The sequence below is a fragment of the Marmota monax genome, unplaced genomic scaffold (genome assembly GCF_021218885.2).
Source record: "Marmota monax isolate L192 unplaced genomic scaffold, Marmota_monax_Labrador192_F-V1.1 WCK01_AAM20220418_F8-fsc00035, whole genome shotgun sequence".
NCBI classification, from domain to species: Eukaryota; Metazoa; Chordata; class Mammalia; order Rodentia; family Sciuridae; genus Marmota; species Marmota monax.
The window spans coordinates 5,601,491-5,860,882 of NW_026691961.1; the positions used below are offsets into that span (position 1 = coordinate 5,601,491).

Here is a 259,392-nt window from a genome sequence, read left to right on the forward strand (position 1 = left end):
TTCTCCTGAGCTACTGGGATTACAGGTGTGCACCATTGTGCCTGGCTAATAAGATATTTTTAAATTGTTCTATCGCTTCTGAGTTATTACGTGTGCTCAAGTAGCTACAGAACTCCCAAAATAAGACGGTGTTTAGTAACATGTCATTTTTCAATGTTGGGGTCATTTAAGACGACTTGGTCTTGGAACCCGGGTTAGCCTAGTCAAAGCCCGACAGTGGATGCCATTAACCATGTGTGAGTAACCACTTTATGAGATTGAAGAGGTTTGAGAGAACTTCAGTGTCTAATTTGGGTAGTTGTGTGTGAACCTCAGGACTGACTGACTTGAGTTCATTAAGCTATACTCAGTTGTATTGGCCAAGTATCTGAACTAGGATAGTTTTGGGTATCAGGTCTACAGGAATGTTGCTGTGGCTTCAGTGTTTGTGCATCTCAAATTCTTGTTGAGACTTAATCCCCACTGCAATAATAAAGGTGGGGCTTTTGGGTAGTGATTAGGTCCGAGAACACAGACCTCTTATAAGGGACAAGGGGGTTTGTTTGGTCCTTTTGTTCCTCCTGCTGTGTGAGGACGGCATTCATCCAGGGAGGATACAAGGTGCCATCTTGGAAGCAAAGGTTGGACCCCCACCAGATACTGAATCTGCTTGGACCTTCCAGCCTCTAGAAGTGTGACAAGTTTGTTAATTTTCCAGTCTGAAATTTTGTTACAGCAGCCTAAACAGACTGCATTGTCCGAGTTCTGGGGTCCCAGAAGCTTGGTCTCAAAGGTGTTGTTCCCTTCGATTTCAGGCAAGTCCTTCACCTTCTCTGTCCTCGACTCTCTTGTTGTTGCCTCAAAGCCTGGTTAACTGAAGTGCGTACATCCTGTTTCACCAGGACCAGGCATATGGCAGCATTTAATATTTTCTGTCAACCAACCTTGTGGCTCCCTGGCATTGCACAACGAGTATGTGGGAAGGAGAGTGCAGTGTTTGGTTACAGCCCCTTTTTTGGTATCCCCATCGTAGTTTCTGTACCTTTGGGAAATTTCATGTCCTGAATAACCATTCCAGTTGAAGATTACGGGTGTGCACCATTGTGCCTGCTGTTGAGACATTTTAAGAAAGTGAAACCACTAGCTGGGTGCAGGGGCTCACATCTCTAATCCCAGCAACTTGGGAGGCTGAGGCAGGAGGATCACAAGTTCAAGTTCGAGGCCAGCCTGGGCAATTTAGTGAGAGCCTGTCTCAAAAAGGGCTGGGGATCTAGCTCTGTGGTAAAGCATCCCTGGGTTCATTTCCCATTATAAATAAATAAAATAAAAAATACTTGTTTTAAACCACAGTTCTGCAGACATTTTTTTTTTTTGGTGCTTAAAGAACTGTAAGCAAGCTACTGTACCCCCCTCAAGTGCAGATGAGCTCCCTGTGGCGCTATTTCTCTGCCTCGAATAGTTGATGTTCAGTGTGTCTCCTGGGGGGCAGGATCTGTGTGGTGAAACGGGGGCCGTTGTCAGTGGGTTGGCCCTGTGGAGGCATCATGACTTGCCCTTCTGTCCAGCTGCTCCCCTGCACCTGGTGTCAGTGAAGGTTTTGCTGTTTGGGTGAATGGGATTGATGGTCTGCCCCCCTCTCCCCCCGCCCATTTCTTAATCAGATGGCAATGTCAAAATTTTGGCCGTCAACCAAGTTTACTCATCATTTTGTTTCTTCCAAGCAAAGAGGAAAATATGGTACTGTTCTCCTCAAAACTATTTTACCTTAGGCTTTCAGGTTGAAATTAAGGCTCATCTCAAAAAAACAACAAAACAACCTGAACTGTAACAACCATGTTTTATAGTCTATAAAAATGTCTTGGTTGCTTTTGGAAGTTGGTTAAATTGAAGGGTCCGATGCTGAGTCATTTAGGGATTTAAAAAGAATTTTTTTTTTGGTACTGGGATTGGATCCAGGGGTGCTTAATCACTAAGCCACATCCCCAGCCCTCTTTTAAATTTTGAGACAGGGTCTCACTAAGCTGCTGAGGCTGCCTGGAACTTGCCATCCTCCTGCCTCAGCCTCCTGAGCCCCTGGGTTTACAGGTGTGTACTACCGTGCCTGGCTCTTTCAGGAATTTTGTTGGTGTTTATTGCCATCAGAGTGAGAGTTGGTTTTCAGTGGGCATGTTGTGCAGTATGATCTGTGTCAGCCTCTAGTGAGAACTACATATCTCACCCTATTGCTTTTAGTTGATGCTTCCCCGTGATTGTGGAGGAAAGCACATGACTGATGTAAATCGTGGCGTTTTCAAAGTGGGTTTGCAGGTCAGGGTCTAGGACCTGATCTGTGAAGCACCCTGATGGTGCCCTTGCTGTGCTGTTGTGGGCTGTGTTCCTAAGGTGGCATTTCCTCCCAGTCAGCCTCAGCCCCAGTCTGCGGCAGCCCCACTGACATATAGGGCGTGGTCTCTGCTCTGCACAGGAAAAACCACAGTACATCAAAAAAAAATTTTTATTTGAGACACAAAAATGCAAAATCGCTGAGATATATCAAACATTTCCCGATCAGCTACTATACTGCCACTATGTACAAAAGATCTGATGATAAATGCGCACACATATAAAAATACAGTATGCTTCATCTATGTACAGTACATGTGCAAAATGTATGGCATTCAGACATGATGTGGAACTGGTTTCAGGGGTGCAAACAGCAAATGAAGGCATCATGGTTTAAAAAAAAAACACAACAGAAAGGCAATACACGAATGGACCCCCGACTGCCATAATTTTTAATTTTTATTTTTTAAACTAGTGCTGTAATGAGCAGGGCTCTGCAGATTGGTAGCTTTCTCCTTTTTCCCATAAAGTGAGATGCTAAGACATAACGTGACAATGAAAATAAGAGAAACGCCTATCACGCTGCATTTCAATTTGCAAGCAAAAAAACTGATTCCTACAGGGGAAGGAAAAAAAATTGTTACTATTGAATATGTACTACTCCTAAACCAACAAAGCAACTCTAAACTATTTTACATGAAAATAGAGAATATCTACATCTCTGTGAAAATTACAACCTTAAATGGATAATACCTTTTTGGGACTGATATTTTGAGATCTCTGTAGTCTCAATTTTTAAATAAAAAGTGCCTCCTTTTGGCAAATACTTGGCAATGCCTTTGGTTCCGTTTTAAAGCATTTTGCATCACTATGGGTTGCTTGAGGTCAAGTACTCTTGGTAGACTCTAAACCTTTTCCTAAGTGCTTCCTCTTCCTACCAAATTAGCAAGATTTCTTACAGCATAATGCAGAGAGGTAATTGTTCTGTGTTTGGGGATTCTAGACACCTGGATAAAGCTTAGTCTCAGCAGTTGGCATGAAGCTCTGTTACCCTGTGGCTGTGCTGACATCACCAAGGGCTGTTTTGCTGGAGTCCAGGTAGCACCCGTGGATCTGCCTGCCATCCTACTGTCACCAAACTCCAGTGCTTCCCATCACGGTTCACAGAGCAATGTATGTGCGTGGAGGATGAAGCTCTTTTGTAAACACGTGCAGCTTTTTGATTTACAGGCCTTAAAAAATCTCAGGTAGAAACCTTTGCAAGGATGCATTTTCTCAGATACTGCAAGAAAGGGTGAATGGGGCAGAAATATGGGCCTGCTTATTGCCACATGGTCACGTCACAAATAAGAACAGCAGCCTAGAAAGATTGTTCAATGAGCAAGTGATCAAAGATTGAATCAGAAAAAAAAAAAGACTATTTTAATTGTTACTTTCCAGTTTTGATTAAAGTCACTTAAAAGACCGGCAGAAGTACAGCGAGGGTGCTCTCCAGACACACTTATGAACTTCGTAGGCAGTGCTGCTCGACAAGCCTAACCTTCCAGTTCATGTTCTTGGATCATCTTGTGCTAATTCTGCATCCTCTGGGGCAGTGGGTCAATTGTACTTGGCGTTCTGTTGCCAGTATTCGACATTCATGTGTACAGTGAATGATAGTGAAAAGGGGAGCTATTGGTGAATTTGATTAAAGGACTTCGTGTTCTCCTGCTGGTGACACTGAATACCTATTCTCTTCAAATGTCCTTAAAGTCTCCAGTGTGCCACAGGCTCCTCAGGTGCTTCTGGAGCTTGGACCTCGGACCTCATGGCCTGCAGAAATGGCAGGGAGGGTGAATGCTGACATGTGGGTTCCTCTGACACTTTCAACCCTGCCATAGTGCTCTGCCACCTCTGAGCTCAAGTCCTTCTCATCTGTGGGGACAGCTGCTTCATCAGCTGCTGTGGCTTGGTCAGCCTGGGAATTCTGAAAGGACTCTGAAGACGGCTGTGCTGCCTGGAATGACTGGGAGCAGGGGTGAGGGAAGCCCAAGTTGGCTCTGGCCACAAAATGGGAAACGTATTCCTGTGCGCCACTGGGTGTCTGGACTGCATGGCCTGGGGACGCCACCTTATTTCTGTGACCCTGCCTTCTGTAGGCAGCAGCTGGGGCAGCACCTCTGCCACTGTTCCTGAATAGCACTCACAAGCTGGCAAGTGTCAGTTACATGGGTCACAGAACCCCATGGCTTTTAAAAAGGAAATTTAAATAAGACCTATTAATATTACAAAGATATTCATGAAACACATAGTAACTTCACAAAAAAAATTCCACAAATTCTGAATCTATGTAGATATGTGGCAAATCCTATAAGGTAGCTTGCACATTTCGGGGAAGATGCTGGAACATGATCTACCAACGTCGACCTAAGACGCCTCCTAGGAGACGCTACAATGAGATGTGCAGGATGACCACACCCGCCCCCCCCACCCCCCCACTGCTAGAGCCTTTCTAGGAGCTTCAGCATCATTCTTTTTATCTACCCCACCCCCAAGAAGTTGACCTGATTACAGTAGAAAGGAAGGTCTATGCTACTGTGTTGAGACTATGCAGGGAAATAAGATGGGTGTGACAATGTTTCTAGGCCTGTTTCCTTGGCAATGGAGTACTTTGCAATATGATGTACAACAGCAGCACATCTGAACCCCACACATGCATAGCGAGAATTCGACTTTGTCCTGTGCTTTAATGGCTATGAAACTAGCTTCCAACAGCAGAAAGCCACCTTTAGTACATGCACATCACCTCTGCCAGGTCAAAGGCCTGGTGTGCAGAGTGGTCTTTGGTTGTGTCACATGCGTGCCAACACACTGCCCACGTGCTCGCCCTTACCTGGACATGGGGGTGAGGCCCTGGAAAGTGGCACTGTGTCCCAGGTGCCTGCTGGCTACTTGGGCTGGGAAAGGAGGGCCAAGTAGAATGGTGCGAGTGGGATGGCTGCTGGCGGGAGGTGCTGCAGGCCCACTGCCTTCTGGAGGACGAGACGCTGCACACCAAGGCTCGAGCGCATGTAGGCTGCTCTTTGACTACACATTGCTAACAAGCCGGCATTCTTTGTGCTGCGTGATGTGTTTCTGGAGAGCAAACTTTCTGTGGTGCGGTTCAAGTTCTCAGGTCCCTACTGATGAAGGGACCGGAGGGCTGGAAAACGATCTGTGTATGCAACTCGGGATTAAGGAACCAGGAAGTCACTCAACAGGCATTAGGAGCACAAGGTGTTCAGTTGCCTTCTACAGTCCCACTGCTAGTCGGTGCTAATTAACACTATTAAAATCTGAACAAAGAAGGTGCTTGGAGACTGGGGACCTGATGAACCCCAGACAGAAGCCCTCAGAAAATCCAGGGCTAAGACCTTCCACAGGGAAGGTGACTTCCCAAGTGATAACCTGGCTCTGGAGACCATCCCTACCCAGGAACTGACCTGGGTCCCATTAGCTATGCTGGGAAGCCCTCATCTGCCTGGGTGGGAGCTGGTCACAGATTTGCCATACCCTGGGGTGGGTTGCCAGTTTCATCATTGACTACGTTGAGCACAGTGGCCTCTGCCTTGCATGTCAGCACCATCAGCACCTTCAAGCCAGAAAGTGCAGTTAACAGAGGGCTCCAGGGAGCTAGTGTTGGAAAGGTGGACTTTTCTTACATATAGTAAAATTTATAGACCAAAAAAGAATTATATTTTTAGGCAAAACACAAACCCAGAAATGATTTACAAATTCTTCCCAAACAATGGGTCAGGCTGCCTCTTGCGTGTCACTGTGTGGAGCATCCACCATCTAATGACCCAGGAATCAACCTGGCCCTTGGGCCTACACAGGGTGAGGAGACGGCACAGTGTCATTATTTAATAAAGCCCTCCACCCTTGTTTGGAAGATTTCAGTTTTTTGTTCCATTATTTACATTTTATATATACCTAAAACTACTAGATCAAAATAATTTGGGAAATCTTGTGATAGTTGGCATTTCAGAAAATTTCTTAAACTACTTGACAAATGTGATAATGTTTTTCTATATTAAAAAAAAAAACTAATAAAACCTCCAGTTTTTTTGATATTTAGGCTTGATAATATAGTGAGAGCTTGGGTAGGACATCCAGTTACAAGCCTGTAAGATGATAACCAGGGACTGGTGACAAAGACAGCCAGAGCTGGGGTCTGGTGGCCGAGCTCATGACAGTCTAACTTGGACTTGAGGTGGGAATGTCCTGGTCCTGGTCCTGGTTCACAGAAGACTTCCCCCTTACCTTCCATTCTTCTAATTCACCAGCTCAGAAAGACATTTCATGCTAGCCTTTTCTTGGTTCATTGAGATGGGTCTGGTTACCTGAAAGTTAGTCAGCAATTCTTTAAATATGAAAAATACATGTGGCTCAAGTACTCTAGAAATATCGAGTTCTTAAAGTAGGACCACTGGATACCCATTTCCTTACCCTAACGTCAGCTATAAAATCACAAAGTCAGAGTGTCCATATAAATGCCTAATATACACATTAAAACCAATCTAATCAACCCAGAGGGCTGCTAATAGAATTTTCAGTGTTATCAATATACCTGGACTTTTTACAGTGGATTGTCTGACAATATCCTGTAGACATATGGTTGTGGTGAAATATCTTCCATTTAAATTTGGAATTCTAAAGTAAGATTCCAAAAATTGCAAAATAAACTACAACAAAAAAAAAATCACATAGGTTTCTGAACGGAGCAAAAGTCTTCCTTTGGAAGCTGTCGCACCAAGCTGGGCAGCACTCTCCACTCTCTGGCTCCCCGGTGTGCCTTGGCTGGCTCAGGCCATCTCTAGGAAGTGGCTCCTGCAGAGACCTCTCCTCTCCCTCACTGCGGCCTTGGTTTGTGAGTGGAGCTGTCTGCCTTTTATTTAGGGTCCCAGTGACCACAGAGGTTTACATGTAGTTGATTACCAGAGAATCCTAGTGTCATTTTCCTGCATGTCTTACCCTTTCTTATGTCTTTATCTAAAGGTACTTTTCCTTCTGTACTGCAGTCTGGAGAACCAGGCGAGTCTTCTTGGACTAGTGTTTCAGAAGGCCCTGTGCCATGTTAGATTGTAGGAATTCACTGCTGAATGCAATGAAAGGTTTCAAACTTGGTTTCCAGGACTTGACCTTCTTAGCTACTCTTTCTATTACATGTTTTAATTGCAACAATGCAACTATGGATCTATATCTAAAAACTGACCTCTTAGAATCTTCTTCATATTCTGAAACCTCATGAATTCTGAGACAAGCAGCCTATGATGTTAGTCCCATGGTAGCGGGAGGTCCTGTGGGTCTAGAAAGTCCGCAGAGAACACGCTTGGTGCAGTGGTGCTGAGGGGAGTGAGCCCCGAGGATGTGTTGGGCATGGTGATGTCCAGCCACTCCATGCTGTCCAGGTGGGAGTCTGAGAGGTCGAGAGACAGACAGGGAGCCCCTGCGGCACACTGGGCCTCGGAAGTCTCCATGGGTGAGTGTGCGTGGCCCAGCATGCCAGAGTGACTCAGCAGCTCGTTCTGGAGATCCTCGATCAGGGAGAAGGGTTCCCTGTCTTCACTGCTGCTTTGTAGTGGAGCCATTTCACTGCCTGAAGGTAAAGTTCCGTCCAAGAAGGCTTCTAGTTGGTTCTCTAAGCTGGCGGATAAACCACTCATAGGTTCTAAGGACACAGGTGGTGCCATTTGGACTTGGGGTGGTGGCCGGGACACCACTGTGTTGACTGGCATGGTAGTGATGCTGGCTGTCACTGGCCTCATTTTGGAAATTGGGGAAGGCTCTTCTTTTATAGGGAGGGAAATCTCTGGAAAATAATTGAAGTAAAGATTTACTATTTTAAAATTTCTATTAATAGGGCAGTTATTTTGCTATTTTGTGACTCTGATTCTCACCCCTCTTAGAGATGAGAGAAATGCTATTCGTCAGGTTTAATCCTTGATAATCTTTAGGATGATGAATCATTTTAGCTAAATAGATAAAACAAAAGCTTATTACATTCTGATGTGTTTTCAGTTTTTCCTCAGTAAGACTAAGCATTGCAAGCTATAATATCCTACTTGACAGGAATCAAGGGCTTATTTAATTACTGGGTCCTTATTCTTAGTCATTAAGGTTTTAAGGTATGGCTCCTTTCTTATCTGACACTGTGAATCTGCTGATAACTGCATGAGATCCTCAAATTGAATGGAAATATTTCTCCTGAGTTTTCAAAGAGACCCGAAGTATATTCTTAAAAAGATCTAATATTTTCTTTGAAAAAAAAAAAATCATTATAGTTGGACTGTGTCCCCAATTCAGCCATACGCATTTTGTATAAAGTTCTGAAAACAAATGACATTTTCTTAAAAAAAAAAAAAAATTATAAGTGAATTCAATGCCTTTATTTATATGTGGTACTGAGGATTGAACCCAGTGCCTCACATGTGCTAGGTGAGCACTTTACCGCTGAGCCACAACCCCAGCCCTACAAGGACATCTTATTAAATTTTTGACAACACATGGCTCCTTCCACCTTTTTCTTAAGACAAGGTGGATCACCTGCTTACTTCCCTCTCCTGTTTTTTGAGTTTGTATAATCTTGAGGATTTGGTCCTGCCCTGATAAATTCTGATTGTGTTACTCTTTGCCAGATCAAGGGGTGAATTAATGGACCATTTATTATACACACAGGTGTTCACTTCGCTGTGGATATTTGAATGACTTTCATGAGGATATAACTGGTTTCATTTTTATGCAGGTACACGAGGGAAAATAGATTAAACTAATGAAAGCTCAGATTCTTAAATGGGTGAGAGGAAAAAACACTTAAAATTTGATTCCCACTAATGAATTGACAACTGTGTGCTCTGGATCATTTTTGTTTTGAAAACCGAGTGCAGTTTAACTATTCTTATAATCAACTATTTAAATTTTAGTTCTTATTACTGATAAGATGAAATACTGTACTTATAGAATACTATTATATACTTTCTTATAAAAACTGCTTTTTGAAAATAACTCAGTTGTTGATTGACTTTGCATTTGAATTTCCAAGTTTAGGTCATAAAAATTTAACAATTTTTAAGACTTATTATCTTTACCAGATTTAACAAAAACTTTTCATCCTAAAAATGAGGGAATTGAATGTCTATTTCAAAAATTTCAATAGTTTATATACACCATGAGCTTAAATTATTTTGCAAGGCCAATGTAGTTCTTAGCCCAAAACAAAACAAAACAAACAAACAAAAAACCCCCCAAAACCAAAAAAAACAAAAAAACCCCCAAACCATTTGCACATGCAGATCTATAGGCAAATCAAGAATTCTCTGCTATGCCCAACATTCTAACCATAACATCAACCTCAATATCAAAAATATCTGTTATGAGTGGAGAAATTTCAATCGGCATTTCAAAATTCAAATGAAACTACTTTCATCGGATAACTTAAAGGTACTTTACAATACTAAATAGCATTTGTATTTAACTTTCTTTTTCTGTGGTGCTGGGGATACAAACCTGGGGCTTTGTGAATTCTGGGCAAGCACTCCACCACTAAGCTACACCCCCAGCCCTTGAACTTTAAATGCTGATTTGTTCTTCCTTTTAAAGACGTGTAAGTGTGGCACAGATAAAACCTTGACACTTTTTGTGGTTAAAATCCCTTTTTAAGACTACATATATACAAAGTTCTTTAGTATTATTGCTTTTGCCCAAACAGGGTAACATGGTTGTCAAAGAATTAAAGTAGAACTGGAATGTTCTCATCCCTTGAAAATGAGTGATACTCAAGGGATACAATTTGAAATTTTCAACATGGAATTTAAATCTAGTTTTACTTTGTTTGGCAATGAATCTTTTTCAGCAGGCAGATATCTATGGATAAATCTAATGTAATATTACTGTTTGGAGCTGAATCAATGACTTTTCCTTGTAATGACCTAAAGCTCTGGAGGAGACCTGTCACAGATGTGTGGAGAAGCTATTTCCTGGGGGGGGCGGTGGGCAGCATGACCTCTGACCTACCTCCACTCTTTATGAGGATATCAAATAGGTCGTCCATCTGCTGACTGTGTGCGTTGGAAATCTACGGCAAAGGAGAAAATGTGTTAGCAGTCTTGCGTACAAAGGTGGGGGTACTGATGGACTTCACAGAACATCCACTTCTAATCTGTAATTTGATGAGTTGGAAAATGAGGTCACCCAAGAAGTTCAGCCATTTACCCCAAGAGTCACAGCTGGCTAGGTTGGCTAAGAGCTAAGTAAGAAGGGAATAAGATGTTAGCCCAGCTGACTTCCACACTTCCCTTATTTTCTATCACTGAACTGGATTTCAAGAAGTCTCTAATACAGTATCTATATTTCATTTAGGTAAAGTTTTAAGTGTCTAAAGACGATCATCTTCGTTGAATTGTTAACTGCTGTGTTTCTGGTCATTACTGATGTGGTTAAATTTGGGTTTACCATTTTATTATTTACTAGTCGTCCTGTCTGGTTTTTGTTTCCCTGTTCTTTCCTTCCTGTCCTCAAAAAATACTTTAGAAAAAGTTAGAATTTTTTTTTTTAAGTTTCATTTCATTATATGAAAAAAAAATTGCTCCTATAGATATACAATACATAAAAAAAAATAGGGAATACTGTAACTGTATAGATCCATTTATTTCCTCGAATTTATCAGTTGTAAATATTTAAGTTATAAACAAGACAATGCTATCTTTGATGAATTAGAACTTCAAAAATGTTATTTTATTCTTCTTTCCATACTTTTTTATGAAAAGTTGACATTAATCAACTTTTTGCCCTATATGTAATGTGTTGCTTTTTTCTTTATGCTTTCAATTATTTTTTCTTTAACTTTTGCTCTTGATAATTTGACTAGGTCTTCTATTTACCCAACTTGGTGTTTATTGGGTGTGTCAAAGCTATAAATTTATCTTTCATTATATTTCTGGAAGTTTCGACATTACTTCAAATATCCATCTGTTTCATTCTTCTCGTCTCTCCTTGTCTTATATCTGCATCATACTGTTACATAACAGGGCTCTGAGGCTTGGTAAGTAGACTGGGTAAGTTCTACTGAGCTGTCTTCCAGTTCACTGACTTCCCCCCGCCAACTGCCAGAATTTCCATTTTGTGAAGTTCATCTATGATTTTTTTTTCCATTTCAGATATTTTAGTTCCAGAATTTCCATTTAGCCTTTAAAAAATCATTTCTGTATCTGTTTAGATCCCCTGTCTCTCTTCATTATAAACATATTTTGTTTCACATCATTGAGGAGGTGGCTCCTTTAAACCCTTGTTTGCAAACTCCAACATGTAGATCAGCTCTGAGTTGGTCTCGCCTCAACTGATTGCCTCTTCTGAAGACAGGCTGTTCTCCACAACCTTGATGTTGCATGTTAGAAGTGGATGGTGTGGATGTTCTCATTGCTCTAAGATGAGCAGGTTCTTTTGGTTTAGTAAGCTATTAATGTGGTTGGACTTCAACTGAGAAACATCTCTGGGGTAGCTAGCTGTTCCATCTTGGTTTAGATTTGTCTTCACCTGAGCTGCTGAGTCTACCATGCCTATGTGGCTTAGGGGTCAGCCAGAGAGGCAGACAGAAGGTGGGATTCTTTCTGTTTCTTTCCCTTTGGCTGCTCTCAACCCTGTCCTCTGGTATCTAGACCACAGGGTGTCTAGGTCACTTTCTAAGAGTGACCCTGACACTTAGCATGACCCCAGAGCAAGAGGAGGGAACTCCTGCCATGTGACTTCTATCTCCCAGTGTGGACTCTCACTGGAACATGACTACTTCTACTCATCTTCCATGCCTTCATGTAGCTGCTTTTTGTATCGTGATCAGGATTTACAGCTGTTACCTGTGGGAAGACTAAACCAGGATAGCCTTGTTGAGCCACCCATGGCACTGGATGTCTGAGTAAATGTACTTCAGAAACAAAAAAAACCCCACTGAATTTCTGGAGTTTGGGTGCTCAATGGCACATAAAGAGGGACTGTAGACACAGTGTTACTCCTACTCACAAACGGAGAACTTGTCTCCCTTGGTCTGTAAATATGAACCCAGAGACACGTAAACCCCATGGGTTCCAACAAGTTGTCTTAGGTTAAAGAGAAAGCTGCTCCTTTCTTGTTACATAAATCAAGGAGACAGTGCTAATAAGCCTACACATGAAAGCCAGGTTTGGAAGGATCAGTTCTACCTTTCCATTTTCATAACAACACTAGTTGAGCACTTGCCAACTCATTTTTTTTTTTAAATGTTTATTTTTCAGTTTTTGGCGGACACAACATCATTGTATGTGGTGATGAGGATCGAACCCGGGCCGCATGTATGCCAGGCGAGCGCGCCACTGCTTGAGCCACATCCCCAGCCCTTGCCAACTCATTTTTGCTCCCTATGAAGAATACATGTTACTTTTGAGTGGACCACGGGGGAGGACAGTCTAGTTGACTTCTAGGTGACTCTTAATTGTTTCGATTTTTATTCTAAATGTTTAAACCTGTTCCTGAAATTTGGGTTTTTTCCTCATGGGTCCCTTGTTGAGTCTGGAACTGAGGGAATGTTTTTACAACTAGAGAGGCCGTCTTCTCTTGGCACTAAGTGGATACTAGAAACATATGGCAACCGTCTGTTTCCTCAGACAGGCAGTCCACCACAGGCCTGAGCATCCATGTGCCCTCTGTGAGGGTGCCCAACTGCACACTGTCATCTGCCAGTTTCTATAGATGCTCACTTTGGCTACAAGGTAGGTCCAGTCAACTACGGTGTGATGACACATCCCCCTGGTGGAGGGGGACCGGTTTGTATGCTCTATGGGGCTGGGGTCCTTTCTAGAAAGTTAAGTTTTAAGCTTTAAAAGAGCTTTGGAGAGGTGGGGAGAGTCGGAGGTGTGTTTAGGGTAAGGGATGACGAGTGCTGCTAGGTCTGGGCTTTCGCCACAGGCCAGATGATTTATACACAGGGGCAGCTGCAACTGTTCCTGTTTTTTCAATGAAACAAGGCTCACAGGTCAATGTCGGTGGGCATAGGTATTGCAAAGCCTGGAGAACTGCAGGTCTGTCAAATCCACAGTGTACCCTGAGGGGCAGAGGGTACTAGAGACTAGGAGAGATGATGCAGGGTAAGGTGAATTTAGCTGGCCTGACAAAGGTGGCTTTAGAAATGAGGAAGCTGAATAAAATATGTGCCCTGCTATTGAGCACATGAGCCCCTAACATAACTGATCCCTCTGTATCAAACGAAAAGTTAGACAAACCCTGGATTCTGAATAAGCAGTATCTACAGGTAATTTCTCCTATAGAAATGTTTGGGATTCTTCATAATGAGATTGAGATTTTAAATACCAGTTAAAATATGAAGCTCCTGATTATAATTTTTGTTTCACTAAGGCAAATCAGTCTCAAGACAAGGGATCTGGTATAGGGCTGCTGAGGATGGGTGGGGGGAACTCATGAAACACTAGTTTCATGAACTGTGACTGTCCACACTCACCTCTGGAAGGGACTGTGCACTGCGTGTCTGCTTGATGGCCTCTTCGTAGCGGGGTGGGTCTTTTGCCTTGGTGACTGGGGTCCCAAACAGAGAGTGCTGGATGACAAACTGTTGGGGTGGAGGGGGCGAGCTAGGCTGTATCAAATAGAGGAGGAGCATGAATTAGCTCTTGGCAGCAAGCTTGCTCCTGCCCTGGCTAGACTCAGCTCTGCGGTTCTTGCCAATCAAAGATCTTCAGCAGCAGCTCTTTAAGGACCTGGGCAGCTGAGGTCTCTGGTGGGTCACCTTGTGTGACCACAGCAGGGCTCCTCCTTAACAAGGTGCCATCACCCCACCAACACTGATAGGTGGTCATTCCCAGCCTAAAGGGTGGGGAACTGGAGTGCTGCCAATGTCAGCAAGCCCTGCTGGCTGAGGTCATTACAGGGTTACCTTGCTGGGAGTGTTGGGTCCGTTTTGCAGGGATGAAAGTGGAGGGCTTCTGGCCTGAAGAACAGAGTTGGAGGCCTTACTGATAAAGGGCTGCTGGACTGCTGGAGCCGGTTGCCTCTGATATGGAAGAACTGTATTTGGTGCCGAGTTTGTGAAAACCTGTAATGAATAAGTTATTTCTCATTCAATTTGTTCTTTTGCTTTCCCTAATGAAGTATTTAAAAAAAAAAAGCCATGTTTCAGAGAAGGGTCAGCAAACTTCTGTAAAGGGCTAAAGAGTCCTGAGGTTAAGGCGTGTGGGCCACGTATCTTCTCGGAAGTGCTCACCTCTGCCATCCTAGCAGGAAAGCAGCAAGGACACAACGAAACAAATGGGAGTGGCTGTGAGCCAACAAAATGCTATCTATAGAAACAGGAGGTGGGCTGCATCTGCCTGGCCTGGGGATGCCTGACCTTCCTTTGGAGCACACTCACTTCTCCTGAGCAACTTGCCGGTGCAGACAGCCCTGTGGGAGGTTTTCTCCAGGCTTCCCTCTAAAGTGACAGCTGAATTTCTGACCACCTTACTAGGTGATCTCCTCTCAGGTTTCAGGGTCAGGATGAGCTAATTATCCTCAAGCCTCTCTAGTCTCTTAACCTTACCCATCAGCACCAAGGCCTCCTCCACATCACCTTCCTGGACACCTCAAAAGTAATATGAATTCTTCTCTGTATTGTCACTGGCCCAGCCTCTGAGAGGCAATAATTCTTGACTCTGCTTCAGTTCTATTTTCCTTCTTACACCTAGGTAAGAGTAGTATCAGGTCACTCTAGTCCCCGCTCAGCACTTGCTATCTAGTGATGCCTCTGGGCTTGGGCCTCTGTCCTGTCGTCCTGGCCCAGGTCCTTACTCTAGCTCTAGCTGGGAAGCTGCGGAGCCTCCTCGTTGCTCCAAGCGCACACTAATGCAGCCCCTACCACACCCACTGGCTCTCTTGCCTTTAAAATCTGCCCCCTTCTGAGAAGCTGTTTCTGCTCTGTTAGTCAGAGGTGAGAATTTCCTCCTGTGGAAGGAAATTGCTCGGATTACAGGAACATTTTGTTTAGTTATATAAAGAGTCAGGCGTTTTGAGGATTTTTACAAATTTATATATTTTTACAAATACATGGGGATGTTGCTGATAGAGTACTGTATTTCATACAACTTGGTTTATGCATAAAAATATTTAATACACTTTCTTAGTATTCTGAAAGAGGAAAAACCTTCATTTTTATCAAATAATGAGTATCTTATTTATTTATTTTTGGATACCAAGGATTGAACCCAGGGGTGCTTTACCACTAAGTCACATCCCCAGCACCCCTCTTCCCTCTTTTTTATTATATTCAGAGACAGGGTCTCACTGAGTTGCCGAGGCTGACTTTGAACTCACAATCTTCTGCTTCAGCCCCCTAGGCTGCTGGGATCACAGGCATATACCACTGCACCTGGTGCATGAGTTTTCTTTCTTTTCTTTTTTTTAACTTGGAACTGAACCCAGAGGTACAGAGCCACAGCCTCAGCCATTTTTATATAACACATGTATATGTATGTGTGTGTATATATACATATACGTACGTGTGTGTGTGTATAATTATAAAAAATAAAACTTAGAGACAAGGTCTTGCTAAGTTACTTAGGCCCGCACTAAATTGCTGAGGCTGGCTTTGAACTTGAAGACTCCCAAGCTGCTGAGATTACAGGTGTGTACCACCATGCCCAGCATATGAGTATTTTCTTAAGCACAAAAGTTATACTTTTTGGATGGATACACATATATAACCTCTGAATGAAGAGCTCTATAAATATGCTCCTACTGGAAAAAGCTGAATTTCCTTACGTTTGTAAAACATCATTTCCTGTAAGCTGGAAATGATGATTCCTAATTCTAGTATTTTAAGACTTAGTGAATAAACTTGTCATCCTGTGTCTATATTTTCCTCTTTCTTCCCTAACCCAAAGAAAACTGTCTGAACATGTGAACACTTACTGAGCTCATAACAACAATACGACAATGGTATTGTGAGCTTTTCTGAAGCTCAGTAACATACAACTGTGGACAGTTAATGCTGTGTCTCCGAGGGGACCTGTGCATGTCAGTATGTCTGTTACTGCTAAAAATGGTTGTTGATCTTTGTCCTTCATATTGTCTTGGGTCCAGCAGTTCGGACTACCTCAAGACGTACTGATAGCATACCTAACTGCCTAAACCCTGGGACTCAGTTCTCAAGGTTTAAGATAGTGGTACCTGTTTTGGGGGCCTTTGGATTTTTCTGGCAAGAAGATGTGTACACAGCTCCACCTACTGGACAAGAGGGAATGTTGTTTACTTAGTGCACACCCTGCCCACCCTACCAGCCTGGCACAGGCTAGCCAAGTGCTCCACTTCTAAGCTACCTTCCCAGCCCACTGAGGGATGATGAAAATCTGAGTCTGGGGAAGGAACTTGTATTCAGGATGAGTCTAGGCCAATACCCTCATATGAAGATGAGGAAGTGAGTAAACTGTGCAGGAAGCCAAGCACCCAGCACTGGGGGCTGTGATGGTAAAAACCTCTGGTTTCTGAATACCTACAGCATAAAGATCTTACTTGAGAGAGAGAAGTCAGAAGTATCCTTTCAATCTTCACATATCTTTCCCCAGGGAATAGCACATTTAACTTTACTGAGTTTTAAAATAAATTTATTTAAATTTAGTGTATAAGGATTAAAAAATATACTTTTGAACCTTTTACTTGGGAAAAGGATTTAATTGTTAAGCTATTAGTACTAAAGAACTCTCTCAATTCCGAACAACTGGAAAATCTGCCAAACAACATCTGACCCAGGGCATGTTCTGTGGCAGAAAGACCATAAGAAAGAGCAGTGGGGCTTCCCAAGGAGCAGGTGGGGAAGATGAGGAGATGACCTTTGGGATCAGCCACCAACCTTTCTGACTTGTTGGGGCTGGCTGAGCATGTGCTGCGGGAAAGTCTCCTGTTTCTGAGGTACAGTTGGGGCCAGGCCTGAGGGCAGGGCTGCAGCTGGTATTTGTGCAGCAGTTGCTGTCTGAGGCTGAGTCTGGATTCCTGTTTGTGGTGGAGTCTAGGAGGTCAAGAAAAATCAGTGAATTGTCAGAAGCAGAGCTGGATTCAAGATGTTAGATGTAGAATTAACTGGAAATCAAATCTAAAATGGAATAAGACAATGTTTACAGGTACACACTCCAGTTCATTTGCATAAAGCTGAACCTTAATAATCCACTTGAAATTTTTTGAACTTACATATAAAACAGAACCTAGACATATTAATAGGCTACCCATGTAAGGTTCCAATGCACATACTACTGTATAATGTTTAAATCAGGTCAAACAGTAAAAAAAGAAAATGTTCTTGTGGTGCTGAGGATGGAACCCAGGGCCTCGTGCTTGCCAGAAAAGTGGTCTACTTCTAAGCTACGTCCCAATCGCCTATCATTTCTTTTTAGTGAAAACATTCAAACTCCTTTCTTCTGGCTTTTTGAAATATATGGTACACAACTGTTATATACACTCACCCTCGTCTACAATAGCATGCTAGAACTTCTTGCTGCTATTTGACTATAACTTAGTCAAATACCCACTGACCAACCTTTCTTCTTGGAAACTTAACAATTCTAAATCAGTATCAAACACTAAGCCAGTTATTTTCATGCCCTTAAATTTCTTAGTTACATAAGAAATGATATCTGAAAACTGGGAAAATTGGAAAACGAAAATAGTAATTCATAGATACTACACTTCATAGGTCAGATACTGAAAAACATTTAATAGCAACTAGGAAATCTGAGGCCCATCTGCCCAGATTCCTGCTTCTATAAAGCTGCAGCAGATACTCCCTGGGGATGGCCTGCAATGCTCTAGGGTATACAAAGGCATAAAATAAAAGTCTTTGTTCCTACAACAACTCTAATAGAAGATTTGGATCAAAAAAATTTTAAAAGATATATTATGGAGTAGATCTTCAATGGCATAGATGCTCAAGAGCCAGAATGGGGAGACAGACTTTGTGCACATGCCAAGGGCCTTTGGGTCATGCCCACTAACTACAGGGGGACAAGGGTATTCCTCTCTGCTATTAGAAGTATTTGGGTCATCAAGGTTGGGAAGTACTGGTCCAAACGGTTTGTTTACTCCTGATCCACATTTTGTGAAAAACCTATTAAACTCACATATACAAAAGCCACCTCAGGTAAACAGGCAGGTTATGTAAACACAAAACCTACCCTTGGGTGTTTTATCCCCTTTTCATGATATCCACACTCCTCCATCTGCGGTCATGGCCTCCTTAGTTGAGGCACCTTCACATTAATGTGAGCCTTACAAGAATTAAGTCTGGGAGGCAGAATAGAATGGAGTAAAAGCAGAGGTTTAGAGTCTGGAAGATCTGGGTTTAAACATCAGCCTTGTCCTTGAGCTCAACTGTTCCAGGCCTCAGTTTCCCCATCTAGAATTGGGCTACATCATGTGGCTCTTCTGGGGGAGGAAAGGTTAAGTGAAGTAAGCCACTTTAGTTCCTGATGGGTATGGAAGCTGCTGCCATGAAGCACTTATCATTCATGACAATGCCACTGACCTTGAACCCATGAAGTCCCAAACTTTCAAATCTGCCAATATTTTGATGAAATTGTGATATGGGTACATTAAAATAGGTCTAAATTAAAATAAAGGATTTATAAGCTCTAAATCCTTATTTTCATCAAGAATAAAGATAAGTGGTCCTATAAGTAGGACATTGAGATACTATCCTAACTTTCACATATATAAACTGCCCTACATATAGGACATTGAACAAATATACAAGGTGATGGGACAAAATGGGTGAAAAGCATCTGTACATGATACTGCATTCATTGAAGGGAAGAGGTCAGAGAAAGGCACCCGTGTCTGTTTTTTACCATTTAAAACGGTCCTAGCTATTCCCTTTTTTTTTGGAATGGTTCTCCTCGCCCACATGTGTTCTACAACTGTGACGCCTATGGATGTGTTCTGAAAGGACTCAGGGGGTTCTGTCACTGGTCTCCATTCTGGGTGTGCTGTAAGGCAAATTCATGACATGCTTCCCACCTGGAGTTTGAGGCTGCCTACTGGCAGCTGCACTGAGGTGACATTCGAACCCTGGATAGACACCGGGAGCAGCAGCTGAGCAGTCTGCGTGGTCAGTAAAGCCTGGGGCTGGGCGACAATGGCAGAAGGCTGTCCCTGGGAACTCACATAAAACTGTGAGACCACACTCTGCTGTTCTGCCTGCGCCACGGGGACCTCTTGCTTGATGACTACAGCCTTTTTAGCAACAAGGGTTTGGCCACCTGTAGAGATGGGCTGGCCTACAGAGTGGCTGGCCACAGGCATATGCTGCTGGGGGCTGGAGCAGTCAGGGAGTGAGGCCTCGTCCTTGATGGAAGAACCAGGGCCGCCATGTTTCTGATCCGCTGTGACAGAGGGAGCAGGGGTGCCAGTCTGGGGTTCTGGTGGCCGCTGCTGCCCTCGTTTTTCCACCTCAAGTTGCATTTTCAGAACCTCCACAAGCTTCTGCTCTTGTTCCAGTTTCCTTTTCAGCTCTTCGATTTGCTTCTCCTTCTCCTGAAGCTTGCGATCCTTCTCGGCAGCGTCCAGTTCCAGGTTTGACAGGGTGCTGCTGGTGGGGCTCAGGCTGTCTTCGTGGTTTGCCACTCTCAAGGGAGAGGAGCATAAGAACTGTGAGGGAGACATCATGGTCATGATCTCGGTGAAAGTGTCTGCCATGTTTGTGTCGTCAGTACTCAAATTGGACTGATCGGAGGGCGAGGGGGAGATTGGCAGAGGGGAATGAATGTTTTCAGCATGGGCTGTGTTGGTGGGTGCAGTAGTCGGCACTTCTGCCTTCAAAGTAGAGACTGTAGTCACAGCGTTTTGTGGGGTTGTGACTGGCAATGCCACAGTGACTTCTGGGTTATTGGTGACGATGGCCGATGATGACACTGCCACGATACTGCCAGAGGCAAGGCCACTGCTGTTGACCTCCTGGTAGGGTTTCAGGCGCTCAATGAGGTCCGGTTTGGTGCCCGACACTGGCAGACCCCTCAACTTTAGTTCTGTCTTCAGTTCCGATACCTGGAAGTACAGACAAATCAGGTCTCTCGGTTTTTATAACTTTCTGGCAGATCAAGAATACACAGTGGCCCCCTTATCCATAGGGAATAAGTACCTGAGACTGTGGTGAGTACTGAACCCTATACATGCAATGTTTTTTCCTATACACAAATACTGATGTTTAATTTATAAATCAGGCACAGTAAGACATAGCAATAATTAAAAATATGGAACAATTGTCAATACACTGCAATAAAAATTATGTGAATGTGGTCTCTCTATGGTGCTTGTACAAAGCACATGCTAGGTAATTAAGAGCTGCTATTATCTATCTTGAAAGATGCATAAGGGAAGTAAAGAGAAAAGACCTCTACAAGGCTTGTCATTTTGCTGCTAAGGTTGAATGGCCACTGAAAACTGCACATGTGACAGACAAATCTGGCCATTTGTTCCCATTTTCTGGGCACTTATGTAAGAGTAGGGTCTGCCTGGAACCCTCACCTTCAAGTCATCCAAGCTGGGGGGCAGAGGTCCTGGCTTTCTCGCAGGAGCACATGGATTCTGTCTTGGTGTGCCGGGCATGCTATTGGTCAAAGCTGAATTCCCACTGTTATTTTTGTCATTTCTTCAAAAGAAAAAGAAAATTAGAGCTTATAGTAACTCATAGGTTTGCTATTGCTTCTATTAATAGTTTAACTTGGAACAGCCACGTCATTCATGGTCATTTCCTTGAAGGACAGCAACACTGGAAGAGCCCTACCACCAGTGATCAGAATGTGATAGGAATCCAGTTATTTCAACAGTGTGGTGCTGAGGCAAGGACAGAACAGCAGACAAATGGGAAACAGGAGAGACTCCTGAAACAAATCTCTGCATACAGGGCCCCCGAGTTATCAAAAGGTTTTCGACTGCCATGTAGCAGGGAGAAGAGGGTTATCCTTCCCATAAATGGTGCTGGCCAAACTGGATCTTTACATGGGGGTGGGGAATGTTCCATCTCGCATCATTCTCCCAAATCTAAATGTGAATCATGAAAACAAGAAAGCTCTTATAAGAAAACTTAAGATAATATCCTCATGTCTTTTAGATGGACAAGGATTTTTCAAAATAGGACAGAATAGGCAGTAAATAAAAGGGGTATCTTTAAGATAGTGACAACTCAAGCCACAGAATGGAAAAAGGTGGTACTTTTATGTTCTGAGTCCCTTGTCCGGTATTAAAGAAAGCCTTATAAATCAGAGTGTGTTTGTAGGGAAAAAGCTCACAAAAATACAAAACCTAATGGATAAAGGGGATGGGGAGCAGGAAGGAATTTTGAGCAGGTATACAATAAAGTATATCCAAACAGTCACTAAATAGGTGAATAAATGATTAACCTTATTAGGTATAAGGAAAATGAAAATGCACATCACAAATAGCCTTGTGTTCCTAGCAGAATTACTATAATAATACCAAGCACCTGAGACAAATGGATCTCTCAGCACTGATAGCAGAGGCTTGATACAACCAGTTTACCCAACTGTGGAAATGGCTAAAGAAAAACATGGCTACCCTATGACCCTGGCAATTCTGTTCCTAGGTAGATAACTGACTGAAAGACATACCTAACCCAAGAGTATGGTGGGTAGATAAATTATGGTATAGTCGTACATAGAATACTAAGCAGAAATAAACATTACTGCTATTTGCATTATGAGGATGTATTTCACCAACAATGCTGAGCAAAAGAAGCTAAGTACGTAAGTTTACTGTCAGATTGCATGTATATGAAGTTCAAAAACAAAAACTAATTTATGGAGATAGAAGTCGGGACCAAGAAAAGCCCCAAAGGGGATCTCTGAGGTCCTAGTGATGTGACCTTCCTTTGCTGGGTGGTATGTACTTCAGCACAGGTGTTCACTTATGACGCAGTTAGACTTTATTCGCAAGGAGCTAGTGGATCAGCTGTCAAGCTCTGGTATTAGGTGCTGTATCCGTGTCCTCATAATCTTTCTCATATCAAGCTGATCCCTCTTCAACCTCCTCCACCTGCGAGGCTTATGGTGACCACAGCATACCTCTCCCCCACAGTTGAAGACCCAGTGAGGGTGGTGGTTGGCATGCTCACCCCAGGAGCTGCAGGGTGCCTGTGGTGGAAGCTAATGCAGCTTGGTCAACAGTTAACTGGATATTCATCTCGGGGTCTTATAAACCTGCCTGAATTTTGTTGAATATAGACTTAAAAAGCCTTGGAGATCAAGTTTCTTGAAATTTGGATGAAATGACAAGTATGTATTATTTTCATTTCTAAAATCACAACTTTGAAATCTCAGGTTGGAGTCATGAAAACATCTTATTTAATTGGTGTTTTTCAGCCTTGTTTTTATTCCCTGTTGTTTTCCCCAAGGAGCCTGTAGTGCCTTCCCCAGGACATTTCGCTGTCAGAGGTACTGCATGCACTGTGTGTGTGTGTGTCTGTGCTTAAGAGCATCCTCATCCATGGACTACCTTTTGCTCCCTTGTGATACTAATTCTTTTTGGTCGAGATTCTACAATACTTGGGACCATGATTCAGAGTTTGGTTCAGCGTTTAACAGAAATAAGTTAATCCATTTTCACTCAAATTCAGAGGAAAAGGAGGAGGAAGCTGACAGATGTGACTACTGTGCAGTCTGAGACCTGAGGTTCTGAGGACTGCGGTGGGCCTTCTCCACCCTCTGCAGCCTCTGTCTCCTGACAAGGTGGTTTTAACTGAGGCCCAGCTGCTTACACCTTCTGTGGCACAAAGGGCTACATGATGCAGGTGAAATTTGCTGCTATGGGCACTGTAAAGCTTCAGTTTTTCTGTAATGGGATTTTGGTAAAGATAAGCAATGTGTTACTAAGTCTCCATTTTTAGGATCCAGAAACTAGACAGAACTTAATTCAGGCTTCCTGTGGTGAAATAATACACGAAACAAGTATGCTTTCCTCCTCCTCGTTCCTGGATCATGTTCCCCGGGTATGTGGTGTGGTTACTCTAGTGGAGGAGTGTGTAAGGAGCTGGAGCCTCGGGGAAGGATAGGAGGAGCTCAGCGGCATCCTAGTGCAAGTTCCCATCCACAAAGCCATCCATGCAGCCAAACTTTGTCATTATAGAAAAGATGGTTGCATTGACACTGCGGATGAAAATCCTTTAATGGAATTTTCAGTTCAACAGTTTCCTCATCAGGAATGGAGTAGCAATTCCTTCTGGATTAAGGGAGGGTGGTGACTCAGGGCACGAAGCACAATGTTAGAGCATCCTGAGTGGTAAATAACAAGGATGGTAACCATGACTGGCAGTTATTACTGGTGCCCAATACAAACGAGGGCAGCAGTACAGGGTACCTGCCCGGTCCTGGACGGAGCTGTAAAGTAGTGGCAGTTGTCTTGGATACTGTTCTAACTCTCTGTAGCCTTCCCTGGTTCCTTTCCAATATTAACACCTCCCTCAGGCCTGGGGCTCTTAAAATAATATACTGCAAAAAAATCTTTATTCATCCCCATGCCCTGATATTTTAGACATGTACTTCACAATAAGGCCTCAATTACTAATAGGTCTGATCTTCCTCAAGATATTTGTATTTTCAGAGAAAAATAGTGAATTGATAATCCTTCACATATGAAGGAGAGATTTCTTCACAAAGAAGCTTGTCAGTAGGTTTCTATCCTTCTCCTAGGAAATGGGGACTATCTCTGGAGAGAAGCTTAGGTTACAAGAGGGAACAGAAGTAGTTTTTATGGATCATGTGATCCTAAACTGAATGGCTAGATCACAGAACACTTTATAATGAGGTTTTTGTGTCGTCTTCTAGAGTCGAATGCTGGCATTACTTCCTGGAAAGTGAGGGAAGAGGACAGGTCCTCTGCTTTTTCTGGTACTCACAAATAAAAATACATAGTGGGAATGGGCACCTGGAAACTTCCATTATTACATCATCAAAACAAGCCATGGGCATCTTGCTGCGACTGTGGATTTGGTGTCGGACGCCTTGCTTCCCTAAGTCCCTCACTATTGGATCAAACTTGGGAACCATATTTCTTCTCCATAGCTGGGGCATCACTGTCCATTCACCTGTTTCCTGTTCCTTTCATTCTGTGCTCTTTGTCCTCTTGGGTCTGTTCCCTAGTCTTGTGCACCACCACTGTCCTGAGCCACTCAGTCTACCACATCTTCCGCCCAACTTCAAATTCCTGCAGACACTGACTCTACTCGATTATCTCTCCCTTTTCTTAATCACATTCTCCATTCAGGAATTCTTCCTTACCATCCAGTACACAGTATTGCTTACCCATTCCTGTTCCCGAGCTGTCCACGTGAACATAATCTTGCTAATCTCACCAAACTCCTGTGTTTACACCCATCTCTCCTTTGTAGTTGTTTATGTTGCTTAGGTGTTTTCATAATATCTGATACCTTTTTGAGTATACAACAGGCATATCTTTCCTCAATGAATAATTGTGAGAAGGTATGTCTAACTTGTGAAAGCCCAGCCCCTACTTTAGAGGACAAAACCTGCACTGAAATGTACCCATTCTCACTGTGTGACTTTAGACACTATGGTGAGGTAAGCTTTGATAACAAACTGAAAGTAATCACTGCTTACAAATAAGTCAGCACATCTGAACTTTGGTAACTTGAGGTCCTCCTAAAACCCACAATACAATCCACTTTATAAGTGCATCAACCCCGCCCGTACTTGATTGGTGCAGGCAGGATGGTCTGGTAGCTGTAGTGCTGCTGCTGCTGGCTCAGGATCTGCAGCTGCAGGAACAGCTGCTGCTGCTGGAGCAGGCGGGCGTAGTTGGAGTCCATCTGTGGCTCATTCTTCTCACCTTTCTGATCGGGTGGAATGTATTGGTGGTACTTTAACTTCTTTACCCGTGGTTTAGGATCTTTGCACTTTTTGCTACGGTGTTTGTCATTTGGATTCTTGGGATGGCTTTGCTATTTTTGAGGGGGAAAAAATATTTTTAAGAGATGTCATTCCATAAAATTGATTCTGCTATGAGTCTGAACGATTAAAAAGCAGTGTACCTTAGAACCCACTGTAACTACTATGGGAAGCAATATACTAAATAGATTTCAAGAGCCATAAAAACATCTCTATACTTACATTGACCAAGGCATTTTCTCCTGCCCCACTGTTCCCTAAGGGTGCAGGCTGGATGCTTAGTCCAGCATTACCTCCTTAAATTCCTCAAACGTGCACTTTGGTTCTGCTGTTATCTCCTAGTAAAAAACGGGTTGTATGTGAAATACACAATAGGGAAAAGATTAAGTGTATTTCACTAATTTCCTTTTAAATATGGAGAACATATAAAAACAAATGATTCTAATGAGAGTAAAGCAGAATATAAAAAAAACTAAAATATTTAATGTGAATTTAAAGACCTTTCAAACATATTACATTTTTACTTTGAAAATGGGATGGGATACCATGCAAGCCTCATCTTATGATTAAGAGTCGTAACTTTTCTTGAGTAGTTCTTAATTTATAAATTATCAAATCTTATTTTTTTTTTGGGGGGGGTACTAGGGATTGAACTCGGGGGCATTTAACCACTGAGTCACATTCCCATCCCTTTTTAATATTCTAATTGGAGAGAGGGTCTCTAAAGTTGCTGAGGCTGGCTTTGAACTTGTGATCCTCCTGCCTCAGTCTCCTGAGCTGCTGTGATTACAGGCATGCACCACCCAAACTAGGTTTAAATCATTTTGTAGTTTTCGGTATTCATAAAGTAATTTCATCTGTGGAAACAGTCACCCCACCTCCCCCCAAAATGGAAAATCATTAGGAAATTATTTCTAAGTTGCTTTAGGTAACAACACAACTTAATAAAAAGTAATTTGAGAAGTACTTAAATGTTGACTGGTCACGTTATATATGTTCATATATAATTAGGAAACTGCACAAAAAGCCCCAAGAAACAAAAACAAAAAACTGCCACAGTGTATCAGATCAGACATAGTCACTATTAATGTTCTTTTGTATATTCTTCCTATGATATTATCTATGCTTACTAGAAATGTTCCTTTTTGTCCTTCACTTGATATATCAAGAATTTTCCCCTTGTCAGAACAACTCAGCAACATGGTTTTTGTGGCTATATTACAAAACAGTTTATGAACACAGTCAGTGAGGTCCGAGAGCCAAATGTATGCAGCTTTCCCAGTTCTGCACTCAGTGATGGAGGGAACTTACACCAGGAGAACTGGCAAATGCTGTGACTTATCTCTCTGACCTCAGCCAAGTTGTTACACACTGACCAGCACGTCACTATAATATCATGATCTAACTAGTAGCCTAATTTTGAACACTTGTAAGAATTTATAAAAAGTAATTGTGGCCGGGTGCGGTAGTGCCCACCTGTAATCCCAGCAGCTTGGGAGGCTGAGACAGGAGCCTAGCGAGTTCAAAGCCAGTATCAGTAATGGAGAGGTGCTAAGCAACTTAGACCCTTTCAATTAAAAAAAAAAAAAAAAAAAAAAAAGGCTGGGCATGTGGCTCAGTGGTTGAGTGCCCCCTAGTTCAATCCCCAGTACCATCTCTCCCTGCAAATAAAAAGGTATATGGAGAGGATTTATCCTTGTGACTCGTCCTCTCTCAGACTGGACCACATGACCCGGCTGTCTTTCAGTTCTTTATCAGGTCCTTAACCCAGCAATTCCTGTCTTACTTTCTCCAACACTTGTCATTACTCCCAGTGATTTTTAACAACCATACTGACAATCCTCCGATATTCTAGTATCAGTTCCTTGATTTCACTTCCTCTGGATAGCTCATCTCCTCTCACAGCCACTCTCTCTCTGGTTAGTGCTGAGATCATGTCTTCTACCTCCCAGCATCCTAACTGAGGAACTACCACTTATTATGTTGACTTGTTCCATCCAAGGTGCCACTTCCATTTCCCCAATGCCACCGAAGGCTACAGTCCACTCCACTCACACCTTTACACAGCTGTGCTCTCCTCTCCTTACCATCTCCCACGCTTCACTCACAGGCCTCACCCACCTTTGCCACTCTCACCTCCCAAACCCTAACCTGATTCTTACTTTAGGGATTCTCAATAGTAGCTCTATCAACATTTTAAACCAGGTAATACTGGCTGTGGGGGCTATGCTGTGCAGTGCAAGATAGTCAGCAGTGTCCCCGGCCTCTCTCCAACAGATGCTGGTAGCCACCCTTTCCTGATGCTGTGACAACCAGAAATGTCTCTAGACATTGTCAACTGTCCCTGTAGCAGGGTGGCAGACTAGTGAGAACTGTTGGTTCATGCCATGCCTATACTCACGGAGGTGGAAGTGCTGCAGGCAAAACACTTCCAACCCATCTCCCTTTAAATTCACGACCATCAACTTCAATGGCTGGTCAGTGCCACCTGACCATTCTATTACCTTGTTTTAATCCCATTATTTTCCTACTCTTCTAGAATACTACCATCTATCTTCTCTCCTCAAACCTTTACTACCTTCTCCCCATGCTCACTGTCACCTGATGGCATTGTTTCCTAAACACTGAGGAAGTGACTGACACAGAGCTTCCTCATGTCCCCAGTGCCCACCTGTTCCTGACACTGTAGGTGGCTTTCTTTCCTGTGGCTGAGAACCAACAGTGGGTGCTGCTGCCTTAGGCCAGCACCCAGCACCTCGGCACTTTGACTGAGGCAACGTTCCCTTGCCCATACATAGTGATCACGTAGCAATGCCTGCCGCTCTCCTGGTTCTTGCCCGTGGGCTCACACAATTTGGCCCCACATTCCAGTCAAGCTATGGGCTTCTTTTCTAGTAGAGGTCCTCAAAAAGGCTATGACACTCTCTCCAGTTCTCCCTTTTAATCTTTCACTCTCTAAATTTTTGCTTCTAGCACATAAGTGACGTTGCCAAGGAACAGATTCTCTTAACTTTGACGGTGCTAACCACAGCACTCATTGTGACAGACCCAAAGCAGTGTCTGTCGCAGCTCCTCTCTCCCTCTTCCTTGAGGTTTCCCTTGGCTTTGTCCCTGGCCCACTTCCTTGCTGCTTCTTGTTGGGCTCTTTTGCCTGTCCTGCCCTTCCCATGTCCCCCTGGTGGCATGCCCGAGTTCTTGTACCACCTCTTCCTCTACATTGAGCCTAGGCAGTTTTTCTGGGCTCTTGTGGCTTTCGGGACACAAATACAGTGATGACTTCTGTGTTTTTTGTCCTTAGCTGCTTAAGGTGTCTGCTAAGCACCTCAAACTCGGGTGTGCTCCCTCCCTTCACAGTAATCTCCACTGCTTAGACACAAATGGCGACTGGTCCAGGACCCCTCTTACCCATAGGGCCAATCTGTTGGCAAACCCTGCCAGCTTATTAGCCTTCAAATTCCACTCAGAAGCTGGTCACTTGTGACTTCCCTGACAGATGCCACCTTCACCAGTTCTCTGCTTCCGCTGCCGCCCCTCCACGGTGTGTAACGCTCCAGATCTCGCCCTCCAACAGCTTCTCCTGACAGCTATAGGCTCAACCCTTCTGTTCTCACTGCTCCCTAGCTATAGGGTTTGCTTTTTATCCTGGGCTGTCCCTGGCCAAGTTGTACTGGCTTCTTTCTCAGATAGACTCATGGCTTATACCTTCACCTCTGTCAGATCTCCATCCCAAAGTCACCAGACTACCCTATTTAAAACAGAAGCACACCTTTGCCCCAGCACTCCCTATTCTGTGTTATTCTTTGTGGTCTGTTTATTTTAAGGGTGCACTTTTGAGATTTTGCTCATTGCTTCATCTATCTCCTAGGACCCGGAACAGTGGCAGGCACCATAGAAGGTATAAGTAGTATCTAGTGGAGGAATGATGACTGTAAGCAGAAATCATTTTAATGATCAGGTACTTGAAGTACTTATCACTGTCAGAAAATATTTTTGCCTGATCAAGTACACCCGGTAGCATTAATTCACTATGAGTTGCTTATTTTTTATTATCAGTGATTTTAGTCTTTTCAAACTGATCATAAAAAATTAATAAGGATTATTTATACTCAAAATGTGGCTTGAGACCTATAACCTGTGGGTAGGAGCAGTGATCAGATCCAACAAGATGGTAATGTCTGCAGCTTTGTTTTTTCTTTAGGGAAACAACTGTGATTCTTTAGCCCACAAGGTAAAGTTGGGTCTTAATGGCAATGTACACATATCTATCTGGTACTCTTGTTAAGGCTTTAAGACACTGCTCAGTTTACTGTGGAACAAGGTTAGTACTCTTTATAAATTTTTTTTAGGTTGTAGATGGATACAACCCCTCTACTCATTTTTAGGTGATGCTGAGGATCGAACCTAGTGCCTCACACGTGCGAGGTGGGTGCTCTACCACTGACCTACAGCCCCAGCCCAGAGCCTGGATACTTTCTTAATCCTCTTTTTTCCCCCATTTCCAAATTACTAGTATTTAAACGCTTTTAGTTACTTTAGCCAGAAGGAGCCTACCACCAACGTGGGGTAGGGAGGGTGTTGTTTTGTTCTGGTTTTGGCCCTTTCTAGAAGAGCCAAAAAGATTAACAATGTGGAGAGGAGTTTAGATATTTCTCTTAACTAATTTAAGTATATTTTGAGCACAATTGTTACAAAGGGACCCAACCTGGAGGATTCATAAACGTAATGGCCAGTGGATCGCAGGCTCCATCTGCTATCCCCTAATGGCAGCACATGTGTTCTTTTAGTAAGTGAGGGTAGGAAACAGTTCCCCTCATAGCAGAGCCAAAAGAATCATGGTCCACTTCCTAACGTGACCTAGCCATTGTCCTAGGGTTCCCTACTCCACTGCTGAAATCCACATTCTCCAATAGCACTGCTCCTCTAGAACCAAAGACTTCCTGAAAGACACCAGTGAAAAGCAGAAATTCAGAGGGGGAAGCAGAGAGCTAATTTTCACTGTTAGTAGATATTGATGGGCTGGTATTCAGAGCACGCTCTCTGCTGTCAGTGGAGAGTGTGTAGAGATGCTGGAAGAGGTGGCAAGGGCCGATTTTATTGGTGTAGTTGTCACTCATCACTCTTCCAGAGATGGTGACATATGCTTATGTATGTCCTAAAGCTACAGACACTTGGTCATGCTGACAGAGTGCCTCTCAGTAAGGACAAGCTCCAGTAGAGAGATGGGAGGGAGGAATATGTGCCACTCCAGTCTGAAAGCTACTCCCTTGCCTCAGAAGAGGTTGCAGTAGGCTGCAAAGGCGGGAAGAAGGTTGAACCCAAATGTGGGAGGTGGCCCGGTCGCTTCCTGGCCTTGTGGCTTCTTGCTGCCTCTGGACCCCAGGGAAAGATCGCCTCTCTAATGTCCCTCTGCAGTCCTAAAGGGCTGAGATATGTATTCTGGCAGTTTTGGCACAAGCTACCTAGGAAATGTTTAGACTGTTCCTCAGTTTACTCTCCCCATCTATTTCATTAAGAAGTTCAAAAAGGTACTGTCAAATTTTCTTTCTTGGGATTTATTCGGATTCACTCTGACCAAGTAAATGCAGGGAACAGAGCCACAAATCTAAAGCTTATGTGAGAACAAACCAAGCTTCATCTGGCCAAATCTGCTAAATGAAAAAACATTTGCTTCTCTAAAACCTTTAATCTGTCACGTAATCTATCCAAAATACCACGGAGATCAACCTTGTACACCAAGTTCCAAACCATGCTGCCTTAAAGACATCTGTTTGTGAGGCTTTGAGTCTCAAGTGCTGTGCTGAAGCAACTCCATCTTACCGTGCCCCCCATTTCATCTCTGTAGCCTGAGTGGCAGAACTTGGAACTGCTGATGAAGGGATTCCTGAAGCCTTGCTACTCTGCCCCAGCAGTTTTATGTAGGCCAAATTCTGTGCCCTTTTTCTGTGACTATAGAACAACAGGTCTTGTGTTAACTGTGGCAGTTTCAAATGAAGGCCCCAGTCTAGCTAGGCTTTCATGGGTTAGTTTTCAAGGCTTCGGGATCAAAGGCAGGTTGGGAAGCTTGGGTGATGCCTCCGTTTTTTGTCCGGACTCCAGACAGAAGTGCAATAAGCTCTGCAAGGCTGTGCACCAGAGTACCCACCTTCACCAGTGCTGGGCCAGGTTTCGCTGAGGACACAGTGTTCGTGGGGAGGACAGGAGCAGTGGACCTTGTGGGAGGCTGGTCCACAGCTGGAGGAGTTTTCAAGAATTCAGGAACTGCTGGGGACACTGAAGTAAACTGGTGGAAAAGGCAGAAAAGGAAAAAGTTTGTGAAATCAGTGACCATAAAAAATAGAAGAGTCAGAATTAAAAGGGAATGACCTCATTAGAAACAAAGGAAAAATATACTACTGTCTGATATCCGGATGATGGAACAAGATGCTTTACCTCACTGGAGCCAGTTATTCAGTCTTTGCCCCTGTAACACTGAGTGGCTGAAGCTAAATAAGGTTAGAGTGACTAAACCCTAGTATTTCTCAGAGAACCACCCTTTTTTGGCAGGAAAAAAAGTCCAAGATTGTAAAAATGATCAAAACAATACATGGTATTTATGAAGGTTTTCTTGCTAGACCGGTCACACTAACCCTGGCCAATTCTAAAAAATACTGATATGGTATTTTTGTCTTTGTTGCAGAACCCAAAGGATCCATGCCCTGTTCCCACACTGGGCAGCATCTCTTCATGGAGGCCCACTCCACCTGTGAGTCCTCAAACGTGCTCTCCAACTCCCGTCTGCAAGCCTGACTAGCACTCTCATGAACCACATTGCCCTGTTTCTTCTAAGAGAAGAGTTGAGGATATCTTCTGGCAAGACTGACTTGTTTTTCTGACAAAGCAGCTTTTCATTTCGAGATGGCATTGTTTCCTAGGTCCAAACAACAGCTACTGAATCTCAATATGGAGCCCATAGATCAACACAGAAAGCCACAGAAGGAAAGGGCTTTATCAATCCTTACTAGCAATCTCCTTTAAATAGATTACATTACGATAAATCAGCTGAATGTTATATGTTGCTATTACTTGGACTTACTTATTACCTGTTTTATCTTAAAGAAAAAGTCTTCGTTTTTTTTTACTTTCACTTCCCCAAACAACTCTCAAATTCATTACACCAACAGTCAAACTCATACTCCTATTTAAGTATTCAGGTTGTAAAATAGCAAACTATATTCTTCTTGATGAGTTTTCAGGTCATTTATTTTTATTAGCAGCAAGAAATATGAAGCTTGGCACATAGTTACTCAACAAATATTCAGTTATCCTTTTGGCTTCACTCAGCTAGGTTACGTTTTCCAGCCCAACTGAGACCATGTGTGTGAGACTGCCATTAATAGTGCATGCCCATGTCTGTTTTCTCCTTGAGGTTTTGCTACTGACTTCAGCTTTTAAGTAATTATTGACAATATAAATGAGTCTACTTTGTAAAGATGTCTGTACTCAATTTCATTTCAGGAGGTAAAGGACTCATCTAAGAGACTTTATCCTCATATTCCAGCAGACTTCTGCCCTTAAACAAGCCTGAGATGTCCAGTTCCTCAATGAACCTCTGACCAACCAAACTTACACACCAGATGAAAGGTGATGTCTTGACGACCTGTTAGAGGATCTTGTTTTCCTATCTTGCATAATTTTTGGAAATGAGTATACTTATCTCTAGGTTCATTTTCACAGAGGGGAAAACTCATTCCTTAACTGTTATATAACCAGTACACGAAGTAGAACCAAATGTTTGAATTTTGAAATATATGTATTTTTATATATAATATATAAAAAAAATAGGGAGGAGCCAACACCATTTTCTATAGTGGCTGCACCATTTGACATTCCCACTGGGGTGTCTTGTCTGTGTTTGGGCATTTGTATATCTTTGGAGAAATGTCAAGACCTTTGCCCATTTTGGAATAAGGTTGGTTATTTTCTGTCATTGTGGGAATTTTTTTTTATATATACCAGATACTAGCTCATATATTATTTTAAAAAAATGTTTAGATATTTATTTTTTAGTTGTAGTTGGACACAATACCTTTATATTATTTACTGTTTTTTTTAATGTGGTGTTGAGGATCGAACTCGGGGTCTCACACATGCCTCGGCGAGCGCTCTTCCACTGAGCCACAACCCCCAGCCCTGATATATGGTTTTGAAATATTCTTTTCCCATTCTTGGGTTGGCTTTTCACATTGCCGATACTACTCGTTATCAAAAGTAATAACTTTTGTACAAAACCCAATTGTCTATCTTCACTTTTGTTGACTTAATGTCAAATCCAAGAAATCATTGCCAAAACTAGTATCAAAGATTTTTCCTCTAAGAGTTTTTATAGTTTTAGCTCTTACATTTTGAGTTAATTTTTGTGTTTGATGCTGGGGTAAATATAATATAATTTCATCCTCTGCCTGTGGATATCCACTTTTCCCAGTACCATTCGTTGTAGAGACTGTCTTTTCCACCTTGGATAGTCTTCATACCTTTGTAAAAGATCATCTGAAAATGAATGTCAAAGTTTCTTAGTTCTCTGCTCTATTCCACACCTCTGAATACCAGTGTTTCTGCTTGTACCATATTATTTTAATTACTGTAGCTCTGCAGTGAGTTTAAAAATTAAAAAGGTAAGACTGTCAACATTTAAAAAAAAAAAAAAATTTCAGGTCCCTTGACTTTTTCTGCCCAAACTTATAATCCCTATAAAAATAGGGATTATATTGAATCTGTAGATTGCTTTGGGTAGTATTAATACCTTAAAAACACAGGATATCTTTCCATCTATGTATTTGGTTGACTTTGTAGTGACTTGTTTTGATTCCCTTCTCCTGTCCTTTTACATAAATTCTATAGATATTTTCTTTGTAGTTACCATGGAATTGGACATTTCCTTCCATTGCCCTGCTATATGGTACTGGGGTGTTCTACCACTCAGCCACACTCCCAACCTTCATTTTATTCTGAGACAGGGTCTTGCTAAGTTGTCCAGGCGGGCCTTGAACTTGCAGTCCTTCCGAGTGTCTGGCATTACAGGTGTTTCACCATAGCCTGGCATGACATTCTATCTTAATACCAAATTTAGTCACATTAAAAAAAAAAATGCTACTTTAGGGCTGGGGTTGTGGCTCAATGGTAGAGCGCTTGCCCAGCATGTGTGAGGCACTGGGTTTGATTCTCAGCACCACATAAAAAATAGTTATTGTGTCTATTTACAACTAAAAATATTTTTTTGAAATGCTACTTTAGAGCTCTACCCCCTCTGAATTACTGAAATCACAAATTATTAGCCAATATTAGATAAGCAAACTCCCATGTTTCAATAGTTCCATGGGCTGATGACCAAGACTTTGCTTTGGTGGACATTCCAGACCCAAACTATAGCAGTGTTGGAAAATAATCTTGAACTATTGGTCTAATGAGAAAATGGTCATTAATTTGAACCCTCAGTGAATCAGATGCCCCTTTTGCATGATAGGTAATACATTCAAAGCAAGCAGCTTAGTGTCTGCCTCACCGTGAGTGCTCAGCATGTTTTATCATTTCAATGAAGATTCATCATTATAAATAGGTGAGGTCTTTTCTGCATAATGCACTATTCTAGGTAGTTTGCTTTTAGTCACAGAAAATTGAGTTAAAACTTGGAACGAGACAGATTTTCCAGCCTCTACTGTGAAACTGTAAGAGGCAGCATAACCAAAGGGGTAATAATGGAGTCTGTCTTATTCAGGTCCTTATTGATAAGTACTTGTGATCAGAGTTCATCTAACTTTGATTATTTAATATATGTGCATATGGCTTGCTATAGACTCTGCTTACTTTCCTTTTTAGCTTAAACCTAAGATTTCTACATTTGACAAAAGGTCATATACCTGTTACTTGGCACAATGGGAAAAAATTTATGAAAGGCTCCTAAGTGTATGTCCCCCAAAATACACTGAATAGTTGATCAACAAGTTTCTTTTAGCATTACTAAACTTCACATAAATCCCATTAGGTAATGGTTAAACAATACTGTATTTATAACAAATGATTAATTTAAGGGCTTAGGAACTTGCTAAGAATCTCTGTATTGAAAGGACCAGTATAACCACTTCACATGTAGCTATAGCCATTTTAAATTTTCTACAGCTTTCCATTGTTCAAAGTTGCTTAAGCATAAAATAAGTTGAGCTCCAATTTCTGATGTATATTCCATTAATATTTGGGTAAATTCCTTTCTAGCTGTAGTTTGAGCAGAATGGAGTAATCCAGGAACAGTTTTGGTGTTACAGAGCATACAGAAATGCCTACTTCAAAATAGTTTTTTGTATTGCTAGGTCATTAGCATTTTGGTTGTAGGAGTGCAAGAGAAGTGCCTGAAAAACTGGTTCTTTACCTAGGTGTTGTATGTAAAACTTTTTGGTAAAGGGTGTTTTTAATATTTGGATACCGTTAATCCTTTAGCAGCTAAGAATTAAGGAGACTATTCATCCTACATTTTTTTTCATTGTATTGGGAATTGAACCTACGTCCTTGTGGGGTACTCCAAAGGCTTGAAAGCCTCAGTTCAGGACTGACCCAAGCCTTAGTGTGTGTGCCTCATTAGCATCCAGGGGCACTTAATCACATCCCCAGGGCCTTGATAAGTTGCTGATGCTAGGTTTGAACTCGAGATCCTCCTGCCTCAGCCTTCCAAGTCACTGGGATTATAGGCGTGTGCAACCATGCCCGGGCTTTTCATATTTATTCAATGGAAAAAAAGCCATTTCTATTTTTCAAATAATTCTGGAATGTCAGCATTGGGTGTGACTCCCTCTGGTTAAAGCCTGTCACTTATAAACTTTGTCTTCAGCCAAGTTGCAAAGGAAAAAATGCAATGATATAAGCAATACACGGGAAAGGAGAATGATAACCTCTTATGCAGGCAGAACTATAGTGAGCCGCGAACAGATGACAAAAATTTTGTGTCACTAAGGCCATACTAATAGCCATCTGACATCCTGACCTACTCCGAGAACAGACAACCCAAATGGATGAGAACTTTTTTATGGTATTTTCTTGCATACTTGACATTCTTTTAAGCTTTAAAAATAAAGCTCAAACCAGGGTGCAGCAAATTCGTGAAGACCCATCAGGGGCTGGTCACTGACCCTCATCCTTCTTCCAGGCCCAGTCTCTCTTGTGAGCTTTGATAGGAGTGGAGATAAAATCCTCCTATGGAAGGAGAACAGAAATTTCTACAGCATTCCACAAGTAGCATCAGTCTGAACTGCTGCTTGAGTTTTCTGAGTATCTTTCTGCACCAGGCCCTGTGCTAGCTGTTGAACACATACACATCCCTCCAAGGACTTCTAGTCCTCTGAGAATCAAGATCCCTCTTGTAACAAGCTCACATTTTAGTTGGAGGCACAGAGACAACAAATGAAAGCAATAAAGAAATTAATACTGAAAGACACTTTTCCTAATAGATGCTCACAAGTAGGAAGAGATGATGAAAAAAGTTTGCTCTCCAAACTCTACACCTCTGTGAACTCAGGTTGCCTTTTATGCAAGGGGTTAAGCAGATAATTCTTAAATTCCTTTCCAAATTAGTTCTATAGTGCTTACAATATAAGAGCATGAAGAGCATGTTTTGCTGCACTGGACTACTTCTATGAAGCAGTTCAATAGTAAGGCCCAACACTATAAGGCGAGATGAAGAACAAATGATGTGCACCATAGGAATTCTTGTCAAACCAGCAAACTCATTAAAAAATGTTAATTTCTAATGAAATTATCAAAATATTCATTAGATTCCTTTGCATGTGCTAAAATAATATCTGACATAGGTGCTCAAATAGTTTCTAAACAAATGAATTCAATGTCAGTAACAACAACAATCCAATTAAAACACTCAATTCTCAGAGCCAGGTGTGTAGCTCAGTAGTAAAGCCCTGGGTGGATTCTCAGCCATCTCATGGCTGGATCCTCACAACATTTCACTAAAAGTGAAAGAAACCCGTCATAAAGGTCACATAGTATATAACTGTTTATACGCACTGCCTACAAAAGGCAAATTGGACAGAAAGCATGGTTTCCCAGGCTTGGGTGAAGGGGTAAAGGCGCAACACTGCTAATGGGTGTGGATTTTTTTGGGTGATGGTTGTACAACTCTGAATATATTAAAACGCAACAGAATCTTCAAAAAGGTGAATTTTCCCTGAAAAAAAGTTTGTACTAAGATTCATATGGAATTTCAAAGAACTCTACTGTAGAAGTGGAACAAAGGGTAGAGTTCTCATACTTTCTGATTTCAAACTTGCTACAAAAGAGTGATACTGGCCTGAAGACAGACGATGGAGACCAGTGGAACCGAACCGAACAGAATCCAGAAGTCCACCCTCCTGTACATGGTCAAATGACCTTCAACAGGGTGCCAAGCCCATCCAATGAGGAAAGAACAGCTCTTCGGAGAAAACAGGAAAGCTTAATGACGTTGGCAATGATGTTTTAGATGTGACCAAAGCACAGGCAACAAAATAAAAACAGACAATGGGAGTAAACCAAATCTAAAACTGCACCAAAAGCAACAGAGTGAAGAAGCAATCCACAATAAGATAACTAACAACCCAATCAACAAATGGGCCAAGGACCTGAACAGACACTTCTCAGAGGAGGACATACAATCAATCAACAAGTACATGAAAAAATGCTCACCATCTCTAGCAGTCAGAGAAATGCAAATCAAAACCACCCTAAGATACCATCTCACTCCAGTAAGATTGGCAGCCATCATGAAGTCAAACAACAACAAGTGCTGGCGAGGATGTGGGGAAAAGGGTACACTTGTACATTGCTGGTGGGACTGCAAATTGGTGCAGCCAATTTGGAAAGCAGTATGGAGATTTCTTGGAAAGCTGGGAATGGAGCCACCATTTGATCCAGCTATTCCCCTTCTTGGTCTATTCCCTAAAGACCTAAAAAGAGCATGCTACAGGGACACTGCTACATCGATGTTCATAGCAGCTCAATTCACAATAGCAAGACTTTGGAACCAACCCAGATGCCCTTCAATAGACGAATGGATTAAAAAAATGTGGCATTTATACACAATGGAGTATTACTCTGCATTAAAAAATGACAAAATCATAGAATTTGCAGGGAAATGGATGGCACTAGAGCAGATTATGCTAAGTGAAGCTAGCCAATCCCTAAAAAGCAAATGCCAAATGTCTCCTTTGATATAAGGAGAGTAACTAAGAACAGAGTAGGGACGAAGAGCATGAGAAGAAGATTAACATTAAACAGAGATGAGAGGTGGGAGGGAAAGGGAGAGAAAAGGGAAATTGCATGGAAATGGAAGGAGACCCTCAGGGTTATACAAAAGAACATACAAGAGGGAATGAGGGGAAAGGGAAAAATAATACAAGGGGGAGAAATGAAGGTCAATAGGGGGGGTAGAGAGAGAAGAAGGGTGGGGAGGGGAGGGGAGGGGGGATAGTAGAGGATAGGAAAGGCAGCAGAACACAACAGACACTAGTATGGCAATATGTAAATCAATGGATGTGTAATTGATGTGATTCTGCAATCTGTATATGGGCTAAAAATGGGAGTTCATAACTCACTTGAAGCAAAGTGTGAAAGATGATATATCAAGAACTATGTAATGTTTTGAACAACCAACAATAAAAAAAAAAAAATAAAATAAAATAAAAAAAAAAAAAGAAAGTATTACTATAAATTAGATAGAAATGGAAATTGTAATGTAATCTGAGTATTTTGAAAATAAAAATATATTCATTATAATTACAAACAAACAAAAAAAAAAAAAAAAAGAAGCAATCCAAGGGAGGAAGCGTTTCCAACCACATGAAACCATAGATCTGGCAGAGGATTAATACCTAGAATACCTAGAGAATTTCAATTCATCACAGAAAGTAACCTGATTTAAAAATGGGGATAAGACTTTAATAGACATTTCTCCAAAGATGAAATATTATTCAGTTTTTAAAAAGGAGATCCTGTCACATGCTGCAACATGAGTGAACCTTGAGGACATTATGGTAAGTGAAATAAGACAAACACTGTAGGATCCCACTGTTATAAGGTATGTAGAGTAGTCGTAGCTCACAGAGCAGAAGACACATGGGAATGGAAGAGTTGTTTATTGGGTATAAAATTTTAGTTTTGCTATTTAAAAAAAAGTTGAGATCTGTTGTACAATGATAGAAAAAAATCTTATGTGAAAACACATGTCAGGAAATGTTGAGGCTTTTAAAAAACAAGTTGCAAAATGTGTATGTACAGCAGAAATAATAGGTAAGAATCACTGAAAACAGCATTCACAGTGCTGAAAAGTATTTTTTTTTAACCTTTCATTTTTCTTCTGGTAAAAATGCATTGCTGGGGCTGGGATGTGGCTCAAGTGGTAGCGCGCTTGCCTGGCATGCGTGCGGCCCGGGTTCGATCCTCAGCACCACATACAAAGATGTTGTGTCCGCCGATAACTAAAAAAATAAATATTAAAAAAATTCTCTCCCTCTCCCACTCTCTCTTAAAAAAAAAAAAAATGCATTGCTTTATACACTATATAAAAAACAGGAAACTTTTTAGGGGTCAAAACCAGAAAAATAATACCTGGGCTGGAGTGTTTGTAGTCACAGGAGATGGGGATTCACTAACTTTTGGCTCACTCGGGGATGCGGCTGACCCCTGTGATTCCTGGCTTGCTGGCTGGTCTGGAGATAAAGCGTCACTGCTGTCTTCATCAAATGAGAAATCACCCTGAGTGTGGGGATAGTCGTCCTTCCCAACACCTGAGGAAGAAATGAATATTAACTCACAAAGGCCCTGGAATATCAAGCTTACTATGAAAGAGGAGGAACACTATTTCCCAGAAGAATTGAGAAGCTCTTAAATTACAACTGAATATAAAAAACTTCCCAATGGAAGCACACACCACTACCTGTGATGTATTCTGTGGGAAGGGAGGAAAAATGTGGATCCAACTATCAGTTGCAGGAAACACGGGGATAGGAATAGTTTTAGTGACATCTGGGAATGCAAATACAATCAGGAAAATGCAGAATGAGGCATGCTAGAGGACAATACAAGCCTGTTTTGTCCACCAATAGATAAAAAAGGGAAGGAAACAGAAGATTGAGATACACCAGCCGAAGGCAAATGAGTAGACCTTGTCTGGACCCTATCATGTAATTCAAGTACTAAAAAACATAAGGCTGCTGGGGATGTGGCTCAAGCGGTAGCGAGATCGCCTGGCATGCGTGCGGCCCGGGTTCGATCCTCAGCACCACATACAAGCAAAGATGTTGTGTCCGCCGATAACTAAAAAATAAATATTAAAAAAAAAAGGCAATGGGGAAAACGAGGTTATTACGGGGCATCAGTTGAGAAGCTCCTATTTCAAGAAAAAGCCCAGCTAGATTCTCATTTTCTGGAGGGCCAATTTCCAAAACCGAATAGAATTATACTTGTCTGAGAATTCACGAGTATAAACTGCCAATGTGTTAAAGTCACTAATGTAAAATATGAAAAGCCCAGGTCTAAGGGAAGCTATAGTTTTTAAGATAGGACAGTAACTTTTCAATATTGCTTACAGAATAAGTAGCATTATTCTTGAAAGGATTTTTCTCCATTAAAGCTTATACCAGAAAGAGTAATACTGGAGGTGGGGGTATAGTTCAGTGGAAGAGCACATGCATAAGAAGTACAGACCCTGTGTTCAATCCCCAGCACCAGGGGAAAACAAAACAAAAATCAGTAAATATGATAAGACCAGGATAAAGCAGACAGATAACTACCATTGAAAGAATACATCCATATTCATCTGCTATTCTCCTTCCTGAACAAGCTATCTTTTCTACAAGAAAATAGAAAATAAAACAATGAAAAGTTTGTAAAAATATTATACATCCTAAATAGTATAATATAGTGATTTAACCTAGAAAATGTGATAATGAAATAACAGCAGGCTTAAACCTCAATCATAAAAGGGGACTCTGAGTTAACTGGTAGCAGATGCTAACCTAATTAGTAGTAAGATAATAGTAACAAGAATTACTGTAAGTGTTAATTTCTAGTTAAGTGCTGGCCTTTCCTCTAGAGCTCCAACCCTCTCTCAGAAGACGGTGAAGTCTGCTCTTGCCTATCATTGCCTCCTTGACACCAGAGTCCACAGCAAGAATGTTCTTCTCCACCAGCTCCATGGGTCCCGGCCTTTGTGCAATCTTTTCATTCAAATCATCAGCTAGTCGAGCTCTTTTCAACTTCATCTGAGTAGCTTGCAGGGATGGCTCAGCAAATGTTTCTAAAAGAGGAAAGTTTTAACCATTACTTGAATTACTATTTCTATTTCATGATGTTATTTCAAGTCAACTCACTAAACAGATTTCAACATATTTAGGAGTTATCATCTTTATGGAAAGAGAACAATCTGTTTAAGAATGCACTAGCATACAGTCTGTTAGCTCTACAGACATTTACCTATCTATACAAATGGATGCCCACAGACTTGAATTAACATGGCCATTAGGGAAAAATGGATTACTGCTTTTGTTCACTTAATAGTAGGAGCTTTAGGCTGAAGGAGACCCTACTTGGAGTGGTAGAGACCAGCTTGGTATTTGGAACTTCTTTTATTTTTGGTACCTTCTGATCTCAGGGGCACTTAATACTGAGCCATATTCCCAATCCTTGGTAGATTTTTATGTTGAGATAGGGCCTTGCTGAGGCTGGCTTTGAACTTGAGATCCTCCTGGCTTAGCCTCTTGAGTTGCTGGGATTACAGATATGTGTCACTGCCCAGCATACTTGGAGCTGCTTCATGGTATCCTATGTAGTGTCATCCTGGATGTTCTCTTTCACAAAAACCTGTTTATTCATAGTCTGTAATTTCACAAGTTTTGTTTGTTCATTCTCTCTCTCTGCCACTATGAACACAAACTCCAGGAAGGCAGGCATCTATTTGTCTTGCTCTCTCTCGGTTTCTAGTATGCTGGCCAGTGTGGATGAACACCTCTAAGATTTCATTTTTGGACAAGTGTCTGGCCTTTAATATGGTTATTCCTCATATTAAGCTATAATCTAATACTTTCTGTAAAATCAACCTAATTCTAATTCTAATCAGGCCTATATAGAACAGATCTTCTTTCTACCAAATAACTGGCTCTAGGTATTCAAGAAGTCTTAGACACAACTATCACAGGATTAAGCCCTTAGTTTCAATAGAGAAGCAAAACAATGAAAGAAAACATAATTTGGGACTTTTTGGTAGAGGTGCTAGCTTTCAAGAATGCTCTATTTTTAGAGAGGAAAAGTACCTAGGCCTGAGCCATGTGTTTAGCAAGAATGGAATGCAACTGTTCCTACAAGGACCCTAAGTGATGAGGTTAGATCACTTACTTTCTGTGTGTTGGTAGGGGTGTTTATGGTAAATTTCATATCAGGCTGGATATTTTAGGTAAGTTGCAGTAAGGAGTTGAGCCAGGTGGACATAAACAAGGTCATAGCTGAAATTCTGGGGTTAGACCTGTTGATGCCCTCTATGACTTCATGAGTAGAGCACATGTTCCTCAATGATAAAGAAACTCTCTGGATCAAAAAATGCCTGCCCAAAACAGAACAGAGGAGGCACCAGCTGGTGGGAAAGCCATCCATCAATTGGATGATGGAGATTCAAACCTTGCCCTGTATATAATACAGAATTTTAGCGTTTCTATCCAATTTGGAGAATGTCAGCCTGGGGTGGGGGCAAAGAGTTATTATAATTGGAATAAATAGCTATGGAGGCTTTCCTACTGCTTGAGAAAACACAACAAAATAAGCAGAAAAAAACCTTTACCTTCTAAAATGTGCATCCTGACAAGTTCAGAACGATCTGGTCGACTCCGTATCTTGTGTTTCAAAAAGTTTTCAGTCTTTGGGGGGAGGGGGGAAATGGTAAAAGTCTTATCATTAAGTTATTTATGATTTATTTAAATTTTTTTCAAGGTACTCCATTTAAGTAAATTATATGCCCTTTTTTGTCATGTCTTTGAGAGAAAGACTAGAAATTAATACCTATAGAAACTATTACCCAACACATGATTTAAATTGCAGATTTCAAAATCTTAAGTCTGTAAAGTCCATGCACTTTAAAACTTGGCAAAGTCAAAAGCTCATGATTTTGAAGGTGATAGTTGGATAGACATAGGATTTAATTATTTTGATATTTAAAAAAAATCAAAATCTGCATGTTAGGTCAAATAGAAATCCATTTAGAAAACAAATTTCTTAGTAATGAATTTTCTCAATTGGAATTATACTTAAACAACAGGGCTTTAAAATGAACTTTATAAGACTCTCAGAGATCATTATTGCATTCTGGGAAAATTCTTGAGGAATTTTTGGAATATGCTTGTTTTCATGCTGCATGATATTATCTACCCCCCCACCAAAAAAAAGAAAAAAAAAAAAACCAGGAAGAATGTATATAATGGCACTTTCAGAGAAAAATAATAAACACCAGTGTGCTATGACACTATGACAGAGTCATCTCAGAGTTGAGTTCAGCAATGTTCTATGATTTAGCCAAACTCTCCTACCCTGGGTCGAAATCATGGCCAATAGAGACCAAGCAGGGAAATCACCTAAGCATCTGGAGTCAGCACATCGCTTGGCTGTCCTCCTTGGCAACAAATGGCAGAATTCTGTATTATGTCTCTAAAAACTGTTGTTATACCCTGAAAGCAAGGAAGTGAAGAAGTATGATTTGTACTTTTATGTATAAAAGTACTTGTTGGTTTAAAAAATTAATTTTTTCTACAAATCTCCAAGATCAAGCTACCCCAGAATACATGCTGTCTACACCATGTACCTTGAAGACATACTATATTTTCTCTGACATATTTAGGGGTAAGATTGCTATTTGTCCACAGGTACTTTAAAATAAAGCAGAGAAGCAGAACATTTTTAAAGTGAAGTTTCTTACTCTGGCTCGTTCCAAGCTTTTTATCTGTTCATGGAATGCTGCTGGGCTCTTCAAAGCTGTGAGGGGAAAATAGTTTTCCATAGTATAAATAGAAAAGTTTACACTTCAGTCCAATCTCACAGTATATCATACTGATAATCTAATTAATGCACAAGTACAGTTCCATTTATTTACTAGTTCCTTTAGGAGATCCACTAAACTTGAAGCCTTAAGAATTAAAATAATGTACTTGTATACAAAATGACAATGAAGGTATTAAGTCAGACTACTTCCAACTACTGGGGCAAATTTCTATTCCCCAGGGGACTGTTTGATGATTCCCTAATAGGTTTTTGCTCTTAATGTCCATATTTGCTACTGGAAAAAGCCCACATGTCCTTGGAAGTATTGTGATCTTGAACATGAGGACACATGGGACCTCACGTTCAAGAGGTTTCAGGTCCATTTATTTAGAACACATACTGGGATTAGCTCCATGGCCAATTAGTTACATTGCTGTTGGGCCTTCACAGCAACCCTGCAAAGTAGGTATTAGACCCAGCACAGATGAAAGGCTAAAAGAGGTTAATTGAATTCTTGAGGTCATATAACTAGCTGATTGTCAAAACGGGATTTAAATCTAGGATTCTGAATGATGACATGTTTTTTCTACCATACTACAATGTAGCTCTCTAAAAAATTGTATGAGTGAGAGTTAATATGTTAACTGCCAGTATATTAAATATTCTAGAATCTTAGTGTGTGTGAAGAGAGTGTTTACTAAAACACCACCTATCACATATTTTTGTATGTGTCCACTATGTGGACAGGATACAGGACTAGAATCCTTGGTCTGCTGAGACATAACCAATTAGCTTGTAAGCACTGTACTCAGCCCTGGTCCTATTAAAACAAAGTAGAGACTCCCAGGATCCTAGCTCAGGCAGATTTGGCTAGGGACCAATTCCCAGAAGCAGACCAGAGCCGGCCTACTCGTGGCGTCGTCTTAAATATCATAATCGGATCCTGTTTGATTGGCTCAAAGAGAGGAATGTGATAGTGAAGGAATCTGGCAGATCATCAGCAGCAGCTTTCCACTCCAACACTAGATTTAAAATATTCAGATACTCAATAGTGGTCCAGAAAAAGAATTTCTCTGGAGGAAAAAAATCAGCAACATGTTCCTTATCATAAACCAATAAATGATTTGTAGGCTAGCAGTGATTTAGAAGACTAAGAAGCATAAATTGATTTTGTAATTTCTAGTGTTTTAAAGCTGAATAAGTTATCTTTAGGAAAAGTTATTTTTTAAACAAAATTCAAATAATCCTGCAGTCTATAGAATAGCCACTCCTCCCCTGTAAAATATAAAATTTCCTCTAAAGTTGTAATTAAAGACAACAACTATTCTAAAATTAATCAACTTTCAAAGGTCTCTATAGGGATACTTAGGGCAGAAAGATTTTATTAAAGAATGTTTATCAGTCTTGTACCTGGGATACATTTAGTTATATTGACTACAGTATAGCGTCAAAGATAATCTGAATTATTTAAGAATAAAGTTGTGATTTTTATCACATTACTTTTGCAAGTGTAATCTCAGACCCATTAGAGTGATTACTTCAGTCATTTTAAAACTAAAACCAATTTTAAAGTTCAAAGGAAGAATTTTAGTGCCTTGAATTTTATATAAATAACACCTTTAAGTCCATCTCTTAACCTGCACCTGGTTTTTAAAATGTATTCCACATGGTTTCCTTAGGTTGGTCATGCGGTGCCTGGTTTTCCTCATCAATTGGCTGGTATTTGTACACCAATTCAGTCTATATGACTGAAGTGGGGGTGGGACACAGGTTCTCTTCAGACATGCACATCTTGTTGTAAAGCACCAAAGGTGAAAATAACATGGGTCTTACGTGGCATGATGCCCTGGTCCACTAGTTGTTCTCTTGTCCTCCTTTGTTGCAGCCTTAGTTGGAGCACTGTGGAAAGGAAATAATCACCATTGGAGTTTATTTGCAACCACAGGACCTAACTTATGCCGTTCCAGAGGGGTACTTGTTGAGCTTTACTAAACATCTAGTTCATAACTGAATAAAGATGTTACCTAGTACAATCCAACTGATATAATTACTTTTTTATTTTGCTTGGTGCATGTATTCTGAAGTTTACTGAGCATATTTTTTTTAGTTAATAATCTTAATTTGATGACTAAAGCTAAGTATTTCCTATTTAAATACATTCATATGGTACCAAGCAAATAAAAATAGTTGGCTTATACATTAAAACTTGTTCATAAAGAAATCTCATTGATAGAAACAGAAATGTGAGATTTCTTGGCATTTCCTTTGTTTTTTAAAAAATAAGCTAGTAGCAAAAATATATCTTCAGGAAGAACCTTATTCCATCAGGAATAGATTTTGTGAATAAAGGCTAAGTAATAAAGATTAGATCTATAAAATATTACTAATGACCCAAGGTGAAATTTTTAAATTAGGAGTTTAAGTTTAATAATATTTGCACAAACATAATACCATATCTCATTTTACAAGTTCTCAGAAAGGTACCAAAATCATTGACACCAAATCATTTTAATAAAGAATAAACTATTATAAGTGGTAGAACAAAATATGTATCATGAAATGTGGCATATATTTCTTCCTAGGTTTCTCAAGTAGATGACTTTTATAGCATCTATATATTTTTATCTTGGAAATGAGCCCATTTCAAAAAAGAGGAATACATGAAGTGACTTTGAGTAATATTTGTCTTAGTTGGACTTATATTCAATTTTAAGCTTCCATTTTGGTTTTGTGTCAAATTATGGATGAAAACCAAAGATGATTAAAGGTCTGCTTAATGATTGTTAATATTCTTTTAAAAAAAAAAAAAAAGCCTCCTATGTGTGTTTCTTAAATGGTGGGGAGACATTTTAAATTTTTTGCTGTGGTGACCAAACCAGACAATAACAATTCTAGAAGAGAAAAAGTTTATTTAGTGCTCCAGGTTTCAGAGGTCTCAGTTCAGACAGCTGTTTCCCTATCTGCACATCTTTGGGCCCCAGGTGAGGAGGAAAGCTGTTTAGAACATGGCAATCAGAAAGCCTAGAGAACTCCACTCACTAAGGACAAGACATGAAGGCCAAAGGCACGCCCCCAGGGACCCACTTCCTCCAGCCATACTCCACCTGCCCACTTACTGCCTTTTAATCCATACCAGCAGATTAATCCACGAAGAGGTTAAGGTTCTCATAACCCAATCATTTCACCTCTGCACATGAGCTTTATGAGGGGACATCTCATATCTAAACTATTACAGGGCAGAAGACAATTTTCTAGTGAGGGAAACTGGAGCAGGAGGCTGGTTTGGAATGCAATAAGCCCTGAAGACGCAGGGACCGTGGTACCGATAGTCTTGGCCGTTTCTTGGCCTTGTGCGGACTACAGAGTAGAACCAAGTCTTAGCTGTACATCAAAAAGAGCCTAAATTATAAAATTAAAAAGTTTCTTTTCCTTGTTAGAGATGAATTCTGTCTTCTACTGAATACAGAAATGTGGTTTTTGTTTTTGTTTGGGGACCACAAGATCAAAAGCTTTGCTGACATTCTATTTAGAATTGAAGCAACTGACATAAGATTCTGTTACACAAAGCAAAAGAAAAATTAAACAAGTTTAAAAATATAGACGTATTTCTGACAAATATTTTGTGGTGCTTTCAATCAATTGTATGCTAACACAAAGATCTTTTTTAATAGTTTAATGAGGATAATATGTTCCCACTATATTTTACTAGGAACACAAATAACCAAGGAGCAGACCTGTGAATCCCATAGCACCCAATGCCTACAGTCTCCAACATCCTATGAATGCTAAAGATAATGCTTGATGGCATTTAGGGTGGTAATATGCAGGAGACTGAGAGGAGAAAAAGGTTGAGGTGATTTCCAGCTCAGAAGTGGGCACTGAGAGTGGAGTCTGACCGAGGGAGAAGCTCCAGCAAGACTCTTTCCTTTTTCCCCCAAGGGGATCCACAAAGGTGTCAAAAAGGAAGTGTAATGAAAAACATCAAAAGCCTTTCTTTTTGTTCTAAACAAAAAAAACTTAAAAAGAATATATGTACTTGCTAGTCAAATACATCAAACATACTTCTGGGAGGGAAATGGCATTTTTGAATGATACATGTTTGCAACTTGATCTGTAAATCAATACTACTGACAACAGCTTGTTAGTCGTGATTATGTGCTAGTCATTTCAGGAGCCCTCATGTACCACGAGAGCAGTCTTGTGGCTTTATCACTGAAGACCAGAAATCACTTTCATGCTGACATGCAAAAGGTAACCACTACCATGGGGGCAGCACACAAAATGGATGCATGTCACTTTGAACTGTCTCCAACACTTTTGACACCAAATGTGTGGGCCTTTCTCCATAATGTCAACAAATTCACCAACTGAGTGTCCAACAATTCACTTCAATTCTGATACTATGTACATGGAGTTAGGATCAGACTAACAAGAATGCTTCCATGGCAGACACGAGTCACTAATCTAGGCACTCATACTACAAACTTGGGGGTGCTTCCATAATACCCTATTCAGGTTTGAGAATTTACTAGAATCTAGGCTTACAGAATTAAAGAGGGTAGTTTGCTGGTTAATTACTGGCTTGATATAAAGAATACAACTCAGAAACAGCACATGGAAGTGATGCACAGGGCAAGGGGCAGGTCCTCTCAGGCATATCACCCTTCCTCTGGCCATGCCTTGATCTTCCTGGGACTGAGCCTGCAGCCTAAAGCCACCTAGGGCCTCTAGCTACCTGTCATCTTGGTAGCATACCAGATCACTCATCACTTTGGAGAGTGCAAGGATCTTAGGAAGAAGCTCTCGTGTCAGAAGCCGAGCACCATGATAAAATATTGTAACAAAAGATGTCCTTATCATCCATTACTCAGGAAATCACAAGTTTTTAGAGCTCTGTGCCAGGAACCACAAAGACCAGAAATAAATGTACATTTCTTCTTATTCACTGGTTGTTAATATAAAGCATAAAGCAGACCATTTACATTTTCCATATGTCCATACAATCCAATAAACTGCCCCACCTAGGTTGTACTGCTTAAATAGAATGACCTTCCCAATTAATGCTCTAAAAAATTGCCTCCAACTCTCCCAAGAAGCAAGAGCAAAACACTACATATAGTATTCAAAGCAGTTGAGGCTATCAGCTCCCCCAGGCACCTTCATTTGTTTACTGCACACCTCTCAGGTGTCTGCAGGTAACTCTATACAGGGTTCTTATGAGATGCAAACCTATGGAAAAGAACAGCAGTAGCTGTGACTGGAAGACCCATTTTTAATCAAAGACACTAGGAGTTGGGTGTGGTGGTGAACACCTGTAATCCCAGCAGCTCAACAGGCTCAGGCAGGAAGATGGCGAATTCAAAGCCAGCCTCAGCAAAAGCAAGGCACAAGGCAACTCAGTGAGATACTGTCTCTAAATAAAATACAAAAAATAAGGCTGGGATGTGGCTCAGTGGTTGCCTCTGAGTTCAATTCCCAGTAACCTCCGCACCCCTCCCCCACACAAGAAAAAGATATTAGGAAGAACAAGAATTGAGGGGAGGGCAGACTTGAAGTAACTGGTAATGTTTTGTTAAGTCTGTTGATTATTCAACTTTCTATTTTCCACCTATACCAGTAGATGAATAATGCTGTGGATACATTATATTCCTCTATACCATTAGGTGGACAAATATGAGGCCCAATGTTCTATGGAGAAACTCAGGTATGCTAGGAGTATAGCTTAGTGGTAGAACATTTGCCTAGCCTGCATGAAGTGCCAGTAACACCCAAAACAAAAACAAAAAACCTCAGGTACACTGACACTTTTGGTTGACTTTAAACTGCACCCTCTCCTTTTTTTGCAATGCTAGGAATTGGGCCCAGGGCTTCCTGCATGCTAGGCAAGTGCTCTACCACTAAGCTGCTACATCTTCATCCCTGATAAAGTCTATTCTGAAAACTACTAGTTATAAAAGGTACCAAACAGGTTCATTATTTTAGAAAATATCAAACTTCCTTTCAGTACCTCCCATTTATCAAATTAGTTAAAAAAAAAAAAAGTGTAAGTGGCAATAGGTAGGTGAACCTTAGGGGCAAAATGTCCGAGGCCAGAAGGACACAGCCTGAATGCTATACACAGCTTAATGGTCAAGCAACACTGAAGACAGAAGTTGGGTAGAAGTTGTTGGTGCTCCTCTAGGACTGTGAAGGGGATAAAAGACTGGATATAGAGAACCTGACACTTCCAAAGATCAGAGAGGCATTTGTGGTTATGGGCTCAAGATGTCTTACCAAGTAAAACCTCTTCCTCCCTTTGCAGCCTGCACACTCACTCAGTGGTGTTCCCATTCATGTGGAGAAGGCCCAAGCTACTAAAAGTTACTCAGCCCCTCATACAGCTATAGTTCTTGAAGAGCAATAAACGAACTACTATGTTAGCTGATCTATGGAAATCTCAATGCTGTGTGCTGACAAGATTTGATTCCTGTAGCGCCAAACCAAAGACTAGACACTGATCTTGCACTCTGTCCTGTGGTGTCAGCATAGCTGCCTAAGAAGCCAGTCTCCTTGGTAATAGTTTCATATCTGTAAACTGTAACTTAGAGCTTTTCCCCCTGTCCCTCCCTGAGTGGTAAATGTGCTACTGAGCCAATAACATCAGCCTCCATGCTGTTAGAAAATTGACTCATGTTCAGTATCTTCTATGGCCATCTTGCAAATAACTGCATGAAAGAAAACAATACATGTGAAGCTCTACAATTCTCAGTGGGAAAAAACGGTTTGAGAGACTCAGCGACTGTTTACATCTTGGAGAAAACAAAGAATATAAGTAATAGAATGAAATAGAATTTGTGTTAAACTGCTCACATTAGAACACTTTCAAAGAATGTCTTTTTGTCTTTATCTTTAGGAAATCTAGAAACACATTGTCTTAAGAGGTTCTTAGGTTTAAAATTAAGGTTTGAAACAGAGTTTAAACCTATCTTATTGTTTAAGGGGGAAAGCAAGTAAAAAATGAAAAAAGGGCTGCTCCTACAGGCAGCACTGTATTCTTGGTGCAAAACAATTACCCCAAGGTGTGAACCCTGCATCAGCTGTGAATTTCCAGATGATAAAGCTCAGAAGAAGCACATGGGGGGCACCCCATCAATGAAGGGAGATGAGGGCACAATCCATATGCTTCTTATATATACTGTATCTTAACTAGCCCTAATTCAAATAATTTTTTTAAACTAAAAAACATTTCACACATTATAAAACTAATATTCATTACACAAACTAAGGAAATAGGAGAAACCAAAAAAAGAAAATTGCTGGTTATATCTCCCAGAGACCAACTGCTGTTATCACACTGTATATTTCTTCTGTATTTCATTTAAGCATAATTTTTGACTTTCTTCTTCAATATACTCCAATCATATACTAAACACAACAATAACATTATTTTAATGGATTTATAAAATATTCTGTTGGGTGGATATGCCATTGTGTGCTAAATATTCTCCATTTACCACTTAGATTGTTTCCAATTTTTGTAACTATAAATAATGCTGTAGTGGGATTTTTATATATAAAGTTTATTCCTCATTTCTAGTTATTTCTTAAATTTAAAGCCCAAGGTGGAGGAATACTTTTATAGATCCCTATTAGGCATGATCATTAAGCAATGAGACTATTTTCTTCTTGTAAAACCATCTTTCAAAATTATAGTAGATATGTGAGAACATGGATACAGATGACTTTATATCCATTTCATTTAGTGAAAAAATTTTCATGGTTTCCTATTACATGCCAACAAGGAGAAAATTGTATATAATTTTGAAAATTTTACTCAATCCTTATTTCTTGTCACAACAGATTAAAAACAATGTTAGGTCAATAGAAGTGTTTTGAACTTGCTATATTTTTTTTTACAATAAGAAATTAGATTTTAATCACCACTCCAAAAGTCAGTTCATCCGATGATAAACTGGTAATGTCCTTCTTAGCACCACAAATAGTTTAGAACCTGGTGTGCTCTACCACTGAGCTACATTCCCAGCTATTTTTTCTTATTTTAAGAGGGTCTTGCTAAGTTGCTGAGACTGATCTCGGACTTGTGATCAGCTTTCCAAGTCACTGGGATTATAGGTGTGTGCCACTAAATAGAATAACTTCAACCTTGTTATGCTTAAAACCCCAATTAAAAAACATCAGCAGTGTTTTAAACCAAGATGGTAGGTTCATTCTCTTTTCTTTGTATAAGTAGTGTGTTTGAAATATTGCCTTATTTTTTTTTTTTTATTTATTTATTTTTTTAATTTTTAATTTTTTATTTTTTTTTTATTTTTTATTTTTTTGAAATATTGCCTTAATATGATATGATTAAAGTAATTTTCACTCTAAAAAATACTTTATACAATTACATATTAATAATCAGAGGGCAGTTTAGCCAACAAGAAGCATGGCTTTGGCCAGGGAGTCTGCAAGGGGACACCTGAGGACTGTATATACAACAAAAAAGGCAGAAAGGACATTCTCTGGGAACCAGAATGGCAGGCAGCAGAGTCTAGGAAATCCTCTTTGAACAGCCCAATTTCAGGAGGGCAAGCTGGGGTGGGGAAGGGGAATGAGCAGCTCTCTGCAAGTTAGAGGAAGGATCTAAAACATATTATTTTATTATGGGACAATGGATAGAATAAACCACAGAATCAAGAGGGGTAAAAAAAAAAAATTACTACCACCACCAAAAACCCGAGCAGTCAAGTAAAGGCTATGGGAACCAGAGGCAAGAAGGAAGATGAAAATCTAAGACTTTGCTAGAATCGACTGTGGATTAACTCTGAAGTCAGTGTGGGGCAATAAACAGATCCTATTTTCCCCCTCAACAGATGCTTGAGTAATTAAGAGTACGAGGTAATCGGACTTTGGTGAAAATGTCTTATGCCTTGTTTAGATAGTGAGGGGTCCAAAAAAAAAAAAGGAAAATTTCTAAGAGCTAACACCCTCTGTTACCTCTCGTGTTTGGTGTAGGAGGGTGAACTGACCTCCGTCCTTGCTCTGGAGTTTCATCAAGCAGCAGTTCAGAGGTCAGACTGACAATTATAATCATTTTATCAGATAAAAAGAATCATATCTTGAAAAAAAAACTATACTGAAAGGACAAAAGACTGATGAACTATCTATTTTTACTTTCCACCAAAAATAAATGTTTAAAATGGTGGCGGCTGTTATTATTCTTATTACTCCTATTATGTTAGACACTTGCTGGCGATACCCGTATTTTTTTTCCCCCAAACACAAAATCCTAAGGTTTAAAAAGACAATTCCACACAAGTTTGTGGATTTATAATTTTGTAGTGACTGGTTTATTTTGTATTCAAATCAGAAGAAGTCATACCCTGAAGGGTTTCCTTCTGAGCCTGGACTCAGAACTAGACTGATGTGTATGTTGCTAATGCCTTGATTTAAGAATCCATGTTTTATATAAAGTTTTCCTATTTGCTAAAGTGAAAGTATACATGCACATGAAAGAGACATTAAAAGGAAAAGTGAAAGTCAATCCATCCAACAAAGACCTCCTGTCCTTTTTTCAAAACATAACCAGTTAAATTTCTATGGGTCCTAAAAATGTTTTGTAAATATTCCATCTATATTGCATACAAAGTATGCAAAGAAAATACATGTGTGGCATTATCTTATTCATGCAGTTTGGGAATTTGCTTCAAACAGGGAACAGGGAGTCTAGCCCTTTCCTCTTCAAGCCTATATCTAACATATGGATGTATTAATAATAGTATACACTTACTTTACCAGGTTGGTTTGTTTTCTTAATGTAAACAATGATACAATAAAGAGGCTCATTTAGGCATCCTTTGATGACCTATCTATAGGTTAAATTTCCAATACTGGAGCATGCACTTAGAATCCTGATAGAATCATTTTGCCATCTAAATGACCATACCAACCTAGTCTCACAAGTCAAGACAGTACCTTTTTGTTCCTATCCTTTCCTGCATTATACATCATTATGTTTTAAGGTAACTTTGAATTTAGAAACAAACTGGGTGTGGTGGTCCATGCCTGTAGTCTCAGCTACTTGGAGGCATGAGGTCAGAGGATCACTTGAGCCTAGGAGTTTTGAGTCCAGCCTGTGTAACAGGTAAGACACAGTCTACCAAACAAAACAGAACCCTAAAATACAATAATAAACAAACAATTGCCCATCTAAGGTACTGGTGATATCATGTCTAATAATAGTAGAATTTTATAACTAATCAGCAATAAGGGACCATACGATAGGGAAAGAATTAGGGTGATGGGGCTGTGTTTTTAACTCAAGGGGAAATATTTTCAGTGGCCGAGCAACTCAGGTTGAGTACTCTCTTCTACATGAGATATTTATTTATACACTTAATGGAATATTTCTGATGTTCTAGGGTAGAAACCTTGAACACAGAACTAAATTTTTCTTTTATTCTAAATTATTTATTCTAAATATATCTCAGGTGATATGAGATATATTTAGACACAAATCAATACTGGATGGTAATGTGACAAGGTCTTAGAGGTTGCTTTTTGCTAAAAAAAAAAAAAAAAACAAAAAAAACCCTGATTCTTCATTTGACCTGCAAATGTAAACAACTTGGCATCTCTGCCTCCATTTTGCATCTGTCTCCTTTGCTCTGAGTCACCTTGGATTCCAGGAACAACAGGTCTAATTGATAAACATCTTGTCATGAGTGGAAAGGTACCCTAGCCATAAGAAAGTTACTGTCGCCGGTAGGGCAACTTTACCAGCGACAGTAACTTTCTTACGGCTAAGGACAAGGCCCCTCCTGGCCTGACCAATCTTGAGATAACGACCAACCAGATCACAGTATGACCAAGACCATTTAGGTACACCTCTGGTGCCCCTTGTCTATAGAATCTGGGAGCTCATGTTGGTACCTTGAAGACAGGGCTTGAAACTCAGGTCCACTTGCTTCCCAATAGAGCTATATTGATCAAGGTTTCTTTCCTGATTTTCACCATTGCTTTTCAGGTTGAGGGGCTGGACCTTATTTGTTGGGACCCCCAGGGTTGGGTCTCTGGCCTAGGACTCTGGGAACGGTAAGGAATTGGTCTGGGGTTTGAAAAAGGAAAGACCACATAGGTGATTCCTGGGTTTAGGCTTAAGCACCTGGTAGACAATTTACTGAGATAAGGAACATAGGTTTTCCATTTGGAAGCTCAATACTGGGCCTGTTTGAATAGGAAGTGGAGATATCAAAACAGTGACTGGCTTTTTGGGTCTAGATTTCAGAGACTGGAAAGAATCTGGGAGTTATCACCTTTGTAGTATTTAAAGCTACTGCAGTTTGCTGAGGAAGAAGATATAAATAGAGAGGGCAAAAGAAGCCCAGGACTGAGGTCTTAAGAAAGTCAACAATTAAAAGCCCATTTATGGGTCAGATATGGAAGAATGATCCAAGAAAGGAAATCAGAGGAAGCTGTGTAAGAAGGTGGAAGAACCAGGTAAAGGTATTTCTAGAAGGAGGCATGGATAATAGTCAAATGCTGCTATTTTAACACAGGAGCTGCTTTTGAGTGATGAGTGCAAGTTAAGCTGGAGGAGGTTAGGGAGTGAGGGAGGTGGGAGCAAGGGTACAGTTAATGGAAGCATGCTTCCCAGATGCTGTGGAGGAGGAGGAGAGAAGGGAAACTTGAGGGTGTGGAACTTCAAATGGGAAGAGACTCCAGCAAATTTATAACTGATAAAGAGCCAGAGAGAGGAAAAGGCAGGGAGGGAAGGAATGAATATGAATGAGAGGAAGGGTGAGGGTATAAGTCGACAGCAGGTTCCTTGCAGGCTGTGGGGAGGGGATTCAGAACAGGCAGGGTGGCCTTTGCTAAGAGGGACTGTCACAACAGCAGGGAGTGAGGACTGGACACTACTGCAGGAAGTTAACACTAACTTCATCTCCACTTACAATTCATGTGAAATCCATGCTTCATTAAAGATAAAGCAGTTGAGTACTCTAATGGATGCTAAAAAGGAGCAACCAAAGATCATAGATTTTTGGTGATATTTTCAGGGGTCTAATTTGCTCACTATAAAATAAGATGCAAGCAATTAAAAAAAAAGCCAAGAGGCCAGAAATAAAACAGTGGTGTGTCCTGTAAGAGCTGTGCCATCTGCACTGATTAAGCAGACTTCCATCACTACTTCCTGTCCACAACAGCAGCAGAGGTACCCAGTGTGCACATAAATCTAAAGTTCAGACACTATATAACAGGATTTTTTTGGGGGGCGGGGGTGCAGTACTGGGGTTTGTATTCAGAGCCTCACACATGCTAGGCAAAACCTCTATCACGAGCTACATCCTCAGCCCTTGAATCAGAAATTTGTACATTATGACTATTTTCAGATAAAAAGGGACAACATTTAAATTAATTAAAAACATTGTGGCAATTATCATTTGAAAAAAGTTGGTCCTTATAGGAAATACTGGCTTTCATTTCAATGTAAGACCAGAGGGCTGGGGATGTGGCTCAAGCAGTAGCGTGCTTGCCTGGCATGCGTGTGGCCCGGGTTCGATCCTCAGCACCACATACAAAGATGTTGTGTCCGCCAAAAACTAAAAAATAAATATTAAAAAATTCTCTCTCTCTCTCATACCAGATCTACCACATCCTCAAGAAGCATATGAAGGTGGGGTGACTGCGGAATTCTAAACCATAGTCCATTGCCTGTGAGCAGGTCCTACAATCCAGAATGCAGCATTTACCCTGTTAGAAATTAAAGAGCAAAACTGAAAGAAAAACTAAAATGCCAGCAGAACTGCCATTATTCTAGGCGACCACACTGTAGGTTTCCTGCATTACTTTGCCGCATGAGCTTAGGAAGACAATGTTTTCAACACTCAGCTTGGAAATTTCTGATAACTCTCTGGTTGGCTGTTGCTTCTGTTGCCATGGAAACAGACTGCTAAAAATGGGGCATGTTTCTTTAAACTGATCATACCTTCACACAAATTCCCTTCTCCTTTCTGTCAAAAGTATGCTTCTCGTGGTATGACAATGTGATATTTAGACTGGGGCCTGGTATAGAATGGCCCAGTATAAAAAATCTCATTTGGTTAAGAAGTAGTAGAAATAAAGTACACAGTGGCATCAATGGAAATGCACTACAAATAACAGACACTGCAGAAAGAGCAAAAGCATCCACACAACTGCCTGATCACCAGCAATGCAAAGAGAGTAAAACAATATTTGCCTTTTTTTTCAAATAACATCTAACAAGAACAACCATGTGGGGGCTGGGGATGTGGCTCAAGCGGTAGCGCGCTCGCCTGGCGTGCGTGCGGCCCGGGTTTGATCCTCAGCACCACATACAAAGATGTTGTGTCCGCCGAAAACTAATAAATAAGTATTAAAAAAAAAAATTAAAAAAAAAAAGAACAACCATGTGTTCTACATCAGAACTTCTAGATTTCTTAACTTATTGTTCCAAAAGAAGTTAATACCTTTTTTTCTTATTTGGGAGGCAATAAAAATTCTACATCCTATTACTGCATTAGAATTACAGTGCAGAGCTCTAGGCAGAGGTGCCTAGGGTTAAAGCTCTGTTTCCTAATCATTCTGTAATGGCAAATATACATTGTCTAAAAGGTTCTATAGTTTCTTAATGGAAATTCTTAAGATCGGTTCTAAGAACAAAAGAACAATTAACAACGAAACAGAAAAAAACAGGAGACTATTGTTGACCCTCCTTTCCCACCCCCAGAATAGTAAGTACCTACTGCTGTATTGAGGCCACTTGATCCAGGCTCAGTATTTTGGTTTTTCTTTCAAGGAATGGGCTCATACATGCATACTCTTCCATATACGTAAATATATACACACTTCACATATATGCATTTGTGTATCTATATACATAAGTGCAATGAGCACACCAAAACATAAAAAATCTGAAATATGTCACAGTTGTATGTTATCTTCACGTCATAGCAACTGTGCATAATGATCCAAATGACACTGACCAAGCAGCTATGCAAAGCCTGGAGGGTCACCCAGTTACCCTTGCCACACACAACAGTCAAGCATTGTTCAGGTATTGTGATAGCATGTTTTGTAAAGTAGTACATGCAAGAGACTCTGCTGTTAATATGGGTTTCGGTGTTTACGCTCCAATGTAGACAATTTATTGCTCCACTCTTTCAATTCAAATAAATTAGAAAAAGTGTAATTCTAGGCAGTGAACATGCATGTCAGAACTCACAGATTCCATAAATGTAGGTAAAAAATGATTCTTACTAACCAATTGACAGAGACTGGACACTCAGAAATGGCCCTGTGTTCGCCTGCTTCAGCAGCCTAGAAATCGTTCTGACTGCCCCAGTCTGGAAAGGATGGCCAGGTAAGGCAAACAGAGCTTTCAAATTTAGGAGGGCCTACTATGTGTCAGGCACCATCCTGGGAGATTTATGTATAATTCCCTCATCTCCTAGAAACCTCTCAAGGTGGGTACCCATATTTATTTTTTCATTTAATTTTTAATTTTGTTATGTATGACGACAGGATGCATTACAATTCATATTACACATACAGAGCACAATTTTTCAGATCTCTGGTTATACACAAAGTAGAGTCACATTCTTTGTGTCTTCATACATGCACTTACGGTAATGATGACCATCACATTCACCCATCTTTACTACCCTTAATCCCTTCCCTCTTCCTACCTCCCTCCCCTTTTCCCTATCTAGAGTTCATTTAATCCTCTCATTCCCCCAACCCCCCGAAACATTTTATGTATCAGCATCCTTAAGTCAGAGAAATCATTCAGCATTTGGTTTTTGAGATTGGACTAAATTTGGGCTAATTTCACTTAGCATTATATTTTCTAGCTCCATCCATTTACCTGCAAATGTCGTGATTTTATTCTCTTTTATGGCTGAGTAATATTGCATTGTGTGTATATACCACATTTTCTTTATCCATTCATCATCTACTAAAGGGCATCTAGGTTGGTTTCACAGTTTAGCTATTGTGAATTGTGCTGCTATAAACATTGATGTGGCTTTGTCCCTGTAGTGTGCTTTGGAACTAAACATTTCTCAGAAGAAGATATACAATCAATCAACAAATATATATAAAAAATATTCAACATCACTAGCAATTAGAGAAATGCAAATTAAAACTACTCAGATTTCATCTTACTCCAGTCAGAATGGCAGCTATTAAGAATACAAACAACAATAAGTGTTGGCGAGGATGTGGGAAAAAAGGCACACTCATACATTGCTGGTGGGACTGCAAATTGGTGCAGCCAATATGGGAAGCAGTATGGAGAATCCTTGGAAAACTGGGAATGGGATCACCATTTGATCCAGCTATCCCACTCCTTAGTCTATACCCATATTTATTTTTACAGAGAAAGTAAGCACTCATCCAACACCACACAACTAGTGAGAAGCAGAACCAGAATTAGGAAAATAAACAGTGCTTCCATAAGGTAGTTTTTCTTAAAAAATAAATTTAGTAAGCAAAAAAGAAATATGCCCCACTATTCTATTAAGTCTTGGCTATGGTATCAAACAACCTCAACAGTGCTTTAAATCACACTGACTCTATTTAAAAAGAAATCTGTATGCTATAATTCCAATAGAAAAAGTTGTATGTGCCAGTAAAAATTCACTGGTGTTACAAACTGAACTGAGTCCCTCTCAAATTCATATGTTGAAGCCCTGAACCCAAGGTAACTGTATTTGGAAAAGTTAAATGAGGGCATAAGGGCGTAGCCCTATTCCATAGGATTAGCATCCTTATGAAAAGAAATACCAGAGAGCTTGTTCCTTTTCTTTCTTTCTCTCCCTGTGCACTCAGCAAGGAAACGCCACGTGAACACACAGCAAAGCTATAAGCCAGAAGAGAACCCTCACCAGAAAATGAACCCTACCCAATTTTCCAGGCTCCAGAAGTGTGGGAAAAGTAATTCTTGTCATTTAAGCCACACAGTTTGGGGTATTCTCTTATGGCAGCCTGAGCAGACTAAGACAACTAGGAAGGCACAAAGGAGTTCTAAGTGTATACTCTTCACCACTAAAAAGGCTATTTTTTTTTAAAAAGCCCTGATAATTAGAAAACATTGAAGGAAATTAGAAAATAACTGAAGAATGAATGTGTCAAGCTTAATCAGTATTTTTCTGAAACTTTTTATAATGAAAGCAGACTGGTGTCATGATAGTGTACTACATTACTGCGGAGAGACAAATATGATACAGATATAGGCACTCAATGCCTATCCCAGTACTGCACACAGACTTTAACCGGGGCCAAGTGGCAATTCTGAAGCACCCCTTCTCCTTTGGATGATGGAATTGGGGTAAATACAGTGGCCCATGAGCATGTTCCTGATGAGCCACCACTGGAGATAGTACCCTTCTCTGAAACAGAATTCACTGAGGGAGAAGCACGGGCACCAGGCTATGAGCTGTGAACACAGAACAAAACAGACTCAGCCCTTTTCTCAGAGACCCTGCCATTTGGAAGGGAGATGAAGACTTAATAAGATGATCGTGATGGTTGCTTATGAGGACTAAGAGAATCCAGGTGGGTCTGAGGAGGGGCTGGTACAGAGAGGCCTCTGTGAGGAGGTGGCACCTGCAGGGAGGTGAAGGCTGAGCTGAGGGCTTCACAGAGTGGGCAGGACAGGCGTTCTGAAAGAATAGTGCTAGAGGGAAAGTGGAGGGGCGTTCCTGGAGACTGACAGGGCCTTTGGCTCAGGGGTTTTGGATTTTGTTACCTACAAATAAATGGGAATCCATTACAGGGTGTGAAGTAGTGGCCCAACTGAGTAAGCCTTCATTTCAAGACGCCTGCTTTGGTGTCCCTGGAGCGTGATGGACCAAAGTGGCAGGACTGTAGGCAGGGGAGAGAAATCAGTTTGCAGCTCTCTGCTTGGGCAGATTCCTGCCAATTGTCTGTTTGAGGAAAGGGGCGTTGCCTGAGTGATGCTGTGCTGTGGAGAGGTGAAGCACTGCCCTGAGGAAGAAGTGACAGATCTGGTGACAGGCTGTGAGGAGCAGGTTAAGAAAAAGTGTCAAGGCTACCAGCATGAGTTGCTGGTTGGACAGAGATGGGAAATCCTGGAAAAGTATGTTTGATGGGAAGAAATAAGAGGCCCATGGGTGACATCAGGGTAGTAGAGAGCTGTGCAGGAATGGAGAGAGGCCCATCCCTTGCTCATCTGTACCAAAGCATATAGCTTTCTTCTGTTCTCGTGTGTGTGTGTGTGTGTGTGTGTATAACTTCTACTTATTTTTTCACTGTTGGGCTATGAGCTCCTTGAATGTAGTGGTTTACAACATCTACCATGGGGCTATGTGGAACATTTCTGCTAAATAAAATTATTTCCAATAAAAATTAAACTATATGATTCTATATCAAAAGTAATCATGTCTGGGAGGGGAGAATCTTTTGCTTCTTTGTTCTACCTGTATGTTATCTGAATATGAACACCACATCTCCTATTTTCACAAACTTTCTTTTTAAAAAATACCCAGATAAATTTAAACAGATATTGCAAAATTCGCATACTATACTTATAGAAGATTTTGTAACATTATTTTGTTTTCGTTGCCTATTTATTTATCTTCTTCTCCACTGTGGTTCAATAAATTTTAATGGAATCAACAACAGCATCAGAATTCCATTATTATATTTTGGCTGCTGACTTTAAAGATGGTCAGAGCAGCACATTGGGATAGGGAGAGCAGCACGAAGTGGCAGATGACAAAAACCAAACACTAACAATTCTACCTAGCCCAGGCAAGCAATCTTACACATCTTGGCAATGCCTTACAGGCCCCAACCCATTATATTTTGGGTAAGCCACTAACTTGTAATTGAATTATAAATTATATCTGAAGGTAGTAGCTCAAATCATTCTATCCTGTTTAAAATGATGGGGCATAATATTCTTTAAATATTTGGTGCATTATAATAACAACATGTTTGTGAGAGGCAGGACCTTGGGGATGAGGAACAAAAGTGGACCAGACAATTTTATCCCCAACAATTGCTACAATTTAATAGTAAAGGCAGGACAGATGTATATCACAATGGACTATGGGGAAATGCTATAAAAAGACTCAGATAAAATTCCGGGGAACATACAGGGGAAAATAAGTATTTTCAGCTGATGAGATCAAGTAACTGTCTTTAGGAAATGGCACAGGAACTGAGTTTTAAGAGACTCTGGGCCTGCAAAGCCAGGTGTCAGGAGAAAAGCCTAGAGCAGCCTTATGCAGTAGACACTCATTGATGGAAGACTTTAGTGGCAGCAGCTGACAATCTCACAATTCAACCCAGTAGCTGAAATGTGGCAAATTAACTGAGGAGCAGGATTTTAATTTTTTTCTAATTTTAATTATTTAATTCATATATATATATGAATTAAATAATTAATTTTTAAACAAACAAATTTAAATTTAATTTTCAAACAAACAAAAACTAACCTTGCCAACAATGAGTAGAAAACTGAACATATTATATTATATATTTGAGACAGGGTTTCACTAAGTTGCCCAGGGTGGTCTCAAATGATCCTCTTGCCTCAGTCTTCTGATTAGCTAGGACTACAGGTACATGCCACCATACCCAGCTTCATTTCAAGTGGCAGATGACAAAAACCAAATGCAGGTCCTATTTTAAATTTAAATGCCTATCTGTGGCTAGTGGAAAGCTCAGGTAGAATTATATATGTTTATTTCCATTACTTCAAAGTTTTGGTGCTTTGGCAAAGATATTTAATCTATATTACTATACTGTCACTATAACCTATATTTCTAGGATCACTCAAAACATGTCAAATGTTCATTTTCTTCTAAATAAATCTACCACAGATATGTCCCAGCACAACATATTAAATTACTCCATGTTTCCTGGGCAACTACCACAAACTTTCAAATGCTCTATCTCAGCTATTCTTTGCAACTCCATGGCAAAATTGAGAATGTGGTTTGTGGGGATACCCCCAAATCTGTAGCTCCTCCTTGCTACCCATGCTGTGGTTGAGCCACACAATAAAAGGAGCCCAGATCTCCGAGTCACTTCTTAGAGGACAGTTGCCTAAGACACAGTACCCAATTGAGTGTGTTCTGAGCAAGAGCTGCAATTTGAGTGATTAGAACACTGCATTTTGGGGTTGTTAGAGCACTTTAAGCCCAAGAAATTAATACACAAGTCAGTTTTCCTTCTGTGGTGCCTTATTTTCAACAATAGAGAGCTCTTTATATGGAATATCAATCTTTCCTTTTTTAATTTCATTTACTATCATTTTACCTTTGATAAATATGGAAGATAACTTACTTGTAGCAATGGAATTATGATTTATTTCTCTCAATGACATATTAAAATGTTTATCTAAATAAATTAAATCATCTCAATTTAGTTGATTTTTCCTGAAAATTCATAATTATCAATTTTTTGTTGTCACAGAGTGATTTGTAACATCCTTCTTGGTTGCAGCTGTAGAAATTAAATTTAAATCTCGTGTTCAGCATAATTAGAAATTGTTCAAAGTGTTTTGGAGACAAAATAGAAGTTGAGATTTCCTATTGCTGCTTTGAAAAAAGAAATTAATTTAAAGGGACTGCACTATTTTGAATTTGTTCAGGGGAATGTATGACTTTTATTGCTACTCTCACCTGGAGCAGAAATTAAGTTCTCCAACTACACATGTTGGTTGGTATTTATCAAAATGTTTATGTAAGCATTAACAGAATTGTGAGGTGATGTGCTTTATTGTCCAAACAATTCCCTGGCATATGATGACAACTTTTCATTCATAGGTGGTGAACGTAGGACCTTTCCTTCAGACTGAAGATGTGGCTCAATGGTACAGTGCTTGCCTAGCATGCGAGAGGCCCTGCGTTTGATTTTCAGCACCACAAAAGCAAAACGAAACCCCAAAATGTATTACTACATTTTCTTGTTAAGATATTACATAAATTCTTGACTCCTATGATTATTTCTTACAAAGTATATTTTCTTCCCCTATCCCACAATAATCTCAGACAATTAGCACTGTCAATAATTACAGGAATTCGAAGATATCTCAATATCAGCAAGCCAGTAAGAAGCAGAGTACACTTACAGTCCCTTAGAGTCGTTATAAGTTGGCAACTCCAGAGACCAAATTGGTGTCCATATGATTAGGATCAAACTAACATTTATTCTTCTTTTATTACTGAGAAACTTACAATTCAAACATTTTAAAAAATTCTAGAGGTTGTTTTTCAAACAAACAAAAACTAACCTTGCCAACAATGACTAGAAAACTGAACAATACTGATGTGAAATATAACACCTTTAATAAGTGTCCCTTAACCAAGGAGGCATAAACTATGAGGCAGTATTAACAGTTGCTTGTGTATTTGTCCCATTTGACAAAACAGCATAATTAAACTCTAGGGCATTTTGAAACCATTCAGAGATCTTTGAACAACTGCTGTCATATCATATCATAGTCCTTCAGGAATTAACACAACTGATGCATATGACCCAATACCTAAAAGCAGACAAAGCTGCCCAGGAGCTTGTCTTGATTTTGTCTGCCAACCTCTTAAGCTGACAACTGATGGTCAATCTGCAGGCAGTAACTGTGACACACTGAAGTTCAGTTTTTCAGAGGAAACAAAGTCATTTCAAATGATTCCCAATTAAGGAAAAAAAAAAAAAAAAAAAAAAAGCAGCTTTCCACAAGATTTCCCTGAATTAGCAGATCACCTTATATAAGTCTGTATTATTTGCAAAAAATGAGCAGAGATATGATCTGGTAAGATATTAATCAAAATCCTGTCAGTGAAAACTGTGGTGAAACAGATGAATTTTACTATCAATCATTTCTGTGGAATGTTTTGAAACATAGAAGTTTTTCTTCTACCTCTTTATACCTATGAATTTACCAGACAATAATATACAGACTACTTTTCTACTTTGAAACTATATACCAAATTTTAAATAGAAGAAAAAAGTAACAAAGGATTAAAATAAGGTAAATAAGAGGGGAGGATGAGAAATTGATATTAAACCTGGTATCTCATAAAAATAGTAAGAAGTTAATATTGTATATCCTCTTTGTAAAATTGAGGAAACTGAGGTTCAGAGCAGGGAACCTGTCTAGCGACACAAAACTAGTAAGCTGTGTCTTGATATCTGAACCTGAGGACCTCTCGCTCAGTCCATGTTCTTTTGCTCAGTCAACATTATACTACTGCTCTTGTATAAGCCCCAGAATTGTTAGGAAGACTCCATACATTATGTAATCATCTCGGCTCTACTTTGCTGTTGACTCCTACCCTGTTTTCATCTACCTACTTACCAATTATCGTATTAGGGACCGAACCTAGGGCCTTAAAGACGCTAGGCACACAGTCTACCCCTGAGCTACACCCCCGTTCCCTGTCTTTTTACTTTTAATCCTTGCTTTCTAAGCTCCTTAATCATACTTGGCTGTTTTGATTCTTTTTATTTCTCTTATTTCATTTTCCTCTACTTTGCTGGGTTTTCAAGTAGCACAAAACCTCTTTTCAATATATGGTATTAATAGAAGCTCAGTGCTTAAACTTGACATAAGTGATACATAGATAAGCCTTATTAAACTTTTTAAATTAACATTTAAAAATTTTTAAGTTCCTTTCAATGAGTCTCCTGAAATGTGTCCTAAAAATCTGACTGGCATTGATTTTTATAAGAATCTACAATAAATGCATGCTGTGCACAAGCAGAAGCAACCCACTGTTCAGTTTTTAGCAACAGCTATTTATATTTTATTGTGTGTCATTTGTTTCGATCTAGGTGTTTTTCTACCCATACCCAAAAGTAGTTCAACCCCAGCAAGTCCAGCTATTGTTTCTTATCTTTTAAGTCTGTAATACTCTTGTCATCACATTCATCCATTGTAAATGCCTCACAGAAGAAAAGGAGATGTAAGCTTTTGGAAGAAGCTCAAAGAGCGACTTAGGCTGACAAACTACATTTACACTCTGGGTCTCTGTATAAAATGAGCAAGAGCCAGAGGGGAGACAAGGGGGTGGCTAATGGAGCTAGAAGCATAGAAAAAGAAAAAAAGAGTTACCATGGGGGTCTGTGTCTCCCAAAGAGGATGAAAAAAAAAAAAACAAAACAATTTTCATATTAAATTGGTAGAGGTGGCCCTCATGTTTCAAATTTAGGAAAAACTTACTTTCTACAGACCCTGAATTTCTTAAACCATAGCCCTAGACCTCTGGATGCTACAGCAAAGCAGCCTTGCATAGGGCTTGCCACATTTCAGTATGATTAGACAGGACAGGGAACAGCAATGCCATATCTTTGGCCATTTAAAAAAATCAATCAGTGAGGTACATGTGTTAGCAGTGGTCACCAACAAGAATAATTGACAGTACAAGCTTATTCTTTGATTGCTTTGTTAAAATAAACAAACTCCAAATGTTTTTATGCTTCTTAAAACAAAATGATGCAGCGCACATCACAACCAAATAATCCATCGTTTTAGGATTTAATTCAGAAAGAGCTAGCTACCTTATTGGCTTCAGATAATAAAATATTATCATGTTAATTGGGGAAAATTAATTTCCTTGGAATTGTATATTTAAAAACTTAAAAGAAGCCGTGTTTTGGCTAATACTGAAAAGGAAATGTCCTCTCCAAAAAAACCATGATGGTGGAGGAAAAAAATTAAGAAAAATGAGAAAATATACAAAATGAACCTGGAAAGATTCTGCTAAAATTAAGACTGGCTTCTTAAGTCCCCTTGCTATCAATCATTGCAAAATCCCCGGAGTTCTATCAACTAATGAATCTTAAGTAAGTGCCTCACGCTTTCACTGCACAGAACTTGGACCACGAAACGGCTCTGGGCGAACAGAGAGCAGACACATGGATAGCAAGCAGAAAGACAAGCTCGCCCTGTAGATGGGAATGGGAACCTGGCCATCCTGTCCCTATCCACAGACAGACTGACCTTCCTTGAGACTTTTCTGGTTGCTCCCCTCAAGGCATTCCTTTTCTTTTAAAGGTTCAAAATCTCCAGCAGTTAAAATTTCTGGGAAACCCTGTTGCTGTTTCTTGGAGCTATCGATCATGGTGAGAGGCTTCCGGAGACAGGCAACATCCAGCAGGAGAAAGGCTCGGTTGGCAGGATGGCAGAGAGTGGTGCTCGGAATACTCTGGCCCCTAGTCCTTGGTTGCTCCTCACAATACCCCGATTGCTGGCAACTATGTCTTTAAGTAGCTGAAGGCAGCCATTACCCTGGAGTTCCCAGATTGACCTGCAAACACACTCATGCTGCTGGAAACCCTCGACTCTCTCCCACATCGGGAGGCAGAGCTTGTGAGGCACGATTCTAAAATCCCACCCCTTTTCCCAGCCAGCCCCCTTCCTCTTGCCATTCCAGCTTCCCCCGCACTGGGTGCTTCAATCTGCAGTTTGATGGTCCGAATCATCTGACAAACACTGAGTCAAGCAGTTAAAAATAAATCCTCTAGTTGTTAGAAAAGAAGACTATGCTGATACCTAAGGAGACAAACTGCTGCCTGTGGTCTTTCTCGGTCTCTCCATAAACAGCCGCAGGCTGTGGAAATGCTTTGTATCGGCCAGAGGAGCACATTCATTACTCATTAAGTTCTCTAGCTAAACAAACGCAGGCTAAGACATCTAGAGGAAGCAGAGGCACCACACTGAATAAACCTGCTACTAACATAGCTGGATGAAAAGCAAGTCACTGCACTACCGAAGTCTTTTTGTGGTGTGCTGTTTGTTGCATAGGGCTCTCCCTGGCAGGGTCAACGCTCTTTGTAACAGGGAAATGTTTAGTAATTGCAGTTTTCTTCCTTTGGCGAGTCAGACCTGAGCAGCAGTTTTCCTTTGTGCCACTAGTCGGCTCAGAGAGTGAACATTACCATGATTTTTATTTTTAAAGGAAAAAATCTCCTCCCATTTATTAAAAGCAACAACATCACCAGCTTCTATTTCATAACAGATTCAATCAGCCATCAGCCCAAGTTTAATTTCATGGGAACTACGGATATCAGGAACCTCTCATGTAAGTCACACACTGCTGTTCACTGCGCATAAAGAATGCTGCTGGAAGGAAATCTCTGTCTGGAAAGTCCAGGAAATGTGCAAACAAGCCTGTTTCCATGTACACCAAGTATGTATCTGTAGCCAAAATAATACGGTTTTTAAAAATGGTTCAAAGTATGCTCCTTTGCAGAGAGCTTCCATAAAACCCACCAGAGGTTATAACAGCAGTAGAATCTGAATCCTGTTCCATGAGGTGTTCTTTCTGTAAAGTTTTTTAGAACTAACATTCAGCAGAATGCCTCGAACTATTAGGAGTTTTCAACATATGGCATAAGTTGAAAATGAATAAATAAAAGAGTGAATAAGTTAAAGCAGAAGGAAGTGTAACAGGAAAATGGTTAATAAAACTCAAGAGTTCTAAAGATGTCCTAGATCAATAGCCAAAAGCCATTAATTTGAGGTGAACAAGCATTCTCTAAAGCAAGCACATTTTTTCTTTAAAAGAAAATGTACAAGGGTTGGGGTTGTGGCTCAGCAGGTAGAGCGCTTGCCTAGCATGTGCGAGGTGCTGGGTTTGATCCCAAGCACCACATAAAAATAAATAAATAAAATAAAGGTATTGTGTCCAACTACAATTAGAAAATGTTTAAAAAATAATAAAAAAAAAAGAAAATGTACAAATACACTTTAATTATGCAACTGACATAACTCTCCTGTGGGGCAGAACTTCACATCTTTAAAGCCAAGAATATCAACATGGTTTTCACACAGATGGGGCTGGACTAAGCATTCTGTCCTGTGTCTCTCGCTCCAAGGCTGGTATGCATTAAACCCACACTGTTCTAGAAAGATTGCTATCTTTCCTTCTCCTGCATCTCTTGAAAATGGCATTACCCAATACATGACATGCTTCTTGTCAATGGAAATACCCTCTGAAGCAACTTAAACCCATCCAGGGATGCCTAAACTTCTGCAGGAACAGTAAAGAGCTTATCACACATTTCAATCATGCCCTCAAGCCTTCTGCTGCTATCTCTGATCTCAAGGCTTGTTTTCTAATGAAATTACTCCTTTATTAAAGGAGTAATTAAAATATCACTTTTTAGCTTTTTCTTAAATTTCTTATGGTCTATGATAGTCAGAAGCATTAGACTTTATTTATTTATTTAGGTTCTGGGGGTTAACTCAGGGGTACTTTACCATTGACCTACATTTCCAGTCCCTTTTATAATTTTTTTAAAAAATTTTATTTTGCTACAGGATCTTGCTAAATTCCGGAGGTTGGCCTTGAACTTGGGATCCTCCTGCCTCAGCCTCCCAAATTGCTTGGATTATAGGTGTGTGCTAACATGCTTGGCTTGAGGATATTCTTTAGGTTGGTCACTCAAGTAGATGTTCTGCAAAGATTATCTCAACCACCAATAATCCTTTTTTTGGCAGGGGGGTAGCAGGGATTGAACACTCAGGGGCACTCGATCACTGAGCCACATCCCCAGCCCTATTTTGTATTTTATTTAGAGACAGGGTCTCACTGAGTTGCTTAGCACCTTGCTTTTGCTGTGGCTGGCTCTGAACTTCCAATCCTCTTGCCTCAGCCTCCCGAGTTGCTGGGATTACAGGTGTGAGCCACCATACCCGGCTACCAACAAACCTTATGATCACTATGATTATATGTACATAATAGACATTTTTACAGATCAAGACCAATGCCATAAAGTCTGTATGTGGCAGCCTTAGAATTTAATCAGTGTTAGTTCTCCAAAACCCAAGTCCATTGTTTTGCACTGCATTATCTATTGTTCTTTGTTTGTTTGTTTTGGGTACTGGGGATTTAACACACAGGTGCTACACTCCCAAACCTTTAAAATGATTTTTTTTTTTTACAGTTTCATATTTTTTGTTTTAATTAGTTACACATGACAGTGCAATGATCTTGACCTATCATACATTTGAATGATATAATTTTAATGCACCCATACATACAGAACCAGTTAGTGGCTCGTATAGTTGTGTATCTACTCAGGTTCCTGGATTTGTCAGGATATAATTTCTCATTTTTCTGAGTGTACAGGTTGCAGAATTGCATTGGTCATGCATCACATATATACATAAAGCTGGGTTTTGCTAAGTTGCTAAGGACCTTGCTAAGGTGGCGAGGCTGGCTTCAAACTTGTGATCCTACTACCCCAGCCTCCTGAGTCTCTGGGATGAAGTCATGCACTACCACTCCTAGCTTGCCTATTGTCTTTTAGACTATGCCCCATTTCTTGACTTCAGTTTGATCTTTAGGATAGATTTACGAGCAGAAGCCACAACTTTTAAGACCTCTGAAAGGATAAGAGAAAAGAAAGCCAACATAATCATACTGGAATGATTTAATAAAAGCATTTTAACTTTTTATGAAATAATTACCAACTTTATAGAATGTTTACTACATGTCACAATCTAAGTACTTTCTCATTCATCCGGTTGACAGATTTGTGAGTTCAACATTATTATTCCAATTTTTCCTCAAGACCGAGGGAAAAAAATCAAATACTTTGTCAGAATCAGATATCTTCCTTAAGTTGTAGCCAGGATTCCAAAGCAGGCAGCCTGGTTCCAGGGCCTACATTCTTACTTTGCAAAAAGAACAATAAAAACAAAAAACTCAAACATTCCCTTTTCTAGGATGTTGCTCTTAAATCCTGAAAAATGCTCAAATGACTTTAGGTGACAAATCCAGGAATCTGAGTAGATACACAACTATACGAGCCACTAACTGATTCTGTATATATGGGTGCATTAAAATTTTTTCTTCTTTTATGGATTGTCTGTAAGCTTATTGCTTTCACCAAAATCCCAATAATCCCAATAAGGAAACACTGTCCTGTGGTAGGTTTATATCATCTTTGTAGTTTTGAAAGGAAATAAATTCTCTATGGTAAAGGTGCCTGGAAGAACATTTATTTTACTATTTTCCAGAAAACAATTTAAAGTAATTTCAAACTCAGAGTCCTTTTCCCATGAACCATTTGTGAGTAGGTTTTGACATGATACTTCTTTTCTTCTTCTTCTTCTTTTTTTGGGGGGGGACCAGGAATTGAACTTGGGGGCACTTGACCACTGAGCCACATCTCCAGGCCATTTTTGTATTTTATTAGAGACAGGGTCTCACTGAGTTGCTTAGCGTCTCACCATTGCTGAGGCTGGCTTTGAACTCTCAATTCTCCTGCCTCAGAGGAGCCGCTGAGATTACAGGCGTGTGCCACCACGCCTGGCAACAAGGACTTCTGGCACATAAATCCTAAAACAAGGATATTCTCCTTCAGAGACACAATACAACCACCAGTATTGAGAAATTAACACGGATATGTCACTGCCAATGATCCAAAGCTCCATTCAAATTTCACCAACTGTCTCAACAATATCCTTTATAGCAGAAAGATCCAACACAAGATCACAAAGTTATCAAGCCTCTTGTTGCTTCCATCTCAGTTTCTCAGTCTTTCTTTCTCTGAATTTTGATTACAGGCCAGTTGTTTTATAGAATCACCCACAATTTGTGTTTGCCTAGTGTGTTCTCACGGTTAGTCAGGAGACGTACCCTGGCAAAATTGCTACCATTCCTTCTACATTACAGATGCTCTTCAACTCACACCCTGTTAACCCACTGGAAACTAAAAATACTGTTAAGTCGAACATGTATTTAACAATACACATAAACTATAGAACATTATCAGCAACACAGCACCCTGTGAAGATCTGGCTGTTTCCCCTGGTGATCCTAGGGTTGACTAGGAGTAGTGGCTCACTGCTGCCACCCAGCATCACAAGACCGAATCAGAGTGCTTTACTTCGAGCCCAGAAAAAGTGTAAAATTCAAAGTATGGTTTCTGCTGAACATAATGTCGCTTCTGTACAACTATAAAGTTGAACAATCATAAGCTGCACCATTGTAAGCTGGGGATACACTATATTAGTGGCACATTCAACTGTAAGAAGAATACCTGGTTTATATTGCCTATTTACATCAGCATACATCCATGGTTTGCTACTTCATGCCTTGTGTTACACCTGTTACTCTTATTATGTTTAAGTTATCCCTGTTTTGCCAATAGAGACTCTCACAGATTCTTGTCATGGCCCTAGCATTATTTGAGCACTTTCTTACTTTCTGGCACAAGATGTTCCAAGCTTATCTTGTACTTCTGCCCCATTTAGAAACAGGTCTGGAGACTAGGTGTGCTCACTGCTCTTAGGGTTGTCAGTGTACCCAGACATTCTCTGTAGACACAGATGGAAAATAAAATATGTCTGTGAGTTGGTGTGTGTGTGTACACACACACTCACATTTATATCTCTCTCTGTCAGGAGATGTACAATGCATCCATAGTTAGTCCCGACTTTCTACATATATATTGAAAACCACAATTCACTATGGTGCTTCCAAATCACTCATTTTCTCTTTTCTATATTTATGGCCACCTTTTCCTACAGGGAGAAGTTTTCTCCCATGGTCTCTCCCATCTAACTCATGGATGCCCTATAACCCCCGCTCCTGCCACTGCTATAGCCACCCTGTGCCCCTGCTCCCTGGCCCATCACTCCCATCTGCAGAGGGCAGCTGCCTTGCTCAGCTCCACAGTCTTTTGTATTGAATTAGGGAGGGAAGAGGATATGCATTATTTCTCAGTAAGAGAAGCCCACAGTTGTCACATAAATTGCTCTTTAGATTTGTTCTTGTTCCTTACTGTGTATGCTACATCACCTTCACTGTCATTTGGCTCTACCGTCAAGAGGCACTGAACTTCCAAATGATATGTGATTAAAGTCACTTCTGCTATGACAAACTTGCTTCTACAGTGTTTGTGTGTACGCACACTCCAAAGGGCTAATTTACTATGCAAGAGACCGCCATAAATCAAGTCAATTTTCCCACCATCCCAAACACAGATATTTAATAAGCGTGAGAAAAACTGTATGGCTTAGAGTAGGAACAATCCAAGAAAGGCTTCAGGGAATTAGAACACAAACAAACCGGCTCAAGGGACCTACACAAAAACTTGGCAGAGCTAATGTATGCTCACAAAACTACTGACGAGAAGATTCTCACTGTGATGCTGCTGCACTCCATTAAGGAAGAACCTGGGTATATTACTAAGGCTTTACCAATGCAAAGCATTTGAAATCAAATGTAAAGAGACTGCTAAATTCTTTCACAGCTCACATTAATACACTCGTATATACACATTTCTTCATTTAAAAATTAGCCTCCATGAAAACCACTATTTCATGAAGCGATAAAATTTTCTGACATTTCCAAGTTAATGAGGTTCTGAGCAAAAACATTGGTGATTTCTGCAGTTAAATATTATAGCATAACCAAATCCTAAAACGGGGCAGACAGCTTAGCAGCTGGCCTTGTGACTGGTGCTTATAGTCCCTTATCCGGAACATGCAATGAGGCTGGCATGGCAGCTGCATCCTCTTGGGTTTGCTTTACTCTCTAGAGATGTGAACTGCGACTATGGCAAGGTTTTTTTGGATTGGAATTTTACAATTACTAGTTTGCTGACTGACCTCTGCTCAGACCCAAAGAAGAGAATTGTATGGGATGGGGCAAATAGCAGCATGGGGCGGAGGAACATATTTTACAGGCTCGTCCTCTGTGGGGCCAGTAGCATCACTTAATGGAAATGTCCTGTTGACCTGAAGGTGACTGACTCCTCCTGCTGGACTCATTGGGGTGGATAATCAATAAATGACAGAATATACTGGCTTAAAAAAGTCATTCAAGAGTCGTGCTCTGCTGTCCTACGATGGGCTCAACCAGCGCGTGAGGGTGCTGGACGAGAGGAAGGCGCTGATCCCTTGCAAGAGATTATTTGAATATATTTTGCTCTATAAGGATGGAGTCATGTTTCAGATTGAACAAGCCACTAAGCAGTGCTCAAAAATCACCCTGACAGAACCTTGGGATCCTCTTGACATTCCTCAGAACTCCACCTTTGAAGACCAGTACTCCATTGGGGGGCCTCAGGAGCAGATCACCGTCCAGGAGTGGTCCAACAGAAAGTCAGCTCGATCCTACGAAACCTGGATCGGCATTTATACAGCCAAGGATTGTTATCCCGTCCAGGAAACCTTCATTAGAAATTATAGTGTAATACTGTCCACACGATTTTTTGATGTACAGCTAGGCATTAAAGACCCCTCCGTGTTTACCCCTCCAAGCACGTGCCAGACGGCCCAGCCCGAGAAGATGAGTGAGGACTGCACCTGGTGAGCCTCTGAATGCAGAAGTGACTGCCTCGAACATCAGCTGGAAACAGATTGGAGACTGGTGGGGATGATAGAATCTACACTGGGGATAGTTTTAGGATGCTAAACACTGATATAAATTTTTCCCTGTGTCTGACTTTGACTGCTCAGCTATGAATACAGAAGGAAATTGAATGGAGAACATGTGGCCTTCTTAGATGACCACTAGCATGGCCACTTCAGTTATTGCTAACGCAAACTTGGTTTTCTGTGTGCATAGGTGTCTATTCAGTGTCGTGGCATATGAAGGGGTGAAAGGTTAGCAGGAGCAGTTTGCCTTGGCAGGGATGAATATTTTAAGAATTGATGGTGATAATAAAATGCAGGGTGATTTTGGTCAGTGTTTATTGTTAAGTTCCCTACAAGGGAAACCCCCTGCGTCACTGTACCAGGAGGCATCTGTTCCCACTGATGCGCACCCCCACCCTGCCGCTACAATGCACAAAATGACCTCCTAAATTTCTTCCAGACATAAGAGCTCTATGACATGACCCATGGACAGAGATATTTGGAAGGAAATGAAAGGCTATTATTATGAAGTATTAATTCTTTGAAAGGGAAAAGAAAAAGAGAAACAGAAGTTTGAAGCAAGAGGGTTTGGACAATCATAATGTTTGTACTTAATGAAGCACGAGCCATGTATGCTTCCTGTTTTCTATGCAAGAGTATTGATTTATGTGCGGAATGTTCACATTCTTCTAAATGGACAGCTGGTGTTCTAAAGTAGCGCTGCACCCATTATCAGGAGACTGATACCTCTAATCCTCCAAATGCAGAATTAGAACTCCTTTGTACTCCAGTTCCTTTGGTTATTAACTAAACTAGACTTGCCCTTGCCTTGGCCTTCCTGGGACTGTTTCACAGTCTCTGTTGTTTATCTGACATCTGCTCATCCTTCCCAGGTCAGTTCACACATGACCTTCTCTGAGAGCTGCTCCCAAGCCTGGATTAGTTGCATCTTGCAGGTTGAGCATGCTTTTCTGACAATACTTATGCTGTGTGACAATTTCCTGCCTCCTGGATGCTATGTCCCACTGTCCTGGCTAAGAGTCCCTTGAGTACGGGTATTACTGTTCTGTTTACTTTTTAAATCCCAATACCAAGCAAGTGCCTGCACATGATCAGTGCCCTCAACATTTGTAGAGTTAAGAATACTATCCTCTGGTTCTCAGTTTCCTCATCTTTTAAGTGGGGTTGGGTTTGCTGATCGCTGGGTAGACCTTCAGTAATACAATTTATTATTCTATATAATTTTCCTCTTGTATTTCATTTGGCCATCAATTTTAGTTACCAAAATAAATGTGTGATACCCATGTTATGTTCATAAACAATCTGTATTACTCACAGTTTATCTATATTAATAAACTAATTTAAGCACAAAAAAAAAAAAAAAAAAGTCATTCAAATCCTTTCTCTATTTCTAAACTTTATAGTTAGATAAATAGAACAAGCTAGCTGGAAGATTTACAACAAAGAACTTTCTTCAGGTTGAATGTTACCTTCAGGTCCATCTTCCTTGAATTCTGAGATGACTTCCCAAGTCACACAATATAAGGGAGAATGAAATGACTAGGGCTTTGAAGGGTTAGCAAACACAGATGAACAAAAAGTTGAGACGTTCAAACCCTAGCAAAGACTAAAGTCATAACATTAAGTTACGACCAGCAATGTTTGGGAAAGAAACCATCTACAATTGTGTTTCTCAAACTCTTTTTACATTATTGTCCCTTGATCTTTTTAAATATATATTTTTCAAATCACTTTTCATGAAATTTTTATACCATAAAGTTATATACTGTATGTATATCTGTGCCTTACAAACAGACTAAGATTTTTTCACTTATCCCACAAGAATCAATTTTTACTCACTCCTGTTGAGGATGCTTAATCACAAGAGGGAAGTCAATGTTTCTAATTTTGTGGAGAAAAAGACTACATTAAGGAGAGTAAACTATATGTAGGAATCTCACTGAGAAAATAACAAATGTTTACCATCTGTAATAATGACTTTTAAATCACAATTTAGCATACTTTTGAGGATTCTAAGCATCTTTTCATCCTCAAAAGCTTAAGTACGAGATTAGTATTGACGTTTTATTTTTTTTTTAAAAAGTTCAAATATGAAATGATGTTTTTAAGCCATTCTGAGGTGAATACAAATCCTTAACTCTGTTCTTCTGACTCCAATATTCTTTTCAATAAAAACAAACAAAAAATGCTTATATTTTTTTCCTTCTAATTCTACATGTGAATTCACAAGCTTGTATTATTTAATTTTAAGGGGGACAATAACATCAAAGATAAAATGACAAAGGGTAATAGGCAGGATGGTTTTGTAGAAGGGGCATGATTTTAGAGCTAAACATAATTTGGTTGTGAAATCTTGGAAGAGTGGCAACATCTTTGTGCCTTGGCTGCCTCATCTATAAAAATACAACAATAGTAACAAGAACAATAACAATAGCTGTTTTCTATGATTATAAAAAAATAAGGAAAAAGGAATATAAAATGCCCATCACATGCATGATGCTCCTCACATGTGTGAGAATTCACTTCCAGATTATGTCTTTGCTAGGTTTGAGGTTTCTCTGGTAAGACCGTGCAGATCAGCAGACCAGCCAGGATGCCATACAGGCAGGCCTACATTTTCCAACCACATCCCCTAAGGCTCAGGTGCAGATGACCTTTTTTTTTTTTTTTTTTTACTTGTTTATTATTTTCTATCTTTTGGTGTCTTCCTACTATATTTGAGATTTCATGTGTTTAATTAAATTTGAATTTGTTACATATATAGAAAGCCCTGCTGGTACTTTTTCCCTAAACTAGAATAATGAAATAGAAAAAACAGTTTAAGAAGTATGAGAATTACTAGGGCTAAGAAATGAATATTTGAAGGATGTTTTGTTTTAAGTGCTATTTTTTGTTAATTTATTAATACAAATAAATCTGTGACCTCATCATCATGAAGAACACCTCACTGAAGGCCAATGAGCATTTATTAAGAGTATTCTGTGTGGGATTAGGGGTGGGGAAGACAAGATTCCTCAAGGAATATGGTCTAGAGCTTCTAAAAACGTCTGACACCTTTCTCCTCGATTCCATTTTCTTACTCTTATTAGAATGTTTTTCTATCAGTGCTTCTATAACTATGGTTAAGAGAAATAATTTTAAACTTTCAATCTGCTGTGGACCCACATGGGACCCTACTGTACAGGACTAGTAGGGACATGCTAAGTTTGGCATAGACATACCCAGACAGATCTGCACTCTGCTCAACATGGGGTTCACAAATCTTGCACTTGAATGTCTTATCAGTGTCACACTGCCACAAAAATTTCTAACCACTTTAGATTCTCAGTCACCTTACAATGAATACTTACAAAAAGCTTTGGACTGGCACCATTGTGGGCCACATTTTGAATAGCAGTATTTTCTATTCATCTTAACTCCAGTCCAGTTCTCTGATGTCTTCCAAATGACTAGTTCACATTACAGTTGTATTTCTATGACTAGTTCACATTAAAGTTGTATTTCTCTTCCTTGGTTATCTTTACGTTTAGATAAACTATTTCAATCACCCTAAAATCTTCCAATATCTTCATATTCTGCATTGTTCCTTGCCTATCTGTTGCTCCTGAGTGACTAATCACGGCCACATAGTCATTTGTGAGGCCTGAGAATTGGGTCGAACAAACACTGTCATAAATCTCAGGAGGTCAAAGATATTCTCTCACAGATTCATGAATTCTTTTAGGAAACTTTAAAAAAATAGTTTTTTCATTTTGTTAACCCAGAATTCCTCACAACTTAATCACCTGGATAGCTATTTTATAATCAAATATTGTCATACAGTAATGAAAACCAGAGAGCCAGATGTTGTAGTGGACAGTTAAGCCTAGAGAAGGCAATATGATACCCAGCCTAAAGTAATTTAAATAGACAATGGAGTGGGAGAGATGAGTCCCTATGGCATGTAGCCGTACAGACTCTGAGCCTGTGCTGGAGCAGTGAGTGTCCCTGTCAGCCATCGAGCAGCAGCCACGCTTATGCAGAGGTGCATCATGCCATGATAAGTTGACACTGACTTGTGTTTCACTAGTGTGGTTGCACTAATGTGCAAAGGATTTCATAGTTGTGTAAGTGCTGCTAAACAAAAGGGGTCTCATACTTCATTTATCGTTGTCCATAATTCACCAACATTACAGTAATAAACATTAAGTCGTCTACTAGCCATTTTTATATTACTTAAGTTTGGGAACTGGGTAACTCAGAGAAAAAGGATCTATTTAATCCAAAGCTTGGCTTCCACAATGTTATCTCAAGGTGGAAATTAAACATTTGGCTTTGTTTATCTGAGTGGCTGACTAATGTTATCATCTTGGGAGTCATGACGTACAAAGGTAGAGATAAAAAAGCCAAATCCAGTATAAGCTCACATAAGCTCCAAAATTTTTCCTTCCTCTTGTATTGACTTTCTTTGAATTACCTGCACAGCTGTTCTAAAGCATTTTCATTTTTCTCAAGGTATTATACTACTACCTTCCTTCCTTTCTCTGCAAGTACCTGCGGCCCCCAGATTCACTAACAATATTGAGGTCTTCAGACATAAAGTCTACTCCTCCTTTCTACTACAACCTTTCACCCATTTTTTTAAGGAAGAAGAAACCTGTTTCTTTCCACAGGGAATTAGGATCCCTTTTGGGACTACAGTTCTTCTTGCCCATTTACAAAAACTGTAATCAATTAATTACATTTCTCTACCATATCTTTCGCTTGTCCTCTCTCTCTCCTAATTTTCTATGATTGTGACTCCTCATCTCATTCTATGCACTAGGCTCAACTGTGAACTCTCCATACTCACTGAGGTACACATAACCACCCCCAACACATCTATCCTCGATTTGGGTCATAAACTTCTTGCTTTCAAAATGGTAGTTTCCAAATAAATTTTCTTTTTGGAATTAAGATACCTTTGAATTTTAAAATCATATGCTATACTCAGGACTAAATCACCTTTTCTTGATTTTACTGGAAAAACAAAAACAAAAACAAAAAAAAAAAAAGAGGAAAAGAGGGATAAGAAATGGCTAGCCTTGACCTCAAGTTAGCTCAATTCTGGACAGTGAGTGAATTTAAACACCAAGGAGGTCGTCTTACTCACTGCTGCAGTGCCAATGTCTGGGACACTATCACTGCTCAATTAATGCTGTCCCCCACTACTGATGATAACTCCTCCTCGTCCACTCTATTCTGCCCACATCTTTCTAGGCTGGCATTCAGGGATGCCAGTGTTTTGTCTCCCGTCTTCCTGAGTGGTGTTATTAACCCCTGCATGTTCCTCGGATCTCAGTGAAATCTAACTGCTGAGCATTCCCTAACACACAGGGTTGTCCTCATCTTTGCTTAAGCTTTTTCCTCTACCTACCATCCCCTACTTCTGATCTCTGCCCATAGAAACTACCCAGACAGACTTGAAGAACTAGTCCCAGCATCGATTTCTTTCAGCAGCTTTCCAGGATGTCTAACTTCACCCCAAAGACTGAGGTCTTCTTCCTCTGTATACACCTACACTCATGGTCCTGCCATCTGAGGACTCACAATCCGCCTCACAACGGTAACGGAGATGGAGATGCACATCGCTGAAGTTCGCGTAGTTCTTACTTTTTACTACAGCATGTATTCATGCATGGTGTTAAGTGCTCTGTGCATATGAACACACTTCACTCCTGAATCTACCTCCCACTGTCTTCATTTCATAGTGAAGCACCAAGAGGTTAATCTGTTCAGTTACATAGTTTAAGTAGAATAGCGTTATTTCCGCTTTGTTGTTCTGTTTTGTTTTGCAGACTGAATTCAGGGCCTCATGCACTCTAGGCAAGTGCTCTACCACTGAGTTACACCCCATCCAGAACAGAGATTTTTAAAACCTAGGTAGTAGGGCCACAGTCTACTAGCTTTTCTCAATAAGTTCTGGGAAAGAATTAAGCCCAAAGGTATCCCTTATACATGAATTAACTTCTTTCCCAAGTACCTAAAACAGTACATGCTAAGTCATCCTTGGAAGAATTAAGAAAACAGATATTCAAATGACATCTATAGGGTTTAATTCTCTCTTGGTGCCTAGAATGAGGAAGCTGGATTCTTTCAGATATTTATCTTTCCCTCAACACTTATCTGAATATTTTGCATATTCCTGATCTCTCTTCTCTACCTTGGTAAATTTTAAAATCTTCAAGAGCTAGAACTGCATCTTATCCATCTTTCTGATCCTGTGAAATTTTTCTACTATTTTAATAATTTTCACATGATCAACTTTCTTTTTAATTAAGTAGATTCTTACATTCAGTTTTTGGGAATAAACTAGTAACCAAAAAAAAATCTGTTATATTTTGGGGAGTTATGTCTGAGACACATTTCAAAATCAATTTTATTGAGGTATAATTCAAAGATGATGTGCATCCCATTTAAGTGTGCAAATTGGCGAGTTTTGATGGAGGCATACACTTGTGAAATCCCAATCATATTTGAGACTCAGGGCGTTTTCACCATTCCCAAAGGTTTCCACTTTTCCCTTGGAAGTATTTCCTTCTGCCATACCAAATTTCACCTAATCACTGATCTGCTTTCTCTCAAATAATAGGACAGAAGGCAGATCTATGAGTACGAGGGCTGGTAGTATACCTTTTCTAAAATTTCAAGTAAATGAGAACATATAGTATGTAATCTTTTGTGTTTTAATTCTTTCACTCAGCATACTAATTCTGAGATTGATCCATGTTACTGCATATATGAATAGTTGGTTCCTCTCTATTACTGAGCAGTAATTCACTGTATGGACATACCACATTTGTTTATCCAGTCATCTGTTGATAGACACATGGGAAGTTTCCAGTTTTGAGTTATTATGAATAAACTAGTTATGTATATTTATGTAAAATGTTTGAATGGATATTTACATTCATTTCTTTTGCATAAAGGCTTGGTCATATTGGAGGTGTAGGCTTAGTTTTTGAAAAAACTGTTGTTCTTTTTATAGAACTTTATTGGTAGCTTTATTTGTAACAGACAAAATCTCGAATAACCATCCATCCCTAAATGAATAACTTTTGGCATATCTGTAGAGGGGAATATTACTCAGCAATAAAAAAGAACTAGAGCCACATGAATGAATCTCAAAATAATTATGCTGAATAAAAGAAGTCAGACAAAAATAGTACGTACTAATTATATATGATTCTATTTTTATAAAATCCTAGAAAATATAAATGGTGACTATAAGCAAGTAACAGGCTGCCTGGAGACAATTATGTAAAGAGGAATGGATTATAAAAGGGTGTGAGGAAATTCCTAAAGTTCATGAAAATGTTTGTTATCTTGTTTGTGGTAATGATTTCAGAGTTGTATACATATGCCAAAATTCCTTACCCTGAATACTTTAAACATGGGCAGTTTACTGTATGGCAATTAGGTTTTAATAAATTTGTTTTTATGAAAAACCCACAATGGTACCTGAAGGAACAGACGGAGAAATTCCTTTATATAATATAACAACTCTGAAATAGTCTCTACTATTTACAAAAACTTAATGCAATAGAGGTTATTTTTTTCTTTTTAGTTATACATGATAGTACAATGTATTTTGATGTATTATACATACATGGAGTACAACTTCCCATTCTTGAGGTTATACATGATGTGGAGTTACACTGGTCATGTATTCATATATGAACATAGGAAAGTTATGTCTGATTTAGTCTACTGTCTTTGCCATTACCAGCCCCTCTTCTCCCTCCCTTCCCCCTCATTCCTCTCTGTGAATCCAGTGAATCTTGACACTTTCCCATCCCCAAATGCCTCCCCACCATTGAGAATTAGCATCTGTATATCAGAGAACATCTGGCCTTTGGTTATTTCATTTAGCACAATAGCCTCCAGTTCTATCCATTTACCATCAAATGCCATAATTCCATTTTTCTTTATGGTTGAGTAATATTTCATTGTGTATATGTGACATTTATTCTTTATTCCCATTCATCTATTGAAGGACATCTACATTAGTTCCATAGTTTAGCTGTTGTGAATTGAGCTGATAGGAATATTGATGTGGCATCACTATAGTATGTTGATTTTAAGTCTTTGGGTATATGCAGAGGAGTTGGATAACTGGGTCAAACGGTGGTTTCATTCCAAGTTTTCTGAGGAATCTCTATACTGCTTTTCTGAGTGGTTGCACCAATTTGCAGTTTCATCAGCAATGTGTGAGTGTACCCTTTCCCCCCACATCCTTGCCAACATTTATTGTTACTTGTATTCTTGATAATTGCCATTTTGCTTTATACTATTCTTTTTTCCCTTTTGTTATATATGACAGCAGAATGCATCACATTTCATATTACACATATAGAGTACAATTTTTCATATCTCTGGTTGTACACAAAGTCACATCATTCATGTCTAATGGAAGGTTATTTACCTGGTTGTCTAAATGAGCAGCATAACTGTTCTAAATGATCTTAAAACAACCACCAAAACCCAAAGCAAACCAAACCTATTCATCTATTAAATTAAATCCCATCTGTAACTGAAGAATGGTTTCTTTTCATTTATTTATTTTTTTTGTAATTGTAGATGGAAAGAATGCCTTTATTTTATTTATTTTTATATGGTGCTGAGGATTGAACCCAGTGCCTCACAAATGCTAGGCAAATGCTCTGCCACTGAGCTACTACCCCAGCTCTGAAGAATGGTTTCTAAAGTGTGTGTATGGCATAACTCAGGGAGCTGTGACTGACAGCCTTATATGTTACGGTAGACTGGTGTGTGTTATAGATTAAAATGGCGATGAGGCCGCGATCCTAAAAACAGAAAACATAGAATTCAAGTTAAAAAAAATTATATGTGACTAAGAGCATATATTTTAATGCTAAAGCCATAGTCAATATTAAAGATAAAACAGCTATGACCATGCACAAAATAGCACAGCAAAAGAACTGTTGGAAAATCAAAAGCACTGGAGATCCAATGTGACAGACAGAAACTCACATATAATAGTGATAATCTGCCACTCTCAATGTAAGACAAAGATAAAAGAGACATAAAATAAGTCACATCTAAGACCAAAATTTTATAATTAATAAAAATGTGTTATTGGTGTATATTTAACTTTACATTCTGATAATATAGACTACATCTTCTCAAATATAGTGAAATACAAAAGGTCACTTTTTAGGTCACAAAGAAATGTCAACAAGTTCCATAAAGTAAAAAATATCATAAACACCTCAGTCTCAATGTAATACAACTATAAATTATCATAAAATTAAAAAACCTAAAAAGAAATCAATTACATCTTCTATTAAGCCACAAAAAAGAGAAAAACTACCAATTGAATTTCTTAAGAAAAACTGTTAGTAATTTGATATATCAGAATCCATGGCACATATTTAAGTGGTGATCAGAGAAAAATGCAAATATGTTAATCATTATATCAATAACAATGAAGGGGGCTGGGGCTCTAGCTCAGTGGCAGAGAACTTGCCTACCTCGTGTGAGATACTTGGTTCAATCCTAAGCACCGCATAAAAATAAACAAATAAAATAAAGGCATGCTGTCGATCTACAACTACAAAAAAATTTTTTTTAAAAAGTAACAATAAAGGAATGAAAGTAAGCCATAAGGCAGAGATAAAAGGATTAAAAAAAAAAAAAAACCAAAAACCAAAAGGAATAGACCTCAGTGATTCATCAGATGGTAAGCAAAAGGTTTATTTTTTGTGCAATTGGGAGTCCCAGAAAGATGGCTTAGAGATAATGGGGGAAAAACATTTGCAAGAATAATCCTGAAAATTCCCCAAATTAGTTAGAAAACATAAATTTACGATTTAAGAAGTTTGGCAAACTCCAAGTAGGATAAATTCAAGACAGAAATGAATAGCCTTTAGATGCCCAAGAAATAAGCAAATAAAGAACATGTACTCCATTTATGATAGCAAAAACAAAACAAAAAAGACAAAAACCCTGAGGAATAAACTAAATAAGAAATATGTAAAACCTGAAAAACACAAGAGTGAGCTAGAGATGTCCGTTTTCTCCAAGTTAATTTACAAATTTAATGTAATCCCAATAAAAATACCAAAAAGTTTTAAAATAGAGCCAGATAAGTTGATATATAGACTCACATGGAAAAATATTCCAGGGGAGCCAGAAAAATACATAAAGAACAGCTGTGAATTGGGAGGGGGAAGAGCCTTAACAGACAAACTCTGAGAGGATCAGGGCTCTAATTATGGGTGTGAGCATGTGCACACACACACATGCACACACACAATTTTAAAATGTGAGTACTCCGGATAAATATTGATAGGATTCTTCTATTAGCTAAGCATAAGGAAATGTTTTCAAGCTATGACCCAAAATCCAAATGCAAAGAAAGAATGATACACTTTGGTAACATTAAAAAAGGTAAAATCCTAAACTTTTCAAAAAGGAAGGGAAAGTACCCCAGTACATAAATAACTTTTAAAACTGAAAACTTCAAAAGCTTGACAGAGAAATAGAAAAATAATTCACTCCCCTACAAAAAAAAAAAGATTAAAAATGGCCCTTTAACATGTGAAAAGACATCCAAACTTACTCATAATTAGAGATTTAATCAAAATGGCAAAAATGTTTGACAACACATTCTGTTGGTAAGGCTGCAGGAGAAACAAGCATTCTCATACATTCCTGGTTGGAATGCAAGAATAAATGTATGGCTGGGTGTGGTGGAGTATGCCTGTAATCTCAGCAGCCTCAGAGGCTGAGGCAGGAGGACTGCAGGTTTGAGGCCAGCCTCAGCATCTTAGTGAGGCTGTAAGCAACCTAGCAAGATCCTGTCTCAAAATAAATAATAAAATAAAGTAAAATAAAGCACTGGGGATGCGCTTTATTGTATAAGTGTCCTTGGGTTCAATACGTGGTACCAAAACCAAACCAAACATAAATGTATTTAGCAATTACAATGGTGGGGGACAACCCCAATCTGAATATAAACAAAATAAAGGAACTCAAATGCATTTTAAATAACATGGACATACTGAAAAGGACAGAACCAACTCTGAATACAAGATTTTGACTATATACCTTTGGGTAAAGATAAAATAGTGAACTTTAGCGCCTCTCTCTCTGTGTGTGTGTGTGTACACACACATATAAAACAGCTTTATTGGAATATAATTTTATAAACCATAAAGTTTATCTGCTTTAAATATAGATTTATTTTTACAGTGGTATGGCTAGGAATTTTGAAAAAAATTTATGTTTATTCTAGAATTAAACACATAAGAAAATAGATTGTGGATAATGGGAGCCAGGTTCTCCCAGAGAAGGGAGTTACAAAGTATGAACAGGGGCAGATCAAGTGAACTCTGTGATGCTGGAATGGAACTGAGGTATCAATAAGATATATACAGGTTGAAATATACAGAGTGACTGAGACAGAGACGGCTGCACTGTATTTTTTACTTCCACCAATAGAGAGGACCTGGAAGCAATGGATACACACTAGCAATGAACACATCTAGTTCTCAGATCTTGGTTTATAAATACTCCACTAAAGAGACTCAGACATTTTTGCAGATTAGAATTAATGAAAAATAAATTTAAAAAAGAATGATGAGCTAATCACAGTGTCATAGAAGCCACCTTGGTGGAAATGCAACTGGTCAAATCAAAGATGATTTGTAAAAAAGAATTATATGAATTAAAAGAAAAGATCATACAGAGTGACTGAGACAGAGATGGCTGCACCGTCTCTGACAGCTATCTCTGAATAGTAGGACTGATAAGTTTATTTTTTAATTCTTTATCTTTTATCATTCTAAATTTCATAGTCTGTAATGAGCATTGTATCTATGGAGAAAAAAAAGGTCAAACCTTAAGATTTTTAATATAAAAATCTCTATATTAAGATTTCTTGAATTGGTAGTCCAAACTGTTTCTTCATAGTAACTGCATGTGTAACTGATTTAAATACATTTTGAGTCCTAGAAAATTAAATGTATTTTATCAGTTCCAAAAGTGGTAGCATATTATGTACAAAGTTTTTAATCTATAAAATGAAAATAATCAGGAAACAAATTTATGTAAATAACCTCTTAAAACTAAAATGCCTACACAGAAAAAAATTGAAGAGCTACTACAAAGTTTAATAGTGATTAGAGTGGTGGGATTCCACAACAGCCTTTTTGTCTCTTTTCACACAAATTTGCCATAAGTATAAATGACTGCTACTTTATAATGAAAAATCAAAAAATTTTAAGAAGACTAAAAGGTTAAGTATCGAAGTACCACAAAAAGACCAAAGGAAAAGCAAAACCAAGAATGAGACACACAAATAATCACTGACAGTGAAAACATTTTTCATAAAAACCACTGTTGGCTATTTATGTATGGTTACAATGACTCTACTTTTCTAGACTACTGTGCTGTGGTTTTGATTTTATTAACTTTAGGAAGCATTACTTATATGTTAACTTGGGAGTTAGGAAATTACATGGAGGATGAGGAAGAGAGAAACAGACAAAACAGGAAAGAGCACAAATTTACCTAGGACATTGCCAAAGAGAAACAAAAAAATTAAAAAGGAGGACTTCGATGCATTAAGATTTTACATATACACATACAAGTGAACAGTATTTTATAAGGAGGGGCCCAAACCCTGAGAACTAACACAGCAAAGTACATGTCTATTTTGTTTAGGAGGTTACATACTATTTTCAAATGAACTAAGGAAAAAATGCCAAAAAAAAACCCCACAATATTTGGAGATAAGACTTAAAATATCAGGGCAAATACTCGAACATAGAGACATGTAAATATTAAATTGTGGAGGTGTCCATCACTATCTGTGGGGGATTGGTTCTAGGACACCCAAATCCATGAAAAGTAACACAAACCCCTTATGTAAAATGGTGAGTATTTGCACATAACCTGTATATATCCTCCCATATTCTTTAAATTATCTCTGGGTTATTTATAAAATCTAATATAATGTAAATAAATGTTCTAATACAATGTAAATAGATGTTATACTGTATTGTTTGGGGAATAATGACAAGAAAAAAAGTCTGCACATAATCAATACAAATGTAATTTTCCCTCCAAAGTTTTAATCCAAGGGTAGTTGAATACACAGGCACAGAACCTGCAGATACAGAAGACCAACTGTGCATTCTTTTCAAAATAAGGTTTGTTACTATTTCAGAGCATTCGTCATAGCATGAGGCTTCATGAGCACTGCAATGCAAAGAAATTATAAATAGCCTAAATAGCTGGATGCACCCTCTAAGGCCTAAGCACAAGAAAATACAATGCTGCTGTTCAACGATAATAGAAAAGTTCTATTTTTTTTTTTTTAAGATTTTGAAAAATATTTTTATTTTTTGTGGTGCTGAGGATTGAACCCAGTGTCTCACACATGCGAGGCAAGCACTCTACCACTAAGCTACAGCCCCAGCTCCGGAAGTCCTATTTTTAATAAATAAAAATTAATTAAAAAACATATTGTATGGGCTGGGGTTGTGGGCTCAGTGGTAGAAAGCTCACCTAGCATGTGTAAGACCCTGGGATCGATCCTCAGCACTACAAAAATAAATAAATAAATAAAATAAAGATATTGTCTGTAAATAAAATAATAATAATAATAAAGGGCTGAATATATGGCTCATTAGTCAATTCCTAGTACACACACACACACACACACAAAATGGTTGTGGCTATACACCTGTAATCCCAGCAACTTGGGAGGCTGAGGCAGGAGGATCACGAGTTCAAAGCCAGCCTCAGCAAAAAGCAAGGAGCTAAGCAACTCAGTGAGACCCTTTCTTTAAATAAAATACAGAATAGGGCTGGGGATGCAGCTCAGTAGTTGAGTGCTCCTGAGTTCAATCCCCAGTACTAAAAAGAAAAGAGAAAAAAAAAAAAAAAAAGAGTCCAAACTAATGATACATGTGATATCAACAAACAACAGTCATATAACCAGAAATATAACAGTTATTGATTGTTTTCTTTTAAATACACATATCTACACATACACTTAGACATGACTATAACAAACAGGCACAAATAAACACTCTGGGAAATTTCTGGCAGCTCTGTCAGAAATAAATCCTCACCTGAACAGACTGCAGAATGTGACATGTCTTTCAAAGCTTTATGCTTCACAGAAACATAAGTTAATACATGACTTCCTGTATGGATGCCCATTGGTTAAGAAACAGCTATTAAAAATCTATAAAATCACCAGCTAAGCGGAGTAGAAAGCAATCTTTAGGCCGCATAATCATAGTATCCAAAATAAAATTTAAAAACAATGTCACTGACAACACTGTCAAGATTAATTTTCTGTGTAAAACTTCTACAAATAAACACTTAAAAAAACACTACTGAGAGAAATTAAGGAAGGCATATGTGAATGGACAGATATACTGACACACTGAAATTAAGATATCAGTTCACGCCAAGTTAATCCACATATTTAATATAAGCTCAATCATGTTTCTGCAAGAATTTTGATTTTAATAAGATGATTGTACAACAGAATTGCAAATGCAAAGAACCAAGAATGTCCAGAGCATTTTTTGTAAAAGGAGAATAAGCTGGGCGTGGTGGCGCATGCCTGTAATCCCAGTGGCAGGAGGTTAAGACAGGGGGATGGAGAGTTCAAAGTCAGCCTCAGCAATTTAGCGAGACCCTGTCTCTAAACAAAATGTTTTTTTTTTTTTTTTTTTTTTTAAAAAAGGACTGGGGATGTGGCTCAGTGGTTAAGCACCTCTGGGTTCAATTCCCAGTACAAAAAATGGGGAGGAGGGACAAAGCCGGAGGACTTACTCTACCTGCTCTTGAGACTAGACTAGGCAGCTACGGCAATGGAGCAGTGCTGGCACAAAGACTGATAAATGGACCCACAGGACTGAATCAAGAGCCCAGACACATATACACACTTATATGGGCACTAGGTTTTAGATGAAAGTGTGAGAGAAATCCAATGCACAAAGGGAACACTTTAAAACTATTAGCATGCCAATGGAACTTTTAAACTAACAGTGCTCAGATTTCTTCCATACTTGTATTAAGTATTCAGAATCCGACCTGAGTAGGGCTGACTAAATACAGGAAAGGCAGGCAATGAACTGGGGTGAAGAACGTGAGAAGGAGAGGCATGGATAATTACTCACTGAGATTACTCACTCACTAATGTTGGCAACATTTGAGGTACTTCAAAAAATTTGATGGATAAATGTATAGAAGGATGTATATGCAATAATCAAGAAAATGTTATAGATTCTAGGTGCTTATTATGCAGATATTAATTGAATAATATTTAAATTTTTTTCTACATAAGCTGAATTTTTCAAGACAAGACACTGGCAGCCTCCTCCTCAGGTATCCTTTAGTTTCTGTAAACAGAGAGTAACATGTCATCCTTTTCTTGTTAATTTTTAAATGATAATATGGACATGCACACTTGGAAGTAAATGTCCTATTTTGCAAAGAAAGCAAATATTATTCATTTCTTTCCTTAAAGTCATTATGTCCTACTTTTACCTTTTCAACTATGGGGAAGGAGAAATAAAAACATACGGTTCTAACTACAGAAAAAAGTATCCCTTGTCATTTTCAAGTAAAACATTCAGGGAAGGCTAAATTACAAAACAGTATCTGAAAAACAGGGAATGCTAAACATTTGCTATAACAAAATGTACCAGAACTAAAAAGATACACATAATGATAATCACAAATTCAGGTTTAAAACTGAAGGCAAAGGTTAACCATTTTATGGCTTCAAATGACAAACTAACAACTCTTTACTCTGAATCATCTAGTTGGATGAAAGGGGAAAGAGCAGGAGTGTTGGGAGGATGGAGCCTCACAAACAAGGTTGGGTGTGGGGGGGGCGGGGTGAGAAGGCAGGAAAGGAAAGAACAGAGAAAACATGCAAAGAAGAACAACATGTACAAGAAAAGAAGATGAATAACGTATGGAAAGAGCTAGCCTCTGAGGAAGGCTTGAGTGGAGGCACAAAGGAAGACTGGAGAGCTGGGCAAGTTCAGGATGAACAGGACTTTACCTTAAAGGCAAAATGGAATCACGGAGGCACTGTGAACAAGGTGGCATGCCTAAGCACTCTCATTAGGGTGATCCCTTGGCAGCTGTGTGCAGCGGAAGTGCATCAGACCAATGAGCAGCTCTCCAAAATGGCAAAGACGAAGGTGGCAGGGAGCAGGCCAGAAGTACCTTCCCATGGCTGGTGAGGGAGGCACTCAGCACCTGGTGAGTCCTAGACTGGCAGTGCAGACTACACTTTGGAGTAATAGGTGATATCAAGCATTAAATGATCTAACCTAACAACCTACAGATATTAGACATATCCCCAGCTGAGAGGAAGTGCATCATAGGGACAAAAGATTCATGATGTAACTAATGTTTCCAGGAACTAAGAGAGCAGCAACTGACTGACTGACCCTTTTGGGCCTGGAAAGAAGTACTTAAATCTCAAATCTGAATATCAATTTTTATCTTCTGTTTTTCTCTCTTCTTCTTTCAGAATCAACCCTGAACTTCAATAAAAATGATTTTTCCCCTTCTAAGAAGGGGGAAATGCTCATAACTCAACATCTGCCTTGGAGTCATATAGATCTGGGTTCAGATGAAGCCCAATTTGGCACTTCCAGCCATGCAATTTTGGGTAAGCTTCTAAAGCCCTTGAAACTTCAGTTCCTATTTATTCTTGACTTGTAAAACATGAAAATAACTGACCCATTTTTTAAGAGTATTGGGAGAATTGAATGGGACAATGTAAGGAAAACACCAAGCACAGTGGCTGGCTTGTATGAAGCCATCAATAAAGATGGTAACCTTCCCATTTCTCCTGATAGCTGTTTTCTAGTGAGAATTAACTATAGGGAAAGGGGATAAAGGTTTGTTCTTTATGTGAACCATTTGGAAAAAAATGGCTTTCACATGGACTTGATATTTTAATAAGTATCATCACTGAATAGAAATTCATTAAATAAAAATTTAGCTTGAACTTAGATACAGGATACATTGATAGAGCATGCTAAAATATTAGGAAATGTTTTATAGATGATAGAAGTATAGGCTATACTGACTATTGTTTTTCCTGCACATTAAAATGTGCAAGAAATAATGTGCAAGAAAATAAATCACTTCTTTAAGAAGTCTTATGGTCATAGCTTATTTGTTTCCAACTGGGCCCCAAGAAAATGTATCCACAAGATACATAAATATAAAAAACAGAACACAGTGAAATCTGTTACTTATTTCAAGAAAAAAAAGCAAGCAGGCAAGCAGACAGAAAGAATTAATTGAAGAAACTTTGGAACAGTCTTGGATATACCCCCATGATATACAGTTTAAGGACGAAAAGAATTGCTAAGAAGTTTCAAGCAAAAGATTTGTTGTTAGTAGCAGTACTGATATAGTAATTCTGAAATTACTTTTATGTAGGATTGAGCAAGGGAATAAATATATCAATGTTTTCAGAAATCAAGGTTTTTTCTTTGTGGGACAAAGCTATACAAGGAAGAATTGGAGGATGCGAAGAAAAAAGTCTATGATGTTGGGCTGAAATTAAATTTAGGATTTTTATTTTTTAACATTTTGTTTTAGAGTAATATATATACCAAAAGTCCAACTCACTGAGTTTCTACCAATGGAATACATCAACACAGCCAGCATCAGGAAACCAAACACTTCCTGTATGCCAAGACCTCCTACCAAGGCTTCCCTTCTAGTCACTTTTCCACAAAGGGCAACCATATTCTGGTTTCAAACAACACAGAGTAATTTTGCCTCTTTTTTACTTCATGTACATGACTCATGTAGTGTATTCTTTTTGATGACTACCTGCCTTTGCTCAACATTAATCTGGGGAGACTCATGCATATTCTTGCCCACAGTTGTAGATTATTGGTTCTTAATGCTATATTTCACTTACGATATATCATAATTTATTTACCCATCCTATTGTAGATTGGTATTTGGGTAGATTCTAGTCTTTACCACTAATAAATGGTGTTGCTATGAACACAGACTAGTAAATTGAATCACAGAACTGCTGATAGTACTTACAAAAATAGCAATTTCATACAATTCAAATTAAAATCTTTTATTTAAATAAAAATGCCACTTTTTTTTTTTTTTTGGCTGGCATTAGAACTGAGACACAAATTCATATGGAAAATTAAGTGCCTAAGAATAACTAGGATAATACAGAAAATAAATGCTAAGGGACTAGCCTCATAATATAATAAAATATACTGTAATTCCTCAGTATGGAACTAATTAAAACAGTATGGAACTCACAAATGAATAAACAAATATATCACCTGAGTAGACTAGTATGTCTAGAGATAGACCCAAGTGAACATGGAAATTTAATACATGATTAAGATGGGTGTCTAAAAACACAGGGACAACATCAACTTTTGATGAATACATACTTCACATGCATTTCTATTGAGTGTAAATTATGGATAGTGCTACTTGTATCTCAGTAAAGAAATTTTTGTCTACTGCAAGGTCATAGAGATGTTTCCTCCCAAAGTTTTAGTACTGTTTTACCTTTCAGTTGGATTTTCTAGATACATTTCTTCTACTAGATATTTAACTACTCTAGAACCATATATTTAAAAGTTCACCCTTTCCTCCCCACACATGTGTCATTTTATAATGAATCAGGTGATTGTCTATTTCAGATTTCTCTGTTTCACTGATCAGAGTGTTTATCTGTTTAACTACTATAGTGCTATAATAGGTCCTCACACCTAGAGAAGTAAATCCTTTGGTTTTGTTTACTTTCTTCAAGTCTGTGTGGCTATTGGCCTGTACTCACTGTTATGTTCTGGATTAGAAATGTACCCCAAAAGCTTATGTGTTGAAGGCTTGGTCCCAAAGACAGCAGTATTCAGAGGTGGGGCCTTTGGGAGGTGACTGGGTTATGAGGCTCTGACCTCATCAGTAGGTCCACACTGCTGAAATGAAAGCTTAATGGGCTGTTGAGAGGTGGGAGACACTTTAGATGGTGGGACCAGTTGGAGGAAGTGGTCACTGGGGCATGCTGGATATGTTTTGTCTACAGTCCCTTTCTCTCATCCTCTCTCTGCTCCTTGGCCACCATAAGGTAAGCAGTTTGCTCTAACACGTGCCTTCCGCCATGATGTTCTGCCTCACCACAGGCCCGACAGAGCTAAGTGACCATGGACCGAAATCTCTGAACCATAATCAAATAAGCCTCTCCTCCTTTCAGCTGAATTTTTTTCCCTAGAAATCCCATCACATTAACGGAAAGTTGGCTAATACACATGACTTTTAAAAAATTTTCCAAGCTCTGAGCAATGACACTTAACTAACAATGAATATATCTAGCTTTCAGGTCTTGATTTCTAAATACCAATCCTCAATAAAAGGAATTACTGTGTATGATCCTCATCAAAAATATTTAACCTGAACTGATCATAATGACCCAATCAGACAAATCCAAATTGGAGTAATTTTTGCAAAATTACTGGCTTGGACTCTGCAAAAATTGCCAAGTTGTGAAAGATTAGGGAAAAAAACGGTAGAACTGTACCATAGGAGAGTAAGTGTATATGATGGCTAAATGACATTACAGAGTTATGCTTAATTACCCCTCAGATTTTTTAATTAAAAAAATTTAAGGGACCTTATTGGGGAAAGTAGAAAAATATGAAAGGAGTGTGTAATGAAAGTGATTAGCTGCACTCATGATGAATCTACAATACAACTTAGATGCTCTTTTTTATGGGTACATAATTGTACAGAATAATGACTTTCACTGTACCATATTTATACATGCATATAATACAATGTGATCAATTTCACTCCCCGATATCTCCACCTTAGCCTCTTTCCTTAACCCTAATAGTCTCCCTTCTGCCTTCAAGACATTCTTCTTCTCTAGCTTTCACATATGAGAGAAAACATTCAATACTTTCGGAGTCTGGCTTATTTCATTTAACATTGTATCTCTTTAGATCTATTCCTAAAAATACCATAATTTTCGTTCTTCTTTATGGCTCAGTAAAACCACCTGTGTATTTTTTTTTCTTAGTTGTAGATGGACACAATACTTTTATTTTTATGTGGTGCTGAGGATGGACCCCTGGGCCTCACACATGAAAGGTGAGCACTCTACCACTGAGCTACAGCCCCAGCCCCAGCCCTACATTGTATATTTGTACTACATTTTCTTTATCCATTTATTGGTTGATGGATACCTAGGATGATATCATAATTTGGCAATTATGAATCATGCTGTGATAAACAGGGGAATGCCTATATCTCTGAAGTCTGCTGAGTTTAGTTCTTATGTATAAACACTGAGAAGTGTTATAGTTGGGGCATAAGAGTTTTAGTCTTTTGAGGAACCTCTATACTGATTTCCACAGTGGCTGTACTAATTTGCATTCAGTAGTGTATGAGACTTAAATTTCCCCCCTCCATCCTCACCAGCATTTATTGTTATCTGTATTCTTTTTGTTGTTATTGGTAGTACTGGGAATTGAACCCAGGGGTGTTCTACCACTGAGCCACATCTCTAGCTCTTTTTATTTTTTATTTTGAGGCAGGGTCTAAGTTGCTGAGACTGGCCTCATACTTGTGATCCTTCTGCATCAGTCTCCCAGGTCATTGGGATTACAGGTGCATGCCACTGCACCAGGCTGACATTTGTATTCTTGATGATTGCCATTCTCACTGGAGTGAGAGAGAATCTCAATGTAGTTTTGATTTGCATTTTCCTGATGGCTAGATATCAAACATTTTTTCATATAATTGTTGGCCAATTTTTACTTTTTCTGAAAAGTGTTCATTCAGTTCATTTGCCTATTTATTGAACAGGTTGTTTTTTTTTTTTTTTTTTTTTGAGGGGAGGAGTGCTGAGGTTTTTTAGTTCTTTTTATATTCTAGATATTAACCCTGTCAGAGAGTAGCTAACAAAGATTTCCTCTCATTCTGTAGGCTCTCTCTTCACAATGTTAAATGTTCCCTTTGCTGTGCTGAAGCTTTTAAATTTGATGCTATCTCATTTATTGACACTTGGTATTATTTCTTGAGGATAGTCTTATTCAGGAAGTCATTGTTTGTGCTTATATGTGCTTCCCTATGTTTTAGTCTAGCAATTGCAAAGTTTCTGATTTTATACCTAGGTCTTTGACCCAATTTGAGTTAATTTTTGAATATAACCTAGATGTTCTTGACAAGAAAATGCCCATTTAATACCCACATGACAAGAAAAATTACTCCCTAGTTACCTCTTTTAATGGCTGATTCTGATGAGTTGAATCAAATTAAAATACTGAGGCAAAGAAAAAAAATTAATTTCAATATTCCTTTAAGGAGAAAAACATATACAATCAGTTCTTCATATGCCCTCCTTGATGTTTAAAAAAAAATAAAAAAGGCTTGAACTATCTGAATAGCTATGTCATTGGTTCCAAGTTATCCAAGAGGCTCCATCTAGCAGAATATCTTTTATGACAATATTGCTGATCCTGCTGTATCAACTACAAAGCTATTTGCCTCAGTCTTTAAACAACAATTTGGTTTTATCCATTCACTGATCAATAAGCACAGAACAATTTGGCATGCCTAGGAAGGGCTGTTTGGTTCGATCTAAAAATAAAATGACACTGCTACTGTAGTCTAGTCAGAGAGCTGAATTACATGTATCCAGTTATATTTCAGTCGATAGGAACAGACTGTGTGTTAAAATCCCAATTTCAGACCCTGTTTTTGGCTATGATGGAATAACATGCACTAGACTTAACCTCCTGCAAAAGAAACTAGCAAATGGCACAAAATGCATGAAACAATTGCTCTCTCACACAGGAAAATAGGTAATGCAAGACCATAGCTCCTAAGAGAAGGGAAATTATGAGATGAATCCACAACTGCCCTAGCTTTCTGTATGGAGGCAATGTCCAGACTGTGGGTAGGAGGAGGAATAAGTCAGAGCTAGTTTCACCTACTGAACTGAGGAGATGAGAGCTTGGGGAGGGGAAGGCATCTAGAAGTTGCAGGGCAGATTTATGGAAAGGAAGATCTATGCTGAAAAAGAGCTGCAGAAATCCAGTTGAAGGTGCCCATGAGTCTTTGTCAAATAATACACTATATATACATGGGGGTGAATTTCATAAGTCTGGGTAAGAAATGACCAGGAGCTGTAAACTAGTTACAGAGTACGTACAAGGTTGGGAAATATTCAAGCTCCAACCAACCTGTGAAAAGTCCTCCCTGGGGCATTTAGCACAGCATTCAGCAGCAATTCCAAAGGGGATCAAGTAAGCCTTGGTCCTTAAAGCACCCTCCCTTGTATGAATGCTACCCTCCATCTTTCCTATCAATATCTTAAAAAGGCCTGAGGGTGATCCAAAAGTAACTTATCAGGCTACCAAACCAAAGTCCAACATTCTTTAAAAGTAGACAACAAAAATAAAATCCAGACACTCAGCAATGCAATATCTACAATATTATATTCAATAAGAATTACTAGACTACTTGCCATAAAGCAGGAAAACATGAATTTATAGGAGACAAATTAATCAATAAAATAGACATAAAAATGACATAAAAGAACTATCAACAGCTATATAACTATGTAAAAGTTTTTAAAGGAAAACATGACTATAATGCAAAAAAATGCAAAAAAAGAACAAAATGGAACCTCCAGAGATAAAAGCATAGGCTCTAAGATAAGCATTCTATTGGGTGCGATACACAGCATATGAGACTTACACTGGAAAAGATCAGGGAACACTTGGGAAAAAAAAAAGATATAGCTAATAAAACACTATAAAAATAAAGTGAAATACCTAAAAAACTGACTTTAAAAAAAAAGGCAAGAAAAGAGGAACAGGTTGGACAACAAAGTGTAAAGCAAGATGGTGAATTTACATGCAACTGTGGTAGGCAGCTGCTTGAAGAACCCTCAATGATCCCTGCCATCTTGTATTTATAGCCTTGCATAAACCTCTCTCCTTGAATAATCTGTTTCTAATTAACAGAATATAGTAATGTTGAGGGAATGTTACCAAAAACTATAATTAGTCTTGCTAGAAGACCTCTCCCTTACTGGCTTTAATGAAGTAAGATGATGGAGAGGCCTAGGTGGTAGAGTACTGAAGGTGGCTGGCCTACATTCAACAGCCAGCAAGGAGTTCAACAGAGCTCAAGGAACAGAATTATGTTGAGAACAGTACAAGAAAGCTTAGAGGTGAATCCTTCCCCAGCTGAGCCTTCAGATGAAACCCCAGTGCTGATTGGTACCCATCTGACTATAGGCTTTTGCACGATCCTAAGGCAGAGGCAACTTGCTAAGCCATACCTTAATTCTTGACCCACAGAAACTATGAGATAATAAATGGGTATTGTAGTAAGCTACTCAGGTTTGAAGTAATTTTTTCTTTTACAGAGTAATATATAACCAATACACTAGACATATCAATAATTACCCTAAATATAAATGTTCTACACTGCAATTAAAATAGAGACTATTTTCAAAAGAAAAGATTCAGTTGTATTCTTTAAGAAACCCACTTTAAATATAAACACATAGATTAAAGATAAAAGCCTGTAGGAAAGACACCTCAGGTAATGCTAAGTATTAGAAACCCAGAAGGTTCCATTAATATCATCGAAGTAGACTTTAGAAGAAAGATCATTAACAAGGAGGGAAGGATAATGTGAAAGGACCAATTCATCAAGAACACACAACTGGCCTTAAAATATATGGAGCAAAAAACATACTGAAGGAGAAATAAATTGGAGTTTTTAGTATTCCAAAATACTTAAATGGAATAAGTAAAAAGAAAATCAGTAAGAACTCAGAAGACTCAAACAACCTTAACAACTAACTCCATCTAATAGACATAACGTTCCAACCTTTTAGGCACATAAAGCATGGACATTTATAAAAGGCACATATTTTCATGAAAAGCAAACCATAAATAAAAGTAATAATTTCAGGGCTAGGGTTGTGGCTAAGTGGTAGAGCACTTGCTTGGCACGTGTGAGAACTGGGAATGGTTCTCAGCACCACATATAAATCAATCAATCAATTAATAAATAAAAGTCCATTGAACTAAAAAAAAGAAATAGTTTCAGTGTAACAACTGAAGAAAACAAAAATCAAAGTACTTTCTAAAACCACTAGGGATGTAAGCCATTTTTAAGATTAAGTTCTTGGATTTAAGTTTCCATTTTGTTAGTCCTCACTTGGTTTGAGTGCTGTTAAGTTTAAATTCTTTTATCTTGAAAATCCTCCAAATGATAACATTTGAATATCCAAATAAAATCTTCAACTTTCTGAAGGTGAAGCTTCTGCTTCTGTGGAGGGTTCAGAATGCGCCCAGCAGCCACGCCAGCAGTCACTCTACTCACACACACAAATAGACAAGTGTGCAACAGCAAAAGTAAGAACCACAGGCCTCAATGGTTAATTCACACTGTGCTGATGAAGCAAAGTCCATTTCTTTGAAGGGAAAAAAGGGAAGAAATAACAAAGATCATGTATAGAAAAAACTGCTAGAAATTATATTAGAAAAGTCATACTTTCTTATACATTCAATAGAGTGTATGTCTGGTTAAATATCATCACTCTTCTTGACAAGTACCCACATATATCTTTGTCAGCATATGAATTTATTTCTATTTTAAACATTAATCAAGAGCCCCATGATTCTCTAATACACATTCAATAAACTACTTGTGATCAATTTATTATTTCACTTTTTTTTTTTTTAAACTAAGGAGATTTAAAACATCCTAGGTTTCTGACAGGTTTTTTAGAATATGAATAAATGTCTTCTTTTTACTACTCTTAAGAGGTTTGGTTGAGATTATAAACCAATTTACTTGCTTGTGTCCCCCCACCCCCCCTTTTTTTTTTAAGTAACAGGATATTTAAAAAAATTTTTTTTTAGTTGATGAACTTTATTGTCTTTATTTTTATGTGGTGCTGAGGATTGAACCCAGTGTCTCATGCATGCTAGGCAAGCACGCTACCACTGAGCCACAACCCCAGCCCCATTGTGTCCCATTTTTTAAATGCATTAAAAATATATTCCTGGAAGGAAGATGGCGGCGAGGGGAGTGCATTGCCCCCGTGTGCTGCTTCACTGTGTGGGAGTATGACAAGTCAGGACGGCTAAAGGATATCTTGTTAGGAATTTCCAGCAATAGTGGGGTGCTCAGGAACCTGGAGGAAGGATTTCCATCGCACGAGGATCGGCTACGGGGACTCAAACGCGAGAGGTTTGTCGCACAGAGGGTAACACTGCTTATTCAGCAAATCACCCCGCGGCTAGAGTCTGCAGCGCGCGCTGGGAAACGAGGAGATAGCGACGCAGGGATACAGCGCTGCAGTTTCTGCCAGCCGTGCAAGCACCGTACTCAGGGCTGAATTCTGGGTTCGAGACGGGGGAAGGAAGCGGTCCATCTCGGTTCTCCACACCGGTCAGACCACAGAGGAGGCCAGCAGCCACCATGTTGGAAAGCTGACGTCACCATACCTGTTTTCGACTGACCGCAGCTCATTCAGCCATAGAACAGGTAATTTCAGGCTGCAATTCGCCTGCGGCTTGCAGACAGATTGCTAGGGTTCAGTGCCTGGGTGCTTCTTAGAACCTGATCTTATCGGAGCGAACACCGAGGGCGGGGCGGCCGAGTTCCGGCTCCCGGAACCGCCCTGGCCCAGGGCTGTGGAGCCTGCGGAGGCTGCTTCTTGGACCCTGCTCCTATCAGAGCATACACCAAGCACTAAGCAGCCGAATTCCGGCTCCCGGAACTGAGCCCGCGGGGACTGCTTCTTGGAGCCTACACTTATAGGAGCTTACACCGAGCACGGAGCGGCCGAGTTCCGGTTCCCGGAACTTCCCTGGCCCGGGGCTAGGAGCCCGCGGAAACTGCTTCCCGGTCCGGGTCCTGCTGAGGGCCGGTCAGGACTCACCCGTTGCTTTGGTTGCCCAGCAAGGGGAACGAAATGCTGCCATTCGCATAGGATACCAACATGGCAGAGATCTGATGTCATCAGAAAGCGGCGGAGGAGAGAAGTTCATCAATACCAGCGGCAACATAAACAGTTGGTCTCCTGGTAGGGGGGGTGAGGCACAGACACCCGAGTCTCCTCAATTTGTCGTCGAGCCAGAGGGGAGGAGACGGGCCGCCGCCAGCGCCCGGAGCAGGCCCAGCGGCTCGCCAGCATGGTGACCGCGTGACCCCAATTGGAGAGGGGGCGGAGCGGAGCCGCCACCCGCACCCGCAAGGTGGGCAGACCCGCGACCCAGTGGTACATGGGCGTGGTAGGAGGGGCAGGGCAGAGCCGCCGTTCGCGCTTGCAAGGTAAACAGACCTGTGACAGCCTGGCGGGTCAGGCCCAGTGGCCTGCCAGTGTGGTACACACGTCACCCCAACTTGAGTAGGGGCAGAGCAGATCCTTCTCCCACGCCCGGATCAGGCCCTGCCGGAGTGGTGGTCACGTGACCCCAATTGGAGTGGGGGCGGAGCGGAACCGCCACCCGTGCCCGCAGGGTGAGCAGACCTGTGACCAACCTGCAGATCAGGCCCAGGGGTCCGCAGGCGTGGTAGGAGGGGCAGGGCAGATCCGCCGCCCGCGCCTCCAAGGTAGGCAGACCTGCAACAGACCGGCGGATCAGGCCCAGGAGCCTGCCGGTGTGGTACACACACCACCCTAATTGGAGTAGGGGCAGAGCAGAGTCGCCGCCCGTGCCAGGAACAGGCCCAGCGTCCTGCAGGCGGGGTAGTCACGACACCCCAATTGGAGTAGGGGCAGAGCAGAGCCTCCACCTGTGCCCGAAAGGTGGGCAGATCTGCGACCGACCAGCGGGACAGGCCCAGTGGCCTGCCGGTACGACAGACACGTCACCCCATTTGGAGTAGGGGCAGAGTAGAGCCGCCGCCCGCGCCTGCAGGGTAGGCAAACCTGCAACCGACCGGCGGATCAGGCCCGGTGGCCTGCCGGCGTGGTACACTTGTCACCCCAATTGGAGTAGCGGCAGAACAGAGCCGCCGCCAGTGCCCAGAACAGGCCCAGTGACCTGCCGGCATGGTAGCCACGACACCCCAATTGGAATAAGGAGAGAGCAGAGCCGCCGCCCGCACCTGCAGGAAAGATACGCAAGCAGTATGAAAAGACAAGGAAAGAAAGAAAGGACCACAAGCAATGCAGGTCAACGCAACTTTAGAAGAGGTAACAGCTGCAGCAGATGGAATGTCAGATAAAGAATTCAGGATATACATGCTTCAGATGATCTGGAGTATCAAGGAAGACATTAAACAGCAAAATCAGACAATGAAAGATCACTTTGACAATGAATTACGCAAACAAATCCAGGAAGCAAAGGATCAACTATACAGGGAGATAGAGGTTATAAAAAACAAACAAACAGAAATCCTAGAAATGCAGGAAGCAATAAACCAACTTAAAAACTCAATGGAGAATACTACCAGCAGAGTAGAACACTTAGAAGATAGAACATCAGACAATGAAGACAAAGTATTTCAACTGGAAAAGAACATAGACAGCTCAGCAAGACTGTTAAGAAACCATGAGCAGAACATCCAAGAAATATGGGATAACATCAAGAGACCAAACTTAAGAGTCATTGGGATACAGGAAGGTACAGAGCTCCAAACCAAAGGAATGAGCAGTCTATTCAATGAAATAATACAAGAAAACTTCCCAGACATGAAGAATGAGACAGAATCCCAAATCCTAGAAGCCTACAGGACGCCGAATGTGCAAAATCATAAGAGATCCACACCTAGACACATTATAATGAAGATGCCCAACATACAGAATAAGGAGAGAATTTTAAAAGCTACAAGAGAAAGGAAGCAGATTACATTTAGGGGTAAGCCAATCAGGATAACAGCTGATCTTTCAACACAGACTCTGAAAGCTAGAAGATCCTGGAATAACATATTTCAAACACTGAAAGAAAATGGGTTCCAACCAAGAATTGTGTATCCAGCGAAATTAAGCTTCAGGATGGAAGATGAAATTAAAACCTTCCACGATAAACAAAAGTTTAAAGAATTTGCAGCTAGAAAACCATCTCTTCAAAACATCCTCGCCAAAGCATTACAGGAAGAGGAAATGGAAAATAACAATGAAAACCAACAGTGGGAGGTAGGACAGTAAAGGGGGGAGAAAATAATCAAAGAGGAAAACAAACCATGTTTAGTAACAGAAATAAACAAATATGGCTGGAAGAACAACCCATATCTCAATAATAACCCTAAATGTTAATGGCTTAAACTCACCAATTAAGAGACACAGGCTAGTAGAATGGATCACAAAACAAGACCCAACAATATGCTGCCTACAGGAGACGCATTTGATAGGAAAAGACATACACAGGCTGAAGGTGAAAGGTTGGGAAAAATCATATCACTCATATGGACTTCGGAAACAAGCAGGAGTGTCCATACTCATATCAAATAAAATAGATTTCAAGCCAAAGTTAATCAAAAGGGATAAAGAGGGACACTACATACTGCTTAAGGGAACCATACACCAACAAGACATAACAATCATAAATATTTATGCCCCAAACAATGGTGCAGCTATGTTCATCAAACAAACTCTTCTCCAGTTCAAGAGTCTAATAGACCACCATACCATTATCATGGGAGACTTCAACACACCTCTCTCGCCACTGGACAGATCTTCCAAACAAAAGTTGAATAAGGAAACTATAGAACTCAATAACACTATTAATAACCTAGACCTAATTGACATATATAGAGTATACCACCCAACATCAAGCAGTTACACTTTTTTCTCAGCAGCACATGGATCCTTCTCAAAAATAGATCATATATTATGTCACAGGGCAACTCTTAGACAATATAAAGGAGTAGAGATAATACCATGCATCTTATCTGATCATAATGGAATGAAACTGAAAATCAACGATAAAAGAAGGAAGGAAAAAGCATACATCACTTGGAGAATGAACAATAGGTTACTGAATGATCAATGGGTTATAGTAGACATCAAGGAGGAAATTAAAAAATTCTTAGAGATAAATGAAAACACAGACACAACATATCGGAATCTATGGGACACATTGAAAGCAGTTCTAAGAGGAAAATTCATTGCTTGGAGTTCATTCCTTAAAAAAAGAAAAAACCAACAAATAAATGATCTCATACTTCATCTCAAAATCCTTGAAAAAGAAGAGCAAAACAACAGCAAAAGAAGTAGAAGGCAAGAAATAATTAAAATCAGAGCCGAAATTAATGAAATCGAAACAAAAGAAACAATTGAAAAAATTGACAAAACTAAAAGTTGGTTCTTTGAAAAAATAAACAAAATCGACAGACCCTTAGCGATGCTAGCGAAGAGAAGAAGAGAGAGAACTCAAATTACTAGCATAAGGGATGAAAAAGGCAATATCACAACAGACACTTCAGAAATACAGAAGATAATCAAAAACTATTTTGTATCCTTATACTCCAATAAATTAGAAGATAGTGAAGGCATAGATAAATTTCTTAAGTCATATGATCTGCCCAGATTGAGTCAGGAGGATATAGAAAACCTAAACAGACCAATATCAATTGAGGAAATAGAAGAAACCATAAAAAGACTACCAACTAAGAAAAGCCCAGGACCGGATGGGTATACAGCAGAATTTTACAAAACCTTTAAAGAAGAACTAATACCAATACTTTTCAAGCTACTTCAGGAAATAGAAAAGGAGGGAGAACTTCCAAATTCATTCTATGAAGCCAACATCACCCTGATACCTAAACCAGAAAAGACACTTCAAAGAAAGAAAACTACAGACCAATATCTCTAATGAACCTAGATGCAAAAATCCTCAATAAAATTCTGGCCACTCGGATACAAAAACTTATCAAAAAAATTGTGCACCATGATCAAGTAGGATTCATCCCTGGGATGCAAGGCTGGTTCAATATACGGAAATCAATAAATGTTATTCACCACATCAATAGACTTAAAAATAAGAATCATATGATCATCTCGATAGATGCGGAAAAAGCATTTGACAAAGTACAGCATCCCTTTTTGTTCAAAACTCTAGAAAAACTAGGGATAACAGGAACATACCTCAATATTGTAAAAGCAATCTATGCTAAGCCTCAGGCTAGCATCATTCTGAATGGAGAAAAATTGAAGGCATTCCCTCTAAAATCTGGAACAAGACAGGGATGCCCTCTCTCACCACTTCTGTTCAACATAGTTCTCGAAACACTGGCCAGAGCAATTAGACAGACGAAAGAAATTAAAGGCATCAAAATAGGAAAAGAAGAACTTAAATTATCACTATTTGCTGATGACATGATTCTATACCTAGCAGACCCAAAAGGGTCTACAAAGAAACTATTAGAGCTAATAAATGAATTCAGCAAAGTGGCAGGATATAAAATCAACACGCATAAATCAAAGGCATTCCTGTATATCAGCGACAAATCCTCTGAAATGGAAGTGAGGACAACCACTCCATTCAAAATATCTTCAAAAAAAATAAAATACTTGGGAATCAACCTAACAAAAGAGGTGAAAGACTTATACAATGAAAACTACAGAACCCTAAAGAGAGAAATAGAAGAAGATCTTAGAAGATGGAAAAATATACCCTGTTCATGGATAGGCAGAACTAACATCATCAAAATGGGGATATTACCAAAAGTTCTCTATAGGTTTAATGCAATGCCAATCAAAATCCCAACGGCATTTCTTGTAGAAATAGAGAAAGCAATCATGAAATTCATATGGAAAAACAAAAGACCCAGAATAGCAAAAACAATGCTAAGCAGGAAGTGTGAATCAGGCGGTATAGCGATACCAGACTTCAAACTATACTACAGAGCAATAGTAACAAAAACAGCATGGTACTGGTACCAAAACAGGCGGGTGGACCAATGGTACAGAATAGAGGACACAGAAACCAATCCACAAAACTACAACTACCTTATATTTGATAAAGGGGCTAAAAGCATGCAAAGGAGGAAGGATAGCATCTTCAACAAATGGTGCTGGGAAAACTGGAAATCCATATGCAACAAAATGAAACTGAATCCCTTTCTCTCGCCATGCACAAAAGTTAATTCAAAATGGATCAAGGAGCTTGATATCAAATCAGAGACGCGCCGTCTGATAGAAGAAAAAGTTGGCTACGATCTACATACTGTGGGGTCGGGCTCCAAATTCCTCAATAGGACACCCATAGCACAAAAGTTAATAACTAGAATCAACAAATGGGACTTACTCAAACTAAAAAGTTTTTTCTCATCAAAAGATACAATAAGAGAGGTAAATAGAGAGCCTACATCCTGGGAACAAATCTTTACTCCTCACACTTCAGATAGAGCCCTAATATCCAGAGTATACAAAGAACTCAAAAAATTAGACAATAAGAGAACAAACAACCCAATCAACAAATGGGCCAAGGACCTGAACAGACACTTCTCAGAGGAGGACATACAATCAATCAACAAGTACATGAAAAAATGCTCACCATCTCTAGCAGTCAGAGAAATGCAAATCAAAACCACCCTAAGATACCATCTCACTCCAGTTAGATTGGCAGCCATTATGAAGTCAAACAACAACAAGTGCTGGCGAGGATGTGGGGAAAAGGGTACACTTGTACATTGCTGGTGGGACTGCAAATTGGTGCAGCCAATTTGGAAAGCAGTATGGAGATTTCTTGGAAAGCTGGGAATGGAGCCACCATTTGACCCAGCTATTCCCCTTCTCGGTCTATTCCCTAAAGACCTAAAAAGAGCATGCTACAGGGACACTGCTACATCGATGTTCATAGCAGCACAATTCACAATAGCTAGACTGTGGAACCAACCTAGATGCCCTTCAATGGATGAATGGATAAAAAAAATGTGGCATTTATACACAATGGAGTATTACTCTGCATTAAAAAATGACAAAATCATAGAATTTACAGGGAAATGGATGGCATTAGAGCAGATTATGCTAAGTGAAGCTAGCCAATCCCTAAAAAACAAATGCCAAATGTATTCTTTGATATAAGGAGAGTGACTAAGAACAGAGTAGGGTCGAAGAGCATGAGAAGAAGATTAACATTAAACAGGGATGAGAGGTGGGAGGGAAAGGGAGAGAGAAGGGAAAATGCATGGAAATGGAAGGAGACCCTCAGAGTTATACAAAAGTACATACAAGAGGAAGTGAGGGGAAGCGGAAAAATAATATAAGGGGGACAAACGAATGTCAGTAGAGGGAGCAGAGAGAGAAGAGGGGAAGGGGGATAGTAGAGGATAGGAAAGGCAGCAGAATACAACAGACACTAGTATGGCAATATGTAAATCAATGGATGTGTAACTGATGTGATTCTGCAATCTGTATATGGGGTAAAAATGGGAGCTCATAACCCACTTGAATCAAATTGTGAAATATGATATATCAAGAACTATGTAAGGTTTTGAAGAGCCAACAATAAAAAATTAAAAAAAATAAAATAAAAAAAAATAAATAAATAAACAAAATCGACAGACCCTTAGCGATGCTAGCGAAGAGAAGAAGAGAGAGAACTCAAATTACTAGCATACGGGATGAAAAAGGCAATGTCACAACAGACACTTCAGAAATACAGAAGATAATCAAAAACTATTTTGAATCCTTATACTCCAATAAATTAGAAGATAGTGAAGGCATAGATAAATTTCTTAAGTCATATGATCTGCCCAGATTGAGTCAGGAGGATACAGAAAACCTAAACAGACCAATATCAATTGAGGAAATAGAAGAAACCATAAAAAGACTACCAACTAAGAAAAGCCCAGGACCGGATGGGTATACAGCAGAATTTTACAAAACCTTTAAAGAAGAACTAATACCAATACTTTTCAAGCTACTTCAGGAAATAGAAAAGGAGGGAGAACTTCCAAATTCATTCTATGAGGCCAACATCACCCTGATACCTAAACCAGACAAAGACACTTCAAAGAAAGAAAACTACAGACCAATATCTCTAATGAACCTAGATGCAAAAATCCTCAATAAAATTCTGGCCACTCGGATACAAAAACTTATCAAAAAAATTGTACACCATGATCAAGTAGGATTCATCCCTGGGATGCAAGGCAGGTTCAATATACGGAAATCAATAAATGTTATTCACCACATCAATAGACTTAAAAATAAGAACCATATGATCATCTCGATAGATGCGGAAAAAGCATTCGACAAAGTACAGCATCCCTTTATGTTCAAAACTCTAGAAAAACTAGGGATAACAGGAACATACCTCAATATTGTAAAAGCAATCTATGCTAAGCCTCAGGCTAGCATCATTCTGAATGGAGAAAAACTGAAGGCATTCCCTCTAAAATCTGGAACAAGACAGGGATGCCCTCTCTCACCACTTCTGTTCAACATAGTTCTCGAAACACTGGCCAGAGCAATTAGACAGACGAAAGAAATTAAAGGCATCAAAATAGGAAAAGAAGAACTTAAATTATCACTATTTTCTGATGACATGATTCTATACCTAGCAGACCCAAAAGGGTCTACAAAGAAACTATTAGAGCTAATAAATGAATTCAGCAAAGTGGCAGGATATAAAATCAACACGCATAAATCAAAGGCATTCCTGTATATCAGCGACAAATCCTCTGAAATGGAAGTGAGGACAACCACTCCATTCAAAATATCTTCAAAAAAAATAAAATACTTGGGAATCAACCTAACAAAAGAGGTGAAAGACTTATACAATGAAAACTACAGAACCCTAAAGAGAGAAATAGAAGAAGATCTTAGAAGATGGAAAAATATACCCTGTTCATGGATAGGCAGAACTAACATCATCAAAATGGGGATATTACCAAAAGTTCTCTATAGGTTTAATGCAATGCCAATCAAAATCCCAACGGCATTTCTTGTAGAAATAGAGAAAGCAATCATGAAATTCATATGGAAAAACAAAAGACCCAGAATAGCAAAAACAATGCTAAGCAGGAAGTGTGAATCAGGCGGTATAGCGATACCAGACTTCAAACTATACTACAGAGCAATAGTAACAAAAACAGCATGGTACTGGTACCAAAACAGGCGGGTGGACCAATGGTACAGAATAGAGGACACAGAAACCAATCCACAAAACTACAACTACCTTATATTTGATAAAGGGGCTAAAAGCATGCAATGGAGGAAGGATAGCATCTTCAACAAATGGTGCTGGGAAAACTGGAAATCCATATGCAACAAAATGAAACTGAATCCCTTTCTCTCGCCATGCACAAAAGTTAATTCAAAATGGATCAAGGAGCTTGATATCAAATCAGAGACGCGCCGTCTGATAGAAGAAAAAGTTGGCTACGATCTACATACTGTGGGGTCGGGCTCCAAATTCCTCAATAGGACACCCATAGCACAAAAGTTAATAACTAGAATCAACAAATGGGACTTACTCAAACTAAAAAGTTTTTTCTCAGCAAAAGAAACAATAAGAGAGGTAAATAGGGAGCCTACACCCTGGGAACAAATCTTTACTCCTCACACTTCAGATAGAGCCCTAATATCCAGAGTATACAAAGAACTCAAAAAATTAGACAATAAGAGAACAAACAACCCAATCAACAAATGGGCCAAGGACCTGAACAGACACTTCTCAGAGGAGGACATACAGTCAATCAACAAGTACATGAAAAAATGCTCACCATCTCTAGCTGTCAGAGAAATGCAAATCAAAACCACCCTAAGATACCATCTCACTCCAGTAAGATTGGCAGCCATTAGGAAGTCAAACAACAACAAGTGCTGGCGAGGATGTGGGGAAAAGGGTACACTTGTTCATTGCTGGTGGGACTGCAAATTGGTGCAGCCAATTTGGAAAGCAGTATGGAGATTTCTTGGAAAGCTGGGAATGGAGCCACCATTTGACCCAGCTATTCCCCTTCTCGGTCTATTCCCTAAAGACCTAAAAAGAGCATGCTACAGGGACACTGCTACATCGATGTTCACAGCAGCACAGTTCACAATAGCAAGACTGTGGAACCAACCTAGATGCCCTTCAATAGACGAATGGATAAAAAAAATGTGGCATTTATACACAATGGAGTATTACTCTGCATTAAAAAATGACAAAATCATAGAATTTACAGGGAAAGGGATGGCATTAGAGCAGATTATGCTAAGTGAAGCTAGCCAATCCCTAAAAAACAAATGCCAAATGTATTCTTTGATATAAGGAGAGTAACTAAGATCAGAGTAGGGACGAAGAGCAGGAGAAGAAGATTAACATTTAACAGGGATGAGAGGTGGGAGGGAAAGGGAGAGAGAAGGGAAATTGCATGGTAATGGAAGGAGACCCTCAGGGTTATACAGTGGAGGGGGTAGAGAGAGAGGAGGGGAGGGGAGGGGAGAGGGGGAGAGGTGGGGAGGGGGGAGGGGGGAGGATGGGAAAGGCAGCGGAGCACAACACACACTAGTATGGCAATATGTAAATCAATGGATGTGTAACTGATGTGATTCTGCAATCCGTATACGGGGTAAAAATGGGAGTTCATAACCCACTTGAATCAAAGTGTGGAATATGATATGTCAAGAAATTTGTAATGTTTTGAACAACCCACAATAAAAAATTAAAAAAAAATATATTCCTATAACAGAAACAAATATCAAACTGTAGGAAATTTTTGATTGTATAGGACTCTTTAACAGAACTTTGTGGGTTTTTCTAAAGGTTTAACTCATTGAAAAGAAACATGCAAATGAGGAAACAAACCATACAAAATCTTCCAACAAATCCGACCTCTCCACTGTTGCACACTGTTCACCTCCGGAATTTCATACATGCCACTCAGGCTTCCAATGGGATGATCATGAGACTGTTAGCAGTTACGAACAACTACAAACTAAATAAATTCTAATTAACCATTTCCTTAAGCTTTTCAGGCCCCAAATCTCTTGGGTTCTGCTCTTCTCTTTATTTTTAGCACTGTATTCTCTTTATAAAAAAGAAATGTGTAATAATACACAATAAAATATTTTTGAGGGGATCCAGATTAACCGAAAAACAATTTGTAGACCCGCCTCTGCCAGTGATCTTAAAGTGTCATGTAAACAGATGCTGTCACCTCAATATCTCTCAGGAGAATAGTCTAAGTCACTGAACTGTGACTGCTTTTATGCATTCCAAAGGTCACTATGAAACAAGTAATCATGAACATAAATGTATTTTTAACACAAAAATTTGGTTTTTAAACTTGATTTCTGAATTTAATCCATTTCTTTTTAAATGAGTCTTAATGACAAAAATTTAATAGAGATGTGATTATGACAGATTTCCTGGAATAAAAACGAAAAAGAACTTGGAAGAAGACTCAGAACAAGAAATCTTTTTTTTTTTTTTTATATTAATATTTATTTTTTTTTTAGTTTTCGGCGGGCACAACATCTTTGTTTGTATGTGGTGCTGAGGATCGAACCCGGGCCGCACACATGCCAGGCAAGCGCGCTACCGCTTGAGCCACATCCCCAGCCCCAACAAGAAATCTTTAAACATTACAAATAACTGTTTTATTACTTCAAAATACCAAAAGTCTTCTGTATAATACTTATCATATACATCAAATGCTTTAAGAGTCTCAGAAACCATATCTACTCTCTTAATCTCTTCAGAACTAGTACATAAGAGGGAGAAAAACCTATAAATCAGCCCCCGATGACAGAGGGTTTGTTTAGGAGTTTACCAAATGGAATGACCCTGTTGGAATTCCTTCAAGCAGCCTGTGAAAATGTCAGAACACAGTCCGTTTTAGAGGTCACAGTCCCTAGAGAGCTCTGAGTTTGGGCCTGTTTGTCTTTTCACATGCTTTACCATTTGAAAATCCTTCCTTGCAGACACTGACTGATGCCCAGGGAATGCGAGGATTGTGGGAACTGGCAGTACCAAGGAGAGAAGAACTTCATGGGAAACCCATGCCTGCTGCACTTGCCCTCTAGGGAGCTCATCAGATAAACTGCTCTTCAAACATTACGAAGGTACACGGCGAGACATGAAGAGTATGCATGTCATTTTACCTTCTTTAGAAATATACACTTGTGGAAAGTGGTAGCAAAAATTATTGTAGCTACTGAAAGAAACACTAATTTATAAAATACCATGAAGAAGCCCTGAAAAACTATATCCATTTAGTATGAATTGAAATACTGCATTCTCAAAATACATATTAGTAACAAATAATTCAAGTGCTAACTCTGTGCCCACCCTGCTCTAAACCTGACTGAGATGAATGGACCCAATCATCATAGCTATCATATGAAGCAAGTACTAGTATGATCTTCACTTTGTAGACAAAGAAACTGAGGCAAAAAGAGTAAAGTGCATAGCCAGTAATGGTGTCGCCAGGACCTAGACTCAAGACAGGGTGGCTTCAGAGTTGGTGCTCTTAGCCACTGTGTTTGCGGGCTCCCTTCAGGGTATTTTTTACATCTGACAAGCAATGCTAGCTAACTATGACATGGCTGAGCACTGAAGATGTGCCCCATGTATGCTAAGCAGTTTTTAAAAAAATATTTATTTTATAGTTGTATTTATTTATTTTATTATTTATTGTATTATTTATTTTTATGAGGTGCTGAGGATCGAACCCAGGGTCTGGCACCTGCTAGATGAGCACTGTACCGTAGAGCCATAACCCCAGACCTATGCTAAACACTTTGCTCTTCCCAACAGCCTATTGGCATTTCTAACATTATTTCTATTCATAAGGGAAACACAAGCTTTGAGTAGTCTGACGCCACACCCTGGAATAACAGGTCCTCCAAGGCCTGATTTCACAACCCTTTCTTTAAAACTAGGTTCTTCTTCTCTCAGTTATCTGCAAGAATCATCTCTAAATTAACTTTAAGTATTTAACTTACATAATGTATTTAACTACTTTAAAGATCTCTATATCCAACAATCTCATTTTTAAAAATATTTTTTAGTTGTAGATGGACATGATATCTTTATTTATCTTTATGTGGCGCTGAGGATCGCACCCAGGGCCTCACACATGCTAGGTGAGGAGTGCTCTACCACTGACCTACAAACCCAGCCCTCAACAATTTTATGAGAATATGTTATATTCTGAGCTTCCAATATTATACTGGAGGCTTAAAGTTTAGAAATTTTAGGGTGAGAGATGCAATGGTCATTCAATAAATGTTTGCTAATTATAACTTTTGAAAATTATCCCATTTCCATTTCTGAAACGCCAACTTCTTAATACTTTAAGAGCTAATTATTCTGATGTGGCAAACTTTTTTTTTTTTTTTTTTTTTTTTTTTTTTACACACACAGCACTCAACAGTGTTCTGACCAAGTAGTCCAGTCAGTATTCTTCTTAACTGCTATGTCAGGGATAAACCTTTTGTCAAAGAGGGTCTTCTATTTTGTAGCTATAAATCTCAAATCTGCAGAATGCTGTCCATCCTACCACTTGTCAGTCTTTATACTTAGCTTATAAGACCTTGTAAGTGGTAACATCAGACTGTTTGTTTTTCTTGCTATGTCTATTAAACACAGAAGCCACAAATCAAAATTGTAAGTTGGTAAAGCAGATATTAGCATTTTTCTTAATGAAAACAACATAAATGACTAAGGAAAAATACATAATCATTTGGGTTTTGAAAAAAGCTGAAATACTGTCTTTTAACTGATACTCTTATGCTACTCTTGGAAACGACAGAAATAAGAAAAGAATGCATATTTAAATTAGACTTTTTTTTTTTTTGAGAATAACAATTAGGTAAAATTCTCATTCCTTTTAAAAATGAAGGAAAGACTAAGAGCTGCACGTATGTTTAATAATACCGCTATGAAGAACATATTAAACAGCAACATGGTTGATCTATGAAAAATTCCATCAGTTAACTTAGGTGGAAGTTATTTTCCATTCTTTGTTTCGGGTGCCCCATGAATATTACAGGGCAAAAGTAATAATGAGATATAGGAAAATGTGCTGTAAGGAAGGAGGGCCTCTGAGAAACACACCTGAGCTAGAAGCTATCATACAGATGCTACAAAGGGCATACTGTAATGCAGAAAGCGTCTCAGACTTACCTATGCTCACAGACTGCGTCAAGCAGAGAAGTCTGGTGCCCTGACTCCCACAAGACTACATTTTGTTAATGACAGTGAGGCGGCAAGTAGGAGTAGGAAGGCCAACAGTACGAATCAATTTAAAGGAGTTAGAAAAATATTGAGTACGATATTTGCTCATTAGATGAGGTATCTGTTAATTACAAACCAAAGAGAAAATTCCAATACATCTGTTATTCCAACATATTTGTCTTGTTGCTTGCTGTCCCAATAGTATTACATTATTGACATTTTAAACTATAAACTAAATAACAAAGAAAAAATAACCATGGATCATGTTTTCTAGAATACTCTCTATACTTAACAGGCTCTTTTTAAAAGTTATGGTAGAGAATAGGTATCCAATATCTGTTTTTTCTTCCTTTGTTTGGCTAGAAGAAGTCTTTGTGGTTAGGTTAAATTATCTTTTATAATTGTTTTCTGAGGGACAGCAAAGACAACTTCTTGATAAACTTGTTTATTCACCAGTCCAGTATCTAATATAAATCATATGGTTGACCTTAATTTTAAGAAAATTATTTCAAATAATCTATTTCTTAAAATAATATACTATGATAATTCTAGAAAATTCTTGTAAATATTTTTGGTAAGCACTTTTGTAAGTTCAAGACAAAGTGGTCTCACTGGTGGTTTAAAATACTAAGTATTATTGTGTTCTAAGTCTTCCTTTTAAAAAAAAATTTTTTTTTAGTTGTAGATGTACACAATATCTTCATTTTATTTATTTATTTTTTTATGTGGTGCTGAGGATTGAACTCGGTACCTCACGCATTCGAGGCAAGAGCTCAACCACTGAGCTATAACCCCAACCCTCTTCCTTTGAGTAAATATGTTTGTTGTTGATGTCCCAATGGCCTTTCTATAAGAGACACAATTTAAAGACTGGATAAATTGCTCAAAATGAGCCTTCAGAGGTGCTATAACTTGGGAAGGGGTCTTCAGAGGTGCTATAACTTGAAAAAGGGTCTCTAGCGGTGCTATGGTCTTGCTGGTTCACCTTTTAAACTGTAAGCTTCATCTGCTTCCACCCGGAGTGGTAACTAAAGCATGCTCACATTAGCATTCTGACACCGCTACATGGCTGCACAGATCAATATCACTGCCAGCTATAAATGTGATAAAGAAAATTACCACAAAATTATCCTTGTGCAGCCCTCTTTGCCTCCACACCCACACTGCTTGTGTGTTTCAGCAGTGAAGCAAACTAAATCCTCAGTAACAACAAAACTAAGTAAGAAACAGTAGAAAAAAGGTGGTGGATGGGTGAAAAGTGCTTATTTACACTGTGAAACAAAACATGCTATTTAGATTTTCTAAAGGCCATTATGAAAGAATGTACCTCACCCTTAAAGGTGCTTATAAGGCTTTTTTTTTTTTTTCACTCTAAAGAGTTCTAGAGATTGTCATCAAAAAAAGCATAGGAGAGCTGCAGCAATTAAGAACTTCACTTGCAGTTGTCAGGAGGCTTACAGTTTGCTTTTGAACTTTTTTTTAATATTTAATTTTTAGTTATAGGTGGAAACAATATCTTTATATTATTTTTATGTGGTGCTGAGAATCCAACCCAGTGCCTCACACATGGTGAGTGCTCTACCTGAGCCACAACCCTAGCCGCTTTTGAACTTCATAATTGGTTTAGCATTGCATCCTAAAGCCTAATCTAAAAAAATTACATATATAATTGCAGATATAATATGAAATATTATATACAGTACATGTATACTATGTATTATAAGTATAATATATAAAATACTATATATATATATATATATATATATATATAGAGAGAGAGAGAGAGAGAGAGAGAGAGAGAGAGAGAGAACGCGCACGCGTGTGCAAGCAAGCGCCCGGCATGGTGGCGCATGCCTGTAATCCCAGCGGCTTGGGAGGCTGAGACAGGAAGATCTTGAGTTCAAGCCAGCCTCAGCAACTTAGTGAGGCTCTAAGCAATTTAGCAAGATCCTGTCTCTAAAAAATGAAACATAAAGGGCTGGGGATTTGGTTCAGTGATTGAGTGCCTCTGGGTTCAATCCCCAGTACACCCCCCCAAAAAAATATAGGACTAGGGCTGAAGCTCAACAGTAGTGCACTTGCCTAGCATGTGTGAGGCCCTGGGTTCGATCCTCAAAACTAAATAAATAAAAGTTCAGTGTCCATCTATAACTAAAAGAAAATATTTAAAAAAACATATATTGAAAACATGACTCAGGAAAATTATACTCAGAGTATATGTACGTATTTCTCGGTCTTAAAGCAGGAAGAGAGATTATCAGAAAGCTTTAATGTTTATTAATGATTTTGAGAATTACAGTTAACTACTCCAGATCCTAAATGTTAACTGCAAAGTCAAGGTAAGATGATCTTAAATGTTAATGAGGAGTGAAAAAATGTTTTCACAGTAAAATCCAAAGAAAAGACCAGCTGTGAATATATGCCATTTATTTTCTAAGGTGTAAAGCAACCAGTTTTCTTTGGCTTGATTCCATAGCCAGGCAAAATTCATCTAACTTTTTTCAAATATAGAACATGTGTACTGAATCCAAAGCAAAGAGCCATCTTGTGTTTCTTTATGTGCAACCAACTTTTGAATAAATTATTTTCTTTCTTGTAAGTGATCATTCAAATGGTCTAAGACTGTTCATTGTGATAAATTTAATGGATGGAAGTCTTAGAAAAAAATTTCAGGATGGGACCATAGCTCAAACTCATAACAACTTCAGTAACTATTAATACCAAAATTTAAAAAATAATAACAAATTACTCTTTCCTCTTTACCGAGGCCGAAAATACACTATTTCAGAGTAAAAAGAGTTTCATAAAGCCTTTTAGAACAGGAAGAAGGTGGAAGCTGATTTTACTCCTACTCAATACTACTGACAGCTGGCATGTGGGCTGTCATTGTGTTGAGGTGGCTGATCTTCACCTTAACACCTAGACTCAGAGGTATACCAAAAAGTATTAAAACACCAAACAGCCTTAGAATTCATGTTAACTTCTCTTCTTGTTCTGTACTAATACTGGCAATGATTTAAAGCTTAAACTCACCACCAGCACCCTTTGGAGTAGCTCTGCCTGACAGCATACCAATCTTCAGGCAAAGAGCTGCAACTCTCTGGGGTGTTGCTTCCACCTATCTTCCCCTGTCAACTTCTAGCACCTGAGCTTTCACTAGGTGATCTGTTGTTTTTGGCTTTCCTTTCATTCCCAGTGCTGTCCATCTGAACAAATGTTATTATTGATGTGTGAAGAGGGATCTGTTATGTGTATAAATGTCACGAAGCTCAGGGCCCTGTGCATGCACTGTTTTAGTAATGGTCCTTGTGTTTATATTCACTTTCATTTATGAGGGGCTAACCTGGGAAAAAGCTAATTACCTAAATGGCTGCTTTACTTTTATGGAGATACTCGCTACAGAATTATTTACTTACTTTTATGGAGCTACTCACTGTAGAATTATTCTTTATGCCACATCCAGGCATAAAGAAAAACTCCAGTTTATCTTTACTAAACATCTTCCACATTTACTTCAGTAGTGGGAATATCTTGCCACTCCACTATCATTACTAACATAAAAACTTATAAAACATGAGGGAAGCTGGGCTTGGTAGTGCACACCTGTAATCTCAGAGGCTCAGGAGGATAAGGCAGGAGGATCCTGAGTGCAAATCCAGCTGCTACGCAAATCAGTGAGACTCTCTCTCTAAATAAAATACGAAATAGGGCTGGGGATATAGCTCAGAGGTCAGCTGTCCCTGAGTTTAATCCCTAGTAACCCGTTGCCCCGGCAAAAAAATGAGGGAAGACCCTGAAATTATTACTTAAAATTAATTTTCCTTGTAAAGTTAATTTATAAACAGCTCCATGACATAATCCTCCCACTCACTAATCACAAGTTAAAACACCTCTATTTTCCCCCCATAGAAAAGAACATTGGGGGGCTGGGATTGTGGTTCAGCGGTAGAGCGTTCACCTAGCACAGGCGGGACCCGGGTTCAATTCTCAACACCACATTAAAAAAAATAAATAAATAAAGGCATTGTGTTGTGTCCATTTACAACAAAGATATTCTCTCTCTTTAAAAAAATTTTAAAAAGAAAAAAAAAAGAAAAGAACATTAGGCTGGGTTGTGGCTCAGTGGTAGAGTACTCGCCTAGCATGTGTGAGGCACTGGGTACGATCCTTAGCACCACATAAAAATAAAGATACTGTGTCCAACCTAAAACTAAAAAATAAATATTTAAAGAAAAGAACACTGTTCTATTAAATGGTATTCAAAGGCTAAAGAATAACAATAAAATGCAGTAACAAAAAAATGAATTTGATTATTTAATAATATCTAAATGGTACTTTTCAGTGATTAATTTTTAGACCAATATTTACATTTTTATATGATTTAAATGACATTAAGATGATATAAAATTAAACAACATAAAGTTAAAAAAATCATTTAAGTTAAGAAAGTTTGGGTCTTTTATGTTAATTGATAAGAATATACTCACATAACTGTCAAAAACTAGATTTTTCTTTTAACATTTTTATTTGTTTTTTTAATTGACAAAATGGTGTGTATTTACTATGTACAACACGATGTTCTGAATTATGCAGACTCTCTGGGGTGGCTAAATCGAGCTAAAAACACATCCATTACTTCATGTACTTTTCATTTCTTTTGAGGTGAGGACACTTAAAATCTACTCCTCCAGCAGTTTTCAAAAATATAATACACTGACCATAATATATGTCACTAGCTATATGTCACTAGATCCCTTAAACTTATTCCTCCTAACTGATCAACACATTTCTATAAAAACTAGATTTCTGATAGCTGTACGAAGACTGCTTTTACATCTTGGAATGTACATACACATAAGGCTAACTTGCCATGAGCCTAAAATTACAATATATGCATGAATATAAGGTAAGGCTTATAATTTCCTGAAGTCGTTTATTAGAGAAGTGAATTATCTTCTTGTTGAGTTCTTCCATAGTATCTCATCTTGAAATTTTCTTTCATTTGCTTAATATGGAACAAAGAAATACTCTTTGGAAAAAAACACTAGTTTCAAAAGCAACTGAATTCAAAGCTAGCTTTAGATTTATAGAAATATTAATGAGAATCAGAAAAAGAGGAAAAAAATCAATACCTTAAGTATTCCCAAGATATAACCTTAAAATTAAATATGTTGCATATTGTTACAAAGAAGCTTTTAAAACTGCTTTTGAAAAAAAAGTAGTCAAGGGGCTGGGGTTGTGGCTCAGCAGTAGAGCGCTTGCCTAGCACTGTGAGGCCCTGGGTTGGATCCTCAGCACCACATAAAAATAAATAAAATAAAAAGGTATTGTGTCCGACTACAACTAAAAAATAAATATTTTTTAAAAAGTAGTCAAATATTCTCTCAGAAAGGACACACGTAAGTTAATTCTGGGAAGTAAGTGGGCAAAGGAAGAACTGGAGGGCAACCTGCTTATGTTCCCATAATATTTTAAACCATGGGAATGCATTATCTAATAAAAATGAAAGCACAAAACAACAACACAAAAGGTTAAATTCTAAAACAGAAATGACACCCCCATAAAATGTTGAAACCAATGACAAATCAGTGATGAGGCTGTAGAGACTATGAATGTGCAACAATAAGTCAACTTTAAAGTCTTATCATGCATGTATTTTAAAAAAACTGCTGGACCTCAAAAAGAGAAATAGAGATATGTACTGGAAATCAGAGCTAGATAGATGATGCATGGGGTATCTGTTGATAAAACACACTGAAGACAAAGATTCAGTACAGGGTTTTATCAACTGAGAGTGAAAAAGCAATCCTTCTATATTACTGCATTGCTTCATAAAATGTAACTAATAAATTTTTACCTTTTCATAAACTATCCTAAGAGCTTATAAGGGAGACTAAACTATATTTGGGTTTAGCATACATTTAGGCATCTATACTAATTTCTGAAAGAGAACATGGTGAATGACCAAAAAGTGTAAACTTTCCTCACACACTTCCCCATCGCCTGGTACAGATGACCAGTTTCAAGAACAGTTTTACATTTTGATTATTTTGGGAGGCAGGGTACTGGGAATTGAACCCAGAGGCATTTAACCACTGAGCCACATCCCCAGCCCATATATCTCCAGCCTCTCTCTATATAAAATGTACATATGTAGATTTTAGAGACAGGTCTTGCTAAGTTGCTTAGGGCCTCACCAAGTTGCTGGGATTACAGGTGTGCGCCACCATGCCCAGCTACATTCTAATTTTATATAAGTACAACTCCTATTTTGTTTTAGGGTAATGATTTGCACATTATATTGACCCAAGTGTACTGTGCAAAAATGCAGTTGTCTGTATCATTGTTTAAGGTAAAAGCAAGGCTCCTAATGACAGAGTGTTCCAAAGCCTTTACCATAAATCACAGCATCCAGATGGCTTTGGCAGCAACCTGGTGGAGATGTTGCTTTGAACCAATCAAAAACAGCCAATGGCTGTGCCTTGTTTCTGAATGAGATTCAGAAACGAAGTAAAACATCTTATTTGGAGAAGAAATTCACATTAAAGACCTGTACTAAGGATCTAAACATAGTAGTAGATGCCCTTTATCCACTTTGCTAAATAAAGTAAGACCATTAATGAATAAATCAGGAAACCACTCAGGATACAGAAAAGTAAGTAACTGGGTACATAAGGAAGCATTCTGAAGAAACAGTTTTATTTTTTCCAGCTTTTAAAACTAAAATTAAAAAGATGTATTTATAAAGGTAAGCCTCACCAGAACTGTGAAAAATCTAGTAAACCCACTTGAAATACTTAATTCTGCCTTTACAAAATATGCATATTTACTATGTTTATGAACTTTAACATTACTTTTTCTTTACGCTATAAATATTAACAGTAAAAGTACATCATTTATCTCCATTCATTTATGTTAAAATTTGACAGTTTTATTTTCTGGAGACTCTGGGATGGTTCTGTGATCAATAAAAATTTGCTAAAAAGGTAAGAATTTAATAGAAAATACTCATTTTGTATGCAATGATGAGCTAGCTAAAGACAGAATCTTGGTCACATCTATGCCCATTTATATCAAAATATTCACATATGAAATTCTTGCCTTCCATCATCACTGAGAACATAAATCTCTCCATTTCCAAAGGAAGGTGTCTCGTAAGGATATGGGGAAAGGGGGAGAATGTACTCTCAGCCACATGCTGCTTCCCTGGCACCAGCATAGGGAGGCAATTTCCAATGACATTACAGCATGAAATCTGCTGGAATCTGTGTGAAATGGATTGAAGCTAAAACTGATTTCTAAAGGTAATGTTGCTAGCAAAGACACTGGGTAAATAATGAAAGATCTGGAAGGAAAGTGAAATACTATCTGTTATTCAAAACCATCCTATGACAGTGTCCTCCTAGACTCACTGCTGGACCGAACTGACAAAAGCAAACTGAAAAGGAATAAACTGGGCTGAGAGGGTGACTCTTTAACAAGGTTCCCACTGCACATGTTAATGAACTCACCGTTCTTCCTTTCGTTCAGAGGGGGTAAGTGCTGACTGGACTGCAAGGAGAGTTCCTGGAATTCGTGAGCCACGGCCTCACTTTGAGGACTTGGAGCAAGATGGGCTAGAGGTCCCAACTCATCCTCGGTGTCTAAGGCCCCCACGTGATCCATTGTGTTCCAGCCACTGGCAACAGGGAATACGAGACACCTCTTCACGTGGCCTGTTGAAGAGACTGTCAAATAAATAATGTGTAAATAAAATAAATAAATGGTACACTTGTTTTTCTCCAACTTGCACAAAAGTATTAATATAGGATCCCTGGGTACTAGTCTGGTTTTATTGTTGTGTGGTCATTACCATTTGCCTAGCCAAGGCAAAAAGAACTAAGATTTCAGGACTGCCCTAAAGGGTTTGCAAAAGTGAGTTCAGCAAAGTTAATGCCCTACTAAAACAGAATCTAGCTCCCTCTCTGGACCTCATGGTCCTTGTCCAACACACAGGAATAATATACTTTCCATCCAGGAAAGCACTTACATGTAAAGAAAAGAAACTATGTTGTAAACTTCGTTTGTAGCAAGGATTAAAGAAAGCTATTGCTACTGATGTCACTTAAAGATTTCAATGCATGCTAAAATGAAAAGAAAGTCAACTAACGCCAATGAAAATAAAGCAGCAGGCTGGCTTGAAAATGCATGTTAACTCCTTCATATCAAACAACTTCAGTCAAAATTCATAGCAACCAGCAATGTTTCAGATAAAAACTCCTCTGCCAGCCTGGGTCTCAGGGTGAAACCAAAAGGAAACAGAACTTTCAGCTCACCCACAATGCACATATAGTTCATGTCAAAGAAGCAAACCTTTATTTTATATCATGAAGATTTGAGATTATTTGTTACTACAGCATAACTTGGACTATGCTGACTGATACAGAAATTAATAATGGTAGTACCAATGACACAAACGTTATTGGAAGCTATAAGGATTGCTGTTCCAATAACAAAAACTATTATTGGAAGCTATGAGGATGGTAGTCTATGTTACTCAGTAGTAACACATTTGGAAGACTACTGTCTACTTATTTAGTAGCACTTCATACACAGATTGTCCATTCATTCACCCATTGATGAACACTTGGGCTCTTTCTAGTTTTTACAACTATTACAAATAAACATGCTATGAACACTCCTGCACAGGTTTTATAGTTACATGCTTTCATTTTTCTTGAGTAAAATGCCTAGGAGTGGGATGGCTGAATCATATGGCAGCTATATATTTAAATTTTAAAGAAACTGACAAAATTTTCTGAAGTCGATGAACCATTTTGCATTCTTATTGGCAGAGTGCAAGAATCCAGTTGTTCCACATCCTTGCTAACACTTCATTTGCTCAATCTTTTTCCTTTTGGTCATTTAGTGGGCACATGGTATTTGACTGTGGTTTTAATTTGTATTTCCCTAGTGACTGATGATGTTTTAATGAGCTTAACTAAAGAAATAAAGGGATGGCAGATAAGTTTCTGATGAAATCTTTTTGTTCATTTTTAATATTAGGTGGTTTTCTTGTAATCTGAGTTTTTATCAGATATGTGATTTGTAACTATTTTTCCCAGAGGCTTACCTTTTCATGCTCTTAACAGTGTTTTGTAAAGAGTAGATATTTTGATTGAATAAAGTCAAATTTATCAATATTTTTTTGAACCACATTTTTGTAGTTGTTAATACAAGTCTTTGATTAGCTCAAGGTCACAAAGAGTATCTCCAATGTTTTCTTCTAGATATAGATTTGTGTTTTACATTTAAATCTATGGTCCATTTTGAGTTAATTTTTACATAGACAGATATGAATCAAAGTTCTTTCGGGGGGGCATATTGATGTCTGATTGTTACAGCACCATCTGTTAAAAGATTATCCTTTTCTACTAAATTCCCTTTGCACCTTTGTTAAAGTCAATTAACCATGTATATGTGAATCTATTTTGTAACTCTGTTTAAAAAAAAAGGTGTGGGGGCCTCAACTTTTTTGGATGATTCCTAAACTATTACATGTGCAGGGTAGACTCCATGAAGCCTAGCCAAGGCAAAAAGAACTAAGATTTCAGGACTGCCCACCATAGGAGAGACAGGGTTTGCAAAAGTGAGTTCAGCAAAGTTAATGCCCTACTAAAACAAAACAATGCTCTTAAGAGGGAGCCCAACAGAATCTAGCTACAACTGTCAACCAGAATTCCACATCCAATGAAAATACCCTTTAACAAAGAAGGCAAACATGTCACCAGTGAATACATACTATAAGGAATGCTAAAAGAAACTATTTGGGATGAAGAAAAGTGATACCAGATAAAAATTTAGATCTCAGGAATGAAAAGCATTAAATACAAATAAATAACAGACTAGCTTTTTTTTTCTTAATTTCTTTAATCTTATCACACTCTGCAAAAAGTATAATGCTTTCTTGTGGAGTTTGTAATACATGAAGATATCATGTGATAACTATAGCAGAAAGGATGAGGGGGGCAAATGTATTTAATGTTTTGCATTTCTATATATTATAAAGAAGTTGCATAATTATAACTTTAGAAAGACTGAGAAATTAAGGTTGTATATAATTCTAAAAATAAAATTTGAAAATACAAATAGCTTTAGCTAACAAATATTCAATTTTAACAACAACCAAAGGAAACAGAACACAAAAGTAAAATGGGACAAACAAAATAATTGGCCTTAATTATTAAATATTAATGGGCAAATCAATCCAACTGAAAGACAGAGACTAACAGAATAAATTTTATAGAAAGTCTAAAAGTGTATGTTTATAAGCCACATACTTTAGAAAAGATGACACAAATGGGTAGAAGAAGATGGATATAAGAAGGCAGATCATGTAAGCAAGAAGCCAAGAAGTTGTAATGACTATCAGATACAAGTATCATAATTCTCTTATAATGCAAGATATGTTGACACCAAATTATTTCTCAGATACAAGAACCTAATGCCCTTATAATGGCAAGATGTACTAACTTTGAACATTAGTGCTAATGATTTGGAAGATCCTTTAGGGGCAGATTTTAAAATATTTTCATGGAAGAATTATCTGTTCTTAATATTGAAGAATTTTTTTTCAACCTATTATGCCTTGACATTGTGTTCACCTTAAACTCCCACGCATCCCTCCAAATTAAGAAAATTATAAGCTAAGCAAATCTTAAAATCTAGCAAAGGGAAAAGAATAAATTTTCAAAAAATTTTAACTTAATATTCATGAACATTTTTGATGGAGTATAGGCTATATTCTAAAATTTTGTAAGCTGTCATCTTAAAGTCTACTTAACTACTTGATGATTTTTCTTTGAAACTGAAATCTAACATCAAATATAAAAGGCACTCTCTTGTCTAGTAGGAGATAATTGAGATGTTAAAGAAATTGCATCAGAATGGATCCTTTCAGGGTCATAATTTAATCATGAAAGTAAACTATAGGGCTGGGGTTGTGGCTCAGTGGTAGAGCGCTCGCCTAGCAAGTGCGGGGCCCTGGGTTCGATTCTCAGCACCACATAAAAATAAATAAATAAAGACACTGTGCCCAACCATAACTAAAAAAATAAATATTCAAAACAAAAATTTTTTTTAAAGTAAAACTAATTTAGATTTAACTGGACAAAGAGTGGTAAAATGGTAATTTGTCTAGAACTAACAGATGAATGAATAGGAGAGTTAATACCTTCAAATCTCAATAACATAACTATATTCCAAATGAGCTAAATCCAACGTTTATCTGGAAGTAAAAGCACAGCACAATACAAGTAAGATTAACCTGGAATACAGCTTCTGTTCTCAAGAAACAAACCACTGGGCTAGGGTATCTTAGTGGGAGAGCACCTACCTAGCATACCTGAGGCCCTGGGTTCAATCCTCAGAAGCACAAAAAAACAAAAACCCTTACAAAAAACCTCTTCATTGTTAGATGCTCCTATAGTGATAGGAAAAAATAAAGAAAAAAAAAAAAGAGAGACAGTACACTTTCATTTTTTCATCTATTCATTTCCTTTTATCTAAATGGAGCCAGAAAACACTAATGAGATCATATTTTAAAAAGTGATAGGCTATTAGAATAAGGTGATCCCTAAATCAGCCCTAACATTTGTCTTGAATTAAGTGTGAATCCAAAGCCAACATTTTTTCCACTGTACCTTATTGCTCGTAGTGACTAATGACTAATTTATATGACATACCTGTAAATAAAATGGTATAGAATCACTGCTATGTACAAGGAATGTGAAATAATAAAGAAGTTCAAAGGATATAAATATCAAACTTCAGAAGTTTAATACACAATCAGTCAAATGAAGAGAGGTAGACGTTTTAGCAATAACAGAGCTATTGTCCCTGCCCTTCAAAGCTCCCCTGAATTACAAACTTTAGGGAAATACAAACAAGATCAAGCAGCAGACTTGGATGAAGAAGTACAAAGACAAAGTTAACCACATACCCACAGTAATTCTGTGATACAAACAAACAAACCAAGGTAAATTAATGATGTCAACCCTGGGTTATTTCACATTATCTGTTCTTCCCACCAAAACTCCTGGTGGCAATTTGTCAGATATCTAATTCAAAATTTATTTACTATTATATTTATAAAATCATGTCAACTGTATGTATGAAAATATTTTCTTAGCAATATACTGTAGTTTCCTATATTATTCTCTTCTAAATGAAATTTCTTAAGTGTAACAAGGATTCATTATCAAGGGACTGGAGTTATATACTTCAGTAGTAGAGTGTTTACCTAGCATATGTGAGGTACTGGGTTCGATCCTCAGCACCACATAAAAATAAGCTTAAAAAAAATTAAAGGAATTGTGTCCATGTACAACTAAAAAAATTTAAATTCATTATCAAATCCATTTATATATTTATATGAATAAAATTCACCTCCCAATTTTATAATTGGGGGGAAAATCACAGAAAGGAACACTTTGTTCAAACTATTTACTCTTAACAATTAAGATAAAATCAAATAATTGGTTTAAAACTACATATTTCTACACAAATATTTCATTACTCCACATACATTTTTATTAACTGTTATGAAAAGTGTTGTCATCCTTTGGTTTTTTCCTAATTTAACTCCTGGCTTGATTACCTACATTCTCTTACATTTAAAAGGCCACAGATTCATAAAATGACAGGATATTTTAGCTGAAAGCTTTCTTAGAACCAATATCCAGTATGAGTATTTCTGAACTCTCCTCACAATACGTTACTTGACAAGGTTTAAAAGAAAAAAAAAAAAAATTCCCAGAGAGGAGAGGAAGAGGGAAGGAAGAATCTCCAGAGAGTCTGCTATAATTGGTCTGGGATAGAGTGATTCTAATTTGTTGCTAGTGTTGACGATCATTGCCTAGAGTAGTTAGAGGTCAGAAATTATTAAAGCATATAAATAGTAGAATATAAGTAGATATAAACTGCTCTGGGAACCTAGACAATTAAACGTCCAGTTGTATTAATGTAGTTAGGAAAAGTCAAAAGGATAAGCAGAAGTTTGCCAGGCATGGAAATTTTCTCATCAGTAAAAGTAAGAGGCACAAACAAAAAAGGGCTGCTGAGGCCATGTGGGGCAGCTGGCAGGGAGTGGTAGAAACAAGGTGGCGAGGTCAAGACAGACACAAAACTGAGGAGAGTGTGTACTCTAGAAGAGTGATGTGACCCGAGTAGGAGTTTTAAAAGATAATTCTGGCAGAGACAAGTTACTAAGTCTCAGGTCGAAATGCTAGAAACTAAGATAGCAAAAATGCAGAAAAGCAAATAAACTCAAATACTCTTTAAGGGGCAAAATTTCAAAGTTTGATGACTAGCCCATTTGAAAGGTAAAGGAGATTAAAGAATGGAGAGAGCAGGTAAGAGTTCCAGATGGGCAGCTGGAATGGCTGGTGGCATCACTGCAGCAAGGCAGGAAGAGGAGTGATGGGCAGAGAGCTCATTTTGAGAAACCCAAGACCCAAAACAAAAACTGAAAAAAAGAAAATGGCTGCAGAGATAGTGTCCCACTTCAGGCAAATAACTTACCTCTTTTAATTTTTAAAAAATGGGAAAGACAACAAAAAGAAAGAAAAGGAAAGAATATTTACTGTATTTCTACTCTGCTCAACACTAAATTTAATCTCCCTAATTGTGCCCTGATGACTTTTCTATGGGATCATTATGCCCATTTTATAGATGAGAAAACCAAAACTTGATTAAATAAATTTAAGACATTAATATCAAAGCCAGGTTTCCAACTTCAGGGCCCATATTACAAAACATGGATGTACCAAGAGGCAAATAAACTGGAGCAAAGAACGGGGAAAGAGATTTGATTGCTGAGGAAGGAGGTAAGGATGAGGGAGATTAAGCCATGAAAAGAGCCATTTGTACAAATCTGTGACACACAGACTGAAGGCTCATACTATCAGGCACTGCACTGAGCTCCAGGGTTCCAATGATGAATCCACTACAGGCCCTGTTGTCAAGGAATCAAGGCCGCATCAAATGGCAGCCATGACCCACCAGTGCTTTTTTTTTTTTTTTAATTGGTTGTTCAAAACATTACAAAGCTCATGACATATCATCTTTCATACATTTGATTCAAGTGAGTTATGAACTCCCATTTTTACCCCAAATACAAATTGCAGAATCACATCAGTTACACATTCATAATCTGTACATAATGCCATATTAGTGTCTGTTGTATTCTGCTGCCTTTCCTATCCCCTACTATCCCCCCTCCCCTCCCCTCTCATCTTCCCTCTCTGCCTCATCTGCTGTTGTTTAATTCTCTCCCTTGTTCCACCCCCTTCCCCTCACAACCTCTTATATGTAATTTTGTGTAACAATGAGGGTCTCCTACCATTTCCATATGCTTCCCCTTCTCTTTCCCTTTCTCTCCCCCCACTCGTCTCTGTTTAATGTTAATCTTTTCCTCATGCTCTTCCTCCCTGTTATGTTCTTAGTTGCTCTCTTTATATCAAAGAAGACATCTGGCATTTGTTTTTTAAGGATTGGCTAGCTTCGATTAGCATAATCTGTTCTAATGCCATTCATTTCCCTGCAAATTCTATGATTTTGTCATTTTTTTAGTGCTGCGTAATACTCCATTGTGTATAGATGCCACATTTTTTTTTATCCATTCATCTATTGAAGGGCATCTAGGTTAGTTCCACAGTCTAGCTATTGTGAATTGTGCCGCTATGATCATTGATGTGGCAGTATCCCTATAGTACGCTCTTTTTAAGATCATCAGGGAATAGACCCACCAGTGCTTAACAAGAGCTTCATGGCAGATGAAGGAAATGCTCTTGTATTGTTCCATTTTGGCAAAACACTGAAATTGTGACAGTAACTGCACTCAAGATGAGAAGAAAATGAAATCTGCAGTGATGATGTACCACTACATATAAACAGGATATCTTTTTGACACTAGGTTACAATTCTTTCAAATAAACAAATTCTAAGTGTGTATTTATTCGTAAAAGTTGGATTTTATGTGTAACTATTAAATGTAAGGCAAAAATGAACAGTAAATGTACCAAACACTGACAATACACTATACAGGAAAGTCACAGCCCTCCTATGCTCCAAGTGGCTGTTGTTTGAACAATCCCAATGTGATGATTAATTTTTAAAAAATTGTTTACCAAAGGGGTTGGGGTTGTGGCTTAGCGGTAGAGCGCTTGCAGAGTGCTTGCCTAGCACATGCAAGGCCCTGGGTTCAATCCTCAGCACTATATAAAAATAAATAAATAAATAACAAAGGTAGGGGGAAAAAGTCAAACAATAAATTTTTTTTAAAAAATTGTTTACTGAAGAATAAGTTTCATATGAACATAAATATGGAGCAAACTGCATACTTAGCCTCCCAAATGATGAATTCTTAATAAGTACTATAATACCTAATAGGGCTTTTTAAATATTCATTATGATCATCCATCAATAGAGATTTGAATTAGCAAAAGTTTAAAACACACATGGCTTTTAAATTACTACATAAAAAGACAAAGAATTTAAAATGTTATTTGTTCTCTAAGATAAGTGGCCAAACCCCGTGTCTTTTTAGCTTAAACAACTAACTGCGTTTTCTAAGTTTATTCATAACGAATGATTCTCAGAGAATAAGAATTGATTAGAAGATTATTTTTAAGATAGAATAATCTCCACAACTACTGGGTTAAAAACAAACTCAATTTTTTAAACCATAATTAGAATTTGATTTAAATACTAAGAAGTAAATGTTTGTAAAAGATTAAACAAATATTTCATTGAACAGGTTAAAAAATATATATTGTATTCCTATTTCCAAGTTCTCTAAGGCAGGGGTAAAGGAAGAAGGGAAGAAGGAGAGAAAAGTGAAATGGAAATTAAAAAGAAAGTCTCCCCTTTTTATTTTCTAGCTTTTTACTCTTCTTGATATTAGTGATCAAAAGAATTTACTTCTTTACTTTTACATTTAAAATATAAAAAATAATCTAGCCTGACTGATCCGTTTGTCCAAGGTAGGTACTAGTTAGGTAGCAGGACAGGAACCACGAACCCCTAATTTGTAATTCAGTTCTTTAGCACTTATTTAACTATATTCGTTAAATAAGTTAATTCGTCATTTTGAAATGTACAATTCAGTGGGTTTTAGTACATTCACAAGTCACCCCTCGTCTGATGCAACCATACCAGTTAATTGGTTAGTAAACTGAAAATCTGAGTTTAAAAAGGAGTCATTAAAAACAATATACATAGATCTTAAAAACACTTTCTTTTAAATTGAAGTGCATAAATGTTGATTCATTTGCTGGTCTTCAAGTACAGTGTCAAGAAGGCTCTTGTTTCTTTGTGGAAGTACTGGCTCTCTGGCATAAATTAGTAATGTCTGTGATTTCCAGTCTTTGTTTTTTGCAAAGTGGAACAAAAACGGGAAGGATTTTTAGTACAGAATTTATGTTTTTACAAATTTTAACCCATTCTTTTCTCATCTGCACCTGTTTGAAAGTATTATTTAAGCAACATGCCTTTTTGCTTCCAAACATTTAAGCTTTTAGCACTTGTATCTCATCAGTTTACATAGTATTTCAACTATTATAAATGGCATAAACATATTTAGGAACAAACACAGCTGACTTTTGGCTAACATATGACTCCACTAGTAAGAAAAGAAAACGTTTCACCAGACTTCAGCATTACCCTCTGGCTATAACCTTTATGTCTTGGGACAAGGGAAATGGAGAAGGTTGGTAATTCAGTGCATGGGTCAAGTGGAGGATGAATACGTGAAGCTCTACCACTAAGTAGTTTATAAAGATTTATGCTGAGTCCAAAAGTATCTCAAATTAGAAACTTGGGTCTTTTAAAGTTTTCTGATATCTGTTAACACAAATTATTACTTAAGCAATATTATTTTACTACTATTGAATTTCTTGCAGAATTTCTTAATATTGTACTCAAAAAACAGCTTGGAGTTCATACCAAATAAAACCCAATCTTTAGAGTTTTTAAAGAACCTAACAGGTAGAAGAACTACTAAAAAGTGTCTAACACCATTGGTTAAATGAGATCAACTATCCTAATTTTTATCAGATTCCTTCAAAATACTATTGAGTTCTTCCCTGCATTAAACATACTTTCATATATAAAATAGCAATTTTAATCAGTTGTAAAAATTTTGACTCATGCTGTAGTTGTGAATAAGGTATTCTTTGTTTGTTGAGATAGAATTCCTTTGCTATAAAATTCGTCATTTTGAAATGTACAATTCAGTGGGTTTTAGTACATTCACAAGGTGTACAACCATCACTATCTAATTTCAGAACATTTCATCACATATAAAATAAATCCTGAACCCATGAGCAATCACTTCCTAATCTCCTCTTCCTTCAGTCTCTGGTGACCATGAATTCACTTTTTTCCTCTCTGGATTTGCCTGTTCCAGTCACTTCATATAAACAGTGTCAAAGAACAAGTGGTTTTTTTATGTGTAGCTCCTTTCACTCAGCATGTTTTCAAGATTTATCCATGTTGTCCCAAGTAGCAGTATTTCACTCCTTTACACGGTTGAGTAATAATTCATCATGTGGATTTACCACATTTGTTTATTCATCTTAGGATGAACTGTACATTGTTTCCATCCTTTAGTTTTTATGAATAATGTTGCTGTGAACATCAGTGTACAGGTTTTTGGATGAACGTATGCGTTCAATTCTCTTGGAACTACACAGAAAAGTGGTATTCCTGGGTCACACGGTAATTTTATGTTTAACTATTTGAAGAAATACCCAAATGCCTGTAATGGTCACATCATTTTATATTCCCAAGAGCAAGTTAATAGGGTTGTGATTTTCCCACATTAAAAAAAAAATCAGAGCTATCCTAGTGGATATGAAATGTGTGATTTGGACTGGCAGTTGCCTAATGACTAAAAGTGTTAAACATCTTTTTATGTACTTATTGGACATTTGAGTATCTTCTTTGCAGAAATATTCATTTTTAAATATTTGTGTTTTATTGTTGATTAGACAGTTCTTGCTATTTAAATATATGGAATAAATATAAATATATATAATGAATAAATCTTACAGATTGTCAAATATCTTCAACTCCAGGTTGACTTTTCACTTTCTTCATAATGACTTTGACACATAAGTTTTTATTGCTGATTAAGAGTGATTCATCTTTTTTTTTTCTTTTGGTTGTACTTGTGTTCTTGATATGATATTTAAGAAACAAGCACCAAATCTACATTCATAAACTTTTGTGCCTAAACTTTCTTTAAAGAGTTATAGTTTCAGTTTTCACATTTAGGTCTTTGATACATTTGTAGTTACTTTTTGTATATGATACGAGGTAAGGATACAACTTCATTATTTTGCTTCAAGATACCCAGTTGTCTCAGCAAAGATTTGTTGAAAAGATCACCCTTTTCCCTTTGAATGGTCTTGGTACTTTTGTTTTAATTTAATTTACCATAATTATTTGGGTCCATTTCTGCACTCTCAATTCTATTCCATTAACTGATATGCCTATCCATATGCCAGCACCACAATGTCTTGCATACTGAGGCTTCCTCATAATCCCTAATTTCTTTGAAATTAGAAAATGTGAGTCTTCCAACTCTGTTCCCCACCCCTCCAAGATTTTTTGATTAACTGGGTCCTTTAAATTTCCATATGAACTTCAGCTTGCCCATTTTGTCAAAACAGAAATTAGGGTTTTGATGGGTATTGTGTTGAATTTGTACATTAACTTGGGAATATTGATATCTTGATAATAGTAAGTCTGGCAACCCATAAACATGGGATGCCTTTCCATTTATTTACATCATCTTAAATTTCTTTCAACAGTGTTTTATAATGTTCAGTGTATAGGTCTTACACTTTCTTGGTAAATTTAGTCTTATTTATTTAGGATTCTGTTGTAAATGAAATTGCTATGTTAAATTTTTATTTTTTATTTGCTAGTACACAGAAATACAACTCATTTTGTATTTTAATCTTGTATCCTGCAACCCTGCTGAACTACTTCATTAGTTTGAACAGATTTTTTTTCCTAGATTCTTCAAGGATTTCCTATATATAAGATAATGTTATCTGCAAATAGATAAGTTTTAATTCTTCCTTTCCAATCCGGAAAATTTTTATTTCATTTTCTGCCTAATCACTCTGGCTAGACACACTGTATGATGCTGAACAGGTCAGTAGTTATATCTCCACATTCATTCCTGATTTTGGTAATCTGAGTCTTTTTCTTAGCCAATCCAGCTAATGGTGTCTGCCCACTTTTATTTTTTTGATCTATTCAAACTACCAACTTTTGGTTTCACCAATTTATTCTATTATTTTCTGCTTTAATTTTTATTACTTCCTCCACTCCGCTTGCCTTGGGTTTAGTTTGCTCTTCTTATTTTTAAGGTCAGAGGTTAGAGGTTATAGATTTGAGATCACTGTATAAAGTTCTAAACTTTCCACAAAGTGATATGTTATATTTGAATGTTATTCATATTGTTTCTTATATGGTATTCATAAATTTTTAAAATTTGATTATTATTATGTTTAAATTAGTTAAGCCAAATGTTTTTGAACAATCTCCCCTATGCTGGAGTACAAGGAGACCAAAATCACTTCAGATATTAGAACCATTGTCTCCTCTGGATACCTAACCTTCTTCTGAGAATACCTAACATGAAAATTCCTTATCCCTCTAGAGGTAGTCCTTTGCCTCTCAGAGAGTTCCACCAGAAGGTTACTTCCATTACTGAAAGGAAACTACTGTTGTGGCAGATTATTTTTCAATGAAGAACATGACACTATCTCTCATCCCACATATTGTTCCTACAGTGTGACTAGGACTTTCTTCTCATCAAAAGATGAAGTGCAAGCTTGCTTTGCTTGAATCTGAACTAGTCTATTCTGCAGGAAAGGGACACTACACATGTCTCTTAGGACGAGGTCATTATAGTTCTGCTTGGTTCTCTTTAGAACACTCATCTTTGGAGATGTTGAGGTGCCATACAAGAATCTGACTTTCTTGAGGCTGCCCCACCATGAGGAAGCCAAAATTAGCCCATGGAGGGACCATGTGGGGAGGTCTTAAGATGACATGAAGAGACAGAGACAGATGCCCGGCCAGCCCCCACTTTCTTCAGCTTCCCTTTTCCTTTGCTGTCTAGTTCCAATCACTGTTTAAATGTAACTACATCAGAAACCAAGCCAGAACTAACTAGATAAGCCCTTCTCAAATCCCACAAAAAACACAGAAGATAATAATTGTTAGTTTCAGTCACTAAATTTCGAGGGGATTTGTTATATAACAATAGCAAATGGAATATTCTTGCTATATAACTTGAAGCCTTGGGATCATAAAGAAAAACTCCAATTAAATTCTTTCATAATGAAAGTACTCAAACAGAGATAGTTAATTCTCAATCTTCTGCGAGTTTATTTTAAAACATGCTTTTACTTTTTACCATTCTGGTTATGCCAACCTGAATTAGTCAAAAAACAGTTTATCTAAGTTTTCTTACTTATGAGATCTAAAACTAAATCCAGTATTCTAACTGGGGTATAAGGGAACAGTTGAGAAATGCAGAAAAACTGTCTCACCCACTAGTGAGGTTTTTATTCATTTGATTTGAATTTATGTTAAATTTGAACAAAATCCTTTTCTGCAAAAAGAACTGGTATAGAAGGTATTAATTCAGAGCTGAGGTTCTGGAGTTAGCCGGATAAGGAGGCAAAAGTCAGCATTAATGATCTTGAGTAAGATGTATAACCTCAATAAGGCTTAATCCCTCATATATAAGTTGGGAACATAATACCCAAACTCAAGGGATTACTGTAAAAACTATCTCTAAGCTTAGTAAGTCGCTGCTATTATAGTGGTTTCTCTAATCAAATGCTCCTCATCCTCTTCCTATTGCACTCATTTTTGTTTGTTTTAATGTAACAAACATTTGTTTGTTTGGGCCTCACATTTGTCACGATTAAATTAGATCTTGTTATGTACAGTCCTCGCTCCATTTGCTTCTGATCTTTTAGTAAGAGATGGAGGGGGAAAATCCCATTAAACAAAAAGAACAAACAGATAAAATACTTAGAAACTAATGTAACTAAGAATGCATAAAATCTTTTTGATTGAAAATAAAGTCAAACATTACATTGTAATATTCTGAAGAAGTCAAAAGAAAAAGGGGCAGGGTAAGGTGCCAGGTTGAATCCCAGGGCTGGGGATGAGGTGTGTGTCTTAGTCCTTGATACCTGAACAGAACTAGGGAAATCCTTGCAATAAACTAATAAAAAAATCTTTCTTAAAGATTTTTTGCTAATTTGTTGCTAATCCATCACTTCACAGTATTCCAACTTCACAAGTTACAAGCAGCATGACTGTGGGCAAGTTAGTTAACCTCCCTATGCCTCTTTGTAAAATGGGTATAAATAAAATTTCCCTTGCAAATTAAAGGAGAAAACATACATTAAGTGCTTGAAGAATGCCGGGTGCTGAGAAAGCATTTAGTAAGCACTTGCTGGCTTCATTTAGTCAGGCTCTTCCTTGACTGATGTGCTTACCTCACTGTCACAGTGTGTTGCCCTGTTTTGCGAGAGATCCTGGCACGTTAGAGCTGTATAGGTGAGAGCTTACAGTTGGCCTGGATTCAAATTCAGCCCTGAAATTTTCCAGCTGGTGGGCAGCCACTTACACCATCAAAGCCACTGGATTTTTAGTTAAAAATGAGGGCAGCAAAGGTACTCACTTCATGGGACTGATGGGAGCACTGAGGAAACACGTGATGTACACAGCAGAAACTTGAACAACTCAGTAAATGTCGATAACGTGAACAATTGGTGTTATTATTATTGTGCCTACCACATTCTTGGTTTCCTGCATCTATTATATGCAATAACAAAAATAATAATGATATTTTATGATTTCCAGCTGCACAAACTTTATTTCTAGCTTGTCTTGACTTTCTAATTATACTTCAAACTTCCGAACAGAAAACTTTATTCCTACCAACTATTCTGACACATACACAAAAATATTCTGATGAATAATGATAATAGAATTTTTAAATTCCTGGTACAAGAATATAGGTTAGTTCTAAAAGTAATAGGGATTGAAATTAATATTTATACTTTGCACTATGTTTTCTAATATTTGGGATTTAACAGGCATTTGAATTTTGAGATATTTGGCTATATTACATGGCTATATGTATAATCTAGGAAATTTTTTTTTAACAAAGAAAGAAAAAAAGAAAAACAACTTATAAATTTTTCAGGAAAAGGTATTTTTCCTAAAGTTATCTCTTAAAACTAGGGACCCAAACTAATCTCAGTGGATTATAAAAGTTTCCCAAAGTTTATTTTTTAAGTTCAGTCAGAAAAACAATATTTCCATGTACCTTTTATTCCTTATTACATTGGTATCTCTGACTTTTGCTTAAAGTAGCCAGAGAAGCTCACGATCTTGAATTTAGTCCTTAAAAGCAATTATTAAGGGTTATAATTTCTGTGCTGAAAATGACTGAACTCATGAAAGGGCATGCAGTTCAGATTTTTGTACTTTGCAAAGCCTTCACTTTTCAAGCATTACTTTCATTATTTTCTATAAATACATCACTATCCTTAAGAAAAAATATTTTCAGATAAGATTAAAGATCTTTAATTATCACTGGGAAACCACCTTAGCATATTATCAACTTTCTAAAGGCAGACTTAATGCATGAAAACCTACTTGCCAAATAGGAAAAGCAACTATTAGAAAGAATTTCATTAATGAGTTATTCCAAAAATAAAAGGTCTGAATTTTTACAAGTGGCAACAGAATATTTTCAGAAAATTTCTGGAAGATATTGTTTAAAAAAAATAAAAGACAAAACTGAGATATTGACTAGAGAAATCTGCTTATCCTCACCCATCACTACTGCTTCCCTCAACGACTTCTTTCCCTGGCATGACCATTCTCTTTGCTAGGCTGGATTTACATGAACCCAGTAAGTCCCAAGTTTTCTATTCTGCAAATATTTTAATGAAATTGGCACAGGTGCATTAAAATATGTTGAAAAAATAATAATCTAGAACTTATACATCTTAATTTGAATTATATTATAATTGCTATATTATTATAGTATGATTGAATTACATAGTTATATTCCATATTGAATTCAAGCTTTTATAGATGTTCCACATCTGGGGGAATGGAACAGAATGGGTTAAGCCATTGGCTAGAATTCAAATTTCTTTCAAATCTAGGGGAGATCTGGAGACCCACATATTTACTCCCAGGAATCCTGACTGTGAAACAGAGATGGCCTTCTGGAAGGTCTGGGCAGCAGGTACTCCTGGTGCTGCCACTACATACAACCTTGCCATGATTGCATCTGGCCTGCCTCTCTGGAACAGACTGCAGAAGGCTAACATTTATGTTAATATAGCATTCCAGTCTCTCTCTTTTGTGCACAATGAACAAAAAGCAGTCAGAACCATGTTACTGCACTAGAAAAGGCTTCAAGCAGATTCTCATGGGGTCTTTATTTGAAGCTCTAAGGAAATTCCCATAGATTCCAAGTACAAATGAAAAAGCAGATTTCATAGTTCTGAACAATCCAACCCGACCCAAGCCATGGGTACTCAAAGAACACACAAGAAAAAAAAAAAAAAAAAAAAGTAACAGGAAGGGCAGTGGTTAAAAAATATTTTAACAGAGAAAAACTGAAAACAACCTATTTTTCATTAATAGGTTAAATAAATGTGGGTACATTTATTCCACTGAAATTGTGCTACAATTGACAAAAATGAGATGGATCTATAGGTACTGAAAAGGGAAAATGCCCATGATACATAATTAAGGAGAAAAACTTGTTCACTGAGTAGAATGTATAAATATAGCCACTGAGAGAACAAGAGAAAGAACAGGGCAGGAAGGGAGAGTGGAGGTAGGCAGGGAGAGTGTGTGTATAGCACGGTAAATGTCAAAGAAACAGGAAAGGGGAGAAAAATGGGAAGGCGGAGACAGATGTGGAAGTGTATGTACAACCTGGCTCTCTATCACAGGGTGTCCCATACAGTAGCTGCTTGTCACATGTGTCTATTCAAGTATAAAGTAATTAAATAAAATTAAAAATTCAGTTCCACAGTTGCACAATTCACTTCAAGTGCTCAAGGGCCATAAGTGATTAATGACTACCAGAGAGCATAGTCTAGAGCATTTCCTTCACTGCAGAACATTCTTTTGTGGAGTGCTATTCTGTATCTTTGGTATTGCACAAAATTTTTATCATGAGTGTACAGTGCTTTCATAGTCTGCAAAGATAATAAAGTTATTTCCAATTTGGAAAAAAAATGGTTTGGGGTTTTTCTTCTCATTCTGTATTTCTTTTAATACTTCTGCAAACACCACAGAAGCCCCAGAGGTTTCATAGGCCTTAATAAACTGTATACTAGCCAATTTTCTCTGAGTTTTTTGATTCTTACTAACTTGGTTCTACTCAAGAAGAGTTCAAATGCCATAAAATAAAGAATACAACAACATACATTTGAAGCATCGTGACATTGCTCTTGTTCTCTGAAATCTGGGAAAAGGTCGTGTTACTCATTCTTAGCAGGAGCAGGAGCAGGTGATAGAAACCTCTTGCAGTTTAGACAAACATTTTAAATTGAAGCTTTTCTTCAAAGAAATAATGGCATTTAAAAATAGCATTCATTTTTTTTTCCTGATTCAATTCAGTACAAAGTAGAGGGGGATAAACTAAGCCTAAAGCTTAAGGGGGGAAAAATCACATGAACTGAAAAAGAGAATGGCAAGGCTATGAACCACTTTTCAAGAGGGCATAACACCAAAGCAAGAAATGTTTATAATAACCAGTTCTAAGGCTTCTGATGTAACAGAAGTGAGGCATCTGGTGAGGTTTTAGGAGGGCAATCTTTTAAAAAAGAGCACAGATGAATTCTAAATAGGGAAGAGGGGTGGGGAAGGAAAGGGAGGGGGCAGGGGATTGCATTGCAAGGATGGTGGAATGTGATGGACATCATTATCCAAAGTTCATGTATGAAGACATGAATTGGTGTGAGTATACTTTATATACAAACAGAGGTATGAAAAATTGTTCTATGTGTGAATAAGAATTGTGATGCCAAAAAAAGTTAACTGAAATATCTCCAAGGGGGGAAAATACACGCAAGTTTATGGGGAAACACACAAATAATAACATCTTAAGACTCTTAGTCCCTTATGAAAATACCACTGACTGTTGCCAAAGATCACAGCCCCAGATACTACTGCTATATCCACTAGCACCCAGTAACCCACTGGGTCCCTCAGGCAGATCTAATCTGTGCCCTAGTCTTCAAAGCCCTCAAACAATATCAGGCCCACATACTCTCCTAGGGTAACCATTCACTGTTCTATCCCCAGACCCCAAGTTCCAATCATTACCATCTGCTTAAGGTTCTTACAGCGGGGCCTTGCACAATACATAAATATGTAAAGCCACAGAAATTAAGAGAACATAGAAGTGACCAAGAATATATCACAGCACAATGAATCCATGCATACTGAGCAATCCAAAAACATGACAAGGTGGAACTACAAATCAGTGAGGGCAAAGATGGACCATGCAATCAGCAACACTGGCTTGGCTTGTGCAACCAGTTTATTTGCATGGAAAGTTATTCCCTATCTCATATCCTTACACAAAAATAATTCCATGTGGATTAGACTTACACTAAAAAAAAAAAAAAAAAAAGAAAAGAAAACCAGAACTTTTAGAAGAAAACATGATAGGATCTCTTTGTGACCCTAAAATAATTAGAATTCAGAGGCATTAAATCTCATACAAAAAAACCCCACCATAAATGGAGACTAATTTGATTCAATTAAAATGTAAAATTCCTATACAGCAAAATATATAACAAAGTAGAAAGATAAGCCACCATGGAGAACATATCTGAAATATGGGAAACACATCTGAAATGCAAAATATCAACAAAAGATGAATCTAGAATACATAAGAATCTAAAACAAAAGAAAACAGACACATCACAGAAAAGGAAATTGAAACAGTTAAATAAACATAAGAAATGATGCTCAAATTCACTAGAAATCAAGGAAATGCATTATTTCAAATTACTGGCAAAAATTTCAAAGTTTGACAATACCAATACTTAGCTAGAATATGAAGCAATAGGAATTCTCAGACAGTGCTGTTAGGGGTTGAAACTTCAACAGCTACTGTGATCTGCTAATATCTAGTTAAGCTGAGGACAAGCAAACCTTACGCATCAGCAATTCCACATCTAGGTGCAAACCCTACAATAGCTAGAGGGGTAACCTCAGTGGTAGAACATTTGTCTAGGATATACAAGGCCCCAAGTTCCATCCTCAGCACTGCAAAAACAAGTAAACAAATAAACCCTGGAGAAGGTATCAAACATATTCACAAGAAGGTGTACTACAATATTCCCAGCCATACTGTCCAATCACAAAGCAAGGAACCAAAACTTCCATTGACAGAATGAATAAATTGTGGTATAATCCTGGGACACCATATGGCAAAAATTAAAGTGTATATATCTACAGAGATATATTTCACATATAATGAGAGAGAAAAAAACAAGTCATAGGAAGACATACACAGTATAATGCTGTGCAAACTTCAAGATACATAACCTAAATACACTGCTTACAGCAGCAGATACATGTAATGTAGGTACAAGGCCATGCACTGGGGACAATGAGCAGCCACTTCAGGACAATGGCTCTTCTGCAGAAAGAAGATGGGGACATGGCAGCTGGAGGGGTCCACAGGGGATACCATCTACCTATGCATGTGTACTAAATATGTTATGTTTTTATCATCTTTATCTTTTAATGTCAAACAAAGGTAGTGAAATGTCATGATTTGACTAAACTGGGCAGAGATTATGGCATTCTCTAAATTTTTCTGATTTCATGAAATATTTCAAAGTATGATGTAATTTGTATTTTAAAGAAAGAAAAAGAGAAGGAAGAGGCCACGTTTTTACCAAAATGTCTCCTGATATTAAGCCTATTAATAGCTTTTTTTTCTCTCTATATCTATTTCTGTATTTTCTAATTTTTTTCAAAAAGTCATTCCAGATGCTTCTAGTCTATATTATTCTTACATCTTCACACCCAAACCCATCACTGCACTTGCTTGCCTCTCTGATACAGAACATGGCATTGCCATCAGCACAGTCTTTTCTGCAGGAATATGGGCTCTTAGAGGAACTAACACAAGCATCCTCACTTTTATGTAAATTATGCAAAAATGCCCACCATGGGCCAGTTATTGTGCCAGCTGCTAGAAAAACATATGAACAAAACTGACATTGTCCCTTCTTCCACACAGCTTAATCTTAAAGAAACATTACATAAATATAAAAAAGAACTATAAAAGTGAAATTGTGAGGAATTCTATTTAACATTGTATATACAGTGCATTAACAAATGTTTCCTGGTTGATTCTAAGGCAGACTCTGAGCAGCTCGGGAGGATCTGTGGCCTATGACTCTAGGGCAGGGAAGAATTCCTTGTGGTGATGGCCAAACAGGTAAAAATAGGAGCCCATGGTGTGTGGTACTTCAATTCCCTGAAAACCACTCGCCATATAGTGAGACAGCAGAGACAGCATCTCCACCCATCTATCCCCTTCCTTGCCTGATTCCCACATCCCCACCTTATTCATTAATCTAGTGCAATTAATTTTAGGAGACCTACATGTGCTAAGGTACAGATATGAAGACACACACAAGCATATTCCTGCCTCAAAGAGTTTTCCTTTTAGAATAATAGATCTCAACTGGAGATGGTTGGGCCTCCAGGACATTACTGACAATGCCTGAAGACAATTTTGCCTGTCATAAATAGGGAAGGGGTTGCCAGCATCTACTGAGTAAAGACCAGAGATGCAGCAAACATATTATAATGGTGCTTACTATGACAGCCCTCTACAACAAATATTTATTAGGGTCAAAATGTCAATAGTGTCAAGGTGGAGAAACCTGGTGTAGGTTATTTAGAACCATCTCTAGAAATCGACCTCATAAAGCAAGGCAAATGTAGAGAGCAACAGTAAGTGGCTCAGCAGGCCAAGTGTCAAGACACCAAAGAGTATTAAATACTCCACAGTGAGATGAGCCTGTTTAAAAAATAAAATCACTGCTGAGATTAAAATGTCTGATCTGAAGAATCAGCAATATAATTACCTCACAAAGCAACAACAGTAATAAGATGTTGCCCAAATACAAAGGTAAGGTACCTAATCTAGAAGTAGGGAGGGGTAGAAACATTTCCTTAGAAGTGACATCTAATTTGAGACAATAAAGATGAATGAATTAGTAAAGTGATGTGAAGGCAGAGGCAGGAGTAAAGGACTATTCCAGACAGAAGATGAAATGAGCAGGCAAGTAGAACTATGATACACAAGAAATGTGTTTTAATGAAGGCCAAGTAGGGAGTGGCTACTGAAGGGCTTGAGAGGTAAACTGGATGGGCCCAGATCATAATGAGAATTGCATGACAGATTAAGAAATAAGAAGCATGTACTTATCTTCAGGGCAATAAGAGGCTACTGAAAGGATGTGTACAGAGACAAGATATGAACAAAATTTGAGTTAGAACAATCACCATGGAGAATGGATTGCTAAAGAACAGGAGGCAAAGAGATTGAGGGAGGTGGTGGTGCCCATGATCCAGGTAACCGAGTGCTGACATGAGCTAATGGTGGCACTTAGGAGAGACAGGAGCCTTCAGAGGATCCTGAGACAGTAGTCATCACACCAAAGTGTGTACTTAACCTGCATATCAACTCCAAAGCTCCCAAACTCCAAAACCTCAAAAGTTTCTCCTTAATTAATCTGTGGCCCAACCTGGCAGCAAAATAATAACCTGAACTGACCTGAGGTTATTTATAGTATTTATTCTATTTCAAGTTTGACTATGGGAAATTGCCCCAGACCACACCATGTTGGGTAGCATATTATCTCTTTAAAATTCAAAAAGGTCTGTATTCTAAGCATGCAGTTGGGCTTCAGGTTTAAGAAAAGGGATAATGGTTCTCTACAACATGAAAAATAAACTTTTGTTAGATTAATTAAATTGGGAAAAATGAGTTACTGATTATTTGTTCAAAATGTTTATATCCATCATTACCCTTACTTAACAATAGTATGAAACTTTCAGATACCACATATAAGCACATCACATGATTAACTTCTTTATGGAACTTTGCCTTAAAATCTTAGAAATTTGACAGTGTGATCCTAGCAGACTTAACAGTATTAGCATTGGAGAAAGAACTAAAACAAACAAAAAACAAAACAAAACCAAAAAACCTATTTCACAGAATTTACTTTATAATTCTTCCTCTTTGGGCTGCCACACAGAAGACAGATTAGGTAAATTAGCAAAAAGTACCAGATCTTCCTCTCAGAGTAATTCCAAGTAAAGCCAGCTGGGAGGCTGGAAGAGAGTTTGAGGTCACCCTCCCAATCACTATTAGTAGCATAGCCTCGAACACAGCGACTTGACTCTTTCTCAGTAGAGGAGACCTGATCCTTTCTGTACTTGTGTCAAGTACTGCAAACACTTGTATCAAGTGGTGCTGCAAATAACAGTGGTCACCAGCCATGACTGTATGGTAAGGAGGAAGAACCTAGGACTTTCACTCATTCATTCAAAAAGTTTCTGTGAAGGGCTTTCCATGTGCCAGGCATTATTTATTCTAGGTGTTGAAAATACAGAGATAAACAAGATAAAAAAATATTCCCTTGGGGGGGTTATAGATTTTGAAGGTCACAGGATATGAAGCACATAATCACAATAGGGTGTAATGAATTATGATGGAAACCATAAGGATGACAGTCCACAGTAGAGGGACCCAACGTAGAAGGACCAAGAGGAAAATACATAAAACCTCCCTAAGAAGACGACACTTACACTGAGATCTAAAGTATAATTAGAATTTATTAGTCCATGTGGACTAGAAAGAAAAGAAGAAACGGAAAAAACCAAAATAGCGAAAATAATGGCTGAAAGCTGAGGAAAACTCAGTGAGGCTCTCACCCTGCACAAAAGTCAACTCAAAATACATCCAAGACCTAGAAATTAGACCAAAAACACTGGAACTCCTAGAAGAAAACATAGGGTCAACACTCCAGCATATAGACACAGGCAACGATTTCCTCAACAGGACTCTTAAAGCTCAGGGAAAAATACCCCAAATTAATAAACGGGATGGCATCAAATTAAAAAGCTTCTGCACAGGAAACAACTAAGAATGTAAAGAGAGAATTTACAGAATGAGAAAATAGCTTTGCTAGCTCTCCTGACAGAGCATTAATATCTAGTATATATAAAACTCAAAAAACAACACCATCAGGGGCTGGGATTGTAGCTCAGCGGTAGAGCGCTCGCCTAGCACCGGGGAGGCCCTGGGTTCAATCCTCAGCACCACATAAAAATAAGTAAATAAAATAAAGGCATTGTGTCCAACTACAACTAAAAAATACTTAAAAAAAAAAAATCTCTATCTCTCTCTCTCACTCACACACACATACACACACATAACCCCAGTTATGGGCAACTATAACTTTTATATATAAAAATATAAACTTTTGGGGGGGGTACCAAGCTGCTCTGTCACTGAGCTACATTCTTAGCCCTTTTTATTTTATTTTGAGATAGGGTTTTGCTAAATTGCTGAGGCTGGCCTCAAACTTGCAATCCTCCTGCTTCAGCCTCCTGATTTGCTAGAATTACAGGCATGCATAGGTAATGACATGCTCAATAGGACTCCTAAAGCTCAGGAAACAATACTACACCTGGCAAACAAGACACTTTTAAGAATAAATGCAAATGGCCAACATGAAAAAATGTTCAACAGCTTTAGCAATTAGGAAAATGCAAATCAAAACTACACTGAAATTTCATCTCTCTAGTTAGGATGACAGTCATCAAGAATGCAAACAATAAAAAATGTTGGAGAGGATGTTGGATAAAGGAACACTTTTACACTGTTGTAAATTACTACCACCACTATGGAAATCAGTATGAAGGTTCCTCAAAAGTCAGCAATAAAACTACCATATGACCCAGATATTCTGCTTCTTGGTGTTTATCTTGAAGAATTAAAGTCAGCATACTACAGCGATACATACTAGTAATATACTCATGTATACATGTATACAGAAGCACAATTCACAACAGCCAAAATATAAAACCAACCTAGGTGTTCATCAACAGATGGATAAAGAAAATGTGGTCAATGAGGTATATGTACGCAATTAGGTTTTTTTAAAAAATTTTTTAAATTTATTTTTTAATTGTAGTTGGACACAACACCTTTATTTCACTTGTTTACTTTTGTGTGGTGCTGAGGATCGAATCCAGGGTCTCGCACATGCAAGGCGAGCGTTCTGCCGCTGAGCCACAACCCCAGCCCCACAAAACTAAGTTTTATTAAGCCAAACAAAGAATAAAATTGTGCCATTTGCAGCAAAATAGATGAAATTTGAGAGCAAAATAAGCCAAACTCAGAAGGCCAAGGGTCATATGTTTTTTCTCATATGTAGAAATTAAAGAAGGAAAATAAAGGTTTTCTTCATGAAAACTCAAGAGACCAGTAGAGTAGGAAAGAGACCAGGGGCAGGGAAGAGGGGAAGAAAAGGGGAAATATTGAGGAATGATTTTTATTTACATAAAAATAAGTAAATAAAATAAAGGCATTGTGTCCAACTACAACTAAAAAATACTTAAAAAAAAAAACACCCTCTCTCTCTCTCACACACACACATACACACAAATTATATTGTTATATCATGTGCACATACAAATATATAACAAATCCCACTATTATAATCAAATTATATTGTTATATCATGTGCACATACCAAATTATATTGTTATATCATGTGCACATACAAATATATAACAACAAATCCCACTATTATAATCACAATAATGAGATTTGTTGATATATATATTGTTATACAAAAATATTCAGGGGGAGCCAGCCCAAATATGGTGGAGTGCAGCCTCAAGAGCAGGCAGGAAAACAGTTATGGTCCAGAAGAAATCCTATTTAAAAGTGGACTATTCTTTCTGATGTTCTGGAAGGCACTTCAGACCTAAAAATAGAATAAATATAGGAAATGAATTTTAAATGCTTTGTTTAGGCTTTGTTTACTTGGGCTGGGGTAAAATAATCCCTCCATGTAATAAAGCATACCTAAAATGAACTTCCAATGGTCAAAATGAATGCTGTATATTGAAACATGTAGAACACTTACAATGAGTGTGAATAATAATGAGGCTTTGAGCAGTTTTCTGCCAATTTTGTTAAGTACTATGGTCTGACAGGGCACTTTAAAATAACAAGTTTACCAGAAGCATAATTTGAGATATTCAGATATTCAGATGTCAATTGGGAAGACTTTGGCAACATGAAAATTTCCAACCACAAACAAATCAGTATAAGTCATACTCTGTATTTTGAACCTGTGACAGTTTAAAAAGCAAATGCTAGTACTCTACCCTAAAGATCCAAAGGAACTAGCAAATCTTACTATTTTTATTGAGACTCTTGATATCCCATGCAAGAGCAACAGACTTGTAAAAACTAGTGTCAACAGATTTTAGTTTCATATATGTAAGATTTCTGATTTTGAGAAAAATCAAGAGGCCTAATAGGCCAAACGAGCTCACACTGAACTCAGCATACTTGGGAGAATTGGGGGTGGTGGGGGAGTTTGATGTGAGGGGAGGGCAACACCTCACAACTGCTACTTCGGTTCTTGGTGAACATGCTTTTCTTAAAAACCATCCCCTCCCCTGATTTTTGTCAGAGTCATCTATGTACCACTCAGACCCCTCCTAAATTGTTCAGTGGCTTTGGCTCGAGTGGTAGTTTTTCTCTGTAATCTCCTGCCATTATGCTATTGAAGTGGGAATTCCTTCTAATTATCCAACGCCTCAGTAACTCAACTTCCTCAACAACAGGAACATTCCCATTCTCTGCACTTCAACCTCCCACAATAACAGTCATATCCTATGCCCCGCCAGGATCCTGAATTCTGAAATTTCTAATGTGAATACATACATCCTTGCCGCCTGTGTTTGTTTGCTGATCTGTTCACCCCTTCCTCCATTCACTATCTGGGTCATTCATTCATTCTATATTCAACTAATATACATACCCACTGTTTGCCAAATTCTAGGTACAGGGAAATGTACTATTAAAAAATAAAGATCATAACTCAGAAACTTCTCCCTCATGCAATACACCAATAATAAATAAAATGTATACTGTCAAATAATGACAAGTTCTGTAGAGAAAATTAAGGCAGGAAAGGTGGCTGTGAATGCTTGACAAATGAGTGCCATTTCAGACAGTGTGCTCAAAGAAGCACTGACACTTCTATCTAAAGAGGCACTTGAGTAAAGACGTGAGTGAGGTGAGGGAGCAAGCTTGACAGATACCTGGAAAAACAGAATTCCAGGCAGAGGCAACAGCAACGGCAATGGCCCCATGGCAGGAACACTCGTGGTGCACACCAACAGGCCGAGTGCACAGAGCAGAAGCAGTGAAGGAGACGAGAGGCTAGATCCTAGAGGCCTCTGAGCTGAGACAGGAACAAAGATACTGGACTTCTACTGCCAAGTGACCACTCTGGCTATAAGTTAGGAACAGACTGTGGTGGCAGAATAGAAGCAGAAGACCTGGCAGGTGCCTGGCAGCCCTTCTGAGTGGTGCCGATCTTCCTTTCACATCCCTCACCCTGCTGGGCTTAGACGTGGAACAGGCATCAACCAGTTTATCCTTGTTTCCCAAACATTCTCTCTCTTCCTAGCATCCCTCAGCTCTGACTCTGCCATCATCAGATAACAGCCTTCTCCTCCTCCCCCGTGGCTGGTCTCCAGCCACCCTTCCCCCTCCCCCAGCTACTCCACCCCACATTCAGCCCCTAAACAAGAGCACTCTTCACCACCCTAATTTCACATACCTGCCCTCTGACCAACTCCCCTTCTCTCAAATTTTGAATCCAACAACTAACCGTACTGGGGTCCCCATGCCACTGATCCTATGCTGCTTTCTCCCCCGATATTCTCTTTCTACTCCATGATTGATCATTTAATCTCCACTGCTTCTTTGCACCTGCTTGGCAGAACCTCACTGCTGACAGAACTGCGCTCCACTCCTATCCCGAACAGGTAAACACTGATGGGGAAGAAGACACAAATTAATGGAGCAATGCCCTTGAGGAGGACAGCAGGCTATAGCTGTACAGGAGGAGTGCCTTAGAAGGGAGCCCAGATAGCTGAGTACACAGGCACACATCTGGATAGGTGGGGGGTGTGGGGCAGCAGCAGCTTACAGATGTTCTCTTCTGGGAGCTTCTATGTTTAAAGTGTATAGAAGCAGAGTCATCAAGTGGGCATGAGGATAAAAATGCTAGAAAACTGAGAGGAAGAAGAAAAAGTGAAGAATGAATGGAGATGGAACCTCTCTGAGGCCTCAGCACCTCCCTCCTCTAAGTTAAATAGCCTGCTCCACTCTCACTTGCCTCATTATTCAGTCTAGACCCTGGCAGGGGGTGGCAGTGCAATACAATGCCCGACTTTCCCTGTCCATATCCCTGAAGATAAGCACTGCTGAACAAATCCAGAAAACTTAAAATGAGTCAATCACAAATCCATGTCAATTAACTTTAACTGAGTTCCTGATGCATCTCAGTAAACCCTTTATTCACTTCTGGTTGATCCTACCCCAATGCCCATCCCGGGCACCACACATCACCATCTGAGTGCATGAACTTGGTTTCTATTTTATTGACGACAAAAACCACTTGATGTGAGTGAGCTTCTTAAAACTTCCTTTCTCTATGACTCAAATCCCATATGGTTAACATTTACCTGTCCTTCCCTCCCGGCTTCCAAACGTTCTTCTCTTCTAAGGTAACCCTCTCCCCCTACCACTCCCACCATCAATCTGCAGAGTTTTATTCCATTATCCTACCCTCCTGCATCTTGACTTCTTTACTTTATAGGCTTTGAGGAGGAAAAAGGTGTTTTAGGTGAAAGAAGAAACAAGTTACAGAAAAAGAAAAAAAAAAAAAACATGGAATGTAAACAGTGATGAGACTGATCTTGTTTTACTGCAGTGTGTGTGGAAGGTGACTGAATGTGAAGTTAAATGAACAAGGTGGCATAAGATTGCAGAGGACCTTAAAAACCCCGGGAAGCAGGTGACCATGTCCATGCCAGAAAGTGTTCAAGAGAGGTGACACTCAGCATGAGCGGGGCAGGGCTGAAAAGGTATAAAAGAGGAGGACTGGAGGGAAGGGACTGGAGGGCTTCACATTGGGAATGGGTGGATGAGGCCTGGGGGCAGGGGCAAGGGACAAAGTAATCATCCTGACAAATATGAGAGTCTGATCAGACCAGACGTGGGACAAAAGAAAAAAAGACAAGACATTTCTAAGAGAAAAACAACAGAATCTGGTGACTGGCAGCATACTGTGGATGAGTTTTAAATTCCATAACTCCTACAAGGTGAAGCACTATGCCCCACGGGCCAAGTTCTTAGAATCACAGTGCTTTTGAGGTAGGGGAAGTACTGGGAGTCTGAGACCACAGGCTTCACAAATGAAGAGGCAAAGACCAAAGTAGTGATTTGTTCCACATCACAAAACTAGCTGCTGACAGTTGGGATGAGAAGCTGTCTCCTGACTACTCTCTGCACCCCTTCCACTACTCTCTGCACCCCTTCCACCACTCTCTGCTTCTTTTCTGCAACCCATTCCCACTTCCCTATTGCCCACCCAGGTCTCTGGGTGCCATTCTTCCACTGACAAATATGACCCTGTGGGATCAGCCACCTGGTTTGGCCTCTGCACATATCCGGATCAGGAGAGTTAGCTCTTGGCCATTAGGGCTTCAAAACTGCTGGCCTGGCTCTACCCCAAGACCTTCCAGAAGATGAGCCAGCCTTGCCCTTTAATGTGGATCCTGCTCAGTCTATAAAATATGCAAAAATGCTTCTTTGGGAAAATATTGACAATTTTATGCTTTCAAAAACAAATTTTCAAAGTACCAGTCCCTGCAGTGATGACAATACTGCAATTAAAATGTCCCTAATTCAGGTATGAAATCTGACCCTTTCGTTTATATTTTCTTCTTATCTATTTCCTCATACTATTCATTTTGAAGATTAAATTTTTTTTACTGCATCCTTTGAGCATTTCAAAAACTTAAACTGAGGACATCTGTCTGCTCAGCAGCCTCAAGATATTCTCTTTGTGACTAAGTGGCAGGTGTTGTTCAGTTTATTTTCATGCATGTAAACTAAGCCCTTGAACTTGAGGACGAGGAAAGCATTTGGCTTAAAGTTTAGAAAGGAAGGAACTACACAACAGTTTCCTTTAGAACAAGCTGCTTTTCCAGCTTCCTGTATGAAAAATATTGTATGTTTATAGAGATTGCTAAGAAACAACAAAGAAATGATATGTAAGCCTTTAAACAATTAAGCTTCAAATTCTTTAAATAGCAAACAATTTCTTCTAATTTTGATATTTATATCAAACCAGGAATAGAAAAATAGTCTAATAAAACAGAAAAGTGGGACAAAGCTTAAAATGAATTATACAGTTTTCAGATTACTATAGAGGGGTTCCTATTTTCTTGCAGAAAAATGGGAGTCATTAACACTTTGGGCTTTAAAAGTCCCAAATACCAAACTACTGCATGGGGAAAGATTTTCTTTGTTGATATAGTTGCTTTTATTGTCATCATGAAACTGTTTTGATTAAAACATAAACACACATACATATATCAAATTCATAATTATAAACAACTTTTCCGACTCCTATAACATTCATTTGTTTCTGAAAAATTCTCTTTCAAAATGAAATAAAATGCATACAGAGTCTTGAATCTAAGTGGAAAGAGAAGTGACCTCCTCAGGGTTCAAGGTTTAAATGTCCTCTCCCACACTCCTACACAGTGACCAAGTTCCCCACAGTCTGCTTCCACACCTCTCTCAGCTAGCAAGAACCCACTCAGAAAGATGACCATGTTGTCCACTGGCTCTCCCTGCATAATTCAGTTACCACTATGCTCTTAGAAATTTTCTATCAAGGGTTGTTAAACTTAGACTTATAATAAAATTCAACCTTGAGTTCTGAAGTATTGTTTCTGGTGCTACAAGTTCCATTTTATTCAAATATACAAGTTTCATATATGGTGGTGAACATCATGCCTTATGTCATTCAGGAAAGAGCAATTTAAACATGCAAATTTATAAATAATCCAAAGTCTCCAGGATGTTTTTAGCCCAGCCCATTCTTACTCCTTTAGAGTACCTAGCATCAAGACCAGCAGTGGTTTCAAAGTCAGAGCTGTGAGAAGTCTAAAAGACTGAGGCCAGGTAGAAAGCAGCTCAACTTACTGTAAGCTCCAGCTCTGGGACAACCACAGTCCTCCACCATGGTGTCAGGCCACAGAACTAAAGAGGTCCCTGGAGGAGAGGCAATGGCAGGAACAGAGGCAGTGCTGGCCAAATCTAGTAGGAGCTCAGAGTCTCCTATCCTTCCCTGGCACCAGATAGTTAAGAAAATAACAAAGCTGTGTTAGACCAAAGGTGGGCATGTCTCCTGGCATTCTCGACAACACTGTCCGCAGTGTACCTTGGACTCAGTCCCTATCTGCAGCCTCCTCTCCAGCAACTCACCCCCTGTGTACAAAATTTACCTTCCCTCTGCCTACAGAATTCCAAGCCCACTGAAGTGGAAGAGCTCATCTTTTCACCTGTGTCTCTTCCTAGTTCCAGCACAGCAGCTGGCAGGAGGCAGTCATTCAGTATTGGTTCTCGAACTCTGTTGGAGACAAACATGAAGTCTATCTTCCAGTAAGTTCCCACCTCCTACCCCAACTGTGCTCTCATTCCTTATGTCTGATCAAAAACTACTGTAAGGGGGCTGGGGATGTGGCTCAAGCGGTAGCCCGCTCGCCTGGCATGTGTGCGGCCCGGGTTCGATCCTCAGCACCACATACAAACAAAGATGTTGTGTCCGCCAAAAACTAATAAATAAATGAATATTTAAAACAAAACAAAACTACTGTCAGAAGGGCTGGGGATATGGCTCAAGCGGTAGCGCGCTCGCCTGGCATGCGTGCGGCCTGGGTTCGATCCTCAGCACCACATACAAACAAAAGATGTTGTGTCTGCCGAGAACTAAAAAATAAATATTAAAAATAAATTCATTCATTCATTCTCTCTCTCTCTCTCTCTCCTTAAAAAAAAAATAAAAAACTTAAAAAAAAAAAACTACTGTCAGAAAAGGATGCATCAAATCCTTTTATTCTAAATGGAAAATGTAAGATATGTGGTTGACTCTGTAAAATGAGGGAATTTCAATGACCTAGATGAGAAGTTCTAGCAGCAGCCCCAGAACTACACCACAGGCACTACTGCTTCCCACTATGGCTGGCAGGTCCACCATGCAGAAAAGCTTTCTGCCTTTTTCCCCAGAGTCTAAGTGCCATCTGTGTTTGATTCTCTGGTAACCTAGGCCTATACCTCCCTGAAAATAATCAATGAGCCACATAAGCAATTATACTACTTAAATTAATATGCTGAACAGTTGAATTCACAGCCCTCTAATATAGTTTGACATACAATTTTACTTTCTTTTGTGTTTGTCCTTTTTCATTCTCAGCTCAGAGGGAAGCTGCACAAGGACCAGGGCCATATGTACTTCTCCATTCTGAGTCCTAGTGCAATGTTAAGCATACCATAGGTATTCAACAGGATTTGTAATATAGCAAGCACGGGAAATGTTTTTAAAACACAGTACCCTCAAATCACACAGACAAATACATCCTCACTCTCAGAAAATTAAAATTACCAGAAAGCTAGAATGAACAATGATAGCATAAACATAAAACTTTGAGCCATGCCCTTTACAAATGGTATCTAACTTAATCTGCAAAGCAAGCAGAGGTAAAACCACTCACAGTTACAAGTCAGGTGCAGCAGCTGGCAGGCTGACTTTAGAATTTACGTTCAACCATTTCAGGAATTAAAAAATTTAAGATTCCCCCAAATACTTCCTAGCAGTATGGCTAAGAAAAAGTACAATGATTTAAAAGGACTGATTAAAATTAACTCTTCACCTCAGCTCATACCCAGGCACCTTCCTCTGTGGAAACATCTTCTTCATCCCACCTCCCTGCCTGTCTGGCAATTACTACCCACCTTTCAAGTCACCCGACATATTCCCTGACACTCTCTACAACATCCCCCTGCAGATGGCACACACAGCCATTTGGCCAGTCTTGCTGAGTCCCTCTGTTTGCTAGGTACTCCCCTAGGAGAACCTATGCTCCTTGAGGCTCAGAACCTTGCCTTTGCACCTTGTGCCAGGGCTCTACACAGTAGCTACTGCATAGCGAACGCACAGGAAGCATCTGTCTTTGAAGCAGTAGGAGATTAAGATTATCAGCTTGGCCTGGGTGGTGGGGCACGCCTATGATCCTAGCAACTCTAGAAGCTGAAGCAGGAGGATCACAAGTTCAAGGCCAGCCTCAGCAACTTGTGAGATTCTCAGCACTTAGTAAGACCCTGCCTCAAAAAATAAAAAGGGTTCTCAGTTTGTAATATATATCTTTCACAGATTAGCATCAACATCTACACTATAACTTTCAATGATTTAAATTTGTTTCCATAGCAACTGGGCAAAATGTCCCTTATAATAATGGGGAAGGCAAGCTCTACCTTAAGGTTCAACCCACTGAAATCCTTCACAATCATTTGCTTTTGTTCTTACTGTGAAGAGACAGAATGACAGCATTTAACTTTCTACCTCTCTAAGACACTTTATTAGTAACAAAAAAAACCCCTATATTTTCAAATATAATTAAACTAGAATTTTCGCTAAATGAAAAAGGACAGTATCTCATTACTTCACAAATCAAAAATATCCATGAGAAAAGTGAACCACGGCTATATTTTAGATCCTACAAGACCCATGAAGTCAAAAGATACAAATTGTGATACTTTATTTTTAAAGTAAACATCATTTCTTTTTGACAAGTAACCTTTTGTAAAATATGTCATCGGCTATTCTATAAGAAAAAGATCTAAGGAGAGACTTCTCTGGGTTAATTTGAAACAAATTTAGGCAAGGTGGGGTGGTGGTATGAGACGAGACAACTTCCCAAGACCTCAACCAACTCGGTAACTTTTTAAAATTTCTATTTTTCTTTCCATATTTTTATTAGTACATTAGTTGTACATAATGATGGAATTTGTTGTTACATATTTGCTTGTGTACACAATGTAACAATATAATTTGGTGAATATCACAGTTTAGTAATTTTAACAAAGGAAAACTGGGTTCAATTTTTCATTATTAGATCACTTACTTTATGAGTGCTTACTGGCTTACATCATTAAATTTCACTGGGTGTAAGTTCACTTAAAAAAAAAACAAAAAACAAAAAACAAATAGATTGCCTCTTTCCTTCCATCCATCCCTTCTACCCCTAAGGGCACTGATGGCATCTTAAGGCCCCAAGTTCTTAGAATAAAGGAGATGTTATAGTTTGGATGTGAGGTGTTTCCCAAAAGCGCATATGTAAGAAGACGCAAGAAGGTTTAGAGGAGAAATGACTGGGTTATGAAAGCCTAAATCCAATCAGTGAATTAATCCCCTGATGGGAATTAACTGAGTGGCAACTGAAAGTGGGTAAGGTGTGGATGGAGGAGCTGGGTTATTTGGGGCGTGCCTTTTGGGTCTATATTTTGCATCTGGTGAGTGAAGTCTCTCTCTACTTTCTGATTATCATGTGATAATATGAAAATTATTTAGTTAATTATTAAATTAGCAAGTCATCTCTGCTTCCCTCCGCCACACTCTTCCGCTATGATGTTCAGCCTCACCTTGAGCCCCAAAGAATGGAGCCAGCTGCCTATGGACTGAGACCTCTGAAACAAGGAGCCCCTAAATAAACTATTCCTCCTCTAAAATTGTTCTGGTCAGATCTTTTAGTCACAACAGTGGAAAAGCTTCTGATTATTTATGACAAATGGGATGCCCTTTTGGTTTACAAGGTAAAAGCATAACAATTTGGATAATTAGGGTTAAATAATGAGACAGACAATGCATTTTAAAGCCGAGAGTCAGCTAGATGAATAGAGGAAGGGATCTTCACTGTTATCCTGCCCATTTACAAATTCTGAAAACATCAATCTACTTCAGGAGCTTCCCTTATCAAGTTTACACATCAGCACTTCTCCCACTTTGCAGCAGCATCTGATGCACTTGAATTTCAGGAATCAATGAGGAGACAGGCTATTATCACCTTGTTCTCTAATGGCTCTATCATAGACTAAGAGATGTGGACAGGGAGAATGAGCAAACATGCCCAGCCCAGACATTCAAACAATCCAGGCCTTTCTCGATTTTTTCTACCTGGATAAATACACAGCATCCGGTCTTTACAGCTAAGCTTCAGCTCTGGATCTCATACTTAAATGCGCTCTCTACATTTACAGTACATCAAAATACATTTGTGATTTGTCTTCTATAAGATTTTACATTCTGGTTCAAGAGTACTCCTTAAAAAGAAATTGTCATCTATTGATTAGTAGATTATACATATATATATCTCCTTATGTGATTTCCTTATTTTTTCCTCAATATGAGCCAATACCAACTCATGGTGTCTAAGCCCAGTAGCTAGAAAGCAGGAAGTCACAGAGGTGCCTAACACTACAGCAGAGCCTAAATTTTGCATGCTGTTCTATAGTAAAGATAAGGGAAGGAGACCATTGCGCCTTTAAAAATACTTCTCTTTTAATTTTAAAAAATTGCTATTTTATCTTCAACACCTAATTTATCGTACCTTTGCTGGATTGGCTTGTGAAGACATTCAAAGTAAACTCTGTGTGTGGCCACTTGGCCAGTATGTGAAACACAAAAGTGCAAGCTTTTATTTCTCCTGATTTGGGGTAGTGGAAATGGGAATCTCTGATGTATTCCAGGGTTCCACAAAACTTCTGGATATGATCAGCACCAAACAATGCTGCAAACGGTATCAAGAACACTAAGGAATCCCCTGAACTCATTCTTGTGCTTCAAATGTTTCTGTAGTGGAAGCACACACACAAACACAAACACACACACACACCCCTGGAAGAGGCTGGAATACGGAAGAAAAATACCTTTGTTAGGATAAATCATATGTTCTTATTATCTGAACTTAATGCATTGAACTCAAAGCCTTCCTATCCAACACAATTTCCCTGAGCACCTTCCTCTGGAAGTTTTGCTGGGGACTGGGTATGGAGATGAGTAAGACCTGTTTCCTCATTCTATGATTTGTTAGAAAGACAGAAGACAGACAACCATGACATAGCGTGTAAAGCATATTAGCAGAGCAAAATGCTGTGAAAGCAGAGGGTGTAGGGATGGATGTTAAACTGGGCAAAGACAACAATGCTGGATTCCAGAGGATGTAAGTGCTGGAGCTAAGTCCTAATGAATAAGATGGATAATGGATGGAGAGGCTGGTGGGAGGACAGGGTACTCCAGGAAGAAGCAGCTGATATACCAGTGGTTTCTACTACAGAACTTTATACCACTCAACATTCCGCATCTCACTACCTTCCTGTAACCTTAAAGCTAAAGCAACAGGAAGCCTCCACCAAGAGCAAACTGCACATTCCACAGTACCTGTCATAACAGGGAAAAGTGTGTGCACACACCATGCAAACACTGTGCAAATTTCAAGGCATTTAACATGAGATAATATTTATTCATATATTGTTTACTGAACACATCATTAGAAAGTTTAAGACCAAACAAAACTGAAGAGCCAATCTTTAGCACTGAAAAGCTAACAGCTTTAAAAGAATTATGAATACAGGGAAATTCACTTGAATTTGTCTAATGAGAAAAAAATACATATTTGTAATTCTCAATAGATGGAGTGGGTAAGTTAGATTCACTTTAGAAAATGCAAAAACTTTAAGTAGCTTCTTATCTGCATATGACCCTTAATCATTTCCTTGAGTTCTTGAAATGGAGAAAATGATTCCCTGTGCAAAATATTATTAAATATGTACTGAATAATAACTCATAGTTTCTCACTTAACCTACAAACAGAAGAAAAGTACCATTACCATCTCCTTTTACAGATGAAAGATGCAAGGGTAAGCCCATGGCTGAGGCAGGTCATCTGAATCAGTTTCCTAACTCAAGTCTAGGTCCTTGCCCTGCCCTGACCACAAACTAGTTGCTTGCCACCCCCCATTGTTCTTTTTTCCCCTCTACAGATTCAGGGATTGAATTTTCTTAATATTGAGAATTAAGCTTTCAAGGAGTAGCTTGTTGTCTCAACCACAATTTTTTTAAAGGAAAATGTAGCATAATAACACAACTCATTGCTCTCATGGCCAGTGAAAATAACACCTCTATTTTTCCTTTAGTTTCTTGCCTACAACTGACCACTGGCCACAGGAGTGCCTCTCAGCAAACAGCTGTTACATATTTTTTTAAATCCCTAAATATAGTACCTTGATTTAGATTGAAGAGAAATTCAACTGTCTAATATGGACAAGAAAAAAAATGTTATTACATTATTCTGGTTTCAATTCATTTACAAAAGAGTCAGAATTAAGCCTTGTTAATGATTAAAAATAAGCTTTTTTTTTTCAAACTTATAATCTATGCTAAACAAGGGATAGCTAATGTTAGATACATACCTATCAGTGAGATGGTTTTCAGTGAGATACTGATATAAATCTTTGTAAGTCTCTCCTATTCCACCCCCATGATTTTCCTCCTATTCCATATATTGGTAGAGACACCAGCCAACACTGTTAGTTATAGTTACCATAATCACCACAAATGGAAATAAAAACTAGACATTAATATAAATAAAAAATTTGCTAATAGACCCAAAAAGTAGATTTGTTCATTAAAGTCCAAGGAAACATTAGCTGTGTTCAGAATTACTCCTGGCTATTCTAATTCATTTTTCAAAAGACAGCAACAGAGAGAGATATCTGTGACCAATTTTTTTTTTTTTTTAAAGAGCTTTAAGAACTAACACCTGGAGCTGCAGTTACAGCTCAGTAGTAGAGTACTTGCCTAGCATGTGTGGAGGCATTTGGTTTGATCCTTAGCACCACATAAAAATAAATAAAGGTATTATGTCCATCTACAACTGAAAAAAATAAATAAAAATAACTAACACCTGAAAACGGGTCACACAGATGCGTGCTTACAATCCCAGCTGCTCGGGAGACAGGCAGTAGAATCATAAGTTCAAGGCCAACTTTAGCAACTGAGACTCTGCCCCAAAATAAAAAATAAAAAGGGCTGGGGATGTAGCTCAGTGGCAGAGCATCCCCAAGTTCAATCCCTGGCACTGCAAAAAAGCAAAAGAAAACGAGAAAAAAGTAACACTTGGAATTGCTCTCAAACTTTTTCCACAGACTTCAACAAAGTAAGGTACCTCAGACATCAGTTTTAGACCTCTAGGTCCTCTTTTTTTTTTTTTAATCTTTATTTATTTATTTTTATGTGGTGCTGAGGTTGGAATCTAGTGCCTTACAGGTGTGAGGCAAGCGCTCTACCACTGAGCTACAGCCTCAGCCCTCCTAGGTCCTCTTAATTCCACTCTTCACAAGCTAAGCACTAGCTCTCTATATTCTTCATGACCTTTACTTCCTCTATTACATTTATTAAACTGGAAGAAAAAGAACATAGGCTATTTTTGCACACAGGTGCAAAAATCCTATAAAAAATTGTTGGGGGTGGGGGTGGTAAAGAGGGATAGTACCCAGGGCTTCACGCATGCTAAGCTTATGTTCTAATGTGGCTAGGCTAATGCCACATCCTCAGCCCTTTTTATTTTGATACAAGGTCTCACTGAGTTACCCAGCCTAGCCTTGAACTTGTGATCCTCCTGCCTCAGAATAGCTGGAATTACAAGTGTATGCCACCACATCCAGCTCCCAGGCAAAATTTTAACAAATTAAATACGATAATATATAAAAAGAATAATACCTCATGTCTAAATGAGATTTATGCTAATATTGCAAAGCTGGTCTGCCACTCAAAACACATCACTATATTAGCAAACAAAAAATTAAACAATTTCAGTAGATTTATAAAAAGATCTAACAATTCAATAGCCATTCTTACTTCAAAAACAACAATAAAAACCTTAGGAATAGAACATTCTCATTCTGATAAAAGGAATCCACAAAAAAAATCTCTATAGTTAACAGCACACATAATAACACTGAATGTTTTTCTTTTAATGTAAGGAACAAGACAAGGATGACCACTCCCATCATTTCTATCCAACAATATACCAGAGATTCTCCATAGTTTAATAAGGCAAGAGGAAAAAAGTGACATTCAAGTTAGAAAGGAAGAAGTCAAACTATCTTTATTTTTAAATGATGAGATTATCTGTATAGAAAAACCCAATGAAATCTACCAAAAAAAAAAAAAAAAAAAAAACCCAGCTACTCCTAGAAGGTGAGTTTGGCAAAGCTTCATGATGCAAGAGCTAGATACAAAACTGAATTATCATTCTATGCTAGTAATGAAAAATTTTATATTGAAATTTTAAAAGATACTATAATAACACCAAAAATGTCAAATATTTAGAACAAACTTGAAAGAGATATGCAAAACTTCTACTTTAAAAGATTGCTGAGAGAAATTAAAGAAAATCTAAACAAATGGGAAGAAATTACATGTTCATCTGTTGGAAGACTTAATGCTGTTAAGAAGTCAATTCTCTCCAAGTTGATCCATAGAGCCAATATCTCAAAATCCCAGCAAACTTCCAATGGCTATGCAAAGGACCTAGAACAGTCCAAAGAACTTTGCAAGAGAAAAAATCTGGAAGGCAAACACTATTAAAAAGGTATAGTAATTCAGACAATGTGGTAATGATATAAACAACAGATCATGGTACAAAACAGAGGCCAAAATAGACCCATGCACACAGAAAACTGATTTCGACAATGGTACAAAGGCAATTCAGCAAAGAGAGAATGTTCATTTTTAACAAATGGTGCTGGAACTAAATACCCATATGCAAAAAATATGAACTTTGACCCCTACCTTGCACCACATACAGAAATTAACTCAAAATGGGTCATACACCTAAGTGTAAAACCTAAAACAATAAAACTCTTCAAGGAAACAGGAGCTAACCTCTGTGACTTGGGATTAGGCAAAGAGTTCTTAGATATGATACCAAAAGTGCAATATGTTAAAGAACAAATCATAAATTGAATTTCATCAAAATTAAGAACATCTGTTCTTTGAAAGACACTGTTAGGGAAATGTAAAACATGTCACAGATGGACAAATATCATAAATCTGATAAAGAATTTGTATCCAGAATATATAAAGAACTCTTAAAATCTAATAAATAAGAAAAACAAATACCTCAATAAATAATAACATACAAGATTTGATACTTTACCAAGGAATGGCAAATAAGCACATGGAAATATGCTTGACACCATCATCAGCCAATAGGAAAATGCAAATTAAAATCACAATGAGGGGCTGGGGTTGTGACTCAGTGGCACAGCACTTGCCTCGAACATTGAGGCACTGGGTTCAATCCTCAGCATCACATAAAAATAAATAAATAAAATAAAGGTATTGTGTCCATCTACAACTAAAAAAAATTTTTTTTTAAATCACAATGAGGTTAATACTATGTACCTATCAGAGGACTAAAATTTAAAAAGACTACCATACTAAATATTTAAGATAGAGATTTGGAGCAACTGAATCCTTGTTCACTGCTGGTAGGAATGTAAAAAGAAACAACAACTTGGAAAACAGTTTGGCAGTTTTAAAAATTAAAAATATACCTACCACATGATCTACTCATCTCACTTCTGGGTATTTACCAAAGAGAAAAGAGAGGCTAAGTCCACACAAAGATCTGTAATACAGGTGTTCAGATTGGTTTTACTTCTAAGAGCCAAACACTGGAAACACCCAAATGGCCATCAGTGGTGAATAGGCACATCCATACAATGTAATACTTTGAGCACTTAAATAAACTACTGATATAATCAGAAACAGAGATAAATCTCAAAATAATTACACTGAGTAAAAGATGCCAAAAAAAAAAAAAAGAGTACATATGATATAATTCCATTTACATAAAACCCTAGAATAAGCAAACTAACCCACAGTGACAGCAGATTGGTAGGTCGGTGGTTGCCTGGAGAAAGGGACAAAGGACCATGAGGATAGGATTACAAAGAAATTTGGGGTAGTGATGGATCTGTTCATTCTCCTTATTGTGGTGATGGTTTCATGGGTGTGCACCTGTGTCAGAACTGATTAAACCTACACTTTAAACATGAAGTTTATTGGATGTCAATTAGACCTCAATGAAACTATCTTTAAAAAGAGCTACCTGAATTTTATAATATCTATTTTAAATTGTCCCTTCCATCAGCATACCGAAAATCTTTCACTGTAGCAAACTTACTCATGTAACTGCTTCAAATACACCTTTTCCTTTGACCTTTACTCTATATAAACATGACCGTAAAAGTAAATTACTATTGGATAGAAAAGTGAACAAACTGGTCTCCCTGGATTGCACAGTGGTCTGTTTACTGGCTTCAAATGAAGTCTGAATGTTTAGCTAAACTACCAGTACTGAAGGCTCAGTCACTGAATACTGAAAACATTACTTCTGCAAGCTGCCCTAAAGCAATTCATTAATTCAAATAAATATTTACTACACATGTGCTCTCTGTATGGCTCTCTGTATGTTGAAAGTGCTGGATTTCATGCAGAATGGACAGTACCAAATTATAAAGTCATTCCGTGACTTCTTTTGGAATTACTTGTAAGGTTTAGCAACACTTAAATCACATGATGAAAGAATAGCAATGGAAACAGGCCACAGACAGCCTAGAACAGTGACTCTTCTAATTAAAGGTTAAAATAATAAATTTCAATGATAACATGACTGAAGAACTGTATCCTAACAGCTTAGAATTCCAAAATGACAAGTATCTCTCATATCTTGAGTGAACTCAGAACAAAAATTAAAAATTACTTCCACACACAGCAAGTATGGAGTCTGCCAGCTCTAAGAGATCATTCTGGCTTAAAAATATAAAAGGATGTGAAAAGACAGACCCCAAATGATTTTTTTTAAATACCAATAACAAATAGGAAGTTTTAAGTAAATTCTTTAACAGCTGGTATCAAAGATAACACTCTGTAACAGCATATTCTTCATTACTGAGCTCAGCTAACTGGACCAAGAATGGAAATTACTATATCTTATAGAAGATACAAGCTTAATTATTCATCACAAATAAAACCATCCATAGCTCTGCTACAATATACAAGACATTTTACAGCTTAGCAAGGGCATCCATTTGAAAACCTTCCACTATCTTTTTCCCTTGCAATGATACTACCCTTTTAAGGTTGTTTCTCCAAAAGAACCCAACATCTGCTCCATTTGTGTACAATGAATTGAAGCGTTTTCTACTGTCATGTATAACTGATTAGAACTAATGAATAACTAAAAAAAAAAAGAAGAAGAAGAAGAAGAACCCAACAAACTCATGCTAGGTACATAAAAATCTATAAAAATCACTTGTTAGCAATAACTGTGGATGGCATGTGCTTCAGATTCCCTTAGAAAGTTACTCTTCTTCTAAATTTTTTTCAGGTTGTTCAGAACTGTCATGTTTTGTGTTCTCAAAGGTACAATTTTGCTAAACAATAAGCTTTTAGTGAATTTTGACTGACATGATTCCTCTGCCCGTGTTCCGAACACATCATACCCAAATTCATATCTATATTAAATACCACTAATCCTGACTGTTCAGTAACCATGGAATCCAGACCACGAGTTCTGCAAGCACAATATCCAAGTATTCTCATCTTCACTGAGAAGCAATATCCACTAAACAAAAGATGAAACCAACAATAGTATTCAGTTATTGAATCTTCTATTTATTAATTTTTAGAGTTTTACAAATGAAAATGGTTTGCTTTAGGTAAATTGGTGATAAAAAGCACAGACATTTAACAGCTTATAGTTAAAATTATGAAACTTTACATCTCACCTCTGATACTGATTTTAATTAAAATTGTGAAATAACACCTGCTATAGCTTGAGTTCCATTGAAGCTCAGAGCCAATTTCTGGTTCCTCATGATACCTCCACTGTCAATTACTGCCCTCCTCTTGCATTTTACTTTGAAGAAAAACACTGTTTTGTGGACTAAGATCTACTTATAATTTGTAATGTGCTTGGCACTGTGCTTACCAGTTTATATGCAGCAGCTCTGCTCATCCTCACAACAATGTATGATGGAGAATATTATAGATAGGTAGAGTGTCACTGACCTTAAATAATGTGTCCAAGGTCACTGAGCCACTTCCGATTACTAACAGCACAGAGTATATCCTGAACCTTTTATCAAGAGGGACCCAAATGGGACCACACCTGCCAGAGAATATGGGTTCACCCCACTATGAGCATCTCCCATTTAATCTCAGTATAGTTATTTTTCTCTAATTCACCTTAATCTGACCATCTGCCTCAGCATGGAGGAGAAACAACATAGTGGCAGAGCTGGGTGTGTGCAACAATTTATCTTCCAAGTTTTGGCTTTCAGCTAGCCTTTACTGTCATATCTTGCAAAGTCAGGCAAAATCAAGATCTCTTTAGTAAAATGACATCTATGGAGTGGCCTTACCAGCAGTGCTATTATTAATCCTGACCATGTTTGAAGTGACTTTAAATAGTCAAAACAATTCTGATATTAAATGTAGCAGTGTTTATCACATAAGCAAATGATTCGTTGACAAGTTATAACAAATATGATATTTAATATAAATGAGTAATTTATCCTTCATTCCTCCAAAAACGACTTTGTATTTCATTAATGAAAATACAGAACAATGATTTGTTTGTGGAACTAGGTATCAAATCCCAGGCCTCACACATGTGAGGCAAGCCACATCCCTAGCCCAGAATGTTGGTTTTTGAATGATCCTGTTGGAGTAACAGTGTAGTGCCAGTCCAGCCTTCCACTGTCCTCTGACCAAAATCCCTATTTAACTGCTACACACTATGACATTTCATGGATAACATCCAGAAAAGAAGTTTACAAAAACCACATAACTTCCACCCTTTTAGAACTGCTGTACACTATTTTGTTCTCATTGAGATGCAGAAAGAAATTTAAATTCAGACTTCACTAACATAGGAGCAAGAACCAGTTAAACAGCATCTACTGTTCTTTGTCCATTAAGAAAGATTGGTCAGCCAGGTCGCTGGCACACGCCTGTAATCCCAGTGGCTCATAAACCTGAAGCAGGAGGATTGCAAGTTCAAACCCAGCCTTAGCAATTTAGTGAGGCTCCAAGCAACTTAACGAAACTCTGTCTCAAGAAAAAAAGAAAAAAGGGTTGGGGATGTGGCTCAGTGGTTGAGCATCCTGGGCTCAATTCCTGGTACAAAAAAAAAAAAAAGTCAGAAAACAGAAAAACGGAATAAGCTGCATTGTATAAAATGAATTTTAATTACTTTTTCTAGAAGCTGATAAGAGTACCTCTGGAAACCCATGCTCTTTAATTTCAGCTCTGTAACAGATTTTAAAAGTGATAAAATGTGTAGGGGTCTAGGACCTTGGTTCAGAAAATTTCCATGTAATTATTTAACTGACATACAAAATTCAGACTCATGATTTTGATCTCATCATTAAAATCTGAAATGTACTGTTTCCCAGACTGAGTAGCTTTGTTCAAATTTAGATCACACAAAGTCTCTATTTTATATTTATTCAAACTATCTGAAAGCATTAATCTACAATTCAAATGAAAGTTAATCTGAGTTATTTTGAATAATCAATTATAGCAATATATCTTACGGTAATTTAAAAAGCTGAGATGCTATAACTTAATTTGAATTCTTAGAAATGTCTATTACAACTTGCTAAAAGACACTGCTGCATCTAAAAGTTCTTAGGCAAAAAAAAAAAAAAAAAAAATCAAAATTTTTTAAAAGGCTCACATCTACTGCAGGGAATTGGAAGATTCGAAACAATAAACATAAATGTTAAAAATACATTGGTCTGGGCTGGGATTGTGGCTAAGCGGTAGAGCGCTTGCCTAGCATAAGCGGGACCCGAGTTCGATCCTCAGCACCACATAAAAAAATAAAGGCATTGTGTTGTGTCCATCTACACCTAAAAAATAAATATTAAAAAAAATACATTGGTCTTCAATATTCCAGGGTTGTACATGCATGGATTTGACCAACTGCAGATAGAAAATATTTGAAAAAAACATGCTTTTGTTCTGAACATGTACAAACTTTTTGGAGGGTCATTATTCCCTAAGTAATACAACATAACAATTATTTACACCATATTTATACTATACTAGATATAAGTAATCTAGAGATGATGGACAATATTTGGAACAAGGGGCATAAGTTATATGCAAATATTACATTAAGAGTTTAGCATCTGCAGATTTGGGTGTCCATAGGGGGTTCCGAAGCCAATTTCCCATGTACACCAAGGGACAAATATGCAACTTACTACGATATTGTGTTATATGGTTGGGTGGTAGGACAAAAATATTTAGCCTCTAAGTTAATATAATTGTATTTTTGCCTTAAATTTTTAAAAGACACAAACAGCCTCTCCCAAGTAGGAGAGTAATATTACTACTTTATATAAACACAATTATGTTTTTCTGAAATTTAAATAAAAATTATGGCATACTCAAGCTAACAATACTTTGGCTTTACTGAATATGGAGTGAAGACAGAGTTGGAAGCACAGTCATCTCAAAATTAAAGAGTAAAAAAATCAAAGTTGAATTCCATTCTAGACTGGTATTCCAATAGCTATTAAGAGATAGAAATCAGGAGTCAGATTTCAAGATGCCAAGATCTGAAATCTGTAATCATTTTATTTTTAAATAAAAAAATGGAACTATGTTAACTTCTGCTACTCAGAATACAAAATCTTGATGTCAACTGAATTCTTACTTTTAAGGTGAACTTTCAGTCCTTTCCATTCACAAATTGACCTGATTTATTAAGTTCCCTGCTTTGTATCTCTAGAGTTGATCAAAGCACATTTTCTTAGTACAATCTGTATTGTTCCAAGTGTTTTATAAACATTTTTGTGAGAGTTTACAGGAGTGATCTGAAATCGCTTCCAAGGTTTCATCCTATGAGTCAGTTATTCTTAAAAGGAAATAGAGTTTCTCTGCCTTTATCACTTTCATTTCCCTATCTATCACAAGTCTGATTCTAATCTGTCACACACACACACACAGAATCACTGGCGGGATTGTCAACAGATAATTACAGGCATTAAATTCTAGGCAGGGCAAAAAGGAAAAAAGAAAACAGGCACAATTTTATTACTTAGACATGAAAATTACAGGTTCACACAACGGCTGAACTTTCATAAATGTCTTTTAGCCAATAAGAATAAATCTCAAGACTTATCAACCACCTAGCTCTACACGGGGCTCCTAAATCTATATTTCCTGATTAAATGACCCATCCAGTGCTTGCTATGCATGGTCACCTGTATGCATTCATTCACAGATGTGCCAAGTTCAGTAATGCTAGGCTCTGGAAAGTCACAGCAAAGAAAATAACCAGTCCCTACAGGGGCTTCTTTTTTTTTTCTTCTTTTTTTAAAATTATTTCTTACATACATCACAATAGAGGAGTGCATTACATTCATAATTTTTTTTGCATTGCAATTCTTAATACACCTTTATACCACAATTTATCAAATCTCTGTTTGTATATAAGGTATGTTGACACCAAATTCACATCTTCATACATGAATTTTGTATAATGATGACCGTGAAGGAAGTCAACTGAATAGTCACAGAAATGTAACATCTGGACAGTCACATCCCAAACTAAGCTGGTCTAAAAGTGAACTCTGTTTACTTCCTGCATTCTAGTCTACTCACTTGTGAACCTTGTTCTTGCACAGAAACGCTGTCATCACGGGCTACCCAGGCCACAAACTTCTGAGGCATTCTCAACCTTCCCCTTCAGATCTTAACAACTGCCCAAGTCAGCTTGAATTACCAAAGAGGAACAGATGGCTCTGCTCCACAATCCTTCCCCACTTCTGGGAATGCGAGAGATGATGGCAGGGAGCTCCCAGCAAAGCTTCTGCATGAGCAGGGGGCACAAAACCCAAGGCTAAGAGTGCTCTTGGGGGCTGGGTTGTGGCTCAGAGGTAGAGAACTTGCCTAGCATGTGTGAGGCACCAGGTTTGATTCTCAGCACCACATAAAAATAAACAAAATAAAGTTCATCAACAACTAAAAGAATATAAATTTTTTTAAAAAGAGGGTTCTTGGGATTTTAAAAAGCACAGCTAGGAGGAGACAGTCTTTCCTCCCTTTTGTGGGAGAGCCTGAGGATAGCCCCTGCTCTGTCACTTTTAACCTCCCAGGGTCTAAAATCATGCTGGCTTCTGTGGCATTTCATTCCTTTGAAATCTTCAGAAATCTTCCATCTTCAGTAATCCTCCTTTTAACTTATGATGATTGATTGCAGCTAAGCTTCCCGACTTGCACCTTCTAAACATTTCCAGGCTGTGTATCCACCTCTACCATCAGTGCCCTACCTCAGGTCCTCATTGGCTCTCATCTGGACTAGTCCAGCAGCCCCACAAGTCTCCTATCTCTAGTCCTCACAAACCAGCATCTGTGGTACAGTAACAGGAGGGACCATGTTCTCCACACACACACACCCAAATTCATCAATGGCTCTCCATTATTAAAGAAAGATCTAAATTCCTTAACAGGACTCGCCTAACTCTCTATACAATCTTCTCTCCAGCCAAACAGCTGTTCCTCCTTGACTCACATATTAGTTCTGACTACCCAGAACTGCTTGGGTTTGGGCTGGGGCTCAGATACACACACCCACCACACTGAATTAATTAGTAAGTAGGATGTTTCCATTCTTGAAAACTTTGAAAACCTGAAGAAATCAAAGAAAAGTGGCTTTCTTCAGGCTTGCTTCTAGGTATCAAAGTTATCACACTGAAGTCTACATTTCATTACATCGATATCGCTAAATATTGCTGTTACAGATAACTGGTGCCAATGTATACAACACACACAGCAGCAAGTGTCTGAAAGGAAGAATCACAGACTATAACAAAAGGTTCTGATCACCCATGCATCTCTGCAGATGGAGCACCAGCACTGACTCCCTGTGAGCTTTCTCACCCAGACAGTGCCCCTCCTCCTCCACTGGTGCCCTCCAATACCCTCTGTAGAAATCTGAAGCCTGGCACATGACCTCTTGTTCCTTAAGGACAGGACCATGTTCCAAGCATCCCTGGTTCTCCAAGCCCAGTCAAGTCCTCAGAATACATTAGACATCTATAAATGTTTATAGAATAATGTGTGCATTCTGAGCTAAGCAGAACATTTTCTGATTTTAAAAAAGTGCACTGAATATCAGGTTAGAAAACTTGGGCTTCTTTCATTAAATGTGATGAAAATATTTGAAAACACAAAGTATTTTTTAATGTCTCCAACCCATTGTGTAGTTAACCAAATGATCATCGTTTCTGTAGAAATTTTTTTAATGGGAGATGTTGAGAAATAAGGTTTGTTTTTTTTTTTTTACTTATAGAAAATTTGAGAAAATTGCATAAGCAGTCAAAAAACTGGTTAAATTGTACTCCAACAAAAAACCTATTTTCTTCATAAGAAGTGAAAAGACAATTTATAGAATAAGAAAAAAATTATACTTCACATATCTGATAAGAGTACATTTGTGTGTATCCAGAATACATAAGGACTATTACAACTGAACAAGAAAAGGACAGCTCAATTTTAAAATGGGTAAAGAATCTGAATAGGCATTTGTCTCCAAAGATAAACAATGGCTAAAAAGTACATGAAGATATTCAATATCATTAGTTATCAGGGAAATGCAAATCAAAACCACAATGAGATGCCACCTCATACCCATTAGGATGACTACTATGGAAAAAATACCATAGCAAAGTGTTGGCAAGGATATAGAGAAATGGAATCTTCAAACATTGCTGATAGGAATGTAAAATGGTAAAGTCACTTTATAAAACAGTCTGGCAGTTCCTCAAAAAGTTAAAACAGAGTTACTTATGGCCCATAAATTTCACTCCTAAGTATCTACCCAAAAGAAAACATAAGTCAATATTTGTACACAAATATTCACAGCAGCATGATCATAAGAACCACAAAGTGCAAGTCACCCAAATATCCATCAACTGATAACTGATATGTATCCATATAACAGAACACTATTCAGCAATAAAAAAAGGAATGAAGTTCTGATATGTGTTACCTCAAAAACAGGCTAAGAAGCCAGACACAAAAGGCCATATATTGAATGATTACATTTATATAACATGTCCAGAACAAGTAAATCCACAAAGAGAGAAAGGAGATTCATAGCTATACGGAGCAAGAGTGAGTAGAGAGTGACTGCTAAAGGTATTCTTTTGAGATGACGAAAGTGTTTCAGAATTAGACAGCAGGACAGGCACACAACTGTGTGAATATACTAAAACTCAGTGAATTGCACTTTTAAGGAGTAACCTTGATGATAATGTGAATTATATATCAATAAAGCTGTTATTTTTGAAAATGGCTGCACAAAGTCATATAGTAACACCTCTGCACAGGGTCTGGTTGAATCACTCTGCCTGTGACAGGATAATCTGTCATAAAAACACACAATCTGTTCAAATGGGGAAATAATCTATGTTCCTACCAATAAATCCCTATTGCAACCAACCATAAAACCAGATCCAAAGTAAAAAGAGCAAAGAACAAAAGGGCATGCAATTCACAATTAGCTGGCAGGTTACAGAATGAAACTAACCAAAGACTACAAAAAGACAAATGTTTATTAGGACTGCCCACTTCTTTTCGATTACACGGATTTAAACAAGTCAAAATCCATTATACTCAAAAGAAAATCTTCCAGCTTCTTTATTAGCACATAGCAAGAAAAAACCAGCATTCTCTTCTATAACCAAATTAACAACCCACAGAAGGTCTGTTTGTACTTGGCAGCATGAACCTTTCATTTCGGAGTGCTGCTAAATTAAACAAGCCTATGTTGTATTGAACACAATGAGCCAGACAACCTGGCATGCTCCTAGACTTCATTAGTTGATGCTGAAGAACATTAGAAATAAAGAGGATAGTATGAATGATGGCGGTGGTGGTGACAGAATAGCGTTATTGTCAGTCTTTTCAACATTCCCATTATCTACAACAATAGAAACATTCTAACACTTTCTTCTTCTTTTTTCTTTTTCTTTTTTTGTGGAACTGGGGATTGAACCACCCAGGGGTGCACCACCACTGGGCTACATCCCCAGACCTTTTTATTTAATACAGGGTCTCACTAAGTTGCTGAGGCTGGACTTATACTATGTATCTTCTAGTCACAGCCTCTCAAGTCGATTACAACTTTTTAAGAGTCTACCAACACCCTTCTCTGTATGCATAAGAAAACACTGGACCTTAGAGATACAGAGATCTGAATTCAAGTGATAGTTTGTTTTTGTTTTTAAACCTGCTAGCTACATGCCCAAGGACAAATTTCTCAATTTTACTGAGCCCTTGTTGTTGTGAGAACAAAATGAAGTAATGCACACAAAGAGCACAGCGCAATGCTCAATCCACACCCCACCACAAAACTCCTCACTGTTCACAACTCTTCACAGCAAATACTCATTTCAGAACTTATACTAGAGTGGGGGTAATTAACACTGGCCATCCCTCTACATTGTGGACACCTAAAGATCTATGAAAGTTTCACATTGAATGAATAATCTTCCTCCTTCATCCCCCTCCCACATAGGTTTTTAAAAAAGCTATCAATAAAGTCTCTTTTAAATGTATTAAATCAGGGCATGACACAAAGCATTCATTCACCTAAGAGGTATTTAATAGCACTGAACTGAGAGAGAGAAAAAGAGACATGGAGAGAAACACTCTCTATTAGAAAGAAATGCATATTTTGCAGTGCAATAATTGGTAACCTTTCCATAAAGATTGATGCAATCTGATTATAATTCCCAAGTGTCAGTAATCGGTTCTTAAGGTAAAAGAAAAAGGAAGTCGGGTGGTTTCAAGCACTGAGAAAAGATGTGGGAAGATATCCTTTTCCACTGACAGCAATTAATGTTTGAGTGATGGCTGCTAGAATGTTCAGACTGAAAAACTTTGTTACATTAGAACAGACTGAAATATATCTAAAACAAAACACATGGGGTTTAACATACACAAACACAACCTACACCTACAGTGTCCTCTCTAAACAAACCAAAGGAGGAAAAGCTTGTGTGAAATTCCAATTGCACTGCTATAGATAAGGAGTGGGGAGGGGGATAGTGGTTTTCAGCCATATTCCTATGCTGGATGTCTATTTAAAAATAGACAGCATCTAGACTCTGTAGTAATAGACTCGCTCTGCCTAGCTCCACACAAATTTGCATCATGCCACACACTGGACAAAACTTTCAGGGTTAGGAGAGAGGAAATTTCTCAGGGGGATGGGACATTCAGAACTTTGGGATATCCCTAAGGAGTTTCACTAAGCTCTGAACTCATTATGGACCTTGGGCCCCAAACCTGTTCTTCCCTCCCCTTTCTAAAACTCTAACCAATGAAGCTCACAGGAGACATAAAGGATAAAGCCTTCATTTTAATTACAACTTCTGTTTAATCCCTCACTTTCCAGGAATACTTTTAGTAGGTTTTAGGGCACACAATTAAATAAATTAACTCATCAGTAAAATGAAAGGCACTGTATAAACAAATTCCTATACTGCCACAGAAAAGAGATTAAAAAACCCAGAACTTCAATATTTTAGAAAACAAATAAGATTATATCATTAGCCACAATAAGATACCAGAAGGAAAAGTCCAAGAAAACCTCATTAATTTGGCCCAATAATGAAGACTCAGTAATTTCAAGTCTGCCTTGATTTAATTTCAGACTATGTATTAAAAAACACTTGCTAGGGGCTGGTGTTGTGGCTCAGTGGTAGAGCACTTGCCTGGCACATGAAGGGGCCTGGGTTCAATCCTCAGCACCACATATAAATCAATAAAATAAAGGTATTGTGTCCAACTACAACTAAAAAATAAATATTAAAAAAAAGAAACAATTGCTAGGCAGATTAAAGTGCAAATAAATATTGCTAGAGGATTATTTAATTGATTTTTAAAGTTTCACATGCAAATGACTTCTGCAAAAATACTAATTAAAACTAGTTACATGCATTCTTTATTTCTATTGGACTACAGGATTCTAAAGTATTTAAAATAGAGACTGAAACACTGCTTAAATCTATTAGATCATTAATTGTTCCACCTCTCTGTTTACTTTGGCTGTGAAAAACTGGTTTAGGAATCAGAAAAGCTTCACAGGCAGGTCCCAGACAAAAACTTATTCATTCTACTCAAAGTCTGGCAATCTAATTCTCTGCTTTTATTTTTTAAAATGTGAACTGTACAATTATATTTACTTTATGGGGGGGGGCATTTACTTTATCCTTATTGTGAAAAATATTGCCATGTCTATACTGGGGAACATAAACAGATCTTAAACAATATCTAGCAGCATACCTAGTTTAGATACTTACTCTGACCTTAATGAAGGAAAAAAAAGGTTTAAAATACAGGGCTTATGTGATTCTAAAAATTAAACAGAATATAGTCCAAATCAAAATTTGAAACAAAGCACCATTGAATATTATGGCAGCAAGTGCCATATAGCTATGAACATCTAAATTTAAATGAAACCACATGTTAGTCTTCTCTAAATTAAAATGTACGGCTATTCTCTTTTGCATCTTTAACCTAATAATGACAATACACATCAACCATTGGGAGGTTGAGGCTGAGGCAGGAGGATCCTAAGTTCAAAGCCAGCTTCAGGAACTTAGTGAGGCCCTAAGCAACTTAGCAAGACCCTGTCTCAAAAAAAAAAAAAAAAAAGAAAAAAAAAAAAAGGGCTGGGGATGTGTTTCAGTGGTTAAGTGCCCCTAGATTCAATCCCCAGTACCAAAAAATTAAACAAATAAATAATAATTTGGGTGTCTGTGGATGCCTACCAGGTAGGTAGGTAGGTAGGTAGGTAGGTATTCAGTGCTGAATGAAAACTGGTGAATAAAAATACCAGTTGGACCATATGGTCCCAGCCTTGGGGTATTCAGTAAACAGTGTTAATTGAAGTAAAAAGAAAGGATCCTCAGGAAAGGCAATCCAGATGTACCTTATATATAGAAAACAGTTTAATGTTTTTTTATTAAGCCAAAAAATAAACAGTAGGTCAATGACAAAGTTGTGCATCTGCTTCTTGTGAGACCATCCTTATATGTAACTCTTTATTTGAAATAAAATCTAAAGCAAACATAAAATTAAAAATCATATTTACACCAGGAAGTGATAAAATCTTTTGGACAGAAAAGATACATATAGGTTTACACATGAACACACAATCACATAGTTTACATAACTCAAAAACACTATATTGGGGCTGGGGATGTGGCTCAAGCGGTAGCGCGCTCGCCTGGCACGCGTGTGGCCCGAGTTGGATCCTCAGCACCACATATAAACAAAGATGTTGTGTCCGACGAAAACAAAAAAAAATAAGTATTAAAATTCTCTCTCTCTTTAAAAAAAAAAAAAAGAAGTGCCTCTATATCACCAAAATTACTTCAAATATTTTCAACTTCCTCTTTAAGAGGAAAGAATTCATTGAATATTGCAAGTAAATGTAATACAGAATCTCCTTCTCAGAACCACACTTTAAAATGATGAGATAATAGAAATTAAAATATTAGATTCAAAGAGATTGAATAATGATGTTTGTCTTTCCCTAACAGCCCACATTACTGGCATCCACCTTACCACTCATAGGTTCTATGAACTCAAACACTTCTAAAACAATATCCCTTTTACATCTTAAGGAAGCAGACTAAAAAAATAATAAAGAATTTTTAAAATGTAAAATCATAAAACACTTACCAAAGTAAAAATATTTAGTTATTGTCCTGTCTTACATTCTTTCTTAGCACCTTGATTATGAACCTGAAAAAAAGAAAAAAAAAGGCAAAGTAAAGATTATTTTCTATCAAACACTTAGAAAGCCTCACGGAGGATGTGAACATCTGAGATCAATCAGAACAAAACAGAAGTTAACAGAACGGGACAATTGGGAAGTAAAGTTGAGCACTACTACAAATCTAACCTACGTAAATGATTGCATTCAGTACACATGTCTGGGGCACCGTGGCAGGCTGAGCACCTGCACCTGGACCCCACCTCTCCTACCTGCCTGTGTGTGACCGAGGGCAAGTCATGTCAGCCCCCCTCTTTGGGCCTGTTCCTCGTATGTATAATAACAATGCCCAACTAGGAAGATTGCTAAGGAATATGAGGGATAATCCACATCAGAGGCTCTAAAATAGTCCTTAAAAACAAACATTCAATTTTTTTTACTGTTATAGCCTCTCATGTAATTAAAAAATCTGTCACTCACCACCTCCATAATATATTTATATAATAAATATATTTATTATATTTATTATTACTATTATTGAAAAGCAGCATAATCTTTGTATTCTAGAGGCTAATGTGTAATGGGTGAGATGAGCTACCCAGACACGTAAGGCGAAAGTTCAAAGTGAATTCTTCATTCACTTGTTTAACAAACATCTCAATGTGAACTTTGTCAGGTATTCTACTGGGTTCTGGCATTCTTTACTATACAGGACAGAGCCAGTTTCTCTCAAGGAGCGTCCCATCTACCAAGGCTCACACCACAACACAGGAAAGCTGCTGGAAGTGACAGATACTGGTTTTCACTGGGCTGGGGGTAGAACATATCTTAAGTGGCAGAATTAGGTGTGGAAGACTCTGGATGGAAAGGATGGCATCACAGGCACATGGGGCCTTTGGGGAATGCTGAGTAGCACTGTTATTAGGGTGCACCCAAGAGAGGAATAAGCAGGAGGGCTTTGAAGGCAAGACTGTTTCCTATTCTGAAATGTACCGATTACCTTCAAACAGAAAGTTTTAGCTTTAACTTCAACTCCAATATCTTTTTATTGTCTTTCTTTCTCTCTTTAAAAGTGAGAGAAGTACAACCAGGAAAAAGAACCACCCCCTTGGCACATGGTGGTGGTGGAAGAGACAGTGATGAGTTCCACACGTTTTCTCCTTTAATTTTCCCAACATTCTTATAAAGACAGTATTGTTCTTCTCACAGATTAGGAAACTGAAGTTTGGAGAAGTTAAATAGATTTTAAAGGTATACATTTAATCTGATTTTTATTTTTATTTCTTTTAGGTTTTTGTTTTTCTGGAACTAGACAAAACAGTTCTAAAGTACTCATGGAAAAATAAAACAAGCAAGAATTGCCAGGAATATGAAACGCAACAAGGGGAAACTAGTTTTAAAAGATATTAAAACTTTTTATAAAACCAATAATGTGATACTGATATACGAAGAAAAAGACTTATAGAATTCAAACTCCCGAGACACCCCAATACATCCAAAAGTTAACAATACAATAAGAGTATTCAAAGAAGGGCTCTAAAACCAACAGGTAAAAATAACAAGCCCACAGAAAAAGATAAAGTTGAACCTACGCATCATTCTGAACGCCAGAATAATTCCTATTTTGAACATAAAAGTACTAAAAGAAACCATGGGCATATTCTAAAAATCTAGGAGGCCTTTCTGTGACTTAAAATCCAGATACCATAATGAGTAATATAAACTGTAAAATTCAAAGAAAAAAATGTAAGACTTCTGAATACCAAAATATGTGAAGGTAAATGAAAAATAAGTGACAATCTGGGGAAAACTACAATTTATATCACACAGGGTTAATTTCTCCAATTTATAAATTTCTAGAAATTGATAAGGGGAAAAAAGCAATCCAAAACAAAAATGTGCAAAAGACATGAACAGAGAGTTCACAGAAAAAGAAATACAACTAGTTTTTAAGCATAAGATGCTCAGCCTTATTAATAATGATAGCAATGTACATTAAAACTCCTCTATTTGATAATTCTCATCTATCAAACTGTTACAAATTCAAGGATTGTAAACACAGTACATTGGAAAGGCCCCAGAAAAACAGGAACTCTCTCATACACTGCAATCTGCCCTCTTGTATCTGTGGTATTCAGACTGGATTCAACAATCATAGGCTGAAAATATTTTTTTAAAAATTGTCGTACTGAAAACATACCAACTTTTCTTCTTGTCATTAGTCCCTAAACAACACAGTGTAACAACTATTTACATGGCATTTACATTGTGTTAGGTCTTATAAGCAATCTAAAGATGATTTAAAGTATGTGGAGGATATGCACAGGTTATATGCAAATACTATGCCTTTTATATAAGAGACTCAAGCATCCTTGAATTTCAGTATCCACAAAGGGGTCCTCAAACCAATCCTCCATGGATAACGAGAAGCAACTGTACTTGTGGGAGTTCAAAACAGTGCAACACTTAAGGGAAGTATTTTAAAAATTATAAATGCACTGCCCACTGGCGCAGTGATCCCACTTCTAGGAATGTATCCCACAGATGTACCTGCACATGTATAAAATGGTCAGTGATAAACCTAGAGACAACCGAAATACCCACCAGGAGGGCTGGTTAAGTAAATAAGGCACTTAATAGACACTGTTTAAATATAGCTGTTTTTTAAAAAGTGTTTTCTATAAACAAATATTATATTCTTTCTAAATAAATACTAATAGGAAAAGATCTCAAGAGCATATAAAGAAAAAGCCATGGGACAGAATTGGTTACATAATATGCTCCATTTTATATAAAAAGAATATAGTACACTGGCATTTCTCCTACTATAAAAGCAAACAATGGACATCTATAGGAAATAAATTAAAGGGGGTTATCTAAGAAAGGGGGGTGAAGGGGGAGCCAAAGCAGTTGGAAATCAGATGTTCCCAAGCATGCCTGTGTCATTTTAACTTTTGAACCATAAGAACATGTTATCTACATTAAAAGAATTTTTAAACATTAAAAGAATACTTACAGGAAGAAGAGAAAGAGACACCTATAAATAAAACTTAAAACCAAGCTTTAAAGAGATTTTTTTTGCTCTGAAATTAGATGCTGAAAAGCAATCTTGGTGTGGTCATCGCAAAAAATATGCTTTTTCCCCCTTCAATCAAGTTAAAGGATATGATAATCAATTTTTAAGAAGCTATTTGAATGAGTAAGAAATTAGGAAAGAGGAGAGAAACGTACAATGAGGACACTCTAGGATAATGGTTCTCCAAGTATGGTCCCTGTACCAGCAGCATCAGCATCATGTGATAACTTGTTAAAATTAAAATTCTCAGGCTCCCACCCAGACTACTGAATCAGAAACTTTGTACTAGTCCAGCAATCCTGGTAATAGCCTCAAGTCTGAGAGTCACATATCTAGTCTGATGCTTCCCACAGTTCACATACACTACCAGACTGCATTTCAAACAAGCTCCAGGATGCTTCAAATATGCTGCTGGCCTAGGACCACACTTGGATAAGCAAAGCTGAAGTCCTCCTGGGGGAAAAAGGTACGTAACCTTCATATGGTTGAGTTTACTAAGAAACCTGCCCTCAGTATCAGACAGAAAAAGTCCTTACACAGGCTTCCTAGCCAAGAGATATCATGGAGCTAGTTTCCCACATAAACTGTGTACACAGAGAATAAATGTTTTCAAATACATTCTTAAAAAAACAATAACAACTATGAATCATTGAAATTCAACTGAAGGATGTCTCACTTAGAAAAAAGTATAAGTGGACCTATAAACTTTCAGAAATAGGACAAAGAAACAAAAATAATACATATTTCATAAATTCTGCTTGTGTTGTCTGAACTTAACCTCAAATGCATTAACTGCCCACCATGTGCTCTCCATGAAAAAATACCAAGAAGTTTGTTTCCCTCAAACCCTTTTCAAAAAAATGGTGCTCATGTTTATGAACACTGATCTTCCATTTGTTTTACATGAGGAGAAAGATCTCTATAGAAATCTGCTGAATAAAGAATTCTAGTTTAGACAGAAGGATTCAGAAGTCGAACATGGTGGCACATGCCTGTAATCCCAGCAGCTCTGGAGGCTGAGACAAGAGGATCTAAAATTCAAAGCCAGCAACAATGCGGCGCTAAGCAACTCAGTGAGACCCTGTCTCTAAATAAAATACAAACTAGGGCTGGGGATGTGGCTCAGTGGCCGAGTGCCCCGAGTTCAATCCTGGTACTCACCATCCCACCCCACTCCTGACCCCCACAAAAGGATAGTTTTTAGCACCAAAAACTATTCAAAGGTGACTTGCAAAAAGAAGATACACATTTCTATAAATCACCTTTGAATAGTTTTTGGTGCTAAAATTAACAATGTGCTCACATATATTTCCTATTTCATTGCCTCTGAGATGCCATCACCTTTAAGACACTTAGAACATTCTTATTCTATGTACCACTCAGAAGAAAAATTGCCATGAGATTACAACATGCCAATTTTAAGATTCCATCCATCTCAGATGTGCATCGTAAAAAAAAAAAAAAAAAAATCAATGAAATGCCTTAATTATAAACCCAGAATTGTGTGGTAAATTATTTGTTTTCATTCTAGTTAATTCTTATGTCTCTCAAACGTAAAACTCCATAAGGCATGCATGTTTTGTCTGTTTGACAACATATCCTCTATGCTTAGAAACTGGAACATTTTCAACATCTTGGTAATTCATTATTTATTTAGTTTACTTAGGAACACGTGAATATGAAAAAAAAAAAGTAATGATTCCTAACAATATCTTTAACAGTACTGACCTCTTTTACTCTGGAACATTTTACTTGCTCAAAATAATAAAAATTAATTATTTTCAATTTGATTGACTTCTCAGGTCAAAAAGATTCAATATATCGCTAGACAATTGAAAATATATCCTCTGAGAAGTCTTTATTTGCATGTTTGTTTTCACAGCACCTTTCAACAGTAATAAGCAACAAACACCTTACAAGATTTTTTTAAAAAACAAAATAAACATCCTTTTTAGAGTTCAACAAGTTGGAGAAATTTTTGTTACACTGTAGCTAGTTGGAGCTAAACTTTATTTTAATTTTTCTCTATCATAACTAGCAGTGTTTCAAATGAAAAGATAATTTGTAATGAGTCATACCATGAGGACTGGTATATGTATATCTGTCTATAGTTTCCAAATTTGCTAATAAGTAATTAGAAAAGGTTATTTTAAAAGCGATTACAGCTGGGCAGGGTGCTGCTTGCTTATAATCCCAACAATTTGGGAGGGTGATGCAGGAGGATCCCAAGTTTGAGACTGCTTCAACAGCTTCAGAAGATCCCGTTTCAAGAAGGGGGAAAAGGGCTGGAGCTCAGTGGTAAAGCACCTCTGGGTTCAATCCCTAGTAAGTAACCCACCCCCCAAAGTGATGACATGAATGTATATTCTACTCAACTCAGACCTGCTATCACACACACTGCTGTCACTTCCCAACTCTGTTCTCACATCAAACTGCTAAAATGATTCTAGTGTTTAGTTGTCAACATTTCTAATGTGAATTCCCATTAAACACAGACAAAATTTTCTGACAGGAATTAACCTTACCTCCCAAGATTCTAGAATAATTGACAAGTACCAAGACCATGTTTTTTTTTTTTTATATGTCAGACACTTAAGAATAATTTTCCCATAAAAAAGTTGTTTGTCACCCCTTTCCTGTTAAAATTGAGTAGACAATGGATACTGTTCTTAATAGTATTCTCAAAGAGGCAGAACTGTCCTCAAGGAAAATTTTTAGTTATCAGAGAGATTGGGGGACACCCTAGGCATTTAGTGTTTGGGGGCCAGGATCTAGGCCTCACACAATGCTTGGGTGGGATGGATCTGTATCATCAAGATTTATCCTGGTCACAAGAATTTTGATCTTAAAATGGCTTAATCAAGCCCACTTTAAATGAGCATTACTTTAACATACAATACTTAAAAGTTTTTATAGGAAACCACACCCCCACCCCTTGCCTCTAATTATGTAAAACAAAGTAGTAAGGGATGCTTCAGGAGAATAAGGAAATGGTCTGAAAATTAATGCTCATTTATTCACACTACACATTAACATAAATTTAAATTATAATAATGAGTATAGACTAGTAAATATGCTAACAGTATGAGATGGCACATACATCTCACCCTAATGAATCCAAAAATTTCAATCTTGTTAATATTTTACTTGTTATTACTAGCAACTGAAGGAATTCAAGTAGCAGGAACTCAAAGTACAAGACACAAAGCATGTGCTCTGACATGGTGGGAAAAGAAGGGATCCATGGAAGGGTCACAGTAAGATCTGTGGGTAGACTGAGGTAGCCTGTAATTGACCTTGTCATGTCATCCCTAGTTCAATCTAGCCTCTCCTTTTTATTAGCATAAATAAGGTTGTCCCCACACTAAGTGTTTTCTCCCTAGTTTCCATCTTCATCTCCCTCTTTGATCTTCTTGTTTGAACTCGATCCTAATACTTTTTTTTTAACCAACTCAAACTTCATTAGCAGCAGGTGCAAGCATTTGGAACGCATGCTGTCTTCCACCACAGCTCAAAGTTCTGATTATAAGTGATTATAAGCAACGTATGTCATATATTGTCCTCCCTTTATTTCTCTTGTACATGTAAGTGAAAGTATCACAACCACTTTCACTTATGTGTGTAGGTAGGTTCTGTTACTTAGGAACCTCACTGCTCAGTAGCGAAGTGGGCTCCACAAACTTTCAACACCAAGGAGAGGGGGTTGACCACCAACTGTTCCAGACTGGAGTCACGTGCTTCAGTGGGAATCAAACTTTCCTTTGCCTGAGGCAAGCCTCGGGCTCCAGTATTCCACTTTCCTTGGGCTAGTGACCCCACCCCTGGCATAGACGGGTCACTCTAAGCCCACCTCTGCCCTCTCACACCCAGGGCCAAACGATAGTTTAGGGGTGGAAGACCTTCTGGGAATCGGACAAAAGGCGTGGAAAAAGCCTGTCCCAACCAACCCACATACCATGCTGCATCCAACTCCAGAGTGGGTCCCAGACATACCCTCGGCAGCCCCACCAGGACCCCAGGGAACCAGCTGCGAGCACCGCTGGGAGAAGAAAAACCCGAGGCAAGGAAGGGGCGCAGGCCCGCGCGGGTGTTGGAAGCCCTATGCCACCACGTCCCAGCAGTGTGACTTTGGGCAGGGCGCTGCACCTCTCTGTGCAGCCCGAGCGTGGAAGCGCACAAGTTAAGTGCCTGGCACACAGCAAAGTGGAGCTGCGATGGCCAGCAGCGCCAACCCCGCCGCCCTGAGAAACAGAGGCGGGTCCCAGGGTCGCACCCGAACTCGAGGACTGACTGGCCGGGGGGACTGGCCCGGCGGCCCGCGGCCCCAGCCGCCCCGCCCCGCGCGGGTCCCGGGACGGCGCGGAGCGGGCGGCGCCACTGCAGCCGCGGGGCGTGCTGGTCTGCCTCCGAAGACGCGGGCCACCCGCCCGCCCCGCTCCCCTCGCCCGGGCCTTGGTCTCTGCCGCTCTCACCCTCCTCAGCCCCCAACGGCCACCGCCGCCGCCCGCCGCTCACCTCTCGGGCCGCCGCCGCCGCCGCCGCTACCGCCGCCGCCGTGAGATCTCGCGAGAGTTCGCTCCTCTCCGTAACCGCCCCCCCCCCGCCGCCCTCACCGCGGCGCGCGCGGACCCCGATCTGGAACCAGCTCGGCGCAGCTCCCTTTTACACCGCCCACCGCCCTCGGGGGTCCAGACTAGCCGTTCTCGCGACCTTCTATTTGTATCCCCGCCCCTGAGTCCACTCCGCCCACCCCCCGTGACCCTTAAGGATTAAAACCCAGGTGCAAGGCGGGCGCCTCGGTCTCACCTGGCCGGCCGGATGCTTGTGCGCATGCGCCTGCCCGGGCCCGGACCCGGGAGCCTCAGCCCGGGCTTGGATCGCAGTGAAAGTTGTAATGGTAGCTGCCGAGAACTTTAAGGACTCCCCTTGGGTCCTTTCAACTGCCCTAAGAAGTGGGTATTACCATCCTCCCCATTTCACAGAGGAAACATTGGAGGCGTGGCAAGGTTAAGCAATGGGCTCCAAGTCACACAGCTAGGAAGTGGCAAGAGCCCACGTTGGAATCCGGTACCCAAACCAGCGCCCCCCATGACAACCCCCAGGCCCTGTCCCTGCGTGCGCCAAGGGTGCTGCCTCTTAGCCCCAGTCTTCACTCCCCACCCATCCCTGGCCCTCCAATGTTCACCAAGGTGAAATGAGACACACGCCTAGGAGGTCATTTGCTACAATACCCCTGGTCTCAATAAAATTGTTATCAATAAATATGTTTCAGCTTCATTGCACGAATTTCCTAAGGCCTCCCTGTGCCATTTCTTGGGCAGGACCCAGAAAAAGATGAGACTGTATTGAATTCTGTAGTCTCCTTGGGTGACATTTTGCTGATACAAAAAGTACGATGGAATGGCCTACAGGACATAGAATATACATGACTTTAGGGAGAAGACAAAGTGGAACTTCTTCCCAGAGGAAATCTTTTTTTTTTTTTTTTTTTTTTTAAAGAAAGAGTGAGAGAGAGTGAGAAAGAGGGAGAGAGAATTTTTTTTTAATATTTATTTTTTAGTATTTGGCGGACACAACATCTTTGTCTGTATGTGGTGCTGAGGATCGAACCCGGGCCGCACGCATGCCAGGCAAGCGCGCTACCGCTTGAGCCATATCCCCAGCCCCAGAGGAAATCTTAATAATTGTTTCTAAAGAAGAGGAGCTAACATTTATTAAAGGCGTATATTTTTCCAGTCCTGGAGATGAAGAAACTAGCCTAAGTGTTCATGGATAGTCAGAATTTGAACCTGAGTCTGTGTTGGATTCTGTTCCACAGGACAGTGAAGGCTACTTCTTCTGGATCAGCTTCTGTAAAATCATGAGCCTTGAAGGTTCAGTTTACCCCTGTGTTGAGGTCTTCCTGGGCCACGGCAGCTTATCTGATAGTTATATCTGTTAGCAAATGGAGGTCCACTCACCCTCCAAGATTGTCCACTCTCCAGGAAATAATCCTGCTATATGAGCCAGAGCATATGGGTCCCCTTCTACATATCAACACAACCCAATCCACCAGCTGAAAGATTGGGTAAGGAGGTGAAATCACATCAAAGGGGCAGCTACAAGGTGCCTAGCACAGCTCCAAGTGCTGTCCACTCACTAACTCATTTAGTCTGACAATCCTGTGTTCCAGAGAAACAGAACCAATAGGATATAGATATAGATATGTAAGAAAGATTTTATTATGGAAGCTGGGAAATCCCACAATATGCTGTCTGCAAGCCAGAGAACCAAGGATGTCTGTGACATAGCTCAGTCCCAGTACAAAGATCTGAGAAACAGGGGAGCTAATAATGTAACTCTCATTTCAAGAATGAAGGCATGAGAAACTGGGGAGGCTGCAGGTGCAAGTCCCAAGGTCTGAAGATCAGAGATCTGAAGTTCTGATGTTGAAGGGCAGAAGAAGATCAGTGTCCTGGCTCTAGAAGTGAGAACAAACTCACCTTTCCTCTGCCTTTCTGTTTTATCTAGGTCTTTAACCAATTGAGGTGAAGGCCACTGATACAAACTGCAGTCTTTTTAGAAACACCCTCACAGACATGCCCAGAAATAATGTGTTACCAGCTATCTGGGTAGTCCAGTCAAGTTGATAACCTAAAATGAACCATCATGTATGGAAGTTATCATTTCCCCCATTTTACAGATGAGGAAACTAAAGAGCTAAAAGGTAAGAGGACTGGCCTAAGGGCACACAGTGATTTAGAGGCAGAGTTGGAATAAATCTGAGTCAGTCCAGCTCCAAACCTACAAACCTTGGCCTCAGTGACCAACAGGTTCTTCTCTACCAGAAAAGCGTAGAGTTTTATGAAACAGAATGCCTAAAAATCATCTCAAGTCAAAACTCCAGTCTGAGCTACTTACTATATGTTCTCCATAAGGTAGCTTTTGCTTCAGATGATGCTTTAGATTCTCATCTAAAATAAGAGTATGAATAGATAGTTGGGAAGATTAACTGAGTTAATATATGCAAAGTATATGCTCAGTAAATTACAGCTGTTAGGCACTCAGTAAATTATAGCTATTATGACCATGGGTGAGTTTCTGTGATATTTTACTTACTCCTTATCTTCCAATATAAACTCCAAATCATGTTGGAGGATGTGCTCAGATGTGGGGATAAAAGTAGTTTCTAGTGCACTGAAAACAATGATAAATGAACCAAGTGACTCTAGCACTTCCTCCTAATCATGGAAGGAAACAACTTCTCCACGGCTCTCTCTTCCCAGTTTCCTGGGAGAGGGTTTTATAAAGAGCTCCCCTTATATAGGAAAAGCCGCCCAAATATTTTTAAAGACCTTACTCTGGAAGTCACTCCAAAAGAAGAAAAGAAAGAAAGAAAGAGAGAGAGAGAAAGAAAGAAAGACCCTAAAACGAAAGTTCTTAAGAGAATTTTGGCAAGGTTGGGGAGGAATACCACAGTGACATCATGATTAGAGGGAAGGTTTGTATAGGAACAATCCTGCCACCGCCCTCTGGCATTGGTACTCCAGATTCAGGTTTCTATCCTGACCCAAAGCCTGCCACATGCTCTTGTCAATGGCAGAATTTTTCTGTGGGACAGATCCTCATAGGGAAGACGTGGGCATAGTAAGATGCACAGGGATATTATGGTCTGACAAAAAACTGGGGTGATTGTAATCTGCAAACCCCTAAGGGTTCAAGGTATACTACATAGTATGTGGTGTGGTGTAGTTTAAAGGTATAAGGTATTAACACATCGTTTGATCCAAGAGAGATTTTATAAATGCCTCTAATGGGGTTTGCTTAATGCTCATTCATTCAATAAAAACATATTAAGCACTTAAGTGCTAGTTACTGTGTTAATGGCTACAAACGAGGCAATCAGAGTTCATGGTCTCGTCACATATACGATCTAGAGGGAGAGAGGTAGCAGTGAAATAATTGAACCAAAAGCTGTTGAAATACAATGTGATAAATAGGATGAAAAAAAAAGAGATAATGATCCCCCCATCAATGGCTGCATGAAAGAGTAGGAAAGAACTCTGATTGAAATGAGTTCTGGAGGATGCATAGGAGCCAACGAAGCATGGGGGAGAGAGGACCGCATTCTAGTGACAAGGACGGCATAGATCAGCAAGAAATAATAATTGTTGGTCGCAAAGGCAGCCAGCTTCGCGTATGCAGGGTGGAGGTCCTGAAGGAGAAGCAGCACTGGGCTGGCAGCAGCAGCGGTTGAAGCAAGGGCAGGCTCCTGGCACCTGGCGCTCCAGGGAAGCAAGGGAGGAGCGGTGGTTAGTTCATCTGGCCAAGCCTGCAGTGTGGTTTGGGGCATTTTTCCTAGAAGCTTAGCCTCAAGTTCTTTTCCTCCAGCCCTACCAATGATTCTGTGGGATGCCTGACATCCTCTAGTACACTACCCTTTCTACTTAAAGCAGCTAGTATTTCTACCCAAGAACTCTGACCTCTCATAAACCAAAGCCCAGGATATTTGGGGGAAGCTTGCTAGAGACAGTGGTAAGAGAAACTTTATCTGCTTTAAGAGAGAGCCCTGGGCAGATGTGGTGGCACATGCTTGTATTCCCAGCTACTTGGAAGGCTGGGGTAGGAGGATGGCAAGTTTAAAGCTAGCCTATGCAAATTAGTGAGACCATATCTCAAAATAAATGTATTTTAAAAGGGCTGGAGATGTAGCTAAGTGGTAGAGTGCATATGCAAGGTCCTGGTTCAGTCCCCATGCTTCGAAATGGAGAGAGAGAGAGAGAGAGAGAGAGAGAGAGAGAGAGAGAAACACTGCAGGAAGTCAGCATACTCTCCTAATTTACACGGTACCTCAGTTGCTATCAGAGGCTTTATCCATGGGAGCTGGCCTTAAGACAGGCTTGCATGGTGGAGAACAGAGCAGAGAAGCTAAAAGATTCTGGGCCCTGGATGACATCACCACGTTGCTGGACTAGCTTCAGACCCACAAGGCCCTGGACATCCCCTTTCCTGAGCTAATGCATGTGGTTAAACCATCTCCACTTGGCTTCTCTGTTCCTTACAGCTCAAACATTCACACTGGGACAGGCAGGAAGGCAGCAATTATGGGGAATAAACATGCATCCTCCCTGCCACCTGGAGCCACCCCAATTCCTGTGCAACCTCCTAAGGTAGCCCTCTCCCCATTAGTCCTACTCAGGTAAGTCCTGTCTGGTTCTAAGGACTCCATTGAGAAAGCACCTCCTTCCTTGGTCTCTCGCATCCTCTGATTATCTCTTTGATGGGTATAAAGTGGTCTTTTATTCGCCCAGCTCACACATCTGGTAAGTGGTAGAGCTGAAGGTCTGGACACCATCCAGATTCCAGGCTTTTAACCACCAAGTTTAATGCCATGTATCATCTAGCCTCATTAAGTTAAAAAAAAAAAAAAGAAGAAGAAAGAAAGAAAAACAAAAAAAATAGGGCCCTGAGCCAAACAAACAAACAAAAAATCTCAAATCCCACTCCATGTTTGCTATCTGGCCTTGAACACACCTCGTAAGTGTTGCTGTGAAATGAAGTTCATGATGCCAACTTTGTAGAGTCTGGTAGTCATTTGCACTGCTCACCAGTGACTTCTGGCTCTCCACCTTCTGGGCACCTGCAGGATTGCACTTCCTTGTCACGTGACTAGTCCTGACCAAAGAGGGTGCATGGAAGGAGTTTGTGCCATTTCTGGGCGGAGCATTTAATGCTAGTGAGAGACGAGACTGAGATCTGTCTCTCTGATAGGACAAACAATAATGCCCATGATGGGGGTTTTCTCCATTGAGCAGAGCCTTCAACCAATCTATCATGGTCATATAATGTGAGCAAAACACAGACCTTTTTGGTTTTAAACCATTGAGATTTAGGGGTTAATGACTGTCATAGCATGCTGTAGCCTATCCTGACTGATTCAGCTGGTCTTCCATATCCATAGGTTCAACCAGCTAAGGATCAAAAACTTTTTTTAAAAAAAAAATTGCATCAAGGGCTGGGGCTATAGCTCAGTGGCAGAGTGCTTGCCTAGCATGTGTGAGGCACTGGGTTTGATCCTTACCCTGCATAAAAATAAACAAATAAAATAAAGGCATGCTGTCCATCTACAACTACAAAAATAAAAATAAAAAGATTTTTTTTGAAAACTGCATTTATGGGAGGAGATGGTGGCTCAGTGGTGGAGTACTTGCCTAGCATGTGTGAGGATTTGATCCTCAGCACCACATTAAAAAAATAAAATAAAATAAAGCAAACAAAATAAGGGTGTTGTGTCCATCTATATCTAAAAATATTTTAAAAACTGCAAGTATACTGAACATGTATAGACATTTCTTCTTGTCATTATTCCCTAAACAATATAGTATAACAACTATTTTCTTTTTTTTTTTTTCTTTTTTATTTTTGGTTGTCATGGACCTTTATTCTATTATTTATTTATATGAGGTGCTGAGAATCAAATCGAGTGCCTCACACATGCTAGGCAACCACTCTACCACTGAGCCACAACCCCAGTCTCCATAACAACTATTTTCATAGAATTTACATTGTACTATATTTATAAGTAATTTAGAGAGAGATTATTAAAAATATACCAAAAAAATATAGGTTATACAAATATTATGCCACTTTGTATAAAGAGTTGAACATCCATGGATTTTGAAATCCAGGATAGATTCTGGAACCAGTCCCTCAAGGATACTAGGGGACAACTGTACATACAGTATGGTTGTTTACTCATTGATTCAAACATTTTTCTGCCCAGCTGGACAAGAGCGAAAGCTCAAGCCACAGTCCTGAAGGTCCTAGTTTAATATATCTGGGAGGGGCAACAGATCTCTGCAGCTATCTGGTACTCCCAAGCAATTCTGATGCTTTAAACAAGCCTGAGATTGATGCTCTAAGCAAGCCTGAAATTCCTGCACGGCTACATCTTGTGATGGTAGATTAAAATACGGTGTCTACCCTTGAGGGCTACCTAGACTGGGAGTACAAAACCAGAGCCAGAAAAATTACACTACTAACAGGGTAAACGATCCGAAATATGCAAAAGTAAGAATATATAAGCACTTTATGAACGATGAAGCTTTACATGTAATAGAAAGTAGATATGCTTCTTGGCAAATCCATTCATCAACTCTGTGACCCCCGACCAGGTACCCAAGCTGTCAGCTTAACATGTAGACTCTTATCTGTCACTATGCTTTCCAGTTATGAAAACCAAAGCTTAGGAAAGCTCTAAAGATGTGTCCCAGGGTCAAAATAGCTAGCACCTGGCTGAATTGGACTCCAGATCCAGGCTTTTATCTATCTAGAGCCCAAGGCCTTGGCTGCTTCACCAAAGGCCCCTGCTTCTCTTCCAGTTTTCTCTCTTGTGTCCCCCTTTACCTTGAACCCTATCTTCTGGCCGCATCAAACTGCCTGTCACTGCAGGCCCACACCACGCTACTTACTGCACACTGCAGTGCTTTGGCTCCTGCTCCCGTGTCTGTCTGGCGTGCCTTCCCGCCATCCTCACCACCTTGTTTCTGAACCCCAGCCAGGTCATTGAATACTTGGTTGGGTGGCCCCATCCCTGGTTCTATGTCTGCCCCCCACAGCACATTCCTTTCCTGGCTGACTGAGCGCCTCCATCATTAGATTGCAGCCACGTCCAGTTGGGTCTCAGTTTCCTTTCTCTGAGTCATGTGACTAGCATTGGGGACACTGTGCTAAAGCACCAGCCATGGCCCCATGAATACTTAACTCAGCTAAGTCAAATCCCTACAACCCACAAGACAGATCCTTCCAACAAGGCCACACTGTGAAATATTTATGAAAGGCCTTTGTTGTCTTGTAGTTTTGTGACCGCTGGACAATTCTCCACCTCTGTGAATCTCAGTTTCTCAGATGTAAAATGGACTAATGGGAGTACCTGCCTCACGGTTGTGAGAATTCATTAAGATGTAAACTTAAGTGTCTTGCCTGGTTCATAAGGCAGACATGAACTAAGTGCCAACCACCTTGATTGTTATGAGTATATCTTCTTATTACAACACTGCTATTATCCCCACTCAGCATGCCCCCGTAGATGTCACCATTAATATTATCACTCACACATCCCACCAAGTCTAAGTGACTTTGCTAAACATTCTTTCCTAGAATGCAAAGCATTCTCAGAATCCTCAAAATGAGTTCTTCACAGTCTTGTGATGGTTCGGTGTCCCAATCATGAATTATCTCCCTGCTACCCCAGGAGGCTGCCCAGTGCATACTCAGGAAGTCTGTGGCTCCCAGACAGTTCCATTCAGGCTTTCTGGATATGGCTAAGAAAGCATAGGTTCTCCTTAGGCTCCCACTTTCACTGACATTCTCCCCACTACCGGGTTTTTCCAATTCATTTATGGTCAGCCCAGGCCACTGTGGAGGTGGCCCCCCACCTCTCCCTATGGGAGGGTCAGGATGGCAGTTAAACAGGCCTGTGGGCTTCTGGAATCACTGATAAATCTAAAAGGAATAATACCTGAAACAAGCTTATTTTCTTTCTTACTAGAAGGAACTCAAAGAATGGGGATTTCAATTGGGAATAATAATGCTCCATAGGCCCTCAGAGTGATCTAATCTTGCCCCCCTTCCCTCCTCATCCATATCTGGAGCACAATAAGCAAAATTGGGGTTTGGGTGAGGCATTCCAGTTGAGGTTGCCTGTTGAACGAGTTATAAAAGGACAGGAAAAACAGATCATTTCCCCACACCCTAAATGTCCTCCGAACAGGCAACCTATGAGGGAAACCAAAGCTCAAGCCACAAAATAAAGAAAAATGCTAAGCTTGGTTTTTCTGATTGAAAAGATTCTGAAGACCCAAGCGTTGAGTGGTGTTTGCTGAGACCCCACACTGAGATGAACACTCAGGGGGTCTGTGGAAAAGGAAAAAGACCCCCGTTTGTAGGAAGGAAAGGAAGCAGCAGGTATATTGGGATTGTTGGAATGAAAGGAGACCAGAAATCAATGAAGAGATAAAGAGGTGGCCCAAGAGGCAAGTGGCCTCCAGGGAGGCCAGTGGCCAAAGTGAGAGGGCCTCAGAGTGGGAATTTTCCCCAGAGGGATGGAATGAGAAATAGCCTTTTTTTTTTCTCCAGAACCATGTTGACACACAACTGCTTAAATAAATTTTCATTCCCATCTCATCTGACTCATTTGGCTGGAACAATAAGCTTACATTCCACAGCCTGGGCTGACCCTCCTGCACCCCACTGCCGATAAAGCATAAAGAGTGTGATTAGTACTTTCTGCATGAAGAGGGACCATGAAATCACTTGGCTTCTCTTTTGTGTAGCTTCTGACAGCAACGTCTAGCAACCTATGTTGTGTTCTCGTGTCAGCCATCTCTAGGGGAGGAAAAAAAGTTGGGGAGGCACGATCAAGGAACATTTTTCACAATTTAGCAATATTTAAGCAACAGCCTTTCAATTAAAAAAAAAAAAGAAGAAGAAGAAAGAAAAGGAAGGACGAATTCCCCAGTTACAAGTAAGGAAAGAGGACATTAGCTGGGTGTGGTGGTGCACGCCTGTGATTCCAACTACTCAGGAGGCTGGGGCAGCAGGATCGAAAGTTTGAGGCCAGTCTCAACAACTTAGTGAGACCCTGTCCCAAAATAAGATAAAAAGGGCTGGGGATGTAGCTCAGTGGTAGAGCACCCCTGAGTTCAATCCCCAGTACCAAAACTAAAACAAAACCAAAAAAAGGCAAAGAAAAAAGATGACGTTAGGCTGAACACGGTGGTGATGAATTGAAATCAGTAGTATTGTTATGAACTAAAGAGTTTGATGAAAGGAAAAAGGGAAATGGAAAAAAAAAGAGAGAGAGATACGTGTATGCATGCATTTATAGACATAACATAGTTCCAAATTCTGAACACTAAGAGGACTTAGACTCCTGTTCCACAGCAATGAGCAGGACAGATCTCCACCCAGATCTGGCTTCTAAATACCATTCTCCAATAAAAGAGACCAGGGCTCTTGGAGAAATGGTTGCTTCCAGAACTGGAGCAGGGAAAATGTAAAATAATCCTGGATCACCTTGTGGTGCCAGAAAATAGGGAGCTGCTTAATAAGAGATAGGGGCTTTAAATTGGTACATTATAATTACGTATATCAGGAGGATTCATTGTGACATATTTGTAATGCATGCAGCTTAACTTGGTTGATTTGATAGGGGCTTATTGAAAGGATACAGGAATCAACCTGAAAGAGTTCCGAACAGCCAAATTTGGAACAGTTTGAGCAACTAAATAATGATAGTGTTGGATTACAAGTCATACAATTAAATAGATACCCATGAGCCCATATGAATAGAAAAGAAAAAGAAGAAGAAGAAGAAGAAGAAGAAGAAGAAGAAGAAGGAAGGAAGGAATAGAGAAAGAGAGAGTTTATTTCCTTAAAGAGAATTACAATTTACAAATGAAGAAAGGATGAGAGAAATAAAAACGAAATCACCTTTAAAAGACCATAATAATAATTGCTATGGGTAAGATCTGTGAATGAATGCCAAAAATTAAGTGAGAAAAAAACAAAAGTTTTTTTTTTTTTTTTCCTCTAGTACTGGGAATTTAACCCAGGGCCTCACCCATGCCAGGCCAGTGTTCTACCACTGAGCTACATCCCCTAAGTGAGTAAAAATTTGGGGAAAAATAAGATATTCTCAAGGCATCTCCCCCAAGATATTTATTAATCACAAAGGGGGAAATAGTAAGTTTAAAGTAAGAAATCCAAGAGGCATCACATTAATCAAATGATTGAAGTTAACATGGCTCCTAACCAGTCATGTGGATGTATCCCCCTCCCCGCCAAATAATCCCATAAGGACCTTTCATCTCGGTGGCATCTCCCTACAAAACCCATAACCCAGCCCAGTCATAAGTAAACACCAAACCCAAGAGGAGAGACCTTGTGCAAAACATCTGACCAGCATCTTTCAAAAGGGTCATGTTCATAAAAGACTAGGAGAGACTGAGGCATTGCCACAGACTTGACGAGACTAAGAAGTCATTATGACTAAATGCAACACAAGATCCCAGACAGAAACAGGACCTTAAAGGAAAATTGGTGAAATTCAAATAAAGTCTATAGGTTAGTTGATATTGTACCCTGGTTGATGTCTTTGTTTTGATCTTTATAACTATTTATTTATGTATTTGTATTGGTGATTGAAGCCAGGGGTGCTTGGCCACTGAGAGATATCCCGGCGCTTTTTATTTTTATTATTATTTTTTTTTATTTTGAGACAGGGACTTGCTAAGTTGCTTAGGGCCTCGCTTACTTGCTGAGGCTAGCCTTAAGCTTGCAATCCTCCTGCCTCAGCCTCCTGAGTTGCTGGGATTACAGGCCTGCACCATTGTGCCCCAGTCTATTTAATTTTTTTGAGTCAATATTAGAGGAAATTGGGTGAAGGGACTATGGGAATATTCTATGGTTTTGTAGAGGGGGAAGGAAACTTCCAACAGCACCAAGACAAAACCGTTGGTTAATAATGGTAGTAACCAAGTGGTGAGCTCCATGCCAGTATTTTAGGTTAGGTCTGTGTGAGGGCGTGTGACATACTTCATCATCAGTGGGCAAATAAATCTCTCTGCTGCTCTTTTTCCCTTGCAAAATCTGATGTGAGGGCAGGAGACCAAATCAGAGGGTGTTTCTCAGCAGAGCTAGATCATCAGAAGAGAGAGGTGCCAAGGGAAGTCCAGGGCAGACTTTGAAATTAGGGAGTTGAAAAGAAATGAATTGTTCTGAGAAGAGAAAAAGTGGAGGAGAATATTGGGGAGGGGCAGGGAATATAAAAGGTGGCAAGGGACAGATGTTCAGGGACAGATGTTCAGGGAGATTCCTAACATTCATGTGTAAGTTGTTAGCATTGAAAACTCCTTCCAGATCCTCAGACCCTTGAAAAGTCTGCTGCACACACAGGCCTGGTGTGTGTGTCCATGGGTCACTGTGTGTCTATCAATTTCTAAGTGTGTATGTCTACATTTCTGTTTCTGTGTGTCTGTGAAGCAGTCCATGTCCGTGTGTGTGCATTTGTGTGTCTTCATTTCTATGTGTTTGGGTCCATCCATAAGAGTGCATCTGTGTGTGTATGTTGGTCTGAGCCTGTATGTCTTGTGGGTGTGTGTGTGTGTGTGTGTGTGCGCACGCGCGTGTGCGCATGCATGTGTTGGAAATCCCAGCAAAGGACTGATTTCTTGTGACAGTGCATTCACATAAAAAGCCACAGGACTCAGAGGACCAACAAGACGTTAGCCAAGACAGGAGGAAATTGAGCCCAAGGTGTCAGAAGAATGTAAGGTCCTAGGAATTCGATGACATCTTTGCACAGGCATTGGAATTTCCCCAGGCACTTGGAATGCTGGTGGGGGTGGAGTTTCAAGTCAGTAGTAGCTAAAGACTTCAAAGGGCAGGAAGACCCACCCCCAAGTCAGCTTATGCTGTGCTATCTCCATTTTGCGGCTGGGGAAACTGAGTCTCACAGCAGCACTTTGATGAGACTGAAGAGACACAGCCAGCCAGCTGCTGAGCCAGCAGAGGCCTCTGGGTGAACTGAACCCAGTGAACTGCAATGAGGAAAACCAGCGCCCTATTTGTTTGCTTTCAGTCTTTCTGATGAGAAAGTCTCTTGGGCATAGTCCACCTGCAACACCTCCCTCTCACTGTTAGTGTCTCTTTATTATCAGTCAACACCTGCTAGGAGCATCACAATCTCAGGATACAATTCTCCCATGAATGTGCAAAATGATGGCCCTGCAGATATTTGATGTCACAACCAAAGCACATCCTGCTTCCCTCCCCCAGGAAAAAAGAACAAGTCTGGTTGGATTCTTAGATAACTCGGCTGTCTTATCTACATAATGACAGGGGAGATTCTATTTTTTTTTTTCCATTTAGGAGACATTTTAATTTTGTTAATAATTTTGGGAATAAAACATGAAGCATTCAATTCATTAGAAACCATTTAACATCTGAAGGCCTCCTGAGCTCCTAAAAAAACTTTTTTTAAAAAGTTTTTTTTTTTTTAGTTGTAGATGGACACATCATTTTTATGTGGTGCTGAGGATTGAACCCAGTGCCTCACACGTGCTAGGCAAGTGCTCTACCACTGACCTACAATTCCCTAAAAAAACTTTTGAGATTCTTGTCATGAGAAGTAAATTCAAGAGAGTTTCTGTTTGCTTGTTTAATTTTTATTTTGGAAATATTGAAGGCTATAAAAGAGTTACAAGAACAGCAAATAATCTTTTATACACTAGATTCGACAGGTTGTATTTCTGCCTGATTTACCTTGTAAGCTCTTGTGTGCGTGTGCCTCTCTTTCTGTGTGTATAGGTATGTGTTTATGCACATGCATATAACACACACACTCTTTAAAAAAAAAGCATTTGAATTTCCAATATTAGGATCTTTAGTTCTAAATATTTCATGTATTTCCAAAGACCAGGGACATTCCTTTGTATAACCACAAGATGGTTACCAACGTCAGGAAATGTAATATGGACACCATGTCATTATCCAATATACAATCTATATTCAAAGTCTGCTGGTTGTCCCAATGAAGTCATTTCAATAATTTTATTTTTTTTCCTGATCCACAATCAATTAGGAATCAGACTACATATATCTTTCATTTAACCTGGAATAGTTCCTCAGTCTATCTTAATCCTTAGGACCTTGATCACAGTCTGTTTTTAACAAAGAGAAAGCAAGCTTCAGGTTTGGAGTCTTGAGTTGGTCACAATATCCAGTTAGAAAGCCACAGGTTTTAGTGTTCGAAGTATTTACTTCCCAATTATCCTCTATTTATATCAAGTGACATGAGTTTCTTATTTGGGGGAGTAATGTATGGCATCTTTTAAAATTTCATTTTTAAGTAAATTAATTTAAAGGAAAATACTAGGGAAATAACAAAGCAGACAGGTAAATCAGCCACATTTTCCCAGCCTCAGCACTATTAGCATTTGAGGCCACAGAATCCTGTGTCATGGGGTGTCCTTTACAATGTAGGATGTACCTACTAGAGGCCAGCAGCACCCCCCACTCTCTCTCTAGTTATGACAGCCAAATATGCCTGCAGATATTGCCAAACATCCCCCTGGAGGCAATCACCCAGCTGAGAGCCACTGATTTGGCCAAAAGTTGTGAGCGGACGGTGAGTGGCAGCAGCTGACGGATCTTGGAGAAAAGTACTCGCTTCTGTCCAGTTCAGTTCAAGCCATGTTGACCAAGCGCTGGCCACATGGCTGACCCTGTGTGAAGCCCTGGAGAGACAGATGGGCAGGACACAGTCCAGTTTTTTAGGAGCTGCCCTGAATTAAGCAGGAGGCAGGGGGTGTGCAAGAGGCAGAAAAAATAAACCCAGAGGAAGGAGTTGTGGAAAACTATACCATAACCTGGAATTGGATCTCCTTATTAAGCTTCATGACTCTCAAAACAGTTCTTCTGGTCCAGTAATTCTTTTTAAAACATGAATCAGATCACGCCGTTCCTCTGATGGAAAGCTCCTCCCTTCCCACTACACTTAGAACCAAATAACTTTCAAACTCCTTGTGGGACCTGCACCGTCTAGCTCCTGTCTCCCTTTTGGCCTTAATTTTGTTTGACCTCTTTTGGTCTTGGGCTGCAACTACCCTGGGCCTCTCTCTCCTGAGATCTCCCCATGATCATTTCCAAACAAGGGTCTTTGCATTGTGATGTTCTCTGTGTGGAAAACTGTCCCAAGTATTTGCAGGGCTAGCTCCCGGTCACAGAAGTTCAAATGTCACTTTTCCTGACCACTTTCTGTACTGGAGCCCAGAATTCCATTACTCCATGTAAATTTCTTCCATGGTACTTTCTGCAGCAGGTACTGTTGGTCAGTGGACCCAACCTCCATTGTCACTGCCCTTCTCCTTTGTGGCCAGCTGGCAGAGGTGGCCGGCCATCTGACCCAGATTTGGCCCATGAGAGATGCAGAAATCTGCTGGCCCTGCCTGATACAGACACTATCTCTGCCTCTTTACCTCCCGCTGAACTACAGGAATGAGGACAGGAGGAGAGGTGTTTGGCCATTTTAGGACCCCATGGAGGATGCAAATGTCAGAGCCACAGAGCCGAACCAGCATCCTCCCTATCTTCTGCTCCAGGGAGAAAAGCAAGGGCCTGGGGTGTGAGTCATGGTAATCAGGTTATCTAGTACTTGCCTCCAAAAGCATGCCTAACTAAAATACTATTTGAATTTTGTAAATTACTGTGAATTTGTTGCTTGCTTTAATATATGTGTATGCATTTAATAAATATGTGTATATGAATTTTAATTGGCACACAATTGTCCATGTTTTCTAGTGTGACATTTTGATGCAAGTATACAATGCGTGGTGATCAGGCCAGGGCAATTGGCATTTATCAAACATTTATCATTTATCATTTCTTTGTGTTGGGAGCATTACAAATCCTCTCTAGTGGCTATTTTGAAAATATACAATTGAGTGTGGTTAAGCATAGTTACCCTACCATGTTCTAGAACATTAGAAGTGACTGTTCCTCTCCCCCTGCAAGCCTGTACCCATTAATCAGCCTCTCTATCCTTTCTTGCCCCCAGTTGTTTGACTTTTGCCCATATCCCGCCTCTAGGCAGGACGAGGAAGGCCTGTCTTACCTACTCAGTGCTACATCTTTGGCCCCTGGGCACAGAGCTAACTCAGGATAGAGTTCCACAGCTACTGACCTACCTGTTCTCTAATTCACCTCATGTATAAAATAACAATCATCATGGCACCTTGAAATATTGTGAGGACTGAATGAGCTAATCTGCATATAGCACTTAGAGCAGCACCTGGCACACAATCATTGCTCAAAGAATTGCAAGTATTTGTTGACTTAGTGGACTAATTAACGTAGGGAAGAAAGGGTTCTTTCTCTGCCTGCTTTTGCAGCCATGTCCTTTGGCTCCCTCTTTCTCTTCAAATCAAAGCTGTGTTTACTTGGTGCTGACAAGTCAGGCTATTGATTAAGAAACATGACCGCACAGTGAGGAGAAATTCACACCGCTTACTGTGAGCTGCTGGATTAGCACCTGCTGGAGGTGGAGAAGGGATAGACATTGCTACACAAAAGGACAGGGTGCATAAAGCCCAGGCCAGGAAGTGCTGGAAAGGAAATTCAATATGTGACTTTGCTGTTGCACACCGTGGGAAGGGTAGAACCCAGCTCTGCCAATAAGTGCCCGACGAAGGCCACTTGGAGGTCAAGTGAAGGTTACCGGGACAGAGATTCAACATGTACTGGGGGAGGCTGAAACGCATTTGAACCCAAGAGGTATATGTATTCATTCACTCAACAGAATATTAAGCACCTACTGTGTGTGGTGTAGACAGGGATCTGGCAGAGACACAGTAAGGGGATTCCCACAGGGATTCCCACGGACTCCACAGTCTTTCTTTCATAATAGCCTTGCCACCAAGTAGACACTAATCCGAAATTTCAGATCCCATGTGACTTAGTTCATGATCAGTATTACTGCCACTAACTCATAGTTCCAGTACTTACTCTGTACTAGGCACTCTGCTGAGACCACTTTACCAACTGTGGTCAGGGCCACTTGCTAGGAACCTAACCTGCATCTATTTCCTTCTTCCTTACTAGAAGAAACACTCACTTTTATTCAGGGGGGCACCAAAGAACCCCTATCCCTCCAAAACTGACTCTCAAACTTTGTCACTAGCATCCAAACACATGTGCTAGTGGGACTCAGAGGCGTTATTTCACCTCAGGAGTCAGTGAGGTGGGGGTTAATGTTATCCTCATTTTACAGCAGAGCACACTGAGGTTTAGAGAGTTTAAATGAAATGTCAAAGGTCATACAGCTTCCTGCTGGTGGAGGTCGAATGTAAATCCAAGCAATCTGTTATTTTGATCTATTCTTATTTGCACAGATAGCACATATATGCACCATGCCATTTAGTCCTCTCAGGAACCTCGATGAGCAGGGTAACAGGTTAAAATTTTCTGATACCTGCCACCATATGTTCTCTGATCATCTGGCTTCTTTCCTTAGGTCACCTCTCTGCCAGCTTCTAAGGCTAGTTCCTTTCCAGCCCAGTGGAGCCCAGAGTGTGGAAGAAGAAAGAGAAACAGGTGGGGAAGTGGTCAGTTTTTAGATGTCCATCTAGGCAGAACTCCTAGAAGAAGATTTCAGATAGAGGGCATGGAAAAGTCAGAAACAGAGAAGAGTTGGCCTCATTTCCTATGTGAAATTCTGAGTAGGGACAATGTCAAAATAAAACCAGCATACAATATGGTTAGGCAGAAGGAGGGTTTGGAGTTTACATCCAGAAGCTTCTAGAAAGTTCCATGTGTCCTGAAGAGGGATACTTAGTTGATTGAGAGATTGAATGAGTGATTAAGTCAGGGACTATGGGAGTCATGGACATCAATGAGGTCAAACGAGGCTCTGATGTGCTTTTGGTGGTATTGCAGTCATTTTTCAGTCTCAGTTTGAATGCCACCTTCTACAGGAGAACTCCCTGATACCCTTATCAGTTTTAAGTGCCCACTCTGTGCTCTTCTCTACCCACCCCCCGTATACTAGATGGTTCATTGTGTGTTTTCACTTAACCTTGTTCTTAGAGACAAGGTTACATCTCATTTAATCTTTCTGCATCCCTAGCACAGGATCTGGACCAAGAAAACAACAAGAACCATTTATTGAGTGTTTTCCAGGTACCAGACACCGTGCTAAGTGCTTTAGCTACCAACAAGCTTGACTACCTGAATATCAGATGCCAGGGTGGCATTATCCTGCCATTGTGCAGGTAAGAACACTGAGGCTCAGAGGAGGTAAGAAGCCTGATGTTTCTTCCTGCTTTCTGCATCCTTCTCTACCAGACAGCCTGGCCTAATTCTTGAGGTTTGGGAACAGTATGAAACTCCCTGTGATGAGGCAGTCTGTCTGTCTGGCTGGGTGGGTGGATAGGAAGAGAGAACAATGAAGAGACAGCACATGTTAGCAGCTGGCCCCCATGCTGCATGCCAGACACAATGCATTCTCCGTCACAGAACCACAGCACCGAGACCACCGGAGGAGAAGTACCTCACGGATGGCCTCTGAATGGGGAGTGTTCACCTTGGGCACTACAGGAACCATCTGCTAGTTGATTCAGAACAAATGGGTACATGGATGCGCTGTTAGGTGCAAGACATTTCTGGCAGAGAGAGCAGGGAAAATAAAACCAAGAAAACGTCTCGAAACCCCAGCAACACACATGGAAATGTGTAGAGGTGAGCTGACGTGGAATAGAGGCGATAACACAAGAATATCGACACCCACAACCAAGAGGGAAGAAAAGTTCACCACCCCGTGTGGCACATCCAGTTTCAAAAATAAAATAAAATAGGGCCACAATCTTGCTTTTTGAGGGAGCTCCAGAAGTCTCCCAGGGGATCTGTTCTTTTGTAGACCTTTCCTGCCCACACTCCCTGCTACCCATAAATCTGACCCTCTCCACGGCAAGGGGGCCTCAAGAGCTTGGAGATTTACCGGAGCAAATAACTTTGCAAAAACAATCTGTCCCATAAACAAAGCTGGTGGAAAGCATCCAGCCCCACACAATGGAGCTAATCTTCTGGGCACACATTTCCCGTCCGGGGTATTAGCTTGGATGCTGCTTCCTTCTAGGTGGAGGCAAAGGCCACTTAGCCTGCGTGTCCAAGAACAACAATGTTCGGCAGATTCTCTACTCCTCTGCAGTGCAAAAGGCAGGAATTCAGAAGCCTGGAGCAGCTCTTTCCTCCCTCCTTACTTTTCTTAAAGAATCACTGTGAATTTGAGGGCAGGGTGACATATTGATGCATGTAGCTTTGTGGGCCATGATCCTGACTTCTACCTTAGCTCTTTCACTGATGAGCCCTGTATTCTGGGACAAGTGATTTAACTTTCCAGAAGTATAATTTCCCATTGTTCAAGAGGGATTGTGTATAGATGCCCAACCCCACTGGTGCTTGGTAAGGTATAAAATCAAAATGTTGAGTGGTACTGTCAGCACAACAATGACAAGTGTTGATGAGGATGTGGAGAAATTGGAACCTTTGTCCCCTGTCGGTAGTAATGTAGAAGGTAAGTGCACTTGAAAACAGCATACAGGTTCATCCAAGAATTAATAACAGAGCTGCCAAGTTATCTAGCAATCCCATCGCTGTATATACGTTTGGAAGAACTGAAAGAGAATTGTACACCTGTGTTTATAGCATCATTTTCCACAATGGCCGAGGTATGGAAAGAACCCAAATTTCCACCTATAAACAAATAAGGAAAGAAAATGTGGTATATACATACAATGAAACATTATGCAACTTCGGAAAGGAGGAAATCCTGTCACATACCACAGTTTAGATGTATACAGAGGTCACTATGCTGAGAGAAAAAAATCCAGATGCAAAATACAAATATGTACTATATAGACATCTTTATGTATCTTAAGTAGTCAAATTCGTACAACAGAAAGGATTGTAGTAGCCAGGGGCTGTAGGAGAAGGCAAATGGAGAGCTGTTGAATGAATGTGGGTTTCAGTTTTGCAAGAGGAAGAAGTTCTAGAGATCTGTTCCACAACAATGTGAATATAGTTAACACCACTGAACTGGTCACTTTAAAGATGGCTACACTGGGAATTTTTATGCAGTTTTAAACCACAATTAAAAATAATGAAAACATTTCTTTATCTTTCAGATTGGCAAAAATTAAAATGCCCGGCAACAGGGAGAGTTGGTTATATTGAAGAGAAATGGGAACATTCCTACTCTGTAGATGGCAGTGAAATCAATGTGACTATTCTAAGGGGCAATTGGCAATTAGATACACAGATTCTACAACTCAGCAATTTATCTTCTCATTATTTATCCTAGGGCAGGTACAAAGGTTTTCACTGTTATAAGAGCAAAAGCTGGAAACAATCTAAATGACCATTGATAGGGGAAAGAATAAAGAAAAATGGCATATACTCACAAATTAATGAAGGAATCAGATCTATACCAATGTAGATCTCAAAAACATACTCTTGAGTGAAGAAAAAGCAGGTTATACAATAACACAGACAGCATTCCACTCAAGAGAGTACAAAATGCTAATAAGCATTTCCTATGTATAAAATATAAATGAGGCAACAGACAAAATCGTTAATCAGAAGATAAAACTTATGAATTTCTAGTGTACCAGTCTTGAGATGCTCCCAGTGATCCCTGATACTCATGCCTTTGTGGATATCCTTCTACAATGAATAGGGCTCAGCTGTATCCTATTCATTCCACGGTGTCCTGATAGGGTTCTATGACAGTGGCTCCCAAGGCTAAATATAAGAGATGCTACTTTCTCCTTGCTCTCTGGTTTTCCCCATTGCTCATTCTGAAGGAAGTCAGCCACCATGCTGTGAAGATACTCAGGCAGGCTATGCAGAGGCCTGGAAGAAAAGGAACTGAGGGCTCCTGCCAGCTGCCAGCACCACCTTGAGCCACCTTAGAGGTGGATGCACAAGTACCAGTCAAGCCTTCAGATGACTGCAACCTCATGAGAGAGCATGAATCAGAAACACCCACCTAAGTCGCTCTCGAGTTCCTGACCCTAGAAACTGTGGTATAACAAAGGTGCATTTTTTAGGACTTAGAGTTTGAGAGTGATTTGTTACACAGCAATAGGTAACCAATATGTATATATGGTTGCTGTCTAAGGCTCTGTGCCTGCGACCTACTGGGTGCCTGCTGGGGTTATGGCTCAGGGGTAGAGCACTTGCCTCGCATGTGCAAGGCCCTGGGTCGATCCTCAGCACAACATAAAAATAAATAAATAAATAAACAAACAAATAAATAAATAAAAGAAAGTTAAAAAGAAAGAAAGAAAACAAAAGATTAGTACACAGGTACACTGCAAGGGAAAACCATGTGAAGACCGGGGAGATGCTTACAGCACCTGTAAGCCAAGGTGAGAGGCCTCGGGAGAAACCAACGCTGCTGAATCTTTGGTCTTAGACTTCTGGCTTCCAGAACAGTGAGAAAATTAATTTCTTTTGTGTAGGCCACCCGGTCTGTAGTCCTTGTTATGACAGCCCAGACAATGAATGCACAATCCAACATCCTTGCTTTACACATGATGACCTTAGATCCAGAGGTAGAAGTGACTTAGCTAAAGACAGAGAAAACAGAAAGCAGAAGCACAGAGAGCCCATATTTCCTAGCTCAGGGGTGGTTCCTCCACTAGGTAAGCCCAAGGCCCCAAAGGTGGAGAAGATATCTCAGGAAACAGAGAAAGCACCAGATGAGCTCCTCGTTTGGCCATTGTTTGCAGCCTCCACTGTCTCTTCTGTCTCACATGCTAGTTTCTCGAGAACCAGCCTTTATTGGACTTTTTCTTTCTGGATGATCTCCCAGCAGAACAGCAACCAGTTCGTGGAATTGAACTACTTTTCAGGAAGCAATGGCAAGCATGCACCATGGAAGGTGGTGGCCAGAAGCCCATGAACTTTCAGAACTTGCAAAGGTATATAAAAAGTGGAAGAAAAAAAAAGTGTCACTTCTATGTAAAAAGACTCTCTTCAAGGAAGACATCCCTCCCCCATATGAAAATCTCCAGTCCGCACCCACATGCCCAACTGCCTCTGGACATCTCCATCTGCGTGTCTTCTCAACAGTTAAAACTTAACAAGCTCAAAATACTCAGTTTCCCTCAAACATCTCTGCCTACCAGAGTCCTGATGTCATTGAATGTCATTGCCATAATAGTAACAATCACAATTTACCACCTATGGAGTGCCAGCAGTATGCCAGGTGCTCTACATGAATCACCAATCAATCAAATTCAACCACACAAAGTGGAGATTATCATTGTGCCTCTGTACATGAGGACACTCAGGTTCCCAACCATGTCATGGTCACAGATCTTGGAAGGGGCAGAGCTGGGACACAAACCCAAGTGTGCCTGACTCCAAGGCAAACTGGTAGCCTACTGACTACATCTGAACTGCAGATGGGCTCAATAGTGAGATTTTTTTTTTCTGTTGCTTTTAAAAACTCCTAATTAGTTGCTAAATTAAAAAATAAGAATACTTCCCATAAAAAGCCAGGTTTCTGGAGTCTCCAGGAAAAGAGAGAGAGAGAGAGAGAGAGAGAGAGAGAGAGAGAGAGAGAGAGAGAGAGTGAGAGAGATGATCTAGCAGTGTAACCTTACAAGACAATCAACATCTCAGGACTCAGTAGGAATAAAAAGGGGGCAGCTGATACTAAATTCTAGGTAGTGTTTTGGGATGTGGCAGGGGCTGGGCCAGAGTATCAGATGATGGTAATCGTCTTAGTCTGTTTTATGCTGCTATAACAGAATAATTGAGACTGGGTAACTTATAAAGAACAAAAATTTATTTGACTTACAGTTCTGGAGGCTAGGATGTCCAAGATTGAAGGGATACTTCTTGTAAGGGCCTCCTTGCTGCCTCATCTCATGGCGGAAGGGCAGAAGGGCAAAAGAGCATGAGAGAAAAGGGAGGGACCAAACTCATCCTTTCATTAGGATCCCACTCCCTTGATCACTAACCCACTCCCTTATAATGATACTAATCCATCCATGAGGGCAGAGCTCTCAGAACCTAATCCCCTCCCACAGGTCCTTCCTCTCAACACTGTTGTGTTGGGGATTAAATTTCCAACACATGAATTTGGGGAACATATTCAAAATGCAATAATGGCTAACATTTACTGTACGATCCTCATGGGTCAAAAGAGTATGTGGTAGAACCAGGAGGCTTTCCCAGGTCAGATGCCGACACTAAAGTCCTATGAACCTTGGATGCTTACAGGCTTAGGTGGCCCAGGTACCAGCTTCCTGGTGCCTCGATAGTTCCTTAGGGAACAGATTCTGAGGATAGTATTCAAGGCTCACTCATTTCTTTGGCTTCCCAGGAGCCATTTGTTAAGACACATTGAATAGAAACTGGCCGGGCAAGTCTAGTTTATAGCTTGGTTTCTTTTCCACTCACTAATAAGAGAAGCAAAAAATCATGGTTAAAAATAAAATCATAACACATTCACATCTTCCTGCTGTGAGAACAGAATACCATGAAATGAGTAATTTATAAATGGAAATGTATTGGCTCAGAGCTCTAGAGGCTGGAAAGTCCAATACCAAGACCCTGGTAGCTTTGGTGATTCTGATTGTAAGGTGCCTTGAAAACTATTTCCAGGAGAGGGGCCAAAGTCACCCTTTTATAATGGCATTAAGCTGTCATGGCCCAATCATCTCTTAAAGATCCTACCCCTTAATACTGTTATCATGACAATTAAATTGCAATGTGAGTCTTGGAGGGGAAACATGTTCAAATCATAGCACACACATATGCCCTTTGGCCCAGCAATTCCATTCTGAGATACTATCCAAAGATAAACAGGCATGTATGCAGGACTCACACGCAGACAAGGAAATTCATTGTGGCATAGTAAGAATGGAAGATTGGATGATGGTCAAACACATTTAGGCCTCTCTGCCGAGCAGACACTCTTACGTGGGAGACAGAGTAACCTGGTTGATAGAGAGAGCTCAGACTCTGAGGCCTGTCCCAGCTCTGCCTCTTATTCATTGTACGGCTTTGAGCAAGTCACCATGGAGCCTCCTATCAGGAAAATAGGGAAATGACATTATCTACTCATTTGGAAAGTATTTGGCACACATTTCAGTAAGCAGGATTTGGGCTTTATTATCAGTCGTGGTAATATTACTACTACTCTTCTGCTATACAAAGGCAAGATACAGCTCTCCATTTTGCACTAAGGTCTTACAAATTGCCTGTTCACTAATTTCCAAGAGAAAAAGCACAAGGGGAGCTGGGAACAGACCAATTGGAATAAAAGTAGATTTGGGCTCAGAAGATTCCTACCTGGCTAATCTGCCACCTGCCGGGTTTTGTCCTCCAGTAGTCACACAACTCCTTTTGCACTTGTGTGCCTGGTTGATGGGAAGGGGATTATCACAAGGGCTGGGAGGAGATGACACTCAAATGCACTCCCTGTGGGATGGGTCAGTGCAAGGGCTGCTGCTTGTCAGGATAAGGGAGCAACTTTGAGGACTTCAATTACTCCAGGGATTGGAGAATATCTTGGAGTAAAGCCACCCCAGATGCGAAATCACCAAATGCCAGGTACTTCAGGACTGTATTTCTGTCTTAGCTTAGAGGAAGACATGCTCTCTCTGGAACCAAAGGTGGGGTTGACCCAGCAGAAAAACTGCGACAGAAGATTGGTGGTGATGTAGAGCACCGAGGCTGAGTCAGGGTTGCAGGCCTGCGACAGTGAGGCCCTCTTCCTGCTTGCAGAATTGGGTCTGCTAGAGGTTGGATTGCATCCCCCAAAAGATGTTGAAGTCCCAACTCCTAGTACCTGTGAATGTGAAATAGGGACTTTGCAGATGATTAAGTTAAGGTGGAGCCACACTTGATTTGAGTGAGTCCTAATCCAGTGGGACTGGTGTCCTTAGGACAAGAGGAAGTGTAGCCCCAGAGTCAGACATACACAAAGGAAGACCCTGAGAAAACCCAGGGAGAAGCCAAGAGACATGGGAGGCTACCAGAAGCCTGGAGAGAGGCATAGAACATGCTCCCTCACAGACCTCTGAAAGCACCAACCCTGCCAACTTATTGATTTTCAGGTTCTGGCTTCCCAGATGGCGAGACAATAAATTTCTGTTATTTAAGTCACCCAGTTGGTGGTACTTTGTTACAGCAGCTGTGTATTTGCAAAATAGCACAGGCCCAAGGGCCAAAAACCAGCAGTAAGGCACTGACTTGGGCTCTCTCTGTCTACCCTAGGCCCAGGTTGGTCAAGGCTAAGACGGGTGAGAGGACCACCCGTTCTGAGCCACACAACAGGGAGGAGGAAAATAGGGCACCTTCTTCTTTGTGCCCCATTGTTGATCCCTCTCAGGTGGTGATTTTCTCTTTTTTAAACCACTCACATCCCAAACATGGCTTTTTGAGGTCTATTTTAGGAATGCAAGGCCTATATGAGAACGTCCCAGCTATCGGTCATTTTCCAATAACCTTCCTGAGTTTTGCTCACCAATGGAAAGGAAAACCACAGAGGGAATTGAAATGTCTTCTGTTCCCTTCTCACAATACTTCCGACACCAAATATGTGGATTTTCCACACAAAGCCGTCCTCTAAATCTCTGTAGATGACAACAGGGTATCCTATCATTTAATCCAATCCAGGTACTTGCTGTCTCCCAGGTTGAGGGCTGTCCCACAATCAGTCCAACTCAGGTGCCAGTCATAAGCATTGGGTGCCCCGATTAACCACAACTACTATCTGGGAAAATGGGGTTCCCATGATACCCTCAGGTTTGATCATTTGCTAGGACAGTGTTCAAAACTCAGGGAAACATTTAACTAAAAGAACTGGTTTATTATAAAGGTGACAACTTAGAGGCAGCTCCATGGCAGAGATGCAGAGGAGTATGGAGGGAGCTCCCATGCCCTCTAAGGGTGCCAACCCGCTCAGCACCTGGATCTCTTCAGAAGCTTTCTGAATTCCCGTCCTTTTGGGGGTTTATGTTGGCTTCATTACATAGCTATGATTGATTATATCATTGGTCCTTACTGAGTAATTCAACCGCCAGGCCCTGTCCCCTCTCCAGAGTTGAGGGGTGATGCTGATAATTCCAATTCTCTAATCACAGGGTGGCTTTCCCTGCAACTAACCCCTATCCTGCAGCTCTCCAGGGGCTCTTCACAAGTCACCTCATTTACACAGTGTGGTTGAAAGGGTCTTGTTGTGAATAACACCTCCATTGCTCTGTCTGGAGCTGTTTGAGGAACTGGGGACAAAAATCCAACTATTATAAGAAAAGATGCGCCTTTCCCTCTTATTACTTGGGGAAGTACAGGGGTTTTAGGAGCCAGGATAAAGACCAAAATATATATTACGTATATCACGACATCACACCCAGACCCCTGGTCCTGTGAATTAATGTTTCCTACTTACTGAAAAAGCAAATATAGTCAGTGCTTCATACACTTTGGTACTGCATCCAGAATTCAACCATGGAGGGAAAATACATTGACATGGAACAGGTAAACTTTTATTTTATTTTATTTTGCTTGTCATTATTCCCTAAACAATACAGTCTAACAACTATTTATATACTATTTACATTGTATTCAGGTTTAAAAAAAACATTTATTTTTTAGTTGTAGGTGGACACAATACCTTGATTTTATTTTTATGTGGTGCTGAGGATCGAATTCAGTGTCTCACGCATGCTAGGCGAGTGCTCTACCTCTGAGACACAATCCCAGCCCTGTATTAGGTTTTATAACTAATTTATAGATGATTCAGAGTAGACAGGAGGATACATGTAGATTATATGCACTTAATATTTCAATTTATATAATGGCCTTGAGTATGCATGTGTCTGGGGATCTATGAGGGTCCTGGAACCAATCCTCTGTGGATACCAAGGGACAACTGTACTTCCTTTAGATTCATCTTAAGTACAGTAATTATATTCACTTAATCATGGATCTGGTATTATTTTTCAATATTATTTACATATTATGCTATATACATATTAAAATGATAAATATACCAAAGTTTGGGCTGGGATGTGGCTCAAGGGGTGGCACGCTCACCTGGCATGTGCGTGGCGCTGGATTCGATCATCAGCACCACATACAAATAAAGATGTTGTGTCCGCCGAAAACTAAAAACAATAAATATTGAAAAAATTTTCTCTATCAAAAAAAAATTATGCCAAAGTTTGGGAAATATTGATTGAATTGAATCCTACCCTTTTCCTACATGACTGAAGACTGACTCTTTCCTTAAGTCTGAAGGTGCCTAGATCCTCCTCCCCAAATTCTTGGGGAGGTCAGAGGCTTGCCCTTGGGCCTATCCTCACAAGAAAGTGCCTGGATCCCTGGATATTTTTTTTAAAAAAGTATTTTCTTTATTTATAGATAGACACAGTGACTTCATTTTTTCTTTATTTTATTTTATGTGGTGCTGAGGATCGAATCCAGTGCCTCACACATGCTAGGCAAGTACTCTACCACTGAGCTACAACCCCAGCCACCCTGGATATTTCTTAATGTACAGATTTCTCAATGTGTGTGTGTGTGTGTTGGGGGGTGGATACTGGCCTTTCAGGCAGGACAATTCTTTGGGTCTGTCCTAAGCATTGCAGGACATTTCCCACCTGTGACCCCATCCCTTATATGCTATCAGTGGGCCTCTGGCATCATAACCAAAGTCCCCCAACCCCATGTTCAAAGCCCCTCACTGAAAACCACTTCTAGGGAGCCTCCTGGTTGAGAGGATCTAGTTCCTGGCCCTATCTCCAGGATTCCTGCTCTGTAAATATTATCATTTTACTGATAACCCAATGCACATTGCACAACCCAACACGCCCTGGGATAAACAGCTTTAATCCCCTGGGGCCCTGGGGTCTCCCGATGGCACTAAGGAGGAGTGAAAGCACTGGCCCAGGATCCAGGCTGCCTGATCTAGCTGAGTTACTCAATGAGCTCCTGCCTCCACTTCCCTTTCTGTGAAGTGAGGGTGAACTAGCACCAGCCTCAAGAGACCATTGGGAGGATGGAATGAACTAATCCATGCAGAACATCTAACTAGCACCTGGCACACAGAAGGTGGTTAGAGTCAACTCAAAACCATACCCACGTGATTTTTTATTGCACCCTGCAAACAATCCTGTGAGGCTTACAATAGGATTCCCCTCCCCTCCCCTCCCCTTCCCTTTCCTCCCTTCCTTCCTGAATGCTGCATAACCTAGGTGTGTTCTACCACTGAGCTGCACCCCAGCCCATTTCATTTTAGAGACAGGGACTTGGTAAGTTGTGCAGCTTGACCTCAGACTTGTGATCTTCCTTCTTTAGCCTCCCAGCTGCTGGGATTGCAGGCATATGACATGGTGCCCAGATATTCGATTCCATTTCACAGACGATTAAATGGAGGAATGGAGAGGTGCCCTCTGCAGCCTTGACTTCCTCAGGCAGATAACGTCAGCACCAGGGCTTGGCCTGGTTGTCTCTGATTCTGCTGCAGCAGGTTAGAGGTTAGATGGGAGCCCTGGAGTCAGGAGGAGGAGGGTTTCAGGGGCTCCTTGACCCTGCTTGTGCAGGGACATGGCTAACTGCAATGGGTCTCAGCTTCCTCATCAGCAAATATGGGCTGTGAACCAAATGCCTTCTGAGGCTTCTGCTGGCTCCCCAGTCTTGTGTCTTCTGTGAGACCCCAAAACTATATGGAGGGGAAGTCAGCACAAGCCCTGCAAAGACAGCAGAGCCACCCTCTGGGGACACTGGGCTTCCTCCTCACTGTGCCTGGTGAGGCGACCTGATGGCTGATCACAGGCGCATTCATCCTCCCTCCTGCCCTGCCAGGCATCTACCCGACTCTCGGGGCATCTGAGGACACAGAGGATGTTATCTTGGCTCAATAAAACCATTGGGCCCAGAACGCTGGGGCCCAGTTTCCCGGGAATGTGTCTGGTGAGGCTGCAGGTGACCCAGATTGCTGCTCTGCATCTTCCCCAGAGGATACTGCCCATGGGGACTGCTGCACCCAGGAGACCACACACAGGGGCAGCCGCCTTGGCTCAGCTGTGAGAACCAGGACAGTGATTCCTGGAGACAGCCAGTGGGGTGGGGGAGGAGGCAGTTCTAGCTGCTAAAAATACCTGCAATCCTATATCACCATTCTCTGTGTGTTCCTGCACACAGCCATGGTGAAGAGGATGACTGTGATCCATACCAATTATCTCTAGCATTTATTGAGCACCCACAAGGTGCCCGGCATGCTACTAGGGCTTTCCCCGCAGTGTGTATGTATGTATGTGTGTGTGTGTGTGTGTGTAAATATAAATAAATGTATATATAAATATCTCACATATGTATATGTGCATGTGTATATATGTGTATGTATATTATATATATGTAATATTTACAGTCTTGTGAGTGGGAGACTTCCCCCCCCCCCATTTTAGAAGGGGAAACTGAGATTCTAAGACCTTAAACAAAGTGTCCAGGAGTTGATAAAAAGCAGTACTAGAATTTGAATGCAGGCAGCCTGCCTTGCCACCAGTGAATCCATTCTGACCAACCTTGCCAGGACCCTGGCCACACCCCTGCCTTGATGGTTGCCCTTCACGGACCTCCCGCTCCCTCAGAGATTGCCCTGGATGTTGGTTTTAACTTACTTGCAGCTGGATACAAAGGAGGAGTCAGCCGAGAGGATGAGAGGGAAGAACAAACCATCCAGAATGTTGGGGCCGGTTCTCGCTGTTGGCACCTGATGCTCTTCACAGAGAAGAAGGTGAAGGCCTTCACTGAGCTCCCCTGTCCCTCCACTGAGTCCTGGACCTGGATGATCTCAATATCTGCACACAGTCTAGCAAGCTAGGGGAATACTATTCTCAATTTATAGATGCAAACACTGAGGCTCCGTGGGGTGACTTGTTTCAAGATCACAAAACTAGGAAGCTGAAGTTGGAACTCCACTCAGGCCTGAGAGGTTCCCAAGGAGACAGTAAAATTCAGAGTTGCAGGCAAGCCTAAGCTCATGGAGAGGAGACAGCATGTGCCAGAAGAAGGGACTCCCTCTTCCCAAGGCCATCTGCACCCAAATGACCAAAATGGAACCCGGGAAGACCCTGTCCCCTGCCAGGCCTGGGCCAGGCTGGTGCCCACCACCCACCTACTTGTGGCTCTTCCAGGAATCCCTGGCCCTGTCACTCATCTACCTCCCTGCTGCAGGAAACCAGAGCTTTCCTGCACCTGCCAGCCAGAAGACTGGGGGAGGGGTAACCCGAACAGGAAGACCTAGGCCTGGGCTCCTTTTTCTCACCTTCGGAGGCAGACTAGGGCCAACACTGCACTAAGTTATTCCTTCGTCCCACGGCTACCTGTTAGGTCCATTTACTGCACACGGTGCTGTGTGCTGGAGAGACACCAGTAAATAAGGTAGAGCTAGTCTATGAGAATATGTCACCTGTCCCCAAATTTTTATGATGGACTCTCCTTGATGGTTTAAAAATATTTCATTTTGAAATAGTTTTAGACTCGCAAGAAATGGCAGAAAGAATCAAGTTGCCACGTACCTTCTCCTAGCAGTCCTGGTGATTACATCTTGCATAACCCCTCTACAAAACCAGCAAACTGAGCTTGCTGCAAGAGTATTCACAAAACTATACACTTATTCAGATTTTGCTAGTTTTCATATGTATTGTTGTTATTATTATTAAGGGTTTTTTTTGGGGGGGGGTTACGTGTGTTGTTCTCTGGCAAAATCACCACCACAATCACAATAAAGAATCATTTTATCACCACTAAGAAACTCCCCCTTGGTACTCTCATGGAGTCACTCCACCCATTGAGCCCCTCACCCACTGTCCCCAACCCTAACACTTGGCAACCACTGATCTGTTCTCCATCTCTACAATTTTGTCATTTCAAAATATTTTATTTTAAAAAAATCACATAGTACATAACTTTTTGAGATTGAGTTTTTTTTTTGTTGTTGTTTTTTTGCTGAGATCCATTCCAGTTGAATGTGTCCATAGTTATTCTTTTTTGTAAATTTGTTTTTATGCATTTGTTTGCTGAAAGACCTTTGGATTGTCTCTGGTTTAAGGCTCTTACCAATAAAACTACTATGAACATTCTCATACAGGCTTTTGTATGAACATACACTTTGATTTCTCTAATATAAATATCCAGGGGTACAATTGCTAAGTCTAATGGTAAGTGCATATTTAACTTTATAAGACTCTGCCAAATTATTTTCCAGAGTAGCTGTTCCATTTTACATTCCCATCAGCAATGTATGAGAGATATCTTGACATTACTTCACATCTTTGCTAGTTTTAGAATATCAATATTTTTTTACTTGAATCATACCACAAGGTGGTTAGTTACATCATGTGGCTTTATTTTGCTTTTCCAAAGATGTTGACCATCTTTTCTTGTGCTTACCTGTCATCTGTATATCTACTTCAGTGAAATGTCTATTCATATTTGTTGCCCCTTTTCTAATCAGAATTTTTAAATTTATTTTTTATTGGTTGTTCAAAACATTACAAAGCTCTTGACATATCATATTTCATACATTAGATTCAAGTGGGTTATGAACTCCCATTTTTACCCCAAATACAGATTGCAGAATCATATCGGTTACACATCCCCAATTTTACATAATGCCCTATTAGTAACTGTTGTATTCTGCTACCTTTCCTATCCTCTACTATCCCCCCTCCCCTCCCCTCCCCTCCCCTCCCCTCCCCTCCCCTCCCCTCCCATCTTCTCTCTCTACCCCATCTACTCTAATTCATTTCTCTCCTTGTTTTTTTTTCCCATTCCCCTCACAACCTCTTATATGTAATTTTTTTTTTAACTTTTGAGTTTTTGAAGTTCTTTATGCAACCTGGACCCAAGTCCTATGTTAGATATGCCTTTTGCAAATATTTTCTCACAGTCTATGGACTTTCTCATCTTCTTAACTGGCTCTTTCATAAAACTTAAGTGTTCAATTTTGATAAAGTCTAACATCATCTTTTTTTCTTTTATGGAATGTGCTTTTTTGAGAGAGAGAGAGAGAGAGAGAGAGAGAATTTTAACATTTATTTTTTAGTCTTCGGTGGACACAACATCTTTGTTTGTATGTGGTGCTGAGGATCGAACCCCGGCCGCACGCATGCCAGGCAAGCTCGCTACCGCTTGAGCCACATCCCCAGCCCCTGGAATGTGCTTTTGAGGTCATATGTAAGAACTCTTAACCTAACTCTAGGTCATGAAGATTTTCTCCTGTTTTCTTGCAAAAGCTTTAAATATTTGTGGCTTACGTTTATATCTTTGAGCCACTAAGAATTAATTTTTGTATAAAGTAGGAGACTTAATTGGTTCAAGGTTCTTATTTTTTGCATATAGATGGCCAATTATATTTGCACTTTTGTAAAAAATCAGTTGGGCAGTGAATATGGTGGGTACACACCTGTAATCCCAGCAAATCAGGAGGCTGAGGTAGGAGGATTGCAAGTTGGATCCAACCTCAGCAACTTAGCAAGGCCCTGAGCAACTTAGTGAGACACTGTCTCAAAATAAAAATAAAATGGATTGGGGATGTAGCTCATTGATAAAGTTCTCCTGGGTTCAAGCTCCAGTATAAAAAATAAAAATTAAAAAATTAATTTGGTATACTTATGTGGGTTTATTTTTTAGCTTGAATTTTTTAGTTTGAATTGTAGATGGACACACTTTTATTTATTTTTATGTGGTTCTGAGGATTGAACCCAGTGCCTCACATGTGTTAGGCAAACTCTCTGTCACTGAGCCATAGACCCAGCCCCTATTTTTCAGTTCTTAATTCTGTTCCATTGATCTATGTGCATATCCCCTGCCTGTATCACACACAATCTCAGTTATTTTAAATGTATGATAGGCCTTAAAATAAGAGGAAGCCTGTTATAACCTCCCACTTTCTTCTTCTACAATATTGTTTTAGATATTAATAATATTATTAATATTGTTTTAGTTCTTTTACTTTTCCATTTAAACCTTAGAAATATTTTATTCATATATGCAAAAATCAAAACCATTTCTGGGGCTTCTTATAAAAGTTGTGCTAAAATATAAAAAATCAATTTGGGAAGAACTGGCATCTTTACTATGTTGAGTCTCATGCTTCATGAACACAGTACATCTCTCTCTATTTATTTAGGTCTTTTTTGATTTCTTTCATCAATGATTTATAATGGTCAGTGTATAGTTTCTGTGTATATTTTGTGAAGTTTATGTCAGTAAATTTTCTGTGATTGTAAATAGCACTGATATTTTTTTCAATTTTTGAGTTTCTTTAAAAATTTGTTCTTTTTAGGTATACGTGACGGCAGAGTGTCTTTTGTCATATTATACTTAGATGGAGTATGACTTATTCTAATTAGGATCCCATTTTGGGAACAGGAAAGACAGTAGAATGAATCAGACATAACTTTCCTACATTCATATATGACTATACCACCAGTGAAACCCCACATCATGTACCACCATAAGAATGATTTTCATCTGGAATCCAATTGTTCCTCGCTAGTATTTGAAAAAGAAGAGCTCTTCATGCTGACCTTGTATCTGTGACCTGGCTATTATTTATCAGTTCCAGGAGTTGTGATTTTAGATTCCTTATTGCTCCTCCAGGAATTGCCAACTTTGCTACCAGCCTCACAGGCGTCTATCTCCCAGTCCCAGGAAACCTGAACCTCCTGCACCTTCCCAGCCAGAACCCGAAGGTCAGCGTACCTGGGGAGGGAGGCAGGGAGCACACAGACCGAGGTCTGGGCTCTTCTTTCCACCTGCAGTCAGACAGTGTAGAACATTACATGGAGGTTATTCCTTTCCCCCCAGAACATGGATGACCTCTTACTATGTGCAAGGTGCCTGCTGAACATGGAAAGACAAAGAAAACAGGAGAGAGCCAGCCACCAAGAATGACTTCCTTCTCCTTATGGCTGTAATATTGGTCTATAGCTGTCTTGAAACTTTTGTGATTGAGCACCTTATAAAGTTTTAAACTTTGAGCTTTCAGGTAAGATCTAGAATGAATGAGATCAGAGAGAATAAACAATGAAACTAAAATAATAAAGAGGACGATGAACACGTGGATATTTAAAATATGCCCCATGCTATTCTAAATGCCACACTGGAATTAACATGTGTATCCTTTGTCGCAGCCCCACAAAGCTAGATATTAATATTATCTATTTAAAATTGGGGAAGTTGAGGCACAGAGTGGCCCAAGTTCATATAGTTAGGATGGGCAGAGCCAGAATTTACACAAGCCATCTGGCTCCCAAGTCTGTGTTAAGATGTGAACTATATCATATTACTATATTATAAACATTACAGAAAAGGAAAAACTGTATAGCACAGTGAGTAATCTCACTTACTTGGAAACTGGCCATTTAGAGTCCAATCCCAGGTGCACTAGATGACCTTGGGGGAGGTTACTTAACTTCTCTGTGTTTCAGTTTCCTCATCTATAAAATACAGGTAGTAATAATACCTACCTCATAACACTGTTGTGAAATTTAAACATAAAAATGGGACTTGATTCATAGTAGCTTTGCTTTTTTTTATTAATACATGTCAAGTAAAACTAAAAATATGAAATTGAAAAACAGAGAGAAGTTCTTCATGTGCTTCTTGTCTGCATCTCAGGGGCTGCTGTATTTTATTTAAACCTTCCTCTTTTGATGAACTATAGACTGTCCCTATTTCTGCCGTCACGAAGAACGCGGCCTTGACCATCCTGCTTTGTGACTTCTCAGGCCGAGGTGCCAATGCAGCTCTAAGGTGTCTTCTGAGAAGTGAAACCGCTGGGTCATGAGAAATGCTCATTTTTAATTTTAAAATCTACTGCCCAAGCTGTCCTGTGCGGTGGCCGTATCAGTTTACATGGTCTGGGCATTTCCATTTCTCCACACCCACAGCAACACTTGATATTGTCAGACTTTGAGCTACCTCCCTCTGGGGAGGGACAGAAGGGACAAGTAGGATACATGGTATCCAGAGGAGACATTACCTTTACCCTTGATGTTTCAATCTGTTTATAAAATGAATTCTCAATGACTGAGGTAATGAAAAATTAATCTAAGCAACTCCCTTCAACTGAATACCCCCTATGAAGCTTAAATCTAACGGGAGTGATATACCCTAAGCAAATACATATACAAAAATGACGATTGCAAATGGACCAAAGGGCTGTGAAGGACACTGGTGGGAGGTGGTAATGTGGTTGATGATGATGAGGTGAATGATGGTGATGACGGCAGCTGCCACTACGTGCCAGGCACCAAGCCTGTGCAAATATAAATTCACTTACCTCTTACAACAACTTTACAGAGGCGATATTATTCTTTGTATTTTACAGATGATGAAACTGAAGCACAGAGCTTAAAAATTTGCCCAGGGTTACAAGGAAAATAGAAGAGCTAGGATTTAAGCACAGGCAACCCAGCTCCAGAGTCTAGGTTCTTAACCAATTTTGCTACAACCACCCGCTTCCTGCTAGAGAGTTGCTGAGGGTGGTGGAGGGGCACCACACCACATGAGAACCATCAGAGGACCATGTGGCATAAGACCAATGGGACAATGACATCTGTGTCTGCTGAACTGATGGAAGTGCTTTAGCATGTGAATTTTATTGAAGTTGAACTTATAAAATGAATGATGACAGGATTGTTAAGCTCTGGCTCCCATCCTTCTACAGAGATAGAAATTGGAACTCAGACAGTTAACAGCTTCATCCACAGTTAAGAGTAAGTGTTGGAGCAAGGGTGTAAATCCCATCATTCTGCCTCCTTGCCCAGTGTGGGAGGCAGGAGGGCTCCCCAAAGATGTGCGTGCCCAGTTCCCTGGAACCTCTGAGTTAACGTTTCAAGGCAAAAGGGATTTTTGCAGATGTGATTAAAGTTAAAGACCTTAAAATGGGGAAATTATCCTAGATTTTGCTAGTGGGCCCATAGGAACAGTTAAAAGCAGAGAACTTTCTCTGGCTGGAGACAGAGAGATGAAGCAGCCGAGGTCAGAGAGATTCAGAGGGAGAGGCTTTCATCCTGCTATTGCAGGAGGGGCCGCAGGGAAAGCTTGAGAAAGAGTGCACACAGCCTCCAGGAACAGAGACCACCCCCCCCAGCTGAAAATGGGGACCTCAGTCCTACAACCCCAAAGAACTGAATTCAGCCTACAATTTAAATGACCTCAGGAGCAGAGTCCAGCCCAGAACCATCCAGAAAGGGATGCAGCCGTGCCAGCAGCTTGAAGTCATCATTATGAAGGGCTAGGCAGAGGACCCAGCTGGGCCAGGCTCTCCCAAATGTGACACAATAAATGGATGTTGTTTCTAGCAGCTAGATCTGTGGTAATATGTTACAGCAGCAATTGTAAACCGATACATTTGCTGTTGCCCTCGACTACACTGCAGGCAACCGGTGATTGACAGGGCTCGGTCTAAAAATATCTCTACCCCTAACCTGCCAAACTGTCTGATATTTCCGCTGGCAGAGGCACACCTTGAAATGAAGGCATTATTTTTTTCTACAAAAGTCTTGTTGCTAAGCTCAGACACTGAGATGAGATAGATAATGCTTTAGCAGCGAATCAGGAATGACCATGCCACCAGGGGAGCTTGCCACCACGGAACGCAGACCAGGTGCATTTAGAGGCAGAGTTCAGAAGTTCCAGGTAGAAAGGGTCTCGCTCCGAAAAAGGGATGCTGTATGCAGAAGGCAGAAGAGGGAGGGCCCTGAATGGCACGCAGGGACTAAGGGCTCATTAGTGACGGGAAAGAGCACGTGAAGCTGTCATTTCCACCCACAACAGGACTGGCAAGAATAAAGAAGTCCTTCTGGGAGAGCAATAAGGAGGCAGCCAGAGGAGAGAATGTGAGAAGGAAGGAAACGACCAATAGTGAGACGTCCTACAGAGCTGGGAGAGCAGACTCAAATGTCTGCAGGGGCCAGACAGTAAAGCAACAGAAGGAAGTATTTGCAATGTGAAAGCAATATGCACAATTTTTTTCTTGCACAAATTAATAGATGCTTTCTATTTTAAAAAGTGTCATACCACTGAGCGATACCCCTAGCCCAGCATTTGCCTGCCATATGTGAGGCCATAGACTCAATCCCCCACATCACAGTAAATAAATAAATATATACTTTCCTTGGCCTAGCTTTCATTTTTCTGGTTACAAGAACATTTCTGGACCATAAGACTGTGTCAGGGCAATGACCCTGTACTGGGGATTCGTGGCTTTAGTGCTGAGGACAGGGAGGACGGTCATGAACTGAAGAACTACTCAGCTCCCGGTGGAAATGTGGACACAGTATTCTCAGATTAAATTTCCCAAGAGAAGCCAAAAGGCCAGATTTTCATGTGAACTCCTAAGTTCTCAATATTGTCAATGGATTTTAACAAACAATACTACGGAGCCAACAAGGGACATCTGGGGGTCAGATATGGAACCCTGTTGGATCTAGAATTCACGAGGCTGGTGAGGATAAATGATAAGACTGAAATGTTAAAGAGGATGATGATGGACATGTGAGTATTTAACGTACACTGTGTCCTCTTCTAAATGCCACCGAGGCTTCGCCGCAACAGCACAAAGTTAAACATTACAATAACCTATTTAAACTGGGGAAACGGAGGCCCAAGTTCATGTAACTGGGAAGGTGGAGCCAGGATTTATAAATCCTCTGGTGCCCGGGTTTGTATTCTTCATCCCCAAAGTGGTTTGAAAAAAAGACCTCTGGATTCCGTCCTCAGGAAAAGGGTTATTATCCTAGGGGTAGAGTGTGTTTTCCCGGGAAAGAATGTCCAGAGCTTTCATAAAGTACTCAAAGGGCTTAGAGACACCAGAAAGGAGAAGAGTGAATTGATTTAGGGCCAAGAGAGAATTTGGGACAGAGTAGCCAGCCCCAGAGACTAATGGATAGAAAGTGGATGGCCAGGGGTTAAAGAGAATGTACTGCAGGTGAAGTTCTAGAATATTGTCAATGGAGAATGAGAAGTGGTGGGTAAGGGAATATGTCTTAAGATAATTAAGACCTGGGCATGTTTTTCTGTTGGAGAAGGAGAGGAAAGAGAGACAGAGACAGATAGACAGAAAGACAGACAGACAGACAGACACACACACACACACACTCCCACATACACACACACACGTGTAGACTTGGAGGGATTCATGGTTCTATGGGGCAAGAACACTTGGGAAAAGTCCATGTCTTATCTCCTAGCATGAGGATCCCAAGAAAGCTGGTGAGCCAATCTAAAGCAAGAATTAACAGAAGGAAGAGCAATTTCCCTCCTACCTTCTGGTTCCCCCAGGAGTGAAGCTGGAGAGCGTTTCCTACCCACCCACTCCTGTCCTGCTTTCCTGTGGGGCTCCTGTCAGCAGCCCCCTCATGCCACAGAACTGGGGTCAGCGTGCCCTGGAGGAGCGACTGGTACGTGCTTCTTACCAGCTTCTACTTTCATCCAGGACAGGGGGAATGGTAACCACCTCTTCTCATTCTCCAAGTATGCTGCCTTCTCCTGGGGTATTTATTACTGATTTCTCTTGATCTCAACCCTATACCAGGACCATTTCCAATAGCCAAGAACTGTGCGATCATCGGTTGTTGGGATGGAAATCTAAAGTTCTCCCTGATATCAGTCCAGGATGGCTGGATCCACTCAGCTCATTTCTATGCAGCTGCCATTTAGGGAGTACATGCCATGCTGTGCCAATCAGAGGGGCAGGGCTGAGGTAGGTAGGGATGGACCAAACAGGCGACTTGCCCTGCCCTCATGGAGCTTAAAGCCCAGGAAGGGAGATAGGTTTCAAAATACATAAACTATGATAACTAGATGCATTTTCAAAGACAAGATACCATGAGCATATACCATGGGTAGGAAAAGCATTGGATATAGTTTTTGAGGTAAGATTAAATCACCCACATGGAAAGGTGGAAGGGGGTTACCTGGGCTGGGTCTTATGAATGGAGAAAGAGTGCTGTGAGGTCCCTTGAGAACACAGAAGCAGCACCTCACTCTGAGGAGTCGTCCTGGGAACAGGTGGGTTAGTGGCAATGGTGACCTCTTAGTAGCATTAAGAAGCCTCAGGCACACATTCTTGAGGGTTTGACTATACCTCTTGCACACTGTTCCTAGGTCTGGGGGAGTTCACAGCTTAAGAGTCTTTTCCTTCTAAAAGTAGAAACTGGAAACTCACTTTCCCCTCACTGGGATGGAGAGGGATTCAGGAGGCACTTGGAGTCCTAAATTATATATGAATCATATACGACAGCTGCATCCATCCTATCTGCCCCTGTGCTTGTAGCTGGGATGTAGGTGTTGCTCTTGGCAATGCAATCTGTAAGCCCGATGACCTGGTGCTGCTGGAGATTCTGAGTTACCCAACACAACCTGGCGTTCTCCCTTTCTTCTCAGAGTAGCTACCGTGGATTCTGTTGTTTGCAACCAAGAGCTCTGAAAACGCAGGATGGCTCATTAAGCAAAGAGAGAGTGGCATGGCCAGGAGAATCTCATTGTTCAAAATATACACTTCCCCAAAGTCTAAGAAGAAACACCCTTAGCCTGGGAGCAAACGATCCCGGGTAGCCTTGGTATTTCTGAAACTATGGGCAGCTCGATGTGCTACTTCATACAGACGCATAGGGCTGTGGGAACTTACAGGTGAGACCGTAGGAACACAGTATCTTGATCATGGAATTTGGGTATTACCTAAATCTCCCCAGACCCCCTTCGTTGTCTTCCACACCCATATATGAAAGAATAAACTTTTATGAACAAAAGCCCTAGGCTGCAGGCTACCACCTGTTAGAGGTGTAGCCTTGGGCATGAAGTCACTTCACTTCTTGAACCCTCAGTTTCCTCATCTGTAACATGGGGGTAAGACATGGTTCTGTGTTTGAAATGGCACTTGTATAAACCTATTATGAACTGTAAAGTGTTGAATAAATGTGATAGGTGGTTCTTACCATCTTTACAATACCAAAACAGATGTAAAAAAAAATGAAAGAAAGAAAGAAAAGAAAAGAAAAAGAAGATTAATATTTTTCCAGTAAGATAAACAATTTCATTTTTCAATAGGTTCAGCTAGGGCCTGCAGCTGTGGGTTGGAAATGGTCAAGAACAAGAAATAAACAGCTGTCGGCAAAGAGGTTAAGAAGAATGTCATCAGTCAGGACTTAGGGTTGCAAGAGGCACAGAACTCATGCCATAGTGGCTTCAGAGAAAAAGGAAAGAAGCACGTTCATATCTTGTATAATCAAAAAGCTCAATCGTCCAGGCACAACTGGATTAAAAGACTCTAGTAATAAAATCCCAGCTCTGTCTCTGTCCATCTCTTGTTCTGTTTTTGCTGCAGGTCATTCTCAGACAAATTCTCTCTTCCTGCTGCCAAGAGGGCTGCAGCAGCTCCAGCCCTGTATCAAGCTAGGTTCTGATTTATTTGAAAGGCCTACGGTTGCATCTCAGAAATTCTTGCAAAAGCCTTATGGACCCAAATTAAATGATGTACACTTAAACTAATCGCTTATGATCCAGAAAAACTGATGATCTAATCGACTAATTCTGTGCTCCATGTCCACATACGGAGCCAATCAATAACTCCTTCACAAGGACAGGAGGGTCCTTTATACATATAGAAAAAGGGATGGCCAAAACAACCACTAATATCCACCACCAATTGTTACTGGTGGTATCTACTATGCCTTGAAGAGTCTGAGTGGGACCCACCTAGAAAAAAATATCATTCTTAAAACCACTGCAAAAGCTGCAAATTCCATCTCATTTTTTTTTTTCTTTCTGGCTGGGAGGAGCCTTATTTCAGAGGCTTCTAGGAGTTCTTGGTCACGAGGGTGGCTCAATTGCTGCTCTCTGAATAGACCTTTTAAATGGTACGACTCTTCTATAACTTTCAACGGAGCTCCCACATCTGTTCTTTAATTTGACCCAAATTTAACAACCCTCCTATGAGTCAGGGAAGTTAAGTAGCTTGCTGCAAGTCACACAGCCAAGCCAGATCTCCTGCTTTCCAGCTTATAAACAGAGCAATGGGTGTACTCACCATGATCCGGGGGAGATGGGGGATACTAACGAGAGATAGCATGGGGAAGTCAGGAGAAGGCAGAGGTAAGAATTCAGTATTTAAACAGAAAGGAATCTGAGGGCAGAAGTAAAGCTAACAGCCCTGGTTTCCATACAGTTCAAAGTCCATCAGGACAAAAATGCAGCCCACTCCCTGTGCTCACCTGTGCCCACACAGGTAAGCCTTCGGGGAGATCCCATTGATTTTGGGGGCCACTGCCCTGCATTCTTCAAGTGAAGATGAGAGCAAGCCAACCTGCCTCTTGAAGGGTTACAGAATCCCCATTTTAATTATTAACCTGCTGCATTATTAACTGACCAACTGTATGGGGCAGAAAACCCAGGGTCAGAACTCCACAGAAAAGATTCATTCCTGGGGGAATCCTCGGGGCCAGTGGTTGGTTTCCCACTCTTTTGGGGGCACATTAGGAACATTCTGAATGTTATCCAACTGACTTCCAGAAAAATGCATGATTCGTCTGCACTTTCAGGACACAGCTAAGAATATAGCCCCGAGGATGCCCTCCCAAGGCCTCGAGGGGCCACCCACTCCAGGCTTCCTGCTATCACAGTGCCCCCACTTCCTGGGTCTCTTTCTGAGTAATAACAACCCCATGAAGTCAGCCTCAGGGAAAGGAGGAAGGGGAGGAGACTAGGAGGCAGGGACTTGATAGCAGAGACTAGATTATTGGGGGAAGAAAGGGAAAAGGAAGATTTTTTCCAGTGAACTGTCTTTTGCCAGGCTCTGGCCAAACAGAGCTCTGAGTGGCTATTCCCAGGGCTGAGCAAGGGTATCCTCCTCCAGCCTTTCACTTTATTCTACCCCCACCATGACTATTTTTCTTTAAAAGCAATACCTTTACACTTAAATTTCTTTTAAAGAAAAACTTTACATCACTACCTCAATGGAGAGCTGCCAACATTTTTGGGAAAAAAAAAACCCCAAAACACTCAGCAAACCAAACAATAATATTACTCAATCCTAATTTTGGTAATTATTCTTTACTCTGGGCCCAGAGATGTACTTTCTATTCAAAAGTGAAGTAGCGGAGTAGAGGGAACTAGCCAGAAAAGAGATGTTGGAAACATTAACACCCAACAGACACTCTTGATATTTGAAGGACCGAAATGATAGCAAAAGCAGTAACTTTCTCACCAACTGGTTTGCTCTTTCTTCATTCTTCACCCGGGTTGGGAAACACCAGGATTTATTTAACAAATATTTGTTGAATTGCCTACTAAGTGTTCTTGGCCCTGAGGGCCAGGGGGAGTGTGACAGTGTTCCCTTGGGATGTCACATGGTAGAGACAGACCAACAACTCAATGGAAAATAAAATTGTTTCAAATGGGGTTTGAGCACTATTTTTACAAAATCAACCAGGGATGACAGTTAAGAGCCACTTGGCCTATGAGGATGTGCAAGGGTGGATTTCTGATCAAGCCGGAGGCAAGATCAGAAGGCAGCTGGGTCCTCCAGTGAGGGAGACCAGAGTTTCGGATAGAAGAGTCCTGTGCAGGTTCAGATTCTCAAGGAGTGGGAAAGCGGCTAGTCGCTGTAACTCGATATCCCCTTTATCTGGAGGACACTACAGAGACCTGCTCTTTGCCCCTGATTCAATCAGAAGACAGAGCAGATGTTTTAATAGTTTTCCAGTCCAATGGCCAAAAGAAAACAAAATATGTCATACATGTGGTTGTGTTTAAAGGCAAGATGACAACCCATGTCCAACAATTGCAAATTGCTGCTGGAGCAAAAGTGGTCCCCTTTGCAATCGCAGCTGGGTTAATCTAATCAACTGCAAATAAAGACACTACGCTTGTTTTCAAGTTCAGCCAAGACAGTCAGAAGGACATGTCTTCATAATGTTTTGCCCTCTTCTGAGTAAGGCCCCCACCTGCCAATCTGGTTTTCAATCCCTAAGTGCTGATGATGTTACATGAGATTTTCTGTTTGCTGTTTGGGCCAGTTTGCTGCAGAGTCCAAGGTTTCCGCTCCCCTAAGAAGTCAGATTTTTAAAAAATAAACACTTCAGCACTGCTGCTTTCGATTGCAGTTGATCAATATCCAGTCTCTAGGATAGAGATTGCACAATCCCACAAGACACACAACACCCACAGAGTTCCTGTCCCATGTCGCCGCACCCACCCATCCCTGCCCAAGAGCTCAAGGCCTCGGCGTCCCCACTGATTATCTGGGTTTCACTCAGGCCCAGAACGTGGGTGTAAGCCTCTTCAACACTTCCGGAACCTTCAGACTTGGTACTGGCCTCCTTCATGTGGGTGATTCCCAGAGGAGCGAGGGGTGGGAGGTGGCAAGGATGAGGGGCTATTTTAGCTCTGCTTTTGGGCTCCTTGAATCATCTTTGATGGGGAGCTGGAGAAACTGGGGGAGGATAATGGATTAAGGTCATTCCATTTAAAGAGCTCACTTGGCCATAAGAAAGAAGTCTAATCATGACACCGCTAGGTTTCCAAACTGCAAGCAGTTGGCTTCCCCATCTGTTATAGGTTTAAAGTCCGAGGGTCGTGATATTTTAGGCTCTTTGAGAGCAAAGATCCAGGGCTTTGGATTCAGGCAGCCCTGGGTTCAAATCCCAGCTCTGCCATTTACTGCATGTTGAAAAGTGTGTAAATTGCTAAATGTCTGAGCCTTGGCTTCCTCACCTATGAAATGGCAGGTGGTAACCTGCCTTTCAGTCATTCTGAGGGTGGCAGACAGGGCCAATGAAGACGCCGAGGTCAGTACCTAAAGGAACGGTAGGTTTTCTCGGCCTCCCTGTGCCTTTCCTGGAAGGCTGCTCTCTCTTCCTTCTCTGGTTTCCTCCCAGCAACTGGGCCCCAAACAATCTCTCTGGTGTCATCCAACACCGACCTTCAAAATTCTATCTTAGGACAGATATTTTGCAGGGGCAACACTGGGTGACAGCCATCGACTGGAGCTGTGGCCTAGGAGAGTGCTCTATTCCTGTTGAAGGTCAATTCCCAAGTGTGCTCCGCGCCATTGTAACTAGTGCTCGTGGGCATTTCTTGGGGGAATTAAAACAAGAAGGAGGAGGAGGAGGAAGAGGAGATGATAACGACATTCTGTCCCCATATCAATGTGGGACATAGCTTTGTTTACTCTAACTTACTTTTTAGTGACACTCCGGCATCCTCCGGGTCTTTTCTCAACATGCTTTCCTTTAAATCATCTCAATTTATCCTCCTAAAATGCTTACTCACTTTCACAGGTGTGGAAAAGGGGTTCAGAGAGGTTAAGGGTCTTGACCAGCTGGTTCAGCTGAGCACTGTTGGAGCCATTGGTGCTCCCCAAGTCCAGATGCTCTTTTCTGGGCATCTGGAAGAAACGCCTTCATGTATCTCTTTCTGGCTAAACAACCACGGAATCTTATAAATCACGGCGTGAGCTCCTAGGATTACATTGCCCAACAATTGCATTTTCATGGCAATGAGAAAACCAGAGAAGAGACATGATTTATCTAAGAGTTGCAAAATTAGAAGGGGCAGAGCCCAAACGGACACCAGCCTACAAACCTCCGCCAGATTGCCTTCGCCTTATGCCCGGGGCTCACCTGTTTGGCTCAAGGTCCCCAGTCATCTTCTTTAATTACATCTTCCCTCCCTTCAATGCTAGAGTAATGCTGTCCAAGAGATCTTTCTGTGATGATGGGAATGTTCTATAGTTCTATATGGTAACCACTAACTACACGTGGCTATTGATCATTTGAAATGTATCTAGTGCAAAGAAGAAACTGAATTTTCAATGCTACTCAGTTGTAATGTGTTTACATTTCTATAGCCACATGTGGACAATGGTGACCATATTGGACAGGCCAACTGCGGAGGCCAGAAATCATATTGAATCTAGAGACCCAATGAGTGCAAACATTGTATGGGTAGAAGATCCTTTTAAAATTACAACCAAAGCCAACCTACCTGGACTTTGTTAGGGGCTAAATTCAGATTGCTCAAGCTGTTTTGTGCCCTTCCCTGGTGACGTCCTACCTGTTCTTTTAATCTAGGCTCAAGCCCACCCTCCTTCAGAGAGACCTGCAGCTTACCTCCCCCCACCAAGCAGAGGGAAGGGTTTCTTCCGTGGAACTCCCACATTCCTATAATCATCTCCAGATGGAGGAAGGCAGAGGGTTTCTGTTTGCTGAGGCCCTCTGTGAGGCAAGTGGATAAGACAGGAGAGAGTTTTCCTGGCGAGAGACAGATGTGCGGGGAGGTGGGGAGATAGTGGCTGGAGAAAGAAAGAGGAGGTAATTAGAGGAGAGGGGTAATGAGTGATTTAACCTTCTTCTCTATCTCCCCTACAAAACCTTCAGTTAAAGGGAGACTGTACAATCTATGGTGACACATGGGTAAACCTCACGATGTTGAGAGAGAAGAGTGAATTACATGCTACCCAATAAAAACACCCAACATACTAGGAATAAGGGACATCTATAAAAATAAAAACTCAGAGCAAACATCATATTCAACGATGAAAGACTGAATGCTTTCCCCCTAAGATCAGGAGCAAGAAAAGGATGCCTCCTTTTGCCCCTTCTATTCTACATTGTACTAGAAAATTCTTGCCAGGAAAATTAAGCAAGAATAAAAAAAAAATAAATAAAAGGCAATCAGTTTGGAAAGGAGGAAGTGAAACTATCTCTATTTGCAGTTGACATCATCTTGTACAGAGAAGATTCTAACCAATCCACCAAAAAGTCATTACAACTATGGCATAAGTTCAAACAAGGTTGCAAGACACAATATCCCCAAACCAGCTGTATCTGTTCTAAATGTTGACAAGGGGGAAATCAAGAATGAAATCAAGAAAACAATTTTATTTATAATAGCATCAAAATAATAAAACTCTTAGGAATAAATTTAACCAAAGAAGTGTAAGACTTTTCCATTGGAAGACAACAAAACACTAATGAAATAAATGAGAGAAAACCTAAATCAGTGAAAAGACATCCCATGTTCATAGTCTGGAAGATTTAGTATTTTTAAGAGGGTAACAATACTCTACAAATCTACAGGTTGAATGCAATCCCTATCAAAATATCAACTAAATTCTTTGCAGAAACCAACAAAGTGATCCTAACATGGAAATTCAATGGACTCAACATAGTCAAAATAACCTTCAAAAAGAAGAACAAAGTTAGAGGACTCCAAATTCCTGATTTCAAAACTTGCTACAAAGTTTCAGAAATTGAGACACCATGGAACTGGCATAAGGGTGGACACACAGACCCTTGGACAGAATTGAAAGTCCAGAAATAAATCTTTGCATTTTTTTTTAAAGAAAGAGTGAGAGGGGAGAGAGAGAGAGAATTTTAATATTTATTTTTTAGTATTTGGCGGACACAACATCTTTGTCTGTATGTGGTGCTGAAGATCGAACCCGGGCCACACGCATGCCAGGCAAGCGTGCTACCGCTTGAGCCACATCCCCAGCCCCAAACCTTTGCATTTCCGATCAATTGGTTTTCTAGAAGGGAGTCAATTCAATTGAACAGATGGTGGTCGGACAACTGGATAGCCACACGCAAACAAAACAGAACAAATAGCAACAACAAAACAAAGCTGGACCATAAACAAAGATTAATTCAAAATGGATTCAAGACCTAAATGGAAGAGCTAAAACTATAAAACTCTTAGAAGAAAACACAGGTGTAAAACTGCATGACCTTGGATCAGTTGATCATCTCTCAGATATAATACCCAAAGTACAAGCAACAAAAGGAAAAAGCAGACACATTAGACATGGAAATGAACAACATTTTGCTTCAAAGATGTCAAGAGAGTGAATACAACCCACGACGCGGGAGAAAATTTTCACAACTCATCTATCTGATGAGAGACTAGAGTCTAGAATATACAAAGAGCTATCACAACTCAATAATAAAAAGGTAAGCGATCATTTAAAATAGACAAAGGATCTGAGTAGATGTTTCTCCAAAGATAAACAAATGACCATGTTTAAACAAATGACATGAAAAGATGCTCAACCTAGAGAGAGAAAGGAGATGAGTCAAGGTCTAGAGGGAATGTGGCTGATTGGAGGATGGAAGTGCTCTTTGGGGTGGGTGATGAAAATGTTCTAAATGGATGATGGTGATAAATGCACAATTTTGAATATTCTGGAAGCCATTGAATTTTATGTTTTAAATAGGTGACTTGAAGAGTATATAAATTATATCTCAATAAAGCTGTTTCTAAAAAGCAAGATGCATATGGACACATACAACACATCATTGATATAAAAATACTGAAAATGCTTCTGGGGATATGGCTCAGTTGGTAGAGTGCTTGCCTCGCATGCACAAGGCCCTGGGTTCAATTCCCAGCACCACCAAAAACAAAAAAATGAAAAAATGCAAATATCACTATTGTTCAGGAACACACACGAATGCAGTAGAGGCACGGAGACCAGCATGTGAATGAATAATAAGAACACAAACTAGGAAGGCTGTGGCAAACCCAGGAGGGGATGGTTAGTGTGCAAGGGAGACCACCAAGTGGGTGGAGAAACATTTAATTCTTAAGCTTGACGTTGGAACACAGATATTCTTGCTATTATGTCTACACCTTGTTTATTAGCTTTTAATTCTTTGTGGAAAATTTTCATGGCCGTTTCCCAATGTTTTAGGAGCTGGACATGTGTCTTTGATATAGTAAGGTGGGAGACTGGCCTCAGGGGCCCCTGGACTGGGCGAGCACAGTGCTGGACGGAGGACAGCCATCCCCTGCAGGTTCCCTGAATCGAATCCAGCCACCTCCAGGACCATCTCCAGAACATCCTTCCTCCTGGCTGGTGGCCTGCAGCAGTAGCTTAGCCGTACAGCCAGAGAGCCCTGGTTTGAATCTCCACTGGGAGCCTGCTCCTCAGCAGCATGGCCTCTGGCAAATTGCTTCGCTTCTTTGAGCTTTGCTTTTTTATTAGTTAAATGGGAATAATACCACCTACCCCTCAAAACTGGGGCTGACTGAATGGGAAAGGTAAGGTCTCCTCTGGTGCCTGGTGGGTCCCGTCTGCTGCTGATGCTGCAGAAGCTGGGCTCTCCCTGCTCGTCTCAGGGAGGCAGGCTGTGCTGGGTCCTATACTCCTGGGCATGCTGTACCAGGGGCCAGGAGTGAATACTGGCTGAGGGGACTGACTTGTAGAGCCCCATCTTCCCTCCTCCCTTCCTAGCTGCTTTGAAAAGCAAAGCGAACAAAAGGCCCCCAAAGACAGCTCCCTTCACTACTCCTAAAACCAAAGCAAGCAATATATATAAATAAGCTGGCTCTGTCCTTCTCCAAGGGTCTTTTTTTGTATCCCCAGCTGTTCATCAGCTGCTGGAGGCTCCTAGGGCAGGGCCAGCCCCCAGGGGCCCGGGGATAGGATGATGGGGGTAGGGGTGGGTATCTGTATGGAAGCTTCCTTCCTATGGGGGAAGCTCCCTCTACTTTTCTTGGAGACTGGAAGGTTGGATGCCTTGACCCAGGCCCTCAGCAGTAAGATCCAGGCACATCTAGGGGAGAGCCGGACCTCAGAAACTGGGCCTGAGAACCAGGCAGGCCAATGGTATTGGGGTTGCATTGTAGCTGAGCAGGGGAGATAGAAATCCCGCTGTGCATAGGGGCTGCTGCGGAACCGCTACCCTGGATGCCATTCTCTACATTGAACAGAACACAGGAAGTGCATCCTCTGAGCTCTGGGCTCTGAAGCCTCCTCCTCCAATGTCAGTCCCGGCACAGGGTTCTCAGTGGTAGGCCATTCCTCTGCTCCCTCAGGGACTTGGCTGGTTTGTTTGTAAGGGCAGAGGTCCCTGTGCCTGGTTCAGGTCTCTGCAGCATCCAACAACATTCTGTGGCTAGTGAGAAAGGAGCAGGGAGGAAGAGCCCTTTGGGGCCTGTGGGCTCTGTCCTGGCCATGGGGAGACCCCAGGCACAGGGCCTCATGTGGCATGGACGCAGGCCAGACCTCAGGCCTCCCTCCCTTCAGGCAACCTACCGTGGCCCCGCTGTCCTACTGTGGTGACCCAGCTGGAAGTGATATAGCACTGTGGCCTCTGCATGGTCCTCTGGGATCCCTTGTGGCCACATCCGTCCAGTGAGTGACCTTACTAACCTATGGTCTAGGACAGGGCAGGACAGAAGGGAATGGGTGGCTTTGGGAACCAAGGGAAAAGTGACAATCAATTCTCTCCACCCTGAGCTCTTTTTTTTCTGATATCTAGTGGGCCACTCTCCTACCCACACAAATGAGGGTCCTGTAGAAATCAGGGTCCAGGGCTACCACCGAGCCTTCTCTATAACCTCTTGGGAGCCATAGCTGACTGCCCATGGCAACTGCCCTCCTCCCACCCATCCTCCACCCTGCTGCCAAGGCTACCTCTCTAACAATCCAGTGGGAACATACAGACCAGCCTTGTCCATCCTACCTACCAGCTCCTCCCACTGTGGCCCACTTTAACACCACGCCCTGTTCCTGCCTAGTGCAGCGCCTCCCCAGGCTCCTGCGGGAGCAGCCTCCACCATTCCCCACTGTCTCACATGGGCCTGCTTCCCTCAACACATCACCCGCAGAGCATCTGCAGACGCTCTAGCTTCTAGGCAAAGACTTGAGGCATTATCAGGGAGGGAAGGAAGGAAGGAAGGAAGGAAGGAAAGGAGGTGGGCAGAGGCAGGGAGGGAGGGAAGGAAGGAAGGAATCCTTCAGCTCTGTTGGGGGATCCAGAGTGGCTCCAGCAAAGGTCTTTCTGCAGAGCAGGGTGGTGAGCGCCTCCATCTGAACAGCCGCCACTGGGCCTGTCACTGGGCCCCCTGGGAGCTGGGACCCACTCTGGGGCTGCTCCCTGAGTTCCACAGGAGGCAGGGAAGAGGGAGGGAGCGCTGGGAGCTTGTGGGGGTGGAGGGCGGAGAGAGACAAAGACAGCAGGAGCAGAGGGAAGTGGAAATGGGGCAGAGGCGTGCTGCTTAGCAACCACACAAGAAAATTAGAGAAGTGACAGGACCATTAAAAAAAAAAAAAGAACCCCAAACTTCTCACACGCCCACGCCTGCTAAGCTTGTTGTGGCGTTCGGCTCCGCGTCGGTGAGAATTTGCAGGGCTCCTGTGGGAGTGAGCACCCTTGTTGAGGAAGCCCCGCCATCTTGGTTGATGTGCAGGAACCAGTTCCTCACCAGCTTGATGGGCAGCTCTCTGGAGGGCCCTGGAGGGAGGGTGGGAAGTCCTGCAGGAGACCCCAAACCCTCCCCTTTGCCGGTCTCACCTTTTCTCTAGCTGTCAGCTCTTCCTCCTCAGCCTACCAACATCTAGAAGAGAAAGGAAGGTGTCCAGGGGTTTTGCCCTCACCCCATCTTTTCCCCAGAATCCCACTCCCAGCCCCAACCCTGCTCTTTCCTTCCCACTGAGAATCTTCCCTTGCTTTTCTTTCTTAATTTGATTTTCTCTGGCTCTGAATCGAGATCAAAGAGGAAATTCTTTCCAGTCTTTTAGGAATAATTCCCAGAGTCTCCCACTAGCAGATGCATACATAATGATCATAATTATTTTAAAAGAACTCTTTCTTGCTCCCTCGCCCTCTTCTTTCTCGTCTCTCCTGCAGGCTTGAGGAAGGGAGACTCAAGAGTGTCCTTGAGGTTGCAGGCGGACCAGCATCCATCGAATTCTTCCAGCCGAGGTGGGAGACGCACCCGCTCTCTCACGGAGCGTGAGAGAATTGCAGATGGTACAGGCAGCTACCTGCTGGCATTAAACCCAACTGAATCACCCAGTGGGAAAGTTACTCCCTTTCTAATTTGTTTTCAACTGTTTTAATTTCATTGAGTCTCAAGTTGGTGCTGGATAAGTCACTAACTCCTCCTGGTGTATCTTAACCTTCTTTTTATTGATACCTACCATGGACCTCAGGTTGGAGCCCAAAGCAGCTAGGTTACTCTGTGCTGCACGTATAATTTTGCAGACCATGAAAGGTTTTTTTTTTTTTGGTCATGGATGATCCTTTTTTAAAAAACAAGTAATTAACAAAGGCTTAGAGAAGAGCCCAGATGTCAGCCGCTGATCAAGGAACCTGGCTTCTGCCCAGCAGGCTGTGGGGGTCAGGTTCAGAGAAGCATCTTCTTTGAAGCCAGCTGGTCCAGTTGGTCAGCGGCTGGCACTGAGGCATCTTTAGATGACAGTTTTTAATTTTTGTCAGAGATGGTTGGCCTGGCTTCACAGCTCTGTGGTAGCCTCTTCTGCTCCCTGGGATTTCAGAGGTTGAGGACTGATGTCCACTCTGGGGCACAAGGCCAGAGAGTGGGTGGCTGCAGAAGACACCTCTTTTTTTTTTGGTAGCTGTGCCTGATTACCCTCTGGGCAACCTGTTTACTCCTTTCACATCTGGGGTTGGAGTGGAATGACCCCCCCCCCCCCGCCCCGGCTCTAGGGCCTGTCCCTTTCTGGACATTCTGTTCCATCCATAGCAATGGGTGGGTTCAGGGCTGGGCAGTGAGATGCACAGAGATTTCCTGAGAATGCCAGGACTGGCTCTTTCCCACTGACTTTGAAACCAAGAGGATGAGGTGCCCCTGCAGCCATTTCTGCCACCTTGGGGACGGAGCAAACAGCGAGGGAACTGGGCTGAGAAACCGGGATAGAGAAACCCAATCCTGATGGTATCATTTCCATCCCTTGATCCAGCTGTGCCTGAAGCTAGGCTCTACCCTTGGCCGCCTTTAGAGTTATCCACTGAGCCAATAAATTCCCTTTTCATGTAATCCAGCGAGGATCGCTGTTTCGGTCACTGGCAACCACAGAAGTCTTAACTGATGAAATGGCTCAATGCAAATCCTTGGCCACCGAGAGACAAAGAACTCCGAGGGCGTGTTCAACCGACATGGGCGAGTGGCATTGTCACCATACGTGAACGCGGTCATAGGAAGAGCTACCATCGTAAGGAGAAAGCTCCGAATCTTAGATGATCATATCCCAGGCACAGGCTAAGTGCCAGGCACGTGATGACTTAACTCATGTAGGCCCTGCAACAATCCTACGGTGCAGATCTAGTTTTACCAGCATGGTATAGATGAGAAACCTGAGGCTCAAGGACCCTCTGTGCACTTCAGCAGCAGATGGGGCTGGGTCCCTGAGACTCACTTGTCCCCAGTGTTCTTCTGTGGTAAACAAGTAGAACACAAAGCTCTAACAAAGTGTGTGCTTGTGAGGGGTGTGGCTGTCAGGTGGCACACAGGATGCTTATGTCCCAGGAGACTTATGTGGAGGCTACCCGTAGGAGTGGCATGGAACCCAGCTTGCTTGGCTGTCTGGGGGCCCTGCAGAAGAATCAAGTTCTTTCTTGTCCCTGCTCAGAGACAGGCAGAAAAGACCCTGGCACGAGACCAGAACATATTAAGTGCAAATTAGCTGTGTGACTTTGGATGAATCATTTCATCTTTCTGAGACCCTCTGGAAGGTGGAGACCTCAGTCCAGGCCATGTGGCTGGAGCATCCTATGGAAGGTGATTTGAAAAATAAGAAGAGGGGGTGCAGGAAGGGGGCGGGTGCTGGGAGCCATTAGCCAAGTAAGTATGACAATTTCCTTGCCAGCGTACCCCATGTTGCAGTGACATTGAATGTACTTAACCTTGCTCAAGGACCAAGGCAGATTAGGGTGTTCCCGGTTTTAAGATAATCTTGTTTAGGGCGTTCCCAGTTTAGGTTCCAGGTTTAAGGTTTAAGATTATTCCTGCTGGGAATAGGGCGTATCCTGCTGCCTGAGTTCCCCTTGAGTTCTCACGGGATTCAGACAGTATATTTTGGAGATAGAAGCCCAGTGGAGGTGAATTTGGGCAGAGAACGTGGATTTGGGAAGAGAACGTGGATTTCCCCAGAACGTGATTGTAGACGGCTGGTGTGAGTTCGGGAATAAAGAATTGCTGTTTGAATCTACAAGCTGTGTGGTGGCTCGTGATTGTGTGCCCAGCCAGACTGCGGCATTTGTGCCCAGCCAGACATTGGCAGGCGGGGATGTCCCTCGACTCCCCAGAAGTGAATGGGCAGGTGTGGACAGATGGAAGACGATGACCCACACCTCCTCCTCCCTGCCCAGGGCTGGGATGAGGCAGGTCAAGTGGTGACCTGAAAGGAACCTTTCTGTCCCCAAAGCAGAGAGAGATAAGAACTGTGAAGCAGAGAAGCGGGTGCTGCTACAGGCGCTGGGGAGTTTATTTTTACCCTGTTATCTCTATACTGAAATGTCAGGCTTGGAGCCGCCTCTCTCACGCTGTCTCCCTGCTCCCCCCAGAGTGGCAACGCAGCCTGGAAACAGGCCCCCTCTCCTCCTCTGCTTCCTCTGCCTTTCCATGAGAGTCACAGTGCTATGGTGACGGGAGGCATGGAAACACGGGAAGAGAGAAGTGGGAGGAGAGACCTTTTATTTGGGTTTTGGGGTGGGTTTACTTCCTCCCAGGGGCCAAGGATGCAGAGGAGGCCCTCTGCTCTGTCGGGCACCTACTGCAAGGTTTGTCCCGTGGGCTCTTTATGTTGCAAGACATGAATTCCCACCTAAAACTGTGGTTTTTATAACCAAGAACATCGAACTGGCCAAGGCTACTAAAATATCCAGCAATGGTCAGGCTGCAGGTAAGGTTTGATCCTGGACCTCAGGACAGTGACGAGGATTCCAGTTCTCTATCTTTTGCCCTGCCTTCCGTGTGATTGGCATTATCCTCAGGAGTCACGCTGTGCTTCCCCACACCCCCTAACAGTTCTGGAATCTTCCCCTTGGTCACAAATAGCTGCAGTGATTCTAAACTCCACATCCTCATTCTGGAGGCTCCCGGGGAAAGACAGGAAGTGTGTTTTGTCAGCAGCCTGTTGGCAATCTCTTCTTGAGTTTCACTGCCTCTGATTGAGTTCTGGGCCCATCCCCGAGCCAGTCACTTCAGTGTGGGGGCAGAAGGTGAAAAACACTTCTGAGTAGCAAGAGCCAAACCATATTCCCCAAAACAGGGAAGCAGTGATTCCCTGGAGGAAATGTGGGGTGATGCATCCAGAAGGTGGGGAGCAGATGCCGAGCTACAAGCACGAGCCCGTCCTGTGGTTGATTCACATTTTACTTGCATCTTCTCGGGCCCAGGAAACCTCCGAGACAGGAGGCACTGTTCTTTCTTACCCAGAAATAGGCTGACATTGACATCTTCCCTTTCCAGATGTCAGTTTATTTGGGGTTCTGAGTGCTAAGAATCCCAAGTCGGTCCTTTTCAAAATTTCACTGGTCTATAGAATCTCCCCCAGGTGGACAGGTAGGTTCTGGCTGAAGGGAAACACGTTTGCCTGTGGAAAGCTTCCTGCATTCAAAATAAAATCCACACTGTACCCGCTGGCCAACCGACCACTTGCCCTCTTGGTCATGTTTAGCCACACTTGCTGCTTATTATTCCTTAAATGAGCCAATTGCCGCGGAGCCTCAGAACCCTCCAAGTGCTCTTTCTCTCTGTCCAGAATGCTCTGGACGCATTCGGGCTCTGTTTAAATGTCACAGCCTCCAACGGGTCTTGGATCAGCCAAGCAGGTCAGGCACCTGAAATTGCCGTGTGCATCGATGGTTCGAGGCTCTCTTTCCCTCCTCTAGACTGTCAGCACCGTGAAGCGGGGATTGTGTTTAGCCCCAACCACGCGCATGGCCTCCAAATCCTGGATCTATGTCTGCTACATTGTAGCTTCTCAGTATTTGTTGAATAACCGAGTGAAAATTCCTCTTGAATGGCCTTAGGAACTTTTTTAGGGTGGGGCCGTTTCTGATGCTTTTGTTGGCTTTCGTTGGGTGCCTACGAAAATGCTGGGCATAACAGAAATAAAACAGCCACATTTTTCAAAGGAAGGAATGGAAGCTCTCTGCTGAAGGGAGTTGCTAGAGGTTGTACCGTATTGGCAGGTGCTGAGTGCTTCTTTGAGGAATTCTCTTAACAAAGCCATTGCGTGTGAGCATCTGGAGGCACGGAACTGCAGAAGGGAACGTGGTGCCGTCTTTCTATACAGATTTCTGAGTACGGTGGCAGCACCACCATGTACCAGTAAAAGTCAGAAAAATGACATGTGAGGATGACATTGTTTACACCTTCACTCAACGAGGCAACTGAGATGAGTGCCCTATGAGAAAAAGGATATTTAACCACATCTATTGCAGACCCACAGGTCAAGGCCAAAGCCTCCATGTGCCAATCACCTGGTGGAATCCCCAACTTCTCTGTGGACACGAACTCTCCCTGAGACATTCTTGCTTATCCTCAGGACAATTGGGTGAGGGTATGGGTGTCCCAGAGCACCTCATGGAAACTCAAAAATATGCCACCTACCTACAGCCATCAGTCATCTCTATGCTCAACAGACAACACACCATCTGTGGTATCTGATGTGCGTGGTCCTTCTCTGTCCCCACATCCAGGCCCATTCCTCTCTCTGCTCTTTCAAAGGGCACCTTGACCTTTTCTGTACAGAAATCTCCATCATTAGTGATAGATAATATCTTTATTTAGGCAATGATTTGATTAATATTCACCTACCTCACTGGACTCCAGACTTCTTAAGGGCAGGGACGGCTCTTTTTAGCTGGATTGGGTGCTCCAGCCTGGCACCTAACACACAGATGGCCTTGTACATACTTTCAGCTCAGGATCAGAGGCTGAATTTTTTTCACTGTTAATCATACCTGTCACCTAGTCACCACCTGGCCCTAGAGTACTGTCTGGCATAGGAGAGAAGGTCAACAGAAAACAGGAGAGAAAGTAAATAAATGGACACTATTCTTTTCCTTCTTGGAGAGGGAGCATGGTTGAGGGGAAGCTATAATTAACCAGTAAATCGTACCAAGCCCAACAGTTTCACCCAAGTCCCTTCCCTCAGGCTGAGTAGGTCTGGTTCTCAGGCTCACTAACCCAACATGCTAGCAAAGGGAGCAGCTTCCGGCACAATCTAAACTAGTTCTCTGGAGAGGCTTCACCTTTGGACTTCAGTGCAACAAGTTCTGGGTTAGATATTTAAAGTTTAAGTGGGTCACAGCTCCTGGTCCTTATCACACACCCTTGAAAAACACAACAAAACAAACACCCAGGAATGGTATGGTACTTTGAGAGACAACCTGGCCCCAGTCTCTGCCTCCAGGTCAGGAAGATACTGGAGAGAAAGGGATTTTTCTTCTCCTTAGCCACACCCTCCTCCTTCCTGGGGGACATCTGAATCCTAATGGGGTCTCCTTGCATCTGATGTTTCACCAACCAAGGGCTCAAGTGTTTTTTTGTGGATCCTTGGGAGAGACAAAGGGATCATAGACCTGTTATTCCATCACCAATCCAAAAATCAAGCCCCCCAAACCATACTGAGATACCACCAGCATCCAAACATGCCTGGTGTCAGAGCCACAACCCAAGTAGCTCACCCTTGAACCCTTCCCCTTTCGGAGCCAGAAGAAAAGGCAGAGGGATTCACGGGTCATCTCTTGAGTTGTAGGCTCTGGCTTGTGCCCCAGGATGAGCTCATTTCTTATTCTTAGAGACCAGACTCAAATTAAACAAACAGTTCCTATAAATAGAGCGGGGATACGCTGGGCTCAGTGTCACTGAAAGGTCCTTTTCACGGGGACAGACTCACTGCATGGATGTTCTCGGGTTACCCCGGTACTACGTGTGGCAGGGTTGTACCTTTTCAAGTGTTGTCCAGGAGGGAGAAAATAAAGCAGGTGAGTCAGACACTGGGATTTGGCCTGATTCTGTTGTCTTCATCTCTCTCTCTCTCTCTCTCTCTCTCTCTCTCTTTTCTACATGCTCATTCACACCCTGAGAAGGGGCTGAGAGGAAGGAGGTCATGCTATCAACACCCTGGCCAGCCAACTTGGGCAGTTTCCTCCTGGGAATGGGTCCTGGTTCAGATTGTATTTGACAGAATGTTCCGGCCTTTTAGATTACATTGCAAAGTCCCTCCGGGAATGGCCCAAGTGCTAAGATTTCCTCCTGGTTTCTCCGAATGCCACCAAATGCAGGGTGGCTAGGGTTTCCATGGTGGACCCTGAGCTGCAGATGACAAGGACCCTCATCACTCATGATGATCTTTATGGCAGGGAGCAACATGAACCAGAGCCCCAGCCCCAGCATGACTTTGGTTTTAGTCACACGGAGGTGTGCTTGAGAGGTGGATGACTTCCTGCCGCCATGATAGCCAAGTGGGGGCCGGAAACGTCCAGAATAACTGAATAAACATAAAATCACAGGGAAAGGAAGCCATTACATAATGACAGCTCCATCGACTCCGCCAGGCAATTTCTGCGCACTGTTCTAAGAGATTTGTAAAAATTCATTAGGTTTTTCTCTAACCCTATGATGTTGGACTTACTACTATTTCTTTTCTGCAGATGAGGAAACTGAGGCATGGAGGGATGAGGTACTTTGCACAAGGTCATGCAGCTGGTGAGTTAGGGTTGGAGGCTGTGCAGCTGTGGCCCCAGAGTGTGGCTGGTGTTTCATGGTGAAAAATCAGTACTTGGAGTATCCCTCTGCTGGCAGCTCCTCCTTCCTTCTCAGGTGACAGCTCTTCCCACTATCAATTCAGGGGTTTCTGGTGCCTTGTCTTGGGGTGAAGCCCCTAGCAGCACCTCCCCACCCATAGGAGAGGCAGAGCCATGGAACTGAGGCCAGGGGATTATATCAGATGTCAGGACTGTTGTGGGGGGAGGCAAAGATGCAGACATGCTGGACTTTCATTTCCCTGGATTTGAACTGGAACTAGGCAGTTTTGAAAGTGCCCACCACCTTGTCCCCCCACAGAGGCGGGCTGGCTACTGGGCTGAGAATGAAATCAATACTGAGAGTAACCAGAACTGCAAAGTGGGTCCTGGTGGCATCCAGAAGCCTGAGTCCAGCTGGGCCTGCTGCTGGAACCTGTGCCTCTACGTTGTACTTTTAGGAAATCTTTCCCTTTACTGTTTAAGTTGGTTCAAGTCAATCTTCTATCACTTACAATGGAAAGAGCTCTACCCGAGAGAGGCTGGCCCACAAAGGAACATGGTTTGGTCCAACTAATAACCCAGCGCCACCCATCAATGAAAGTCCATCTGCACACCCCACCTGCTCCATTCCCAGTGACTCAAATCCCAAAGGCCATTTCCTGGCCGAAGCTTCCTCAGGTTGCACATGGCACAATTACCTATCACTGCCCTTGGTTGTCGCCACACAAAACTTGTAGCTACTTGGCACTTATTTTAATCTGCCTTGAAATACACTCAGGTATATCTATCAATTATTCATTAACATTTATCGAATGCTTCCGATGTGCTACATCCTCTTCAGGGGACAGGGATTTGGGGGGAATAATGTCAATCACATATCTGAGCCTTACTAAGTGTGGGCACCCTGCTTGGCACCCAGCAAGCACCAGTGATGTTACTGCATCTCCCAAAAACCCCAATAGATAAGAAGGGTTGTGCCTGAGGAAATGATGGCGGGGCACTGAGATTTCAAAGCTGCAAAATCCCCAAGTGAGTCACCTCATGAAGCTGGAGATTTCTACAGACAAAGCTTTAGAACTTGTCTCACCGCTCACATCCTGCCAGCTCCACAAATCCCTAGTCCACAAAGAGGATATAAAAGAATCAATAAGTATTAGAGGGTTTTACAAACATTAGGCTGTTATTCGCCTTCTGATGAACACACACATAAAGTTGGGGATGTTTTACCTGTCCCTGCACCTCTAGTCCAGCTTCTTCTTTTTTTTTTTTTAAAGAGAGAGAGAGAGAGAGAGAGAGAGAGAGAGAGAGAGAGAAAATTTTTTAAAATATTTATTTTTTAGTTTTCGGCAGACACAACATCTTTGTTTGTATGTGGTGCTGAGGATCGAACCCGGGCCGCACGCATGCCAGGTGAGCCCCAAGTCCAGCTTCTTTGAGAGGCTGTGGAGAGTTTGAGGCTGGAGAGATGGAGGCACGGGGACTGTGTGCAATCACTCCTGAGAGTACAGAAGGTTAGAGACCAGCGAGGAAGCTGCTATGGCTTGGGTCTGGGATATCTATCTCCCCAGTGCTCATGTGTTAAAGGCTTAGTCCCTGGCTTGATGCTATTGGGTGGTGGTGGTGGAGCCTTTGAGAGGTGGGACCCAGCTGAGTTTAGGGGAGTCTGTAATCCCAGCTACGCGGGAGGCTGAGGTAGGAGGATCACAAGTTCAAGGCCAGCCTCGGCAATTTAGCAAGACCTGATTCAAAATAAAAATCAAAAAGCACTGGTGTATATCTAGGTGGTAGAACATCCTTGGGTTTAATCCATGGGGGGGGGGGAGAGAGAGAGAGAGAGAGAGAGAGCCAAGTAGAGGTCGTAGGTCACTGATGGTGTCCCTCCAAAAGGATTGTAGGACCCCAGTCTTTTCCTGTCTGCCTCTGTTTCACTTGGCCTTGAGGTGAATGGGCTTTCCAACACAATCTCCTGTCTTGATGTGCTGCCTCACCACAGGCCCAAAAGCAATGGGGCCAAACAGTCAGGGACTCCAAAACTGGGAGCCAAAAGAATCCTTTTCTCTTTATAAATGGATTAACTTAGATATCTGTTGCAGTCAAGGAAAGCTGACTAACACAGAAACGGATGTGAATTTGTATGCCCAAAGCTTGTCCTGGCAGAGTGTGTTTCCTGAAGACGGTCTTGCCTTGTGGACCATCTTAGATATGGTCTCCTGGGGTCATCAGGAGGGCATCATCCCCATCAGACACACGGGAAGGTGGACCACCAGAGTCTGCAAAGCAGGAAGGGATTCCTAAGGTGGCCAGAGCGGCAGCTGCCTCAGGGCTGGTGGCTCCTTCCGTGCCCAGTTACTGACCCACATGGTGCCTGAGCACACTCAAGGAAGCACCTTCCTTCCCACCCTTATGAGTCCTACCTTTCCCCACTTCCAGCCCCCGTGTGCACATGTTGGGGGAGATGGCATCGATTTTCCTCTTCCCAGTGGACCACATGGAGGAAGAGGAAGGAGGCTCTCTTCAAAAAAGTCTGAAGTACAGGTCAGTGTGTTAGGGAGGACATTCTGATTTTAGGAAAGAAACTAACTGTGGGACTTGGGAATAAAAGGACTGTTTACAACTAGGAGTGAGAAGGAATGTTCTGAGGCCAGCCTGAAGTTCTTATCCAGCGTGGGGACAGGGACTCACCCCACTGAGACTTTAAAGAGACACCAGAGGCAAAGCTAAAGTTCCACGGCTTAAGTTCTCCTCCCTGGAGGGCCAGACAGGCCAGGGGAGCTGCTCAGGACCCAGAGGTAGTGAGGGAGGCAGAGCCATGTTCTTCCCCCACTGGACGCTGCCTCCCTCCTTAGGGAATCATGAGCCTCCTGTTCCTCAAGGAAAGAGCCCCTTCCTCTTCTCCTCAATGCCTTCTTGAATTTCTTTCCTTTCCCTCAACTTATCATAAATGGCCCTGGACTAGTGTTGACAAAGTCCTCCCAGGGGAACTTCAACCGAGAATATGATTCCAAGACCAACAAGTCCCTGAACCCCAAATCTGGAGACTTCCGTTTTCAGCTACCTGAATAGGTCATGATGACGTCAATGGTCCCCCTGGTTAAATGACCACTGAACCCTCACCAAGCTCCGGGAGCCCTGCTAAGGACTTTCACATATTTCCTTATTTATTCAATCCTAAGTCCAATAGATCCTCCTATTATTGCCATTTACCAAGGAGGGAACTAAGGCTTAGAGGAGCCAGCTGTGCAAGGTTTCAGAGCCAGCCGGCAGAGCCAGGTCCAGGCCTGCAGGATGCATTGCAAACCTGACCGTGGCGCGGTTCTCAGCACGGGGACCTGGAAACCCACAGCTGTACTCTCCTTGGGGCACCAAGTCAGCTTGGAGTTACGTGCTGCTCTTCCCTGTTTACAACAGAGTCCCTCTCCCTGTCTTTGCTGGCTTTTAACTAAGAAACTTATTTGACCCATTCCAAGCACAGAGGATTTTCTCTGTTTGGAAGTTGGTCTGGAGTTTTTTGAGAGCAAAAGCATCATGTACGTGAGGACGGGTAGTAAAAGGATATGATCTGTAGCTATGAAGGTGGAGACAGGACCAGAGGTCTTCTGTATCTCTAAGGAGATGATTACATGGACCCTAGTTTGAAGCAGGCAGAGTCAGTATTTAGAGATCATGACATGGCTCTTTAGATGTGAGCTCCATCTCACTGTGGGACTGAGTAAAAGCCATGTGCCAAAGTTGTTCGTGTATGTGTGTGTGTGTGTGTGTGTGTATGTGTATCCTGCTCCTCAGTGGGGATGTTTCAAACTCTGTAGGAAATAGTATCTCAGTGAAAGTGTTAGTGTAGTTGATAAGAATGCAAACAACATGGCGCACATCTGTAATCCCAGCAGCTTGGGAGGCTGAGGCAGGAGGATCATGAGTTCAAAGCCAGACTCAGCAACAGCCAGGTGCTAAGCAACTCAGTGAGACCCTGTCTCTAAATAAAATACAAAATAGGGCTGGGGATATGGCTCAGTGGCCGAGTGCCCTGAGTTCAATCCCTGGTACACACACACACACACACACATACACACATACACACACACACACACACAAACACAGGCTTGGGAGGCGGATTGCTTCGGCTTGAATTATTAGCAGTGTTTCCTCCTCAAGGCCCCTCAGCTCTGAGCTTTGGATTCCTAGTCTGTAAAAAGCTTAGAATATCTTCCTCAGCATTTATAAAATGCATTAGCTTTCCACAAATATTCCAATTCATCTTCCCCTCTCGATAAAATGATGATTCTATTTTTCACCCACTTTTTTTAAAAAAATATTTTTTTAGTTGCTGATAGACCTTTATTTATTTATTTTTATGCGGTGCTGAGAATTGAACTCAGTGCCTCACACATGCCAGGCAAGTGCAGGACCACTGAGCCACAGGCCCAGCCCTTTTCGCCCACTTTTGAAGTTAATGGTGACCGTGTGAATTGCCAGCTAGTGAAATAGGAATGAAAGTGATTTTGTCACTGCCAGGCAGAAGCTTTGAGAATTGGTGTGGTCTGTGTCTGAGCCCATGTTCTGTTGCTATAACAGAATATTACACACTAGGTAAGTTATAAAGAAGAAAAGAATTTCTCACAGTTCTGGAGACTGGGAAGAGCATGGCGTCAGGGTCTGGCCAGAGCCTTTGTGCTGCATTGTAACACGGAAGAAAGGCAAGTAGAGAAAGCAGGCCGAACTCATCCTTTCACCAAGAGTCCACTAATAACGAACTCACTCCTGTGATAAAAGGCTTAATCCATTGGCAAGGGTGGTGCCTGTTTGTTCTAATCATCTCTTAAAGATCCCACCTATCAAAGATGCCACCTCTGTTACAATGCAATTAAATTTCACCATGAGCATTGGTGGGGACGTTGAAACCACAGCAGTCTGCCTTTTCCTCCTCCGGGACTTCCCATCAGCCTGGGTCCCTGGGTGCCATTGACGAGCACTCCTTCTCCTCATCATTTCTAGTCATCACTAGCCATGCAGCATGTGTGAGAAATAACCCTTGTGGTTTGAAGTCCCTGAGGCTTGGAGGTTGCTTGTTACCATAGCATAACCTAGCCTATCCTAATAGTGTTGATGAGGGGGTGGGGCAGACATAGAAAACCACACCCAACAAGAAGCCTCTCTATGCCCATGTGACTGGCTACAATAAAAAGGGTAGACAACACCAAGCATTAGCAAGAATATGGAGAGACTAGAATCTTCATATATCATTTGTGGGAATGGTATCGTCCCCCAGGAAAACAGTTCATTAGTTTCTTTAAAAGTTAAAAAGAAGTTTATTAAGCAGCCTAATGATTTTACTCCTAAATATCTAACCAAAAGAAACGAAAACACATGTTCACATAAATATTTGTAGGTGAACATTCATATCAACAGTATTCATAATAACTAAAAAGCTACAGTGATCCAAATGTCCATCATCTTGTCAATAGTTAACACAAAATGTGGTATATCCATACAGTGGAATACTATTCAACAATAAAAAGGAATGGAATACTGATACATGCTATCACATAGATGAATCTCAAAAACACTGTACCAAGGGAAAGAAACCAGATACAAAAGAATATATATTTTATGATTCAACTTACATGAAATTCCTAGAAAAGACTAATTTGTAGAGACAGAAGGCAGATCAATGATTTCCTGGAGCTGAACGTGGGTTAGAAGACTGACTACAAACAGATTTAAGGGAGTTTTGGAAGATGATGGAACACTCTAAAACTGGATCTTGATAATGGCTGCCCAATCCTATAAATTTTCTGAAAATCTTTGAATTGTATACATTTAATGAATCCGTTTTATGGTTTGTAAATTCTGTCCCAGTAAAGCTAATAAAAAAGAATACTTAAGCATAATATCTGGCACATAGCAAAAGCTCAGTAAACTTTTATCAGTGCTAATCACTTCAGGAATGCAACCCAGGAACTGGGATCCTGCAAGGAATTGATTAGAAGTGAAGATCTGCGTTCCATAAAGAAGGGAGGTTGCACAATCGGGCATGGGCAGACACCTACCTCCTTCCATTCCCCAATTTTGTGTTTCCTCTCTGCTGGTCACCATATGAAAAAGGCCAGTGGACACTGACACTGTCCTGCATGGAGTTCCACTAGAAGCCAGGGATTAAAATCAGGGTCCCTTAAGGTTCTCTGCTGAGGCCCTGGGATGCCTTGGGACTGAGCCGTTTGAGATGTCACAGGTAGACTTAGCCTGGTCTGACTGAAGAGTGTTTGACACTGTACATCCTTCCCTCCTGCTCAACAGTCTGATATTTCCAATCAAATCCAATCACGTGCCCCCTTACATCTTCTTAATGCTCGGTACCAGAGTCCTCCTTCTATAAATCCTGCAGAGCCAGGAGGAGATGAGAGATGGCTGAAGGGATTGGGGTAGGTTGGGGTTGGGCAGGGCAGGGCAGGGTGGCTCCTGTGCCAGGGTGTCAGAAACACTCAGTACATTAGGTTGTCTGTTGTTCATGGTCACACGAATGGTCACATTCTCACGCTGATAGATGCAATTCCAAGGAAGTGCCCCTTAAGCCCCAGGGTCCTGCAAATGAGACCAAACAGCTTCAGAAAAAGCGATAAAGTTGGAAGGGCCTTCGTTTCCATGACTGCCAAAGATGGAGCGCAGCCCTGGGCCACTTTGGCTCTCTGGTTAACATTTAGCAGGAAGCAAAGTAGGAAAGAGATGATGTGCATAATGGCACCATCTGAAGAGCTAGCACCCGAGAGGCAGAGCCAGGAGCCCAGCGGAGAAGTGCATGCTGATCTCTATTTCTGAGCCCGATCTCCTAGCTACAGTGTCCTCTCTGTGCATCCTTCTTTCTGGTCACTTATTGGAGAGGAGACAAAGTTTAAACGGTAACTGAATAAAAATGAAGGATTAAAAAAGAAACACTGAGCTATTGACTAAAAAATGGAGATAAAATATAATGGACAGACAGTGAAAGATAAAAGAGACATAAGTAAATTAGAAAGCAGAAAATAATAGAATTGATAAGAAATTAAAGAGCTAGCTCTTTTAAAGGACCACTAAAGGCAGGGGGCGGTGGTGCACACCTGTAATCCCAGTGACTCAGGAGGCTGAGGCAGGATCAAAGCCAGCCTCAACAATTTAGTGAGGACCTAAGCAACTTAGCAAGGCCCTGTGTCAAAATAAAAAATAAAAAGGGCTGGGGATGTGGTGCAGTGGTTAAGTACTCCTGAGTTTAATCCCTGGTACCAAAACAAAAGAAAACAAACAAACAAACAAAAAATAAAAATAAAAGAGACAAGCCTCTAGCAAGTTTACATGTGAAAAAAAAGAAAATACAAATAAATAATGATAGAATTAAGAAGGGATTAGAAACATAGAGACGGAAGAAGATTAAAGTTGAAAGCACCCAGTGGCTTGAGAGGCTGAGGCTGGAGGATTGCGAGTTCAAAGCCAGCCTCAGCAACTTAGTAAGGCCTTAAGTAATTTAGCAAGACCCTGTCTCTAAATAAAATATAAAAAGGGATGGGGATGTGGCTCGGTAGTTAAGTGCCCCTGGGTTCAATCCCCAGTACCAAAATAAAATAAAATAAAATAACAAAAGCATACTTGTTTAAATTTATGAAAATTAAATAAGGCAAAGCAACCTGCTCAAGAAGAGATAGAAAAATCGGATGAGACTAAAAGCCATGGAAGAAACTGATAAAGAACTCCCCACCACTTCCATGAGATAGAGGTTCAGGTGTTTTGGGGGTGGGTGGACAAACTCAGTCACATGTTAAGGTAAGAGACACTTTCTATATAATTGAATTGGCTTCAGGCTATAAAAATGTTTAAAAGTGTCCCAGTCAATTTTACCAAGGGTCCCAGTCCTGATAATCAGGCACTAAGGAGAGAGAGAAGGGAAAAAGAGAGTGCTCTGGTTTAGCAGATTCAGGGATAGTGAGGCGGGGTAAATGGTGTCCCCACAATTGTGAATTCCTGAACCTTGCTCAGGACAAGAGAAAAAAAATAGGAATATTGAGAAGGGCACAAAGTTATCATTGTCCGACCTGAAATGTTCAAAAGTATCAGCTGAAAAAGTATTAATAGTCAGTGAGCCCCACAAGATGGTCAGTTACAGAATCCATAAAAGTTCACAGAGCAGGATGGCGAGGGCAGGGCAGAGGTAATGTGCAGTGATGGTAAATAGCTTCAAATTAACTGGGCAAGTTAATCGCTCCATCTTTATGGAGTGAACTATAAAATATGACTGGAAAACATGAAAAATGGCTTCAACAAATGGCAAAACACTAATTTCCTAATGTTGTAAAGGATGCCCACCATTACCAGAATAACATAAATGTGACATAATTCCAAGAAAAATCAAAACACAATTTTTTAAAAAATCTAACAAAAGGAATATTGAATATTCATGTAAAAGAATAAATGCTTAATGATGGCCAGTTAGCCAATAAAATTGTCAAACAGAATAATAGAAAGGCAACTATTCAACAAGTTATTAAAAGTCATTACAGAATGATAAACATATATGATTGCAAGAATAATCAACACAACATAGGAATAGAATTGAAAGACAAAAATACATCCAGGTGCAAACAGATGTACAATATAAGACAAAGGTGCCAATTAAAATCAGGAGGCAAAGAGAATATTTTCAAAAAATGTTGTTCAACCACTAAGCTCACCATTTCGAAGTTTCTTTTATAGACCCGTGCATCATATCTCATACTGATATCAATTTTCAGTGGAACCAAAATTTAAATAGACACTTGATGGACAAAAGGAGAAAGAATACCAACAGCAAGTCCATACAGACAAACAAAAATGACCAAGAAACATTGAAAATTTCATCTCAATAGTAATAGAAGAAATGCAAACTGAATTAGTGAAATGTTATTTGAACTCAGAATATTAATGGTAGTATTCTCAGAGGGTGTGGGAAACGACCCTTGTTTCCTACCAAAGTGAATGTAAATTGATAAAACCTTGGAGAACAATTTGGTTAAATATATTATAAAAGTTAAAACACGGAAATTCCTTTGATTAAGAATTATTAAACTTTTAAAAACATCTCCTTAGAAAATGATCATGCTGTGCACAAAGATTTAGTGTACAAGATACTCATTTCATCCTTGCAGCTGGTTGGGGACAAATGGAAACAAGAGTCAGCACAGTGGGATTGGCTCAGTGAAGCCCCGGTCAATGACAGTGTATGACAGCACTAGCCAGAGTCCATTGTGATTGGTTGGTGACTGTGACGCACATTTGGAATGCAGTTTAGACACTGCCCACACGATGCAATATTCTGTACCACTCAAACACTTATGTAGATGAACATTTATAGCTTGAACTATATGTAGTGTTAGGCAGAAAACTTACAAATTAGAATATACTGTATATGAGAAGATTCCATAATATCCATGTGAGTAATGACAGAAGAAAAGTCTACGATACACATTGAAGTGCTGGAAATGATATATGTCTAGTACAAATTTACATACACACATTTATTTATTTATCTCAGAGAGAGAGAGAGAGAGAGAGAGAGAGAGAGAGAGGACATTTGCATATATAGCATATTGCTATATCTGTCATATTTTATTATTAATTACTGCTGTTAGTCTCTTACTGTGCCTAATTTACAAACTTTCTCATAGGTATATATATATATATATATATATATATATATATATATATATATATGCATAGAAAAAGCAGTAGATAGAGGGTTCAGTGTTTTCAGGCATCTGTTGGTGTCTTGGGACCTAACCCATGTGGATAAAAGGACTGCTGTAATTTCTTTAGTAGAAGTTCCTTTTATTTTTTTTAAAGATAAGAATATCATGCTAAGTGAAGTAAGCCAATCTCCAAAACCAAAGGCCAAATGTTTTCTCTGATATGTGGATGTTGATCCATAATGGGGGTGTTGGGAGGAGCATGGTAGAAATGGAGGAACTTTAGACAGGGCAAACGGAAGGGAGTGGGAGGGAGGGGACAAGGGGGTAGGAAAGATGGAGGAACGAGATGGGCATCATTACCCTAAGTACATGCATGAAGACACAAATGGTGTGACTCTACTTGGTATACGACCAGAGACATGGAAAATTGTGCTCTATATGTGTACTATAAATTGAAATGCATTCTGCTGTCATGTAGAATACATTAGAAAAAAAAATAAATAAACAAAAAAGAATAATAATAATCAATACTGGTAGGTGCTCCAGGGTGGAGAAAAGTACTATCTGGAAAGGTCCTTGACTGGGGTCAGGCAGTCACCCACTGGTCATCATATCAAAACTTACAGCCTTTCAGGAGAAAAAGTAAAGTATCAAGAAAAATGCTTATTAGCATGTCCTGTAAAAAATTCGAGTGACAGGATTATGTTTTTCATTTTCCTTTTTTAGATTCTTCTCCTTAGGCCAGATTTGATGAGATCATGTTATGCTTACAATAAAGGAAACAAAAACCCTCACAATACAACTTCCAAGTATTATAAAACCCTCCCATGGCTTTAACTGCCCTAGGAGTGGGCCCTGCCAATCTCCTCCATATTCCCTCTCCCTCTCTGGATTGCAGAATTCCAGCTAAATTCTGTTGCTTCCTCTTTCCCACATCTACTTTCTGTTTTTTTTTTTTTTTTTCCTGCCAGGAATGCGTTCTCTTCTTCGAGGCTTAATATCCCAGGAATTAATTTATGAAAACCCATTTATTAAATTAGTTTTCCAGAATGAACCACTGGCCAACATTAGTCAGTTTGTATATTCATTAAAACAATAAAAGTTTCAGTAGCTTTTACCAGAAAATTTCATAGCTTTAGGCAATGTTTAGTTTTGGTTGTTATTGATAGAAATATGCTTTCAGCATTTCTTATAGGAAATTTTGATCTTACATCAACTTCCTGCCCCCCCCCAACCTGCATATTTAGAATTTTCAAACATTATACAGGGCTGTGGAGTGAGGCTCAGTGGTAGAACACAGTAGTGCTTACCTAGCATGTGTGAGGTCCTGGGATCAGTACCCAGCCATGGGGGAAAATTATACCGCAAATTACCATGTACCCATTATCTGGATTGTAAAATGGTTACATTGAAGTTTTTTTTTTTTTAAGAATATGGTCAATGCTTTGGTTACAATCTTTGTTCAACTTTTTGATGATCACTTAACAATCTTGGGCTTTTATAAAGCTGGTTTTGTTGATTGTTTCCTTTAAAGTTTCTATTTATGGTTAATGCATATCAGAAATGAAGTACTGATAACATGATTCACTATTCTAGTTTATTCCGAGGAAATTAACTTTCTCGTTTTTTGAACGGTTGAACACATTTTTATGTCAGATGTTTATGCAAACTGCTACTTATTCACGTATTTCAAATGATCCTTGTTAGAGCCAAAATTTTCAGCATTTCGCAGGAAAGAATTGTTTTAGCTAATCCTGATTTCTCTAATATGCCTTTAAACTTAATTGAGATTTCAGATTTCTTTGGGATGTTTTGCATTAAAATTTGATTTGTTTAAAACTGAATTAAAACTAAATTCTATTTTAAACTTAATAAATTTAAATTTAAGCCTGACAAAAGAAAAGTCCAGGATACACATTGAAGTGCTGGAAATGATATCTGTCTAGTAAAAATTCAGGTACACACATTTATTTATTTATCTCCAGTTCATATTTTCTAACAATCACAAAACCCTCTTATCCAGCATTTTGATGTCTGCTGTTTCAGTCAACTGAAGTTCCATTCAGCTAGAGAGAGAGAAAAAGAGAGAGAAAGCGGGGGGCAGGGGGGGAGAGAGAAAACTGATGAAAAATCATAAAAAAATATTTACAGTTCAAAGAATAGAAAAAGACATTCATGAGTATCAAAAGGAAATGAGAAGAAACTGAAGCAAATTTGTTTGACCATTAAATGCTTAATATTTGGAAAATATCAATTCACATGGAAAAAAAATCAGCTTAGACTTATTCCTGCTTTGCCACCGCCCACCCCCTTTGCAGTGCTAAAGGTTGAACCCAGGGCTTTGCATATGTCACTTTTTAAAAGGTAGCATTACACAAGATTCATTTGCTGGGTGACATTATCAAGCTAAATTTGGTTAATAGACAGAAAAGCATATCTTACAATAGGAAACTCAAAGATGAATATTCTAATTAAAGCTACTCACTCGGTAAGGCAAATTCAGTGTATTGGTCATTTGGCCAATTGAATTGATTTGCTGTGAGTTGGTCATGAAAGGAATTGACTAAGAGCTAAGTACTCGACACATTTTAATTTAATTCTCCTAATAGGTTCTCTATCATCCCTGTTTTACAGATGAGAAAATGAATGCTTTTGCTGGTTGGGTAATGTAAGATATTAAGTGAGGCTGTTTGAGCCAGAGTTGTGTGCTTAAAATTGTGTGCTTAACCACAGAACTAGCCCTCTAGCACCCACCTAGCTCTTTGCTCCTGGTGGCCTTACAGAGCACAAACTGTTCCAGTAGGCCTTCCTTCTTGCGCGAAGTCTTCCTGACTTCCAAGACCAGACTGGGTGTTTCTCTTCTGGGTTCCCAGTGAACTCCATTCACGTCTCCATCACAGCATATGCAGTGCTTTGAAAGTGTCACCATGTGTTTCTGCCTTGCCCAGGATATTGTGAGTTCCTGGAGATCATAAGCACTGACTTTTTCATCTTGGTAGCCCTGGTACCTTCCACAGGACCCTGGCACACAGTGGGTGCTCATGAGGGCATACTTGACATGAGTGGCTTTCAGAACGTATCCAGTCTTGTGTACTGATGGTTCCGTGGCTCTCTGAATCATGTTCGCCTAGCTTGGGTGCTGGGCTGCACTAGTGGGTTTGATTGGCATACCATATAGCAGTCCAGGCAGCGGCAGGAGGTGTTTTCAGACGGGAGTTTGAGTGCTTGTAGATGCCCTACTATTCAGTGTCGCTCCCAGGAAGGCAAAGGAGAATAATGGAGGTCCAAAAACAGTAGCTTTCTGTTTCTCTCTCTCCCTATCTAAACATTGTGTTTTTCATAGTACCTTAATCACACTGTCATCCTGATTCCCTCCCAAGATGAGAAGGTGACCCCAGGAAAGTGGAGGTCTTGTCTGACTCATTCTTTAGTGAATTTCCAGGGTTTAGGGCAATAATTAGCACCAAGTTAGTCCTGATTAATAGTTGTTGAGTGAATAAGCCTTAGTTAGGTTCCTCATTCCTATCTCTAAAGCTTCTTCTAGCTTTAATGGTATGTGACCCAGGGCCTGTTCTGGGAACTTGACCCAAAGCATCTTACTAACCTGCCAGGCATAATAAGGAGAAAATGAGGATGAGAGGGGAAAGGTACACTCAGACATTGTCAGTGGGACTGCAAATTAGTACATGCACTCTGGAAAGCAGTATGGATATTCCATAAATGAGCCACCGGATGACCCAGTTATCCCACTCCTTGATATTTATCCAAAAGATCTAAAGTTAGCACACTATAGAGATGCAGCCACATCAACATTTATAGCAACACAATTCACAATAACTTAGTTATGGAACCAGCCCAGGTGCCCGTCAACACATGAATGAATGAAGAAAATATGGTATATCTATGCAAGGGAGTTTCACTCCGCTATAAAGAAGAACGAAATGATGGCATTTACTGGTAAGTGAATGAGTGGGTGGAATTGGAGTACATCACGCTAAGTGAAATAAGCCAGGCTCATAAAGTCAAGGGCCAAATGTTTTTTTTTCTCATATGTGAAAGCTAGAGCAAAATAAGAAAAAAAAAATAAAAGGAGGGTGGGTCCCAGGAAAATAGATCAGTGGAGTAGAGGGGGAGGGAGGAGGCACAGGAAAAGGGAAGAGCTGTGAAATGAAATTGACCAAATTATGCTATGAATACATACGAATGTACCACGGTGAATTCCACCTTTGTGTATACTATACAGCACCAATTTAAAAAGAAGCAATAAGTAAAGAGAAGGCAGACCAGGAGAGTAGAGGAAGGAGAACAGGTGAGGGAGGAGGGGGAGGAAAGAGGAAGTACTGGGGAATGAAATGGGGAATTATATGCCATGTATATATGATTTTATATTTGTTATATAAAACTATAATGCATCAATAAAAACACACAGAAAAACCCAGTTTGACACTGTCCCCTAAAGTTGAATGTAACCCTTAACCTAACTATTTCACTCCTAGATTGCACATGGATAAGACTGGATAGATGTTAAGAATGTTCATAAAAGTACAGTTCATAATATCAGGAACCTATGAGTAACCCAGACAACCAGGAAAGGGAGTGCTGGTGAATAAATTCTGATATATTCATATAATGAAATATTATAGAAAGGCCAAACCGAATGCCTGCCACATGCATCACCAGGGTGGATCTTACCAATATAAGTAAACCCTACAATTACACTTTTTTAAAAAAAAATAAAGTTAAAACAACATGTATGCATACACATACTTAATACATATAACACAAAGAATACTTTTATTTTTATTTTTTTTGTGGTGCTGGGGATTTAACCCAGGGCCTTGTGCATGTGAGGCAAGCACTCTACCAACTGAGCTACATCCCCAGCCCCCATAAAGAAGACTTGATAAGATCCTACAGAAAAGAATGTCAGGGAATATTAATCACATAACTCAGGATGACGGTTCACTTTGGCTTGGGAGAAGGAGGGAAATCAAATGAATATGGATATATAGGGTTGATATGTTTTAATTTCTTGTCAAGGTCCTTGTGGTTTTTTTTTTTTTTTTTTGGCAATGGGGGTAGGGGAAATTTCGGGAGTTTTATCTTCATTGAAAATAACAAAGAAGTTCATGCATGGATCAATGCATGTTTTGTGGACTATTAAGTACCAGGGGGCCAATTATAAAAGCATCTATTTTAAACAGAAGTTAGACTAAGATGAGGGAAATAAAGTTATTAATTATAAGAAACACAGGAGGTTTGAGTCTGGACCACAGATTGACAAATTCAATTCAAAGTGTCAGATGGAAGGTTAAGAGCTTGTTCTAAAAGGCCCCATTATGAAACTTATCTCCACAACAGCTCTCAGGAGTACATTACAAAACACCCACCTGAAGAATGTATTTTCTTTTGTAAATATTCTCTTCCATTTCTGGACGGCACCCGGACCCGGCTCAGCAAAACCAGCAAGTGACTTGGAGATTGCTAGCAACAGAGGACATGGATTCCTTGCTTTTCACAACAACTGAACTCTCCTGGATGCTCCAAAGACTTCTCTGGTGTTCTCTTCTTCCTATGAGGCATTAAATGTGAAATAAGGTCTTGCTTGGCAGTTTGCCACCAAGTATCCTTTTGCAACTTCTGTAACCCATGCTTATAGCACCGCGGAGCTCTGTAATGCATATTGGAGTGCTGTGAACACAGGCTACTTCCAGGCAATGAGTTAGTTGTCATTGTTTTAAATAAGTAGCATGTTACTGCAATTCCACTATTACAAATACAGAAGCTTGCTCTGTTTTTTAGATTCTTTAGGATCTGGAGAAAACAACAACCTGTTAACTCTGATCTATGGGACGGGCTCTGCTGTTCTGGCACAGAGTAGGCACTTCAGAATGCTTGTTGAATAAACAGACATGATTTTCCAAATACTAATTTTTGGATTTCAAGAGAAAGACTAGTTGAGAACATACTTTCTCTGGACAGTGTTTTCTATAGCAAAAAGATCGATCTAAAAAAGTATGAATGTATTTATGGCATATGTCAAAAGAAGTTGTAATCTGAGACTATCTTTGGGAATTACAGACACTCATAGGCATTGCGCTTGAGGATATCCACATGGCAAGGACATACCTTCAAAGAGTGTACAGAATCTGGAGAGGCAGCATATGTGCGTGTGCACCTCCCCACACACACACTGATTGAGCAATTAGGAGACTAACTAAGCCCTCCCACATAGATGGCCCCCTTGTTAAAACGACAAATTCTCCAGATGGCTTGGACACGAACCTTGAATTTCTTTGCCAAAAGACAGCAGCAGAGTCTAATGCAGGTCATATTAGAAACCAAGGGGAAAATGAAAGACATAATTAAGTCCTTTGGGATGAAGTTAGCCATCAAAATGAAAGAAATACAGACCTTTCCCATAAGATTAGCCATCAAAAGCAGATATTCGCAAGAGCATACCTCTAGAAGGAGAAAGGAAAAGTCCCTTTTCCTGTCCCCTAAGGCCATTTGATCCATATGGAGAAAAATCCCACGTACTTTTCAGGAAGTCATAGGAGGTTCATGTATAGATACATGTTCATATTTTCCCAATTGAGGTTATTTATATTAAAAAAAAATCTGAACCCCGCCCGTCCCTCTTCTGGTGACTGCTCATTCTTTGAGTGACTCCACTTGCCAAACTACTTCATTTTTTTGTTATTGTTTTGCTTTCCTTCTAAGTCCTGTGTTCGTTTTCCCCTAAATTAATATGCTTGCTGGTAAGCTGGTCTCCAAGCGTGAAGTCATTTCTCATGTGCGTGTTTTGCAGGCACCGCTGACAGTCAGCTCTTGAGTGCAGTCATGCTGTCGACTTGACCCGACTTGCCTCCACTGGAACAAGAAGGCACAAACAGCCCTCTCCACCCCATGGCTGCCTGAGGTGGGGTGGGGCAGAGTCCACAGAAGGTGCTTCTTTTTCTTGGCTACCTAACATCTCCCCACCACCACCACTCCAAATTGGTTGCCAATCTGGGCTTCACCCCTTCTTGCTGCTACAATTCCCTTTGGAGAGTGGGGTCTTAAGTGAAAAAATAAGTAACACATGCTCTGGGAGACTGGGATCAGTGTTCGATGATACAACGTCAGGATCCCTGCAGGCTGGTGTCTTTTATGGGTTTGCACCCACAGACAAGCAGACATGGGTATGGATGGAAAGAGCTACCTGGAGCTTCAAGATACAGCACACTGAAGATGGGTTGTGGCTAGGTGTTTTTACCTCCGCCAGTCTGTGAGTTGTTTTTAAGTTGTAGATGGACACAATATCTTTGTTTTATTTATTTATTTTTATATGTGGTTCTGAGGATCGAACCCAGTGTCTCATGCCTGCGTGGCAAGCGCTCCACCACTGAGCTACAACCCCAGCCCCCGCTATTTCTTCTTAAAAAAAAAAAAAAAACCCAAACCATTTAAGTATAATTTACATAGAGTAAACTGTACATATTTAAAGTGTCCTTTGTTGATTTTTGACATATGCTGAGAAATCATCACTGCTAAGATTACAAACATTTCTGTCCACTCCAAATGAGTTTCTTTGTAGATATGGCCAATTTTTATCTTTAACTTGGAAGGCTTCTTGGTTTTGAGGGGATTTGACTCACTTAGAAGCCCAGGGTTTAGTGTGGGGTCTCTGATAGGATTTAAGAAACCCACAGAGTTACACCCCCAGTGCACCTCTTCCTGGGGAGGTGGGGCTGCAGGGGGAATACTCTGATCAACAAGGCTCAGGACTTCTGTTCTGACTCACGCTTGTCCTGGGGCACATACTCGGTTCCGATAAGAGGCAGTGAATCTGTCCTCCGTTTTGTTTATAATGAATGAGTCACTCTGGAAGTCAGGCATCTCCTTTTTTTTTTCTCTCCCATGTTACGGGGTTAGGCAAGAAATCAGAGGCAGAGACACCCCAGTCAAAGCGCAGTCATCCTTAAAGTGTCCGGTGACTCCAGCCTCAACAGTTTAGGACTCGTGACTCAATGGGGACCCCTACTGGTGAGACCAAGACGGCCCGTGCGGAGGAGCTAAGATCTGCCTTTCCCCCACCTCAAGGGCAGACGGGGGAGAGGACTTGCAGATGTACCAGAGGAACGGGAAGCAGCAGCTGAGGTCCTTGCATCCTGCATCCTGTCCGCCGCACCTGCATGGAGGGGTGAGCTCCAAGTGTGAGTCACAACCTTCAACCTAGGCCCACACTGGAGCAATTAACTACATAATTGCTTCAGGACGAACCTTCCCCCAGCTGCAGGCCGCCCCCAGGGTACAGCTCTCCAGGCTGCAAGCCAACAGCCTTCAACTCTGTCAATTGTAAAGCCCCAGGTTTAAAAAGCCAAGTTGCATTATTATTATTATTATTTTTAGCCAATGCCTTCTTGGCCCACTTCAGATTCCTATACCCAAGTCCTAATGGGAGCGGGGGTGGGGTCGGGGGTGGGGTGCTGTCTCAACTGGAATTAATGTCATGATCAAGTCAACATTAAGTAGATTTATCGGCTGTTTCAATGCATTGAAGCAAAGCGCTTTGTTTTGAGAAGAAATCACCATAGCAACTCGGCCGCCCCAGTTACAGTAAGCTCAGCACAACCAAAATAAAAATCCTTACCAAGTCTTGGGATTGGCTGGGGAGAGCCACTGAACCTCAACTTGCTGCTTCAGGTGCCATTAGCCAGCACTCGGTTTGACTTTGTAACTTGCTGAAAGGGATGCTTTCAATAATAATAAAGCTGAAAACTTGGCTTACAAACAGTGGGATTCTAGGCCTTTCCCCAGCCAGTATACATACGGGCAGCCCTCGCGGCCAAACAGCACCGCTGCTTTGTTAAAATAGAAGGCTTCAGAAAAGCGCTGGCTGTTATTCACTGTGACTTGTGGTTCTGTGCCAAGTTGGAGGTACGCCTGGTAACATAAATGCTGGTCTTTAAGAAGAGGCAAATCAATACAAAAACAGGTTTTCTGTAGGTGTGAAAGGAAGAAAAGCAAGGCCACTTTTATTTTTTTCCTCTACCTCCAGCTCTGAGCTTTAGCCAGAGCTGTTTAATTGTCTGTTCTTCTCTGGGGCATTTTCCTTCTCCCAGTCTGCTCTGCTCCTGCATCCCCATCTCCCATGAACAGAGTCACCTTTGACCTGGCCCTCGCCCCAGTCAGAGTCTTTTCCCATCTTCACCTTCCCCGTGGCTTCTCAGCCTCTCAGGCTGGAGTGTGTCCCAGGCCCCTGCCCCATGACCCAGGATGACCAGTGTGCTCTGTGGTACATCTGGAGGCCACCAGCACTAGGACTGCTGCACTCCTAACCTTTGGGGTCAGTGCCTTGAAATTCTCTCCTGCCTTTCAGGCTGGTTACTGTGATTCAGTTCCCTCTCCCTTTCCTCCCTAGTTCTGTGTGTCTATCCTCCACCTAAAGGTGGGCATTGTCTAAAGCTGTCTGCTGGTCCTTCTGTGTTTCTTCACCTTTAGCCATTTATGCAAAGCCTGCACCTCTCACTTCTGTGCAGATGTCTCCAACATCTTAAATGGAGCCTGACCCATCTCATAGTAACTATCAAACTGAGCTTATCCTTCTTCCTCTAAACCAGGCCCTTCTTCAGACTTGCTTTTTTCCTGTTAAACACTCCCATTATTTCCTGAGTCCAGGCTTCAAAACTGGCTTTGAACTCCTCCTAGGCATATATTTCCTTTGCCCCATTGACTGGCCTACTTGGATACTTCTTTATGTCCTTCTTTCCATTTCCAAAGCCATCTTCCTCTTTCTGGCCCTCATTACCTATTGCTTGGGTTGGTATAGTGGCTTCTGCAGTAATCTCCCCACCATTCCTCCCTGCCAGCCAGCAAGAAGTGGGAGAAAGAAGGTGAGCTTTGTGATTTGAATTTGCAGTTATTTTTGCTGTGGTTTTAATTTCTTAATCTCTCCAGAGTCTCAGTTCCCTGGCAGTAAGGTTATGATAATAACTATCAAGTCCCCGGCACAGTGTAGGTGCTCAATTAATAGTAGTTCCTTTCCATTTCAAACTCAAATGGACTTCTTGGTCACATCTTTTCCTTCTGCTTTTCTACTGAATTGAGGACAAGCCTCTTATCCTATCCCTCGGGAGCCTGGTACAAGGTGGGCCCACTATGTTGCTCCTGCCTCACTGTTCACAGTCTTTAAACACCATTGTTCCATTTCCACGCATCTTTGCTGAGCTGATGGATTCTACCGAAGGCCCCACTCACATCTGTCTGTTGAAATCCTAGCTGTTCTTTCAGACCCATCTGGACTTCCACCACTGCTCCGAGGCCCCTCCTAGTCCCTCTGTGGATTTGCCCTCCTCCTCCAGAGCACTTACATCTCTCCTGTGTCAATTTCATTCTGCTTGCTCATGTTCTAGCTTTGACATCTCTTTATGACAAGATTGTGCATCCCCGATGGCAGAGACTGTTACAGCATCAAACCCAGACAGTTCTGCACCTTATGCAATGAATGGCTGACGCTGGACAGACCTGCCCAGTCACGCTTCTTTACTAAATTGTCTTCTTTCCTAAGCTGACGGGTGTCACCCTTGCCAGAAATAAAGTTGCACGGGGATGCAAATCTCTCACTCAGGCAAAGGCAGCATCTAATTGACACCACATTCCAGAGCTGAAAATCATAGGAGAGGGTTCCTTTCAAATGTGCTATGCCACCATTTCATTAGACCTAGTTTATTGACTATTTTCACTAATCCCAGGAAACCCCTTTGAAATCACAAGTTTTGTTTACCTTTCAGTCCTGAGAGAGTCATGTTCTTCTGTGTAGAGATATCTTGGTCACACAGATAGATCCCTGAGAATATTTAAAATTCTTCTTTTATCATCCACGAATCTTTAACACCCATAGATTATCCATGACTCCACAAGGGAGGAACTCAGATCAAACACTGGGCTTTTGCAAATACAAGGAGAGTTCACTGAGCAACAGGCCAGCCTCTTAAAATTGTCTGTAGTTCTTAAAATTAATATCAACTTGCAGTTTTTAATATATTAATATCATAGTACCCAATTATACTTCTCTTTATATTTAAGAAATTGTATATATATATATGTATATATATATATATGTATATCTTACACAGAATATATGTATGTGTGTGTGTTATTCTCTTCTACTTGACCAGTTTAACTTAAGGATGCATGAGGTTGGAAGTGGGTCTTATCATTATATGGGAGTTATTTGAACTTATGTTGGCAATACTCTTGCAAAGTATAATTTTAAAAAAGTTAAAAGTCTCATTAAAAAGAAAAAAACAGAAGTCAAAGATTCTACTTGACTGAATTAAAGAGGAAATCAGGAAGATGTTAAGACTGGCTTAGGAGAAAGTCAAGGACCTGGAGGTTTAGAGTTGGTCAAAGACATGCAGAAATAAATTTGCCAAGAAATGCAAAACAATTTGCTTTTCTCTAGAGCATATTTGTAATTAGATATAGGA

The 259,392-nt window shown here is 40.2% G+C and overlaps 2 protein-coding genes, 1 long non-coding RNA gene and 1 other non-coding gene across 8 annotated transcripts; 2 read left to right on the top strand and 2 right to left on the bottom strand.

Annotated features, from left to right (window-relative positions):
- Positions 1–5,007: 5,007 nt before the first annotated feature.
- On the bottom strand, positions 5,008–181,675 carry Mrtfb (myocardin related transcription factor B). Of its 4 annotated transcripts, XM_046440541.2 has the most exons (17): positions 181,612–181,674; positions 173,987–174,049; positions 121,328–121,543; positions 46,101–46,166; positions 44,206–44,261; positions 43,078–43,153; positions 41,383–41,544; positions 39,855–40,033; positions 31,378–31,515; positions 25,041–25,288; positions 20,842–20,965; positions 19,336–20,361; positions 17,180–17,335; positions 14,234–14,392; positions 13,802–13,936; positions 10,333–10,393; positions 5,008–8,131 (listed from the first exon to the last, which is right to left on the bottom strand). In XM_046440541.2, the coding sequence occupies exons 3-17, from the start codon at positions 121,479–121,481 to the stop codon at positions 7,596–7,598; spliced, it is 3,276 nt and encodes a 1,091-aa protein (XP_046296497.1). In that variant the 5' UTR covers positions 121,482–121,543; positions 173,987–174,049; positions 181,612–181,674; the 3' UTR covers positions 5,008–7,595. The 4 variants fall into 4 exon arrangements, with proteins under 4 accessions (XP_046296497.1, XP_046296520.1, XP_058434169.1 ...); XM_046440564.2 differs by lacking the exon at positions 17,180–17,335 and having other exon boundaries at positions 181,612–181,675; XM_058578186.1 differs by lacking the exon at positions 181,612–181,674 and having other exon boundaries at positions 121,328–121,531; positions 173,987–174,027.
- Positions 74,048–75,991, top strand: LOC124093406 (mammalian ependymin-related protein 1). Its single transcript, XM_046445805.2, has one exon. It carries the CDS (start codon positions 74,048–74,050, stop codon positions 74,570–74,572), a length of 525 nt encoding a protein of 174 aa, XP_046301761.1. The 3' UTR covers positions 74,573–75,991.
- A 46,376-nt stretch (positions 181,676–228,051) lies between the features above and the next one.
- Positions 228,052–228,124, top strand: Trnaa-cgc (transfer RNA alanine (anticodon CGC)). The gene has a single exon. It is a non-coding gene; the product is annotated as a tRNA-Ala (tRNA).
- Positions 228,125–243,526: 15,402 nt separating this feature from the next.
- Positions 243,527–256,748, bottom strand: LOC124077552 (uncharacterized). Of its 2 annotated transcripts, none has more exons than XR_009226498.1 (3): positions 256,554–256,748; positions 253,309–253,490; positions 243,527–244,811 (listed from the first exon to the last, which is right to left on the bottom strand). It is a non-coding gene; the product is annotated as an uncharacterized LOC124077552 (long non-coding RNA). The 2 variants fall into 2 exon arrangements; XR_006846670.2 differs by lacking the exon at positions 256,554–256,748 and adding an exon at positions 254,381–254,893.
- Positions 256,749–259,392: the final 2,644 nt, after the last annotated feature.

What these genes read in the sequence shown, in the direction of transcription:
- Mrtfb (XM_046440541.2), bottom strand. Translation starts at nt 121,481, where the DNA reads ATGGATCACGTGGGGGCCTTAGACACCGAGGATGAGTTGGGACCTCTA. An exon ending in TAGGCAGCCTCAAACTCCAG is followed by an intron (nt 17,336 to 19,335) that starts GTGGGAAGCATG and finishes TTGACCTCCTAG; the next exon opens with ACTCCACCACAAACAGGAAT. An exon ending in TATCCTCATAAAGAGTGGAG is followed by an intron (nt 8,132 to 10,332) that starts GTAGGTCAGAGG and finishes ATTATTTTCCAG; the next exon opens with AGATTTCCCTCCCTATAAAA.
- LOC124093406 (XM_046445805.2), top strand. Translation starts at nt 74,048, where the DNA reads ATGACAGAATATACTGGCTTAAAAAAGTCATTCAAGAGTCGTGCTCTG.